The 288,358-nt window shown below is 41.6% G+C and overlaps 2 protein-coding genes across 4 annotated transcripts; both read right to left on the reverse strand.

The window, feature by feature from the left end:
- Positions 1-4,730: 4,730 nt before the first annotated feature.
- On the reverse strand, positions 4,731-53,218 carry LOC110523892 (synaptotagmin-9). The gene is made up of 7 exons (XM_021603012.2): positions 52,567-53,218; positions 20,376-20,739; positions 19,735-20,275; positions 12,147-12,267; positions 10,081-10,252; positions 6,623-6,752; positions 4,731-5,108 (listed from the first exon to the last, which is right to left on the reverse strand). Exons 1-7 carry the CDS (start codon positions 52,712-52,714, stop codon positions 5,034-5,036), a joined length of 1,551 nt encoding a protein of 516 aa, XP_021458687.1. The 5' UTR covers positions 52,715-53,218; the 3' UTR covers positions 4,731-5,033.
- Positions 53,219-102,794: 49,576 nt separating this feature from the next.
- On the reverse strand, positions 102,795-239,658 carry LOC110523903 (spondin-1). 3 transcript variants are annotated; one of them, XM_036978487.1, is made up of 16 exons: positions 239,024-239,658; positions 230,583-230,689; positions 225,319-225,452; positions 187,328-187,401; positions 186,949-187,071; positions 184,927-185,075; positions 122,602-122,666; positions 120,631-120,832; positions 114,382-114,522; positions 113,418-113,493; positions 112,636-112,818; positions 110,958-111,125; positions 108,963-109,130; positions 107,875-108,036; positions 106,821-107,105; positions 102,795-104,188 (listed from the first exon to the last, which is right to left on the reverse strand). In XM_036978487.1, exons 1-16 carry the CDS (start codon positions 239,250-239,252, stop codon positions 104,019-104,021), a joined length of 2,436 nt encoding a protein of 811 aa, XP_036834382.1. In that variant the 5' UTR covers positions 239,253-239,658; the 3' UTR covers positions 102,795-104,018. The 3 variants fall into 3 exon arrangements, with proteins under 3 accessions (XP_036834382.1, XP_021458714.1, XP_021458723.1); XM_021603039.2 differs by having other exon boundaries at positions 110,958-111,128; positions 239,024-239,252; XM_021603048.2 differs by lacking the exon at positions 108,963-109,130 and having other exon boundaries at positions 110,958-111,128.
- Positions 239,659-288,358: the final 48,700 nt, after the last annotated feature.

The following is a 288,358-nucleotide window of genomic DNA, read 5'->3' on the forward strand; positions in this document are numbered from 1 at the left end:
TGGGGACCCTAGATAATTACATTTTAGTCCAAGGAAGGGGCTTGAGTTTGATAATTGAGTCCATCGTTCTTTTGAAGTTGAACCTTTGTAGCCCAGTAGCTATCAATTGCAACAGTTTCTCTGTCAATAGGTAACAGTTACTCTGTAAAGAGACATACGTGTAGCGTGTTAGTAGTTGAAGTATCACTGAGATACTCAGAGGAAAAGTAGTGGAGGTCAACTAGGTGCAGCCTCCTGTTTGAAAGGACCCAGCTAAGAAGCACGTGCACAGATATGCATGGGGAATGTTTTGAAATAGACTATAGATTTAGCGGTGTTGGAAATGGAAGTAGTCATTTAGGTCAGGCTCTACCAAGGGGATGGTGTATGTGAAGCACATCAGATGACCACCTCCGAACATACAGTACGGTGGGCAGCAGCTCACCTGTGCAATGTGTGAGAGATGCATTCATGTGTGTGTGAATGTGTGTGTGCATGCTTAGGTGTGGCTCTGTGTGCGTGTTTGTGTGTGTGTGTGTGCGTATACGGGTAATACAACGTTTATTGAAAGCAGGTGGTTCCACACAGGTGTGGTTCCTAAGTTAATTAAGCAATTAACATCCCTTCAAGCTCATGGTCGTGTATATAAATGCTGGGAAGGCCATTATTTTGGCTACCATGACTATGGCCCCGTAGGGTGATGATGCCCCCATCCACAGAGCATGAGTGGTCACTGAATGGTTTGATTAGCATGAAAACTATGTAAACCATATGCCAAGGCTGTTTCAGTCAACATATCTCAACACAATTGAACACTTATGGGAGATTCTGGAGCGGCGCCTGAGACAGCGTTTTCCACCACCATCAACAAAACACCAAATGATGGAATTTCTCAAGGATGAATGGTGTCACATCCCTCCAATAGAGTTCCAGACACTTGTAGAATCGATGCCAAGGTGCATTGAAGCTGTTCTGGTGGCTTGTGATGGCCCAACACCCTATTAAGACACTTTATGTTGTTTCCTTGATTTTGGCCAGGTCCATAATTAAGGGCTCCCTTGATATAGACAATATAAGATAAATACTACAAATACTGAGATATATTGTTTGCAAAAGTACATTATTTTATATTAATACAATTGCTCAGACAAAGAGATTTTATTTAACAATTCATACGGGGTTCTTTTTGATGCAAAACCCACCACTGGTGTGCGTGGACAAAGAACTTTATTTTCATGTCATCTGACCATTGCACCGGGTTCAATCGAAGTGCCAATATCGTTTAGCTTGATATCCTTAACTCCAGGCATTTACAGTTGTTGGATTACATTAAAATAGAGCTCTTTGGTTGGTCTTTGATGTTATGGGGATATTTTGCTTCCACTGGTCCTGGGGCCCTTGTTAAGGTCAAAGGTATCATGAACTTTACCCTGTACTGGGCCATTTTAGCCAAAAACCTGGTTGCCTCTTCCAGGAGGCTGAAACTGGGCCGCAAGTGGATCTACCAGCAAGACAATAACGCCAAGCACACATCAAAATCAACAAAGAGATGGTTCATTGACCACAAAATCAATCTCCAGGACTTGAACCCCATTGAAAAGCTGCGGTTTAATTGAAGAGGGAAGTCCATAAGAGCAGACAAAGGATATCAAGGATCTGGAAGGATTCTGTATGGAGGAATGGTCTAACATCCCTCCCAATGTGTTCTCCTCGTAAAACAGTTAGAAAAAGGCTCAGTGCCATTATCCTTGCAAGGTATTGAACAGTATAGAAACAGGGGTGCCAATCATTTTGACCCCTATCTTTTTGAGAGATTTTTCGTTTTACTTGTTCTCTGAACAACTGCATTCGTATAAACAAATATAACGTTCCCTTTCTTTGCGTACAATACGTGTCAGTATTTGTGTTATACATTTTACACAGTGTTTTCTGCTCGTCTTTATCAATGGTGCCAAAAATGTTGGACCTGACTGTGTGTGAAGAGGCTGGGTTCGAATGTCAAGTGTGGCGTAAAGAGGTCACATTAGTCGTGAGCACAGTACGATTTAAGGGTGTTTAAGGTTACACACAAATCAGATGTCTTGCAGATGCTGTCTTTTGAGCGCAGAATAAAAAGCGCAGAATTTGTTTAAGGCCAATTGTATTTTTTATATTGCACTTATACAGGTGTGTAGGAGGAGGGAACTGTTGAACATACTTAGACACTGTCACTAAGGATACCACATTTTCACTTTTCAGCTGTAAAGAGTCATTTGCCTTGTACATGGACTCATCCAATGGTAATCATCTAGTGTGTCTGTTGAGTGTGAGCTTCTGTTCTGGTGAAACTGAAAACTAACATTTTCCACCCATTGCGTTATTGCAGTAAGGTCTCATCTGTCAAATCCTCATTGTGGATGGCTCTCTATACATGCTTGTTTTCCGTAGGCACCTTATGTGTTCTTCCTATCTTGTTCATCAAATGTTTTCCTGGGAGATCTACTTGGGGGCATTTTGTCCCCTGACAGGCCACATGTTTTCAATTAGCACCTGACTATGAGCAGACTGCAGCCTGGGAGCATCTCAGGTCTCCCAACATATCACATGGCTCTGCCTGTCTGCCGGGGGATTCTTATTCACACTTCGTCTGTTGCTCTGACACACACCATTAGGCAAACCACGACTGAAGAACAGCGGATAGATTCAATTACATTTTCATTAAACAAGAGGTTTCATTAAAGTAAGATTACACAGAAGGGTAAAGAGTGGAATGAAGATATGAATTTAAACAAGGATAAATGACTTTGTCCATATTCCCGCGTTGCCCCCAAGTCCCTTTTCAAAGAGTGGGTCCCCTCTGCTCTCTAATCGTGGCTGTGTTGTTAAGAAGTAGTCATGAAGAGAACACCCAGTTTGGCACTGCTTTGCACTTCAGAGAGATCCTGCTGTTAAATTATTTATTTTCCAAACAGTAATTACTGGAACAGAGGGGCCTGGATGCTGAAATATGTGATTAGTGAGAGCGCATGCGCACCACGGAACCCAACCCCCGTCATCCCTACCACCTCAACCAGGTGCTCCTGGTCTCCCTCTCCTGTAGTGGTATTACTACTACCGTCATAACATGCTTGTTCACTGACTCTATTTACCGGAAGAACATGCCAGACGTGTCAGTGGAAAATGTCCCAAATGGGGCCCTGTGCAATGAATCGAGAATGTTCACCAAATCAGCTGTCTGAGCTGCGTTCTGACTACCTCGTGTTTTCTGCTGTCTAACTGTTGGTCTTCATTGCTAGAAGCAATTCCAATTATGTATAAAACAAAGACAGACAGAAAAAAACGAGGGCCTTCCGTCGTGTGTTTAAGTACAGAAATATATTGACATTTGCCTCTATTCACGCCGTTTGGCATTTCATTTCATCAACATTAATATTGACGTGTGTTTAATTCTGTGATTGATGTTGAGATGTGTGTTTGAGGTATTTAAAAAAATATTTTTTTATCTGACCCTGTGTAGTAGTAATCAGTCGTCTTGTTCTGATTAATTGAGATCTCCATGTGGCTGCTGGTGGGGCCCCATCCTCCTCATCAGAGGACACCTGTTGACTACCTGCAGACTGCACAGTGCTGGGTATGATTTCACTGAGGGAGGGGACTGATTCTAGCACCAGCACTGCAGATGGATTTGTCTCTGTTCCTGTGTCGTGTTCCCATCAGCAGCCCAGTGTGCAGCTCAGACGCACTCTGATTGGAGCGCTCCCCACTGTCTGTCAGTCACATCTCATAAGGTTTGATATTTTATCATCCTGCTGCAACCTCGTTGCTGTTTGTTTGGCCGTCAACTGGTTCGGTGCAGGGCTCGGCATCTGTCATGTGTGTCTGTGGCCTGTTGGGGACTTGTCACTGCAGGTGTGAAGAGAGCGTCTTTGTGGAGAAAGGTGTCGAGGACAGGCTCTAAGGCCTCTCTCTTCTTCCTGACACAGAATTTCACTCTTGAGATCATAAAATCACCCATCTGTCTTTGTGTGGTAAATTTATAATATAAATATTTATTTAGTAACATCTGAATGGACAATTTAAATACTAGGTCTTAGTTTCATGGTACATTTTATGTTTACAGTATGTTAGTATCTCACAAAGTAATCAACCAAAGAGCAATATTACGCACAAAGAACCATGCACTGTACCCAAATAACAAAGATCAATTAATTGTAACAATGTGTTATTAAACAAGACATAAACAAGACTATACTATTACCTCCCAACTGAAACTTTAACACTTTTTAGATTTCTGTAGTTTTTTAAATAAATAGTACTAATGAATGGCCACTGGACATGCAGTTGACTAAACATACAGTATATTCTTGGTGCCATTTGAAAGGAAACACTTTTTGTGGAAATGTGAAAGGAATGTAGGAGAATATAACACATTAGATCTGGTAAAAGATAATACAAAGAAAAAAACAAATGTTTTTTTTACATTTTTTGTACTATCATCTTTGAAATGCAAGAGAAAGGCCATAATGTATTATTTCAGCCCAGGTGGAATTTAGATTTTGGCCACTAGATGGCAGGAGTGTGTGTGCAAAGTTTCAGACTGATCCAATGAACCATTGCATTTCTGTTCAAAATGTTGTACCAGGCTGCCCAAATGTGCCTAATTTGTTTATTAAACTGTGCACTCTCCTCAAACAATAGCATGGTATTCTTTCACTCTAATAGCTACTGTAAATTGGACAGTGCAGTTAGATTAACAAGAATTTAAGCTTTCTGCCAATATCAGATAGGTCTATGTCCTGGGAAATGTTCTTGTTACTTACAACCTCATGCTAATCACATTAGCCTACGTTAGTGCAACCGTCCCGCAGGGGACCCACCAATCCTGAAGAAGTTTTAAGCCTGTCCTGGATCAGTAAGCACTTTCAAATTGAGCATGCTTTTTAGTTCAGCACTAAACTTAATCTATGTCGGGGAAACCAAGTGTAACATCTACCATTACTAGCATACTGATCTCTCCTCCTCTCTTGATGCTTGGGGTCTCTGCTGTTCCTCTCCTTCACCACCCTGTGTTCTCTTTATGGTGAGGGAGGAGTCTTTAGAGAGTTGGTGGAACCGCCCTGGCTTTCACCTGCAGTCCCCTGACCCATCCACTAGAGAACACACCGAGAGGAAACACAGTCAGAGAGATGAGAATAACCAGGTTATATCAGGTAAGGGAATACAATTTGACAGCTGAATTGCACAAAGAGGGAAAAAGTCGGAGGTGAAATTTAATTTCGGTAAATAGAGACTGTGAGGCTGAAGTCACAATGCACTCTGTAGTTTTAATTCATCTTACCAAAAAAATGGCCTCGGTGTGTGTAGAACCCCTGTGGGTTCTGTCATGCCTCTGTCTGAAAATCATTTGTCTTTCTTCTCCGTTTAATACGAAACATACTCTAAATAAATTGTCCTACTTTCAAGAAACACAAAATCAGTAGGAAATAGCAAACATTTGTATTTTTTGCCCTTTTTTCTTTTCCTCCTAGATGGAATTTAACAGCCTAAAAAAGCAGCCCAGGGGAAGACAGGGAGCGAAAGAGAGATGTAAAGCACAGTTTAAATGGCTGTTTTAGCGGTTCTGTGTAGCGGGAGCACAACCTTGGCTCAAGTGGCCTGGGATGTGAATTATTGATGAGAACTGTCTGTGGCCTTGAGGGTCAGCGAGTCTTGCACTAAGATTTCAAAACACCAATCCATGAAAAGATGCGAGTGAAAATAATGAAACGTCAAGTGTGTGTGTGTGTGTGTGTGTGTCTATAACAATAATAATTAGGTGGGTGCTTATTTTTGTCCGAGTGTGTGTATGTGTGTGTGTGTGTGGTTTATGGGTTATTAAGCCTTATACTCAAAGAGCATCTTTCCATTCTTGAAGTAACACAAATAAGCTATAATCCCGAGCTTTAGTCCTCTGCTATGTCTTCTTTAGCTTAATAGGAGGAACAGGGTTGTATTCATTAGAAGGAGACCGTGGCAAACAGTTGCAAAAACATTTTGCAATGGCAACCGTTTACTCCCAAAAAGTTTATATTGGACAAATCCAGGAAGGTCCCTCCCCATATCATTCCGTTTGCTTTTGTTTGGCTCTGTTTGGTTCCAAGTGAATGCACCCCAGTGCTTCTGACTGTGCAGCTACAATGATATCCAATGACAAGCACTTCAGTTATATCACTGTGTAGGCAACATTACTGTTCCAATTTCTGCTTTTAACCTCTCAGATGAATATGAATAGATGTGGTGTCAACAACTCCAAATAAATGTTGATCTATTTCTGGGGTCCATTAATGAGGGTGGAGGAGTAGTGTTTTTAAATAGCAATAAAGCCGCCTTCTCCGCTCCTCTCCCACTGCAGGAATGGACTGTTCTGATGATGGCACCAAAACAAGTCAAGCAGACATGTGTTTCATGTAATCCTGCTTGTGTTTTATTGTCCCTATACAAGCTAGAGAAGTAGAGCTTTTACCGCTTGCTGTCTACTTACACCTTGCGCACACACACACACACACACACACACACACACACACACACACACACACACACACACACACACACACACACACACACACACACACACACACACACACACATACACCACACACACACCACACACACCACACACACATACCTCTACCAGGGGGTGCCAGTGGGCGATGGGCTTGCGAGGGTATGACAACATCTCGTTCCAGTGGTCTCGGCCCAGGCTCTCCGCCTCATTGCCCACCCTACACACTCCAATGACCTCATTGTGACCTACCCTGTGAGAGGGGGGAACAAATATATGGTCATTTTAAAACCTTTTGTTGCCATAAATCTGTCCAACATCGTGCTCCTTCATGTAATTATTATAGTGATGTTCGGCAGATTATTTTTAACTCCTCTAATATTTATTCTGAACAGCATAAGGAGGAAAATACTCTGTGCTTTTTCGTCAGTATTTTTGTTTTGTAATGTTGTTTCCTCCTCTCTTGAATGCCACCTGCTTTCCAGGCCAATGATCAACTAAAACATGTTACACTTAGGGAGTCTCAGCGATGTGCTTGTATAGGGGAGGAAACAGGATAATAAAGTTGACGAGCTCAGGGCAAGGATTTCTTCCAGAGAGACATCAGGAATTGTAACATACTCTGTTTCATGGAAACATGGCTCTCTCAGGATATACTGTCTGAGTCCGTCTAGCCAGTTGGGTTCTCAGTTCATTGCGCAGAAAGGAATAAATATCTCTCCGGAAAGAAGGGTGGGGGTGTATGTTTCATCATTAATTACTTTTGGTGTGATTGTGATAACATACAGGAAGTATTTTTGTTCCCCCAATGTAGAATACCTCACAATTAAATGCAGACTGTCTTATCTCCCAAGAGAATTCTCTTCGGTTATAGTCACAGCCGTGTATATCCCCCCTCAAGCCGATACCACGACGGCCCTCAAAGAACTTAACTGGACTTTATGCAAACTGGAAACCACATATCCTGAGGCAACATTTATTGTAGCTGAGGATTTTATGAAAAAACATTTGAGGAAAAGGCTGCCGAAGTTCTATCAACACATTAACTGTAGTACTCACGTTGCTAAAACACTCGTTGCTACTCCAACTTTCTGGATGCCTACAAGGCCTACAAGGCCCTCCCCACCGCCCTTTCAGCAAATCTGGTAATGACTCCATTTTGCTCCTTCCTTCCTATAGGCAGAAACTCAAACAGGAAGTACCTGTGCTAAGGACTATTCAAAGCTGGTCTGACCAATCGGAATTCACGCTCAAGATTGTTTTGATCACGTGGACTGTGATATGTTCCGGGTAGCCTCCGAGAATATTATCGAAGTATACACTGATACGGTGACTGAGTTTATAAGGAAGTGTATAGGAGATGTTGTACCCACGGTGACTATTAAAACCTACCCTAACCAGAAACCGTGGATAGATGGCAGCATTCGCACAAAACTGAAAGCGGGAACCATCGCATTTAACTATGGCAAGGTGACTGGGAATACGGCCCAATACATACAGTATAGTTATTCCCTCCATAAGGCAATCAAACAGGCAAAACATTAGCATAGAGAAAAAGTGGAGTCGCAATTCAACGGCTCAGACACGAGACCTATGTGGCAGGGTCTACAGACAATCACGGACCACAATGGGAAAACCTGCCAAGTCGCGGACACCAACGTGTTTCTTCCAGACAAGCTAAACACCTTCTTCGCCCGCTTTGAGGATAACACAGTGCTACCAAGGACTGGGAGCTCACCTTCTCTGTGGCCGACGTGAGTAAGACATTTAAGTATGTTAACCCTCGCAAGGCTGCCGGCCAGACGGCCTCCCTAGCCATGTCCTCAGAGCATGCGCAGACCAGCTGGCTGGAGTTTTTACGGACATATTCAATCTCTCCCTATCCCAGTCTACTGTCCACACATGCTTCAAGATGTCCACCATTGTTCATGTACCTAAGAAAGCAAAGGTAACTGAACTAAATGACTATCGCCCAGTAGCACTCACTTCTGTCATCATGAAGTGCTTTGAGAGACTAGTCAAGGATCATATCATCTCTATCTTACCTGACACCCTAGACCCACTTCAATTTGCTTACCGCCCCAATAGAACCACAGATTATGCAATCGCCATCACACTGCACACTGCTCTATCCAATATAGACAAGAGGAATACCTATGTAAGAATGACTACAGCTCAGCATTCAACACCATAGTACCCTCCAAGCTCATCATTATCTTGAGGCTCGGTCTGAACCCCACCCTGTGCAACTGGATCCTGGACTTTCTGACAGGCCGCCCACATTTGGTGAAGGTAGGAAAAACACCTCCACTTCGCTGATACTCAACACTGGGGCCCCACAAGGATGCATGCTCAGCCCCCTCCTGTACTCCCTGTTCACCAATGACTGAGTGGCCACACATGCTTCAGGCTCAATCATCAAGTTCGCAGACGACACAACAGTGGTAGGCCCGATTACCAACAATGATGAGACAGGGAGGAGGTGAGGGCCCTGGGAGTGTGGTGCAAAATAACCTCTCAACCAACGTCAACAAAACAAAGGAGCTAATTGTGGAATTCAGGAAACAGCAGAGGGAGCATCCCCCTATCCACATCGATGGGACAACCGTGGAGAAGGTGGAAAACTTCATGTTCCTTGGCGTACATATCACTTACAAACTGAAATGGTCCACCCACACAGACAGTGTTGTGAAGAAGGCGCAACAGCGCATCTTCAACCTCAGGAGGCGGAAGAAATTTGTCTTGGCACCTAAAACCCCCACAAACTTTTACAGATGCACAATTGAGAGCACCCTGTCGGGCTGTATCACTGCACCTCTCGCAAACGCAGGTCTCTCCAGAGGGTGGTGCGGTCTGCCCAACACATCACCGGGGGCAAACTACCTGCCCCCCAGGAATGCCAAAAATATTATCAAGGACAACAACCACCCGAGCCACTGCCTGTTCACCCCGCTATTATCCATAAGGCAAGGTCAGTACAGGTGCATCAAAGCTGGGACCGAGAGACTGAAAAATAGCTTCTATCTCAAGGCCATCAAACTGTTAAATTCTGTTAAATAGCCATCCTAGCATATTAGAGGCTGCTGTCCTATATACATAGACTTGGAATCACTAGCCACTTTAATAATGGAACACTATTCACTTTAATAATGTTTACATATTTTGCATTACTCATCTCATATGTATATATTGTATTCTATCCTATTTTACTGTTTCTTAGTCTATGCCACTCTGACATTGCTTGCCCAAATATGTATTCTTAATTCCATTCCTTTACTTTAGATTTGTGTGTATTGTTGTGAAATTGTTAGATATTACTGCACTGTTAGAGCTGGAAACACAAGCATTTCGCTACACCCGCAATAACATCTGCTAAACAAGCGTATGTGACAAATAATTTGTTATTTGATTTGTGTACAGCAAAGATACTGTCCACTCAAAAGCGTGGTTTCGGAGTCCTTTTCAGTGCACCATAGTCACCACAACCTTGCAGGCTATTTTCAGAATAAAAAACCCAGACTGCTGTCATAATTATAGGAAGTTCAGTTCATAAAAAGTGTTGCAAAACAACATTTATTTACCGATCGTAGTCCATCACTGCTATTAGGAGACTGATCTGATCAATGTTCTCAGGAGGGACATCAAATACTATGGCTTCGTTGTAGACTGGATTCAGAGTGTTTCGCTTGGTGGACGTTTTCCTCTTCTTCAATCTCCGTCCCTCACACATCAAAGACACCTTCACATAGGGATCTAGAGAGAGTTGGGACACAGTGGAAAGGGTAAAACCACGGAGTAACACATGGGATGCAGCCACAAAGGCCTCTGGTCAAAAGTAGTGCAGTATACACCTTAGCCAAATACATTTAAACTCAGTTTTTCACAATTCCTGACATTTAATCCAAGTAGAAATTCCCTGTCTTAGGTCAGTTACAATCACCACTTTATTTTAAGAATGTGAAATGTCAGAATAATAGTAGTGAGAATGATTTATTTAAGCTTTTATTTCTTTCATCACATTCTCAGTGGGTAAGAAGATTACATACACTCAATTAGTATTTGGTATCATTGCCTTTAAATTGTTTAACTTGGGTCAAACGTTTCGGGTAGCCTTCCACAAGGTTCCCACAATAATTTGGGTGAATTGTGGCCCATTCCTCCTGATAGAGATAGTGTAACTGAGTCAGGTTTTTAAGCCTCATTGCTTGTTCAGTTCTGCCCACAAATGTTCTATAGGATTGAGGTCAGGGCTTTGTGATGGCCACTCCAATACCTTGACTTTGTTGTCCTTAAGCCATTTTACCACAACTTTGGAAGTATGCTTGGGGTCATTGTCCATTTGGAAGACCCATTTGCGACCAAGCTTCAACTTCCTGACTGATGTCTTGAGATGTTGCTTCAATATATCCACATATTTTTCCTCCTCATGATGCCATCTATTTTGTTGAAGTGCACCAGTCCCTCCTGCAGGAAAGCACCCTCACAAAATGATGCTGCAACTCCCGTGCTTCACGGTTGGAATGGTGTTCTTCGGCTTGCAAGCATCCCCCTTTTTCCTCCAAACATAACGATGGTCATTATTGCCAAACAGTTCTGTTTTTGTTTCATCAGGCCAGAGGACATTTCTCCAAAATGTACGATCTTTGCCCCAATGTGAAGTTGCAAACCGTAGTCTGGCTTTTTTTTATGGCGGTTTTGGAGCAGTGGCTTCTTCCTTGATGAGCAGCCTTTCAAGTTATGTCGATATAGGACTCGTTTAACTGTGGATATAGATACTTTTGTACCTGTTTCCTCCATGATCTTCACAAGGTCCTTTGCTGTTGTTCTGGGATTGATTTGCACTTTTCGCACCAAAGTACGTTAATCTCTAGGAGACAGAACGAGTTTCCTTCCTGAGCGGTATGACGGCTGTGTGGTCCCATGGTGTTTATACTTGCGTACTATTGTTTGTACAGATGAACGTGGTATCTTCTGTCGTTTGGAAATTGCTCCCAAGGATGAACCAGACTTGTGGAGGTCTACAATTTCTTTCTGAGGTCTTGGCTGATTTCTTTTGATTTTCCCATGATGTCAGGCAAAGAGGCACTGAGTGTGAAGGTAGGCATTGAAATACATCCACAGTTACACCTCCAATTGACTCAAATGATGTCAGTTAGCCTATCAGAAGCTTCGAAAGCCATGACATCATTTTCTGGAATTTCCCAAGCTGTTTAAAGGCACAGTCAACTCAGTATATGTAAACTTCTGACCCACTGGAATTGTGATACAGTGAATTATAAGTGAAATAATCTGTCTGTAAACAATTGTTGGAAAAATGACTTGTGTCATGCACAACGTAGATGTCCTAACCGACTTTCCACAACTATAGTTTGTTTACAAGAAATTTGTGGAGTGGTTGAAAAATGAGTTTTCATGACTCAACCTAAGTGTACAGTAAACTTCCGAATTCAACTGTATAGGGGATAGGGTGCCTCAATAGTTATGCTCCATTGATATGTTTCGTCATGGCTTCTACTTATTGGGCCATAGACAGAAATGACCATTCCATTTTATATACTAGTCTGTCATATAATTTATCCATCGAGTGATGACTAATCAGAATCCACATCACATTTGTACCCCAGTCCCCACATTAAGGACCCCCTACCTGAGGCTCCAGTGATGTCCATGGCTTTGAGGTTCCTAGCCTTGATCATTGTGATGGTTAGCCTTCCAGCCGTTGGTAGGTAACACAGGGAGAACATGAGATCCCCCAAGTCCACATTGTCCTACAAAGCAACGAAAACATCAGTGAAATGTTTAGTAACTGAATGTCTCATGATGTCACCATATAGCTCTGGCTTCGCTGTTAGAGATTCCGCTGGTTTACAGTGGACTATGTGAACAGTCGGGACCTCAACTTACTGCTGAGAGTTAGAATAATAGAATGCACAACGTGCAATGTCTAAGCTTGGTTGTGCATCAGCAGTTTTCATCTTGTTATATGTCACTCATTGACAATCACTCAATTAACCCAAGTCAGTAAAAATGTTTTTATTGGTACTGCTTAGTGTACTTAGGCTAGCCAATTACTGACCGGGCACACAGAGCACGTGACCAGAGGCCCTGACCTCCAGGGGGCCCCCATTTATTTTATTCATTTCTTTCAATCAGATATCATATTAACATGGCATAAGACATGGAGAAATGTGTAGAATTTCAGGGAATTGGCTGTAAAATTGCAACAACAAAAATAACAGTTCTGTAAAGCCAACTGATTTGTTTACCTTTTGCGAATAAAATATGATTTTCTGCTAACAGATCCCTCTGTACATATTCAATTATAGTTTTAAATCCCGGTGCTGAGGTAATGTGCGTAAATGTGTAGCGGCTAACTGTATAACTACTGTAATAGGCTGTGTGTTTGTAGATCGACTGAGGTGATTGAAGTTACAGCAACCAATGTGATAATCACTGGGGTAATTGTCGCTGGTTTTTGCTGGCTACGGCCCTGCGTATGCAAGTGAACAGGAAGAGAAGAGCTCCAATTATCACCTCTGAAAATAGCATGTCTGTGAGAGAGTGATGTGTTCGTTAGACACAAGCAGCACTCACAAGGTTAGTTACCGGCATGGACTATGAAGGCCACGAGTCTCACCTCCAGTTGAGGCATGCACCTCAAGTTGTAATGTAACCCTGACAAACCTGTTACCACTGTAAGTTTCTCTCAGCTTGAGGTAGGAGCAGGAAACACCCAACATAGTTAAGATGCAGACTACTGGACCATAAACTTGGTCAGAGCCCCTGGTTTTAGAAGCTGGGAGCCTACTGTAAATCAGCAGCATCTCCAGGATTGGCTGACACTAGCCTGACATCTGAATTAGTCTTTGTGTGCGCGTGCATGTGCATGCGCGTGTGTGCTCCTCAGCCCTGAGCTGTATGGGCCTGTTATAACAGATCATTCTCCCTGTGTGTAAGTCCCCATTGACAGGCCCCTGGGCTCAGTGGGAAGCCCCAGTATTCTGCATCAGCAGGAAAGGTCAGTGCAGCTCTCCACAGAGAACCGCTCATTATCAGGTCTGGCTTGGTCACCAGTCTGGTCAGTGGTCAGTCCCAGTCTCACACAGACACAGCCTCCCCGAGAAGCTATCTAGCTCACACCCTGCTGGAGCTCGTTTGCCAGGGCTATCAGGCCTTTCTGCCTAGCTGCCATGGCTTTGACAAGCCCATTGTCAATAGTGGCAACAGGTTTTAGTTCTCCAAATAGCAGAGGTTTACCAGAGTTGTCCCCCCCTAGCTTATGACATGTTCATATCCTGGGTTGGGGGCCCCACAGTTACTGTGCTCTCTGTGGGTTGGGTTTTACTAGGTGGATATGTTCAATGATGAAGTTATTAATGAAGTTTGAATACAATGCCTTCGAAAAGTATTCAGATCCCTTGACTTTATTCACATTTTGCTACCTTACAGCCTTATTCTAAATTGATTAAATAAATCAAAAAATCCTCACCAATCTACACACAATACCCCATAATGACAAAGCGAAAACAGGTTTTGAGAAATATTTGCAAATGTATAAAAATGGGTGCTCAGGTGCATCCTGTTTCCATTGACCATCCTTGAGATGTTTCTACAACGTGATTAGAGTCCACCTGCGGTAAATTCAATTGATTGGACATGATTTGGAAAAGCACATACCGGTTTATATAAGGTCCCACAGTTGGCAGTATATGTCAGAGCAAAACCAAGCCTTGAGGTCGAAGGAATGTTCCGTAGAGCTCCGAAACAGGATTGTGTTGAGGCTCAGATCTTGGTCAGGGAGGTGACCAAGAACCCGATGGTCACACTGACAGAGCTCTAGAGTTTTTCTGTGGAGATGGGAGAACCTTCCAGAAGGAAAGCAAACTTGGCAGCACTCCACCAATCAGGCCTTTATGGTATAGTGGCCAGACAGAATCCACTCCTCAGACAGAATCCACACCTCACTCCTTTTGAAGTTTGCCAAAAGGCACCTAAAGACTCACAGACCGTGAGAAACAAGATTCTCTGGTCTGGTAAAACCAAGATTCAACTCTTTGACCTGAATGCCAAGCGTCACATCTGGAGGAAACCTGTCACCATCCATTCAGTTAAGTATGGTGGTGGCAGCATCATCCTCTGGGGGTGTTTTTCAGTGGCAGTGACTAGGAGACTTGTCAGGATCGAGGCAATGATGAACGGAGCAAAGTACAGAGAGATCCTTGATGAAAACCTACTCCAGAGCGCTCAGGACCTCAGACTGTGGCAAACATTTTCCTTCCAACAGGACAACGACCCTAAGCACACAGCCACGACAACGCAGGAGTGGCTTCGGGACAATTCTCTGAATGTCTTTAAGTGGCCGAGCCAGAACCCAGACTTGGACCTGATCGAAGATCTCTGGAGAGACCTGAAAATAGCTGTGCAGCATCGGTCCCCATCCAACCTGACAGAGCTTGAGAGGATCTGCAGAGAAGAATGGGAGAAACTCCCCAAATAAAGATCTTGCCTAGCTTGTAGCATCATACCCAAAACGACTCGTGGCTGTAATTGCTGACAAAGGTACTTCACCAAAGTACTGAAAAAAAGGGTCTGAATGCTTATGTAAATGTGATATTACTGGGGGGTTTTCTTCAGACATTTGCAAATACTTTTGAACCTGTTTTCGCTTTGACATGATGGTGTATCGTGTATAGATTGATGAGATTATTTAAAAAAAATCAATTTTAGAATAAGGCTATAACCTAACAAAATGTGGATAAAGTCAAGGGGTCTGAATACTTTCTGAAGGCACTGTATATTGAAATGCAATCACAGCTACATTTGTGCTCACTGCTAACTCACAACGACCATGAACCTCAATTGGAAAATGTTTTTCTGTATGAACAGCGCCCAAATAGACTCCAAAGTTAATACTAACGTTTAAGAATAACAACACATGCTGATATGCTGCATTGTTCTAATGTTCTGTACATGAAAATGCGTGTTACTATAAATGGCTCAATTCACACAGTTAGCTACTTACTTTGATGTTCCATTTAAAAGCGTCTGTGTAAAACACCTCACATCATATCCAACAGAGATCAGTGGACATGGTTGCTAATGACTTGAGCTAATAATGGGTGCGACTTGTTCTGCTATTCTTTGTGCATTATAAATCATGTCATGTCCTGCAAGGAATGACTTTGGTTGTTGTTGTTGGATATTTGTTTTTTAGACAACGTCATTGATAGGGACATTGAGTGTAATAGTGGAAAATGTAGAATTGGCACATCCATTCAAGCATCAATAAGTCCTCTATGTGGATGATTGAAATTACAGATCTAAAGCGATCTATCACTGCTCTCTGGCCTGTGTCCAAAATCACTGTAAATGTAATCAAACAAAGGAGTTGATTTATCAAGGCTGTCAACATAGGGCAAGACACCACAGTGACCTCTAACCTACAGTACATCATCATCGGTCCGCACTTTGCTACACTGACCTGGTCACTCAGAAGGCGCGGTAGGAGGTCTCCATCGTAAAGTGGTACATATCACACACACACACACACACACACACACACACAAGCACGTGCGTACACACACGCAACCTCCCCACACATACTCACAAAGAGATTAGGGGTGGACCATGTAGCCCATCCCTCTCAGGCTAAATAATCCAATTACCCACTTCCATTTGCAGACTATAGGATAACAGTCTCCTCCATCCATTGAAGTACTTAAATCAAGTCAGTGGTGGAATTATCGTCACTTGTGCTCTTTCAATGAAATTAAACTGGAGCTCTAAAGGCCCCCAATATGGCTGGAGAGAGAAGGCTGACAGTCTATCTTGTGTAATTATCCATATTTCACCTTCCCCCCTAGGATATCTCTCTTTTAAGGGCCTCTTAACATACAGGGTTTGCTACTACCATGTTTGTAGAGAGAAACAGAGGGAGACAAAGAGGGAGGGAGATAGAGAGACCATGTCTTGGCATGTCATCCTATTACGTCAGCAGACAGTAAGTCAGCAGCTGTGGAACGACATGATTCAGCACTTTAGATGTGTTTCACTGGGCTTCTAAATGAACACAGACACAATCAGGGTAAACAAACACATTTCAATCACTCATAAATGTAGTACTCATGTAATAATAACGGACTTTGGAATGATTCTGTTGTCATCTTGAAAAAGTAGTTTGTTATTGTTGTAAACCCATTTTATCTTTCCTCCCTTCTTCATCAGTCATTCCTCAAGCTTTATAGTCAGCCCACGTCTGTTTCCACAATGCAGATCAATAAGACATAACGTAAGGAGATGTGATGTGCTCATCACTTAGACCACTGTACCATTGGAGGCTCCTGAGTGGTGCAGTGGTCTAAGGCACTGCATCGCAGTGCTAGAGGCATCACTACAGACCCTGGTTTGATCCCGGGCTGTTTCACAACCGGGAGTCCCATAGGGCGGTGCACAATTGGCCCAGTGTCGTCCGGGTTAGGGGAGGGTTTGGCCGGGGTAGGCGGTCATTGTAAATAACAATTTGTTCTTAACTGACTCGCCTAGTTAAATAAAGATAATATTATGCTGCAGTGATGGTTATTGTGGAGCTAGGTAGTAAACCTGCTGCATTGGATCAAGCCACACACACATATTTTTTTTTTTACATTTACGTCATTTAGCAGAAGCTTTTATCCAGAGCTACTTACATGAGCAATTGTGGTTAAGTGCCTTGCTCAAGGGCACATCAACAGATTATTCACCTAGTCAGCTCAGGGATTCGAACCAGCAACTTTTCAGTTAGTGGCCCAATGTTCTTTACCGCTAGGCTACCTGTCGCCCAAGTTGGCTCACATTAATACTATCGACTGCCATTGCAGGGACACAGATTACAGTGCTCTTGAAATCTTAGTTATAACAGAGACCAACCAGGGCCAACCCTGCATAGCTTCAATGGCGAGCCAGCAGTGGGATGCAGGGTGGTATGCCGCTGGCCTAAACCACCAGTTCTGTTCTGTTGTCTAACAGTTTAATTCAACCCTCATAAAGGTGGATTTGAGACCTGGTTGTAGAAGCTTACATAGATCATGTAAATGATTTCGAGCTGGTCACTTGTATGGGTATTTGTATAGCACTCTGTCCCTGGAAGGTGTCCTGTATTTTAGAGGTATGTTAAAAACATGTAATAAACACGCTACATGACTTGTAATTGATGTTATCTAAGAAGTAGATGGTGGGTTATTCTTGACTCCGTTCATATGGTCCTACAGTTCAGTTACAGAGATGTAGCACTTCAATGTCAGACTTGATGCCGGTTTACACTTTGTATGTTACATATGGGATGTTTGAAACCCAACTTAGCGCTGAGGTATGATTTATGCATAGACTAGTGGTTGGACTTGTGATGTCACATGCTCTGTGTCCCAGAAGGGCTGGCCCAGTTCTGGGATGGAGAGTGGCTGTGTGTGTGTGTGGCTACGTGTGAGTGTGTGCGTGTGCGTGTGATGCTTGTGTTTCCTAGATGCTCTGGGTTGCATCCCCAGATACTTTGAAGCTCCCCAGTTAGCTCACCCATGTCACACAGGTAAATCTAGGACTCTGTCCAAGCACCCCCCCCTTGGGTGCAAGTTTTTGCCCTAACACTACACCGCTGATTCAAACAACCAACTCATCATCGAGCTTTGATTATTTGTTTCAGCCGTGTAGTGCTTGGGCAAAAACTAAAACTCGTCCCCGGGTGGGCCCCAGGACCGAGTTTGGAAACCCTGACCTATGAAGTCGCCAAGTTTGACAGCCTTGATACAAAATACTAGCTTCAGACCTATTCATTGTCTGAGCCTAATCTGTAACGCCCAACACAGGAGATGAGAAGCAGGTACAGGGAGTGAACCATGTATTATAGACGGACATGTAACAGAACAAGAACAGCGTCTGGACATAAACACGACAAACAATGCTACTACAGGGAACAACACAGAGGAGCAGACATATATGCAGGGGCAATCAACAAAGTGAGGGAGTCCAGGTGAGTCCAATGAGCGCAGCTGCGCATAATGATGGTAACAGGTGCGTATGATGACAGGAGCCTGGCACCCTCAGGGGGGAGCAGGCATGACATAATCAGGGAAAGGGGGGGATAGCTAGTCAGTTGTACAACTGAATACATTCAACTGAACTGTGTCTTCCACATTTAAGCCAACCCCTCTGAATCAGAGAGGGGGCTGCCTTTAAAAACATCCATGTCTTCGGCACCTGGGGAACAGTGGGTTAACTGCCTTGCTGAGGGGCAGAACAACCTATTTTTACCTTGTCATCTCGGGGATTCAATCCAGCAACCTTTGAGTTACTGGTCCGGCGCTCTAAACACTAGGCTAATCACACATGTTTGATGAACTCAAACCCTACATGTTGACGGGAAGTAAAAATGAACCCATCTAAAAAAAAGGAAGTGGCCCTCAAGAGAGACAGTATAGAGATATATCCCTGAGACATCACTCAGACTACAGTCCTCCCTTGAGACTGCAGACAACCTGCACTCCTTCAATGACACCATAAGTCCTTATTTCCACAGTGAGACTCCAATGAGACTGACGACTATTGAGACCGCACTTTGAACGAATTGAGACTAAAGAGCCTTTCTGACATCAGTGAGAGTCCAGCGAGATTCCATCAGACAGGTGAGACCTTCAGTATGTCACACCTCACAGATACTAATGGGATCCATGTGAATAATGGAGAGAGGAGCTCCAGCTTTGTATCCTCGTGTCAAAGCAATCACTGCTGCCAACTCAGATGTATGTCTCCACTCCATGTGTTTCCTTGTGTGGTCATGTATTATTCATTCCATCTAAGTATCATTTTATGTTAGTCTTCTTTTTTTTATTAAACCAGGGGGCGGGGTGGGGGGTTCTGTGGGGACAGACATACTTACACTTTGGTATTTTCCTCCCTGCCTTGCTGTTACATGGCCTTTACACATTTTTATATTGTTTGGACAGTTTTTGGTAGCCCTGAGGGGAGGGCAGAGCTGGTTCCGATATGCTTCTAAGGGTTTAACTCTTTCCAGTCCCACTCCTAAACTGACATAGGTGAATGATCAGGGACCAGAACTGAAGTGACTTCCAACTAAACTCTCTCAGATAATGTACCCTTATTCACTACCTCATTTCAAGTCACAGCGTTGCATTTATTGTTGCATGTCCACGTACCCAAGCAGATATTATGATACTGTACTGAGACTGATATAGAGGTTAGCTCACCGAGGTGACGTACTGGATGTCCCTACAGAGTTTAGTCTCTCTGGGGAAGTCTGCTAGGTCCAGGAAGTTATCCACCTGCACCTGGCCAATGATGTCGTGGCGGGAGAAGCGGTCAAAGTCGTAGACGCTGAAGTGCAGTTTGCGTGTGGGCAGCTCAGTGTAGGCCACAGGGAACAGGAAGACCTCGTCGAACACAGGGTTGAGGGTCTTGCGGTGCACCTTGGTCTGGTGCTTGGTCTTACGGTCGGGGAGCAGGTAGATTTTGACGTAAGGGTCAGAGGTTCCTGAGAAATCCTTGGCCGGTAAATCCTGGGCCTTGTGGATCTTGATGATGAGCTGCTCCAGGTCACAGTCGAACTTGAGGATGAAATGTATGCGGCCGCAGCTGTCCGTCTTCCTGCCGTCGTCCGTGTCCACAGAGCGTTGCTTATAGAGCTCGGGTTTGATCCGGCCCAGAGTGGCCAGGGACTCCTGTCTCTGGAACTGGCCAATGTTGAAGTCTGGGTTGGATAGGTTCATTTGGCGGCGGATGGAGTTGTGCCTGCAGAGGGTAGAGAAACCAGTTATCATTAGCTATAGACAGAATGCAACATGGTTAGTGGAATTGACTTGTTCATTTTTTTCTGTGCTGCGGGACTGACCGGACAGAGGAGGTGGGCTCAGTGATCTGGCGCTGCACGCGGGTGATGTGGCGGACATGGTTCTCCTTGAGCTTGGACTGGGCCTCCAGGGGGATGTCTGGGGATGTGTGGCTGATCTTCATGATTGCCTCGGGGACTACCAGGCCTGAAGGCTCCTTGACACAGTCTTCACTGTACTCATTCTCCACCCCATCCACCTCCATCATGACTGGCTGCTGGTCCCCCTGGCCATCCTTCAGGCCGCTGGGGAGGCCACGGTCGCGCCATGGCACCCAGCACAGCTTCCACGAGACGAAAAGTGAGACCCCGAAAAGGGCTAGGCCACAGGTGGTCACCACCAGAGACAGCAGGCTCACTGACAAATCTGCAATAGACAGACCCAGGGAGAGAAACACGTTAGCAGGGAACTGTGGGACGATATATTTTGTATTGATAGCAAGATATTATAATATGCTAACAACTTTTCTTTCAATCTCTCCCAATGTGCTGCTCAAATTGATATTGTACAAACGTTAGTATTAGTATGACAGACATGACAATTGTTTCCATTAGCAAAGGAAGAGAAACTCATCAGATTAGGTAGCATTGTTCAGTTCAATCAACATGAACTCATCAGTAAGTGCTCTCATCTCAAATATCCGCTCACAGATAGTAAAAGGGAAGTGGTTGGTGTCTGGAATAGCCTGGTGTATTCCACCGGAATATGTTATGTTTCTCAGAAAGAGCATCTCACTATCTGATGAATGAGCTCACTCTCCATGTCTCCTCTCCAATACCCAGTCATTACGAATCAGGCCATGCAGACACAGAGAGGGCTTTTAGTCCACAGTGAATAAGCCCTTGTCAGAGTGTCCTGCCACTAGCTTCCCTTCAAATCTACTGTCTACATTGTCTGTACCTGGACCATGTGTCCTCTCGACCGTACTTCCCTGTCATTATCTAGACCAGTGGAGGGAAATGGAGCCTCATGTGATGTTGAGTTATTCCTTCCACCAATCCATCCTGGTTGGGCTTTACCCATGAAAAGATGTGGGATCCACAGGCTCATTGGGCTGGCCCACATACTGCACTGGAAACCAGCTGGGTCTTTTGCGCTAAGCCACAGAGATAGATGGCATGCCCAGACATTGTGGCACTTCATTTTAGTGGTGACACATTTTTTGAGGATTCACTCATCTAGTTATCTGCTATTTTGACAACCTTTGGTACATCTCAATGTGGCTGTTCTAAAAAAGCAAAAATAAATTCAAGATAAAATATCAAAGACGCTATATGAGTTTGGAAGCAGAATATCTCTTGCCCATGTTCATTGAATGCATGGAATGATAGACATTGGGACTATGTGTGTTGTCCCACCAAACTCCCAGGCCTGCTGGGACAACTGCACTTCCTATCCTAATACTGACAAAGTGCCATCAACACAATGAGTTCTAAACACCACTCACTTTAATTGATTCTGCAGCTCAATCAATTACAAACAGGACACATGTCTAAAGTGTGAACTCTCTCAAAGCAACACTGTCTGAAAAGTTAAATTAGCATGGGCTAATTGACTTTAATTATCAATGTTGTATTATTCAAATACCCAGCAACCACCCAACACTGCACTGCCACTCCCACACACACGCACACACACACACACACACACACACACAACCCAAATGTGTAAACACGCTGATTTGTGCGAATTCTTAAATGATCTTTGCATTGTTATTTATAATTGTATATCCAGTATGCATAGGCCTATGCATATTCAATGGGCTGTGTAGGTGATATAATGCAGTGGTTCCCAAATTGTTGGCAGGGGTCCATGTAGGTCGCAAGGATGACATTGGCATCATTTTCAAACTAGCTACACACAGCCTGGTCCAGGCCAATTGATGAAAGCCTCTGAATAAGTAATGAGTGATCCACATTATCGAAGGCTTTAGACAGGTCAATAAAAAGGACCACACAGTGTTTCTTCTTATTCAAAAAAGTTAAGAAGATCATTTAAACCAAAGAAGTAGCAGAGATGGTGCAATGACCTGGTCTGGAACCGGACTGGTGTATGGTTGACAAGTTAAGTACTGAATCTACCAAGGATTCTAGGATTTTTGCTAGGCAACAGAGTTTGGAAATGTTTTTTTAACCTTTGTGTTGGGTCGCGACTCAAAACGTACCTCAATTTGTAGGTCACAAAAAAAAAAGCTGTCCAAGCATGCATGAAAAATGAATTAGTTGTACTGTAGCTGCTAAACTATCTAATTCATTTTAGACTCTTTATGGAATCACACATGTTCCAATACAATATTTAATGAATTATGTGTGCAGAAAACACAGTCAAATGTAAAGGCGCCAACTGTCTTGGTAAATAACAACAGCATAGCATATATTCTTCTTAACAATGTTTTAATAGATCTCCTAGCAAGAATATTATGTCACTTTTGAAGGGAACCAAACTGCTCAATTTAATTTGACTGTGCCTAACTCTCTTTTTAATTAATCAATTGTACAAAACATGACAAACGAGGGTTGCTGTTGGCCAAAGTTGTCTGATGATCAAGCTAGGGGTGTGAATGTTTAAACGTTTAAATTAAATTGGGATCAAAAATGGTTCTGCTTGTTTTCCCCATACAACAGGTCCTGATCATCATCATCATCATCATCATCATCATCATCATCATCATCAAGGGAAAATGTTTTATTTAACCTAACGCAACAATGATGTAACGTAAGTAGGTGGAGATACTGTATGCATCTTTCAAATGATATGCCACGGATATAAAATGCTCGGCACATCATTGTCGTTAACAACTTAAGGGGGCTGAATAATTTTGCACGCCCAATTTTTCAGTTTTTGATTTGTTAAAAAAGTTTGAAATATCCAATAAATGTCGTTCCACTTCATGATTGTGTCCCACTTGTTGTTGATTCTTCACAAAAAAATACAGTTTTATATCTTTATGTTTGAATCCTGAAATGTGGCAAAAGGTCGCAAAGTTCAAGGGGGCCGAATACTTTCGCAAGGCACTGTACATGGGGGTACCAGTACCGAGTCAATGTGCAAGGGTACGAGGTAATTGAGGTAGATACTGTATGTATATATAGGTAGGGGTATAGTGACTAGGCAACTGGATAGATAATAAACAGTAGCAGCCGTGTATGTGATGAGTCAAAATAGTTAGTGCAAAAAGGGTCAATGCAGATACTGTAGTTCACACGAAAGAAGTGCGACAAGGGAGTGAGAAAATCACAGCACTGATTACAGAAATGATTGCAGTTGATATGCAGCCATTGTCAATGGTAAAGGATGTTGGCTTCAATGCCTTGATGGCATATCTAGAACCAGACTACAAGATGCCAGGTCTAAAAACTGTGATGGCCGAATGAAAAAAATTGTACAATGATTGCTCTGCAAGTACAAAGCACCAGCTCTCAAACACCCCGTACGTGAGGTTAACAACAGATTGTTTGACGTCTATGAACACGCTGTCATACATCACTGCAAGGAGCCATCACATTGACCAGAAGCGGGACATGAAGTCCCATGTACTGGCCTCTGAGAACATGGAGGAGAGGCACACAGCAGAGAACCTAAAAATGGCATTAACTACCATCATTGCTGAGTGGGTGGGGGACAGCAGTAAGGTGAGTGCCGTCTGGTAGCCAGGACTGCGGTAGATTGAACTGCATCACCCCCTATAGCGGTCATATGCAGGACCATATGTGCACCGTGAATTCCCATGTAAATTTTTTGATTTTCTTCTTATAGTTTAAATGACAAAAAATAGCTGTTTAAATGTTTAGAACATTTTTACATTTGTCACATCCCTAGATCAAACAAATATTTCACAGGAATGATTGGCGTTGATCTTCAAAAAGAGAGCAAAAAGTTGAAGGCTGGATTAAAGATGAAAAGGCACCGTAAAAGCTATGTGCAGTTGCACACGCGATAGAAGAGCACAATAGCTACTGCTGTTTTTTTTTACAATGCTGTGCGACGCTCCTCAGATCAGCTCGGCGACAAAAACAATAACAGCAGTGGTGGGGCGGCCAGTACTGCGGATTCCATCTTTAAATCTAAAGATGTGATACACATGATAATCCAGTCACATACAGTACTGACATATCAAACAGGTGTCATCTTCATCCTCTCTTTCATAACGATTTCTCCTGTCAGGCACGAACACAAGCGTGTTCCAAATGCATGCATGATGTATGAGGACTTATTGATGGTGTGTGTGTGTGTCTGTGTGTTGAGCTGGCCTCCTGCTGAACCAAATGGATTACAGACGTGTCTCCGCAGTAGGACACCACTCAGTGTGGGGAATACACATAATTGTGACCTCTAGCATACGTTGATTGCAAAATTATTTGGTCTTCGCCCCTTCACATGCATGGTGAATCAAACCCATTCACCTATTGTATTCAGTGATTACCAAAGGAGCAATCAAGCTGACAAACCTCGGATTTAATCTTGAAATGTTGTTAAGGATATGTTGGATAGACGCAATGGAAATGAAGTAGATTGAGAACCACTAAGCAGGTTCACGTGGGACATACAGTACTAAAGCAGATGAGCTCTTATGTATTTAGTGTACACTGTATTGTGATGTTCTGTTTTGTGGCATAGAAGATGGCATTGCAGTGGACAGCTGCCGTCTTACGGGCTCCTGACCAACTCCGCTATTTTTTTATTTATTTTTATTTTACTCTGATCTTAACACCATATTTTCGCCATCATTTCCTATGGCCGAAAACTATTTCTGGACACCAGTTCAGCGATCACCAACCTCGATATGGATGAAGATTTGTAAACTCCCTGGCGAGACTACGTCAGCGACTAAATAAATGGCCCACTTTAGCGCTTTTCCCAGGACAAGGAAAATAAATAAATTGTTGGACAAAAGGATAATATGAACTAAGCTTGCCCAAATGGACAAGCAAAAACAAAATCACCCAAAAATATAACTTCCTAACAATTAATCTGATCCATTGGATCATAGTGTCCTAAGGATGCTTGTTGACACCTCACACCCGGTCATATGTTTTTTATGCAGCAGCGAACTCTCTGTATCAACCAAAGGTATGTCTTAGCCTCCAGAAGACTTTTACCGCCCAAAGAGCCTAACGTCCAAAAAGTGAACACTGGAACAATATTCCTAACATCAGAATGTGGGGAATGGTCAGTGGGGACCTAAAGAATAATCATGTCATATTGTTTTTCATTTTGTGATGTCATTACTAAGGTTATAAAGGGAACACTGTAACTTGAAAAGTATTTACACTACAGGTACAGTGGTTCCTCCTTTTAAAGTTGTGTCATACTGCGCCACACCTTGCGGGCTGCTGCAGCATTCTGTTTGACCACCAGAGGGCATATTTGAGAAGCATCTGATAGTCTTCCGTATTGGCATTACCAGAGAATTTAAAACCTTTTTTGTAATAAAATAGTATATGGGATTGATTTTAAGAAATTTGGCTTAATTAACTTCTTGACGCTACCCATCCCTAAGCGGGATAATTGTCATCAGCAACCGCTAAATAGCATAGTGCCTCAGTCAAATAATAGTACTAAAAATATTCCTATTCATGAAATCACAAGTGCAATATTGCAAAACACAGATTAGCCTTTTGTTAATCCACCTGTCGTCTCAGATTTTGAAATTATGCTTTACAGCGAAAGTAATCCAAGCGTTTGTGTAAATTTATCGATCGCATGACAAAACATTAAGTACATTTAGCATCAGGTAGCTTGGTCACGAAAATCACAAAAGCAATCAAATTAATCGTTTACCTTTGATGATCTTCGGATGTTTTCACTCATGAGACTCCCAGTTACACAACAAATGTTCCTTTTGTTCCATAAAGATTATTTTTATATCCAAAATACCTCCGTTTGTTTGGCGCATTATGTTCAGAAATCCACAGGAAAGAGCGGTCACGACAACGCTGACAAATTCCAAATAATATCCGTAATGTCCACAGAAATATGTCAACGTTTTTTATAATCAATCCTCAGGTTGTTTTTAAAATATATAATCCATAATATATCAACCGCAAATGTCTTTCACAGTAGGAGAGGGAAAAGCAATACCTATCCAAACTCTGTTGCGCGAGCAAAACTCATGTGACCACTTGACGCGATGTTATCGTTCTGGCTCATTTTTCAAAATAAAAGCCTGAAACTATGTCTGAAGACTGTTGACACCTTGATGAAGCGATAGGAAAAGGAATCTGGTTGATATCCCTTTAAATGGAGCAATGGGAGGCTATGGAACATGGAGTTTTCAAAATAGAAGCCACTTCCTGGTTTGATTTTTCTCAGGGTTTCGCCTGCAATATCAGTTCTGTTATACTCACAGTGTTTTCTATCCTAATCAGTCAATAATATGCATATTCTAGCATCTGGTCCTGAGAAATAGGCCGTTTACTTTGGGAACGTTATTTTTCCAAACATAAAAATAGTGCCCCCTAGCTTCAAAAGGTTAATTTGATTAATATTATGGTGTTTCTATTACGAGAAAAATGAAGAACAAAACAGAAGGGTTTCTGTTAGGATGGAATGGAAAATATGGCGCTGTACAATGTGACGTAGGCTACAGCATGAGGTTTGGAGGATTCTAAATTGTTTGCCTTCATTAGACAACTTTGTTCCTACATTTCTGTATACCAGTGATATTTATTCCCATAGTAATTCAGTATGGATCCATAACTAAATCAACATCTGCATTTTTAAAGAGTATTTTTATCATTATTTAATTAATGAATGCATAAAGAAGCTGATGAAGAAATACAGTACTGTACAGTATATGCTTTTACATTTGGATAATAAAGCATTTAAGCATCGAATACATTGCAAGTAGAGGGATTTTCACGACAGTAGCCGGGCTATAAAAAGTATATTGTCCTGCTAAAAGGAAACATTTGCATGATGGGCTACACCTGCTGCAGTTGTGAAGACACAGCATCTTGTTTACAGTACATCTTGTTTACATTCTTTATTATAATCACAATGTCACACATTATTTGTATCTACCTTTCCAATTACTTTTAAAGTTTAGGATTTACAAATGTGCGCTTTTCATTATTAGTTACATTGTTTTAGGTTTAACATGCAGACTTTTTTTCTTTAAATGATTGTTTTATGTAGGATGCTACATATTTGACCAGTTCGCAATTGTAAGTAGGCCTAATAAAACAAAATCCTGCTTCTATTAGGCTGTTAAGCCTCATAGCCTACCTCAGCCAGTTAAGTTATTTTATATAGGTCTAGGCTCCGAAGAAATAGACTCCAATAAAGACCTCTTGTTGTTTGTGAAGTCAAATTAAAATTAAGATTACTGTTGAAATGAATTGCTCGATTGGTGTAGGTTTTCTCCATCTGTTGGTGTGCAACACTTGCATAACAAGTTTGCTATATTTTCAGCACCAGCCACTGTTAACCTCCTATTGATTGCGCTGTGTTTTCTGCCAGATGTTTTTTAAATTGAACCTTTATTTAACAAATTATTATTTGCAATGACGGCCTACACCGGCCAAACCCGGATGATGCTGGGCCAGTTGTGCGCCGCCCTATGTCACTCCCAATCACATTCAGATATGAAAAAGCCTGAATTCAAACCAGGGACTATAGCGAAGCTGCTTGCTCCGAGATGCAGTGCCTTAGACCGCTGAACCACTCAGGAGCCATGACCAATACACTGTAAATATACAGGTGAAGTCGGAAGTTCACATACACCTTAGCCAAATACATTTCAACTCAGTTTTTCACTATTCCTGACATTTAATCCAGGTAAACATTCCCTGTCTTAGGTCAGTTAGGATCACCACTTTATTTTAAGAATGTGAAATGTCAGAATAATAGTGGAGAGAATGATTTATTTCATCTTTTTTTTTTGTTCATCATATTCCCAGTGGGTCAGAAGTTTACATACACTCAATTAGTATTTGGTAGCATTGCCTTTAAATTCAAACGTTTCGGGTAGCCTTCCACAAGCTTCCCACAATAAATTGGGTGGCTTTTGGCCTGTTCCTCCTGACAGAGCTGGTGTAACTGAGTCAGGATTGTAGGCCTCCTTGCTCACACACGCTTTTTCAGTTCTGCCAACAAATTGTCTACAGGACACACCAAAGTATGTTCATCTCTAGGAGACAGAACGCGTCTCCTTCCTATGACGGCTGCATGGTCCCATGGTGTTTATACTTAAATACTATTGTCGGTACAGATGAACGTGGTACCTTCAGGCATTTGGAAATACCTCCCAAGAATGAACCAGGAGGTCCACCATTTTTTTCTGAGGTCTTGGCTGATTTCTTTTGAATTTCCCATGATGTCAAGAAAGAGGTACTGAGTTTGAAGGTAGGCCTTGAAATACAGCCACAGGTACACCTCCAAATGACTCAAATAATGTTAATTAGCCTATCAGAAGCTTCTAAAGCCATGACATAATTTTCTGGAATTTTCCAAGCTATTTAAGGCACAGTCAACTTAGTGTATGTAAACATCTGACCCATTCGATTTGTGATACAGTGAATTACAAGTGAAATAATCTGTTTGTAAACAAATGTTGGAAAAATTACATATATATGTCCTAACTGACTTCAAAAATACATTTGTGGAGTTGTTGAAAAACAAGTTTTAATGACTCCAACCTAAGTGTATGTAAACTTCCGACTTCAACTGTATATTTTTTATTGGATATGCATCATTCAAAGAATGGAGTTTGATACACCTGGTATTGGATATGACTGAAAGAAACTTGCTAAATAGCAATTTTCCTAAATTAACTTGATGACAAATAAATATGCACATTCGTTTGTCTCTACATTAACTAACATATTCCTCTCAATTGTATTTTTTTTTGCTTGACTTGTTATAATGTTATAATTACTTACATTTGCATTAGCAAAATAAATTTGTGGAGTTGTTGAAAAACAAGTTTTAAAGACTCCAACCTAAGTGTATGTAAACTTCCGACTTCAACTGTATATTTTTTTCAGAAAATTAACTGTGTGCAGGTAGATGTAGGTAGATGTGGAAAGATAGATACAATTGATTTGTTGCAAGCTGGGGAGGGGGGGTCACACCTATCTCCAGATGGGGAGGGAGGGTTTCACACCTAGCTCGGCTATTAGACAGTTCTTTAGTAAAGGTTGAATTGTCTATTGTTCAGCTACTAGCCCATCCTGCTACGCTTGTGAAAAACAAGTAATAATAATTTTCCCCCTTTCCATGTTAAAGAATCCAATTGATAAAGTGTTTTTAGCCACAATCGGCCCCAAACCCAATTAATACATTTGGGCACAGTTGATAGCGTGCTGGACTTCGGGCTAGAATGTTGAGGGTTCAAAACCTTCTCCTTGCTTGTTTCATTACATTATTATGCCGGTCTCAGAGCAAATAGCCTGGATTGTTACTCCCTTCTCGTTCCTCACTCTCTTCCACGCATCATTCTCCACCTGAGTGGCTCGCTTGTGGGCGTGCTAGCAGGATATACTGTTTTTTATTCTGTATATATGAATTACAAATCAGCCTTTATTTAAATCATGTTTCTAGTCTATTGCATAGTTACAATGTGTAATCATTGATGTCCCAGGAGCAGGATTGGTTTACACTTTTGAAGTGTATAATTGTAATACATACATGTAGACACAGCATCATTCAAAGAATGGAGTTTGATACACCTGGTATTGGATATGACTGAAAAAGAACTTGCTAACTAGCCATTTTCGTAAATTAACTTGATGACAAAAAAATATGCGTTTGTCTCTACATTAACTAACATATTCCTCTCAATTGTAATTTTTTTGCTTGACTTGTTATGACGTTATAATTACTTACATTTGTATCCACCATAATGTATTGTCAGCCATCTTTGCTGAAGAAAGTCACCTTGCGTCAAATTCGTCATTGGAACCACTTGGAACCATTCGTCATATAAAAACCTTGGGACCCAAATGCATAATGAGTGCTCTAACTCCCCCTTGCGATGGTCTGGAGCAATGAAACCGTGATGCTGGGTACCTCTAAGTCCCGCGGTGTAAGCTCACAACTTTTTTTTAATCAGGGAGGCAGGTAGCCTGGTGGTAGGAGCATTGGACTAGTAACCAAAACGTTGCAAGATCGAATCCCCGAGCTGACAAGATAAACATCTGTCGTTCTGCCCCTGAACAAGGACATTAACCCACTGTTCCTAGGCTGTAATTGAAAATAAGAATTTGTTCTTAACTGGCTTGCCTAGTTAAATAAAGGTAAAATGAAGAACCACTGTATGAAGTCTCCATCCTTTACGTTGTGCAGGGAAAATGATGAGAGTATTTTTGTTAAGATATGATTGTGATTTTAGTTTTCTAATAAGATAATTGTTTTTGAGAATACCTTGCACAGTAACTAGCTATGCCCCAGAGTGAGGTCAGAAGAGCGTGTCATTGTGATGGAACCGCCCTTTTCGACCAGCGTGTTTAATCAGGACAACAGTTTTCAGCTGTGCTAACATAATTGCAAAAGGGTTTCCTAATGATAAATTATCCTTTAAAATGCTAAACTTGGATTCACTAACACAACATGCCATTGGAACACAGGACTGATGGTTGCTGATAATGGGCCTTTTTACGCCTATGTAGATATTGCATAAAAATCAGCCGTTTCATGTTACAATAGTAATTTTCAACATTAACAATGTCTACACTGTATTTCTGATGAATTTGATGTTATTTTAATGGACAAAAAATTTGCTTTTCTTTACAAAAGAAGAACGTTTCTAAGTGACCCCAAACTTTTGAACGGTAGTGTATATCTTCCAGAGTTTAATTTGGGAGATAGTAACTTGTTAAACAACTTGTTTTGTGATGCCCCTAATCCTAATGAGTTAATTGTTAAGTGATTAATTGAATCAAGTAACAATTAAACATAGTTAGTGGATTATATAAATAACAGTTATCAAATTAATGAAAGTAAAGTCACGACAGTGTGAACGTGGTTTCTCAACAATGAAGAGGATCAAAACAGATTTGCCATCCAGTCTGACTACCCCACAACTGCAAAGGATCATGTTCCTGTGGTGGAGGGTCCTCCCATGGAAGACTTTACAGCTGCCCAAAGATAGTGGTCTTCAAGTCTGAGAAAACGTAGACCAGGGTTCAACCCCTGGTTGTCCAGACAACAGCGACAGAGGGGAGACGAGGTAGAGGAGAGTGAAGAAGGAGATGAGCTGGAGGAGGACTGATCACACACACCCACACGTGTCTATGTATCTCCGTCTATGTCGGCCTGCCTGCTAGAATGCTATACAGGAAAGCGATCCTCATTTAAAGCAGTAAGTAGGTATACTCCATGTCTGACTTCCTTCCTTAGTCTTATAAGTACTGTACACACAGTACATACTGCATAGTCATGCATAATTCATGAGTAAAGTATATTTTATCAAATTTAACTTGGTGGGTATTTGTATGTTATTCATCAACATGTAGACTTGAACTTCATTGTGTGAGTCATTGTGTTCTGTGACATTTTGATCTCAGCGTTTTAGAGATGCATCTCTTTATCTATGTATGTTGCTATTGTGATGGTTAACAGACATCAAGCAGTTTTAATTAGCCTGCCATAGGTTGTCATATATGGTAATTAATCCATTCTAACCCTCTAGGGAAAATGTAAATGAATTCACTGATTAACTGATGCACTTTATTGTATGCAGGTTCAATTTGTTATAGTTTCCAAATGGTTGGAGTCAGGAAATGTCCACTGTTATTAAAATAACAATAATGATCAAATCGCATCTGTCAATAATATTTGTTTTACTTACAACAGAATTTTCAGTTTTGGACAAGTACTTTTAGCTATTGATCAAGTAAAAAATAAGTCCCACCCAGCAATCTGCTCCCCACGTCTGGTACAGGTACCTCCGCCACACTCCCCTCTCTCCCTAGCCTTTGCTCGCCTCCAGCACACACGCACATACATTCACACACACCGCAGACTTTGCACTGATCTGAATTTTATGTAGGCTAATTAACTTGTGAAGCTTATTATGTGAGCTCACTCAGAAACACTTTAATTAACTAGCATAGACCTAGTATTATTTTATTTTATCTCAGACGTTTATAGCCTACTGGACTCATTGAGAGCTACTCTCTTATGTTGTTGGGGCGAGTGACTCTTTTAACTTAACAATGTCTAGCCCCAAGTCATTTTTTTTCTTGTGCTTTGTGCTATTTGCTCCATGACTCCTTCACACTTTGGTGACTATAAACTTTCTCGTTTACCCAACCGTGGGACAAACAATGTTTGTTCCCACACTTGCGACTCAGACTATCTATCTGTTACACGGTCTCTTGACCTCCCATACTATTTTAACCCCCTCTAGCTGGATTTGCATTCATGTTACCTGATGAAAGTGCTGTACAATTTGATCTTGTTGCCATCTGATGCACATTCACATTCTAATAAATAATCAACACCGCAAAGCTCTCACTGTCCTCTGCCGTGCCCTAATTGTATTACTGCTGGTGATATCTGGAAATGTACACCTTGACCCCGTCTACTGTTGCAAGCCCCAATTCTGTCTTGCGCTCGGATGATTTCTGCTTCACTGATTTCTTCTCTCGTAAAAGCCTAGGTTTTTTTCACGTTAACACTAGAAGCTTATTATCTAAAATTTAGCAATTGAAAGTGTGGGTTCACAGCTCCAATCCAGATGTGTTTTGTCATTACTGACTCATGGTTAAGAAAGACTGTTCTGAACACTGATGTTAACCTTTCTGGTTATAACCTTTAACTGCAAGACAGATGTTCCAAAGGTGGTGGCGTGGCAATCTTTACCAATTTAACACCTTCAGTGCTCAGTTGTCTCCATCAAGTCTGTCCCCAAACTATTTGATTTGCTGGTTTAAGCATAGATAGCTCTTTGTTGACTGTTGCTGGGCGTTATCAAAATCCATCAGCACCGGCCTGTACCCTACCTGCCCTAAGCTCTCTCCCCTTATACTAAGTCTGAATTTATCCTGCTATGTGAACTAAACTGTGACATGTTTAAACCATTCGGCCAAGTCTCAAAACAATGGGACTTCCTAAATCTCTCTCAGATTATTATCAATCCCACAAGGTATGACTGCAAATACCCAGGAAAGACTACTCTCCTTGATGTTATCCTCACAAATAATCCTGAATGGTATCAGTGTGGTGTTTTCTGTAATGCTTTTAGTGACCATTGTTTTACGTCCTGTGTTCGTAATGGCTGCTCAGTGAAACGACCTGTCCTGTTTTGTCATAAATGCTTGCTGAAAAACTTTAATGAGCAAGCCTTCCTTCATCACCTGGCCTCTGTAAATTGGGATAGATTCAGTTTGATCCCCTCTGTTGAAGATGCTTGCTGCTTCTTTTTAAAATATTTTCAGTGGTATTGTTAACAAGCACGCCCCCATAAAGAACATTTAAATGTAAAAAAGTGTCAGTGCCTGATTTGACGGTAATCTGGCAGAGTTAGTCCACCGCAAAAACACCATTTGGCGAAAAGCTTGGCACACAAATACTCAGGCTGACTGGCTGTCGTTCAGGCAAATGAGACGTAAGTGCACCCAGGCTATCCCGAAGGCCAGCGTTAGTTACTTTAAAGAGCAGTTCTCTCTCTGTGGGTCTAACCCCAAGAAGTTCTGGAAAAAAGTGAAAGACCTGGAGAATAAACCCTACTCACAGCTGCCCATGTCCCTTAAGGTTGATGATGTGGTTGTTACTAACAAGGAGCGCATGGCTAAGCTCTTTAATCACCACTTCATTAAGTCAGGATTCCTATCTGACTCAGCCATCACTCGTTGCCTGTCCAACACTTCCTCATCTCCCAGCCCTTATAATGCATCTAACCCTGATGCTCCTCCCTCGTTTTTCACTCGCCCGCTACACAGCTTCTCCCTGCAGGTGGCGGTCACTGAGTCTGAGGTGCTAAAGGAGCTCCTTGAACTTGACCCCCAAAAAACATCTGGGTGAAATGGTTTAGATCCTTTCTTCTTTTAAGGTTGCAGCCCCAACCATCTCGGAGCCTAACTCTCACCTTTTTAAACTGTCTCTACTCTCTGGGGAGGTTCCCATTGATTGGAAGGAAGCCACAGTGAGTCCTTTATTTAAAAAGGGGAGATCAAGCTAATCCTAATTGTTATAGGCCAATTCATGTCTTGCCCTATTTATCAAAAGTGTTGAAAAACTTGGCAATATTCAACTGACTGGCTAACTTGATGTCTATAGTATTCTCACTGGCATGCAATCTGTTTTCTGCTCAGGATACAGATGTGTAACTGTAACCTTACATGTTCTAAATTATGTCACCACTGCCCTTGATTCTAAGCAATGTTGTTTTGCTATTTTTATTTACATTTTAAAGCCAAAGCTTTGATACGGTAGACCAATTTCCTCTCAAAGATTTCAATGTGTAAAGTCAGAACATATCATGTCTCAGCTACCAAGGGAGTACCCAAGGCTCAATCATAGGCCCCAAGCTCTTCTCAATTCACATCAACAACATAGCTCAGGCAGTAGGAAGCTCTCTCATCCATTTATATGCAGATTATACAGTTTTATACTCAGCTGGCCCCTCCCCGGATGTTGTGTTAAACGCTCAACAACAAAGCTTTCTTAGTGTCCAACATGGTTTCTATGCCAATAACCTTCTTTTGAACTCACCAGTGTTATTACTACCTCTGTGGATGTAGAGCTTGAGGTAGTCACCTCATACAAGTACTTGGGAGTATGGCTAGAGAGTACACTGTCCTTCCTTCAGCACATACAGTATCCAAGCTGCATGCTAAGGTTAAATCTAGATTTGGTTTCCTCAGTTATAATCGCTCTACTTTCACCCCAGCTGCCAAACTAACCCTGACTCAGATGACCATCCTACCCAGAGATGTAATCCTACAGAGATGTAATTTATAGATCGGCAGGTAAGAGTGCTCTCAAGCGGCTAGACGTTCTTTACCATTTGACCATCAGATTTTCCACCAATGCTCCTTATAGGACACATCCCTGCACTCTATACTCCTCTGTAAACTGGTCATCTCTGTGTACCCAGCGTAAGACCCACTGGTTGATGCTTATTTAAAAAACCCTCTTAGGCCTCACTCCCCCCTATCTGAACTACCTACTGCAACACTCATCCTCCACATACAACACATCGACGGGGCAGTAGTGGAGCGGGTTAAGAGATTCAAGTTCCTCGGTGTCCACATCACTAAAGAATTATCATGGTCCACACACACCAACACAGTGGTGAAGAAGACGCGACAATGCCTCTCCTCCCTCATGAGTCTTAAAAGATTCGGCATGGGCCCTCAGATCCTCAAAAAGTTTTACAATTGCACCATTGAGAGCATCTTCACTGGCTGCATCACCGCTTGGTATGGTAACTGTTAGGCTTCTGACCGCAAGACGCTGCAGAGGGTAGTGCGTACGGTCCAGTACATCATTGGGGCCGAGCTCCCTGCCATTCCAGCCACCCAAGTCACAGACTGTTCTCTCTGCTGCCGCACGGCAAGCGGTACCGATGCACCAAGTGTGGAACCAACAGGACCCTGAATAGCTTTTACCCCCAAGCAATAAGACGGCTAAATAGTTCACCAATAGTTACCCGGACTATCTGCATTGACCCATTTTGCGCTAACAATTTGTTTTATCACGTACGCTCTTCCTACTTCTTATTATCTATCCTGTTGCCTAGTCACTTTATCCCTACCTACAATATATGTACATATCTACCTCAATTACCTCGTACTCCTGCACATACCAGTATCCCGTGTATATAGCCAAGTTATTTATACACATTGTGTATTTATTCTTTGTGTTATTATTTTTCTATTTTTCAAATGGTTTCTCTCTGCATTGTTGGGAAGGGCACGTAAGCATTTCACTGTTAGTCTACAGCTGTTGTTTACAAAGCATGTGACAAATAAAATGTGATTTGAATTGATTCTTTGAATGCTGAAAAGAGCAATATCAACCACAGGGAATATAAGAGCACTAGAAGGTTAGTAGATTAACAAAGGGAAGAACTCATTGAACCAGAGGGCAACAGCACAGTTCGACCGGTCACATTTTTTCCCAGCTTGAGTGGAAAGCTATGAATATGTTATACTTTCTCAAGGAGCCCCTCTGGTCTGACCTGTGTTTTTCCTTCACTGGGCTGCTGGCTCCTGGCCTATCCACCAGGGGCTACACTCTGCCTGCTGGGGGTGACCTCGGTTTGGGAGAAAGAAGCTCTTTGAAGTGCCTCATTCTGATGAGATGAGGGAAATCCCCATAGTCCTATAATGTTTGATCAAATAATAATCGTCTTCACAGATCCATACACATCCACAACCCTCAGTAGGTTTAGATCTACGAAGATTGATATTTTCATGAAGGTGAAATTATTTGGCGAATTACAGAAGACTCCTAATATACAAGCCTGGGTCATATAGGCTCTTCCATTATACCCATCGTGTTGTTTATATTGGTCTGCTAGTCATCCATAGAGAGGGCAAGCCCAGGTTGTGACAAACAGCAGCACAGGCAACAATATGTCAATAAGGGACCATTGCAAAGGTGAGAGGTCATTTTAATATGGGGAATTGAGAGACTGGAGTTAACACCCAGGCACCTCTGATGTATCTTTAGAACAGATGTATTGCTCCCCTAGAAGAGCTGTGATAACAAACTGTTCGATCCACAAAGAAAACTACTTAACGTAACTGACAATGCTTGTTCCACTGGATGCTGCTGCAGTGGTCCAACTGGCCCAGAGGCTTTGTTGAGCATGAGAAAAATGTGTGAAGAACACGGACAAAAAGGTTTTCTTAACGTCTTCATCTGGAAAGCGACAATCTCTGTCGTTTGATTGTAGCTATTTTGCCAAGCAACTTCTATTGCATAATCAGAGGATATGAGATGGACTTTTCTTAACTGTCCAATTATTACAACTGCTGTTTGTATAGTTATTGTAAGTAAGCCCATTGCCCTTAGGCATTTAATGCCAGCAGTTTATGTAGCTTTATGGCCAGTTAGTTTCCTACTAGAAATCCCATTTGTGACTGTTCAGACCAGACGAGTCTCTCTCCTCAAGTGGGCCTGACCAAAACCAAGGATCAAGTTTCATTGTGGTCCTCTATTATTCAGACATGGCTGGCAGTATGGGAGGGTCAAAAATAGTTTCCACACTTTCAGTGGTCTTGTTATCATTTTGCGTCTATAGAACCTTGCTTATGTGGAGTAATGTGCAATAAATAGGTCACAGAGTCTTTCAGGAAAATATCTGTTCGCAGAAGTTCCGTAGGATCATGCATGTTTAATGGAATTTGTATCGTGTTTAAACGCATCAGTCAAGCCCAGCATCTAATATTGAGCCTACGGTGACAAAATGACTCTCAAACGACTCTGGTCTGTGACTTGATAGTATAAGGTGGTTAGACTGAGGTACCAGCTCAATTTCCATTTGCTCAATATTCACTATTTGTCACTTAAAGCTAAAATCCTTAACTGAAACAATTACAAAGCAGACACTCCGTTTCTGTTTTGGTAAAAAGCTGGGACTAGAGAAATGTAACAACTCTCAAATTCATAGACAGAGCTATGGAGGCAAGGACTGACCATCCATTATATCAAAAGGATAGTTTTAACCACTCCCAAAAAATGTGTAGCAACTACCCAGCTAACAACAAACGTTCCCTCAACTTTAGAGAACGTTACCTTAAGAGTCTCATTAGGTCATTAAATAAAGTTTTCATATGGATGTTCCCGTGATGTGCAAGGAATGTTTCCAAAGACCAATCCCTTAATGTGAAATAGAACTTACCCAGAACACGGTTACGATGTTCTCAGAATTTAAAATATTAATGTTCTAGACACATCTCATGGGAACGTTGCAAGAACATTCATGTGTCTAGGTTTCTAAGGGTTGGGAGAATATTCCATCAATGTCCCACCAAACATACACAGAACATGGTTGCCATGCTCTCAGAATATAAGACACAATTGTTGAAGACACGTTTCATGGTAACGTTGCAGGAACATTTCTGTGTATCAGTTGTCAGAATGTCGCCTGATGGTCCCAAAGAAACATTCTCCAAAAAAAGTTACATCACACATCACACCTTGATTGGTGAACTGTGAACCACAGACCCATTCATAGTTCTTTGTCTGTTGGCAATGTTAGGGATATGACGTACACACAGACAATGCTTTTAACATACATACTTAAATATTTGACACACTTTAACATAAATGGCTACATTGTGCATGTTCAGCTGTACTGTAATTATTACTCAACATGTCCTAACCTGGGATTTGAACAGTAGATGTGTGTGGGTAAAATCACTGGGGAAGCCGAGCCAGGAAAAACTTGCCATATTACAACCCATGTGTTGTGATGATTGCGTTGTTTGCTCTTTAACCTGCTTGTTCATATGCCTTGCCACTGTGATATACAGTATATAGGCCTAAGGCAGAGAAAATAAGAAGACACAGTGGCAGAATAAAATTCAATCACAACGGTGTTTCATCAAAAACCGGAGAGTAACATCTGTCCGGTGAAGGAGGCTGGTGGCACCTTAATTGGGGAGGACGGGCTCATGGTAATGGCTGGTGCGGAATCAGTCGAATGGTATCAAATATATCAAACACATGGTTTTCATGTGTTTGATGCCATTCCATTTACTCCGGTCCAGCCATTATTATCAGCCATCCTCTCCTCAGCAGCCTTCGATGTGGTAAAGTCCACAAAGCGTACTGCATGTAGGCTGACAGTGTCACCAGCAAAGCACCCCCACAACATAACACCTCCTCTTCCATGCTTTACGGTGGGAAATACACATGTGGAGATCATCCGTTCACCGTTCATCCGTCTCACAAAGACTCATCAGACCAAAGGACAAATTTCCACAGGTCTAATGCCCATTGCTTATGTTTCTTGGTCCAAGCAAGTCTCTTCTTCTTATTGATGTCCTTTAGTAGTGGTATCGTTGCAGCAATTCGGCCCCACGCTTTTCTCAATTCACATCAACAACATAGCACAGGCAGTAGGAAGCTCTCTCATCCATTTATATGCAGATGATACAGTCTTATACTCAGCTGGCCCCTCCCCGGATTTTGTGTTAAACTCTCTACAACAAAGCTTTCTTAGTGTCCAACAATCTTTCTCTACCCTTAACCTTGTTCTGAACACTTCCAAAACAAAGGTCATGTGGTTTGGTAAGAAGAATGCCCCTCTCCCCACGGGTGTGATTACTACCTTTGAGGGTTTAAAGCTTGAGGTAGTCACCTCATGCAAGTACTTGGGAGCATGGATAGACGGAACACTGTCCTTCTCTCAGCACATATCAAAGCTACAGGCTAAAGTTAAATCTAGACTTGGTTTCCTCTATCGTAATCACTCCTCTTTCACCCCAGCTGCCAAACTAACCCTGATTCAGATGACCATCCTACCCATGCTAGATTACGGAGACGTAATTTATAGATCGGCAGGTAAGGGTGCTCTCGAGCGGCTAGATGTTCTCTGCCATTCAGCCATCATATCTGACATCAGTGCTCCTTATAGGACACATCACTGCACTCTATACTCCCCTGTAAACTGGTCATCTCTGTATATCTGTCGCAAGACCCACTGGTTGATGCTTATTTATTAAACCCTCTTAGGCTTCACTCCCACCTATCTGAGATATCTACTGCAGCCCTCATCCTCCACATACAACACCCGTTCTGCCAGTCACATTCTGTTAAAGGTCCCAAAAGCACACACATCCCTGGGTCGCTCGTCTTTTCAGTTCACTGCAGCTAGCAGCTGGAACGAGCTGCAACAAACAGTCAAACTGGACAGTTTAATTTCAATATCTTCATTCAAAGACTCAATCATGGACACTCTTACTGACACTTGTGGCTGCTTTGCGTGGTGCATTGTTATCTCTACCTTCTTGCCCTTTGTGCTGTTGTCTGTGCCCAATAATGTTTGTACCATGTTTTGTGCTGCTACCATGTTGTTGTTATGTTGTGTTGCTACCATGCTGTATTGTCATGTATTGCTGCCTTCCCATGTTGTTGTCTTAGGTCTCTCTTTATGTGGTGTTGTATTGTCTCTCTTGTCGTGATGCATGTTTTGCCCCTTATTTATATATGTACAGTGGGGAGAACAAGTATTTGATACACTGCCGATTTTGCAGGTTTTCCTACTTACAAAGCATGTAGATGTCTGTAATTTTTATCATAGGTACACTTCAACTGTGAGAGACAGAATCTAAAACAAAAATCCAGAAAATCACATTGTATGATTTTTAAGTAATTAATTTGCATTTTATTGCATGACATAAGTATTTGATCATCTACCAACCAGTAAGAATTCCGGCTCTCACAGACCTGTTAGTTTTTCTTTAAGAAGCCCTCCTGTTCTCCACTCATTACCTGTATTAACTGCACCTGTTTGAACTCGTTACCTGTATAAAAGACACCTGTCCACACACTCAATCAAACAGACTCCAACCTCTCCACAATGGCCAAGACCAGAGAGCTGTGTAAGGACATCAGGGATAAAATTGTAGACCTGCATAAGGCTGGGATGGGCTACAGGACAATAGGCAAGCAGCTTGGTGAGAAGGCAACAACTGTTGAAGTTCAAGATGACGGTCAATCACCCTCGGTCTGGGGCTCCATGCAAGATCTCACCTCTTGAGACATCAATGATCATGAGGAAGGTGAGGGATCAGCCCAGAACTACACGGCAGGACCTGGTCAATGACCTGAAGAGAGCTGGGACCACAGTCTCAAAGAAAACCATTAGTAACACACTACGCCGTCATGGATTAAAACCTTGCAGCGCACGCAAGGTCCCCTTGCTCAAGCCAGCGCATGTCCAGGCCCGTCTGAAGTTTGCCAATGACCATATGGATGATCCAGAGGAGGAATGGGAGAAGGTCATGTGGTCTGATGAGACAAAAATAGAGCTTTTTGGTCTAAACTCCACTCGCCGTGTTTGGAGGAAGGAGAAGGATGAGTACAACCCCAAGAACACCAAATCAAATCAAATCAAATCAAATTTTATTTGTCACATACACATGGTTAGCAGATGTTAATGCGAGTGTAGCGAAATGCTTGTGCTTCTAGTTCCGACAATGCAGTAATAACAAGTAATCTAACTAACAATTCCAAAACTACTGTCTTGTACACAGTGTAAGGGGAAAAAGAATATGTACATAAGGATATATGAATGAGTGATGGTACAGAGCAGCATAGGCAAGATACAGTAGATGGTATCGGGTACAGTATGTACAAATGAGATGAGTATGTAAACAAAGTATGTATTACAACAATGTATTACATAAGGATACCGTCGATGATATAGAGTACAGTATATACGTATGCATATGAGATGAATAATGTAGGGTAAGTAACATTTATATAAGGTAGCATTGTTTAAAGTGGCTAGTGATATATTTACATCATTTCCCATCAATTCCCATTATTAAAGTGGCTGGAGTTGAGTCAGTGTCAGTGTGTTGGCAGCAGCCACTCAGTGTTAGTGGTGGCTGTTTAACAGTCTGATGGCCTTGAGATAGAAGCTGTTTTTCAGTCTCTCGGTCCCAGCTTTGATGCACCTGTACTGACCTCGCCTTCTGGATGATAGCGGGGTGAACAGGCAGTGGCTCGGGTGGTTGATGTCCTTGATGATCTTTATGGCCTTCCTGTGACATCGGGTGGTGTAGGTGTCCTGGAGGGCAGGTAGTTTGCCCCCGGTGATGCGTTGTGCAGACCTCACTACCCTCTGGAGAGCCTTACGGTTGAGGGCGGTGCAGTTGCCATACCAGGCGGTGATACAGCCCGCCAGGATGCTCTCGATTGTGCATCTGTAGAAGTTTGTGAGTGCTTTTGGTGACAAGCCGAATTTCTTCAGCCTCCTGAGGTTGAAGAGGCGCTGCTGCGCCTTCTTCACGATGCTGTCTGTGTGAGTGGACCAATTCAGTTTGTCTGTGATGTGTATGCCGAGGAACTTAAAACTTGCTACCCTCTCCACTACTGTTCCATCGATGTGGATAGGGGGGTGTTCCCTCTGCTGTTTCCTGAAGTCCACAATCACCATCCCAACCCGTGAAGCATGGAGGTGGAAACATCATTCTTTGGGGATGCTTTTCTGCAAAAGGGACAGGACGACTGCACCGTATTGATGGGAGGATGGATGGGGCCAAGTATCGTGAGATCTTGGCCAACAAACTCCTTCCCTCAGTAAGGGCATTGAAGATGGGTCGTGGCTGGGTCTTCCAGCATGACAACGACCTGAAACACACAGCCAGGGCAAATAAGGAGTGGCTCCGAAAGAAGCATCTCAAGGTCCTGGAGTGGCCTAGCCAGTCTCCAGACCTGAACCCAATAGAAAATCTTTGGATGGAGCTGAAAGTCCGTATTGCCCAGCGACAGCCCCGAAACCTGAAGGATCTGGAGAGGGTCTGTATGGAGGAGTGGGCCAAAATCCCTGCTGCAATGTGTGCAAACCTGGTCAAGAACTACAGGAAACGTATGATCTCTGTAATTGCAAACAAAGGTTTCTGTACCAAATATTAAGTTCTGCTTTTCTGATGTATCAAATACTTATGTCATGCAATAAAATGCTAATTAATTGCTTTAAAATCATACAATGTGATTTTATGGATTTTTGTTTTAGATTCCATCTCTCACAGTTGAAGTGTATATATGATAAAAATGACAGACCTCTACATGCTTTGTAAGTAGGAAAACCTGCAAAATTGACAGAGTATCAAATACTTGTTCTCCCCACTGTATATACAGTACATATATTTCTTTTTTCAATCCCAGCCCCAGGAGGCCCTTTGCCTTTTGTTAGGCCGTCATTGTAAATAAGAATTTGTTCTTAATAAATGAAGGCCTGATTCATACAGTCTGCTCTGAACAGTTGATGTTGAGATGTGTCTGTTACTTGAACTATGTAAAGCATTTATTTGGGCTGTAATTTCTGAAGTTTGTCATTTATTTAACTAAGTCAGTTAAGAACAAATTCTTATTTTCAATGACCGCCTAGTTGGTTAACAGCCTTGTTCAGAGGCAGAATGACAGTTTTTTTACCCTGTCAGCTCAGGGATTTGATCCTGCAAAATTCCAGTTCCAAGTCCAATGCTCGAACTACTAGGCTACCTGCCACCCCACTTTTTTGGGAAACCTGACCTTCTTTGGTATCCATGAATACACACCACTGATTTTGAGCTCACAACCTCTTGGATCACAGTACTCCAATATACATACGTTGTATGTACTAAGACACTTGTATGCACCTTTAATGAACTTATCTTCTGCAGCAGAGGTAAATCTAGATTTTCCATTCCTGTGAGAGCCGGTTCCATCATAGCGCTTGACGGTTTTTGCGACTACACTTGAAGAAACTTTAAAAGTTATTGAAATGTTCCGTGTTGACTGAACTTCATATCTTAAACTTCTTCAGGCTAGGGTCCTTTTTTCTGAATTTCCTCCTGACTGACGTACCAAAAGTAAACTGCCTGTTACTCAGGCCCAGAAGCCAGGATATGTATATAGATTTGGTACCATTGGATAGAAAACACTTTGAAGTTTGTAGAAATGTTAGAATAATGTGTGAGACTATAACACAATAGATACGGTCAGAGAAAATCCAAAGAAAAACCAACAGGATCTTTTTTTTTAGAGAGCCCATGCTCTTACAATGGAAAGCATAGGGGCATATGCAATTCCAGCTCCCAGATTGCAATTCCCAAAGCTTCCACAAGCTGTCCACTAGGCGTCCCGCTAGCCTGAGAGGTTTTAAAGTAATGATGGACTGTCATTTCGCTTTTCTTATTTGAGATGTTCTGGCCATAATATGGACTTGGTCTTTTACCAAATAGGGGTATCTTCTGTATACCCCACCTACCTTGTCACAACACAACGGATTGCTTCAAATGCATTAAGAAGGAAAGAAATTCCACAAATTAACTTTTAAGATGGCACACCTGTTAACTGAAATGCATTCCAGGTGACTACCTCATGAAGCTGGTTGAGAGAATGCCAAGAGTGTGCAAAGCTGTCAAGGCAAAGGTTGGCAACTTTGAATAATCTCAAATATAACATATATTTTGTTGGCTACTACATGATTCCATATGTGTTATTTTAAAGTTTTGATATCTTCACTATTTTTTCTACAATGTAGAAAATAGTAAAAAATAAAGAAAAACCCTTGAATGAGTAGGTGTTCTTAAACTTTTGACCGGTAGTGTACATTCAGCCTCTCCCAAATTGAAGGAAAATGATGATGCACAGAGAGATAAAATACATTGTTTTATATGTTTTTTTGTTGGTAAATTTTTTGGGAAACCTGACCTTCTTTGGTATCCATGAATACACACCACTGAATTTGAGCTCACAACCTCTTGGATCACAGTACTCCAATCTTCCCACTACAACACCATTGTCCGTGTCAGGTATCGGTTGAGCTCAGCATTCAACAACATAGTGCCGTACAAACTCATCCCTATTCTAAGGACCCTGTCATTAAACACCTCCCTCTGCAATTGGATACTCTTCTTCCTGACTGCCACCCAAGTCACAGTCTGTGCTCTCTGGTACCGTATGGCAAGCAGTACCGGAACGCCAAATCTGGGACCTAAAGGCTCCTGAACAGCTTTGACCCCAAAGACATGACTGCTGAACAGTTAATTAAATGGCTACCCAGACTTTCTGCTGTTCACCCCCCCCCCCCCCCCCCCCCCCCCCAAATGGCATTGAGGAGTATACCATATCAGTCACCGGCTTCATCAACAAGTGCTTTGACGATGTCATCCCCACAGCGACCGTACATACATATCCCAACCAGAAGCCATGGATTACAGGCAACATCCACACCGAGCAAAAGGCCAGAGCTGCCGCTTTCAAGGAGCGGGACACTAATCCCGCTATGCCCGCAGACAAACCATCAAACAGGCAAAGCGTCAATGCAGGTCTAAGATTTAATCCTAATACTCTGGCGCTCGTAGGACTACAAAGGGAAACACAGCCGCAAGATGCCCAGTGACACTAGCCTATCAGATGTGCGCTTTGAGGCAAGCAACACTGAAGCATGCATGAGAGCTCCAGCTGTTCCGGACAACTGTGTGACCACGCTCTCCATAGCCGATGTGAGCAAGACCTTTAAACAGGTTAACATTCACAAGGCCGACAGGCCAGACGAATTACCAGGACCTGTACTCAGAGCATGTGTAGACCAACTGGCAAGAGTATTCATTGACATTTTCAACCTCTCCCTGACCGAGTGTGTAATACCTTCGTTTCAAGCAGACCACCATAGTCCCTGTGCCCAAGAAAGCAAAGGTAACCTGCCTAAATGACTACTGCCCCGTTGCACTGTAGCCATGAAATGCTTTGAAAAGCTGGTCATGGCTAAAACCAACACCATTTTCCCGGAAACCCTAGACCCACTCCAATTTGCATACCGCCCCAACAGATCCACAGATGCCGCAATCTCAATTGCACTCAACACTGCCCTTTCCTACCTGGACAAAAGGAACACCTATGTGAGAATACTGTTCATTGACAACAGCTCATCGTTAAACACTATAGTGCCCACAAAGCTCATCACTAAGCTAAGGACCCTGGGACTAAACACCTCCCTTCTGCAACTGGATCCTGGACTTCCTGACGGGCCCCACCAGTTTGCTGACGACACAAGGTGGTAGGCCTGATCACCGACAACGATGAGACAGCCTATAAGGGTGAGGTCAGAGACCTGGCAGTGTGGTTTCAGGACAACAACCTCTCCCTCAACGTAAGCAAGACAAAAGAGCTGATTGTGGACTACAGGAGAAGGAGGGTAGAGCATGCCCCCATTCACATCGACAGGGCTGTAGTGGAGCGGGTCGAGAGTTTCAAGTTCACCAATAAACTATCATGGTCCAAACACACCAAGACAGTCATGAAGAGGGTACGATAATGCCTTTTCCCCCTCAGGAGACTGAACAGATTTGGAGTGGGCCCTCAGATCCTCAAAAAGATTTATACAGCTAAACCATCGAGAGCATCCTGACCGGTTGAATCACCTCTTGGTACGGCAACTGCTCGGCTTCTGACCGTAAGGCACTACAGAGGGTAGTGCGTGCGGCCCAGTACATCAATGGGGCCAAGCCAAGACTCCAGTCACCCAATTCATAGACTGTTCTCTCTGCTAACGCACGGTAAGTGGTACCAGAGCGCCAAGTATAGGTCCAAAAGGATCCTTAACAGCTTCTACCCCAAAGCCATTAGACTGCTGAATAATTCATAAAATGGCCACCCGTACTATTTGCATTGACACCTGCCTCCCCCAATTGCTTTTACATTGCTCCTTTCACTGTTTATTATTTGTGCATCGTAACTTCACCCCTACCTACTGTACATGTACAGATTACCTTGCCTAACCAGTACCCCCGCACATCGACTCGGTACCGGTGCCCACTTTATATAGCGTCATTATTGTGATTTTATAGTGTTACCTTTTAAAAAAATATTTTCTTGACTCTATTTTCTTAAAACTGCATTGTTGGTTAAGGGCTTGTAAGTAAGCATTTCACGGTAAGGTCTACCTGTTGTATTTGGCGCATGTGACAAATAACATTTTATTTGATTTTACCTACATGTACATAGTACTTAAATCAATCACCTAACCAAAACTATATGTACATATTACCTCAATCAATCACCCTAACTACCTTGTACCCCAGTACACTGACTCGGTACCGGTACTCCTTGTATTTAGTGCTATTTTTTTGTGTAACATTTTATTTTTTATCTATTTGTACATTTTTGTACTTTTTAACTGCATTTTTGGGAAAGGGCTAGTAAGTAAGTATGCTGAGGAGTATTTCTGTCTGTAATAAAGCCCTTTTTTGGGGAAAAACTCATTCTGATTGGCTGGGCCTGGCTTCCCAATGGGTGGATCTGGCTCCCAAGTGGGTGGTGCACCCCTGCCCAGTCGTGAAATCCATAGATTAGGGCCTAGTGAATGTATTTCAATTGACTGATTTCCTTCTATGAACTGTAACTCAGAAAAGTATTTTAAATTGTTACATATTGCGTTTATATTTTTGTTCAGTATATTTAATTTCAGACATGCTTCACAAAAAAACTAAAAACAATTCAAATTAAAACTTAAATATTTACTACGCAACAAACATAACAGGATAAAAAACTAAAGAATAACAACATCTGAATGGCTAAAAAGCCACCTAAGGAAAAGCAAATCTAAAATGGTATGTTTTAAGATCTCTTTGAAATATGTCCATAGTTTCGGCCCACCTCAGGTTTTTCTGGCAGGCTATTCCAGAGGCTGGGAAAAATAATGACTAAAGGCTGCCTCTCCATACCTCTTGATCCTAGGCTTTGGGATAGTTAAACGGCCAGTGCCAAAGGACCTGAGAGACCTACTGGGTACATAACTGAAAAGCATGTCTGACATGTATTGGTGTGCACAGTCGTGGATTGATTTAAAAACCAACAGAATAATCTTAAAATTATTTCTGAAACTCACAGGCAGCCAGTGCAGAGATCTTAAAATTGGTGTAATGTGTGCTCTCCGTCTGGTCTTGCTAAGTACCCTTGCTGTAGCATTCTGTATCTTTTGCAGTTGACCAATGGCCTTCTTGGGTAGACCAGACAGGAGAGCATTACAGTAGTCAAGCCGGCTTGTTATAAAAACATGGATGAGTCTCTCTGTATCAGCCTGAGAGAGAAACAGCCGCACCTTGGCAATGTTCCTCAGTTGGTAAAAAGCTATTTTGGTCACATTCCTAATGACTGATTAGAAATTGAGTTCAGAATCTAAAATACTGTAACACCTAGGTTTTTTACCTGGTGTTTCATTTTTATTGCCATGAATTAAAATTTGCTGCCAGAATCTCTCTGTGCTTTAGCTCCAACAATCTCGCTGTGACTTGGGTTCCTGAGTGGCACAGTGGTCTAAGGCACTGCATCTCAGTGTCACTACAGCCACCCTGGTTTGATTCCAGGCTGTATCACAACTGGCTGTGATTGGGAGTCCCATAGGGGGGTCCACCATTGGCCCAGCATTGTCCAGATTTGGTCAGTGTAGACTGTCATAGTAAAGAAGAAGTTGTTCTTAACTGACTATCTGGTTAAATAAGCACCATGTTCTTGGCACTTATTTAGGCATTAGGGTTTCTTCTGGACAGGGCCTAACTATACTGGCCCAATAAGCATATGTCCTAGAGAAATCCCTTATTTTGACAGTGGTTACAGTGTTTGACATTGGTGCTGGTCACCCTACTCTTAGCAATTATACAGTACCAGTCAAAAGTTTGGAAACACTCATTCAAGGGTTTTTCTTTATTTTTCTTATTTTTTACATTGTAGAAAAGTAGTGAAGACATCAAAACTATCATGTAGTAACCAATAAAGTTAAACAAATCAAACTATATTTTATATTTGAGATTCTTCAAAGTAGCCACCCTTTGCCTTGATGACAGCTTTGCACACTCCTGGCATTCTCTCAACCAGCTTCATGATGTAATCACCTGGAATGCATTTCAATTAACAGGTGGGCCATGATAAAAGTTTGTTTGTGGAATTTCTTTCCTTCTTAATGCGTTTGAGCCAATCAGCTGTGTTGTGACAAGGTAGATAGAAGATAGCCCTATTTGGTAAAAGACCAAGTCCATATTATGGCAAGAACATCTCAAATAAGCAAGGAGAAACAACAGTTCATCATTACTTTAAGACATGAAGGTCAGTCAATCTGGAAAATGTCTAGCACTTTTAAAACATTTTCAAGTGCAGTCACAAAAACCATCAAGTGCTATGATGAAACTAGCTCTCATGAGGACTGCCACAGGTAAGGAAGACATAGAGTTACCTCTACAGAAGAGGATAATTAGAGTTCATTAGAGTTACCAGCCTCAGAAATTGCAGCCCAAATAAATGCTTCACAGAGTTCAAGTCACAGACACATCTCAACATCAAGTCACAGAGGAAACTGCATGAGTCAGGCCTTCATGGTTGAATTGCTGCAAAGAAACCACTATTAAAGGACACCAATAAGAATAAGGGACTTGCTTGGTCCAAGAAACACAAACAATGGACATTAGACTGGTGGAAATCTGTCCTTTGGTCTGATGAGTCCAAATTTGAGATGTTTGGTTCCAATCGCTGTGTCATTGTGAGACGCAGAGTAAGTGAACGGATGATCTCCGCATGTGTGATTCCCACCGTGAAGCATGGAGGAAGAGGTGTGGGGGTGCTTTGCTGGTGATACTGTTGGTGATTTATTTAGAATTCAAAGGCACACTTAACCAGCATGGCTACCACATGATTCTGCAGTGATTTTCCACCCCATCTGGTTTGCGCTTAGTGTGACTATCATTTGTTTTTCAACAGGACAATGACCCAAAACACACCTCCAGGCTGTGTAAGGAATATTTGACCAAGGAAAGTGATGGAGTGCTGCTTCAGATTATCTGGCCTCCACAATTACCCGACCTCAACCCAATTGAGATGGTTTGGGATGAGTTGGACTGCAGAGTGAAGGAAAAACAGCCAACAAGTACTCAGCATATGTGGGAACTCCTCCAAGACATTTGGAAAAGCATTCCTCATGAAGCTGGTTGAGAGAATGCCAAAAAGGTGTAAAGATGTCATCATGGCAAGGGTGGCTACTTTGAAGAATCTAAAATCTAAAATATATTTAGATTTGTTTAACACTTTCTTACTACATGATTCCATATGTGTTCTGTCATAGTTTTTACAATGTAGAAGATAGTAAAATAAAGAAAAACCCTTGAATGAGTAGGTGTGTCCAAACTTTTGGCTGGTACTCTATGTTAATGTCATTATAAGGCAACAGTTACAACACACCTATCTGATCTAATTAGAATGCGTTTGTCATTTGGCAGATTGCTATAGACCCAGGTATTTTCTAAAATAGCAATGTCGCCAAAAAACATAATTCGTGACGTGTAATGGAAATGACAGACATAGGAAAAAATATGTAAAGAGCGGTGACACCGTTACACTATGCAACCAAATGTGACATGTTTTGCTATGGCCCTGGGTTGTTTTGAGTTTGTTCCTGCTAGTTAGTATACTGTTATAGTCACACATGAGTTATCTATTACCATCATAGCTGCATCCATTATATATTCGTGCCTCAACTATTACAATCATACCCATAACATGATGCAGCCACAACTATGCTTGAAAATATGGAGAGTGGTACTCAGTAAAGTGTTCTACTGGATTTGCCCCAAACATAACACTTTGTATTCAGGACAAAAAGTTGCTTTGCCAATTGTTTTGCAGTATTACTCTAGTGCCTTGTTGCAAACAGGATGCATAATTTGGAATATTTTGATTCTGTACAGGCTTTTGTCTTTTCACCCCAGGTTAGTATTGCAGAGTAACTACAATGTTGTTGATCCATCCTCAGTTTTCTCCTATCACAGCCAATAAACTGTTTTAAAGTCACCAGTGGCCTCATGATGAAATCCCTGACTGGTTACCTTCCTCTCCGGCAAGTTAGGAAGGACACCTGTATCTTTGTAGTGACTGAGTGTTTTGATACACCATCCAAAGTGTAATTAATAACTTCACCATGCTCAAAGTGATATTCAATGTCTGCTTTTTTTTCTTTTTTTAACACATCTATCAATATGTGTTCTTCTTTGTGAGGCATTGGAAAACCTCCTTGGTCTTTGTGGTTGAATCTGTATGTGTGGGGTACAGAGATTAAGTAGTAATTCAAAAATAATGTTAAACACTATTATTGCACACAGAGTCCATGCAACTTATTGTAGGACTTGTTAAACAAATATTTTACTTATTTAGACTTGCCATAACAAATGGGTTGAATGCCTATTGACTCAGGACATTTCAGTTTTTTATTTATTTTTAATACATTTGTAAAAATGTAATTCCACTTTGACGTTATGGGATATTGTGTGTAGGCCAGTGACAAACACATCTAATTTGAATACATTTTACATTCAGGCTGCAACAAAGCAAAATGTGGAAAAAGTAAAGTGGTGTGAATAGTTTCTGAATGCACTGTAAAACAGAACGTTACTTAAGCCAAAAACGAAAGTAGGGTGGTTGGTCTGGGTGGATGGGTTAGCGTATAATGCAAACGTCTAGCACGCGGGTTTCGAATCTTATCACGGACAACTTTAGCATTTTAGATAATTAGCAACTTTGCAACTGTTTTTTTTTGTGTTACTTTGCAACTAGCCTACTTAGCATGTCAGCTAACTCCTAACCTTAACCCATAACCCTTAGCCTAGCTAAAGTTAGCTACCTAGCCACCAAGCAAGGAATTAGAATTCGTAACATTTCATACATTTTGCAAATTCATAACATATTCTGTGAATTGCAATTCGTAGCATGTTGTACCAATTGAAAAGTGTAACATAACTTGTAATTCATAACATATCATACAAAATGGATGATGCACATCCACAAATTAAAATCAAATCAAAGTTTATTTGTCACGTGCGCCGAATACAACCTGTGTCGACCTTACAGTGAAATGCTTACTTACAGGCTCTAACCAATAGTGCTAAAGGTATTAGAATGTTAATATAAATTAATACATATATAAACATATAACATATCATACTAATTGGTGTGTCCCAGATTTATGTATCTATGTTACATCTACCCCTGAGTCCAGGTTAATGCCACATTGGCCCTTTTCAAAGGGATTAGTTGGTTTTTAAGGGCAGTTGCTCTTTAAAGGTAGATTTACTATCATAGTCAATATACAGCAATATAAATCATAAATAAACAGTCAAATTAACATTTAGAATACAAAACATTTAGAATAATTTAGAATGATACTGCCACTGGAATACTGTGTCATGCAATCTTCAAAGCATTATGTTATCTAGGCTATGGAGAATGGGTGGGGCTCATATCCCCTCCACAGGCAAGCTCATGTAGGTCGTTTAAATTGAAATACTGTTATCCAGTTTTAATTGATATAAAGCATATGCAACAAGTTCCTGAAGCTCCTAATCCATGGAAAAGTGTCTTAAAAACAGTTTTAAAAACCACTGAAATCGTTGCAATTTTCAGTCTATTTTCCAAGATATAGTCTACATTAACTTCTGAAATTGAGTTGGCATAAGTTTCAAATCTCACAATGCAAAAGAAAATCTATTTAAATACATCTCATGATTTTTATATTAGTTACAGCATTCCACAACATACCTGAGTCTGAGTGTCTTGGTCTGGCAAGATCTCGAAAATAGTATATAAAATCCACACAGTTGTCGTTTTGCACTTCGCCCCTAGAACAGAGATCCGACAGCAGTTCCAGAGCCTTTCGAAAAATCTCGTCCTCTCTGTCTCCAGGCATTTCCCACCAGCATCCTTCTTAATAATGAAGGGGCTCTCCGGCAGCTCCACAACACTCCTAACGCCTACAGTATCTAGACCCCGATTCCAGGCGCCTGGCGCATTCAGTCATCCCAAATATCACTGTTGCCTACACCAGCATTACGCAAGCGAAGAGTGGCTAAACTCTTTATCCAACGAAGTTTTCCTCTGAAATATCACTGTAGTTAAGCCTATGTCAAAACTTTATATTCTATCTTGAATATATTTTAAGTCTTAGAATTGTACCACTGGTTGAATCCATCCACTGGAATTTGCTGTCCTCCGTTGCGTTGTGTGTTGTACGGTGTCCTCTAGACTGTGGTGCTGAATTACTGAGCTGTGCTCCTCAAGGTCTTGAATGAATGGCTTTGACTGCGTGCAATTATTTTCCAATGCACACTCACAGGAACCTCCGTTCTGCCTTCCCACGGTACCCTGCACTATCTTTCCCTGCAGAGCCAGGGATGGAACAGGCAATAAAAACACAGACATTTGGTGAATCATTCTTTCAAGGTTTGTTATTAATTGATGAGTTGTGGATTTTTATTGTGACAGAAGGCTGCTTTCCATGTTTAACAATTAACTAGAGCTTTGATCAACCTGGCATTTCTGTGTTTTTTAAAATTACAGCCCATCTAGCACGTACCATTCTGGGAACCATATGTTTCTTAGAGATTGGTGAGAGCATGGTTGCCCTATGTTTTTTTTGTTTGCATACAACCTTCCCACAACTTTCCGGGAATGATGTAGGATAGTTGCTTGACGAAAAACATACTTTTCTTTGGTATTTCATTACTTTAACAGAATGTTTCCTAAACATTTAAACACGGTTACATTTAAAAATAAATGTGGTAATATTCTAGGAACGTTCTCCAACTGGTTTGACATTGAGAATGTTCTCAAATAGTTCAGAGAACGTTAAAGAAACAACGTTCTTCTGTGGGAGTTTCAGTACTTCAGTATAACATTTTCTGCAGTTTTCCTCAAAGTTCTACTTTAAGTCATGTTCTCAAATTGTTCTGAGAACGTAATAAAAACATTCAATAAAAATGACAGGAAAACTTTAGTAACTTTCAGAGCACGTTCCAAGAATGTTATTTAAAAACATATACAGTGCCTTGCGAAAGTATTCGGCCCCCTTGAACTTTGCGACCATTTGCCACATTTCAGGCTTCAAACATAAAGATATAAAACTGTATTTTTTTGTGAAGAATCAACAACAAGTGGGACACAATCATGAAGTGGAACGACATTTATTGGATATTTCCAACTTTTTTAACAAATCAAAAACTGAAAAATTGGGCGTGCAAAATTATTCAGCCCCTTTACTTTCAGTGCAGCAAACTCTCTCCAGAAGTTCAGTGAGGATCTCTGAATGATCCAATGTTGACCTAAATGACTAATGATGATAAATACAATCCACCTGTGTGTAATCAAGTCTCCGTATAAATGCACCTGCACTGTGATAGTCTCAGAGGTCCGTCAAAAGCGCAGAGAGCATCATGAAGAACAAGGAACACACCAGGCAGGTCCGAGATACTGTTGTGAAGAAGTTTAAAGCCGGATTTGGATACAAAAAGATTTCCCAATCTTTAAACATCCCAAGGAGCACTGTGCAAGCGATAATATTGAAATGGAAGGAGTATCAGACCACTGCAAATCTACCAAGACCTGGCCGTCCCTCTAAACTTTCAGCTCATACAAGGAGAAGACTGATCAGAGATGCAGCCAAGAGGCCCATGATCACTCTGGATGAACTGCAGAGATCTACAGCTGAGGTGGGAGACTCTGTCCATAGGAAAACAATCAGTCGTATATTGCACAAATCTGGCCTTTATGGAAGAGTGGCAAGAAGAAAGCCATTTCTTAAAGATATCCATAAAAAGTGTAGTTTAAAGTTTGCCACAAGTCACCTGGGAGACACACCAAACATGTGGAAGAAGGTGCTCTGGTCAGATGAAACCAAAATTGAACTTTTTGGCAACAATGCAAAACGTTATGTTTGGCGTAAAAGCAACACCCTGAACACACCATCCCCACTGTCAAACATGGTGGTGGCAGCATCATGGTTTGGGCCTGCTTTTCTTCAGCAGGGACAGGGAAGATGGTTAAAATTGATGGGAAGATGGATGGAGCCAAATACAGGACCATTCTGGAAGAAAACCTGATGGAGTCTGCAAAAGACCTGAGACTGGGACAGAGATTTGTCTTCCAACAAGACAATGATCCAAAACATAAAGCAAAATCTACAATGGAATGGTTCAAAAATAAACATATCCAGGTGTTAGAATGGCCAAGTCAAAGTCCAGACCTGAATCCAATCGAGAATCTGTGGAAAGAACTGAAAACTGCTGTTCACAAATGCTCTCCATCCAACCTCACTGAGCTCGAGCTGTTTTGCAAGGAGGAATGGGAAAAAATGTCAGTCTCTCGATGTGCAAAACTGATAGAGACATACCCCAAGCGACTTACAGCTGTAATCGCAGCAAAAGGTGGCGCTACAAAGTATTAACTTAAGGGGGCTGAATAATTTTGCACGCCCAATTTTTCAGTTTTTGATTTGTTAAAAAAGTTTGAAATATCCAATAAATGTCGTTCCACTTCATGAATGTGTCCCACTTGTTGTTGATTCTTCACAAAAAAATACAGTTTTATATCTTTATGTTTGAAGCCTGAAATGTGGCAAAAGGTCGCAAAGTTCAAGGGGGCCGAATACTTTTGCAAGGCACTGTACATTCCATTCTCAGCATCAACAAAACTCTCTCTATCCTCAAAATTGTTCAGTATGTTCAGGTGTGTTGGCTGTGCTCAATAATTGGCCACACCTGATCTTAATGAGTGCTTGTATACTTTTAAAAAAAAAGGGGGGGGGGGGGGTGATTGAATAGACAAAAATTAACAGCTTTGTATGTGTAAAAAAATATGGCATGCTAGCTCCATCCTGGTTGAACAAGAGATTATAGGTTCAAATCTCACTGATGCCTTGTCAGAATAAAAAATATGTGTGTTTGCATGATTAATGCCTAAGGAACTGCATTGTGTGTTCTATCTGTGCTTGGAGTATAAAAAAAAAAGCTAATTCCAAATAAGATAGCAGTGCTTACAAGGTTTTACTGAAACATTAAGTGAACGTTTTAAGGAAGTTACTCAAAACATCAAAATAACCTATCATTTCTGTTCTCATAGCGTTAATAAAACCTCCCAGGAACACTTTCAAGGAACCAGAGTAAAACGTTCTCAGAACCTCCCTGCAACCTAAAAATAAACATTCCCAGAACAAGCAAAAACGTTAACTTCTCACTGGACGAAAATGGTTCATATAAGGGGATATCTTTACATGACATGTTTTGGATATTCTACAGAATACAGACCATTTCCAAAGTATATTTTGACTTTTGAATATGCACCATATCATGACAAATTCTGAATTCATGTGTCTTTTAGACATATATGATATTGGGATTGCTCAAAAAATCCACATGGACATTTCCTATGGCCGGATATGGACTCATTCAATATCCTGAGATAATATATGTGACACCGTATTTTCTCTCTTCATGTTGACAAATACTAACTGTTTACATCACATACAGTATCTGTGTTTTCTCAGCACATTCAAGATATGAAGTTATATTGATTCATGCTTCTCTTGGCTGAGGTCCATATATGAATCTTGATATGCTTTTTGATATGCTGAAAATAAGGACAATTTCTGATGCATTTCTGAGTTTACACGCTGAATAATTTGACAAATATGAAATCCATATTTTTCATCAATGAACAAATCATTTTTGGACATCACACTTGGTATTGACTCCTTAGATATCCTAAGACAGGTATCCTAAGATATCCTAAGGCTTGCAAACCGCAAGGTAAAAGCACTCAACAATCACATATTTTCTGCTGTGGGGTTCCAACTGTCCTTTTAGAATTTGGGTACCACAAATACGTGTGTTAACTGATTGTGGTCGAAATGACAACTGGAGAAACAAATAAGTGAGATGTTTTATCTTAGTAACTAGAACCAAGAATGTTAGCTAATTTGGTCAGCAGCCGGCAAGGCTAGCTAGCTAGGCTTGATAGGGCAGTAAAGCTAACTGGTAGCCTAATTAGCTAACAAATAACAAAATTGCCCATTTACCCCTATCAAGCCTCAAGGTGACAGCTAACTTTTTAAAATGTTTAGGTGTATTTTGTAATACTGGTTAATATAATCTAGCTAGCTAACTAACTTAGCCAGCTAGTGAACTAGCAAGTTGGCTAGCTAGATAGTTTGTTCCAGTTAGCTTTCTCGCCATGAATGAAGTAGGTAGAGTAGCTAGCTACCTTGTGGTATGGCTATGTGAAATTACAATATTTTCTTGAAATGTCAACACAATTTTGATTCATGATTTAAACATTGACAGTTTGAAGTGGACCACAGACCAACACTACCACCACCTTTGGTCTGGACTGTGATGACCCAATCCGCACCCATGGCATCCATAACAAACAGGGCAGACAGGGGTTTTGAGGGTGCAGAATTGTTATTTTCTGTTAAATAAATAAAATACATTTTTTGGCCTACGTTTGCATCTTTAGAGCAAATGTGTTGTGATTGGAGCTCTGGATTTGCTATGCATTCTTTAAAAATAAAAATATGTGCTTTTGGAAATAGCAACTGGGATTAAATATGACAATGTTTGCCTTTCCATTCCTGGTATAGCCTTCTGCTAAGTATATGGTGCAAATGTGTGCTCAGATATGTGAAGGAGCACAATCATTTTCGGGGCCCGAACACGTAAAATAATTTAGGGCGCTGGACATTTCATGAGTCAGATTTAGCTTGTTTTAGATGAGACATATGGGGATGACTATTACATATCAAGGATATCTATTAACATTGTGCATTTAAAAAAATACATTCAGGTAATGACTAAAGATATCAGACATTTCTGAAAATATGTGGATTCGTTTAAAGGCTTATATACAGTGCCTTGCGAAAGTATTCGGCCCCCTTGAACTTTGCAACCTTTTGCCACATTTCAGGCTTCAACATAAAGATATAAAACTGTATTTTTTGTGAAGAATCAACAACAAGTGGGACACAATCATGAAGTGGAACGACATTTATTGGATATTTCAAACTTTTTTAACAAAGCAAAAACTGAAAAATTGGGCGTGCAAAATTATTCAGCCCCTTTACTTTCAGTGCAGCAAACTCTCTCCAGAAGTTCAGTGAGGATCTCTGAATGAACCAGTGTTGACCTAAATGACTAATGATGATAAATACAATCCACCTGTGTGTAATCAAGTCTCCGTATAAATGCACCTGCACTGTGATAGTCTCAGAGGTCCGTTAAAAGCGCAGAGAGCATCATGAAGAACAAGGAACACACCAGGCAGGTCCGAGATACTGTTGTGAAGAATTTTAAAGCCGGATTTGGATACAAAAAGATTTCCCAAGCTTTAAACATCCCAAGGAGCACTGTGCAAGCGATAATATTGAAATGGAAGGAGTATCAGACCACTGCAAATCTAACCAAGATCTGGCTGTCCCTCTAAACTTTCAGCTCATACAAGGAGAAGACTGATCAGAGATGCAGCCAAGAGGCCCATGATCACTCTGGAGGAACTGCGGAGATCTACAGCTGAGGTGGGAGACTCTGTCCATAGGACAACAATCAGTCGTATATTACACAAATCTGGCCTTTATGGAAGAGTGGCAAGAAGAAAGCTATTTCTTAAAGATATCCATAAAAAGTGTTGTTTAAAGTTTGCCACAAGCCACCTGGGAGACACACCAAACATGTGGAAGAAGGTGCTCTGGTCAGATGAAACGAAAATTGAACTTTTTGGCAACAATGCAAAACGTTATGTTTGGCGTAAAAGCAACACAGCTGAACACACCATCCCCACTGTCAAACATGGTGGTGGCAGCATCATTGTTTGGGCCTGCTTTTCTTCAGCAGGGACAGGGAAGATGGTTAAAATTGATGGGAAGATGGATGGAGCCAAATACAGGACCATTCTGGAAGAAAACCTGATGGAGTCTGCAAAAGACCTGAGACTGGGACAGAGATTTGTCTTCCAACAAGACAATGATCCAAAACATAAAGCAAAATCTACAATGGAATGGTTCAAAAATAAACATATCCAGGTGTTAGAATGGCCAAGTCAAAGTCCAGACCTGAATCCAATCGAGAATCTGTGGAAAGAACTGAAAACTGCTGTTCACAAATGCTCTCCATCCAACCTCACTGAGCTCGAGCTGTTTTGCAAGGAGGAATGGGAAAAAATGTCAGTCTCTCGATGTGCAAAACTGATAGAGACATACCCCAAGCGACTTACAGCTGTAATCGCAGCAAAAGGTGGCGCTACAAAGTATTAACTTAAGGGGGCTGAATAATTTTGCACGCCCAATTTTTCAGTTTTTGATTTGTTAAAAAAGTTTGAAATATCCAATAAATGTCGTTCCACTTCATGAATGTGTCCCACTTGTTGTTGATTCTTCACAAAAAATACAGTTTTATATCTTTATGTTTGAAGCCTGAAATGTGGCAAAAGGTCGCAAAGTTCAAGGGGGCCGAATACTTTCGCAAGGCACTATATGTCAGCATGTTGACACAACCTTTCTGGGGTTAATATTCTACGAATATGTAAATGGATGCAGGCGCATCAGGTGGTTTTGTTGTTGAATGTGTCTCACCACCATCTCACTGGACTCACATGGTAGCAGGGAGATTTCTGAGGTCCGGATTACATGCATGTAGAAACTCTTCCATTGCAGAGAATATCCTAGCTCGTATATGAGATTAAGGACATGTGTATCTGGAGCATGTCTACTCTTTATATCTTATAAAATATCAGATATCAGGAAATATATAGTTGAAGATATCCCCTGATATTGACCCTTTTCGCCCAGTGTCTGTTCTCAGAATGTTTAAAAACCATTCCGTTTTACCGTTAAGGAAACGTATGGCTTCATTCCCACAACCAATGTGAAACCAAAAACAACTTCCAAAGAACCAAATGTGCTAGCTTGGAGTATAAATAATTATTATATTTGTTTTAACCCTCAAGCTACCTACTAAGTTTATATTTTTCTATGATTGTTGCTTTTTTCAATAGTTTCTTCTTTTGACCCCAGTTGGTAATCCACCGTATGTGTCACGTTCTGACCTTAGTTCTTTTGTTATGTCTTTGTTATAGGTTGGTCAGGGCGTGAGTTGGGGTGGGTTGTCTATGTTTGTTTTTCTATGTTATGTTTTGTGTTTGGCCTGGTATGGTTCTCAATCAGAGGCAGGTGTCAGTAGTTGTCTATGATTGAGAATCATACTTAGGTGGCCTTTTCCCACCTGGTTGGGGTGGGAGATTGTTTCCTGTTTTGTTGTCTGTGTCACCATTCAGGACTGTTTCGTTTTTCATTTTCATTCACTTTGTTATTTTTGTATTTTGTCGTGTTCAGTGATTATTAAAGTATCATGGACACTTACCACGCTGCGTATTGGTCCGATCCTTGCTACTCCTCCTCAGACGAAGAGGAGGAAATCCGTTACAGTATGTAAAATATGTTGGTAATTTGAACTGTGTTTGAAGCCCCTTGACAAGGCCTTCAATTAAAGGTCACCTACCCTTTAGAACCAACTTCCATGTTTTTAAACAGCCTATGTAGCATCGATATGAGTCAGAAACACTCATTCTAGTGTCAAACTGACTGTAGATAGGATCATTTTTATCATAAAGTTTGGTCATAAAGTGAGTTTGTCGAAATTTACAGGAGTGTTTGTTATGGATTACTTACATACTCAATTTTTCCAATGATGCCCGATTGCCCAGAGAAAACACGTTGTGGTCCACCCCCATCTGCCATGTGGATATTTGTTGACAAGTCTGCATATGGGTGCAACGCACACACATTTTGCTGGGCAAATAGGAATGAAAATGGACTTTCATAAAGTTGGTACCAATGCATTTCAACAATATTGCCAGATAGCCAGAAATGGATTACATCCGACAAAGTCACTTCTGATGCCTGTCAACCGTCAAACCCCTAGTGTTGGTGAGTACGTTAGCTAAGTAGATAGCGGGTACTAGCTAGCTAGTAGCTACTTTTGGTTATAAAACATTATTTGATAATTCTAGTGAGACAATTTAACGATGATACCACAGGTGAAAGGGGAACGATACTGTAGCTAGCTAAATACATCAAGCTGACGTGTAATGTGATGTAGCATGTCAGAAGAAGATGTGTGTAGCTCACGTTAGCTAGCTACCTTGCTAACAACAGCTAAATGTGGGCAGCAGTTAGCCTAGTGGTTAAGAGCATTGGGCCTTTCCAAAACTGTTAAGAATAATGTCTGTGAGTATAACAGAACTGATATGGTGCCATTATTTTTAAATGGCTGTTTTTCCAATGAAAGCCTATCCACAATTTATAGGGATAGGACCCAGATTCCGTTCCCTATGGCTTCCACTAGTTGTGAACAGTCTTTAGACATTGTTTAAGGCTTTTATTCTGAAAAATGAGGGACAATGACCACATTGAGTGAGTGGACCCTGGGATGTCCCCAGAGCTGGTTACTGAGCACGACCGAGAACGCGCCTTTCTTGTTTTTCTTTTATATTGACAACGCTATTGTCCGGTTGAAATATTATTGATTATTTAGGCTAAAAACAACCTGAGGATTGATTATAAACATCGTTTGACATGTTTCTACGAACTTTACAGATACTATTTGGCATTTTCGTCTGCCTCTTGTGGCCGCATTTGAGCCATTGGATTACTGAACAAAACGCGCCAACAAAATTGAGGTTTTTGGATATAAAGAGGGACTTTATCGAACAAAACAAACATTTATTGTGTAACTGGGGGTGTTGTGAGTGCAACCATACGAAGATCATCAAAGGTAAGTGATACATTTTATTGCTATTTCTGACTTTTGTGACTAATCTACTTGGCTGCTAACTGTTTGATGTTTTGTTAGCTGAGCACTGTTCTTAGATAATCGCATGGTTTGCTTTCGCCATAAAGCTTTTTTGAAATCTGACACGGCGGCTTGATTAACAAGTTAAGTTTTATTTTGATGTATTGTACTTGTGATTTCATGAAAGTTAAATATTTATAGTAATGGGTGATGGTAGGGGACGCCATGTGTGACTGACGTGTTCTCCGTTTGCTCCCGTGGTATTCTTAAAGTTTATGTGAATTCTGCAGCAGAACCGTATTTATTTTCAAATATTAATTTGGTGATCCCTTTCCATAAAAACCAAGACTACTTTGCTTCCGAATGTCAGCATGTCGACCAAACATAAGGCCAAGAGCATGACTTTGAGAAAACCCGGCCTACAAGACCCGCTCTCATCACCGCCCTCTCCTGAGTCTGAGGGCCCGGGGACGCACACTTTACCCGGAGGCGCGGCTTGGCCTGGTGGCGCTGAAATGAACATTCTCGAGGCCATCAGGCTACTACGCTCTGAGATAGTTGAAATGAAAACACAGATGGTTGCTACGATTGAGGCCAGAATACAGGAGGTTTCTGATACTTTAAAAGCAGATTTAACCATCCTGCGGAACGAGACTGTGCCGGAAATTACATTACTCAAAACAACAACTGCGTCACACACTACAATGATTGCAGCACTGGAGGCCTCCGCTACTAAAGTCTCCGATTTAACTACATCCCTGGAGACTGAAGTTAAACGCCTAGCTGCGGATTTGAAAAAGGTGAGGGAGTGCTGTGTGAGTTTAGAGGGATTCTCTCGCCCGAATAATCTGAGACTTGTATCAGTCCCAGAGTCCGCGGAAATGCATCGCGCCACGGATTTAGTTTCAGGGCTGCTGAAGGATGTTCTTGCCTTAGATGAAAAGCCCCTGATTGATCGAGCCCACCGGTCGCTGCGCCCAAAGCCCCGGGATGGGGAGAGGCCCCGTGACATAATTCTTCGAGTGCACTTTTTTCATGAGAAGATGGAGATCCTCCGACGAGCCCGCAATACCACTCTGAGCTTTCAAGGACAGAGCTTTTCCATTTACCAGGACTACTCCCCCACTGTTTCCAGGCAGCGCGCAGCTTTCGGACAGGCCAAACGAGTACTTCGGGACCATCCAAGTGTGAAGTATGGACTGCGATTCCAGGCCCGTTTATGGATATCTCATGAGGGTAAAGACCACACATTTGAATCTCCGGATGAGGCTATGGCTCACATTCAACGTCACATCAAGAAGTCTTGAATATGCTCACAGTGTGGATTGTAAGTACCCCACTTGTGGTACAATTATGTTTAGATATAACAGGCTAGTCTTCTATAGTTGGTGAAGCTATTCAGGCTTATTTGATATGATCTAATGTTTTGATTATCTAGTGTGCGTGCCTTATCTCGCACACCTATTTAGTTTGTTTACACATTGTCTCAGTGACTCAAAATAGTTTTGGTTATTTGTTTACTGCATCCGTTTGTATTGACCCAGTAAACAGTAAATGTCTCCCGAGGCTACATGGTTTCTGGGGCCTCACTTTAATTTTTGAATTGTTCAGTTCTAATATTGTCATTCTGTCTCTTTAGTTTTTTTTTCTCTTTTTTTTTCTGTACTTTTTCCAAACATTTACCACCGTACATTATTACTCTGAGACAAGTTATTCTGGGGGTTTTGGGCGCTCATTGCTTTTCCATTCTATGCTCTAATGACAGGGTTGAATAACGGGAATGCTCAGAGGGGCCGAAATAATACGATCAAGTACATTTCTTGGGATACCAAAGGGGTTAACAACCCGGTGAAGCGTAAGAGGGTGTTGACGCACTTAAAGGGTTTGAATGCAAATATTGCATTTCTACAAGAGACTCACTTGAGGACTGGTGAGCATTTTAGGATGCGTAAGGACTGGGTTGGTCAAGTGTTCCACTCAAACTTTCATAGTAAATCAAGAGGTGCTGCTATTCTGGTTGATAAAGCTACTCCCTTTGTAGCTTCTGAGGTTATTGCTGATCCTAAGGGACGATACGTCATAGTAACTGGTGAACTGTTTTCTACCCCTCTTGTTTTGGCTAGTGTTTATGCTCCCAATTGGGATGACACAAGTTTCATTTCTTCCTTTCTGTCTGCTATTCCCAATTTCGATTCTCATTTGTTGATTTTAGGGGGGGATTTCAACTGTAAAATGTCCCCAGTTCTGGACAAGTCCTCACAAATAAATACAGGCCCATCTAAATGTGCCCTACTTATTCAATCCTTTCTTCAGAAATATGCTATGTTTGAGGCCTGGCGTTTCCTACATCCTACAGATAGACAGTATTCCTTTTATTCTCATGTTCATAAAACATACTCCCGGATTGATTACTTCTTTTTGGACAAAAAACTTCTGCCTAACCTTCGGCAGTGTACTTACGAGAGTATTGTTATCTCTGACCATTCACCATTAGTGCTTGAACTAGAGTTTCCCCAGCGACCTCCTAGATGTTATCAATGGCGTCTCAACCCCATTTTACTCTCAGATAAGGAGTTTGTCAATTTCATTTCTTCTGAAATTACCTTATTCCTAGAAACTAATTCAACACCAGGTATGTCCTGCTCTACCATATGGGAGTCTCTCAAAGCATACCTACGTGGCCAAATTATTTCTTATACAGCCAACCAAAACAGAGTTCGCTCCCAGCGACTTCGGGACCTGAGCGAGTCCATAGCCACAATGGATGAGAAGTATGCTACGGATCCTTCCTCTGATCTGCATAAAGAGCGCCAACTACTCCAATCTGAATTTGATGAGCTTTCTACCAGGCAAGCTGAACAGTTACTCTTGCGAGCTCAATACAAAGTCTATGAACAAGGCGACAAGGCCAGTAAACTCCTTGCACTCACGGCTAATCCCACAAATAAGGACCCCGTCTGGTGCCACCACAGTTATACATAAAAAGATCAATGATCAATTTAAACAATTTTACTCTGCGCTATACACCTCTGAATCCCCTCAAGACCCTTTGCTGATTGACTCCTTCTTTAATGGCTTGAATATGCCTTCAATTGATACAGACTCCCATGACTGTCTAGAAGAAGGATTTACGCTTGAGGAGATTGCAACAGCAGTGTCCGCAATGAAAAGTGGTAAATCACCGGGTCCGGACGGTTTTCCAACCGAATTTTACAGGACGTTTTCTGGTCTGCTTTGCCCATTCTTGTCCCGACTATTTGCAGAGTGCCTCAATACTTCAAAGCTGCCGCCTAGTCTTTATCAGGCTTCAATTTCATTACTACTAAAGAAAAACAAAGACCCCCTGGAATGTGGATCCTATCGCCCAATCTCGCTTTTAAACTGTGATTACAAAATCCTAGCTAAGCTTTTAGCCATCCGTATGGAAGGCTTGCTGCACCAAGTAATACACTCTGACCAGACTGGCTTTGTGAGAAATAGGCATTTATTTTTCAATATTAGGCGCCTTATGAATATACTGTACTCCCCAGCGTCGGAGGACCCGGAGGTGGTGGTCTCACTTGATGCCGAAAAAGCGTCTGACCGCGTTGAGTGGGATTACCTAACAGCTGCCCTTTATAGATTTGGCTTTGGCCCCAAATTCATTGCGTGGATATAGATTCTTTATTTTTCCCCCATGGCTTCGGTACGGACTAATAACTTGTCCTCTGACTATTTTCCCTTGCACCGCGGATCCAGACAGGGTTGCCCACTCTCCCCCTTGTTGTTTGCTTTGGCAATCGAGCCTCTCGCCATTGCACTACGCTCTAATGATGCCATTCAAGGCATAATCAGGGCGGGCTGGGAGCAGAAAGTCTCGCTATATGCTGACGACCTCCTTTTGTTTATCTCCAATCCCGATACCTCATTGCCACGTGCCCTATCTGTTCTTAAAAAGTTTGGATCAATCTCAGGGTACAAGCTGAATCTAGGCAAGAGTGAGCTTTTTCCGGTAAACAAGGCTGCTTTAAAGTGCTCTTTCACAAGTTCTCAGTTTAGGATTTTCCGGGATCAATTCACTTACTTGGGAGTAAAAGTGACAAGGAAATATTCAAATTTGTTTCAGGAAAACTTTGTTGCTCTAGCAGACAGATTGAAACAATCTTTTACTTTTTGGAATTCACTACCCCTTTCTCTTATCGGAAGGGTTAATGTCATTAAAATGAATGTGTTGCCCAAATTTCTATATTTATTTCAATGTTTACCCATTTTTATTCCAAAATCTTTTTTTATTTCACTGGATCAAACATTCATGCATTTTATTTGGGATGGCAAGGTACCACGGATTGGTAGAAAACATTTACAGAAGCCTAGGTCATTGGGGGGTTTAGCTCTACCAAATTTTCAGACATACTACTGGGCTGCAAATTTTAGAGCCGTTCTGTACTGGCTGCAGACTGATCCTACTCCTCATCTTGCCCAGGCAGAGACTGAAGTGTTAGCTTGTTTTCCCCAGTTATTTTTACATTTTGTTCACGCCTACATGAATAATATTTTTTTATTTTTTATTTTAAAGCATTGTAAACTTTTTTTTTGTCCAGTGGATGGTCGGTCTGTGGCCATGACTCTCTGTGAGTGGTTGCATTTCTCCACCCTTATCACTTGACTGTTTACAGGAACAATGGTGAGATGTTTGCCCTGTCCCTGTACTATAGATTGCCCTTTAACCTCTGTAGCCTTCTGCCCGGTGTGTTTAACTTGTCTAAAGTATGGTATCTTTAAAGCTATTTTTTTATTTGTATTTTTATTTGTATTTTTTTTGTAGTTGAGTATATTATTTATATTGCTTTGTCTTGTCTGTGTGTGTGTATGTTCAAAACTTAATAAACAGAGTTAAAAAATATATATATATTTTTTATAGTAATTTAATTTGAATTTGGTGCTCTGCAATTTCACCGGAAGATGTCGAGGTGGGACGCTCGAAGTTAATCCCCTACAACAACTCCTCCCCTGATGTCAATTAAGGCAGTACTCCACACCTCTCTGATTCAAAGGGGTTGGGTCAAAGTTGTAACTAGGTCTTTGGCATTTAGAGTCAATACAGGGCAGGTACTTGGCTACTAGCTTGCTAGGATGTAGCCAGCTTGCTTTCAATAATTTTTCAACTCAAACTGGCTAGCTAACTATAGCTAGCTAGCCAACTCATTTCAACTAGGCTCGGACAAAGATATGATGAATAACCCGGATTTGCAGGTTAGGTGGCTCGTTTATTTTCTAGGGCAAAAATAAATTGTACTTGTCTACTACAAATATAGCTATGACTCTGACATTCAGCAACGTTCACAGCTGGTTGCATAGTGACGGGGTCACCATCACCGGCCTGAATCCATTCTGTAGTTATACAACGGGTGGGTCTCATCCTGAATGCTGATTGGTTAAAAGCGCAATCCAGCTGGTGTCTATTCTGCAAGTTCCACCAGCTAAATCTATGATGTTAAAATGCCTATTAACTCTGTTCCATCTGACTGCACATTCCACTGTTTCCTCAGCCCAGCCAAACAATCTATAAACTTGATTTCCACTATAAAAAGCATCTAGACATTATCTCAAATTTCTTTTAGACTAAGATTTGTGTAAACATTGTGACTGTCTCTCCGACATTTGCAACATTGTTTAAATATTTAAATTCAATCTCCAGCTGTCCCATAGTAATGAACGTGTCGCTAGTCGGGACTAGATAGACAGACAGGGAGCATTTCTCAACCAGTTGAAATCATGAATCAGCTGGCATTATTTTTATGAAAATATACAAAGAAATGTCAATTGAAAAAAAGTAAAACGAAATGAAGTGCAGCTAGTTTGCAGTCTTTCCAACTTCAGTTTGAAGTGCTTGTGTTAGCTGTGTTGTTGACTAGCTCCTCTGAACAACAGTGTCCTGATGAGGAAGCACATTTTCTATGCCAGGCAGAATCACGCCTCATTAGCTCATTGTTAAGGGTGTATCCAAATAAATGTAGCTAGAAAACAGCTTAATGCAAATGCAAATGCAGCTACTTTTCTGTTTCTCTGGCTGCACATTTTGACGTGACTGTGGGTTAGTAGTAGTTGGCTAGCCAGCAAGCAAGGGATAATAACGTTGCCAGCCAGTATGGCAATGGAACATTTAGAATGAATGACTGGGTCGCGTCCATGGATACAGAACAAAAAGACTGAACGACTGGGTTGTGTCTCTAGAAACCGAACCGATAGAACGAGTGTCCAGCCTGCTTGGGTAGCACCCCTAGATTTGTGTCAGACTATATATTGTGGAAGGATGAAATAGTATGAATAAATTAATTAAAATAAAGTTAATGAAAATATGTCAATCATTTTTGAATCAGCACTATGAACAACAAATCCACCAGGTTTTGTACATAACATTTGAATGAAATAAAATATCATCACTCAATAACATATAGCGAGAAAAATACGTTTCTCTATTTTGGAAGTCATTTATATGCTAAAAGAGGGACTGTAATTAAGTGATAATGCCTGAGAAGCTGGTGTTTGGAGGATATACTGGTATGGGTGTCGTTATGCCCGAGGCGAAGTCGAGGGCTGTCAAACCATGCCAATATATCCCCCAAACACCTGCTTCGAGGGTCAATATCAGGGGATCTCAGGGGATATCTTTAGCTTTACATTTCCTCATATCTGATATTTTATTAGATATAAAGAGTAGACATGCTCCAGATACACATTTCCTTAATTTCATATACAGAGCTAGGATATTCTTATTTTTCTCACTATATGTTTCTTGAGTGATGATATTTTATTTCTTCAAATGCTATGTATAAAACCTGGTGGATTTGTTGTTCATGGGGCTGAGCGATTACACGTTTTTGAGGTTGGTTCAGTTTTAGGTTGATTATATGAACAATTTGTTTTCAATTTCGTTTTTTATTTGACATTGAATGCACTATGCATCGTGTGGGTTGAATGCTGTAACAACACAGAATAAAACCATTATTAAAAGTCCCATGATGGTGTTAACTGCCCAGTACTGCTTATCAATTATTAAACCATCATTCATTCACATTACTTGACATTAAAAAAATATTTCAATTGTTGAGTATATTACATTTGTTTAATTTGAGGACTTTATTATTTATTCCAAGTCATCATCTCTATAGAGCTGCTGCCTATGCTGTCTGACAAAATCAAAGTAAATAAGGCATACTGACATTATGACTGCTGAATACCAACTATCAATCACTTAGATCATGTATTTTCAGGGAGAGATACCTTCCGAAGCAACCACTGCTCTCAACTGACTAGTATCCCCTTTTTCTTTCCTTTCTCTATATCAACTTAATATCCCACATTCTTCTCTCTTCTGTAGCAATTGTAAAAGAAACACAGACTGGACAAGTAGATGCGCAATTGGGGTTAGAGATTGGAGAATTAGAGGGAGCATATCTAAGGTCACACAGGACACCAGATAAGACAGGAGAATTACACCAGATATGACAGACTGACCCTTGACCCCTGGAACACAGACTATTGCAGCATAGATTCTGGAGGGACATTGTCAAAAGTTAACCCCAGATAGGGCCAACCAGGCAGCATATAACCCCACCCATTTTGCCAAAGCACAGCCCCCACACCACCAAATGGATATCAACAGACCACTAAATTAATACCCTGAGATAAGGCTGAGTATAGCTCACGAAGGTCTCCCCCACAACACAAGCCCAAGGACAGGAAGGATGGGAGAATGCGAGCAAGTCAGTGACTCCCCGTAATAGGATGAGAGGCAGAGAATCCCAGTAGAGAGAGAGTAGCCGACCAGGCAGAGACAGCAAGGGTGGTTCATCATTCCAGCGCCTTGACGTTCACCTTCACACTCCTGGGCCAGACCACACTCAATCATAGGACCTACTGAAGAGATGATTCTTCAGTAAAGACTTAGAGGTTAAAACCAAGTCTACGTCTCTCACATAGCTCTATAGGAGAAAGCCCTGCCTCCAGCTGTTTGCTCAGAAATTCTATGAACAATAAGGAGGCCTGTGTCTTATGACAGTAGCGTACTGTACGTTAAGGTATGTGCGACAGGACAAAATCGGAGAGATAGGTAGGAGCAAGTCCACTTAATGCTTTGCAGGTTAGCAGTAAAACCTCGAAATCAAATACAATGGCTAGCACGAGAGTAATATGGTCAACATTTTTTGGTTCAATTCAAGATTCTAGCAGCTGTATTTACCACTAGCTGAAGTTTATTTAGCGCCTTATCCTGGTAGCCAGAGAGTAGAGCATTGCAGTAGTCTAATCATGAAGTGACAAAAGCATTGGATTAGTTATTCTGCATAATTTTTGTACAAAAAGTTTCAGAATTTTGCAACATTACGAAGATGGAAAAATGCTGCTCTTGAAATATTTTTGATATATTTGTCAAAAGAGAGAACAGGGTCCTTCACAGTTTTATTTGAGAAGACTGTACAACCATCGAGATTCAATTTCAGATCCAACAGCAGATGCCTTTGTTTCTTGGGACCTAGGACAAGCGGCTCTGTTTTGTCCAGTATGCACTCCATCCTTCCTGCCACCTAACTGCACCTTTGCAGAACCTGTAATGCATTACATAGATGGAAGGGACTTCATTACTCATTGGAGACTTGAAGACATAACCTCACCCAGAGAGCTGTGTATGTCCCGTGAGTGGTTAGACAGCCAAATCCTTAGATTTGGCCAAACAGACAAATAGAACGCCATTCTAGTTCTGTTTGGAGAGCTGAAGTTGTACTCTTCACACAACTTATTTTTTATTTCCTAGGTAAGTGTAGGCATACTGTCTTTATAAGCACATTAATATGATATTTATAGCATAAAATGTTTTGTCTTTATAACACAAACACACTGATCATTTTTTATTTTTTATTAATAAATGGATCAATGTCCACCAGTATGAATATTAGTAGTTCTGGGATTTGTCCATTGTGAAAGCTCTGCTTTGGACCTAAAGAGAGATAAGACGAGACAAAACTAGCCAGTTATAGAATATTGTGTTGTAGGACAGCTGAGCTGACTCAAGACCAGGCATTCAACTCGCAGTTAGTATGTATTTACATGTCATGATGAAACGTTGAAACTAAGTTGCAAGCTACTTTCGTAGCGAAGTGTTGTAGAAGTGTCTTATGAAACTTTCTATCTTGCCATAAGAAATATCAGCAAGATAGGATAACCAGCTGCAGCTATCACCAGTGGTTCTTCCTGTAAAAGTTACGTCGTACTGCAGGACACCTTGTGGGCTGCCGCAAAATTCTAAGGCACGTTATTTAATTGTCAGCCATTCTTGCCATTAATGCTAGTTAGTGCTAATTTGACCACCAGAGGGCATCTTTGAGAGGCATTTGATAGTCTTCAATATTGGCTGTACTAAAGAATTTAAAACATTTTTGCTACAGAAAAAAAGGAAGAAGATCAAGCAAGCCGAGTCCCAAGCATCCCCTCAAACTCAATGTGTGGGGGGCAATTTCTCGCCAGGGACCAGGCCCATATTTGATTTTTGATGCTAAGTTTAGCTATTTACAAAGCAAAAGGTACATACAATAATGTAGCCTACACCTCACGGACTGCTATGTGTTCCACAATAATTCACTGTTGCCTCCTTTTTCAGGTATCATGGCTCGAGATTTCTTTGAGGAAGAAATCATCAAGAGATTTGCTGAACCCTGTGTCAGAGAGGTGTTTCTGGGACCACAGTGTTTCTTTCAAGGTAGGATTATAGCAATATTTTGTTATGTTTAGGCCTATGTACATGTATATTTCTAGTGTTGTACCTAATGTTGGCTGTTGGGCTAAATGTATTATTTTATTCTCCAAATCAAATCAAATCAAATCAAATTTATTTATATAGCCCTTCGTACATCAGCTGATATCTCAAAGTGCTGTACAGAAACCCAGCCTAAAACCCCAAACAGCAAGCAATGCAGGTGTAGAAGCACGGTGGCTAGGAAAAACTCCCTAGAAAGGCCAAAACCTAGGAAGAAACCTAGAGAGGAACCAGGCTATGTGGGGTGGCCAGTCCTCTTCTGGCTGTGCCGGGTGGAGATTATAACAGAACATGGTCAAGATGTTCAAATGTTCATAAATGACCAGCATGGTCGAATAATAATAAGGCAGAGCAGTTGAAACTGGAGCAGCAGCACAGTCAGGTGGACTGGGGACAGCAAGGAGTCATCATGTCAGGTATTCCTGGGGCATGGTCCTAGGGCTCAGGTCCTCAGAGAGAGAGAAAGAAGGAGAGAATTAGAGAGAGCATATGTGGGATGGCCAGTCCTCTTCTGGCTGTGCCGGGTGGAGATTATAACAGAACATGGCCAAGATGTTCAAATGTTCATAAATGACCAGCATGGTCGAATAATAATAAGGCAGAACAGTTGAAACTGGAGCAGCAGCACAGCCAGGTGGACTGGGGACAGCAAGGAGTCATCATGTCAGGTAGTCCTGGGGCATGGTCCTAGGGCTCAGGTCCTCCGAGAGAGAGAAAGAGAGAAGGAGAGAATTAGAGAGAGCATATGTGGGATGGCCAGTCCTCTTCTGGCTGTGCCGGGTGGAGATTATAACAGAACATGGCCAAGATGTTCAAATGTTCATAAATGACCAGCATGGTCGAATAATAATAAGGCAGAACAGTTGAAACTGGAGCAGCAGCACAGCCAGGTGGACTGGGGACAGCAAGGAGTCATCATGTCAGGTAGTCCTGGGGCATGGTCCTAGGGCTCAGGTCCTCCGAGAGAGAGAAAGAGAGAAGGAGAGAATTAGAGAACGCACACTTAGATTCACACAGGACACCAAATAGGACAGGAGAAGTACTCCAGATATAACAAACTGACCCTAGCCCCCCGACACATAAACTACTGCAGCATAAATACTGGAGGCTGAGACAGGAGGGGTCAGGAGACACTGTGGCCCACTCCGAGGACACCCCCGGACAGGGCCAAACAGGAAGGATATAACCCCACCCACTTTGCCAAAGCACAGCCCCCACACCACTAGAGGGATATCTTCAACCACCAACTTACCATCCTGAGACAAGGCTGAGTATAGCCCACAAAGACCTCCGCCACGGCACAACCCAAGGGGGGGCGCCAACCCAGACAGTATGACCACATCAGTGACTCAACCCACTCAGGTGACGCACCCCCTCCAGGGACGGCATGAGAGAGCCCCAGTAAAGCCAGTGACTCAGCCCCTGTAATAGGGTTAGAGGCAGAGAATCCCAGTGGAAAGAGGGGAACCGGCCAGGCAAAGACAGCAAGGGCGGTTCGTTGCTCCAGAGCCTTTCCGTTCACCCTCCAACTCCTGGGCCAGACTACACTCAATCATATGACCCACTGAAGAGATGAGTCTTCAGTAGAGACTTAAAGGTTGAGACCGAGTTTGCGTCTCTGACATGGGTAGGCAGACCGTTCCATAAAAATGGAGCTCTATTGGAGAAAGCCCTGCCTCCAGCTGTTTGCTTAAAAATTCTAGGGACAATTAGGAGGCCTGCGTCTTGTGACCGTAGCGTACGTGTAGGTATGTACGGCAGGACCAAATCAGAGAGATAGGTAGGAGCAAGCCCATGTAATGCTTTGTAGGTTAGCAGTAAAACCTTGAAATCAGCCCTTGCTTTGACAGGAAGCCAGTGTAGAGAGGCTAGCACTGGAGTAATATGATCAAATTTTTGGGTTCTAGTCAGGATTCTAGCAGCCGTATTTAGCACTAACTGAAGTTTATTTAGTGCTTTATCCGGGTAGCCGGAAAGTAGAGCATTGCAGTAGTCTAACCTAGAAGTGACAAAAGCATGGATTAATTTTTCTGCATCATTTTTGGACAGAAAGTTTCTGATTTTTGCAATGTTACGTAGATGGAAAAAAAGCTGTCCTTGAAATGGTCTTGATATGTTCTTCAAAAGAGAGATCAGGGTCCAGAGTAACGCCGAGGTCCTTCACAGTTTTATTTGAGACGACTGTACAACCATTAAGATTAATTGTCAGATTCAACAGAAGATCTCTTTGTTTCTTGGGACCTAGAACAAGCATCTCTGTTTTGTCCGAGTTTAAAAGTAGAAAGTTTGCAGCCATCCACTTCCTTATGTCTGAAACACATTCTTCTAGCAAGGGCAATTTTGGGGCTTCACCATGTTTAATTGAGATGTACAGCTGTGTGTCATCCGCATAGCAGTGAAAGTTAACATTATGTTTTCGAATAACATCCCCAAGAGGTAAAATATATAGTGAAAACAATAGTGGTCCTAAAACGGAACCTTGAGGAACACCGAAATTAAAAAAAAAAACATTAAGATCCACAACATTTATTCCATGGGACAAAACAAGGTCCAGCGTATGACTGTGACAGTGAGTGGGTCCAGAGACATGTTGGACAAAACCCACTGAGTCGATGATGGCTCCGAAAGCCTTTTGGAGTGGGTCTGTGGACTTTTCCATGTGAATATTAAAGTCACCAAAGATTAGAATATTATCCGCTATGACTACAAGGTCCGATAGGAATTCAGGGAACGCAGTGAGGAACGCTGTATATGGCCCAGGAGGCCTGTAAACAGTAGCTATAAAAAGTGATTGAGTAGGCTGCATAGATTTCATGACTAGAAGCTCAAAAGACGAAAACGTCATTTTTTTTTTGTAAATTGAAATTTGCTATCGTAAATGTTAGCAACACCTCCGCCTTTGCGGGATGCACGGGGGATATGGTCACTAGTGTAGCCAGGAGGTGAGGCCTCATTTAACACAGTAACTTCATCAGGATTAAGCCATGTTTCAGTCAGGCCAATCACATCAAGATTATGATCAGTGATTAGTTAATTGACTATAATTGCCTTTGAAGTAAGGGATCTAACATTAAGTAGCCCTATTTTGAGATGTGAGGTATCATGATCTCTTTCAATAATGACAGGAATGGAGGTGGTCTTTATCCTAGTGAGATTGCTAAGGCGAACACCGCCATGTTTAGTTTTGCCCAACCTAGGTCGAGGCACAGACACAGTCTCAATGGGGATAGCTGAGCTGACTACACTGACTGTGCTAGTGGCAGACTCCACTATGCTGGCAGGCTGGCTAACAGCCTGCTGTCTGGCCTGCACCCTATTTCATTGTGGAGCTAGAGGAGTTAGAGCCCTGTCTATGTTGGTAGATAAAATGAGAGCACCCCTCCAGCTAGGATGGAGTCCGTCACTCCTCAGCAGGTCAGGCTTGGTCCTGTTTGTGGGTGAGTCCCAGAAAGAGGGCCAATTATCTACAAATTCTATCTTTTGGGAGGGGCAGAAAACAGTTTTCAACCAGCGATTGAGTTGTGAGACTCTGCTGTAGAGCTCATCACTCCCCCTAACTGGGAGGGGGCCAGAGACAATTACTCGATGCCGACACATCTTTCTAGCTAATTTACACGCAGAAGCTATGTTGCGCTTGACTGTTTCATCCTAACATCGTTGGTGCCGACGTGGATAACAATATCTCTATACTCTCTACACTCGCCAGTTTTAGCTTTAGCCAGCACCATCTTCAGATTAGCCTTAACGTCGGTAGCCCTGCCCCCTGGTAAACAGTGTATGATCGCTGGATAATTCGTTTTAAGTCTAATACTGCGGGTAATGGAGTCGCCAATGACTAGTGTTTTCAATTTGTCAGAGCTAATGGTGGGAAGCTTCGGCGTCTCAGACCCCGTAACGGAAGGAGTAGAGACCAGAGAAGACTTGGCCTCTGACTCCGACCCGCTGCTTAATGGGGAAAACCGGTTGAAAGTTTCTGTCGGCTGAATGAGCGACACCGGTTGAGCGTTCCTACAGCATTTCCTTCCAGAAACCGTGAGAAAGTTGTCCGGCTGCGGGGACTGTGCCAGGGGATTTATACTACTATCTGTACTTACTGGTGGCACAGACGCGGTTTCATCCTTTCCTACACTGAAATTACCCTTGCCTAGCGATTGCGTCTGAAGCTGGGCTTGTAGCACAGCTATCCTCGCCGTAAGGCGAGTACAGCGACTGCAATTAGAAGGCATCATGTTAATGTTACTACTTAGCTTCGGCTGTTGGAGATCCTGACGAACCGTGTCCAGATAAAGCGTCCGGAGTGAAAAAGTTGAGTAGGAAAAAACACAAATATAAACGGTAATTAAAAAGTAAAAACCGTAAATTTGTCAGGTAGCAAAACAGGTTGGCAACAAAACGCACAGCAGTAGACCTTTATGTAGTAAAATACAACACCTACGGTAGGCCTACAGTATATCTACAAATATATTTTTATCTCTACATGTATAGGTCTCCTGATTTAAACCCAATCAAACTTTTTTGGCATCAACTGAAAACAGTAATCCGTAACTCTGCCAAGCCTACAAGCTAAAATTAACTGAACCATCAAGACGGTTTGGCTTGAGAAATTGATGATACAACAATACAACAAATACATCAACCATTTCAGCAAGGTCTTACCTGTGGTCGTGGAGCTGGGGGAAAGTGCAACTAAAACGTAGTTTAAATTAACATCTGCATTTTGAATGTATTTTTACAGTACTACAGTAAGAGAAAAATAATCCTAACATTTCCACACCATGATTGTAGTCTAACCAATAACTAAATGGAGATTAAGTGAAAATATATAATATAATCATAAAATGATTTATCAAGACCATTCCCCATGCTTGTCTCAGAGCAGCGCTTGACCTCTGAATGCTGTATTTTCCAGTAAGCAAAATTTATTTACCTTCATTAGTCTACTTTGTTCCAATATTTCTGTCATTCAGTGATATTTATTTCCATAGTAATTCATTATGGATGAAGAGATGATGGTAATATTTTTCCTTTTAGAGACTATAATACTTGGTGCGTAGGTCAGGAAAACCAAAATACAGTGCCTTGCGAAAGTATTCGGCCCCCTTGAACTTTGCAACCTTTTGCCACATTTCAGGCTTCAGACATAAAGATATAAAACTGTATTTTTTTGTGAAGAATCAACAACAAGTGGGACACAATCATGAAGTGGAACGACATTTATTGGATATTTCAAACTTTTTTAACAAATCAAAAACTGAAAAATTGGGCGTGCAAAATTATTCAGCCCCCTTAAGTTAATACTTTGTAGCGCCACCTTTTGCTGCGATTACAGCTGTAAGTCGCTTGGGGTATGCCTCTATCAGTTTTGCACATCGAGAGACTGAAATTTTGGAACTCGGTAGTGAGTGTTGCAAACGAGAACAGAAGATTTTTACCCTCTACATGCTTCAGCACTTGGCGGTGCCCTTCTGTAAGCTGTGTGGCCTACCACTTCACGGCTGAGCCATTGTTGCACCTAGATGTTTCCACTTAACAATAGCAGCACTTACAGTTGACTGGGGCAGCTCTAGCAGGGCAGAAATTTGATGAATTCACCTGTTGGAAAGGTGGCATCCTATAATAGTGGCCATTCTACTGCCAATATTTGTCTATGGAGATTGCATGGCGGTGTGCTCGAATGTATAAAAATGTCAGCAACGAGTGTGGCTGAAGTGGCCTAATCCACTAATTTGAAAGGGTGTCCACTTACTTTTGCATATATAGTGCATTTTAGAGTGGTTACATTTCTCCAGCCCTGTCTCGCAGCTGTTTACCAAATCAATGACGTTGTGTACCTATGTTTTTGTTTAAACTGCAAATTTCCTCTTTAAATGTATGGGTTATAAGATCCTATATGTTTGGTTGCATATGTATGGTCTAATTAACCGCAGTTGGCACCATTTTGTGACAGTGAGACCCAGTGGCAGGTGGGAGCAGAGACAGAGGAGTCTCTGTACCACACTCTCATTAGTCGTCATGATGCGAGAGGTGTGTATGTCTTATGCTTTAGTCTCTCTCTGATTTCTATTGCCTCTCAGAGACATACATTGTTTACGTGAGAGCAACAAGGACACTGGCAGAGAGCTACAGTTAGATTTTCTTCAGTCTGTTAGTTGCCATAGACGACAAGAAGGCAGACTCATATATGAGGAACGGAAAAGCGAACCATTTTGTTCCTCAGCATGTAGCCACAACTTGCTGCTGGGCAACTGTACTATTGGTGTGTATTGCACACTACACATCTGGGTGTGGAGAAATCAAAACGTCTTTCAAATGTACAGTCCAAATTGCTCTCCAGAAGCACAATTTCAAGAATATTTCCTAGTGAAGATACAGGTGTTTGTTTGTATGGTAGTGCATCACTGTCAATCAGCAAAAGGCTGAGGATTCCGATGCAAGGCACCAATGAGACTGCTCTGCATATCAACGAAGTCTGTCTTTTCTCTCACTCACTTCCTGAACCATAATGCCAAGAGTTTAAAGGGCTGCTTTGTTTTGGACTAAGCTCTCAACTCATTATCCATCTGTTAGCAACATAAACAGAATCAGAGTTTTCTGCTGTTTATTGTCATCATGGCTGAAGACCTTGAAGACCTTGGCAGACCCATGAGAGGAGCTTCTCTATCACAACAGTGACTGATTGACATATCCACAGTGAGGAGGAACAGATCCCCTTTGTTCCTCAAGGCAGCTGGGAGAAGCTAAGCCTTCAGTAAATCCTCCCTAACTAACAAACTCACATGCCAAAGGCTCCAGAGAACCCTGTTTGATCGCATCATACTTCATCATACATCAGTGAGTTTCATGTTAGCACGACGCCATTAGACAACTTCACCTTTGGCAACATCAGCATCAGCACAATAACTGTTCATCGGGAGCTTCCTGAAATGGGTTTCCATGGCCGAGTAGCCGCAACTTGACCTGAGCCTAAGATCACCATGTGCAATGCCAAGTGTCGGGTGGAGTGGTATAAAGCTTCCCGCTGTTGGACTCTGGAGCAGTGGGAACGCGTTCTCTGGAGTGATGAATCATGCTTCACCATCTGGCAGTCCGACTGACAAATCTGGGTTTGACGGATGCCAGGAGAATGCTACCTGCCCCAATGCATAGTGCCAACTGTAAAGTTTGGTGGAGGAGGAATAACGAACTGGGGCTGTTTTTCATGGTTCGGGCTTGGCCCCTTAGTTCCAGTGGAGGGAAATCTCTTTCAGGAAGGCCCTTTCCTGTTTCAGCATGACAATGCCCCCGTGCACAAAGCGAGGTCCATACAGAAATGGTTTGAGATCGGTATGGAAGAACTTGACTGGCCTGCACAGAACCCTGACCTCAACCCCACTGAAAAAGCTGTTATATCAGCAAAGGGGGGACCAACTCCATATTAATGCCCAAGATTTTGGAATGAGCAGGTGTCCACATACTTTTGTTCATGTAGTGTATAGACAGAGCAATGGATGCAAGGACTGCCCATCCAATATCAAAATGACAGTTTTAACCATGTTTTGAGGCTATACAGTGTTTGTTTATAATTACATTAATTGCAAACAACAGAGTATATTTTTGGGTCCGACTGTTGAGCTAAACTCATGAGACATGTTTAAGTTATGTTCTTCAAGAATCAATGGGTATATATCATTCATTTAAACTGCTACAGATATAGGATCTTAACTTGAGCCAGTTTGCTACAGCAAGGATTTAACCCAGCAGCAACAGGAAATGTGAAGTATTTTGTTAAATTACAAACTTCAGCAGCCTTTTTAATCCTCAAATACACTAGTATTTGCAACAGGATGATCAAATTAAGATTCTACATCCGTAGTACAGAGACTGCATGGGCTCACTTAAATCAAAACTGCATTCCACTATGTATACTGTAGCATGTATCTTATTTTTATAGTATACACAGTACATTGTATACAGTGTACACAATACTTATCTTTGTCATGATAGGATGTGTTTGCTGGCAAAGATACTGAATAAACTATGCTATGTCAGGTTTGATAACGTTTACAGTAACTATGGTGATCATTATACCTTCCAAAATGTATTTAGGTCTATGGTAAGCTATTGGTGGTGTGTTTATCAAGTCAGTGTTATCATCATTGAGATGGGATTGCAATCACTAACAGTAGTGTTTGTGCTGTTGGCTACATCGTTGTTAAGGGTGTTGGATTTTTGAGCAATAAACAAAACAATACAACACAAAACAAAACAATTGCATGAACTAAGAGTTAATCATATCATGCTGCAATGTTGTTCCTAAGGTTGAGGATGTGAGGAATGGCATTCATATGGAGGCAGTGGTTTAAATGAAAGTACGCAGGGAGCTCTCATTAGCCTCAGATGAAAAATTATGACAGTGTGTTCACGTAATCACTTATTTCCTGTGTGACTAATAAGGATGCTCCCCCCTGTGCTGTTAGGGGAGGTAATCATGATGCTCTGAGACAAGACTGGAGTTTCTCATAAGTCCCTGATGCTGGAGTGTTGATGCCCCGGGTGACAGATCTCATCAGAAGCGCTCCATGCACGGCAAGAGAAGCAGAGGCCCATTGCTTTGTGTCCATCCTCTGTAGTGGAGAAAAGCAATAACCACACAGGGATGTAGTACACTTAAGTGTGGGCGTGAATAGCTGAGAAGTGGTGGTCATAAGGACATAGAGGGCTGAGAGTCTAGGCTGAAAGGTTATGTTCTGCCTAAAGCTGCTGTTCACACAGGACTCTGTGGTGTCATATCAGTTCAGAGTAGTAGTCTCGGAAAATCACAGACCTAGGACAACAGTACTAGGTTTGGGAATCATGTCAGATTTTCTTGGCCAATTCAGGAAGGGTGCTCTTCAGAATTGACAGCTCTTCTAACAAATCACAAGTTCGGGCAGGTAGGGCTTAAAACCTATTAAGGATAGGTGTTCTACTAGCGGAAACACCTGGCCAACAGCCAGTGAAATTGCAGAGCGCCAAATTCAAACAACAGAAATCTCATAATTAAAATTCCTAAAACATACAAGAGTTATACATACTTAAAGATAAACTTCTTGTTAATCCAACCACAGTGTCAGATTTCAAAAAGACTTTACGGCGAAAGCATACCTTGCAATTATCTAAGGACAGTGTCCAGCTAACAAAACATTACATACATCTACCAGCCAAGTAGAGGAGTCACAAAAGTCAGAAATAGTGATAAAATGAATCACTTACCTTTGATGCTCTTCATATGGTTGCACTCACAAGACTCCATGTTACACAATAAATGTTTGTTTTGTTCGATAAAGTCCCTCTTTATGTCCAAAAACATTTTGTTGATGCGTTTTGTTCAGTAATCCATTGGCACAACGATGTTTATAATCAATCCTCATGTTGTTTTTGTCATAAATAATCGATACTATTTCAACCGCACAATATCTCCATCAATAGAAAAGGAAAAACAAGAAAGGCAAGCTCCCGGTCACACGCAGAAAACATCTCTGGAAATTTCAACTGTCCACTCATTGAAAGTGGTGTTTCTCCCTCATTTTTCAGAGTAAAAGCCTGAAACAATGCCCAAAGACTGGCCACATGTAGTGGAAGCCATAGGGATCGTGAACTGGGTCATAAGTGGATAGGCTTTCAATGGAAAAACAGCCATTTCAATATAATGGCATTTCCTGGATTTTCCTCAGGTTTTCACCTGCCATATCAGTTCTGTTATACTCACAGACATTATCTTAACAGTCTTGGAAACTTTAGAGTGCTTTCTATCCAATACTACCATGCACCTGCATATCCTAGCTTCTGGTCCTGAGTAACAGGCAGTTTACATAGAGCACCTTATTCATCCAAACTACTCAATACTGCCCCTGTTCCCAGAAAGGTTCAAAGTAGTCCCCTCAGAAACATGACAGAGGCGGACACAATGCGGACAAAAGCTAGGCAAATTTTTAACACAACCAGTCAGTGGTTGTAAGCTTGTATCTCTAAAACCATGGTGAATGCAAAACTATTTACTTGCGAATTACTGTTATTGAAAATATCCTTTGCGAGCTCCATTTAGCTAGCTACGGGGAATATTTACAGCAGGACATGAATGTATAAGGCTTTGGACGGATTTGCAAGAAAATTCCCAGCAACAAAAGAGTGATCAAATTAAGACCCTACACATGTAGTACCCAATTTAGACAAATGAAACAAGCTAAGTTTGTGAATAGCCACATCCATTAAGTCATAAGTGAAGGAATTGCCTCTATTTCCGATTTATTTAATGGGCATTGGTATATTTCCACCTCCATCTCAAGTCTGAGAGAACAAAGCTTTTAAAAATCAAATGTCTTATTTTATGACCAGATAGAATCTATAATGTAATCTACAACCCATTTCAATTTCATTTGCACCTCTCTCGATCCTGTACGTCTTATCCGTCCTGAATCAATATTTATTACATTTTAAACAATTTATGATTTCATGGTCTGTGATTGCGTTTATTCTTGTTTGGGGACCATTCTCTCTTCTCTCAGACTGTAATATCTACATTTGAAATGTGATCTATATACTCAATGTTTTATATTGCATCTCTTAGCACCCCGTGAAGCATCCCATGTATGATAGTATAAATAAGGGAGGTTCGAAGCTCTATGGCTTTCCTTGTTTGATGAAGCAGTTCACTTATTTAGTGTGCAAAAGAAAAGCCAACAATCTCCATCATTCCTATCCTAAAGTAAACTCCAACATAGGCGTGGCACTGAGGTTACAGGGTTCTGTGTGACAAGCTTACTCAAGCAACTCTGAGTATCCTGTCCTACTGTGAAAAGGTAAGGAACACTGACGTGTTTACTACACCCAGGGGCACTGGGATGTTCTCTTAGGGGTGCAGTACTGGAGGACTGAGGGACCTACTGCCTTGTGGTAAAATCTATTGATAGATTGAAACCAGTATTTGAATCGACAATTACTTTCTATCCAAATAATAATGACAATCAATGAAATGGTAGGGCACAGCCAAAATCAGTACCCCTGAAGCACTGATGGCCTTCTCTTCTCCGTTGTGTTTAAAGCTACATTTACATTAAAGGTAACACACCTAATGGAAATAAACAAGTCACCAAATCAAATTGATCAAATCAAATGTTCTTTGTCACATGCATGGTAGAAAACAGGCGTAGACCTGGAAAGGTTACTTACGGGTTCTTTTCCAACAGGAGTTAAAGATAAGATAAAACATTTAAAATAAATAGAAATAGTGACACGAGCAATAAATACACAGTGAAAAACTAATTTAAAAAACAACATGGCTATATATAAGGACTAGAATATAACATGGCTATACATAGGGAGTAGAAACAACATGACCAAATATAGGGAGTGGAAAATAACATGACAATATTTAGGGAGTGGAAAATAACATGGCTATATATATAGGGACTAGAACAGAACATTGTTATATATAGGGAGTGGAAAATAACATGGCTATACATCGGGATTGGAAAATTACATGGCTATATATAAGTACTAGAAAATTAAATGGCTATATATATGGGGAGTATAAAAAAACAGCTATATACAGGGAGAAGAAAATTGAATGGCTATATACAGGGAGTAGAATCAACGTGGCTATATACAGGGAGCATAAAACACATGGCTATATATAGGGAGTAGAAAATAACATGGCTATACATGGCTATATACAGGGAGTAGAAAATAGCATAGCTACGTAACGTTGTAAGTTGTAAAAAATAGCATAGCTATATTTAGGGAGTGGAAAATAACATGGCTATATATATGGAGTAGAAAATAACATGGCTATATATAGGGAGTGGAAAAGAACATGGCTATATAGAAGGACTAGAACACAACATGGTTATATATAAGGAGCAGAAAATAACATGGCTATATTTAGGGAGTGGAAAATAACATGGTTATATATAGGGAGTGGAAAATAACATGGCTTTATTTAGGGAGTGAAATATAACATGGCTTTATTTAGGGAGTGGAAAATAACATGGCTACATATAGGGACTAGAACACAACATGGCTATATTTAAGGAGTGGAAAAGAACATGGCTATATATCGGGAGAGGAAAATAACATGGCTATATAGAAGGACTAGAACACAACATGGTTATATATAAGGAGCAGAAAATAACATGGCTATATTTAGGGAGTGGAAAATAACATGGTTATATATAGGGAGTGGAAAATAACATGGCTATATATTTTGGGAGTGGAAAATAACATGGCTTTATTTAGGGAGTGGAACATAACATGGCTTTTTTTAGGGAGTGGAAAATAACATGGCTTTATTTTGGGAGTGGAAAATAACATGGCTATATATTTTGGGAGTGGAAAATAACATGGCTTTATTTAGGGAGTGGAAAATAACATGGCTATATATAGGGAGTGGAAAATAACATGGCTTTATTTAGGGAGTGGGAAATAACATGGCTTTATTTAGGGAGTGGGAAATAACATGGCTATATATATGGAGTGGAAAATAACATGGCTATATATAAGGAGCAGAAAATAACATGGCTATATATATGGAGTGGGAAATAACATGGCTTTATTTAGGGAGTGGGAAATAACATGGCTATATATAGGGAGTGGAAAATAACATGGCTATATATAAGGAGCAGAAAATAACATGGCTATATTTAGGGAGTGGAAAATAACATGGTTATATATAGGGAGTGGAAAATAACATGGCTATATATTTTGGGAGTGGAAAATAACATGGCTTTATTTAAGGAGTGGAACATAACATGGCTTTTTTTATGGGGTGGAAAATAACATGGCTTTATTTAGGGAGTGGAAAATAACATGGCTTTATTTAGGGAGTGGAAAATAACATGGCTATATGTAGGGAGTAGAACACAACATGGCTATATATAGGGAGTGGAAAATAACATGGCTATATGTAGGGAGTGAAAAATAACAGCGCTATATTTAAGGAGTGGAAAAGAACATGGCTATATATCGGGAGAGGAAAATAACATGGCTATATAGAAGGACTAGAACACAACATGGTTATATATAAGGAGCAGAAAATAACATGGCTATATTTAGGGAGTGGAAAATAACATGGTTATATATAGGGAGTGGAAAATAACATGGCTATATATTTTGGGAGTGGAAAATAACATGGCTTTATTTAGGGAGTGGAACATAACATGGCTTTTTTTAGGGAGTGGAAAATAACATGGCTTTATTTAGGGAGTGGAAAATAACATGGCTATATATTTTGGGAGTGGAAAATAACATGGCTTTATTTAGGGAGTGGAAAATAACATGGCTATATATAGGGAGTGGAAAATAACATGGCTTTATTTAGGGAGTGGGAAATAACATGGCTTTATTTAGGGAGTGGGAAATAACATGGCTATATATAGGGAGTGGAAAATAACATGGCTATATATAAGGAGCAGAAAATAACATGGCTATATATATGGAGTGGGAAATAACATGGCTTTATTTAGGGAGTGGGAAATAACATGGCTATATATAGGGAGTGGAAAATAACATGGCTATATATAAGGAGCAGAAAATAACATGGCTATATTTAGGGAGTGGAAAATAACATGGTTATATATAGGGAGTGGAAAATAACATGGCTATATATTTTGGGAGTGGAAAATAACATGGCTTTATTTAAGGAGTGGAACATAACATGGCTTTTTTTATGGGGTGGAAAATAACATGGCTTTATTTAGGGAGTGGAAAATAACATGGCTTTATTTAGGGAGTGGAAAATAACATGGCTATATGTAGGGAGTAGAACACAACATGGCTATATATAGGGAGTGGAAAATAACATGGCTATATGTAGGGAGTGAAAAATAACAGCGCTATATTTAAGGAGTGGAAAAGAACATGGCTATATATCGGGAGAGGAAAATAACATGGCTATATAGAAGGACTAGAACACAACATGGTTATATATAAGGAGCAGAAAATAACATGGCTATATTTAGGGAGTGGAAAATAACATGGTTATATATAGGGAGTGGAAAATAACATGGCTATATATTTTGGGAGTGGAAAATAACATGGCTTTATTTAGGGAGTGGAACATAACATGGCTTTTTTTAGGGAGTGGAAAATAACATGGCTTTATTTAGGGAGTGGAAAATAACATGGCTATATATTTTGGGAGTGGAAAATAACATGGCTTTATTTAGGGAGTGGAAAATAACATGGCTATATATAGGGAGTGGAAAATAACATGGCTTTATTTAGGGAGTGGGAAATAACATGGCTTTATTTAGGGAGTGGGAAATAACATGGCTATATATAGGGAGTGGAAAATAACATGGCTATATATAAGGAGCAGAAAATAACATGGCTATATATATGGAGTGGGAAATAACATGGCTTTATTTAGGGAGTGGGAAATAACATGGCTATATATAGGGAGTGGAAAATAACATGGCTATATATAAGGAGCAGAAAATAACATGGCTATATTTAGGGAGTGGAAAATAACATGGTTATATATAGGGAGTGGAAAATAACATGGCTATATATTTTGGGAGTGGAAAATAACATGGCTTTATTTAAGGAGTGGAACATAACATGGCTTTTTTTATGGGGTGGAAAATAACATGGCTTTATTTAGGGAGTGGAAAATAACATGGCTTTATTTAGGGAGTGGAAAATAACATGGCTATATGTAGGGAGTAGAACACAACATGGCTATATATAGGGAGTGGAAAATAACATGGCTATATGTAGGGAGTGAAAAATAACAGCGCTATATTTAAGGAGTGGAAAAGAACATGGCTATATATCGGGAGAGGAAAATAACATGGCTATATAGAAGGACTAGAACACAACATGGTTATATATAAGGAGCAGAAAATAACATGGCTATATTTAGGGAGTGGAAAATAACATGGTTATATATAGGGAGTGGAAAATAACATGGCTATATATTTTGGGAGTGGAAAATAACATGGCTTTATTTAGGGATAGGAAAATAACATGGCTATATGTAGGGAGTAGAACACAACATGGCTATATATAGGGAGTGGAAAATAACATGGCTATATGTAGGGAATGGAAAATAACAGCGCTATATTTAAGGAGTGGAAAAGAACAAGGATATATTTCGGGAGAGGAAAATAATATGGCTATATAGAAGGACTAGAAAATAACATGGCTATATATAAGGTGCATAAAATAACATGGCTATATATAGGGACTAGAACACAACATGGTTATATATAAGGAGCAGAAAATAACATGGCTATATTTAGGGAGTGGAAAATAACATGGCTATATATAGGGACTAGAACACAACATGGTTATATATAAGGAGCAGAAAATAACATGGCTATATTTAGGGAGTGGAAAATAACATGGCTATATATAGGGACTAGAACACAACATGGTTATATATAAGGAGCAGAAAATAACATGGCTATATTTAGGGAGTGGAAAATAACATGGCTATATATAGGGAGTGGATAATAACATGGCTATATATAGGGAGTGGAAAATAACATGGCTATATATAGGGACTAGAACACAACATGGCTATATATATAGGGAATGGAAGATAACATGGCTATATTTAGGGAGTGGACAATAACATGGCTATATTTATGGAGTAGAAAATAACAATGATATATATCGGGAGTGGAAAATTACATAGCTTTATATAAGGACTAGAAAATAACATGGCTATATACAGGGAGTAGAAAATAACATGGCTATATATAGGGAGTGGAAAACAACATGGCTATATTTAGGGGGTAGAAAATAACATGGCTTTATATAGGGAGTGGAAAACAACATGGTCAACGCAGGTAGTCCAGGTAGCCATTTGATTAGCTATTTAGCAGTCTTGTTTAGAAATCTTATGGCTTTGGGGTAGAAGCTGTTCAGAGTCCTGTTGGTTCCAGACTAGGTGCACTGGTACCGCTTGCCCTGCGATAGCAGAGAGCAACACTCATCTGCCGTGCTTGAGCTGATTTCCAAATAGTGTTGGTCAGGGTTATTACTCTGTTCCTAGTCTTGTTTAACGCCAGTTACCTACCACGCAAAACAAGGCAACAGCAAGGTTACTGTTTTTAACCTCTTACACTACTCTGACGCTCCTCTTATTAAGTGGCGTGCGTGTGCGTGCGCGTCTGCGTCTGTGTATGATTTGAGAGATGTGTACAATATTAACAAAGGTCTGGTGAAGATATTGTCGGCCCCTGTCTGTCTACAGCTCCTCACCAGCCCACCAGAGCGTCACATGCTGCAGTAGATATTTCCTTTTCATCCACCTTTCTACCATTAATGACATGTATTGGTTGTCAACTGGTGCAATGAAATCTGATCCTAGGATCTGAGTGCTACAAATTTCACTACACGCTAATGAGCCCTTTGTTGGTGGAAAAAGAGCAATGCTACATATTTCATTTATTAGTTTAAAATCCAATTCTTATAGAGTTATTTGAACACTGTAATTGGCTAGATTGTTGTCTCTTTGGGCAATTTGCACATCAAAATGTGGATATTCTTGTTGGTTTGCTTTGTTTGACATGGTACCTGACTAACTTAGACCTGAGGTTCATTTGTAGGGTGCTGTTTCCTCCTCTTATCTGTGTCTCCTACCCAAACCACGACGTATGGTATCAGAGCAGCACTCCACTCCGCTGTGAGGTGGTACATTCACTGAGCTTTGGGAATTTGTGTTTTCTCAGTTTCTATTTATAATGTGCACGTGTACAACCAATTGAGGCAGACTCTGCATAATATCTCTTTAGCAACAGGCGTCATGTCTCTGAGACTGTAGGCTAATTATGGACATTGGAGTATATAGGCAATTTTAAAAAAGGAGTACATTTTGGGGACACAAACATCTGTCATCTCCCAGCCAATTGCCATGGGGTAAGTTGAGCCAATCGCCACCATACCCCAAACAAATTATGATGACGTTTAGTCAGTTTTATGCATAATATGCATAGTATTTTAGCAACGTGTCATGCATATGAACTCAATATAGTGCCTTCTTATTGTTATAGAGCAGACATCATCATTCCCCGTGTATAGAAACATAAAACAAGCAGGGTTCTAGCCCCACTTGTGTTCTTGAGAGAGCAGCCAAGGAAGTGAAAAAAGGAAGAAGTCAATTCGAGCATCAGTAAGGGACAAAGAAAATACTGAAGGACACTGAAGGCCCTGCTGAAAAAAACCTGCATAGACCAGGATACGTTGTGTTTTCGCAGGTGTCCAGCCTTCATTGTGTTTTGGACACTGGTGACCAGCATAAGCTGATCACCAGCATACCAGCATATGCTTGTCACCTGCAAAACCAGCATCAAGTCACAGTATGCTGGCTGGCAAAGTCATGTCTACTACTATTGGAATCTAGCCTGATCGAGGATATCCAACAATTGAACCTTTTATTCGCCCACAATCTACTGAATGGCACACATTCACAATCCATATCTCAATTGTCTCAAGGTTTAATAATCATTATTAATGTCACGGTATAATCCACACTCTGAATGGAAGGTTAAGTGATATTGAATAGAGAGATAGATATCTGAATGTAGGCATACATTTAAGATTAAAAAAACTCAGCAAAAAAAGAAATGTCCTCTCACTGTCAACTGTGTTCATTTTCAGCAAACTTAACACATGTAAATACTTGTATGAAAATAACAAGATTCAACAACTGGGACATAAACTGAACAAGTTCCACAGACATGTGACTAACAGAAATTGAACAATGTGTCCCTGAACAAATGGGGGGGAGGGTGGGGCGTCAAAATCAAAAGTAAGAGTCCGTATCTGGTGTGGCCACTAGCTGCATTAAGTACTGCAGTGCATCTCCTCCTCATGGACTGCACCAGATGTGCCAGTTCTTACTGTGAGATGTTACCCCACTCTTCCACCAAGGCATTTGCAAGTTCCCGGACATTTCGGGGGGAATGGCCCTAGCCCTCACCCTCCGATCCAACAGGTCCCAGCGATCGTTCCACAGGTGCATGTTCATTAATTGTTTATGGTTCATTGAACAAGCATGGGAAACAGTGTTTAAGCCCTTTACAATGAAGATCTGTGAAGTTATTTGGATTTTTACAAATTATCTTTGAAAGAAAGAGTCCTGAAAAAGGGACATGTATTTTTTTTGCTGAGTTTACAACATACCACACTCCCCATTCCATGAATTCAACTTTTACCTACCAGCACCATCACCCACTGTCACAGGGCACCATCACCCACGGCATAAAAACGGATCCTGTGCCTATACCTCCATTTACCCCATACCCGGGCTGGGGTAAGTTGTGCCAAAGGACCACTTTTTTTTTGGACAAGTTATGTTTTCAGGACTGTTATGTTGACATTAATTCTGAATAGTTCCAGGGATACATGGGATAAATATATGTAGGTATCTTTGTTAGAACGTGTTGAAGCAATCAGTTAGAAATAATACTATATTTCCCTTTATGTAGTGATGCTGAATGTAAAAAATTGCTCAACTTACCCCACTCTCCCCTACTCCCCTACTGTGCTAAGTGGTTGTTTAGAAGTTAACCATTTGACTGGTCATGACATTCTTCATAATTATTAGCTTTCAGCATTGACGTCTTGAAGTAAACAAATTAACTAGTCATCCTTGATTCTAACATTTCTCAGATGGTTTCACAGAATTAGTATAAGGCATTTCCTGAGTTTCCCTGTGTGTACATGACATGTCTACCAATTTGTAGTATGGCCCTTTCTATGTCTGGACTTGGTATTGATTTGCTTGATTTTGAAATGACAAATATCCGATTTCCATCCAACACGGCAGCAACGAAGCCCTGACCTATAGGCTCAACAAATTTTAACATGATACAGTAGGAAAGATATGTGAAAGGGCGACTGAAAAATGAGTATAAATGTCACATAAGTTTTTGTCTCCCATCAATTCACTAAATAGATTTGTATCAATATGCCAGAAAAATTATCAGCCTCCAGCTCTTGAAGTTGCATTGGAGAAGTGTATGTATTTTGTTTTGTATATCTCTAATGTAACCCCCCCCCCCCCCCCCCCCCCACAAAAAAAGTAGGCTACCATAATGCCAGATTGTGATGCACACGTTCAAATACATTTTTACCTTTCCAAATTCTTAAACTACCTCTTTTTTTATGAACTGCAAAAAATGAGCGTGGAGCAGAATGAGGTTCTCTCCCCACTATTTATTGTTTTTGCAGTGTGGATTCACCATCTTCAGAGAATTATTTTGTAACTTATTTGCAGATAATCATTGTTTGAAAAAGCAATAGCAGCAGTATACAAATCATGGAGTCAATGTGATTAATTTCCCAACATTCACCACGACGTTCACAAACGACCCGTCACTAGTCTTCACTTCGCAGCTAGTCAAGACAGAGAAAGACCAGCTCCTTCAGCAGCATCAGAGTTTCCATTCCTTTCTCAAAGTGCAAGCTGATGTGCTTCTGTTTACGATGATTGAGCACACAGCTCTATATGGAGCTCAGAGGACATGCACTGTATGGGTTAGCTCAACACAATTACTACCCACCAGGATACAGTAGTGCTGAAGCAATCACGGGGTGGTATGGTGGGAGGGAAGGGAGGTTGGAGGGGGATGGAACACACAGCAGAGACATGTCAGATGTTGTGGTGGTAGTTGATTGAGAGAACCCATGGTAACCAGATTCAGACCTAACCTCTAAAACAGGATCACGACATACTGCCGAGGTGGGACCAAGTCACTATTATTCAAGTCACAAGGTCCGAGTCTCAAGTAGAGTCCCAAGTAGAACGGGGGTGAAGACTCCAGTCAAGTCGAAGTAGGGCATTCTAAGAGCGAGTCGAGTCGAGTCACAAGTTAAGCAGAACAAAAGATCTATACGTGCAACGACTTGTTCAACCACACATCTTTGTCTATTTATCGAGGCTACAGGGCGGCCCTTTTCATTATTTTGTTCACAACTTATTTTTATCAGCCTATGTAATTGTAAAATAGGGACCTTGTAGCAGTCGCAAGGGCATCAAATCAGCAGAAGGCAAGGCAAGTTGACGTGCTCAGAGTGTAGATTTACAAATTGAATCTGCCTAACAGGAACTCAAACAGGTACATAATAAGCACTTGGGCCCCCAGGACCATGCAATTACCCTATTGGCAAATTACATCATCCAATAAACTGGTTCTACAATATAAAAGGCCATTTCAACCTCCATTGTTACATTGGTACCTCGTTCTTAATCAGACTTAATGATTATTAATGATATTCCAACACCATGTATACATGGAACAATCATTTTATCTTATTCAACATTCTGACTCCAAAGCGTGGAGCGCAGGCCACTTACACCGAACCCAAACCGGCTGCGCGCGTGCGCTATCATGCATACATTTATTTTGCCCCCCCACACCAAACGTGATCACGACACACAGGTTAAAATATCAAAACAAACTCTGAACCAATGACATTAATTTGGGAACAGGTCGAAAAGCATTAAACATGTATGGCAATTTAGCTTGCACTTGCTAGCTAACATTAATTTGTCCTATTTAGCTAGCTTGCTGTTGCTAGCTAATTTGTCCTGGGATATAAACATTGAGTTGTTATTTTACCTGGAATGCACAAGGACTTCTACTCCGACAATTAATCCACACATAAAACGGCTAAACGAATCGTTTCTAGTCATCTCTCCTCCTTCCAGGCCTTTTCATTGTTTAATTTATATGGTGATCGCATCTAAACTTTCATTGTATTACCAAGACTACCGGCAAAACAGTTCGTCTTTCAATCACCCACGTTGGTATAACCAATGAGGAGATGGCACGTGGGTACCTGCTTCTATAAACCAATGAGGAGATGGGAGAGGCAGGACTTGCAGCGCGATCTGCGTCAGAAATACGCTCGTGAGCAGTGTGGGTGCAATAATTGAATAACATGGATTTCTACATTTATTTTGTGTCTGGTCTGATCAGCATGTTAGCCTATTTCTATGCGAAGTAAGACGCACACGCGCCTATTGCGCACAGCAAAAATGGCAGAGACAATAATATTTGATTTTAACATCAAATTCCAAATGAAAGCTTCATAATGTCAATTATCAATGTCAAGCAATTGTTGCCCCATTACTGGTGAGCTTGCAAAGAAAACAGTTAATATTCTTGATAACCACATTTTTGGGGCACCACATATTTATTTATCATGGCAATCCTCTTTCCCTACAATTCCACGTTTGCGCTACACCAGATCCTATAGCTGTACAGCAAATCAGCAATCTGTTCGCTAGCTCACGCGACCTGTGTCGATTGACAGTTTGCTGGTCCAATCAGAGTGCGGAGTTTGCGTTTCACTAGCCAATCTGTTGCAGTTTTTATTTTGCGAAGAGGATGCTGCGGCTACTGACATAATATTACAAAAATTATTTTCTATTAAGTGGAGTCTTAAGTCATAAAATTTGTGACTGAAGTCAGTCTCCAAGTCATGTGACTCCAGTCCACAACTCTGACATACTGTACTACTGTATCCTTCCACTACCTACAGTTCCTACACCAAACAGGACCCTTTGTTCAAATCCCAATAGAAAAGTGGGCCTGCTTATTATACACTACATGAAAAAAGTACTGTATGTGGACACCTGCTCGTTGAACATCTCATTCCAAAATCATGGGCATTAATATGGAGTTGTTGAGTGGAACATCGCTGCGGGGAATTGCTTCCATTCAGCCACAAGAGCATTCGTGAGGCCGGGCATTGGTATTGGGCAATTATGCCTGGCTCACAGTCGGCGTTCCAATTAATCCCAGAGGTGTTCAATGGGGTTGATGTCAGGGCATTGTGCAAGCCAGTCAAGTTCGTCCACACCGATCTCGAAAAACTATTTCTGTTTGGACCTTGCCTTGTGCGCACGGGGGCACTGGAACTAAGGGGCCAAGCCCGAACCATGAAAAACAGCCCCAGACCATTATTCCTCCTCCACCAGACCTTACAATTGGCACTCTGCATTGGGGCAGGTAGCGTTCTCCTGGCATCCGCCAAACCCAGATTCGTCCATCGGACTGCCAGATGGTGAAGCGTGATTCATCACTCCAGAGAACGCGTTTCCACTGCTCCAGAGTCCAATGGCGGCGAACTTTACACCACTCCAGCCGACGTTTGGCATTGCGCATGGTGATCTTAGGCTTGTGTGCGGCTGCTCGGATATGGAAACCCATTTCATGAAGCTCCCAACAAACAATTATTGTGCTGATGTTGCTTTAAGAAGCAGTTTGGAACTCGGTAAGGAGTGTTGCAACAGAGGACAGAAGATTTTTACACACTACGCGCTTCAGCACTCGGTGGTGTGCTTGTGTGGCCTACCACTTCATGGCTAAGCTATTGTTGCACGGGGCAGCTCAAGCAGGGCCGAAACTTGACATACTGACTTGTTGGAAAGGTGGCATCCTATGATGTAGTTATATCCTTGAGTTGTTTTTGTCTATCAATGTTATGTATTATGTTATGTTTCATGTTTTTGAAAGTCAGTGAGCTCCTCAGTAAGGCCATTCTACTGCCAATATTTGTCTATGTGCTCAATTGTATACACCTGTCAGCAACAGGTGTGGCTGAAGTAGCTGAATCCACTAATTTTAAGGGGTGTCCATATACTTTGTGTGTATATATAGTATGTGGGGTGAAGAATAATGACCATAGTGACCATGATTATAGCGCAGGTTAGCGTTTTTTGTCATAAATCTTGTTCTGTAGGCAGCTCTGCAGAGTGGTCACCAGCTGCCACAGCCAAAAAGTCATAACATCTGACCCAAACCTTAACCATCATTCTAACCCTGACGCATAACCCTAACCTTATAATTAAGACCCTTTAGCAAATTTTTGTTTTTAGGAATTTTTACAATATGTTGACTTTGCATCTGTCAAAATGCATACTTTGCATACAATACAAAATGTTGACTTTGCATCTGTCCTTTCATACCTTAAGGGAACATTTTAACATTCGCCATATGGTTAGTGAGACCGACCACATTGCAAATGTACGGTCCCTTACTAGACGTCCGAAAACGTTTGTAAAATTTGCGAACAGCGTCGGGCCGTGCGGCAGGGCCGGATCTTCCGGGAAGTCATCAAACGAAGTCTCTCGGACATTCGGTTTACGTTTTATAAAATGTTCAAATTTTGGTCAAATCCCACAAGAGGGCGAATGGAATCATATTGCAAATGTACAAAACATCTCCAATCACGACGTGGCCTTTTCTCCTAAACGGAAAATACTTTGAAGACGAAACTTGGTGAGCATAGGTTTGGCATAATGGGCAGTTGGCCCCGAACAAGATGGCGTCGAGGCCTCAACGGTTTTTGAGTTATTGAGTTATTTTGAGGGATTATAGGTCAAAATGAAAATAGAGCGCTAATTTTTCCGCTTCACATCAAAGTAAATGAATCTACGGTGTCAATAAAAAAAGAACCAGACATTTATCTATCGTAATTTAAGAGAAATCGTTCAATGTACAATTGGTAATGTTCAAAAAGTATTGTTTAATAAAAAAAGGTTACAGATCCAGTTGCAGCGTGTTCAGACAAATCTTTTTGAAGTGTGTTTATTTATAGCTTCCTGTGCAAACCGGAAGTGCCTTGAAATGGTGTCATAGGTGCTGTTTCGAAGAGTTAAAAAGGTCTGATCTTTTCAAAACTTAATATGTGTTATTAAGCAACTCTCATGAACTGTATATCAGTCATTTCTCCCAACAGATGTCAAAGAAAAGCTCTCTCTCACACACACAAACACACACACAGAGCAAGGATGGAGTGACAAAGTGCAGTGCTTAAAGACACTCAGAGCCTGCAATGGCATTACCATAATCTCTAGGCTGTGCCGAGTTCAACGATATGCCCCGCTTGACCGTAGCTCGCTCGGTCTAAGTGCAACGACCATGAGAAAAAGTAGGCCCAAAATGAAGCCTGGCCCTAAATTTAATTTGCTTTTGGGTGACCGTGGGATAACCTTTAGGGTGAGAAGCACAATTTGACCTCAGGGATGTTCCCGAGCAACCGGAAGTGGTTAAAGTGTTTACTTTTAGCTTCCAGTGCCAACCGGAAGCGCCATAATTGGTGTCATAGGGGCTGTTTTCGAAGGATTAAAAAAGTCTGATCTTTCCAAAACTTCATATGTGTGATTAGGCAACTCTCATGAACTGTAAATCAGTCATGTCTCCCATAAAATTTCCAAGAAAAGCTCTCACACACACACACACACACACACACACACACACACACACACACACACACACACACACACACACACACAGCTTGGACGGAGCGACACAGTGTGGTGCGTAGAGAAAGACAAAGCCTGCAATAGTTACCTTTGTTCAAACTATTAAAGAACCGTCAGACCTAGAGTTCTGAAACTTTCGAAAACTGTTCTAGAGCTCAGGTCAATAGTGCGTGGTGAGTTATGTGGCTCTAGAAGGTTCTCGGACCGAGAAACAGCCTAGTACATTTGCAATAACTTCAATTCAATCACGGAAATGACAACATTTAGAAATGTCCCAGAGTCGCAAGACTAGGTGCATTGCAACCGCCTCGACCCATAGAGACAGACTCTAACGTTTCTGTCCGATAGCTCATTCAAGGATCCCGTAGCAACGCCCGGGAAAATGTGGATTTTCAACACCAATTAAGGTCGCTACTCGGGCTCCAAATGACCTATCGAGCCGAAATGTTGGATTCGGGGGCGCCTTAGCTAGGCCTACACATAATGTCAGAACTGGACCCGCAGCTAGAACGTAACTACAGGTTTTATGGTTTTATTATGGTTTGAACAGAAGGCGCTGTGAATTTTGGGCCAGCTCTGAATATGTGATAGTTGGCTTCTAAACGAGTTGGAAAAAGTGGGTGTGGGGTCAGTTAGTATCAGTTTGGTGTCAGAATGATATCTAATTGACTGATGGACGGTGACTTGCTGGCTGACTTTTGTCCATTTGCAATATGTTTAAACAGTGAGGTACCATCACCAAAATGACATTCTGAAATCAACACCATCTAGCGATGGAGAGGAACCAGAATCACTGCCCGGCCATCCCGAGTTCATCGGGCCAGTCAATTTCGCATTCTTGCAGTTTTTTTGAGCATGTCAAATTCTTGATGGTAAATGCCCATTGAAACATATTGCAAATACACAGTGCATTTGGAGAGGAGAGTTGTATGGCATTGAAGCTCGTCTGGAGGTTAGTTAACAGTGTCCAAAGAAGGGCTTTGCTGCAGGAGGGACTGGTGCACTTCACAAAATAGATGGCATCATGAGGCTGGAAAACTATGTGGATATATTGAAGCAACATCTAAAGACATAAGTGTGAAAGTAAAAGCTTGGTCGCAAATGGGTCTTCCAAATGGACAATGACCACAAGCATACTTCCAAAGTTGTGGCAAAATGTCTTAAGGGCAACAAATTCAAGGCATTGGAGTGGCCATCACAAAGCCCTGACCTCAATCCTATAGAAAATGTGTGGGCAGAACTGAAAAAGCGTTTGCGAGCAAGGAGGCCTAAACATCTGACTCAGTTACACCAGCTCTGTCAGGAGGAATGGGCCAAAATTCACCCAACTTGTTGTGGGAAGCTTGTGGAAGACTACCCGAAACGTTTGGCCCAAGTTAAACAATTTAAAGGCAATGCTACCAAATACAAATTGACTTCTGACCCACTGGGAATGTAATGAAATAAACAAAAGCTGAAATAAATCATTCTCTCTACTATTATTCTGCCATTTCACATTCTTAAAATAAAGTGGTGAGCCTAACTGACCTAAAACAGGGATTTTTTTTACTAGGATTAAATGTCAGGAATTGTGAAAAACTGAGATTAAATGTATTTGGCTAAGGTGTATGTTAACTTCTGACTTCAACTGTAGGCAGGGTTAGGGCCAAAGCCAGGCAGGCCGTTCAGCTGGCTTTGTGAAGGGAAGGAGTGTTAACTGGTGAGGCTGCAGGAGTGATGTAAGTCAGAGGGAGTTGACATCTTCTAAAAGCCTTTACGCTTAGGCAAATAGCTAGAGAGTTAAATAGTGGATTAGACTAGGCAAATACTGTAGCAATACATTTCCTATGACCGAAAACAGATTCTGGAAATCAGAACAGTTTTCACTAACCCCGATTTGGATGAACCTTTCTACCTCAACGAGTCGGCAGCTCTGGACATTATGCTTACTCCGGACCAGGCCCCGATCCCCGAGACTTGAAAGATTAATCAAAAGAGAGAGAGAGTCAAACGAGGCGGCATCCTGACGAGACTACGCTGGAGAATAAATAGATAACCATTGCCCTCTGTTCTATTTTTGCGAACGTGCAGTCACTGGAGAACAAACTGGATGCGCTCCGTTCGAGACTATCCTATCAATGGGACCTGAAAAATGGTGGTATCCTATGTTTCTCAGAGTCGTGGCTGAATGGAGACATGGATAATACACATCTCATTGATTTTTCTATGCATGTTTAAGGCCAGATGGCAGACTCGGGTAAGAAGGGAGGAGGGGTGTGTCTCTTTGTTATCGACAGATGGTGCTTGATCTCTAAAGTTAAGGAAGTCTCAATTTTTATTTTATTTTGTCTCAATTATCATATATTTTTATTTATTTGTTATTTTATTTCACCTTTATTTAACCAGGTAGGGAAGTTGAGATCAAGTTCTCATTTACAACTGGCCAAGATAAAGCAAAGCAGTTTGACACATATAATAACACAGAGTTAAACATGGAGTAAACAAACATACAGTCAATAATACAGTAGAAAAGCAAGTCTATATACAATGTGTGCAAATGAGATGAGATAAGGGAGGTAAGGCAATAAATAGGCCATGGTGGCGACGTAAATACAATATAACAATTAAACACTGGAATGGTAGATGTGCAGTAGATGAATGTGCAAAGTAGAAATACTGGAGTGCAAAGGAGCAAGATAAATAAATAAATACAGTAGGGGATGAGTTAGTTGTTTGGGCTATTTACAGATGGGCTATGTACAGGTGCAGTGATCTGTGAGCTGCTCTGACAGCTGGTGCTTAAAGCTAGTGAGGGAGATATCTAATGATAATCTGCAGACCATACTATTTTCCAAGATAGTTTTCAGCTATAGTTTTCGTAGCTGTCTATTTACCACCACAAACTAATGCTGGCTTAAGAATGCACTCAACAAGCTGTATAGGGCCATAAGCAAACAAGAAAATGCACATTCAGAGATGGCGTTTCTCATGGCTGGGGATTTTAATGTCGGGAATCTAAAATCCCTTTTTACCTTATTTTTACCAGCATGTCACCTGTGCAACTAGAGGCGACAAAACTCTAGATCACCTTTACTCTGGCAAATCAGAACCATAACTGAAGAAGGATATGCATATTCTTGATGTCATTTGAAAGGAAACACTTTGAAGGTTGTGGAAATGTGAAAGGAATGTAGGACAATGTAACACATTAGATCTGGTAAAAGGTTGTATCAAGACTGCCCAAATGTGCCTAATTGGTTTATTAAAAATGTTCCAAGTTCATAACTGTGCACTCTCCTCAAACAATAGCATGGTATTCCTTCACTGTAATAGCTATTGTAAATTGGAAAGTGCAGTTAGATTAACAAGAATTTAAGCTTTCTGCCAATATCAGATATGTCTATGTCCTAGGAAATGTTCTTGATACTTACAACCTCATGCTAATCGCATCAGCGCACATTAGCTCAACTGTCCCGTGGGTGGGACACCGATATTTAGAGATCGTTATTAACTTCTTCGATATAGGGGGCGCTCTTTTAATTTTTGGATGAAAAACGTTCCCGTTTTAAACAAGATATTTTGTCACGAAAGGATGCTCCACTATGCATATAATTGACAGCTTTGGAAAGAAAACACTCTGACGTTTCCAAAACTGCAAATATATTGTCTGTGAGTGCCACAGCACTGATGTTACAGGCGAAACCCAGATAACAATCCAATCAGGAAGTGCCGCATTTTTGAAACCGCCTCATTCCAATGACTCCTCATATGGATGTGAAGGAGCTAGGAGTCAGCTTACGTTTTCCACGTTTTCCCCAAGGTGTCTACAGCATTGTGACGTATTTGTAGGCATATCATTGGAAGATTGACCATAAGAGACTACATCTACCAGGTGGTCGCTTGGTGTCCTCCGTTGCAATTATTGCGTAATCTCCAGCTGCAGTATTTTTCTGTTTGCTTCTGATGACAAGCCAACTGCCACCACTGATCGATGATCGAATAGATATGTGAAATGTGATTCTAAACAACGTTTGCCATGTTTCTGTTGATATTATGGAGCTAATTTGGAAAAAAGTTTGGCGTTGTAAGTGACTGCATTTTCCGGTATTTTTCTTAGCCAAACGTGATGAACAAAATGGAGCTATTTCGTCTACACAAATAATATTTTTGGAAAAAATGAACATTTGCTATCTAACTAAGAGTCTCGTCATTGAAAACATCCGAAGTTCTTCAAAGGTAAATTATTTTATTTGAATGCTTTTCTTGTTTTTGTGAAAATGTTGCCTGCTGAATGCTAGGCTTAATGCTATGCTAGGCTATCAATACTCTTACACAAATGCTTGTGTAGCTTTGGTTGAAAAGCATATTTTGAAAATCTGAGATGGCAGTGTTGTTAACAAAAGGCTAAGCTTGTGTTTCAATATATTTATTTCATTTCATTTGTGATTTTCATGAATAGGAAACGTTGCGTTATGGTAATGAGCTTGAGGCTATGATTATGCTCCCGGATACTGGATTGCTCGACGCTAGAGGTTAAGCTACAGGACTGTTTCGTTAGCACAGACTGAAATATGTTCTGGGATTCATGCAATAACATTGAGGATTTCACCAAATCAGTCACCGGCTTCATTAATAAGTGCATCAATGACGAAGACCCATATTGACCGTAAGTACGTACATAACCCGACCAGAAGCCATGTATTACAGGCAACATCCCCAATGAGTTAAGGAGCTGCCACTTTCAAGGAGTGGAACACTAATCTGGACAAGAAATCTAGCTACGACCTCCGACAAGCTATCAAACATGCAAAACAGTACTAAAATCAAATCGTACTACACCTGATGCTTGACGGATGGGGCAGGGCTTTCAAACTATCACAATCTGCCCAGTGACGCGAGCCTGCCATATGACCTAAATGCCTTCTATGCTCGCTTTGAGGCAGGCAACACTGAACCATGCATGAGAGCACAAGCTGTTCCCGATGACTGAACACTTCCCTCTGCAACTGGATCACGGTCTTCCATCATTAAGTTTGCTGTAAACACAACGGTGGTAGGATGAGCCTATAGGGAGGAGGTCAGAGATCTGGCAGTGTGGTGCCAGGACAGCAATCTCTCCGTCAATGTCAACAAGACAAAGGAGCTGATCGTGGACTGCAGGAAATTAAAGGGAAAGCACACCCCTATCCACATTGTTGGGGCTGTAGTGGAGCAGGTCGAGAGATTCAAGTTCCTCAGTGTCCACATCATTGGAGGCTGCTGAGGGGAGAACGGCTCATAATAATGACTGGAATGGAGTGAATGGAATGGTAACAAAAACATAGTTTCATTCCATCCATCCCATTCCAGCCATTATTATGAGCCGTTCTCCCATCAGCAGCTTTCACATCACTAGGAATTAACATGGTTCACACACACCCGCACAGTTGTGAAGAGCGCACGACAGCGCCTCTGCCCCTTCAGGGGACTGAAAAGATTTGTCATGGGCCCTCGGATCCTAAAAAATGTCTACAGCTGCACCATTGAGAGCATCTTGACTGGCTCCATCACTGCTTGGTATGGCAACTGCAAGGCACCTGACCGCAAGGTGCTACAGAAGGTGGTGAGTATGGCCCAGTACATCACTGGGGCTGAGCTCCTTGCAATCCAGGACCTCTCTACCAGACGGTGTCAGAGGAAGGCCCAGAAAATGTTCAGAGTCCAGCCATCCAAGCCATAGGCTGTTCTCTCTGCTATCGCACGGCAAGCGGTACCAGTGCACCAAGTGTGGAACCAATAGGATCCTGAACAGCTCCTACTCCCAAGCCATAAGACTGCTAAACAGGATTGCTAAATAGCTAATCAAATGGCTACCCGGACTACCTGCATTGACCCTTTTTTGCACTAAATCTCTTGCACTGACACACAAACTGGACTCAACCTACACAATCTCACACACATATGCCCACACACACATAACATGCGCACACATGCATACTGAAAACCACACACACATGCTGCTGCTGCTGTCTGTTATCTATCCTGTTGCATAGTCACTTTACCCTTACCTATATGTACACTGCTATAGTACCTCAACTGCCTCGTACACCTGCACATCGACTCAGTACTGGTACTCCCTCTATATAGCCATGTTATTTAGACTCTTTATTGTTATTAGTTATTCACTGTGTTCCTTGTGTCACTATTTATATTATTTAAATTAAAAAATCTTTATCTCTGCATTGTTGGAAAGTAAGCATTTCACTGTTAGTCTACACCTGTTGTTTTACGACACATGTGACAAATAAAATTAGATTTTTGGTGCTCGGTCATTCATCTCGGCGGATGCCCCCCCCCCCCCCCCAACACCATAGATATTTAATGTCTGTGTCAGCAAGTGTCTCTCCCATAATTCATAGTAAATCTTTCATGAGTGTACAATGTAGGCCTCTGTATTTGTTACCATGGCTACAGTGGCTGGCTTTAACACTAATCAGGCAATCCACTCAGTGGCCATTATAGCTGAAACTAATTTATATAAAGACACATTGTATGCTTACCTTATTTGAAAAACAAGTGTGTTCTTCCCCTTTTGAAATTCAAGAAAGGAATGCAACTGTTCATTTCTCTCTATGGTTTGACATTGAATTGAAATGAAAAACAAACCTTTTGTGACGAAGAAAGCCAAATGAGAGATTGTTTCTTTAAAGTCCATCTGCTATTGGTTCTCTTAAATCTATCACAGCCCTGGTTAAACCTGTGGTTGAGCAGTAACTGAGGCACATGGCTGATTTGACAGTGGCAGAAGAACATTTATAAATAAACAGTGCTCTTTCTCTCCCTGTTGGTTGATCTTATACAGTGCAGCTGGGAGGTAGCTCATCTCTTGAACCCTGGAGCTGGGTACTCACTGTCAAAGTTAATGACTATCTCATTGAGAGCAATATGAAACAATGGCTTTTACAATAACATACAAGTGCTGTATGATTGAGCTAGGTCATTTCAGACAATTGGCTAAGTTGCAAGGTCCTTCTTCCTCTCAATTTCCTTTTCATGGTCGCCACCTAGTGGATTCAAATTGTGCCTACAGTCAAGGCAGACACTGAAAGTACAATACATGCTCTGTAAAAAAGAAAGTGTGACATGAGCAAAAAGACATTCAGAATTATTTCTCACATGTACTTTTATTGTAAAGGTTATTTATTCCAAAATATGGTGTGATATGGTGTAGAGGCAAAAAAAGAAAGAGAGAGGACAGAAAAAAACAAGAGAGCGAGAACATCTAAAAATGAGTTTGGCAAGACTTGGCTGACATTTTTATCAAAATACACAACAAAAATAACACAATATCTAATGATGCACACAATCGCTGCCCTCTCAATGAGGCATCTCTATGTTTAAGCCTCTACATGTATTACAATGGAATAAAAAGTCACTACAGATTCTTGTCTTGAAAAGAATAATCTATTTGAGGCATACAAAAACCTGGAATGATTGTTCACCTGTGCTTTGTTTTGGAATACAATTGTCAAATTAACAAACTAACCACAGGATACAATATTTTTTATAAATTACTTGGTTGGTATTTTCATTTAATAACGTTTCATTACAATCAACACTTATTTTCGAAAAAGTCACTGTGTATACAGGGCTACTTTGTACAAACTGTATGGAGTATTGTGGTTCATACAACAGGGTTATTATGCCCAAATCAACAGGGCAGTGATGTTTGGAGACCTGCCTTAATGATACAGGAATGCTGGAGTGACCCGGATAAAAACATTTGGGGCAGGAAGAAAATGCCAAAAGCTAATTCCTTGTGACGCCCTAGGCTAGAGGCCTGGGCTAATGCGACTCTAAGATTTGCAACTGCCCTTTTAAACATGGTGATCATCATAATCTGGCCACAGTTTGAAGTCTAGGGCCACAACCAGTGAAGTGAAGTCTTCTGACTGAGAATCGTTAGACATGCAAGAGTGAAAGTGTGTCATCACTGCTAGCTAGTGAAGCCAATACAACGGTAGTATAAAGACAAAAATAACATTGTAAAAAAACGTGTTGTATTGTGTGTGGTTGTGAAGTTGTGGTGTAATGTATAGTGTTGGTTACATAGTAATACATAGGCCTGCTGAGTGATGAGGCTACTAGAAGACTAATGACTGACGCTGGTCTCGTCCTCAGCCCAGTGATCCACTAAATGCTTACAGTAATGGCATCTCTGGAGAATCTCTTATCTCCATCCAATACACAGGTGGACTGTCTCCACCACACCGACTGCCAACCTTGGCTAAATCAACACTGACTAAGTCTGCTTCTCCTTCCTCCCCCCAACCCTAACAGAGTGCATCGTATAGTATCACAGAGAAACACAGATAAACAGCAGCGCCCCCTAGCAGGGATGGACTTTACAGGCGCGGATCTCCTTCCTGTCCTTGCAGCTGGTGACCTGTGCCGGGGTGTTCTTAGCTCTCTTCTTCACCGTCATGAAGCGCTCCTGGATCCCCCCGCCGCAGTGTTTGGTACAGTCTGTCCAACTGGACCAGGGCCTCATCTTGCAACCTGTGGGAACAAGTCAATGACATGAGAGAGGAGGGTTTCAGATTACTTTCTTTAGTTTGCCAGATCCATCCCGTTTAGTAATATACTAATTGAATATGGCATATCAGTTAAAGATGCACTATGCAGAAATAATTGCGCCATTTCCTGGTTGCTAAAATTCGAATAGTTTGCCTAATTTCAGTTTATGTGAAAAAACAAGCAAATATAGTGTACAGCAGGGTTTCCAAAAGTCGGTCCAAAATGGAAAGTTACAGATAAAGTCTGCATCACTATACTGAGAGCGTTGGTGTATTTTTTATTTTTTTTATAGCTTTTGTATAGCTTTTGTTCATATTTTATCTAAGCCCTGGCCTCCATTTCCCATTATTACTGATTATGCATGGTAAGTGCTGGGGGGGGTAATGCTGCCTAGCAACCCTAGAGGATATACCACGGTGGGGTTATTTGTCACTGTCTACAGCTCATTAGCCCCAGGTTAAAGAGGCCTGTCCCTGTCTCTGTTGGGAGGCAGCAGTCCAAAGCCCACCCTGACTATTTGGCCTCTACCTGCTCATCAGGAAGGCCATCTGTGAGCTGGACTAGTCACTGTATCACCCTAACAGGGCTGATCAGCATTGAGTGTAGCCACTCTAACACAGCAATCGCACTGCGCCCGGCTGGCAAGGCAGAGAGGGAGGGAGGAGGGGGCAGAGTTGATCCTCTCAAGCATTGGGCGGGGCGATTGAGAGTGGGCTGCATGGGCCCCTTGAACCTTGACTGAGAAATGTCTATTTACATTCAGAGCTACAACGGATATCTCAGTGGGACTCATGGAGAATTAATCATGAGTGACTGTGAAATCATCGTCAATGACTTGCCCTATGAATGTTTTGTCCTTTATATTTGGGATATAAAGGATACATCAAGGTGGTGTATAAATCATGAATCAAGCATGGCTTGACAATGACATTAATCAAAATGTGGAACATGGCTGAAAGAGGAAATGACAAGAGAGGTGATGAAGATGGTCTTGATGAAAACAATGATAATGATGAAGACAGTGATGAAGATGATAATAACAAAGGTATATACAGTGGCTTGCGAAAGTATTCACCCTCCTTGGCAGGATTTTTGCATTACAATCTGGAATTGAAATAGATTTTGGGGGGGGTTGTATCATTTGATTTACACAACATGCCTACCACTTTGAAGATGCAAAATATTTTTTATTGTGAAACAAACAAGAAAAAATATAAAAAAAAACAGAAAACTTGAGAGAGCACAAGTCAAAACTTTGTAGAGAGACCTTTTTCAGCTATTACAACTGCAAGTCTCTTGGGATATGTCTCCGTAAGCTTGGCACATCTAGCCACTTGGATTTTTGCCCATTCTTCAAGGCAAAACTGCTCCAGCTCCTTTCAAGTTGGATGGGTTCCGGTGGTGTACAGCAATCTTTAAGTCATACCACAGATTCTCAATTGGATTGAGGTCTCGGCTTTGACTAGGCCATTTCAAGACATTTAAATGTTTCTCCTTAAACCACTCGAGTGTTGCTTTAGCAGTATGCTTAGGGTCATTGTCCTGCTGGAAGGTGAACCTCAGTCCCGGTCTCAAATCTCTGCAAGACTGAAATAGGTTGCCCTCAAGAATTTCCCTGTATTTAGCGCCATACATCATTCCTTCATTCTGACCAGTTTCCCAGTCCCTGCCGATGGAAAAACATCACCACAGCATGATTCTGCCACCACCATGCTTCACCGTGGGGATGGTGATCTCGGGGTGAAGGGAGGTGTTGGGTTTGCGCCAGACATAGCGTTTTCCTTGGTGGCCAAAAAGCTACATTTTAGTCTCATCTGACCAGAGTATCTTTAAGCAATGTTTTTTTTCCAGCCACTCTTCTGTAAAGCCCAGCTCTGTGGAGTGTGCAACTTAAAGTGGTCCTATGGACAGATACTCAAATCTCCGCTGTGGAGCTTTGCAGCTCCTTCAGGGTTATCTTTAGGCTCTTTGTTGCCTCTGATTAATGCACTCCTTGCCTGGCCCGTGAGTTTTGGTGGACGGCTCTCTCTTGGCAGGTTTGTTGTGGTGCCATATTCTTTCATTTTTTTTACAATGGATTTAATGGTGCTCCGTTGGATGTTCAAAGTTTCGTATATATATTTTTTTATAACCCAACCCTGATCTGTACTTCTCCACAACTTTGTCACTGACCTGTTTGGAGAACTCCTTGGTCTTCATGGTGCCGCTTGCTTGGTGGTGACCCTTGCTTTGTGGTGTTGCAGACTCTGGGGCCTTTCAGAACAGGTGTGTATATATACTGAGATCATGTGACACTTAAATAAAGTCCACCTGTGCATAATCTAACTAATTATGTGACTTCTGAAGGTAATTGGTTGCACCAGATCTTATTTAGGGGCTTCATAGCAAAGCGGGAGAATACAAATGCACACACCACTTTATTTTTTAGAATTAATTTTTTCCATTTCGCTTCACCAATTTGGACTATTTTGTGTAGCATGTCCATTACATGGAATCCAAATAAAAATAAATTTAAAATACTGGTTGTAAATGCAACAAAATAGAACTCCAAGGGGATGAATACTTTTGCAAGGCACTGTATGCAGTATATGTGAAGGTGATGATGATGACTGACCTGGCTGTTCCTCCACTGCTGCATCTCGTTCTTGCTGTTTGCCCCTTCTCTTCTCTTTCCCGCCGCCCACCTCTCCCCCCCGTCGTCTCTTCCTCTCCTCGCTGGCCCTGGAGCCCCTTTTGCATTTCCTGATCTTACACTTCTTCCTCTGGACCGTCTCGGGGCAAGGCTCCCCTCCAAACTGGGGCTCCAGCTTCACCATGCGCGTCCTGATGGTGTGGCCTTTACCGCAGGACTTATTACACTCAGACCACTCCGTCCACTCTGATACCATGCAGTCCGTAGCTGGGGAGAGATAGGAAAGGGTTTGGGGGGGGGGGGGGGGGGGGGGGTATTGAAAGGTTGAGTGAAAAGCTACTTGCTAATGTCTCTATTCATGCTCATTGGACAACTACTTACTTACCTGACAATGATGAAAACTCCTTAATTTAAGCGACATAAACTTAGCTGTGTGTTATTATTGCAAGTCAACCCTTGCTAAAAAACGCTGAAGGATTATATTGTCCAGTAGGGGACTGGTATGGTTTTCATTTCAACCAGAGGAACAAAAATAAATGTTAATTAGTCTGCCTGAAAACCAGAAAACTATTTCTTGTTTCAATAATTCTTTCCATAATCCATTTTCACATTTGACTGCATCATTCATGGAATAATACGACTGTGTATTTTTTGCAGAACATTTGTTTTTTACTTTGCAAGGAACCCGATTAGAATATAAATAATGGAGCTTCGCTTTAAATGTCAAAGTACAAGGAGACGGAAGATGTCAAATCCTCCATGACGGAAATCTGCCTGGTGTCTGACTTCCACTATGTCTGTCTGTGAGCCTAAGTCTCAACACCTTTTTGGCAACACACAGGCTATTGCTATGCAAAACAAACCATTGGAGTCAGCTATACAATCTGGGACTAGGCTATGACAGTGCTAAAACAAACAAACATATGAATTTGAAATATTATGCACAAAGTTGGGCACTAGTTTCTAGTGGTCACACTCTGTTTTGGCGTTGATGGTAGTGGTAAACAGCATGGCAACATCTGATGGTGACACTTACGACACTCCGGCTGCATACACCGCTCCACCTGTTCCAGCTCCTCAGTACACTCCCCCAAGTCTGGAGACTTGAGCATGCGCTGGCGTGTACGCACTCCCTTCCCGCATGTCACACTGCAGTCGCTCCAGTCGGACCACGGAGACAGCATACACGGAATAGAGTCTGCAGGGATAGATAGACCAAGCATGGGACTGTCAGTCTGCACATAATAATGTCCCCTGCTCTTCAGATCAACTGCTGTTCGGTAGTTTCAACATACAACATTTAATTTCCGCTACCTTCATCTGCTGTTTTTCATACCTGGGACTTAAAATGATTTTATTGGGTGACTATACACTGGATGTACAAAACATTAAGGCCACCTTCCTAATACTGAGTCTCCCCTCCCCCTTTTGCCCTCAGAACAGCAGGACAGACAAGTCAGGAAATGGACTCTACAAGGTGTCAAAAGCGTTCCACAGGGATGCTGTCCCATTTTGACACCAATGCTTCACTGGATGTCCTTTGGGTGGTGGACCATTCTTGATACACACGGGGAAACTTTTGAGCGTGAAAAGCCCAGCAGCGTTGCAGTTCTTGACACAAACTGGTGCGCCTGGCAGCTACTACCATACCCTGTTTAAAGGCACTTGAATATTTTGTCTTGCCCATTCACCCTCTGAATGGCACACATACACAATCTATCTCTCTATTGTCTTAAGGCTTAAAAATATATTTTTTAACCGGTCTCCACCTCTTCATCTACACTGATTGAAGTGGTTTTAACAAGTGACATCAATAAGGGATCATACTGTACTGTAGCTTTCACCTGGATTCACCTGGTCAGTGTATGTCATGGAAAGAGCAGGTGTACATAACGTTTTGTACACTGAGTGTATTTTCATGCCTTCTCTCCTCTGAGATATTCTGTCAATTTTAGTGTGCACCTAGCCTGTTGGATCGAGATACATAAAAACTACAGATGCCCCTTGGCAGATGGCTGAACAAGGCTGCCTGTCACAGTGCTTTTAGATGTAGTGTCTCTGGCCTGCAGCCCGGGACCTGGGGGATGAGGCAGGTGTTGAGTGGGTGTGGGGGGCGTTACTCACGGCACTCAGGCATCATGCATTTCTCCACCTCTGCCACCTCCACTTTGCACATGGAACCATCCGAGGGGGGCATCTTCACCATGCGCTCACGTTGCTTCATGCCCAGCCCACAGGTGGTGCTGCAGGGATCCCACTCACCCCACTCCGTCACCACACAGCTACTGAGGGCTAATGGAAGGGACAGGGACAGATACACGCCCATACAATGGGATGGTTCTTTGTTATGGCGGCTTGCGATTACTGTTTTTAACATTACTTGAGAAACTTGGTTTCATTAACACACTGACTGAATAAGCCTGTTGGCATTTAGCAGCAGGGCTAAGGAAGTATACTTCAAAAGAACAGAAAGGCCCGCACACTGAATATGCTCGCAATTACAACCTTTATTGACAATGTTTCCATACACAAGGATCTTTATCAGGTCAAACAGAGTGAGTGCTCACATCCAAAAATATTTACACATTTCACCTCACATGACCATTATGCACATGGCTATACAAAGGGCACTAACCATTCATCACAGAGGTACATACGGTCATAAAGGACTTTGACACGTCTCTGTTTTCGCAATGACATTCAAATCAGCATTGAAAAAAGGCGCAAGTTTAAGTTTGTTCCACCTGAGCGAGTCTGACCCTAAGTCAGAGACCATTATGATGACACACCAAATGTGTTTGTCACGACTTCCACCGAAGTTGGTGCCTCTCCTTGTTCGGGCGGCGTTCAGCGGAGCCTCCTACGACGGTCCACAGTCCGGAACCTCCTATGATGGTCCACAGGCTGGAGCCTTATTCTTCGCCGGGGCCCAGTCCAGGCACGGTGTCCAGTCCAGCTCCATGGCCGGAGCCTTCCTCTGTGCCGGTGCCCAGTCCAGGCACGGTGTCCAGTCCCACTCCTAGGCCGGAGCTTTCCTCTGCGCCGGTGCCCAGCCCAGGCACGGAGGCCAACTCAGCTCCAAGGCCGGAGCCTTCCTCTACGCCGATGCCCAGTCCAGGCACGGAGGTCAACTCAGCTCCATGGCAGGAGCCTCCCTCTGCGCCGGTGCCTGGGCACGGCGGCCAGTCCCGCTCCATGGCAGGAGCCTTCCTCTGCGCCGGTGCCCAGTCCAGGCACGGCGTCTAGTCCCGCGCCAAGGCCGGAGTCTTCCTCGGCGCCGGTGCCCAGTCCGTGTGCGGCGTTCAACCCAGCTCCATGGCCGGGGCCCTCCTCTGTGCCAATGCCCAGTCCAGGCACAGCGTTCTACCCAGCTCCATGGCCGGGGCCCTCCTCTGTGCCAATGCCCAGTCCAGGCACAGCGTTCTACCCAGCTCCATGGCCACCTGTGGTCTGTCATGCCCTGACCATAGAGAGCCTTTTTATTCTCTCTTTTGGTTAGGTCGGGATGTGACTAGGGCGGGTGTTCCTATCTAGGTAATTGTTTTATTTTTTATGTTGGCCTGATATGGTTCCCAATCAGAGGCAGCTGTTTATCGTTGTCTCTGATTGGGGATCATATTTAGGCAGCCATTTCCCCACTGTCTTACAGTGTATAGTCAGTAAGCAGTTATTCCGGTGGGCCCCTTTGGCAATTATTTAATAAAACCAAAAGCTTACCTTGACTTGGAAGAGTTTCAGTGTTGCGTTGGATAGTCATAGCCAGCTAGCTAACATAGCATCCCTCGGTTTGAGCCAGGCGTTTGAGTAACTAAACTAGTCAGCTACATTTGCTAGCTAAATAAATGACACTTTCTTTTGCTTCTCCGTCATTTTTGAAGGAATGAACTTGTTGAAAACTATTCAGCTATTGTCTTTCTCCTTCGAGTCAACTACTCACCACATTTTATGCACTGCAGTGCTAGCTAGCTGTAGCTTATGCTTTCAGTACTAGATTCATTCTCTGATCCTTTGATTGGGAAACATAAACTAAGGATTCTAGCTTTAACACAGAAGGCCTGAACCCACAATATGATCCTAATGTCACAAAGACTTGTACCCTCATGTTTCAGTGAGACTCACAGCAGTCGTCGTTGACCACACACTTCTCCGTCTCCTCAGTGTTCAGAGAGCAGATGGATCCATCCTCCGGGAACTGTTTGATGTAGCGCTCCCGAGACCTCATCCCCATCCCACAGGACACACTGCACGGAGACCAGTTGATCCACTCTGACATCATACAGGTAGACGCTTCTGGGAATGACGAGGCATAGACAAGCATGGTTAAACCACACTGGAGGCTGTGGTCACCATTGTGTAATGGTGAGTGCAGGATTCAGTCTGATTTAACCAGGCTAGAGAAAACGAGCAGGGTAATTAACATGCCATAACATGCAACAGCTCTGTCCATTCATTCCATCAATACTAGCTGACACCTGAATTACACCTGCACCTTCTTCTGGTAACAAGTAACACACCCTAAAATATTTGATTTAGTCCTACCTAATCTTACTCGGCTCTCTCCAATTATCTGGGAACAGAGCATGTAAACAAACAAAAAAAATTCATAGAGGATGGATAAACTTTGGGGAACTTTCCATGGATTTCTCTTTCATCTGGTCCATCCCACTGCCTGCCTGCGGATTGGAAGCAGCTGTGAGTGTAGCTCAATAAAGCAGAGCTAAGTGGATCATTAATAAGAGCTGTAAATAAATGTGGCCCTGATGAGGCCCCCAGGGGCCACGTCCAGCTTCAGAAATATCAATCAACCACGGACATTAACAGAGCGATACAAGAAAGGAAAGGAGTGACGTGCAGGAAGAAAAGCATACGCTGCCGGTCCTATTAATCGATAGTGTGTGTTGGAGGGAAACAATAGCCTTGAACAATTCAAACACACTTTATCAAGCCCTGACAAAGCTGAGATTTGGGGCACGAGTAGAGAGAAAGGGAGGAATGACAAACACCTCTGCATGACTGATCATGTGCCTTTTGGCATGGTGGACTAAATGGACAACTTTGATGAGAATTGGACAAAGGACCAGTTAGTTCCTGAGAAACAAAGTTGATGTCAATCTGACTGAATAGAACAGCCATCAGATCTGTCTTGTTTACAGGAAGAAGAAGACTTTGTGGAATATTATATTCCTGTCTTTGGATCTTTACCTGGTTGTGGGACTTGATGAGGCTCCAAAGTTCCATCTTTACATGTTGTATTTGAATGCCAACAACAAAACGGTATTAATTGTGCATCATACGTAGCATGTAAACCGGGAAAGGGAAAACAATGGCAACAATGCATTTTCTTGTGCTTGGCTAGTAAATTGGAGGATCGTGACACCATTTCAACCCTAATCCCTGTTCCCATTCATGGATATGACTGTCTTTAGTCAATATGACATGTACACGACTACACAGGGATCACCAGCTGAGCCTGCAGAGCAGCAGACAAACCTTTAGCCAACAACCTCTTCTTTATGACCTGCTTTAAAAAAAACAATAACATACTGTCTTACTTACTTACTGTCTTTTTCCAATTTTTGGAAGCTTTTTTACAGCCATTGGAGATGGAACAACATGTTCTGAATGAGACAAAACTGTTGGATTTCAATTCTCAAAAATTCATAGACGTTTCACCCAATTGTTTTTAGGCAGGCAAACAACTGTATTCATGTCTAAGCGGAGGCGACTTTGTCAGCTGACTCATACCATTAGTGCTATGAATGAGAAACAGGCCTGTGACACTGTCCTTAGTCCTCACCCTCCTCGCTGCAGCCAGGCCCCATGCAGGGTTTGAAGTCCTGGGTGTGAGGGCAGGGCACACTGAGGTCCAGCTGGGCCTTCAGCATCCTTTGTCTCATCCTCCGGCCCTTGTCACAGCTGGCTGAGCTGCAGGCTGACCACGGAGACCAGTTGGAGTAGATGCAAGTCTCTGGAGTGTCGTCTGGAGGAAGAAATACTCTATTAGACAATGCATTGACAAGTCCTCTTGGTCAGCTTGTCTGACAATAACTGCATTGGTTAAATGTCACTATCTTGTCATATTCTAATGAGATCATGTAAATGGGGATGGGGGGGTATTCATACTCAATTTTCTTGTTTATAACCCTATATATTCACTGCTTTAGAATGTGCTGGTGCTGTATAGGTATGGACTAATGCGCCTAACTGCCTAAAAAAGTCAATGCAAGTTCCCACAGTTCAGGTCTTGCTCTAACCACAGTGTATAGTTACTGTACAGTACCCACAGTACATGTATTGTAATGTACTAGAGACCTTCCTGTTAAGGAAAAAGACCGTGTTGCCCTCAACAGAAAGAGGTTAGAGAGAACCCGGTTCAAAGGTAGAATTGGACGTTAACTGCAGAGTGTGGTTAGAAACAAACTCCACAGGTTCATTTCTCCTGCTAGCAGTGTTGATGGTGTTTAGCAGACAGACATCTGGAAGTTTAAACATGGATTCAGGCAAAGCAAGTCCAGCAGCTAGAGCGTGTGGCTTTTAAATTGAACATCCCAAATTGGTTGAGATAAAGTGCTTCCACACCTTCCTCCTTCTCCTCCTGGCCAATATCTGCCACGATATCGTCCACCGTGTCCGGGACAATATTGCACTGCTCTCCCTGTGGACAAGAAACATGATTCAACATCACAAACACTGACAAGATTCTCAATTTACCATTTAATATCACATTCTTATCGGAGACAAGGGTAAACACACGAATATGTGTAATTTATTTTCTTGGCAATCTTCTGTGAAATGGAGGTTAGGTCAATATGACATCTGGTTGTTGGTTTAAAAGAGGGGTTTTTTTCAAATAATTATTTGCTTCAATTGGAAGGAGACAAACACATTGTAATTTTTCTATGTGTGTTCCAAAGACTTGCTATGATCACTATGGCAATATACGCTGAGTATACAAAACATTAGGAACACCTTCTTAATATTGAGTTGGTTTGCTGCTCTCAGAACAGCCTCAAGTCGTTGGGGCATGGGCTGTACAAGGTGTCAAAAGCGTTCCACATGGATGCTGGACCGTATTGACTCCAATGCTTCCCACAGTTGTGTCAAGTTGGCTGGATGTCCTTTGGGTGGTGGACCATTATTGATACACACGGGAAACTGTTGAGCGTGAAACAGCGTTGCAGTTCTTGACACACTCAAACCGGTGCTCCTGGCACCTACGACCATACCCTGTTCAAAGGCACTTAAATCTTTTGTCTTGCCCATTCACCCATGTCTCAGTTGTCTCAAGGCTTAAAAATCCTTCTGTAACCATTTAAGTGGATTTAAGTGGATTTAACAAGTTACATCAATAAGGGATCATAGCTTTCACCTGGATTCACCTGGTCAGTCTACTGCCCATTCAAAGAGCTATGTATCCAAAGCAACATTACATGTATAGTGACTGTGAGGAGAGTTATGTTGCATGAACATTCACATTTCTTCAGCGAGAGGGAGCAGACACAGACAAAGATAGCGGAATGAATGAGCCAGGTGCTGATGGTACCTTTCTGGCTATCCTTTCCACCAACACCCGGGCCAAGGCTGTGATAGGGCCTCCCTCAGTGTCGTAGAAGGGACTCTGGGGGTGGTCCAGGCTGGTCAGGGGCCGGATCCTCTCCTGGGGTATCGTAGGCTTGTTGGGAGACTGGAATGGTACGAGACAGGTTGGACTATGAGTGACACAATATTGACATTGGGCTAGGAGTAAGTGTAAGCCAGGGTAATATAGGTCCACGGGAGTTAGTACAACAGTACTAACAGTAATTCTAATAGGAGTTAGTATAGGTGCAGAGTTGGTATTAAAGGCCCAGTGCAGTCAAAAATATGATTTGCCTGTGTTAAACTGTGTAAATATATATATATAACTCAGCAAAAAAAGAAACAAGTTTCTCTGGTCTGATGAATCCAAGATGAAACTATTTTGCATGAATGCAAAGTGTCATGTCTGGAGGAAACCTGGCACCATCCCTACGGTGAAGCATGATGGTGGCAGCATCATACTGTGAGGCTAGTCAGGATTGAGGAAAAGATGAACGGAGCAAAGTACATAGAGTACATTAAGTACATATATTGATGAAAACCTGCTCCAGAGCGCTCATGACCTAAGACTGGGGCCAAGGTTCACCTTCCAACAGGACAACGACCCTAAGCAAACAACGACCAAGACAATGCAGGAGTAGCTTCAAGGACCGTCTCTGAATGTCCTGGAGTGGCCCAGCCAGAACCTGGACTTGAACCCGACCAAACATCTCTGGAGAGACCTGAAAATAGCTGTGCAGCAACACCGCAGAGAAGAATGGGAGAAACTCCCCAAATACAGGTGTGCCAAGCTTGTAGCATCACACCCAAGAAGACCGTAGTCGCTGCCAAAGGTGCTTCAACAAAGTAAATGGTCTGAATACTTAGGTAAATGTGATATTTGTGGAGGTTTTATTATTATAAATTAGCTAAATATCTAAAAAACGATTTTTGCTTTGTTATTATGGAGTATTGTGTGTAGATTGATGAGGGAAAAAACATATTTAATCAATTTTAGAATAAGGGTGTAACGTAACAAAATATATACAGTTGAAGTCGGAAGTTAACACACTTATGTTGGAGTCATTAAAACTCATTTTTCAACCACTCAACACATTTCTTGTTAACAAACTATAGTTTTGGCAAGTTGGTTGGGGCATTTACTTTCTGCATGACACAAGTCATTTTTCCAAAAAGTTGTTTACAGACAGATTATTTCAGTTATAATTTACTGTATCACAATTCCAGTGGGTCAGAAGTTTACATACACCAAGTTGACTGTGCCTTAAACAGGTTGGAAAATTCCAGAAAATGTCATGGCTTTAGAAGCTTCTGATAGGCTAATTGACATAATTCGAGTCAATTGGAGGTGTACCTGTGGATGTATTTCAAGGCCTACCTTCAAACTCAGTGCCTCTTTGCTTGACATCATGGGAAAATCTAAAGAAATCAGAGAAGACCTCAGAAAAAAATGGTAGACCTCCACAAGTCTGGTTCATCCTTGGGAGCAATTTACAAACGCCTGAAGGTGCCACATTCATCTGTACAAACAATAGTATGCAAGTATAAACACCATGGGACCACGCAGCCGTCATACCGCTCAGGAAGGAGACGTGTTCTGTTTCCTAGAGATTAACGTACTTTGATACGAAAAGAGCAAATCAATCCCAGAACAACAGCAAAGGACCTTGTGAAGATGCAGGAGGAAACAGTTACAAAAGTATCTATATCCACAGTAAAACGGGTCCTATATTGACATAACTTGAAAGGCGGCTCATCAAGGAAGAAGCCACTGCTCCAAAACTGCTATAAAAAAAGCCAGACTACGGTTTGCAACTGCACATGGGGACAAATATCGTACTTTTTGGAGAAATGTCCTCTGGTCTGATGAAACAAAAATAGAACTGTTTGGCCATAATGACCATTGTTATGTTTGGTGGAAAAAGGGGGAGGCTTGCAAGCGGAAGAACACCATCCCAACCGTGAAGCATGGGGATGGCAGCATCATGTTGTGGGGGTGCTTTGCTGCAGGAGGGACTGGTGCACTTCACAAAATAGATGGCATCATGAAGTAGGAAAATTGTGGATATATTGAAGCAACATCTCAAGACATCAGTCAGGAAGTTAAAGCTTGGTAACAAATGGGTCTTCCAAATGGACAATGACCTCAAGCATACTTCCAACGTTGTAGCAAAATGACTTAAGGACAACAAAGTCAAGGTATTGGAGTGGCCATCACAAAGCCCTGACCTCAATCCTTTCGAAAATTAGTGGGCAGAACTGAAAAAGAGTGTGCGAGCAAGGAGGCCTACAAACTTGACTCAGTTACACCAGCTCTGTCAGGAGGAATGGGCCACAATTCACCCCATTTATTGTGGGAAGCTTGTGGAAGGCTACCCGACACATTTGACCCAAGTTAAACAATTTAAAGGCAATGCTACCAAATACTAATTGAGTGCATGTAAACTTCTGACCCACTGGGAATGCGATGAAAGAAATAAAAGCTGAAATAAATCATTCTCTCTACTATTATTCTGATATTTCAAATTCTTAAAATAAAGTGATGATCCTAATTGACCTAAGACAGGGAATTTTTTGTGAGAAACTGAGTTTAAATGCATTTGGCTAAGGTGTATGTAAACTTCCGACTTCAACTGTGTATGTATGTATATATATATATATATATAGATACAGTTGAAGTCGGAAGTTTACATACACCTTAGCCAAATACATTTAAACTCAGTTATATACACACACAGACAATACCAGTCAAACGTTTGGACATCTACTCATTCAAGGTCTTTTCTTTATTTTTACTATATATATACACACACACACATACTAATAACACTGCAAAATGTTGAAAACTGTGATCACGCCCTTTTAGTGTAAGAGCTGTTTGAAAAGACTGCCTGAAAGTTCTGCCTGTTTTGGTTTGATGGAGTTTTGGTCTTCCATGGTGACATCACCTAGCAGTAAATTAGTTAAGAACAATACGAAAGAGAGTTTCAAACCTCTCTGCAAATAACAGCACATTTTCAGTTTTCCACTCCCCACTTGGACCACTCCCAGACAGTCAAATTCTTGCTTGAGAAATTGCCTTTTTGTAAAGGCCGCTGGTGGAAGTAGGTGAGGACCAAAGCACAGCGTGGTATGTGTTCGTCATTTTAATGGTAAAGCTGAACACTATACAACAAGCAACACCGAAACAGCTCCGTCAGGTGCAAAACACACTAAACAGAAATGAACTACCCACACCACACAGGTGGGAAAAGGCTACATAAGTATGGTTCTCACTCAGAGGCAACGATAGACAGCTGCCTCTGATTGAGAACCACACCCGGCCAAACACAGAAATCCAAAACATAGAAAATGAACATAGAATGCCCACCCTAGTCGCACCCTGACCTAACCAAAATATAGAATAAAAGCCTATCTATGGCCAGGGCATAACACTTTTCCTAAGAAGCTATTTTTGTTTATTTTTTTACCATTTTAAGGTACTTCATTGTTACCCAGAAATGATTTGATATTGAGATAAAAAAAAACGGCTTTATTGGACTTTTAAAAACTCTTAAGGTATAGGGGGCAGCATTTTCACTTTTGGATAAATAGCGTGCCCAATTTCAACTTCGTGCTACTCATGCCAGGAATATAAGATATGCCTATTATTAGTAGATGTGGATAGAAAACACTCCGAAGTTTCTAAAACTGTTTGAATCATGTCTGTGAGTATAACAGAACGTATGTAGCAGGCAAAACCCTGAGGACTAACTGTTCAGATTTTATTTTTTTGCCTCTGACCCTGAGTTGTCTTTGCCAAGGGATATTTTTTAGGAACCGGTTCTCAGTTCCTACCGCTTCCACTGGATGTCACCAGTCTTTGGAATTTGGTTGAGGTTATTCATTTGTGCAACGAAGAAGAAGCACATCCTGGAACAACATTACACTATTGAGAGTTGCGCCAGACGTAAGAAGGAGAATGGTTTGTTTACTTTCTGTATTGAACACAGATAGCCCCGTCTACAATTTGATAGATTATTAACGTTTAAAAATACCTAAAGTTTTATTAGAAAAGTAGTTTGAAATATTTTGGCAAAGTTTATAGGCAACTTTTGAAATGTTTTGTAGTGACGTTGCATTTTTTGGCAGCTGTTTTTTTCTGGATCAAACGCGTCAAATAAATGGACATTTAAGAAGCTCGTCAAAGGTAATGCATGTTTTATATTTTATTTCAGCGTTTTGTGTAGCGCCTGCAGGGTTGAAATATGCTACTCTCTTTGTTGGCATTGTGCTATCAGATAATAGCTTCTTATGCTTTCTCCGAAAAGCTTTTTAAAATCTGACATGTTGGCTGGATTCACAACGAGTGTAGCTTTAATTGAGTATCTTACATGTGTGATTTAATGAAAGTTAGATTTTTATATCATTATTTGAATTTGCCTCGCTGCATTTTCCCTGTTTTTCTCCCAAGTGGGACGCAAACGTCCCCTATACCATAAGAAGTGTAACACATCTCAGTCTTAAAATGCCTGAAATATCTCTTTTGTATACTAGTTGAGCACACCTAAGATGTAAATGCGGAATCAATAGTAAACTTTGCAATAAAAGCCCAACATTTGGTACAGAGGTATGTACCCAGAAAATATATAGATATGGATCCACCCCAGATTTGGCCTCTGGGGGGCGTGGCAGCCCCGATAACTCAAAAATATCTCAAAAATGTAAATACATATTTAGGTTCTAGTCAATGTCTACACCAAGTCGAGAGTCGCATCTTTTCGATGAAATTTGAACTAGAGCTAAATGTCTAATGTCACCGGCACCCATATCACCTAAATCGGCCTTATCTGTGGCCATTTTAGGTCATACCGGTATGTCAGACTAGCTCAATCGTCAAATTATCAGCCTCTGAGCATCACAGAAACACAACACTTTGAATAACAGACAAATGTTCATAACAAGTGGCTATGGGTGAGATGTATCAAAATATATTTTCAAAACATTTATAAAACGGTGTATTTTGAATATGGGGAATTTAAAGTATTTACTTGTGTTACAAAAGGTTAATCAAATCAAAAAGGGTTACTGTTTGACTGAAAGTGTGTTTTTCCATCACATCCAAAAAATGACCCCTGTTGTTGCTTTTAGGGGTTGAAATAATGTATGTTGGTGCTTTTAGGGTGAAGTTGAATGCACTAACTATAAGTCGCTCTGGATAAGAGTGTCTGTTTAATGACTAAAATGTAATGTAATGTGTAGCATGGGCACAGGGAAGGGAGCTAGTGAAACAGTATCGGCACGGGGCTGAGAGCGAGCACCTCGTCATGTTCAGCTGCCATCTGTTAGGGGCTTCTGTGTTTGATCTTAATATGCATAATTGATCGGCTGTGTAATATTCCTTTTATGAGTGATTTATGACATTGTTTCCTGCTCGGTGCTTTGTGAATCACCTTTCATGCTGCCGTTCCAGAACAGTAACTTCAGTTGAAGAAAAAACTACAAAAGCTATTGAGTCCCTTTCTACTTTAACTCCAGGGAATCTAGTTTTAGTTCACTTTTGGCTGATATATTAATTGGTGCTGCAGCCAACATATGGAGCCAAAAACTAAATAACTAAATCACATCTGGGGTATGTGAATGCATGATTTGTCCGCTTTCTTTGCATAGAAAGTATAAAGGCTATTTACAGAGTGTGAATGATTATGCTGTGTGTGTGGGTATGCATTGAAGTCTGGATATACTATATCTTTAGTGTCTTTTCTGGCCTATAGATGGCAGTGTCTTTTCTTTTCTTTTCCCAGTATCTTTACAAGCCAGCAGAAAGTTAACTATAAATTCCAGCGCAGGATTTGTTGGGTACATATTTACAGTGTAGCGACACAAGACTAGTCAGTGAGGCAGCCACTTGGGTAAATATGTCCGCCTCAATAAAACGACAACACAGTGGATGTGCTGTTTTATGTTTGCAGTGTGTTTTTCTCTGAATCTGTTATTGCGTTTTTCAGCCGAGGTTGGATGATTTGTATATTCATAAGTCATAAACAAAAAATAAAAAAGCAACGCTCCTGCACTATTAATGAAAGTAGATCAACAGCTTTCGTTCCAGATTCATGGCAAAATACAGAGGCCTGGTTACGAAAGTTAGAATGGCAGAAGTATTTTTACTAGATAACTGAAACCAGAGCCATTTACTACATATCGACCCCCATGTCTGGGGCCCCCAGGGCCTCACCTCGTAGGTGACCCCGTTGTCGGTGCCTGCGTCCCAAGGGATGAGGTCTTGGTCCAGCCTCTGGACCCAGCCACACTCCTTGGTGCAGAGGTCCTCTGCAGACAGCCCCACGTTCCAGTCAGGGCTGGGCCCCAGCATGCTCAGAAAGGACATGAGGTGACGCGTACGGTCCACTGAGAACTCAGCCGAGGGAGCTGCCCGCCTGAATAGACAAACAGATACAGACATGCATCGTATGCTCCTCAATGTGCCGATTGATCTGATTGATCAACACACAATGACATAATGTTAAAGACTGGTGAAGCCAGCTTGGTTTTCATTTTAATGCATCACATACCACACCAGTTATCTGCTTTAAGAGTTTAAATGAGCTACATACTGTCCAAACAAAAACATATAACACATTTCTGTCACGCCCTGGCCTTAGTTATCTTTGTTTTCTTTATTATTTTGGTTAGGTCAGGCTGTGACATGGGGGATTTGTGTGTGTTTTTGCTGGTCTAGGGGTTTTGTATGTTTATGGGTTGTTTTCTAGTCTAGGTGTTTTTGTAAGTCTATGGTTGCCTAGATTGGTTCTCAACTAGAGGCAGGTGTTTATCGTTGTCTCTGATTGGGAACCATATTTAGGCAGCCATGTTCTTTGGGTATTTTGTGGGTGATTGTTTCCTGTGTCTGTGTTTGTGCCACACGGAACTGTTTCGGTGCCAGTTCACGTTGTTATTTTGTATTTGTGTACATGTTGAGTTTTCTTATTAAATAACATGGACACCTACAAAGCTGCATATTGGTCCAATCCTTGCTACACCTTCTCTTCAGAGGAAGAGGAGGAAATCTGTCGTGACAATTTCGTTCATAACAGCTCAACATATTAATAAATAATTACTTGTTTCTATTCAGAACTTAGAGAGAATAATGTATCACTAGAACACATTAAAAAAAGTGTTAATGAAATAGATGTTTCGTTGGAAATGTTAAGGCTGGTGAATGTGTGTGGAGGCAAATAGACAGTTTCTGTCCCAAATGGCCCCCTATTCCATATATAGTGGACTACTTTTAACCAGAGCCCTATAGGCCCTGGTGAAAAGTAGTGCACTATATAGGGAATAGGTTGCTTTTTGGGACTCTGTGTTAATTGCCACAACACAAATTCTAAGAGGAGAATAACATCCAGTAACATCTGAATAGTTACTGACGTGTGAAGAGATACTTATATCATATTTCTCCTTGTCATGTTAAATAGGAGATAAACAACAAAACTCTGTACAATTCTGTAACATAACACGATGTGGGAGTGTAGTACTGCTCAATTTGATACAACTGAATTAGATATAACTGCAGTTCCTGTGAGATGATTAAACAAGTATGGAAACAACAACCTACACTTCGCTGTGCCCTATTTAGAGAACTTATTCCACATGCACATCAATCTCTTTAAACAATCTCCTTCCCTTTGAGACATCTATGTTGTTCTGATCCCCTTTTACATAAAACAAATGTATATGACTTCTCCAAACAGCCTCTTCTAAAGAGAGAAAATTGCCCGGCTTAATTGGTTGGCTGATGTTAAAATAGGTAAATGTAAATGTCTTAATGTATTGGAACTGGAGGGAGTCAATAACACTAATCACAGAAACACCCAGAATAAACACATCTCTCATCAAAACAGGAGTCTTCCTTTTGCAAACAAAATACCTCATGAAAAATGTACACAATCATTAATGAATTTAAAGAAAACACCCGCAGGCCAGGCAGGTAGCTATTGAATTAATGCTGGGTGATTATCTGATACTTAGCCTGTTTCTGATGAAGTTTTAAAAAATTATGAGAAATTCTGTTTTCATCTAAATTCTCAATTCACCTAGATTATCAAATGATAATCTCTACAAGTAATTTCACCGTTTTAAAACAGACAATTAACATTTTAAAACCTGTGAAAAGTGAGGGTACTCTTGTACATCACAGTGCACTCACACATTCAGGGGCTGCCATGCTGGCCACTGCGCCTTGGTTTTTATCACAGTCAGAACTTCATCACCCTGTGGATGACAAACACAGAGAGAGAAAGATACATTAGTTTGGTCAAATTAGAGAAAACTGCATGGAGAATACAGAAAGATACCCAACAGGGTGAATTCCTCTCTTTCTTATGAAATCTAAAACACTTTCCAATGTTGAGAGCTGTGAAAGTGGGCATCATGGGACCAGATGTGTCTGTTATTTTATAATAGCTGTTTTTTTCCACAAGAGGATTCCTCTTGTGGATCACACACAGTAGCTCAGCTGAGCTGGCCAGTCTGGGGGAGCAGGGTGTTAACATAGCAGCATTGTCACCTGCTGCTGAAAAATTAAAGGCCCAGTAGCAAACAGAGCCTTTTGATGTAAAACTAAGCAGGGGTTGTTGCTGCTCTGTGAGACAGTGTGGTGTCTGATGCTCTGTGAGACAGTGTGGTGTCTGAAATCAAATAAAGGAAAAACAGGGTGGTTGAGATCTGTGGTGTTACATGTAGCCTATTATTGTGTTTTCACACACGCAGCAATGCTCAGTCTCTTTTTGGGACGCGCCCCGCTTGCTTGCATACAAATAAATAAAAAATATGGTTGACTGATGGTTCCGCAATACCCTGAAAGCCTCCTTCTCTTTGTGGATTTCTATAGAAAACATGTCATTTTGAGAAAAAAGATATTGACATGGCTACAGGGTCTCTTTGTAGCTTTTCTTTTGAGACTATCAACAGTAGCCAGCATATTGCTTTTACCTTCACTATTGAAGGTTTACTTTTGTAAATCACTTTCCCGAAAATAAATAAGCTCAACGAGCAGATTGATGGGAACACCACAGGCTATCGTTTGTCACACACCCTACACATATTTGTAAGCTTCAATCTTGTTTTAAAAAGTAAATGAGCAAATCTAGTTCAACAGTGATTGAACCGAACGGTAGCCGAGCGAGGGCTTCGGAGCTAGCAGACGTGTGGCATGGCAGCGGATCGATACTGAGTTTCCTGAAGTCCCACACAGAGATGGAATTCATGTCGGAAGACCGGGCGAGGAAGATGACTGATGGCGAGAAGAAGTGAGACAGAAAAAAGGGTGCGAGGTGCAAACCCAAACCGGCTGTGAAATACAAGCACAAATATCATACCCCTAAGACATACTAACCTCTCACCATTACAATAACAAGGAAGGTATGATATTTAAGAGTCTGTAACTTTCTTACTCATCATTACTCACAATTCATTCAAGGTTATCTGTAATCATGGGAGCATCCACATTAATGAAGAAGTTTTAGAAACATATTCTATTATTATTTAGAATAAAAGTGACTCCAAAATGACACAATACATGATTTACCATTCATTTCTATTGGGCACAAAGTAATCTGAAACACAACCAAAACAAGCAGCAACTGCATCCAACAAGTTTGTAGAGTTATAAGCTTGATGTAATCATTATGTGCTAGGAATAAGTGTCACGCCCTGGCCATAGAGAGGGTTTTATTCTCTATTTTGGTTAGGCCAGGGTGTGACTAGGGTGGGCATTCTAGTTTCTTTAGTTCTATGTTTTCTATTTCTTTTTGTTTGGCCGGGTGTGGTTCTCAATCAGAGGCAGCTGTCTACCGTTGTCTCGGATTGAGAATCATACTAAGGCAGCTTTCTCCCACCTGTGTTTTGTGGGTAGTTGTTTTCTGCTTTGTGTCTACACCTGACAGAACTGTTTCGTTCTGTTCTACTTTGTGATTTTGTTTCAGTGTTCAGTTTGATTAAATATCATGAACGCTTATCACGCTGCACTTTGGTCCACTCCTTCTTCATGCAACGACGAACGTTACAATAAGGGACCAAATATGAAACTTTTCACTACATTAAAGTGAATTTGTCCCAATACTTTTGGTCCCCTAAAATGGGTCGACCACGAACAAAAGGTGCTGTAATTTCTAAACGGTCCATGCGATATCAATGAAAATACTCTCAAATAAAGCTAACAGTCTGCACTTTAACCTCATCGTCATTGTATCATTTCAAATCCAAATTGCTGCTATACTGAGCCAAAACAACAAAAAAGGGGTCACTAAATTGTTGCCATACAGAGCCAAAAAAACAAAAAAGGAGTCACTGTCTCAATACTTTGAGCTGACTGTAATTGGCAGCCATTAAATCAATATTTGTTTTGTTTTCAGATTATCCTTCCGGCCTCCCACTGGCTTTTCACAGCCAGGCCTATTTATCAAATCTGTTTGGATTTAACTTCGGTCGATTTCATGAACAACGTTTCCGTTGAGAGTTGGCTAGGCCAGAAATGTCCCGAAGCCACTCCTGCGTTGTCTTGACTGTGTGCTTAGGGTCGTTGTCCTGTTGGATTGAGGTCCAGTCTGATGTCCTGAGTGCTCTGGAGCAGGTTTTCATCAAGGATCTCTCCGTATTTTGCTCTGTTCAACTTTGCCTTGATCCTGACTAGTTTCCCAGTCCGTGCCACTGAAAACCATCCCCACAGCATGATGCTGCCACCACCATGCCTCACCATAGGGACGGTGCCAGGTTTCCTCCAGACGTGACGCTTGGCATTCAGGCCAAAGAGTTCAATCTTGGTTTCATCAGACCAGAGAATCTTGTTTCTCACGGTCTGAGAGTCTTTAAGTGCCTTTTGGCAAACTCCAAGCAGGCTGTCATGTGCCTTTTATTGAGGAGTGGCTTCCGCTTCCGCTGTGCTGCAGAGATGGTTGTCCTTCTGGAAGGTTCTCCCATCTCCACAGAGAAACTCTAGAGCTTTGTCAGAGTGACCCTTGTGTTCTTGGTCACCTCCCTGACCAAGGCCCTTCTCCCCCGATTGCTTACTTTGGCCGGGCAGCCAGCTCTAGGAAGAGTCTTGGTGGTTCCAAATCTTTTCCATTTAAGAATGATGGAGACCACTGTGTTCATGCGGACCTTCAATGCTGCAGAAATGTTTCGGTACCCTTCCCCAGATCTGTGCCTCGACACAATCCTGTCTCAGAGCTCTACGGACAATTCCTTTGACCTCATGGCTTGTTTTCTTGCTCGGACATGCACTGTCAACTGTGGGGCCTTTATATAGACGGGTATGTGCCTTTACTAATCATGTCCAATCAATTTAATTTACCACAGATCAATCAAGCTGTAGTAACATCTCAAGGATGATCAATGGAAACACCGGAGCTCAATTTTGAGTCTCATGGCAAAGAGTCTAAATACTTACACTACCAGTCAAAAGTTTTAGAACACCTACTCATTCAATAGTTTTTCTTAATTTTTACTATTTTCTACATTGTAGAATAATAGTGAAGACATTAAAACTATGAAACAACACATATGGAATCATGTAGTAACCAACCAATCAAAATATATTTTATATATGGGACTCTTAAAATAGCCACTCTTTGCCTTGATGACAGCTTTGCAAACTCTTGGCATTCTCTCAACCAGCTTCACCAGGAATGCTTTTTCAACAGTCTTGAAGGAGTTCCCACATATGCTGAGCACTTGTTGGCTGCTTTTCCTTCACTCTGCGGTCCGACTCATGTCAAACCATCTCAATTTGGTTGAGGTCGGGGGATTGGGGAGGCCAGGTGATCTGATGCAGCACTCCATCACTCTCCTTCTTGGTAAAATAGTCCTTACACAGCCTTTAATTTTTTAGAGAAAGCTAAACAGTAGCTAGTTTTCTTTAACATACTTTGTTTTTGTAGTAAGTAGCCTACCTAAAGTTTCTCTGATAAATATCTTAGCCTTTGTCTTTACTTGTATCTTCACTCTTACCTCCCCAGAATCAAGGCACTCATATCTTTTACCTTAACACGTTTATATTTGAATTATTTGTCATGTTGACCCTAGGCTGACCTCATGTGATGCCCTGTCCAGCCTCTTGAATCCCCTATGGTCTGTTTGTCTATATCCAGCTACAGAGAAGTCTGGGCCATAATTGATTTGATTTCAGTGAGGTGCCAGTCAGGCCAGTCAGTCCCGCAAGCGGAGAGGAACTGAGAGGCAGGGCCATGAGCCCCCATAACCACACTGCTCTCCCCCATCACATCATGCTCAGAGGCAGGCAGGCAGAGCAGCTCCCCTGACTCAGCCGTCTTGCCAGCGTGTGGCACTCTGAGGACCCAACGTACCCAGCATACTTCTGCCTCTGCCATTGCCGCTCCCATCTGATGCCCGAGCACAATCAAAACCTAGTGACTTTGCCAAGGGATCTGTTGCACGGCAGCGGGAGAAATATTGTCAAATTGTAATAATGTTAAATGAGCTGGGAGCCTCTGGGAGAGTGTGTAATAAAGAATAAACGCTGTCATATTGGAGTTTAAAAGTAATTCTGGGTGCCTGTCTGGAGAATGAGACTGGGCTCTGGGAGACGATGGTGTGGCCTTCTGTTGTGCTGCAATCGTGCAGTTCGGAGGGTGTATTATACAATCATTACAGGAAACAATTACCCACATAACCTTGTGGCGGACCTTTTTAATCTCTTAGTTCAAACAGTGTGGAATGAAGTACACTATATACTGTGCATGGTGCAGACAACAAAGCACATTATTAGATATCAATGTATGTATAAAGTAGGCCTACTATTTTAAATAAGGCAAATTAACTTCTGTTATATAATGTACTGTACAGTGCCCTCAAAGTATTCACACACCTTGACTTTTTCTACATTTTGTTGTGTTACAGACAACATTTAAAAATGATTCAATTGAGGTTTTGTGTCACTGGCATACATTCACACAAACCCCCATAATGTCAAAGTGGAATAATGTTTTTCGGGATTTTAACAAATTAATAAAAATGTTAAAGTTGAAATGTCTTGAATCAATAAATATTCAACCCCTTTGTTATAACAAGCCTAAATAAGTTCAGGAGTAAATATGTGAACGTTTCAGGAAGCTAGGCATATGTCCCACGTCATTACTTTACAGGAGACGAATTTGAACTCAGTTCTATATTTTTTTTAATCAAAATTAGTTTTTTGGGGCAAAATGCCTTCTGGAACATGTGAACTTTCATGTGCCCTAATAACACACTTGTATGCCATCTGTAAATGCGAATAAAATGTTAAATTAGGAGCCTACCTGGTTTAGCCACGGAAAAAGGCAGGAACTTTCCCAATAGCCATGATTGTCTGAAATAATGGATGGGATGGACATGTCGAGAGACAAGTTTGGATTGGTCTGCTATGTGTAGATAATCCTTGCTACCGTGGAGTTCTTTAAGATATGGAGAACTGCAAAAATGTTGCTACTACTCTCAACATTGCTGCCCTGAATTTAACAGGCGCTATCGATGAAGACCAGCGGGGAAAAGTTGTGATGAACTACTTTCTGGAGGACGATCGTCCCATGCTGACTCTCTCTGACTCTGAAAATGAATCAGACGATGAGGAAATCCCTGTTTTAGTTCAACACTTTTTAATTGAACCAGACAGTGATGGGAAAGAAACGGCAATCAACAGTGTTGTTGTCACGGAAGATGTTGACTGAGTTTTGAAATCAGTGCAATGCCCGGTGGAAGCAGAGTATGCTTGCAAATGCAGAAGGAGTCGAAAAGACACCACAGAAAGCTGTTGTTTAAAACACCTGTGTCCAGATTACATCTTCAAACTAAGGGCAAACATGGCTTCCATGAAAGAGAGAGGAGAAGCGTTCATCCATGTACATAGGTAAGAGTCTAGCTACATTTTCAGATATTATATGTTTCTACTTTTGTCCGAAAGTAATTTCATTGCAAGTTAAAGAGTACTGTTAGCTAGCTAGACAACATTAGCTGGCTTGCTCGCTAGCTAATGTTACGTGTATGATCTGTGTAGTAATATTATTCGTATCTCAGAAATCTATTTGCATTGCTAGTTATAGAAATGTTAGCTAGCTAGCTAACATTGAGCCTAAACTACATTACCAAAAGTATGTGGACACCTGCTCATCAAACATCTCATTCAAAAATCATGGCATTAATATGGAGTTGGTCCCCCTTTTGCTGCTATAACAGCATCTACCTTTCTGAGAAGTCTTTCCAATAGAAGTTGGAAAATTGCTGCGGGGACTTGTTTCCATTCAGCCATGAGCATTAGTGAGGTGATGCACTGATGTTGGGTGATTAGGCCTGCCTTACAGTCGGCAATCCAATTCATCCCAAAGGTGTTTGAAGGTTGTTGAGGTCAGGGTTCTGTGCAAGCCAATCGCGTTAAGATTTCCCTTTACTGGAACAAAGGGGCCTAGCCCGAAGCATGAAAAAGAGCCCCAGGCCATCATTTTTCATCCAAACTTTACAGTTGGCTATGTATTGGGACAGGAAGCGTTCTCCAGGCATCCGCCAAACCCAGATTTGTCTGTCGGACCCCAGAGAGCGCATTTCCACTTCTCCAGAGTCCAATAGCAGAAAGCTTTATACCACTCCAGCCAACAATTGGCATTGCACATGGTGATCTTAGACTTGTTTGCGGCTGCTTGGCCATAGAAACAACTAACAGTTCTTGTGCTGACATTGCATTCAGAAGCAGTTTGGAACTTGGTACTGAGTGTTGCAACTGAGGACAGATGGTTTTTACACACTACTCGCTTCAGCACTCGGCGGACCCATTCTGTGAGCTTGTGTGGCCTACACCACTTCATGGCTGAGCCGTTGTGGCTCCCAGACGTTTCCACTTCACAATAACAGCAATTATATTGGACCGGGGCAGCTCAATCGACTAATTTGAAGGGGTGTCCACATATTCTTGTAGATATAGTGTAGTTGGTTAGCCTTAGCTACCTGAGGGTTCATGCATGGTGGCTAGCTATGAGAATCAATTTGTATTTGCTAGTAATATGGGTTGGGTCATTGTTTAGCTAGCAAGCTACCTAGCTACATGTCTAAAGAAAAGACTACACTATGCAAGTAACCATTTCACTGTACCGTTTACACCTTCTGTATCCTGTGCATGTTTACTACACTACCATACTCACTTTGTTTAGCGCATGGCCTCACGTGAATGCTTAAAGAGATGGGTGGGGTTAGCTTAAGAGGGTGTGAACGATGATGAATGGTTGTAGACAACGAAGAGCTCTCCAGTAGGTGTACCAAAAACATTCATTTTCTCAAAAGTGGGGTTACAAATTCAACTTTCAAAGCAGAATTACTTTCCCATTGTTCCTCAACTGTATAACACAATTTCACAATTTTCTAGCGCTAAGTCTCTATTTTTATCCAATGTAAAAAAAACACAATTTTATATTTTGGTACATAAGACCGAATCGAGGTGGCCACACATGTGAGACAATGCTTTAAACAACCAAATATTTCAAGACTAAAGGCTGGTTTATACCATGTCTATCTACATGTCTGTAGACAGTTGTCACTGTGACATCATGAACATTCTATTGTCGTCCGACATCAAACTTGTCGTTGTCATTATGAAAAAGTATAAACAAAAACTACAAGCTGCATGATATCAGCAGCCTGGTGGTCAAAAATAGCATAACTGGTGTAATTTGACACCAGCAAACCCAACCGTTTAAAAATGAATTATGGATATGTCAATCTAGCAAACCAGGCAACTAAAATAAACTTTCTAAACAATGTTTTGGTTAGTTTCTAGCTTGTTAGCTAGCTAGCTAATGTTAAGTTAGCTCAATAGCCAGTTCAAATAATGACCATATCATAGCTGACAACGTCTTAACTAGAGATAATCTTTTACAATTATCACAGGAAAATTCATTCACAACAAGATCATTATTTACAAGTTAATGGAGAGCTAATTACAGAAAATAGCGGTTGTGAATGTGACAAAATAAAAGCAGGGCATTCTACCAGAGAATTTTAGAACTTGGACACTGTCTCGTTGGCATGAAGTTTTATCCTAATTTGACTTTGGTGCAGGTCATGTTGTTCCTTGCATTACCGTCTCTGGTAAACACACACTATATTAAATAAAACCAACGTTTATTTGTCAAATGCACAGGATACAGAAAGTGTAAATGATACAGTGAAATGATTACTTGCATAGTGGAGTCGTTTGTTTAGACATGCAGCTAGCTAGCTAAACAATGAACCATAATCCCAACTCATACCGAATCTGCAGGTAACTAAATTTATCCAACTAGGTTCAATGTTAGCTAGCTAGTTAACATTAGGCTATAACTAGAATTGCAAAATCGATTTCTGAGATATTAATAGTATTACTACATAGATCATACATGTAATGTTAGCTAGCTAGCTAACAGTATGCTTTAACTTGCAATGAAAACAACTTTGACAAAATGAGAAATATATAATATCTGAAAATGTAGCTAGCTAAACCCTCTTACCTGTATACATGGATTAACGCTTCTCCCTCCCTGTCACGGATGCTATGGTTGCCCTTATTCTGAAGATGTACACTGGAGACAGGTGTTCTCTTTTCGACTCCCTCCGTATAATATTTGCAATCAAACGAGATAATTTTCTCCATATCCTTAGCTATCGAACTCTGCTTCTACTGGGCATTACACTTTTTCCACTGAGGGGCGGCAGGTAGCCTAGTGGTTAGAGCGTTGGGCCAGTAACTGAAAGGTTGCAAGATCGAATCCCTGAGCTGACAAGGTATAAATGTGTCGTTCTGCCCCTGAACAAGGCAGTTAACCCACTGTTCCTAAGGTGTCATTGTAAATAATATTTTTTTCTTAAATGACTTGCCTAGTTAAAAAAGGTTACAATTTTTTAGAACATATTTGTTCCAGTTCGAGATATCTTTAAAAAAAAAAGCCACGTTAGAAAGGATTACCTACACATACTGAGCAGCTTGTGCAATAGACAGAAGCTTGCTACATGGCAGACCAATCAGAACTCATCTCTCGGGCATGTCCAGCACATCCATTATCCCAGCCAATCATGGCTAGCGGGAAGGTTACTGTCTTTTTTCGTGGCCAAACCAATTAGGCTCGTAATTGTATTGTTTTATTCGTATTTACAGATGGCACACAAGTTTGTTCCAGAAGGCATTCCTGCCAGAAAATGCATTTTGATTGTTTTTAAATTATGATGAAATGCCTCTCCTGTGAAGTAGTGAAGTGCGAAATATGCCTAGTTACCTGAAACGAGTCACAAATGTGGAATAAGTCAAGGGGTATGAACACTTTCTGAAGACACTGTATAAGAGAAATAAGCCTTATGCATTTGCATGAATATAGCCTTCATATGAGAACTAATCCTACCTTCTAATAGTTCAATCCTTTACATCCTGACGTTCAAACAATGTTTATTTCAATGCAAATCATGGTAGATACTTGTTTTGAATTTTTATATCTTTAATCCTTAAATTATACTTTGGCAAAAGGTCTTAATTGATCAAACATTTGATCAAACATTCTACCGATCCCGTGTCCTGCCTATTTAATTATAGACATATTACCAGTGTACTATATCTCCCGTTGATAGAGGTTGCTTGATTTCACACAAATTAATAAGATATGTAAGATAAGACATTACAGTATCTGAGCTGGTTGAAAAGCATTACATATCACTGACTTTCCAAGTTAGGTTAAAAAGTATCTCCTGTTACGTGGCATATTCCCAAAAAATAAGAACTGATACTACATTGAATATAGATTTCTTTAATATCAACAATGACATTCATCTGTGTCTCTCATCTACAGTGCTTGGCATCATTTACACATTACTACTGTGCTGTAAGTCAAATGAGGGAGTGCAAATGGGAAAACGGAGTAGTGCATGGGAGCACTTAACCAGGTTAAATGACATTGACTAAATAAGGTACAGCAAGTCAGGAACTATATATTTACTTTAAACATTCTAGTCAGTTAGCAGACACTCTTATCCAGAGCAATTAGCGTTAAGTGTCTTGCTCAAGGGCACAGACAGACTCTTCACCTAGTCGCCTCGGGGATTCGAACCAGCAATCTTTTGGTTACTGACCCAAAGCTCTTAACGGCTATGCTACCTGCCACCCTTTATAAATTAAATCAATATGACATACATGATTCCAGACTCCCTGAGCCAGTAGCGGAGCCCAACATTGGTGGGAACTGCTAACTTCCTGCAATTCTACACATTTTGCTATAAGGGCAGAGAGGAACATTTGCAGTTTCATAGCTAATCTCATGCTATTGAGCACATATTGACATGAGGCTAATTAAAGATAAAATAAAGATGTGTTGACTGTGATAAAGGCACTGGATTATGAACGGTCTTGTTTGCAAAATGAACAAATGCAGTAGGCAGCAGTATGGTCCATATAACCGTAGAAGCACAGGGACATTTGCCTCAATGCGGTCATATTTGTGGCTCGCTGGTGATGTGGCTTTCATTTAGTTATTTTTGGCCACCCATCCCATGAGAGTGATTTGTCATTCCAGTTCATCTGAATGTCATTCCAGTGCACTGCTTGCTATGCATTCTATCTGATGGTGTTTGCATGTTTAGGTAAAAATACATAATTATTGGGTGTGCCTTGCTCCCCAGTGGGTGGGTCTGGATATTATGTGATGTATTTTCAATTCATTGTGGAATTATCTCTTATAGGATGTATGCGATTTTACGTAATCCCTGGGATGCAGGATATTCAGACTATGTGCCTGTACTTGCATGTGTGTGGGTTGTCTTTAATGTGTTTTTGTATTTCAAAAATAGGGAAATGGGACTATTACATAACATTGGTTTATGTTGTTATGTTTTTTCATTTAAGAGTGCAAGGTTAGTTCTTAAGCATAAACATCATTTTGACTGTAATCTGTCTTCTGTCTGACCTAGACTGCTAACTGTGACCAGCTTTTCTCCATTTAATTTCATGTTTGATAATAAGTACATCTCAATGCCTCTCACCGGTCTCTGTGGAAAAATCACACGTGGAAAAGATGTCATGATCAACCAGTCTGCTGCCATTTAGTGATTTGCCTCGTCAATTGGGCCGGTCTCTAATCGTTTCGGAGGCTAGCATTCATACACATGCAGCTCTGTAGTGTATTTTATTAATCAATGTCTCACAACATGAGACAGGAGCCATATGACCAACAAGACTTGTCTTTCTTTCTCTGCCTCAGGCCTGGAAAAATACTGTGTGATTTAAATATTGCCTTTTAATAACATCACTGCGGCAACAGCAAAAGCATCTAGCGTAAGTTTACTCCGGCTCATCAGATAAGGGTAATTTGTCATGTTTGGGTGCTGGAGGATGTTTTCTGCGGCGCCAAGTGATAAATCATCCATAATTCAGAATTTATGTTAGATATTACTTGACAAGAGATTACATTAGTCAAACATAAATCACAGACTGTTTAATCATGTCATGGTATAGGCTCTGTTTTGTCAACCAGGGGAATACATTTGTAACAGCAGGTCTGCAGGTAAAAGGACATTGTGGTATAATGTTGTCTGAGGCTACTCAAGCCATAGTAGATACTGTACACCAGTGACGTCTGAGGCTACTCAAGCCATAGTAGATACTGTACACCAGTGACGTCTGAGGCTACTCAAGCCATAGTAGATACTGTACACCAGTGACGTCTGAGGCTACTCAAGCCATAGTAGATACTGTACACCAGTGACGTCTGAGGCTACTCAAGCCATAGTAGATACTGTACACCAGTGACGTCTGAGGCTACTCAAGCCATAGTAGATACTGTACACCAGTGACGTCTGAGGCTACTCAAGCCATAGTAGATACTGTACACCAGTGACGTCTGAGGCTATTCAAGCCATAGTAGATACTGTACACCAGTGACGCCTGAGGCTACTCAAGCCATAGTAGATACTGTACACCAGTGACGCCTGAGGCTAACCAAAGCTACGCACATTGTAAATAATATCAGTGCCTGTCTAATGAACAAATAACTCAATCAATCATGAGATTTACATTGTGCATGTTACATCAAAACTCCAGCGCATTCAACCATTACAAACATTCTCACCTCACCTCCAAACTACATTCCAAACTAAATAATATCCTTTCACAAAGCTAGTCGTGGACACTGAGCGTTGTTGATGTGACTAAAGGAAAAAACACATTTCTGTGACACTCTAAATCAGTTGGACTTAAACTATATATAAAAAAGTATGTGGCCACTTCTTCAAATGGGTGGATTCGGGCCATTTCAGCCACACCTGTTGCTGACAGGTCTATAAAATCACGTGCACAGCCTAACAATCTCCATAGACAAACATTGGCAGTAGAATTGCCTTACTGAAGGCAGAGCTGCCCCGGTCAACTGTAAGTGCTGTTAATGTGAAGTGGAAAGATCTAGGAGCAACAACGACTCAGCCGCGAAGTGGTAGGCCACATAAACTCACAGAACGTGACTGCCAAGTGCTGAAGCGCGTAAAAATCATCTGTCCTTGGTTGCAACACTCACTACCGATTTCCAAACTGCCTCTGGAAGCAACGTCAGCATAAGAACAGTTTGTCGGGAGTTTTATGAAATGGGTTTCCATGGTCGAGCAGCCGAACACAATCCTAAGATCAATGCTCAATGACAAGCGCCGGCTGGAGTGGTGTAAAGCTCACCACCAATGGACTCTAGAGCAGTGGAAATGCGTTCTCTGGATTGATCAGTTGCGCTTCACCATCTGGCAGTCCGACGGACAAATCTGGGTTTACCAGATGCCAGGAAAACACTACCTGCCCAAAGCATAGTTCCAACTGTAAAGTTTGGTGGAGGAGGAATAATGTTCTGGGCTGTTTTTCATGGTTAGGGCTAGGCCCCTTAGTTCCAGTGAAGGGAAATCTTAACACTACAGCATTACAATGACATTCTAGACAATTTTGTGCTTCCAACTTTGTGGCAACAGTGTGGGGAAGGCTCTTTCCTGTTTCAGCATGACAATGCCCATGTGCACAAAGTGAGGTCCATACAGAAAATGGTTTGTCGAGGTCGGAGCCCTGACCTCAACCCCATCAAACACTTTTGGGATGAATTGGAATGCCGACTGCTAGCCAGGCCTAATTGCCCAACATCAGTTCCCGACCACACTAATGCTCTTGTGGCTGAATGGAAGCAAGTCCCAACAGCAAGGTTCCAACATCTAGTGGAAAGCCTTCCCAGAAGAGTGGAAGTTATTTTAGCAGCAAAGGGTGGATCAACTCCATAATAATGTCCATGATTTAGGAATGAGACATTAGACGAGCATCCACATACTTTTGCCCATGTAGTGTATGTCTAAGTAGCACAAAGCGGCTATACAGATGGTTAAAGCCCTCTTGCAAAAACATACTTTATTGTAAACCTACAGACATACTAGCTACCAGATCTGGTCTCAGAGATGGCTAACTCCAGAGATCCCTTCGGTCTCTACTGAGTTAGATAGATCTGTGTTTAATTTCTTTGCACCTTACTTGTGGAATGATCTCCAGTAATCGCTAACATTTCATGTTTTGGTGCCGCTAGGGCAGTTCAGACAGCTTGTTGATAACCTTTTTACTGAGGAATGTGTTTGTTTTCTATTATTGTGTTTTATAAGTTACTGTTGTTGAATTACTTATATTGTATGTTTTATTGCTTTGGAATTGTAAATATTGTGAATTTGTATGATTGTGTGCAGGGCTCCCTTGTAAAAGAGGATTTCATAAGATTTCCCTGTTTTAAATAAAGTTTTTAATTGACACTTAAAGACAAGCTTTATGTCTTTCTGTCTGTCTATCCTGCTTCGTTACATGGTATTTCTCTAGACAATGTTTAGACCGACGCATGAATTGTTCTGTTGTCAGTGTCCTGTTGTCATCAGACCAGCATTAATTAGTTTAGGCTATGACTCAATTTAATTAACCCAGCCAAAATGAAATAATATTGCAGATACGGTATCATAGTGCTTTGACGTGAGACATGACTGAAAAACACATTTGTGCATAATGATGAGAAGAAAGTTTGCAGAAGAAAGACACTTCAGATGTTTGGTTTCTTAAAACTTTGACATATTTTTTCAACATACCTCCAACAATTTAACATGAAGATGAATAGAAGTACACAAACAGTGTCCCCACATTTGCCTTTAAAGTTGTAAACATTTCAAAGTCAGTTTTCAAAGCATTTTTTCGACCCTGACATGGACATTTCGGGTGTAATTTGACAATTCAAATGTCCAACTAGCATGGTCCAGCTATATGCTACTGGTCACACCAGAAAAGTGTCCATCCCTGTGAGAAAGGGCTCCTGAGTAGCACAGCGGTCTAAGGAACTGCATCTCAGTGCAAGAGGTGTCACCACAGTCCATGGTTTGAATCCAGGCTGAATCACATCCGGCTGTGATTGTGAGTCTGATAGGGCATAATTGGCCCAGCATCGCCCGGGTTGGTTGGGGTAGGCTGTCATTGTAAATATGAACTTATTCTTAATTAACTGACTTACCTAGTTAAACAAAAGGTAAAAATTTAACAGTGAGGAGGCTGACAATGAAGATAGTTCTTGTTGCCCAGCGTTACACGTTTATTAGCAAACGTGTCAAATAGCCGGCTACTGTGCAATGTGTACAAACAAAAATAGCAAACAGGCCATTATTCAAAGACAATCTGAATCAAGATAAGAAGAGCTCTATCAAAGAAAAAAAACAATATAACTGTAAGCGACAACATGCCAACCTGTTCCCCGTCCTGTCCGACAAACAAGGTTTAGGGTTTAAATACCACTAAACATAATGCATCAGTCAATAGGAGTAACATTAACAATGCATGACCGAGGTGAGCAGGATGATAATGCATGGTCGGGAGAAGAAGAATATTGGGACAGGTACACAGAAAGGTGGATTTCTGAGGAGGAATGGAAGGGAAAAGAAGAAGAAGAAGAGGTCGAAGAGAATGAGGAAAGCAGAGGTTGGATTTGAATTTGAGGAAGATGGTGATAAAAATTCAGATGGTGTGTCGAAGAAGAGTGCAAACAAAGTGTGCCGTGTGCCAGACCGAATTCTGGAGGTGAAATGGAAGTGAATGAGGGCGAGTTAAGTGAGGTGGAAGGTGCGATGAAGAGCTCCGGACCCGACCCTGGCACCAATGAACATGATAAAGAATGATAAAGAATCTGATTAAGAATCTGGTAGTAGGAGTGATATTTTTTAAGAAAATGGATCCTTGCCTTTTGGCAGTTCCATTTGTTGTTTCAGGTTGGGTGCAGTTGAAATCAGTGAAGGTAACCTGTAGAGGACTTGTGATATTTGTTTGTTTTTCTGCTGACCAGAAGGAAACGGGCACTCCGTGTCACGCAACTTGGGGTCAAATCTGTTTCTTGCTTTGCTCTTTGGAACAGGGCAACATTGAAAGGAGTGATTTATGTGATAGCTTAAAGGGTGGATTTTGAGCAATTGAAGTTAAAGATTCCTGGTGTTTTTGATTCCTGCCGTTTTGATGCGACGCAAACCCAGTGGTGAGCGTGGTGAAACAAAGCAGTCGCTGTCAGTCCTTTTGAGTTTTGAGTCTTGACCCGACAAGGTCATGTTAGGATGTATGAGTTATCCTCTTAGAACTTTCCTGCCCAATCCACTGCAGTGTTGCAATGTTTATGTTCATGTCGCAGCACTTTGTAGGAGTGAGATTCCAAAATGTGGGAAGTGTGCAGGAGGGCATGAGCTAGCTGCTAGAGGATTGGGTTTCGGGGGATAAAATGTAGGGGTGCCCATTTCAAACCAAGGATCATTTTTTTTTGTGGATAGAACCTTATAATCCCAAGTTCTGAATTTGTTAGTCAACTGTTTATAATTACATACAGCTTCTCTGCTGTCATTATGCGTTGCCTTAGAAGTCTAAATAAACCCTTTATCACCCGAATAAACGTCTCTTGGTCATCTCTGCTTCTTTCACGGAGCAAAGATGTTTAGGCACCTGAGAGAAAATGCAATGACTTTCTTTCTGTGCAAAATGACCCAACGTGTTTCTGATAATATTTCAATTCGGCTTCGATGCATTTTATGTGGTTGAATATCAGCTTTTATGAAGCTGATAAAGATAGCACTTCTACTGCAAGAAATGCTTAGTTCTGCAGGAGTTAATATTAAGGCTATGCGAGAGGTTGTAGACCTAAAGTCAGTGTCCAGATGTCAGTTTCCATTTAACCCATCTGAACCGTAGGCTACAGTTCCCTTGACGTGCCATAGGCCTGTTTGATGTCCCCGTCTTGTAACACTGCTATCAATCTTCTTTGACCACTTCACCAAATCTTTCCCAAACATTCTTTTTCTGACCCTCCCTTCTCATTATTTTCAACTTCGCAGCTTTTCTCTTATTAAATTAAACTCAGACATTGTCCTTTTTGCCTCAGGGGCTCTACATTTACTTTTTCTGCCCGTTCCCAAAAGCATTTGGCGATTGGTGTGTAGGCTATTTGGTGTGCGTACAGTTGGGCCCTACATTTTAGAGCCCTATGCATTAATGCCAGATAGCCTAAAAAGAATGAAAGAAAAACCTAAACCTCATGAAATTGAACAATAATTATAAATGTATATGTTTTTTCAACTCACCTGCCCTTCATCCACACAATATTTCATGACCCTAAACCTGCCTGCCCCATAGAGTCAACCCACAAATCACTAGCGGTAACTGCTTCGACTGCTTTGCCAGCAGCATACCACCCTGCATCCCACTGCTGGCTTGCTTCTAAAGCTAAGCTGGGTTGGTCCTGGTTGGTCTCTGAATAGGAGACCAAATGCTGCTGGAAGTGGTGTTGGAGGTCCAGTAGGATGCCCCCTTTCCTCTGGTTTAAAAACATAACCTATTGCCCCAGAGCAGTGATTGAGGACATTGCCCTGTGTAGGGTGCCGTCTTTCGGATGGGATGTTAAAAGGGTGTCCTGACTCTCTCTGGTCACTAAAGATCCCATGGCACTTATCGTAAGAGTTGGGGTGTTAACCCCAGTGTCCTGGCTAGATTTCCAATCTGCCTTCATACAGTCACCTAATCATCCCCAGCTTACAATTGGCTCATTCATCCCTGTAACTATTCCCCAGGTTGTTGCTGTAAATGAGAATGTGATCTCAGTCAACTTACCTGGTAAAATAATAAATATATATATTTTTTAAAGACCTTCAGCTCAGTTGACTTTACTCAGTCTGGTCAGGTAGGCAGGCTTCCAAATTAGTTTCTGGCCCCCTGCCCTTCCAAGAAATCATCTGACTGGGAGGGATGTTGACTCCATTGATTCAGCTTCTTACAAAAACAAGTAGTGATGAAGTCAATCTCTCCTCCACTTTGAGCCATGAGAGATTGACATGCATATAATTAATGTTAGCTCCCTGTGTACATTTAAGGGCCAGCCGTGCTGCCCGGTCTGAGCCAATTGTAATTTTCCTAAGTACCTACAGTGCCTTGCGAAAGTATTCGGCCCCCTTGAACTTTGCGACCTTTTGCCACATTTCAGGCTTCAAACATAAAGATATAAAACAGTATTTTTTTGTGGAGAATCAACAACAAGTGGGACACAATCATGAAGTGGAACGACATTTATTGGATATTTCAAACTTTTTTAACAAATCAAAAACTGAAAAATTGGGCGTGCAAAATTATTCAGCCCCCTTAAGTTAATACTTTGTAGCGCCACCTTTTGCTGCGATTACAGCTGTAAGTCGCTTGGGGTATGTCTCTATCAGTTTTGCACATCGAGAGACTGACATTTTTTCCCATTCCTCCTTGCTAAACAGCTCGAGCTCAGTGAGGTTGGATGGAGAGCATTTGTGAACAGCAGTTTTCAGTTCTTTCCACAGATTCTCGATTGGATTCAGGTCTGGACTTTGACTTGGCCATTCTAACACCTGGATATGTTTATTTTTGAACCATTCCATTGTAGATTTTGCTTTATGTTTTGGATCATTGTCTTGTTGGAAGACAAATCTCCATCCCAGTCTCAGGTCTTTTGCAGACTCCATCAGGTTTTCTTCCAGAATGGTCCTGTATTTGGCTCCATCCATCTTCCCATCAATTTTAACCATCTTCCCTGTCCCTGCTGAAGAAAAGCAGGCCCAAACCATGATGCTGCCACCACCATGTTTGACAGTGGGGATGGTGTGTTCAGCTGTGTTGCTTTTATGCCAAACATAACGTTTTGCATTGTTGCCAAAAAGTTCAATTTTGGTTTAATCTGACCAGAGCACCTTCTTCCACATGTTTGGTGTGTCTCCCAGGTGGCTTGTGGCAAACTTTAAACTACACTTTTTATGGATATCTTTAAGAAATGGCTTTCTTCTTGCCACTCTTCCATAAAGGCCAGATTTGTGCAATATACGACTGATTGTTGTCCTATGGACAGAGTCTCCCACCTCAGCTGTAGATCTCTGCAGTTCATCCAGAGTGATCATGGGCCTCTTGGCTGCATCTCTGATCAGTCTTCTCCTTGTATGAGCTGAAAGTTTAGAGGGACGGCCAGGTCTTGGTAGATTTGCAGTGGTCTGATACTCCTTCCATTTCAATATTATCGCTTGCACAGTGCTCCTTGGGATGTTTAAAGCTTGGGAAATCTTTTTGTATCCAAATCCGGCTTTAAACTTCTTCACAACAGTATCTCGGACCTGCCTGGTGTGTTCCTTGTTCTTCATGATGCTCTCTGCGCTTTTAACGGACCTCTGAGACTATCACAGTGCAGGTGCATTTATACGGAGACTTGATTACACACAGGTGGATTGTATTTATCATCATTAGTCATTTAGGTCAACATTGGATCATTCAGAGATCCTCACTGAACTTCTGGAGAGAGTTTGCTGCACTGAAAGTAAAGGGGCTGAATAATTTTGCACGCCCAATTTTTCAGTTTTTGATTTGTTAAAAAAGTTTGAAATATCCAATAAATGTCGTTCCACTTCATGATTATGTCCCACTTGTTGTTGATTCTTCACAAAAAAATACAGTTTTATATCTTTATGTTTGAAGCCTGAAATGTGGCAAAAGGTCGCAAAGTTCAAGGGGGCCGAATACTTTCGCAAGGCACTGTATTTGTGGCACCTGACTAGGGCCTGTGGGACCTGCCTTGTTGAAAGTGTTGTTATTAAGACAGACTTCACCCCATCTAAGCTACTGTTGTATCAATATGTTTTGACCATGGCAGTTTACAATCCAGGGTTACTCCAGGCAGTTTAGTCACTTCAACTTGCTCCACATTATTCATTACAAGATTTAGTTGGGGTTTAGTGAATGATTTGTCCCAAACACAATGCTTTTGGTTTTGAAATATTTAGGACTAACTTATTTCTTGCTACCCATTCTGAAACGGACTGCAAGCTCTTTGTTAAGTGTTGCAGTCGGTGTAGTAGCTGACGTGTATAGTGTTGAGTCATCCACATACATAGATATACTGGCTTTACTCAAAGCCGGTGGCATGTCGTTAGTAAAGATTGAAAAAGTAAGGGACCTAGACATCTGCTCTGGGGAATTCCTGATTTCCTGGATTATGTTGGAAAGGCTTCCATTAAAGAACACCCTCTGTGGTCTGTTAGACAGGTAACTCTTTATCCACAATATAGCAGGTGGTGTAAATCCATAATACATACGTTTTTCCAGCAGCAGACTATGATTGATAATTCCAAAAACTTTTTTATCATCAATTTCTCTCAGCCAATCATCAGTCATTTGTGTAAGTGCTGTGCTTGTTGAATGTCCTTCCCTATAAGTGTTCTGAAAGTCTGTGGTCAATTTGTTTACTGTAAAATACTATTGTATTTGGTCAAACATAATTTTTTCAAAAAGTTTACTAAGGTTTGGAAACAGGTTGATTGGTCGGCTATTTGAGTCAGTAAAGGGAGCTTTACTTTTCTTAGGTAGCGGAATGACTTTAGCTACGCTCCAGGCCTGAGGGCACACACTTTCTGGTAGGCTTAAATTGAAGATATGGCAAACAGGAGTGGCAATATCGTCTTCTATTATCCTTAGTAATTTTCCATCCAAGTTGTCAGACCCCCCCGGTGGCTTGTCATTGTTGATAGACAACAATCATTTTTTTCACCTCTTCCACACTCACTTTATGGAATTAAAAATACAATGCTTGTCTCTCATAATTTGGTCAGTTATACTTGGATGTGTAGTGTTGGCATTTGTTGCTGGCATGTCATGCTTAAATTTGCTAATCTTGCCCATGAAAAATTAGTTGGAAAGTAGTTGGAAATATCCGTGGGTTTTGTGATGAATGCGCCCTCTGATTCATTCAATGAATGATGGAGCTGAGTTTGCCTTTTTGACGAAGAGTTCATTTAAGGTGCTCAAAGCTTTTTAGTATCAATCTTTATATAATTCATCTTTGTTTCATAGTATAGTTTCTTCTTCTTTTTATTCAGTTTAGTCACAAGATTCCTTAATTTCCATTACATTTGCCAAATCAGTTCTGTTGCCAGACTTATTTCCCTCATCTCTCTCAACTATACAATTTTTCAATTCCTCATCAATCTAAGGCGATTTAACCGTTTTTACAGACATTAATGGGTGCATGCTTATTTGTAACTGGAATAAGCAATTTCATAAATGTGTCAAGTGCAGCATCTGATTGATCCTCAATACACACCAACAAATATTCTTTACATCATTAACGCATAATCACTATAAAACGTCTTGTATGACCTCTTATATACTATATTAGGTCCAGCCTTTGAAACTAGATCGCAATTGGATATCACAAAAATTGGAGTGAAAAAGGGGATAAAATTACAACAATTATTATTTTTTGTTTATAACGTCACCATGGTTAAATCACTGAGCCATTTTCTTCCTCTCAGGAACTGAATTAGGAAGAACGCATGTATTATTGTCATGACTGGGTGTATTGATACACCATCCAATCAAGTGTAATTATTAACTTCACCATGCTCAAAGGGATATTCAATGTCTTGCTTTTTTTTACTAGCCATAGGTGCCCTTCTTTGCGAAGCATTGCAAAACCACCCTGGCCTTTCTACAAACATAATTCTACTTTGACATTATGGGGCATTGTGTGTAGGCCAGTGACAAGAAAATCTAAATTAAATCAATTTTAAATTCAGGCTGTAACACAACACAATGTGGAAAAAGTCAAGAGGTGTGAATATTTTCTGAGCACTGTATATGCATGCAGGTATAAGCCAAGCCTGGATCTGTCTTTAATAGAAATGTAGGGTGTTATGCACTAAATATTCTATCTTGTCTTGTTCTTAGGCCCATCTGATAGACACTTTTCTTTTGTAGTGTTTTGTAACATAGAACTATTTTCTATAGTCACATGCTTTTATCTATATAAACATGTAAAATACATGTAGCCTAACTGTAGAGATACGCTTTTAAAAAACAATATTTTCCCCAGCGTCAAACTGCTGATAAAAGTATTACCATACCATTCACGTACATTCAGGTCTGAGGTGCTGTAGCTACCCCCACTGAAGCTCTATGGAGATGATTAAATGTAAAATGTAAATGTGTGATTCAGGCTGTTAGGATAGCAATAACCACATAAGCCACGCAGTTGCAATTATCTTGTCTCCTCTAGTAACTCTGAACTACATTAATGGAAAGTGACGGTAGAGATAACTGAGTCAAACAATTATAATGAAGAGGGACGAGAACCCAAGTCATCTACTTGTCACACAGAAAATATAATTCACAAATCATCTCTAACAAAGGTAACAGGGTCATATCCAAGGCCTTTGAATGTCTCATCATCAATAAACCAGCCTGCCAAATGTTTAATGGAACAAAGGAATCAACAGCCAGGCCTACTATGATTGTGGGTTTGAAGGGATTGTTCACCGCTCTTTCCCCATGTTTTTCCAATGCACGGCTAACTGATACAATACGTTTCCACTAGCATTGCTAAATGGTACACTACAAAGGCTTGAGCAGAACGTTCCTTGTGGCTAAGACACGCGTACTGTCGTTTGTTAATTGCTAACATGCTACAGTAAAAAATGCACTCTGGATTTTGATGACTTGGCAGGTGGCAGCATGAAAGGCACAGCTTGTCCCATGAATTAATCACAAAAATTGAGGATTAGCTGATAGCTACGAAACAAACATTCTGGATAATATAGAGAATCTGGAACTATGTATTGATCAGCATTTTGATATGCCCGAAAAAGAAACGGATACATCGAAGCGAACAAGAGAAGACCTTTCCTCGAGTTCTGTGAGAGAAACAATAACAATAATTTAACATTGGGGGGGGGGATGTTTTTATAACTATGTATGCAAAAGACAGAGTATTGCTTACAAGCATGAGCGTGCAGTTAAAAAACTGGATCTATTGCCTGGGCTACTGGGGGAGGTTGAGGCTTTAAAAACAGGAATGGATTACACTAATAAATTGATGGAAGAAATACAAGCGGAAAATAAGATATTGAATACTACCGTGGACTCCTATAAAGACACTACTACAGAGAGGCTACGGTATGATAATAAAACGATGAAAGCCGAATGACTTGCTCTAAAGTGCAGAAGTATGAAAAATAATATTGTTATAATGGGAACAAAGGAGGATGAAAACTATCAACCAACGGAGGAAAAAGTCAAGTTGTTCATGAAATGTAATCTCAAGATGACGGACAAACAGGTGGGAGCAAATGATGTTGCTATTGCTGCGGGCGATTCCCTGATACACCTCTACGCAGACGACACCATTCTGTATACTTCCGGCCCGTCCTTGGACACTGTGCTATCTAACCTCCAAACGAGCTTCAATGCCATACAACACTCCTTCCGTGGCCTCCAACTGCTCTTAAAAGCTAGTAAAACCAAATGCATGCTTTTCAACCCTTCGCTGCTTGCACCCGCACGCCCGACTAGCATCACCACCCTGGATGGTTCCGACCTAGAATATGTGGACATCTATAAGTACCTAGTTGTCTGGCTAGACTGTAAACTCTCCTTCCAGACTCATATCAAACATTTCCAATCTAAAATCAAATCTAGAGTCGGCTTTCTATTCCGCAACAAAGCCTCCTTCACTCACGCCGCCAAACTTACCCTAGTAAAACTGACTATCCTACCGATCCTCGACTTCGGCGATGTCATCTACAAAATAGCTTCCAACACTCTACTCAGCAAACTGGATGCAGTTTATCACAGTGCCATCCGCTTTGTTACTAAAGCACCTTATACCACCCACCACTGTGACCTGTATGCTCTAGTCGGCTGGCCCTCGCTACATATTCGTCGCCAGACCCACTGGCTCCAGGTCATCTACAAGTCCATGCTAGGTAAAGCTCCACCTTATCTCAGTTCACTGGTCACGATGGCAACACCCACCCGTAGCACGCACTCCAGCAGGTGTATCTCACTGATCATCCCTAAAGCCAACACCTCATTTGGCCGCCTTTCCTTCCAGTTCTCTGCTGCCTGTGAATGGAACAAATTGCAAAAATCGCTGAAGTTGGAGACGTTTATCTCCCTCACCAACTTCAAACATCTGCTATCTGAGCAGCTAACCGATCGCTGCAGCTGTACATAGTGTATCGGTAAATAGCCCACCCAATTTTACCTACCTCATCCCCATACTGTTTATATTTATTTACTTTTCTGCTCTTTTGCACACCAATATCTCTACCTGTACATGACCATTTGATCATTTATCACTCCGGTGTTAATCTGCAAAATTGTAATTATTTGCCTACCCCCTCATGCCTTTTACACACAATGAATGTATATAGACTCTCTTTTTTTCTACTGTGTTATTGACTTGTTAATTGTTAACTCCATGTGTAACTGTGTTGTCTGTTCACACTGCTATGCTTTCTTGGCCAGGTCGCAGTTGCAAATGAGAACTTGTTCTCAACTAGCCTACCTGGTTAAATAAAGGTGAAATAAAAATAAATAAATAAATAAAATCAGGTTTTTATTTTGGGGAAGGCGAAGATAGGTAAGGCTGACCTTTTCTTCTTTATGATTTTTTATTTATTTAAGTTGAAGATTGTACATTAGAAATACCATGGTCGTTTTTTATAGTTTAATATGGTATGGCCTAATTGTAGAGGTCGCGGTATATTATGACTTAAAAGCTGTTTTATGGTGCGGCCCTTGTTCGCCGATGTGAATTGGAACGATTAGCTTTTAAGATAAGACTTAATGAATAAGAATAGATTTATTATAGAGATAGGATAAATTATATAATTAAAAACCTGCCTAGATTCTCTATTGGAAAAGGCCTATATGATCCTAAAATAATTGGTGTTATTACCCTTTTACATTCAAAAAATTTACTCGCTCTGGATTGTCAGTACTGCATGTGTCCTTGGCAGTCGTGCCGTGGTTGTGTCAGAGTCGATTGTGAGTTGAACTTCGGTATGCCTTCCCATAGAGGGTTGCCGGGGTTTGGTTTGCGGTCCGCTCTGGCACAGCCACGGCACGACACAACAGGAATACAACAGGATATAATGTGATGCCTAAGACAGATTTTTACTTGCAATATATTTAGGTTGTTTTCTCTTCATTCTCTTCTCTTAAAAAAATTGGAACAATTGAATCCAATGAACTAAGCAGGCTGGGCTGACATGCTTATAGCCATGCTAGGACTTTTTATTTATTTATTTGATTTTGGATTTTTTTCCATGTAATTTGATTAGTTCTCTTAAGCATCCTCATAGATATTTATGTTATCATGGGACTGCCCATATTCCCCTCTGGCCAATGCCAATTGTCGGCCAAGGGTTTGCCTTAGGATGCAAAGGTGCGTCATGAGTCAGGGAGATGGTCTGATGGTCTTAGTGACAAAAGACCTAGATATGGGGGGAGGTTTTGGTGGGTGGAATATTAGGACAATTGGAGGTTTACAAAGTTGCAGCTACAGTATGCTTAACAGTGCAAATTATTATGGTACAGCTATATGGACACTTAATCATCATGGTGCTTTTTAATAGTAAGTTTACAAATATTGGTTGTGGTAAGTATAATTGAAACGTGGGTATCATTATGGTAAGTAAGTATAGAAAGTTATAATTGTAACGGCTTAGCAGATCATAAAAAAATACACATTTTACATGGCTAAAAGAGAAAGAATAGAATATCTATTGTTTACAGGAAACTCATTCTATAAATATAGATGAGGTTGGGTGGAAAAAGGACTGGGAGGGAGAAATATATATTTGTCATGGGCAAAGAAACTCAAAAGGGGTGATTATACTAATTAATACACATTTTGATCCAATTGTGCAAACTGTGCAAACAGATCCACAAGGACGATGGATTATTTTAAATATGCTATTGGACCAAAAACAGATCTAATTAATATAATATCAGATAATGATGATCCACACTTTTTCGAAAATATATATAAAAATCTATTGAGCTTACAAGCAATGAAAAAATATATTATTATGGTGGGAGATTAGTGTTTTAGTTTACTTTAACATTTTGTCATAGTTGATAAAGTTTGTGTCAGTTTCTGGTTGTCTTTTCCACTCCACTGGTTTCGTGTGCATAAAACCCCACCACATGTGACTGCACGAAGACCAGGGCCAGTTAGTTAGTTGTTTTTGGAGAATAGTGGGGTGTGGCTCCTGTCCTTGAACCCAGACTGACAGCAGATGAGCTGTGTGTTTTTTGGAGCATTTGTAATAGTTGTATTGGTTGAGGAAAATGTCTTCCATTTTGAGAAGGTTTGTTCAAGCTCCTTCAGAGGTAGCCTTAGAGTTGTGTACTAAAGAGCAGTTAATTGGAATTGCTGAACATTATCAGATTGAGATTGTTGATAAAAAATTAAAGAGACTGTTAAAACTAGATTAAAGCAGGGTCTTAGAGAAATTGGTGTTTTTTGGGGTCAGTCTGCTAGTAGTGAGGGTGTAGGTTTTCAGTCTAGCCCTTCATTAACTTTTGAGCAGCAGAGGGAGCTGTTGCAAATGCAGTTAGAGATAGAGGGATTGAGAAATGCTAATAGACCAGAAGGACTACCACAGTTTGATGGTTCACAGAATCTTTGTTTGTTGCCTAAATTTGATGAGGCAGATCCAGACACATACTTTGCTTTATTTGAGCGTATTGCGGAAGCTAGAGCTTGGTCAGATTTGGACATGACTATGTTGTTGCAATGTGTACTTACAGGTAAAGCACGTGAGGCCTTTGCAGCACTGAGTGTAGCTGACAGTACAGTTTTTGCTAAAGTTAAATCAATAGTTCTGAAGGTCTACGAGCTTGTGCCAGAGGCATGTTGTCAACGTTTTCGTTACAGGAAAAAGTTAGATTCACAAACCTATTCTGAGTTTGTTCGTGATTTGACTTCTGCATTTAATCGTTGGTGTACACCTTCTGAAGTTAGTACTTTTGAGGGTCTGTCTAATTTGATTGTGTTAGAACAGTTCAAAAATTATTTGTCTGACCAGGTTGCTACATACATGAATGAACGTAAAGTTAAGTCTCCAAGTGATACAGCAATCTTTGCAGATGAGTACAGGCTAACACATAAAAGCCATTTTGAGTCAAACAGTGACATGTACCATAAAAATAAGGAATAGTAGGTCACCTTTTTTTGGAGCTTCTTTCCAAAGGCCTCAGCAGAAGTTTGGGTCTGGAGGACTTAAAGCACCGGTTAATGCTAATACCTGTCGCTACTGTTTAGTTGAAGGACATTGGAAGAAAGATTGTCCTCTGCTTAAATCAAAAAAGTCAGGTCAAGTTAAACCTGCTGTGATGGCAAGTCCTGTTACAGCCTCTGACCACCAGGGTGAGCTTTTTCAGCCACTCGTTGAGTTTGATTCTCAGTCTTCCCACTGTAATTTTTCTAATTTTATTTCAGATGGTGTAGTGTCCCTGGTAGATGGCAACCAAAATATTATTTTATTCTGGAATCTGTTTTGCCGTTCTCTAAAGAGTCTGATACTGGCAATTGTGTAATGGTATGTGGTATGGGTTTAGTTCCATTCTCTTGTTCTTTACAGGAAGTTACCCTAAAATGTGGTCTGGTAGAGGGTGATTTAGATGTTGGGGTTAGACCCCAGTTGTCAGTAGAGGGAGTCCACATGATTTTGGGGAATGACTTGGCAGGTAGTAAGGTGTGGGCAGATGTCAAACTAAACATCTGTAAGAAGCAACCTTCAGTGTTACCTGCAAGGGAATCTCTGGATGAAAACTGTACTGTATGTCACCTGAGGTATTTCCAGTTTGTGCGGTTACCCGCGCGGCTTCTCGTAAGGAGATGGAGAGTAAGCCAGAAAGTCTTGAGTTGCCAGTCAAACTCCGGTTTACTAGTTCTAGAGATTCATTGATGACTGAGCAAAAGGCTGATACTACCTTAGCTGATCTGTTTGATAAAGTTGTTCCTGATTCAGTGGTGAGGAATAGTGCTCAGTGTTATTTTCTTCTTGATGGGCTGTTGGTCAGGAAATGGGTTCCACACTATGATCAGGGTCTAGGAGAACCAGTCTTTCAAATAGTTGTACCTACTACTTTGCCAAATAAAGTGTTGCAAACTTCACATGGTGATGTGGCAGGTCATATGGGTGTTCGTAAAACTTATGATCGCATACTTCGTTATTTTTTCTGGCCACGTTAAAAGCGGGATGTAGCTCAGTTTATTAAAACTTGTGATACGTGTCAGCGCACAAGCAAGCCAAACCAGGTTGTAAAGCCAGCACCTTTGTATCCAATACCAGCCTGTAGGGCAACCTTTTGAGCATCTTATTATCGATTGTGTTGGGCCTTTACCAAGTTCCAAGTCAGGTCATAGCTACTTATTAACTGTTATGTATCAAGCAACCAGATATCCGGCAGCTTTTTCCTTGCGTACCATAACTTCAAAATCAGTAGTTAAAGCGTTAACTCAATTTATTTCAACATTTGGGATTCCAAAAATCATCCAGTCAGATCTGGGGTCTAACTTTACCTCCCATTTATTTGCTCAGGTTCTCAAACAGCTTAAAAGTTAAACACAACAAGTCTACTGCGTTCCATGCCCAGAGCCAGGGAGCTTTGGAACGTTTTCATCAAACTTTAAAATCCTTGCTTCATGCATACTGTACAGAACTGTCTGCAGATTGGGAGGAGGGGTTACCTTGGCTGTTACTAGCTGCTCGTGAAGTAGTGCAGGAAAGCACAGGGTTTAGCCCAAATGCCTTAGTGTTTGGTCATAAGGTGCCTTTAGCAGTGTTGCAGGAGGAACCACCTCGGAACCTTATTGACTATGTAAATGGTTTGAGGTTGAAGTTGTATAGGGCTGGTGAACTGGCGAAAGAAAAGCTAAAATCTTCTCAACGGAAAATCAAACTGAAATATGACGGACAGGCTGAGCTGCGTGAGTTTAGTCCCGGTGATCGTGTACTTGCTCTTCTGCCTCTTGTAAGTTCACCATTTCAGGCAAAATACTGTGGTCCTTTCACTGTGTTGCGTAAAGTGTCAGATTTAAATATCTTATTGAAACCCCTGGTCATAGGGAAGTCCTCTAAATTATGCCATGTGAACATGTTAAAATGTTATCACTCCTGTTATCTAAGCAAAGTTGAAGGCACTCCAGCGGTGAGGTCAGCGTTGACTGCTGCTCCAGTCACTGCATCTTGTGGCTTTAATTTGGTGGAGGGGGAGAAGAGGAGGAAGTTAGGGTTTCGGATGAGGTCTTACAAGGTCGGTTGAAAAACTCCCAGACTTTGCAAAACCTTGGGGTTTTGGTAGATCATTTAGACTCTGAGAAACGTGATGAATTGGTAGCTCTTATTAGAAACTACCCTGTTTTGTTTTCTGACACTCTATTGCAAACCCACTTAATTGAGCATGATATAGACATCGGAGAAGCTAAGCCTATCAAACAGAGATTTTATCGTGTATCTGAGGAGAAGAGACTGCAATTGGAAACAGAATTGCAGTATATGTTGGACAATGGTATCGTCATCTAATCAGACTCCTGGGAGGAGCATGTTTGTAGAGTGCAAGCCTTGCTCGAAAGACTGGTGTGGGCCAGGTTGACTATTAATTTGGCAAAATGTGAGTTTGCCAAAGCTACAGTCACATACCTAGGCATGGTTGTTGGTCAAGGTTTTGTCTGTCCCGTGGAAGCCAAGGTTCAGGCTGTGAAGCAGTTCCCACAGCCTTACACAAAGAAAGAACTGATGCGCTTCCTGGGAATTGCAGGGTACTACCGTGCTTTCTGTAAAAACCTTTCGGTAGTAGTGTCCCCACTGACCAATCTGTTGAAGGCCAAGGCTGAATTTATCTGGTCCACCCAGTGTCAAGAGGCATACAGTGCCTTGCGAAAGTATTCGGCCCCCTTGAACTTTGCGACCTTTTGACACATTTCAGGCTTCAAACATGAAGATATAAAACTTTATTTTTTTGTGAAGAATCAACAACAAGTGGGACACAATCATGAAGTGGAATGACATTTATTGGATATTTCAAACTTTTTTAACAAATCAAAAACTGAAAAATTGGCGTGCAAAATTATTCAGCCCCCTTAAGTTAATACTTTGTAGCGCCACCTTTTGCTGCGAAGTCGGTCCCTCTCCTTGTTGGGGTGGCGTTCGGCGGTCGACGTCGCCGGTCTTCTAGCCACCGCCGATCCACTTTTCCTTTGTTCCGTCTTTGTCTTTCACACCTGGTTTCACTCAACCAATTACTTGTTTATTATTTAACCCTCTGTTCCCCATGTTTTGTTTGTGAGTGATTGTTCATTGTATATATCGGTCCGTTATTGTGGGCTCGCATTGTTGCTTTGTATTTGGTTATTTTGAGTAAAGTACTTTGATTACTCAATTCTGCTGTCCTGTGCCTGACTCTCAACACCAGCTACACACAGGACCCATGTGTCCCTGGTGCGCAGGGTGCTTGGTCGACTGTTGGAGCATGACCTGTACGTCAAGGCTGAGAAATGTCTGTTCTTCCAACAGTCTGTCTCCTTCCTAGGGTACCGCATTTCCACTTTAGGGGTGGAGATGGAGAGTGCCCACATTTCAGCCATGCGTAATTGGCCGACTCCCACCACGGTAAAGGAAGTGCAGTGGTTTCTAGGGTTTGCCAACTACTACCGGGGTTTATCCGGGGTTTTGGTCAGGTAGCAGCTCCCATTACCTCACTGCTGAAGGGGGGACTGGTGCGGCTGCAGTGGTCGGCTGAGGCAGACAGGGCTTTTGGTCACCTGAAGGCTCTGTTTACCTCGGCTCCCGTGCTGGCTCATCCGGATCCCACTTTGGCGTTCATAGTGGAGGTGGACGCATCCGAGGCTGGGATAGGAGCCATGCTCTCTCAGCACTCGGCCACGCTACCAAAGCTCCGCCCCTGTGCTTTCTTTTCAAAGAAGCTCAGCCCGGCGGAGCGAAGCTATGATGTGAGGGACCGGGAGCTGTTGGCTGTTGTCAAGGCTCTGAAGGCGTGGAGACATTGGCTTGAGGGGGCTAAACACCCTTTTCTCATCTGGACTGACCACCGCAATCTGGAGTACATCCGGGCGGCGAGGTGACTGAACCCTCGCCAGGCAAGGTGGGCTATGTTCTTTACCCGTTTTTGTTTTCAATCTGTTACAGACCAGGTTCCCAGAAGGCTAAGGCAGACGCACTGTCCCGGATGTATGACACAGAGGAGCGGTCCATGGATCACACTCCCATACTTCCGGCCTCTTGCCTGGTGGCACCGGTGGTGTGGGAGCTGGACGCGGATATCAAGCGGGCGTTACGCACAGAGCCCACCCCCACTCCCAGTGTCCAGCTGGGCACCTGTATGTTCCGTCTGCGATCGTTTGATCTATTTGGCCCACACGTCACCCTCCTCTGGTCATCCTGGCATCGGTCAGACGGTGCGTTGCCTTAGTGGGATGTACTGGTGGCCTACCTTGGCCAAGGACGTGAGGGTTTATGCTTCCTCCTGCTTGGTGCATGCCCCGTGCAAGGCTCCCAGGGACCTGCCCAAAGGAGAATTACAGCCCCTACCCGTTCCACAACGGCCGTGGTCGCACCTGTCGGTGGACTTCCTGACGGATCTTCCTCCCTCACAGGGCAACACCATGATCCTGGTCGTTGTGGATCAGTTTTCTAAGTCCTGCCGTCTCCTCCCTTTGCCCGGTCTCCCTACGGCCCTACAGACTGCGGAGGCCCTGTTCACACACGTCTTCCGGCACTACGAGGTGCCTGAGGACATAGTTTCTGATCGGGGTCCCCAGTTCAGGTCCAGGTTCTGGAGAGCGGTCATGGAACGTCTTGGGGTCTCGGTCAGCAGCACCTCGGGTTTTCACCCCGAGAGTAACGGGCAGGTGGAGAGAGTAAACCAAGATGTGGTAGGTTGTGGGCGGCATTCATCATCTGGGCAGAGATGGCCCAAAAATCACTCCGCCACTCCTCCACTAACCTCTCTCCTTTCCAGGGCGTACTGGGGTATCAGCCGGTTCTGGCACCTTGGCATCAGAGCCAGATCGAAGCTCCTGCAGTGGATGAATGGTTTAAGAGCTCGGAAGAGACCTGGGACGCTGCCCATGTGCACCTACAATGGGCCGTGAGGCGGAAAAAAGCGAGCGCCGACCGCTACCACAGCGAGGCACTGGTGTTTGGCTCTCGAACCAAAACCTGTCCCTCCGCCTGCCCTACCGGAAGTTGGCCCGTGGTTTGTGGGGCCATTTAAAGTCCTGAGTAGGCTAAACGAGGTATGCTATAGGTTACAGCTTCCTCCAGATTATCGTATTAATCCCTCGTTCCATGTGTCTCTCCTCAGGCCGGTGGTGGCTGGTCCACTCCAGGAATCTGAGGTGCGGGAGGTTCCTCCGCCCCCTCTGGACATCGGGTGGGCCCCGGTGTATGCTGTTCGAGCCATCCTGGACTTGAGGCGTCGGGCGAGGGGCCTTCAGTACCTCGTGGAGTGGGAGGGGAGGAGAGATGCTGGGTGCTGGTGAAGGACATCCTAGACCCTTCGTTGCTGCGAGATTTCCACCGTCCACATCCGGATCGCACTGTGCCTCGTCCTCCGGGTCGTTCCCGAGGTCGGTGTCGGCCCCCTTTTGGAGCCGCGCGTCAAGGGGGTGGGGGTACTGTCACGACTTCCGCCGAAGTCGGTCCCTCTCCTTGTTCAGGCTGCGTTCGGTGGTCGACGTTGCCGGCCTTCTAGCCACCGCCGATCCACTTTTCATTTTCCATTTGTTCTGTCTTTCACACCTGGCTTCACTCAACCAATTACTTGTTTATTATTTAATCCTTTATTCCCCATCTTTTGTTTGTGAGTGATTGTTTGTTGTATATCGGTCTGTTATTGTGGGCTCGCATTGTTGCTTTGTATTTGGTTATTTTGAGTAAAGTACATTGATTACTCAATTCTTCTGTCCGGCGCCTGACTCTCTACACCAGCTACACACAGGACCCATTACAGGATGTTGAAGTAGACATACTTGGCATTCACATCTCAAATAATATAAATTAACTTACCACAATTCATTTCAATAGAAAGTTAGCAAAAATAGATACGATTCTGCAACCATGGAGAGATAAATAGTTGTCTATTCATGGAAAAATCACATTTGGTCCTGTCACAGTTTACTTACTTCATTTTTATTGGAATGAAAATTAAACGTGCCTATTTATATAATGAATGAGTTTGAGGGAGTAAAATTATTCAATATTAAAGGTTTAAACCTCTCACAAAGCTTCACTCATACATAAATTACACTTAAACCCAAAATGGTTCTCCAGTAGATTATTAAGAAAGGCTCATCCTTTGTTAAAAAAAATCATTTTTGCCTTCATACAGATTACAACTTCTCATTTCCGACTAATTGAAAATTTCCGACTAATTGAAAATTTAATTTTATTTAAAGTACCACCCTTTCTTAATAAACAAGCCATTCAAAGCTGGTTACAATTTCAGTTTTATCCTCCAGAAAAGATAGAACAAATATTGCAACAAATGTTATGGTTAAATTCAAATATACTGATTAATAAAAAACTATTTATGGAAAAAATGTATTATATTTGTTAATGATAGTATGAATAGAAACGGAGGAGTTATGTCACATAGGAATATCTGCTCAATCCAAATTTACAACCAACTGATTGCAGCTTTACCACAAAAAATGGAAGAGGCAAGTAGAAAAGGGAGAAGGTTGTTTGCCTGCCATATATTAAAGATACAAATTGGCTGAAGGAACTTGTTTGCCTGCCATATATTAAAGATACAAATTGGCTGAAGGAACTGGTTTCATCGGAGGTAAAAAATTTGAAAGCTGTGCCATACAGGTTGCAAAATAAAGCTTTTCGATCAACCAATTCCATGGCATATGGTTTATGAACGAACGGGTACAAAAAAAACCACTTGATTCAACACTTAGTTTTTCAATTGAAATCATTATATAAAATTATTGCCACCAATAGAATGCTATATACAGTTGAAGTAGGAAGTTTACATACACTTAGGTTGGAGTCATTAAAACTTGTTTTTCAACCACCAATGTCTTGTTAACAAACTATAGTTTTGGCAAGTCGGTTAGGACATCGACTTTGTGCATGACACAAGTCATTTTTCCAACAATTGTTTACAGATGGATTATTTCACTTATAATTCACTGTATCACAATTCCAGTGGGTCAGAAGTTTACATACACTAAATTGACTGTGCAGCTTGGAAAATTCCAGAAAATTATGTAATGGCTTTACAAGCTTCTGATAGGCTAATTGACATCATTTGAGTCAATTGGAGGTGTACCTGTGGATGTATTTCAAGGCCTACCTTCAAACTATTTGCTTGACATTATGGGAAAATCAAAAGAAACCAGCCAAGAACTCAGAAACAAAATTGTAGACCTCCACAAGTCGGGTTTATCATTGTGAGCAATTTCCAAACGCCTTAAGGTACCATGTTTATCTGTACAAACAATAGTATGCAAGTATAAACACCATTGGACCCCGCAGCCGTCATACCGCTCAGGAACGAGACACGTTCTGTCTCCTAGAGATGAACGTACTCTGGTGTGAAAAGTGCAAATCAATCCCAGAACAACAGCAAAGGACCTTGTGAAGATGCTGGAGGAAACAGGTACAAAAGTACACAGTAAAACGACACAGTACACAGTAAAACGAGTCCTATATCGCCAAACCTGAAAGGCCAAACCTGAATCGCCAAACCGCCAAACCTGAAAGGCCGCTCAGCAAGGAAGAAGCCACTGCTCCAAAACCGCCATAAAAAAAACAGACTACGGTTTGCAACTGCAAATGTGGACAAAGATCGTACCTTTTGGAAAAATGTCTTCTGGTCTGATGAAACAAAAATAAAACTTTTCAGCCATAATGACCATTGTTATGTTTGGAGGAAAAAGGGGGAGGCTTGCAAGCCAAAGAACACCATCCCAACCGTGAAGCACGGGGGTGGCAGCATCATGTTGTGGGGGTGCTTTGCTGCAGGAGGGACTGGTGCACTTCACAAAATATATGGCTTCATGAGGGAGGAAAATGATGTGTGTATATTGAAGCAACATCTCAAGGCATCAGTCAGGAAGTTAAAGCTTGGTAACAAATGGGTCTTCCAAATGGACAATGACCCCCAAGCATAAATCCAAATTTGTGGCAAAATGGCTTAAGAACGACAAAGTCAAGGTATTGGAGTGGCCATCACAAAGCCCTGACCTCAAACCTGTAGGAAATTAGTGGGCAGAACTGAAAAAGCGTGTGCGAGCAAGGAGACCTATACATACCTGACTTAGTTACACCAGCTCGGTCAGGAGGAATGGGCCAAAATTCACCCCATTTATTGTGGGAAGCTTGTGGAAGGCTACCCGACACATTTGACCCAAGTTAAACAATTTAAAGGCAATGCTACCAAATACTAATTGAGTGTATGTAAATGTCTGACCCACTGGGAATGTGATGAAATAAATAAATAAAAGCTGAAATTAATAATTCTCTCTACAATTATTCTGACATTTTACATTCTTAAAATAAAGTGGTGATCCTAACTGACCTAAGGCAGGGAATATTTACTGGGTTTAAATGTGGGGAATTGTGAAAAACTGAGTTTAAATGTATTTGGCTAAGGTGTATGTAAATTTCCGACTTCAACTGTATGTACAGTGCCTTGCGAAAGTATTCGGCCCCCTTAAACTTTGCGACCTTTTGCCACATTTCAGGCTTCAAACATAAAGACATAAAACTGTATTTTTTTGTGAAGAATCAACAACAAGTGGGACACAATTATGAAGTGGAACGACATTTATTGGATATTTCAAACTTTTTTAACAAATCAAAAACTGAAAAATTGGGCGTGCAAAATTATTCAGTCCCCTTCAATTAATACTTTGTAGCGCCACCTTTTGCTGCGATTACAGCTGTAAGTTGCTTGGGGTATGTCTCTATCAGTTTTGCACATCGAGAGACTGACATTTTTTCCCTTTCCTCCTTGCAAAACAGCTCGAGCTCAGTGAGGTTGGATGGAGAGCATTTGTGAACAGCAGTTTTCAGTTCTTTCCAAAGATTCTCGATTGGATTCAGGTCTGGACTTTGACTTGGCCATTCTAACACCTGGATATGTTTATTTTTGAACCATTCCATTGTAGATTTTGCTTTATGTTTTGGATCATTGTCTTGTTGGAAGACAAATCTCCGTCCCAGTCTCAGGTCTTTTGCAGACATTTTCTTCCAGAATGGTCCCTTATTTGGCTCCATCCATCTTCCCATCAATTTTAACCATCTTCCCTGTCCCTGCTGAAGAAAAGCAGGCCCAAACCATGATGCTGCCACCATCATGTTTGACAGTGGGGATGATGTGTTCAGGGTGATGAGCTGTGTTGCTTTTACGCCAAACATAACGTTTTGCATTGTTGCCAAAAAGTTCAATTTTGGTTTCATCTGACCAGAGCACCTTCTTCCACATGTTTGGTGTGTCTCCCAGGTGGCTTGTGGCAAACTTTAAACAACACTTTTTATGGATATCTTTAAGAAATGGCTTTCTTCTTGCCACTCTTCCATAAAGGCCAGATTTGTGCAATATGCGACTGATTGTTGTCCTATGGATAGAGTCTCCCACCTCAGCTGTAGATCTCTGCAGTTCATCCAGAGTGATCATGGGCCTCTTGGCTGCATCTCTGATCAGTCTTCTCCTTGTATGAGCTGAAAGTTTAGAGGGACGGCCAGGTCTTGGTAGATTTGCAGTGGTCTGATACTCCTTCCATTTCAATATTATCGCTTGCACAGTGCTCCTTGGGATGTTTAAAGCTTGGGAAATCTTTTTGTATCCAAATCCGGCTTTAAACTTCTTCACAACAGTATCTCGGACCTGCCTGGTGTGTTCCTTGTTCTTCATGATGCTCTCTGCGCTTTTAACGGACCTCTGAGACTATCACAGTGCAGGTGCATTTATACGGAGACTTGATTACACACAGGTGGATTGTATTTATCATCATTAGTCATTTAGGTCAACATTGGATCATTCAGAGATCCTCACTGAACTTCTGGAGAGAGTTTGCTGCACTGAAAGTAAAGGGGCTGAATACGCCCAATTTTTCAGTTATTGATTTGTTAAAAAAAATTGAAATATCCAATAAATGTCGTTCCACTTCATGATTGTGTCCCGCTTGTTGTTGATTCTTCACAAAAAAATACAGTTTTATATCTTTATGTTTGAAGCCTGAAATGTGGCAAAAGGTCGCAAAGTTCAAGGGGGCCGAATACTTTCGCAAGGCACTGTATATGTAGCAAAAAAGCTGTAAAGAAAACTAAGATATGTGTCCTAAAAGAGGGTGGGTGGTGAAGGGGTTAATACATTTAATAAAAAAACATGCTACAGCACTAAGAGAAAAATCTTTTGGTATTTTGTTGTTGGGCTGTTCATTAGTATCTCTGACATGAGGCATGAGTGCTTCGCTACCTCCTCTTTCATCTTAACAGAAAGCTCCTCAACCTGAACTGAATCAAATCCCTCTCCGTCAAAACCTTAGTCCCTTCTTTAGATTACATGACAACAATTATACAAGAGAACAATTAGGATAGAACACAATCTATATAAAAAAAAATCCTTTAATCTTTTTGTTTTGTTGAAATGCCCAACCATCCATTCCCACTTAGGGTTTCACATGTAATTGCTGGTTCATAAGCTCATTCTTGATTTTGACGATACTGACTGTGTTCTGTCTGGCTAATAATTCTAAGCCAGTGTCACAGTTAAGAGAAAAAACACCAGGTGTGGTGGGCATCTTACCAGGTGTGTACCAGGTGTGGTGGGCATCTTACCAGGTGTGTACCAGGTGTGGTAGGCATCTTACCATTCAGCCAGTGTTCAGGGAAGAGGATATTATAATACATTCTTAACATACCAAAGCAATCATATTAATCACCTTCTGGGCTGTGTGATTCATATTCAGAATGTTAATCTCATTGCAAAGGCCATCCCTCAGGCTTGTAGTTACCGCCCAGTTTAGATATCTAATAAAAATGTGGATCTGCTTCTCCACCATAGTATTACCACTTTTTCAAGCCAGAAAATATTTCCTTGTAAACATTGGAGATCAGGGGCTTCTATGGCTAGTTGAAAGGGGGAGAGAGCTTCAGCTACTAGCAAAAAGAGTTTTGATATTGCAAGCCTCCTAAAGTTTTCCTTTCAACTTCTCATGTCTTATAACAAACGATTTGTGGATTCCAATAACACCCTAGTACGAAAAGAAAAGAGAAACAAGACAATCCTATTTGGACATTCTGTTGGCTAACATATAGAGAGAGCTTTCTCCTGATCCGATCTTTACAATTGATTTGCTGACAGAGGATTTCAGCTTCACCTTCAGTGAGGCCAACAGACAGACACCCTGTGCAGCAACAATCTTTCATTTCAAAATCAGGGAGCCTTGATGTCTTGAATAGGATATATGCATTAGTTGTCATCAATTCGGGTGACTGACTTCAGTGACTAAATTCTGATTATCAATAAAATGACCTTCTCTTCCAACATCAAAATCAGGTGATTACAAAAACATCAAAATAAGTAATTCACCAGTGCTTTATCAAAGAGAGAAGCTACACCTATGAAAAATACACACTTGATTGGTTGGAAGTCCTATTGATATTAGCAAATAACATATAGGCCTCCTTAAAAAGAAGTTGAAGAGCAGTTAACTAAAGTGGAGTAGTATGGGTGAAATATTTGACAGTGAGCTACTATAACAAAGGAATAAGAGTGAAATAAGGCCATTGACTGACTGTGTGAGTCTCTGAGCCTTGATGTCAGATTGTATCCCACTACAAAGTGTGTTATCAAAGGCATCGGACAGCAAACGTGACAGAGCGGAAGGAGTGTGTCAAGAGATAGTTGTCTCTGCAAACATTCTAATTTCAGCGTGAGGGTGTCCTGAATATGGCTGGAGTAACTTTAGGTAACAGTTTTAGACATTCTGAGAAAGATGTGCAAGATTTGCAGCAGATGCAAGTCACCAAAATCCCCAACAGATGTCAATTTAACCTCATCAAAATGCACAACTAATTTCTTGCCATTTTGGAAACTCATCATAGATAATTAGTGAGACAGTAGCCTAGGGGTCCGTATGAAGGCCAGTGCTCTCTCTCTCTCTCTCTCTCGCGTATCCCCACTCTATTCATTACCCAGACAGTACTGAGACATGTTTCCAAGCAGTGTGTGCTTCTCTTAAATCCTCCCTCTCAACATCCCTACACACACACACATACGGAGAGCTCAACCATGTCTCTCTACCCAGCCACCATCACCATCACTATCCTCAGCTCATTGTGTCCAATCAGCTCCTTCCGTTTGGCTTCACTGCTCGGCACCAATTAGGTCAGCTTGGGGAGTTTGTCTGTCAGCGGCCAAAGCTCACTACACAACCTCAGGAATGACTCCACTCTCTACACCTCCCTCCCTCTGCCCTCATCTTCTCCCACAAATAACTGACAACCACTTTCCCATGTCTCTACTCAGTGCTATCTTACGCCAGCTCACTTCACCAGTGCTCTCTGAGACAAGTGTCCTCATCCGTCAACATATCTCTTTCACAAAACAGTCGTAGCTTGGCCAAGGGATACAAGCAGAAGTAAGAAGTATTCTAAAATCAGTACAGGTTTGTACTTGTAAGGTTTGGAAGACAATATGAAAATACACTTAAGTTCTGAATCATTGTGGATGAGGAAACAAATTATATTATTTTCTGCTGAGAGAATACAGTGCATTTGGAAAGTATTCAAACCCCTTGACTTTTTCAAAGCTGCCTTAAATTTATTTTAGCAAATGTATAAAAAACATTTATCACATTTACATAAATATTCAGACCCTTTACTCAGAACTTTGTTGAAGCACCTTTGGCAGCGATTACAGACTCAATTATTTTTTGGTATGACGCTACAAGCTTGGCACACCTGTATTTGGGGAGTTTCTCCCATGTTTCTCTGCAGATCCTCTCAAGCTCTATCAGGTTGGATAGGGAGCGTTGCAGCACAGCTATTTTCAGGTATCTCCAGAGATGTTCGATTGGGTTCAAGTCCGGGCTCTGGCTGGGCCACTCAAGGACATTCAGAGACTTGTCCCGAAGCCACTCCTGTGTGGTCTTGGCTGTGTGCTTAGGGTCGTTGTCCTGTTGGAAGGTGAACCTTCGCCCCAGTCTGATGTTCTGAGTGCTTTGGAGCAGGTTTTCGTCAAGGATCTCTCTGTACTTTGCTCTGTTCATCTTTGTTTCAATCCTGACTCGTCTCCCAGTCCCTGCCGCTGAAAAACGTCCCCACAGCATGATGCTGCAACCACCATGCTTCACCGTAGGGATGGTGCCAGGTTTCTCCAGACGTGACGCTTGGCATTCAGACCAAATAGTGCTGGCCCCCTTGTTGGTTCCAAACTTCTTCAATTTAAGAATGATGGAGGCCACTGTGTTCTTGGGGACCTTCAATGCTGCAGAAATGTTTTGGTACCCTTCCCCAGATCTGTGCCTTGACGCAATCTTGTCTCGGAGCTCTACAGAAAATTCCTTCGACCTCATGGCTTGATTTTTGCTTTTTTAAAAACATTTAATTTAACGTTTATTTAACTAGGCAAGTCAGTTACTAGTCCAACGCTCTAACCACTAGGCTACCCTGCCGTGCACTGTCAACTGTGGGACCTTATATAGACAGGTGTTTGCCTTTCCACATCATGTCCAATTACTTGAATTGACTACAGGTGAACTCCAATCAAGTTGTAAAAACATCTCAAGGATGATCAATGGAAACATGCACCTGAGCTCAACTTCGAGTCTCATAGCAAAGGGTCTGAATACTTATGTAAATAAGTAAAATAATAATAATATCTGTTTTTATTTTTTATGAATGTGCAGAAATGTCGAAAAACCTGTTTTCGCTTTGTCATTATGGGTTATTGTGTGTAGATTGATGAGGAATTTTTTTTATTTAATTAATTTTAGAATAATGCTGTAACGTAACAAAATGTGGGAAAAGTTAAGGGGTCTGAATTCTTTCCGAATGCACTGCATCTACAATGAACAAAAATAGGAAATCAGTCAATTGAAATACATTAATTTGGCCCTAATCTATGGATTTCACATGACTGGGAATATAGATATGCATCTGTTGATCACAGATACCTTAAAAAAAGGTAGGGACGTGGATCAGAACACCAGTCAGTATCTGGTGTGACCACCATTTGCCTCAAGCAGTGTGACAAATCTCCTACGTATAGAGTTGATCAGGCTGTTGATTGTGTACTGCAGAATGTTGTCCCACTCCTCTTCAATGGCTGTGCGATGTTGCTGGATATTGGCGGGAACTGGAACACGCTGTCATGCATGTCGGTCCAGAGCATTCCAAACATGGTCAATAGGTGCCATATCTGGTGAGTATGCAGGTCATACTGTAGAGGAACTGGGCCATTTTCAGCTTCCAGGAATTGTGTACAGATCCTTGCGAAATGTGGCTGTGCATTATCACACTGAAACATGAGGTGATGGCGGTAGATGAATGGCATGACAATGGGTCTCAGGATCTCGTCACGGTATCTCTGTGCATTCAAATTGCCATTAATACATGTTATTGTGTTCGATGCCGGTAGCTTATGCCTGCCCATACCATAACCCCACCTCCACCATGGGGCACTATGTTCACAACGTTGACTTCAGAAATTGTTTGCCACCACAACATCATACACGCTGTCTGCCATCTGCCTGGTACAGTTGGAACCGCGATTCATCCGTGAAGAGCACACTTCTCCAGCGTGCCAGTGACCATCGAAGGTGATAATTTGCCCACTGAAGTCGGTTACGACGCCCAACTGCAGTTAAGTCAAGACCCTGGTGAGGACAACGAAAATGCACATGAGCTTCCCTGAGACGGTTTCTGACAGTTTGTGCAGAAATTCTTCGGTTGTGCAAACCCACAGTTTCATCAGCTGTCCGGGTGGCTGGTCTCAGGTGATCCCGCAGGTGAAGAAGCCGGATGTGGAGGTCCTGGGCTGGCGGTTACACATGGTCTGCGGTTATGAGGTCAGACGTACTGTCAAATTCTTTAACACGATGTTGGAGGCGGCTTATGGTAGATAAATTAACATTAAATTATCTGGCAACAGCTCTGGTGGGCATTCCTGCAGTAAGAATGCCAACTGCATGCTCCTCAAAACTTGAGACATCTGTAGCATTGTGTTGTGTGACAAAACAGAAGATTTTAGAGAGGCCTTTAATTGTTCCCAGCACAAGGTGCACCTGTGTAATGATCATGCTGTTTAATCAGCTTCTTGATATGCCACACCTGTCAAGTGGATGGATTATCTTGGCAAAGGAGAAATGCTCACTAACAGGGACGTAAACAAATTTGTGCAACACATTTTAGAAAAAATAAGCTTCTTGAGCATAAGGAAAACTTCTGGGCTCTTTTATTTCAGCTCATGAAACATGGGACGAACACATGTTGTGTTTATATATTCGGTCAGTAGATTTACTATCAATATGAATAGATGCCTCCAGGCGGGTTATAGGTGTATAGTTCAAGGATAATGTACTTTAGGTTTACATTTTTGCAGATAACACTATAATTCCTCCCACTGATTATTATCAAATAATTCTATGGTAATGTGTATGAACTGTATTATAGACAGTGTTCACTCTCAATGATACTCTTAGATAAAGATAATAGAGCAGCAGTATGAGAGTGACCACATTGCAGCAGTGGGGAACTGTACAGAGGAGTGAAATGTTTGACATGCAGACACTGAGACGGTTCTGGAAATCATTTTCTTAAGGAATATCACCTTCCTACCACAGGACAATAGCTGCCTTGGAGAGAGTGTGAAGTGTGTTTAGGGGAGAAAGTCCAGACTGTCACTCAGACCAGTGTGTGTGTGTGTGTGTGTGTGTAAGTGCATGCTTTCAGGCGTACAGGAGGGAGGAATCCACAGAGCAAATTATGGGTAGATTACTGTCAGAAAGGCCTTTGGACCTAAGGGTTCATTTACATAGGAAAACCATGGCCGCCAAATACCGTTAAGTGAAAACAGATTTATGAGGGGACCCTCTCACACGGGCTGTATCACCGCCTGGTATGGCAACTGCACCGCCCTCAACCGTAAGGCTCTCCAGAGGGTAGTGAGGTCTGCACAACGCATCACCGGGGGCAAACTACCTGCCCTCCAGGACACCTACACCACCCGATGTCACAGGAAGGCCATAAAGATCATCAAGGACATCAACCACCCGAGCCACTGCCTGTTCACCCCGCTATCATCCAGAAGGCGAGGTCAGTACAGGTGCATCAAAGCTGGGACCGAGAGACTGAAAAACAGCTTCTATCTCAAGGCCATCAGACTGTTAAACAGCCACCACTAACACTGAGTGGCTGCTGCCAACACACTGACACTGACTCAACTCCAGCCACTTTAATAATGGGAATTGATGGGAAATGATGTAAATATATCACTAGCCACTTTAAACAATGCTACCTTATATAAATGTTACTTACCCTACATTATTCATCTCATACGCATACGTATATACTGTACTCTATATCATCGACGGTATCCTTATGTAATACATGTATCACTAGCCACTTTATACTATACTATGCCACTTTGTTTACATACTCATCTCATTGTACATACTGTACCCGATACCATCTACTGTATCTTGCCTATGCTGCTCTGTACCATCACTCATTCATATATCCTTATGTACATATTCTTTATCCCCTTACACTGTGTACAAGACAGTAGTTTTGGAATTGTTAGTTAGATTACTTGTTATTACTGCATTGTCGGAACTAGAAGCACAAGCATTTCGCTACACTCGCATTAACATCTGCTAACCATGTGTATGTGACAAATAAAATTTGATTTGATTTGATTTGAATTAAAGAAGCTCTGTGCATAATGTGGCTTTATTGTGTTTACAGGGTCCTGTGTTATGAGGACTTTAGGAGCTGGAGGGATCGGGCCATATCGCCTGAATCTTAACATGGGAACATTCCTACTACTAGAGACAGAGACATTCAGTACAATCCCTCTGGGGAACAAGCCAAGAACCATGTTGAATGTTTCCAACAACAACGAAAACCCACCAAGGGAACCTTCACTACAAAAGCCTAGGACCTGCCCTTCAAAAGCATAGGACACTGACCCTCAGCACACACTGTCAGTCACACAACAGTTAGTTGTGCACAGCTCCTGCTAAAAGTTTCCAGAGCTTTCGGGACTTCAGTATACTGATGTTGCCACGAGGTGACAAAGTACTTCCAAACATTTGAGATTCCATTTGAAGATAGCTTTACTAAGCAGAAATTCATTATTTTATTGTGCTTTAGAAATGTCAAGATTGGAGGGGATCGGAAGAGATGCTGTCAAGCGCTGCCTGGATGCTTCAGGTTTTCACCCGCTTACTGGGATGTATATGGCAGGCAATAAAGGCTGAGTTTGGCTTTCGGATAGGTTTGCAGCAATTTCCTCTGAAGCAGTCAAGTATTCAGATGAAAGTGAAGGACAGCTATGCAAGCTGGCATGCCCGCTGATTTCATCCCAACCCTCTGACAATCTCAGTGAAATGAAGCCTTCGGGGGGGCGGGGGGGGGGGAGAGTTAAGTAAAAAGACACAGCCCGAAACACTTAGGATTTGTTTATGAGACGGAGGAAAAGACATTCCAGTCAAAATAAATTCAATCTGTGAAGTGTCTGGTGAGAGGATAAGATATAGATGCGCTTTGTCAACTTCCAGACCGACAATAACTGACAACAAACTTCTAACTTTGTTTACAGCAAAAACGGAATACTCCAGGAAATAGTCGGACATGTTTATGCACTAATTCCGATGTCTCTGTCCAGATAAAGACCCTGTGCATAGCTAGCGCATGTTGCCTACGACGTTTACATATAACCTCCAGTATAGAACTATATCGCATGGCACTGATACCATGCTGCTCTACTACTACAGGAAGTCTTTGCGCTCTGCAGAACTATACAAACAAAACAATCTCCCGACATTGTAACATTTCTATCAAATATTCACGTAATTATTCTTCCAGGTAAACAGAAAGTCAAACTTACCCCAGCAATATTGTTTACCTGTGCACACCTGTGGGTGCTGTGAGGCATGTCACTCCTCCAGGCCCAGGATTAAAGATTTGTTAAAGAGATCTTGGGCTTTGTCTTCATATTATCAGAGCTAATTCCCAGCTGGATGTTTGAGATTCCTCTGTAATCCCGGGCTTACTGGAATCCATGAACTGTGCACCTTTGGACCAGACTTTCTCCCCTGGTGGAGTTGTGTCCACCAGACCTGAACAGAGTACACTGGCTGACTGGACAGAGTCAAACATGGGTGCTTAGGATACATCCTATCTACGGAGGACAAGCCTCTCTCATCCCCTGGGAAAGCATTTAAAGTGGGTGGTGGGCACGAACAAACACACACAGGTTTGACCAGCTGTAGTGGAATGTGTATGGCCGCTGGCCAGACTGTAAAAAGATTAGTTGGATCCACAGTTCTGTAGAAACCAGATAAACTATTCACGAGCACATCACATAGTTCTGAAGTGACAATGGTGAGTGAAGTCAGAAATCTAATAACAGTCATGAGATAAGCTCAAACAATAAACACCAGATGGTTGGGATATGATTACAAAGCAATATCGTTTTACATCTATTTTTCAAGTGACAATCGTTGCTGGTTGAGGAAACTTTGATATAACAAAAATATAAAGTACAGAAACTTCCACCTCAGTAAAATTCAATTCAGTTTCAAGTCCATTGTAAAAACAGCCTCACAAGCCAATAGAGGGGTTAGGCCTGTCTTTCAAATACTGATGTCTCCATGCAACATCGCAAAGCTAAGCTGACAGGCAGCCAGGAAATTGCCAGTTGGTTGAAATTAGACAATTGTTCCTCGGTAAATTACTGGAACTCCTGTCAAACAATGCAGCGGTCTACTCTACTGAATCCTGCCTGAACAAAGGGCCCAGCGAGCAGAAGATTCACACAGGGAAGAATTCTGTGGCGGCCGTCCAAACCGAGATAGCTTAAGACTGTCTGTAAAAAGTATTGGGCAATATTTCCCATCATGTACTGTGGACTGGACGGTCTAGCAGGCGTGCTGGAAAGGCCGGGCTGACAGAGAGAGCTCCCCAGAGATCTTATTTACTCTAAATTGCCCCAGCTCTAGACTGAGCTAATCCAAGCCTTGTGAGGGGGATATCGAGGGGGCCATACTCTATGCATTCTGTATAAAAGTGATGTGCTGCCAAATGTTTAATTAGAGTCGGATTCAGACGTTGCAAGGCACATTCTTTAAATTTCCCGGCTTTTTAAGCAGCAAGCAACGCAATTAGAGACCACATACTCCATAGGAATCTTTACTCACATTTTTGAGTCTGGAAATGTGATGAGCATTTTCATGGTTGCAATTTGCTGCGTCTGTGTAGGTTCTCAGCCCACTCCAGTACTTCCTGTTCACCCATGACTGCATGGCCACGCACGCCTTTAACGGAATCATCAAGTTTGTGGTAGGCCTGATTACAAACAACAACGAGACATTTTGCTTGGCCCCTAAGACCCTCGCCAACTTCTACAGATGCACCATTGAGAGCATCCTGTCGGGATGTATCACCGCCTAGTACGGAAACTGCAGCGTCCGCAACCACAGGGCTCTCCAGAGAGTGGTGCGCTCCGCCCAACGCATCACCGGGGCACACTGCCAGTCCTCCAGGACATCTACAACACCCGATGTCACAGGAAGGCCAAGAAGATCTTCAATGACCTCAGCCATCCGAAACACGACCTGCTCACCCCACTATCATCCAGAAAGCGTGGTCAGTACAGGTGCATCAAAGATGGAACCGAGAGACTGAAAAACAGTTTCTATCTCAAGGCCTACACCCAGTACCCTACCCTGAACTTAGTCACTGTCACTAGCCAGCTACCACCCAGTTACTCAACCATGCACCTTAGAGGCTGCTACCCTATGTACATAGAATGGTCACTTTAATAATGTTTACATATTGTTTTACCCATTTCAAACGTGTCTATATACTGTATTTTCGTCAAGGCCATCCTGTTAAACAATTGCTGTAAATACACTATTCTATCCTACATATTCTTCATATATACTACATATTCTGTCCAAATACTGTCCATAATGTCTATACACCCCCCCCCCCCCCCCCTCCACACCTACAGTGCCTTGGGAAAGTATTCAGACCCCTTAACTTTTTCTATATTTTGTTAGGTTGAAGCCTAATTCTAAAATGGATTAAAATCTGTTTTTTTTTTCAATATACACACAATACCCATATTGACTAAGTAAAACAAGTTTTTCTGAAATGTTTGCTAATTTATTTTAAAATGTTTACATAAGTATTCAGACCCTTTACTCAGAACTTTGTTGAAGCACCTCTGGTAGCGATTCCAGACTTGAGTCTTCTTGAATATGACGCTACAAGCTTGGCACAACTGTATTTGGGGAGTTTCTCCCATTCTTCTCTGCAGATCCTTTCAAGCTCTGTCAGGTTGGATGGGGAACTTTGCTGCACAGCTATTTTCAGGTCTCTACAGATCTGTTCGATCGGGTTCAAGTCCAGGCTCTGGCTGGGCCACTCAAGGACATTCAGAGACTTGTCCCGATGCCACTCCTGCGTTGTCTTGGCTGTGTGTTTAGGGTCATTGTCCTGTTGGAAGGTGAACCTTCGCCTTCCAAGGACCTGAGCGCTCTGGAGAAGGTGTTCATCAAGGATCTCTCTGTATTTTTCTTTGTTAATCTTTGCCTCCATCCTGACTAGTCTCCCAGTCCCTGCCGCTGAAAAACATCCGCACACCATGATTCTGCCACCACCATGCTTCACCGTAGGGATGGTGCCAGGTTTCCTCCAGACGTGACACTTGGCATTCTGGCCAAATAGTTTAATCTTGGTTTCATCAGACCAGAGAATCTTGATTCACATGGTCTGAGAGTCTTTAGGTACATTTTGGCAAACTCCAAGCAGGCTGTCATGTGCCTTTAACTGAGGATTGGCTTCTGTCTGCCCACTCTATCATAAAGGCCTGATTGCAGGAGTGCTGCATAGATGGTTGTCCTTCTGGAAGGTTTTCCCATCTCTGCAGAGGAACTCTAGAACTCTGTCAGAGTGACCATCAGGTTCTTGGTCACCTCCCTGACCAAGGCCCTTCTCCCCCCGATGTCTCATTTTAGCTGGGCGGCCAGCTCTAGGAAGAGTCTTGGTGGTTCGACTATTCTTCCATTTAAGAATGATAGAGGCCACTGTGTTCTTGGGGACTTGTGTTTTGGTTTTTGCTGTGCACTGTCAACTGTGGGACCTTATATAAACAGGTGTGTGCCTTTCCAAATCATGTCCAATCACAAAGTGTTGGAAAAATGAGTGTCTTTCCTGATGTCTTTAATATTCTCTGTGGCATGCAATCTAATTTCCTCATCAGGCTATGGATGTGTCACTGCAACCTTAAAAGGTCCTAAATTATGTCACCATTGCCCTTGATTCTAAGCAATGTTGTGCTGCTATTTATATTGACTTGGCCTAAGCTTTTGATACGGTAGAACATTCTATTATTTTGGGCCAGCTAAGGAGTATTGGTGTCTCTGAGGGGTCTTTGGCCTGGTTCGTGTCCAACAAGGTTTCTCTGCCCTTAACCTTCTTCTGAAAACCTCCAAAACAAAGGTCATGTGGTTTGGTAAGAAGAATGACCCTAACCCCACCCATGTGATTACTAGCTCTGAGGGTTTAGAACTTGAGGTAGTCACCTAATTCAAGTACTTGGCTAGACGGTACACTGTCCTTCTCTCAGCACATATCAACCCATATCAAAGCTGCAAAGCCATCATAATCACTCCTCTTTCACCTCAGCTGCCAAACTAACCCTGATTCAGATGACCGTCATACCCATGCTAGATTATAGAGACATAATTTCTAGATCTTCAGGTAAGGGTGCTCTCGAACGGCTAGATGTTCTTTACCATTCGACCATCAGATTTGCCACCAATGCTCCTTATAGGACACATAACTACACTCTATACTCCTCTGTAAACAAACTGGTCATCTCTGCAAGACCCATTGGTTGATGCTTATTTCTAAAAACCCTCTTAGGCCTCACTCCTCCATATCTGAGATACCTACTACAGCCCTCATCCTCCACACACAACACTAGTTCTACCAATTACATTCTGTTAAAGGTCCCCAAAGCACACATCCCTGGGTCGCTCGTCTTTTCAGTTCGCTGCAGCTAGCGACTAGAACGAGCTGCAAAAAAAACACTCAAACTGGACCATTTTATCTCCATCTCTTCATTCAAAGACTCAATATTGGACACTCTTACTGACAGTTTTGGCTGCTTCATGTGATGTATTGTTGTCTCTACCTTCTTACCCTTTTTGCTGATGTCTGTGCCCAATAATGTTTGTACCATGTTTTGTGCTGCTACGATGTTGCGCTGCTGGCATGTGTTGCCACCATCCTGTGTTGTAATGTGTTGCTGCCATATTATTGTCTTTCTTTATGTAGTGTTTTGCTGTGTCTCATCGTGATGTGTTTCTCTTTATTATTTTTTATTGTGGCAGTTGGTGAACCAGCCTTGGTTTCCTATTACTAGCCTGTTCAACCTCTCTTTCGTGTCGTCTGAGATTCCCAAAGATTGGAAAGCAGCTGCGGTCATCCCCCTCTTCAAAGGGGGGGACACTCTTGACCCAAACTGCTACAGACCTATATCTATCCTACCCTGCCTTTCTAAGGTCTTCGAAAGCCAAGTCAAAAAACAGATTACCGACCATTTCGAATCTCACCATACCCTCTCTGCTATGCAATCTGGTTTCAGAGCTGGTTATGGGTGCACCTCAGCCACACTCAAGGTCCTAAACGATATCTTCATCGATATCTTCATCGATAAGAAACATTACTGTGCAGCCGTATTCATTGATCTGGCCAAGGCTTTCAACTCTGTCAATCACCACATCCTCATCAGCAGACTCGACAGCCTTGGTTTCTCAAATGATTGCCTCGCCTGGTTCACCAACTACTTCTCTGATAGAGTTCGGTGTGTCAAATCGGAGGGTCTGTTGTCCGGACCTCTGGCAGTCTCTATGGGGGTGCCACAGGGTTCAATTCTTGGACCGACTCTCTTCTCTGTATACATCAATGATGTCGCTCTTGCTGCTGGTGAGTCTCTGATCCACCTCTACGCAGACGACACCATTCTATATACTTCTGGCCCTTCTTTGGACACTGTGTTAACAACACTCCAGGCAAGCTTCAATGCCATACAACTCTCCTTCCGTGGCCTCCAATTGCTCTTAAATACAAGTAAAACTAAATGCATGCTCTTCAACCGATCGCTGCCTGCACCTGCCCGCCTGTCCAACATCACTATTCTGGACGGCTCTGACTTAGAATACGTGGACAACTACAAATACCTAGGTGTCTGGTTAGACTGTAAACTCTCCTTCCAGACCCACATCAAACATCTCCAATCCAAAGTAAAATCTAGAATTGGCTTCCTATTTCGCAAAAAAAGCATCCTTCACTCATGCTACCAAACATACCCTTGTAAAACTGACCATCCTACCAATCCTCAACTTCGGCGATGTCATTTACAAAATAGCCTCCAATACCCTACTCAACAAATTGGATGCCATCTATCACAGTGCCATCCGTTTTGTCACCAAAGCCCCATATACTACCCACCATTGCGACCTGTACGCTCTCGTTGGCTGGCCCTCGCTTCATACTTGTCGCCAAACCCACTGGCTCCATGTCATCTACAAGACCATGCTAGGTAAAGTCTCCCCTTATCTCAGCTCGCTGGTCACCATAGCATCACGCACCTGTAACACGCGCTCCAGCAGGTATATCCCTCTGGTCACCCCGAAAACCAATTCTTTCTTTGGCCGCCTCTCCTTCCAGTTCTCTGCTGCCAATGACTGGAACGAACTACAAAAATCTCTGAAACTGGAAACACTTATCTCCCTCACTAGCTTTAAGCACCAGCTGTCAGAGCAGCTCACAGATTACTGCACCTGTAGCCCATCTATAATTCAGCCCAAACAACTAACTCTTTCCCTACTGTATTTATTTTATTTTAATTATTTATTTATTTTGCTCCTTTGCACCCCATTATTTATTACTTTTTTTTATTTTTATTTTTTTACCCCTTTTTACCCCTTTTACCCCGGCCGGTTACGACAGAGCCTGGGCGCGAACCCAGGGACTCTGATGGCACAGCTGGCGCTGCAGTACAGCGCCCTTAACCACTGCGTCACTGCACCCCATTATTTTTATTTCTACTTTGCACATTCTTCCACTGCAAATCTACCATTCCAGTGTTTTACTTGCTATATTGTATTTACTTTGCCACGAACTGCTTTGCTTTATCTTGGCCAGGTCGCAATTGTAAATGAGAACTTGTTCTCAACTTGCCTACCTGGTTAAATAAAGGCGAAATAAAAAAAATACATATATTTTTTAAACTGCTCGGCATCCGATCGCAAGGCACTACAGAAGGTAGTATGCACGGCCCAGTACATTACTGGGACCAAGCTTCCTGCCATCCAGGACCTCTTTATCAGGCAGTGTCAGAGGAAGGCCCTAAAAATTGTCAAAGACTGCAGTCACCCTAGTCATAGACTGTTCTCTCTGCTACCGCACGGCAAACGGTACCGGAGCGCCAAGTCGTGGTCCAAAACGCTTCTTAACAGCTTCTACCCCCAAGCCATAAGACTCCTGAACAGCTAATCAAAAGGCTACCCAGACCCCTCTTTTACACTGCTGTTACTCGCTGTTTAGCAGGCCGTACATATCAAGCTAAAAAACTAAATCAGCAACGCACTCACCAGCTTTCGTTATATATGTGACATAGACATGCTCCAACTGATAATTTACCATTTTTGACTGCTGTCATATCGACACTTACAGTATATTCATTATAAAGCTATTATTGCTTTTGCTGTTACCACGTTCCAACACAAAGCTTTCTGTTTCATAGGTATAACAAAGGCAGTCCACGAATAAGTGATTGAAAACTTAAAATTTGTGTTTTTTGTTTTTACATATCTTACAGTAAAAGTAGTTAAAACGATTGTGTTACTTAACAATAATATATACAGTACCAGTCAAAATTGGACACACCTACTCCTTCAAGGGTTTTTCTTTATTTTTACTATTTTCTACATTGTAGAATAATAGTTTAGACATCAACACTATGACATAATATATGGAATCATGTATTAACCAAAAAAATTGTTAAACAAATCAAAAAATATTTTATATTTGAGATTCTTCAAATTAGCCACCATTTGCCTTGATGACAGCTTTGCACATGCATGGCATTCTCTCAACCAGCTTCATGAGGAATGCTTTTCCAACAGTCTTGAAAGAGTTCCCACATATGCTGAGCACTTGTTGGCTGCTTTTCCTTCACTCTGCGGTCCAACTCATCCCAAACCATCTCAATTTATCATGACTCAGGATATGACCCAGATGCAGACACAGGAGGCAGATAGCATATTTCTCAGTTAATTTATTATAAACACGGGGCAGGCAAAGGGCAGGGTCAGGGCAGGCAGAATGGTCAGAACCAGGAAAAACTAGGAAACAGAACTTGAGAAACAGGACGATGGGAAAGCACACTGGTAAGACCTGACAAGACGAACTGGCAACAGACAAACAGAGAACACAGGCATAAATACACAGGAGATAATGGGGCATATGGGCGACACCTGGAGAATGGTGGAGACAAGCACAAAGACAGGTGAAACAGATCAGGGTGTGACACAATTGGGTGGAGGTTGGGTGATTGTGGAGGCTAGGTCATCTGGTGCCGCACTCCATCACTCTCCTTTTTGGTCAAATTGCCTTTACACAGCCTAGAGGTGTGGTTTGAGTCATTGTCCTGTTGAGAAAAAATGTTATAGTCCCACTAAGCTCAAACTAGATGGGATGGGAATGCTGTGGTAGCCACGCTGGTTAAGTGTGCCTTGAATTCTAAATAAATCACAGACAGCGTTAGCGGCAAAGCACCCCCGTACCATCACACCTCCTCCTCCATGCTTCACGGTGGGAACCACACATGCGGAGATCATCTGTTCACCTACTCTGTGTCTCACAAAGAAAATGCAGTTGGAACCAAAAATCTCTCATTTGGACACATCAGACCAAAGGACAGATTTCCACCGGTCTAATGTCCATTGCTCATGTTTCTTGGCCCAAGCAAGTCTCTTCTTATTAATGGTGTCCTTTAGTAGTGGTTTCTTTGCAGCAATTCTAGCATGAAGGCCTGATTCACGCAGTCTCCTCTGAGCAGTTGATGTTGAGATGAGCATTTATTTGGGCTGCAGTCTGAGGTTGGTAACTCTAATGAACTTATCCTCTGCAGCAGAGGTAACTCTGGGTCTTCCTCTCCTGTGACAGTCCTCATGAGAGCCAGTTTCATCATAGCGCTTGATGGTTTTTGCAACTGCACTTGAAGAAACTTTCAGAGTTCTTGAAATGTTTCAGATTGACTGACCTTCATGTCTTAAATTAATGACGAACTGTCATTTCTATTTGCTTATTTGAGCTGTTCTTGCCATAAATGGACTTGGTCTTTAACCAAATCCGGCCTTCTCTGTATATCACCACTACCTTGTCACAACACAACTGATTGGCTCAAACGCATTAAGAAAATAAATTCCACAAATTAACTTCTAACAAGGCACACCTGTTAATTTAAATGCATTCCCGGTGACTATCTCATGAAGCTGGTTGAGAGAATGCCAAGAGTGTGCAAAGTTGTCATCATGGCAAAGGGTGGCTACTTCGAAGAATTTGTGTAACACATTTTTTTTATTCCTACATGATTCCATATGTTTTATTTCATAGTGTTGATGTCTTCACTATTATTCTACAATGTAGAAAATAGTACAAATAAAGAAAAACCCTGGAATGAGTCGGCGTGTCTAACCTTTAGAATATATATACAGTACCAGTCAAATGTTACTTAAGACCATCATAAACACAGCCAAATTATAATCTTTGTGATAGAAGTGTTTCTCCAGTTTTGCCTCCAGCACCTTCACAAATCAGCTTTAGATGTATGGTAGATTCTGCCTATTTTCTACATGTGACAGCATATATAAAATGTATTAATTATTCTGTTAGAATGTTGCAGTCACCCGAGGCCCAATGGTTATGGTGTTCTAAAAAAAAGTGTGCGTGTGCACACATGAGGTGTACCGTGAAAAAAAACATATGTCCGCCTATGGAAATCAAATGCCCGTCCAACTGATTCGATCTGGCGCCGGACCTGGCCTTACAGCAGCAATCAAGTTGAAACAATAACAAAGCATACTTCCTGCTCCGATTTTGGTAAAAAGCTGACAGATGGGGCTGGAGAAATGTTACCACTCTCAAATTCATTAGACACATGGATGCTATGACTGACCATCCATGATATCAAAATTATAGATTTAAACAGGTTTTTAGGCTATATAGTATTTGTTTACATTTACTTTGTTTACAAACATTGGAGTAAAACAAGTTTATACTTTGGGTTCTGATGGGGTATGACAGTTATCTAAGCTCATGAGGCATTTCTAAGTTATATTCTTTAAGAATCATGTTTTTTTAACAAAACAAAACATACATATAAAAGCGACAACATACAGACCCACACAAATATCCACAACATCAGTCCTACCCAGTCCCACTTGCTTACACCTCCATCTCCAGCACCCGCATCACTCTCCACATCAAACTGCACCATTTTGTCTCCCTCCCTCCATCACCCACACACTTTTAACATTTAGATAATAAAGCAGTTGACATTTCCATTCTTCAAGAATCAATGGGTGCATATCATTAATTAATGACTCCAAAATTGTATGTAACAACTGCCTGAATGCCCCTTTAAGGATGACATGCACAGGATAGAGACAGTATTAGCAAATATCACTATAATGAGGTTGTGCAGAAAGGAATATATTAAGGATAATTTGATTTAATTTCAAAATAATTGTTGCTTGACATAAAGTTGCAATTTGTTTGCTTCATTTTATGTATCATCCTGGTGTAATTATATGCAGTTCAACATCATCACCACAAGGTGTGAGCACTAGCATTTGTGTTATAGTCTAGCTTTACTACCATGTAAACAAACCACTAGCTAGGTCTCATAACCGGAGGTCAATATTACATGCCTAGCAAAAGCTAGCGGTTCATTATTATGTTTCTTAATTGAAACTAAGTAGGCAATACAGCTGGGTAAAATAGAGTTGTGTTTTGAAAAACAGAAAATTAAGAGCTAGTAGAGACAGATTTGTGAGGGCGAGAGAGGGGTTGATAGCGTGGTAATTACTGCTGCTAGCTCACTTTTGACATACACAATGTGGTCGTCAAACATTGGACTCGTATGCTAGCTACATTTAGTTGAATTTTATTGTTGGCTGTCATGAGATAAATTAATCTCTATCTAGCTGGCTAACAAAGTAAGCTGAACATTCTCTACCTTCACATCACACCAGCTCCGTGGTTATTTGCTGTGCTAGCCAAATGTATTTAGCTAACACCACTAGAGCAAACTAATAATAAACGGAAAATAGGCCCATCAGCATACTTATGTAAGGGTCTATAGCCTCAAAACACGGTTAAAACTGTCATTTTTTTTATTTCATGGATGGTCAGTCCTTGCAGCTGTAGCGCTCTCTATAAATTTGAGTATGGATATATTTCTCCAAACCCATCCATCATCATTTTATCAAAACAGAGGCAGGGTGGCAACTTTGTTATTATTTTAACTGCAGATTCTAGCTTGAATCTTCATTCATTATTTACAAAAATATCCAACAAAACATTGTATTAAAGTGTTCAGAACATGTAGATTTACATTCTGAGCCTCACTTCCAGCTCTTGTCCTATGGTGTCTCTTAAGTATATACAGATTAATCCATGTTTTGCCCTGCCTTATCTTGATGCTACTGTTATGTACTAGCGTGTCAGTGTTAAGAAGAAACTATGTCCCTTCCCTGGCAAGAAATGAATGCTGAGCTCCTTCAGTAGCATTTCCCCAAGGTCAGTAGCAGAATTAGAAAATGTAATCACCCCATAACCGGACAATGTGCCTTCCCGGGGCATTGTCAAATGATGAGCTCGGAATGTTATAATCTACCCTTATCATGTGAGAAAGAAAGGGCATTCTACAACACCCGATAGCCAGTGTCTCAATTCAACAGAATAGACGAAATTGCTGTGGCTTAGAGCTACAGTGGCAAGAAAAGGTATGTGAACCCTTTGGAATTACCTGGATTTCTGTGACACCACGAAAAAAGTCACTGCTGTCCAAAGAAAACATTGCTGCATGTCTGAAGTTTGCAAAAGCGCACCTGGATGTTCCACAGCGCTACTGGAAAAATATTCTGTGGACAGATGAAACTACAGTTGAGTTGTTTGGAAGGAACACACAACACTGTGTGTGGAGAAAAAAAGGCACCGCACACCAACATCAAAACCTCATCTCAACTCTAAAGTATGGTGGAGGGAACACCATAGTTTGGGGTTGCTTTTCAGCCTCAGGGCCTGGACAGCTTGCTATCAGACGGAAAAAGTGAATTCCGAAGTTTATCAAGACATTTTGCAGGAGAATGTTACGCTATCGGTCCACCAATTGAAGCTCCACAGAAGTTCTGTAATGCAACAAGGCAACAACCCAAACACAGAAGTAAATCAACAAAAATGGCTTCAACAGAAGAAAATATGCCTTCTGGAGTGGCCCAGTCAGAGTCCTGACCTCAAACCGATTGAGATGCTGTGGCATGACCTCAAGAGAGCAGTTCACACCAGACATCCCAAGAATATTGCTGAACTTAAACAGTTTTCTAAAGAGGAATAGTCTAAAATTCCTCCTGACCGTTGTGCAGGTCTGATCCACAACTACAGCAAGTTTGGTTGAGGTTATTGCTGCCAAAGGAGGGTCAACCAGTTATTAAATCCAAGGTTTCACATACTTTTCCCACCCTGCACTGTGAATGTTTACACGGTGTGTTCAATAAAGACATGAAAACGTATAATTGTTTGTGTGCTATTAGTTTAAGCAGACTGTTTATCTATTGTTGTGACCTAAATGAAGATCAGATCAAATTTGAATACAAATTTATGCAGAAATCCAGGTATTTCCAAAGGGTTCACATGCTATTTCTTGCCACTGTATGTAGTTGCATTTAACCCTATACAGCATGAAGCATTCGTCACTGCCACAAACATCGGGACATCTAGAATTTATTGTGTGAGCTTTGACAAATAAAGCATCAGTTTACCTCTGGATCTGTGTGTGTGCAGCAACTTTATTCTCTCTTTTGGATTAGCAATGACTGAGAAATCACAGTCATCTAAATAAAGATGACCTCAATTACGTACTCAGCAAATAAAACAATACGCAGATGGAACAGGCTGACGATCTCTACGAAAAACACTCCATAGACCAGATAGCAGAAACCCCAAACGCACTCTCCCAGACACAGCCATGTTGTCAGAGAGACACTCACAGATGCCAAAACACTGATTATCTAACCCTGCTGTCATATCTATGATTTCACTCTAAATATCTTCCTCTTATGGCTTCATCTTTAGAAGAAATGTTTACAGTATGTAAGCCATTATATGACTGGCCACCATAGAATCATACAAAAAAACAAGAACTCTGATGGGTACATTGATATATGATCAAGGAGATGCCATTCCAAAGCAAACAGGTGACAGGTATGATGAATGATGTAGACTGTTAACAGGCCAGGGCACAGCAATGGATGGATAACAGAAGGGATGAGCATAGAGATCCTATGAAATTTCTAGGGTGGCTATGGCAAACCTTCAAAGTTCTAGAATGCTTTAAAAATGGCAGCCATTGTTGTTTTTAAAAAATTCCATTAATTGTGAAGGATACGCAATAAAATGTGTTACAAATTTTAAGAAGGATGTACAGTATCGATTTTTGTAACACAAAGCATCAAACAAACAAACACAAAAACAGAAACACACAGGGTTTTTACATTCAAAGAAATTTGAAAAGCTTAAGAGTATCAATTGGTTTCATTACCGTCTTTTTCTTACAGAGCATAATATTCAATGTGGCAAAGTAAGTATTTAAATCTACCTTTAAAAATATTGAATATGATGTTTTTATGCATTTTATATTCAAATTCATCACATACTTTTTGTTAATGGAGAATCTTTTGACTATCAAAAACAAGTTGAACATCAGAAGCTTGCAGATGGATGTCCCTACTGTACCAAAACATTCTACCTAAATCCAGCAGAAAACCCACCCACAACACAGTCACATACACACATTAGAAAAACAAATGCTCAAGAGATTCTGTCCCAGATTGACAAAATGTTAACAGGTAACACCTTAGTTATTTTAAAGAGTGTTTTTCTCACTTTGTTTGTGATCACATATTTGTATGATAAAGTCCATTCCTTTAACCACTTTACAACACATTGCAAGTTATACCTAGATTTTGCTATTGGAACAACACGATCATAAAAAGTTTCTCTAATTAATGAATTATTAATCAAATAAATAAATAATTGAGACAATTACTATGGCTAAATTTAGATGTGATGGATCTGTAATGACCACAATTTGTTTCAAAAGGGCTAGAACACCATCTGGTAACACACTATCTCATATTCCTTTAGTGAGACAGTGAGCTCATACATAAAAAATAAAAATAAAAACTTTTATGTATAAAGATGTCCGTCTGAAATGAGAAGCTGACCCACAAGTAAAATGTCCGTTCAAAACCAATATCCTAAAGATAGTGGCTTGTTTTTATATTTTATGACAAGATTATTCCATATAACATACTTATGAGGAGGGGGAAATATGTTTGCATATAGAATGGCCTCACTTAAGAGCTCTTGACTTTGAAACCCCGTGCTTCACAGTTGGGATGGTGATCTTCGGCTTTAAAGTCTCCCCCCTTTTTCCTCCAAACATAACGATGGTCATTATGGCCAAACAGTTATATTTTTGTTTCATCAGACCAGAGGACATTTCTCCAAAAAGTACAATCTTTGTCCCCATGTGCAGTTGCAAATCGTAGTCTTGCTTTTTTATGGCGGTTTTGTGGCAGTGGCTTCTTCCTTGCTTAGCGGCCTTTCAGGTTATGTTGATATAGGACTCGTTTTACTGTGGACATAGATACTTTTGTACCTGTTTCCTCCAGCATCTTCACAAGGTCCTTTGCTATTGTTCTGGGATTGATTTACACTTTTCGCACCAAAGTACGTTCATCTCTAACGCTTCTCCTTCCTGAGCGGTATGACGACTGCGTGGTCCCATGGTTTTTATACTTGCATACTATTGTTTGTACAGATGAACACGGTACCTTCAGGCGTTTGGAAATTGCTCCCAAGGATGAACCAGTCCCAGTCTCAAATCTCTGGAAGACTGAAACAGATTTCCCTCAACAATTTTCCTGTATTAAGCACTATCCATCATTCCTTCAATTCTGACCAGTTTCTAAGTCCCTGCTGATGAAAAATGTAAAAACTGGCACACTTTCCAGCTCTAACGCTAGTTTCTGCAATTTCGGCTAGGTTCGGCAGCTCGCTTGTGCTGAGATGGGAGGGGTGGCAATATTGAGGTGTGTCAAAAACCAGTGCAAAAGTTCACATTTTATACAGTGCTAATGGGAAGTTTTGAGACCCACAAAAAGCAGGTCTCAATGGTAATGCAGTTGATAATGGCATGGACTTTGAGGGTGGAAGCACAGCCTATCCAGCCATGGTGCACAATGCCCATGGAAAAGAGATGTACTTTTTGTGCCAGTGATTGGTTCCCCCCATTTTGTTTAATTTGGCTGGTTTATCAGCATTGCAGAGATGCATATTTTATTCTGGCCATTAGCCAAGTAGCCTATGAATAAAGGGGTTTGAAATGGTCTACTGAGAGTGCTTTGAAATATTTTGGAGGTTTTTGCCCTCATGTTTTTTCATCATTCACAATATACTGTACATACTCAAGTAGGCTATCCATCCCCACTTTCAATAAGCACACCTCGTCCGTGTTTTGAGAATCTGCCTTTTACAAAGGCAATTGACAGGAGCCTAGTATTTTGTATAGACGTGCAAATGTTATGCATAAAGCAATTTATGATATCATGCCTCTGACCTCATCTTATTTATAAATATTGTTGTTTTTAAAAAAAAGATAGCTTGTTTTTCATTTCATATCCAACCCCTCCATAGGGTATCCTTGCCCTAAGCCTCAGCTACTAAGGCTAGGTCAACAGCAATGCGTCATGTATATTATATCTTGACCTTGTAAAGTAGCCTATCCATAAAAGGTGTTTAAATGGTCTATTCTTCAGAGTGCCTTGAATTGAAATATACCGCACATCCTAAAACATCCACACACCTACCTACCTGCATACTATGTTTTGCTTGTTCAAGTATTCATCCAAACATATTTAAATTATTCCGTTCAATAATATAGTGTCAATGGCAGGCCTAGGCTATATTTTGCTTTTTGAGAACATGCCTCAAACATAAAATAACATTTACAAGAGCCAAGTGTTTTCTATTTTAGGAGACGTGTAAAAGACATATAGGCTAGGCTCCTTGAAGCAATTTACAACAATGTTGACTGCCAACACTCCACTTTTTTTTTTTTACCGTTGCCATTACTTGACGACAACGCAAAGACCGTCAATAAGAGGGTCTTATTCAGCTGATGGTTTGATGGCTTTTAAATGCATTCAGAATGAATCAGGGTGTAGCTAGGACCCGAAAACTGACTACTACCTCAAATCTACTGTTTGAGAATCTGAATAATCCATACAAAGGTTGGCGAGTAGTGAACGATTTGGAGTCCAAAAAAATATACACAGCTTCCTAAACAACTGTTGGTAGACTCACAGGTGGTAACTGAGAAAACCTCTATTCTGAACTCTTTTAATCAGCATTTTCTTGACGCAGGCAAATTATTTAATAGGGTTAAAAGGTCAAAATGAGCACCCTGTACACTCCCGCTCAAGGTTCTCTTTCCAACCTTTGTCTCAGAGGTGCATAGAGCCATGAAAGCAATTGATTATCTACACCTCCATCTCTTACTATTAGCTGCAGACCAGGTATTAACTGAAAGCGTCTGACATCACTATGATCTCCATAGTGCTGTTGGCTGGTCTTCGTTGACTCTAGGTAGGCTTAAACATTAGGCATACCATGATCGATAAGGCCATTTTGAGAAAACTGCCGCTTTATTTCTGTTCTTTTTCGATAAGGTCAGGAAATAAATACCAGTTAAGGTCTCACTCCTACTTACTTTTAACGGTTCTTAAAGTCAGAACAGATCATTGGAAAAGTGTCAAAAAGGTTGGTTGACACAAGTTACTGAGGAAAGTGATTGTCATTAGGACTTCATGCGGGGGTATATATGATACATTTTTATCTAGAACGCTTGTATGTTCTGTAATTATAATGTATGTGTGTCTACATCTAAATTCTGTTCATGGTTTGTCTATGTCTGTAAATTGTTATGTCTGATATTTGTCTGAAATATTGTTCCCCCCTGCTGCTGTCTTGGTTGGACCAGGTCTCTCTTGAAAAATGTATTTGATCTCAATGAGACTAACCTGGATAAATAAAGGTTAAATCAAATAAAACAAAAAACCTACAGAACTTGAAACAAAAGCATGCATTAATAATGCCGATTGGCTTAGTGGTCCAAGGCACTGCATCTCAGTGCTAGAGGCATCACTACAGACCCTGGTTCAATTCCAGGCTGTATCACAACCGGCCGTGATTGGGAGTCCCATAGGGCGGCACACAATTGGCCCAGCGTCATCTGGGTTAGGGTTTGGCTGTCATTGTAAATAAGAATTTGTTCTTTAACTGACTTGCCTAGTTAAATAAAGGTTAAATGTTTTTTTGCTTTTTCAAATAAGCCATGGAATGTGTTGATTGGCCAGTGGCCAAACCCTCGTCACACTTACAACTTGTTTATACATCAAAACCCAGCCCTTTTGAGCCATCGCCAGCTATTGTGCTCATAATTCTGGCTGTGAAAATATGAAAAATATTTCTCACACACCCCCAGACCTATAGACCTTCAGCCAGCGCTTAGATTTACCATTGCGTTAGGTTTGTTAAACTAGAGCCCACTGTGCAAATAATCTTCAAATTCATTGTTTTACACAATATCTTATGACAGCACTGGCTGACCTTTTATACTGTCATAAGAAGGTTCATGTCCATTCAAGAATTTGAATACCTAATTCTATGGACTTGAGAACACTTGTCACTGCCACATCCACATCCACAAACAAAGTCATAATACGACCTAAAGACTGCTCGTTATATGGACCATTAACTAATATGTTTCCTGTGTAATTCTATCCAATTTCAATCAGTAATATATGTATACTGAGCACATTCCTACGGGTTTAATTCTACCTTGATTGATATCACAGTAATTTATTTTACAACAACAACAAATTGAATTATAAACAGAAAATTTGAAAGCGGAAATTGGTGATTGTGGCCCATCTCCAGAATCCGTGACAACCAATCATATTTGCTTGTGACAGGAAGTCAAACAGAACACTATCTTCCATCTGACACTTGTCAACATTCCCATTATTAGTCGGCCCTCACAGCACTGTGGAAAAGAAAATATCACATGGGTTATGAGCCTTTCCTGTGTGACCTTTAAGATTCTCTGTGAGGCGGCCATCCTTTCTCACCTCTCCCTCCATTAGTCATGCCACCGCTCCTCCACAGTCATCCCATGATGCCCCTCTGCATCTCATCTGTCCCTGGCCTCAACACTATTGTTGCCATGTCACCCGAGAGCAGGGAATTAGCACTAAATAGCAGAGCGGTGCAGATCAGCCAATATACAAACTTGTGTGATTCATTAATATGCCAGAGAGGTCCTGCCATTAACTGATCAACCTTTGACATGCTGTTTCAGAAGTGGAGACAGGCACATTAAGACATCAGAAAGTTCGATCAGTCACTTTTTGTCTGAAGATCAGATATAGCGGATCGGCAAACATGAACAGTTCGGAAACCATGATGTTTCTTTAGGACCTACCTTCTGTCTTATCTCCTCCTCCATCTTAACTGGAGACCCCAGCTCTGCCACCTGTTTCACCCCTTCGCTGGCGAAGCCACCGTACTCCCACAGGACATAGCTCCTGGAGTGGGACGCCCCGATGAGGGCTGACCAATGATTGGCGCGTCCTGTATAGGGTGGTGACAGAGAAACAAAGTCGCCTGCGTGTGTCTGTGTACAGATGTAGGATCTTAATTTGATCACCATGTTACAGGACATGTTAAACTCGTTGTGCATTTGAGGTTTAAAAAAGGCTACTGAAGTTTGCAATTTCCACTTTGAAATTTAAGACTTGATTTTCCCTTATGAAAAATCTATCAACCCCCTACAAAAATGTGGATGAATTAGAATCCACATAATAATTCACATGTTTTGTTGCTGCAGGACTATGTTCCTGCTGTAGCAAACTGTAGCAAAATTAAGTTCCTACATGTGTAGGTGTAGCGGCTGACAGATCGCTCCTGGCTTTAACGGTGTCTGCTGGGCGTGTGAGGCTAACAGCAGAGTGGTGGAGACAGTGTTCATTAGCCATGCATGTGGCTGGAAGGCCACTGTTAGATATACTGTGACAGGCCCGCACTTCCACTGGTGGAGCCCTCATCATTACTGAAAGAGTTGAGGCTGGAATAGACCCAGTCAGACAACACACACACACACCAACCAATTTGTATATATCATTGTTTTTACTTTGGCCACTCAACACTCCCCTCGGAAACCCTTGAATGTAATTACGTTTTTCCATGATACGCTTCCCTCCGTGAAAGATTATATATCAAGCTGGAGGGAAAGGGAAACTATACAGTTCATCTCTTTAAGCCCATCAGGCCTATAGAGAATCCATGTGATGTGCTTTAATGTACCAAAACTTGTTTCTTGTTTCCTGCCAGAAGAGCCTCTTCCCATCTCAAATTATTTATGGCGATTCCCTTTGTAAGCTGTGACTACATAACACTGACTGCAGGGAATACGTGTGTGGTTCGGATCATCAGCTCCAAAAGAGGAGACTGTATCATAACAGCTATCCAATATCATACTGTTTTACTGACTTAGGCTTACTGAAAATTATTTGGTTAAATCCCAACAACACACAAATCATTTGAGCAAAATCCTCTAAACCAGTGGTTCCAAACTGGTTTGCAGTGAGGAACTCTCGGGGGTCCAGCAAAACCTTCCTAATCTTGTTTTTTTAACTGTTATAAACATGACCTGTGGAATGCAGTGCCGGTCTGATAAAACATTAAATGGCACACGATTACGATCTGTATCGTTGTTTCAAGTCCAGTGCACTCAGGCTGTTGTTATGTTTGTATCATTTTGAGGGTGCCCGAGCAAACACGAGCAAACTCATTTGTATGATTTTACTTTGTCTGTGAAAACGATTAGAACAGGCACGTCTGATTAGTCATTTGGGCTTAGCTTTACTCTGGGTTTAGCTATACTAGCTATACTACAGCCTCTGCCATATAACTAAACAGAGCATGGCTTTGCGTCTGTGGTTGCACCTTTACAATGCAGAAGGCATTGGCTCATCTTTAGCCCAAACCGTTCAAAACTAAAATACCTATTTTATCAGAGCTACATGTTTTTCTTTCTGGCTCAAATTGACAGGAAGCTCTTAAAGGGGTACACACAAATGAACCATCATGAGTAAGAAACTATGAAAACAAACCTTTAAAAAAAGTCACAGACAATAGATGAATATCCCATCAAGGTGTGCCACGGTTCCAAAAAGGTCGGGAACCACTGCTCTAAACTACAGTGTACTGTTCTTTCGTGCAGTATGTTACTCTAGTCAACAGACAGTCTAAATATGTCCAGGGTAAAATGTCATCTTTTTGTGTTTCTTCCAAAACCATAATGTCTTGCTTAATGACTATAAACGGTGCAGATCCTTTCACACTCCAGAGCAAACGGACAGTTGAGCAACAGGTGGGAAGTTGTACAGCAATGTGCAGTGTGCGTGGGTGTACATACAGTACATGACTGCAGTGAAGGACTTACTGGGGTAGTCTTTAGGGTGAATTTTCTCCGACCAGTTCCCATAGAAGGTGACTCTGTACTTGGCCGTCCCACAGGCACAGCATTCTGGAGGGGGCTTCTCTGTGGTCTCTCCAAACACAGCCTCTGAAACACACACACCCACCCACCCAGTCATACACACACACACACACACACACACACACACACACGACCCCTCAACCCCCCCACGCACACACACACAAAGTGAAGATAAGAATGGTGATCTTGCTTGACCGAATATAATTTTTGAATATGACTACATCCAAAATCTCCATTATAATCTACTACAGTAACAGATCATATAAAAGCATTGGGCTGTTCCAGTGAGAAGTAATATTCGTATAGGACAGATATGCTGTACCTTTCTCACACAGTCTGACAGTGAGGGAACCTTCATCCTGGAAGTAAATGATCCTCTTCTGCACAATGCTGGCCCTGCAGAGGAGAAAGAATAGCATTCCTTCTATTCACTGACAGCACAATGCAATACAGCGCTCATGTTAGCTCACAACTCCCAGAGGCGCACACGCACACACACACACACACACACACACACACACACACACACACACACACACACACACACACACACACACACACACACACGAGGAGGAGCCTCGTAATTACCAGGCTGATAACCGATGCGCTGTAGCGAAAAAGAATGTAAGCTTGCGAGACTTCCGGATGGTTTTACAAGGTTACGTGAGGAGTGCAAGAGGCACTGACTGTCTGTTTCCTCTGAGGAGAGGTGGTAAAATCCCCCCCGTCAGAGCGCACGCCAGAGGCACTGCCAGACCTGCTCCCCATCAACCTCAGCAGAATACCAATGTGCAGAGAGCCAGACTGAGGCTGGTCCTCAGGACAGTCCATCAAAACTCTTGACAGATACTGTATGACTACTCTGTCTCACACTCTCCACAGCTCGTCTCCCAGGAGAGACTATTCTCGGTAGACAAAAACTTTTTGGGGGGTAAAAGATAAAATTGTGATCGTCTCACCAAACCACAGGATCTGAGGCCACGACACTGTTTCTCCAAACAGACAAACTCAAGCCCAAACCTTTCTCCGCAACTGATGTATATCCTCAGCCATACAGCTGTTCTAAAGGCCACAGTTACATTGTATGGAGCTCAGCGGGGACGTTGCATGTTATAAAACATCATTTTCACTATCATTTCACTTTAAAATGGGGCGGCAGGTAGCCTAGTGGTTAGAGTGTTGGACTAGTAACCGAAAGTTTGCAAGATCGAGTCATTCTGCCCCTGAACAAGGCAGTTAACCCACTGTTCTTAGGCCGACATTGAAAATAACTATTTGTTCTTAACTGACTTGCCTAGTTAAATAAAGGTAAAATAAATAAATAAAATGTGGTACAGGTGCATCAAGTTAATGACTTTCACCCATTGTAAATATCTTAACATTTGCTGGCATCAGTGGGTTGCAGTTGGGTAATCTTTGGTTAATACACTGCTCAAAAAATAAAGGGAACACTAAAATAACACATCCTAGATCTGAATAAATGAAATATTCTTATTAAATACTTTTTTCTTGACATAGTTGAATGTGCTGACAACAAAATCACACAAAAATGATCAATGGAAATCAAATGTATCAACCCATGGAGGTCTGGATTTGGAGTCACACTCAAAATTAAAGTGGAAAACCACACTACAGGCTGATCCAACTTTGATGTAATGTCCTTAAAACAAGTCAAAATGAGACTCAGTAGTGTGTGTGGCCTCAACGTGCCTGTATGACCTCCCTACAACGCCTAGGCATGCTCCTGATGAGGTGGCGGATGGTCTCCTGAGGGATCTCCCCCCAGACCTGGACTAAAGCATCCGCCAACTCCTGGACAGTCTGTGGTGCAACGTGGCGTTGGTGGATGGAGCGAGACATGATGTCCCAGATGTGCTCAATTGGATTCAGGTCTGGGGAACGGGCGGTCCATAGCATCAATGCCTTCCTCTTGCAGGAACTGCTGACACACTCCAGCCACATGAGTTCCAGCATTGTCTTGCATTAGGAGGAACCCAGGACCAACCGCACCAGCATATGGTCTCACAAGGGGTCTGAGGATCACATCTCGGTACCTAATGGCAGTCAGGCTACCTCTGGCGAGCACATGGAGGGCTGTGCGGCCCCCCAAAGAAATGCCACCCCACACCATGACTGACCCACCGCCAAACCGGTCCTGCTGGAGGATGTTGCAGGCAGCAGAACGTTCTCCACGGTGTCTCCAGACTCTGTCACGTCTGTCACATGTGCTCAGTGTGAACCTGCTTTAATCTGTGAAGAGCACAAGGGCGCCAGTGGCAAATTTGCCAATCTTGGTGTTCTCTGGCAAATGCCAAACGTCCGGCATGGTGTTGGGCTGTAAGCACAACACCCACCTGTGGAGGTCGGGCCCTCATACCACCCTCATGGAGTCTGTTTCTGACCGTTTGAGCAGACACATGCACATTTGTGGCCTGCTGGAGGTCATTTTGCAGGGCTCTGGCAGTGCTCCTCCTGCTCCTCCTTGCACAAAGGCGGAGGTAGCGGTCCTGCTGCTGGGTTGTTGCCCTCCTACGGCCTCCTCCACGTCTCCTGATGTACTGGCCTGTCTCCTGGTAGCGCCTCCATGCTCTGGACACTACGCTGACAGACACAGGCAAACCTTCTTGCCACAGCTCGCATTGATGTGCCATCCTGGATAAGCTGCACTACCTGAGCCACTTGTGTGGGTTGTAGACTCTGTCTCATGCTACCACTAGAATGAAAGCACCGCCAGCATTCAAAAGTGACCAAAACATCAGCCAGGAAGCATAGGAACTGAGAAGTGGTCTGTGGTCACCACCTGCAGAACCACTCCTTTATTGGGGGTGTCTTGCTAATTGCCTATAATTTCCACCTGTTGTCTATTCCATTTGCACAACAGCATGTGGAATTTATAGTGGTGCTTCCTAAGTGGACAGTTTGATTTCACAGAAGTGTGATTGACTTGGAGTTACATTGTGTTGTTTAAGTGTTCCCTTTATTTTTTTGAGCAGTGTATATCCCTGACTTCCATGGCTCTCTCCTTGGTTATGTTCTTCACGTCAAGGGTTTGGGCTGGGCTTCTGTCCACAACATTAGTTCCTGCGGGAGTGTTTAGGATCCTTTAGTTGTGGTCCCACACACACAGGCCTGTGGGCCCTGGCTCCGCATGTCTCCGGTGCTGCTGCCCGCCTGCAATCTCTGTGTCACTGGGGAGAGGGTGGCTATAGAGAGCGGAAGCTCCACGTAGACCTTCATCTCTCGTTCTTCTTCATCTGACTCTCAAACACTGTTTTTTAACCTCACCCTCAAAGAGAGAGTCTGCCTTTCTTCTTCATCAACTAAGACACTATTCAGGTCAAACCTCTAAGGGCTTCATATGCCGTGCCCTATGACATAATAGCCGTTGACATTTCTGTATACCAGATAAACTAGCACTAATGACAGGACTCTGTAGTGTAGAAGGAGGAGCATTGTTTTGGGATCTCAGCTGTTAAATGTGATATCCTTTATGAGATTCAGTGGGAGAAGAATTGGATCCTCTCCTAGCAGTAATTTGAGTTCTATTTGATGTTCAGTGGATAGAGTTGGCAGCTGTGTTTCGTGGCCTTTGTCTGGCAGGCAGCCCGACGCTCCGGTACGAGGTAGAGAGCTGTATCTCTGCTTTGACAGGCAAAGACAAAGTGACAGCAATACGGCGGGATTTGCATAGCAGATGTTTCTCAGTGCAACATTTATTGGAATAATACCAGGACTGCAATAAGCCATCTGTCGTATGGGACGGGAAGATATATTAGAAGTAACTATTGTGGATATAGCTTCAGAAAGCTCGGCAGAGATGAGTGAGTTACATCTAGCACTAAGTCAGTGAAGCTAAGCACTATTTGCAGGGTAAATACAGGGCAGGGGATGGAGAGGCAGGATGTGTTAGGGAAAAATATCGCTTAAATATCTATACAGCAGAGCTTAATTGTTCAGTATTCATGCGCCAATTCGATCTCACCTCAACTATACATTTCTTAACATAAGAAAGAGCTTTCAGGTGAGCAAGCAATATGCCATGGAAATAGTTATTTAACACCCAATTTCAACCGTTTTTGAGAATTATTAGGGTTAGGCTGAGTGTTCTCCCTTTATGCTAATCATGCAAGTTTGTGTGTGCGTGGGTAGCACAGCTACTCTAGGAATCCACTGAGGCAACGCCTAGCCGCCTGGCTTCACAACTCATGAAGCCGATGCAATAAAAAGACACTAAATCTCATCGTGCTTTTCCTGCCAATTCATTTTAGGTCTGTACCAGCAAGTATCCCCCACAAATGACATGTTAACGAAGACATACACTTTTGAAGATATAGTCGAAACAGTGATGAACTGTTGATCCTTGCAAAATGTGTTGTTCACTCAAGAATTTGTCAGCTAATGTTGAATTGGTCAGCTAAAGGGCATTCGGACTGCTAGCTCACTAGCTGTTGTGACAGTACATTTTTAATTTTTAGCCTATATAACATGTTTACAGTTAAGAGTCTTATTGATAACGAGTTCATAATATATCTAACAGGTTATGAAATTTATATCCAAATGCAATTTCATATGTAAGTGCTATTTTCTAGGCTGCCAACTTTCAAAGAAAGCTTGGAGTGAGGTTTTCCATCTTGAAAATCATTGCCCCCTGACACAACCCCTAGATGTGGGGTTTGGGGGTCCTCCCCCAGGAAAATGTTACAGTTTTAAAGCTAATTTCCTGCGATTCTACCTATTTTGACATGGCTTAGGACTATGACCAATAAATAAATAAACACACACACACACACACACACACACACACACACACACACACACACACACACACAGTGTATTCGGAAAGTGTGTGTGTGTGTGTGTGTGTGTGTGTGTGTGTGTGTGTGTGTGTGTGTGTGTTTTTCCACATTGTTACGTTACAGCCTTATTCTAAAATTGATCAAATAATATTTTTTCCCTCAATCTACACACAATACCCCATAATGACGAAGCGAACAGGTTTTTAGAAATGTTAGCAAATTGATTACAAATTTAAAACAGAAATAACTTATTTACATAAATATTCAGACCCGTTGCTATGCTTTTAGCTCAGGTGCATCCTGTTTTCATTGATCATCCTTGACATGTTTCTACAACTTGGAGTCCAACTGTGGTAAATTCAATTTGGAAAGGCACACACCTGTCTATATAAGGTCCCACAGTTGACAGAAAATGCCAGAGCAAAAAAACAAGCAATGCGGTCGAAGAAATTGTCCGTAGAGCTCTGAGACAGGATTGTGTCGAGGCACAGATCTGGGGAAGGGTGCCCAAAATTTTCTGAAGCATTGAGGGTACCCAAGAAAACCGTGGCCTCCATCATTCTTAAATGGAAGAAGTTTAGAACCACCAAGATTCTTCCTAGAGCTGTCAGCGTGGCCAAACTGAGAAAACGAGGGAGAAGGGCCTTGGGAAGGGAGGTGAACAGGAACCCGATGGTCACTCTGACAGAGCTCCAGAGTTCTTCTGTTGAAATAGGAGAACCGTCCAGAAGGACAACCATCTTTGCAGCACTTCACCAATCAGGCCTTTATGGTAGAATGCTCAGACGGAAGCCACTCCTCAGTAAAAGGCACATGACAGCCCGCTTGGAGTTTACCAAAAGGCACCTAAAGACAAGAAACAAGATTCTCTGGTCTGATGAAACCAAGATTCTTTCGACTGAATGCCAAGTGTCACGTCTGGAGGAAACCTGCACCATCCCTACGGTGAAGCATGGTGGTGGCAGCATCATTCTGTGGGGATGTTTTTCAGCGGTAGGGAGTGGGAGACTAGTCAGGATGGAGGCAAAGATGAATGGAGCAATGTACAGAGAGGTTCTTGATGAAAACCTGCTCCAGAGCACTCAGGACCTCAGACTGGGGCAAATGTTCACCTTCCAATGTCCTTGAGTGGCACAGCCAGAGCCCGGACCTGAACATCTCTAAGTTATGTTATACTCACGGACATGATTCAAACAGTTTTAGAAACTTTTGAGTGTTTTCTATCCAAATCTACTAATAATATGCATATCTTAGCTTCTGGGCCTGAGTAGCAGGCAGTTTACTTTGGACACGCTTTTCATCTGGACGTCAAAATACCGCCCCTATCCCAAAGAAGTTGCCCCCTATCCCAAAGAATACTCGTGAGGCACAGTTGAAACTGGAGATACAGTTGAAAAGTTAACGCACTGACTATACAATTGGACTAATTAGAAAAATAAGAGCAGTACTTTTTTTAAACCACCTTTTTCTCCCCAATTTCGTGATTCTGTCTCGTCATTGCAACTCCCCAACAGGCTCGGGAGAGGTGAAGTTTGAGTCATGCGCTGACCAACATGACCCGCCAAGCCTTGCTTCTTAACACCCGCCCGCTTAACCCGGAAGCCAGCTGTACCAATGTGTCGGAGGAAACACCGCTCAACTGACGATCAAAGTCAGCCTGCAGTAGCCCGGTCCGCCACAAGGAGTCGCTAGACAGCGATGAGCCAAGTAATGCCCCGCCTGCCAAACCCTCCCCTAACCCAGACGATGCTGGGCCAATTGTGCGCCATCCTATGGGACTTCCGGTCATGGATCGAACCCCAGGCTGTAGTGCGATGCAATGCCTTAGACCACTGCGCCACTCGGGAGGCCAAAAAGCTGTACTTTTTAATGCATGAGGTGTGGCATGTGAGCGTGAGATGAGGGTAAAATACGTGTCTCACAGCCAATGCATGAAAGCAGTGGCGACCCGTCATTCAGGGAAGGTGAGGCAGAGCCCTACCTGTTTTGAGCCCCACCTGTTTAGAGTAAAAACATTTAAAAATCCCATGTTTGCATGTTATTTTGGCATTTATACGTGTCACATATTAGTTTGCAAACATTGTAAAAAAATATATAATTCAGTTAATTAAGCTGCATACAATCATGGTCTCTTTTTTGCTTTCTTGAGTAAGGCAGCTCCAAAAAATGCAGGTTTTTCAGCCTAGCTCAGTTCTTCCTGTTCAAGTGAGCACAGAAAAGAGTCCAAAAATGTGTTGTATGCTGCTGCATACATGACATAATATGCCAGGAAGATATGTACACTTTAGTTAAGAAAGTAATACTAAATGTATGTTGTGAAGCAAGCCGTTAGTTGCCCATGTGCCTCACCTTAATCATTTTCCCTCATAAATTAGCCTACTGTTCTGGCTTGGTGGTGCACATTTAGCCTATAGCCTGTTGAAGAGAAATGTCGTCATCAAATATTGTAAGAGCTTTCATTGTGTGCTTCTATGCCTTGTTTATTTATCCTACGGTTCTGACTTGGTGTAGAGGGAGAATACTGTAAGAATGGCCCATGTTCTGAATTCTGTTGCTGTACATTATACAAGTACTCAACAAATATTTATATTTACTAAGTCTGTCCTAGCTCGCTCATTAATGTCTTAATCGAAATTACGGATTTACTCTTATCAGTTCGTCCTCCCCTTATTCCATAGTTTGTACATCTCAATTGTCAGTAGAGAACACATTTGTTTTAAGCAAGTCAGCCATATCAGCTATGTTTTTTTTTAAATGCAGTAAATGAACTGTTTCTCTGCCAGACAAGTCTCCGCCGATAGCCGGGTGAAGCAGTGGTAAGTATTTATTCCATGGTGCAAAAAAAAAATACTTTGCTGTTGGGACAGCCCTAACAGTTTGTGCGCACTGTTTGTCACCGTTATAGTGCAATTCATGTATTGTAACAACCCTGGGTTTATAAGCGCGGAAATCGACTCTGCAGCACGAGCATGCTTTTGCGGCACAGTCGATAGCGCGCCGGAACTCAGGCTCAAAGGTCGAGGGTTCGAGACCTGCTCCCTGCTGTTTCATTACAGTATTGTTTAGTGCTGTGTAGTGGCTTTACTGGCATGCATCTAAAAACATTATTGAGTTTTCCCCACCAAGATTTACATGCTAAAATCACCACTGTGTGAGAGGTGGCAGATCTGTATTTTGGAGTTTGTTGCTACATTTAGCAAATATTTTAGGTTCCTAGCTACCATTGCAACGGAAGTTGTTTTCTTTATGGCTAGTTAGCCTAGATACCTGTAATACAGTTTGTCTATTTATTCAGTTAGCTCTTTGCCATGTTGTGTTATTTGTTCTAATTAATTGTTGAACCCTATGAAATTAATCTGTATGGACAACTCATGAAGCTGATGCAGTAAAAAGACACTACATCAGATCCTGCTTTCCTGTCAATTCATTTCAGGCTCCAGACAATGTGGGGGCTCATCCGGGATTGCTACAGTGGAGTGAGGAGACAACCAGCCTGCTACAACTTCAGCACAGCGATCAACAGCAGGACAGAACTCGTCTACGTGTAGACCTACGATGTGAAGTTTCAAGTAATTGTCCACAATAGTTTCTGCACATAAGACACTTGTTTGGGAAGAAGAAAAAAATGACCACAGTTAAATGAACTGGAAGCTGTGAGCAGTGGCACCTTTAGTTGAAAGGGAGACAGCATTCCACAGACAAATGACTGTGATGAACTGTTTGAGTATATCAACATACGGTTAAGCTTCTCTGCATTGATGGAAATCAGAGGATCAAGGCTTCTCAATACCGTTTAACTTGAAAGATAATATTGATGCAATGGTTAATGGCTTAGAGAAAACACAAAAGGAGAGACAGTCAAAGGAAATTAAGGAGGTGTCTAGGACCACAGGGTTCCAACCAATAAATTAGCATGTCTTGGGGGTATGATCTTTCATCCTCTAACTTTCTCACTCATTATTATATTTATGCGGGATTACCTGTAATCATGGTAGCATCCATATTAATGTAGAAGTATTTAGAAACATATTTTATTCTTATTTACAATAAAAGTGACTCCAAAATGACACAATACATTATTTACCAAAACTTATATTGGGCACAAAATAATCTGAAACACAAGGAAAGCAAACTGCAAATGCATCCAACAGGTTTGTAGCTATTGGGTTTTGTGGGTTACTAGAGATCATACATCCAGGACTTTTCCAGAATTGCCAAAGCGTTGTATGAACTGCTCCAAAACCACCAAAAACAGGTGACCTGCCACTCCCAGCTGTCAAGAAGAAATCCAAAACGAAACAAACATTCAGACATAGGCCAACTCCCATCAACAGCACTGGTGAACTGGACAGCCGAACATCTACAAACCATAAAGCGGCTCATAGACCTACTCAGCAGCCCACCAATTACCATTTCAGAATTTGAACTTCCATTTGTCCTTCACACAGATGCGTCAGGTGAAGGTTTGGGAGCTGTGTTCTACCAAGAGCAGGAAGGGAAGTTATGAGTGATAGGCTATGGCTCAAGAGCTCTCACCACAGCAGAGAAAGACTATCACTTGCATTCAAGAAAGCATGAGATTTTGGCTTTAAAATGGGCTGCCTGCGAAAAATTTGGAGAATGTTTTAACCCCCAGGAGTATTTATCCTGTCTTATTCAGGGTCCTGTGTGAATTTAAGCATGCTCTTGTAACAGTACAAATTTAGACCGTCCCCTCGCCCATACCCGGGCACGAACCAGGGACCTTCTGCACACATCAACAGTCACCCTCGAAGCATCGTTACCCATCGCGCCACAAAAGCAGAGCAAGGGGAACTACTACTTCAAGGTCTCAGAGCAAGTGACGTCACTGATTGAAACGCTATTTAGCGCCCACGCTAACTAAGCTAGCCGTTTCACATCTGTTACACTCACCCCCCTTTTGACCTTCCTCCTTTTTCCGCAGCAACCAGTAATCCGGGTCAACAGCATCAATGTAACAGTACAAATTTAGACCGTCCCCTCGCCCATACCCGGGCGCGAACTAGGGACCTTCTGCACACATCAACAGTCACCCTCGAAGCATCGTTACCCATCGCTCCACAAAAGCCGCGGCCCTTGCAGAGCAAGGGGAACTACTACTTCAAGGTCTCAGAGCAAGTGACGTCACTGATTGAAACGCTATTTAGCGCCCACGCTAACTAAGCTAGCCGTTTCACATCTGTTACACTCTCTCTAATTCTCTCTTTCTTTCTTTCTTTCTTTCTCTCTCTCTCTCGGAGGACCTGAGCCCTAGGACCATGCCTCAGGACTACCTGGCATGATGACTCCTTGCTGTCCCGAGTCCACCTGGCCGTGCTGCTGCTCCAGTTTCAACTGTTCTGCCTGCGGCTATGGAACCCTGACCTGTCCCAGACCTGCTCTTTTCAATTCTCTAGAGACAGCAGGAGCAGTAGAGATACTCTCAATGATCGGCTATGAAAAGCCAACTGACATTTACTCCTGAGGTGCTGACTTGTTGCACCCTCGACAACCACTGATTATTATTATTTGACCATGCTGGTCATTTATGAACATTTGAACATCTTGGCCATGTTCTGTTATAATCTCCACCCGGCACAGCCAGAAGAGGACTGGCCACCCCTCATAGCCTGGTTCCTCTCTAGGTTTCTTCCTAGGTTTTGGCCTTTCTAGGGAGTTTTTCCTAGCCACCGTGCTTCTACACCTGCATTGCTTGCTGTTTGGGGTTTTAGGCTGGGTTTCTGTACAGCACTTTGATATATCAGTTGATGTAAGAAGGGCTATATAAATACATTTTATTTGAATAACCCCTCGATTTATGTTATGAGCACTGCTAAACTGAATGCCAATGGGCACAGATGGGTGGGAGAGCTAGCAGAATCTTTATTTAACAAAGTATAGGCCAGGACAAACTAATGCTGATGCAGACACTGTCACAACTGCCTGTGACTCTGGAGGGGCATTTGTAGGTGGTTGACAAGGAATTGTCACAGGAGACAATCTCAGCCATTTGGCAGGGGAGTAGGATGGCAGAGAATGAGTCCTCTTGGCTGGCTTCCTTGAACATCCAGTTCTGTCCCGTTGGAGAAAAGAAATGCTGCTGCAGGCTGTGACCAACAACGAGATCCGGAAAGCTCAAAAGGAAGATGGTGGGGTCTAAAATCAGACTGATGCGGCAAATCCAAGATGGCAGCATGTCAAGTCGTTTGTCTGTGACTAGTACATTTTAACCTACTAATAACTTATTTATATATGGTTGAGTAACTTCCTTGTTGTTGTAACAGTTTTCTTCGGTTGAAAGAGAGTCGGACCAAAACGCAGCGTGGCTATTGCGATACATCTTTAATGAAACAAAGAAAACACGAATCAAATACAAAACAATAAACGTAACACGAAAACCGAAACAGCCTAATACTGGTGCAAAGTAACACAGAGACAGGAACAAGGACAATCACCCACAAACACACAGTGAAACCCAGGCTACCTAAATATGGTTCCCAATCAGAGACAATGACTAACACCTGCCTCTGATTGAGAACCATATCAGGCCAGACATAGAAATAGACAAACCAGACACACAACATAGAATGCCCACCCAGCTCACGTCCTGACCAACACTAAAACAAGGAAAACACACACGAACGATGGTCAGAACGTGACAGTTGTGTAGTGCAAACTATGTTGTTTTTGCTGGTGTAAAGATCACGGGTCTCTCTCAACTCAGCACTTCATTACTTGAAGTTTACCAAAGTAAATCTATCTCTGGCTGGCCTGAGTTCCTTCTTCATCCACGAAGTGTCTCGTCCAAGAGGCTCCTTTTTGCTCTTTGCCTGGCTGTCAGTGGCAGCTCAACAATTCCCAACCCGTTCTCTCAATCGACCTCAACACAATCTACTCACACTCGCAAATACTCACATTCAGACTCATACATACACGCTGTCCCTCTCTCCCCTTACCTTCGTTGGCCTCTATTTTTTACATTTGTCAGAGAAAATTCCAATTTTCGTGGTATTACTTTGTGCACTGACTTTACTGAACTCTGGAGAAAACGAACATTGTCGCTTGGTGAAAACATCTGACAATGTGCTCTCCCGTCCATTAGACATTTTGTCTGCAGGAACTCGCTCTTTTTCACTCGGTCCACTCGTCCAAGTGCCGATGTATTTGTGGCATGATGTGAACAGTACAAAATTGTGTCACTACCAAAGTCTAATGGTTTTAAATGACTGTTTTGTATTGTCTGGAAACTCACTTGTAGAATTTGCTTGCAGTAGGTCTCTTAAAAAAGAGAAGCCGTGCAAGGTTATTAAAACAGAGGGGCCTAGTTATTCTTCTTTTGTTGAGATCAGGTAACGTGCAACCTAACCCTGGCCCTGATGTGCAATGTCTCCAAACCCCCTCTGATTTTAAATCAAGATCTGGTTTTGGTATTTTTCATTTAAATGTATGCTGCCTGTTGTCAAAATTGGATGGGGTTAGGATTTGGGCTAAATCAACTGATGCTGATGTAATTGTGTTTTCTGAAACCTGGCTCAGCAAGTCTGATAAGGATATTTGTATAAGTGGTTACAATTTTTATCGCACTGATCGAATTAAGAAAGGTGGGGGTGTGGCTATATATGTAAAAACTAAATTCCCTGTAAATGTGGCAAAGTCTGAAACTATTTGTAAACAGTTGGAATTTCTTGCATTGAATATTGAGGTTTCAAATGGTTTCTCTATAACTGTGATTGGCTGTTATAGACCCCCCTCTGCTCTCGGTGATGCATTTTCTTCTTTGACACACCTTATGTCTAAACTTCTTTACAGTGAAATGATCTTGATTGGTGATCTCAACTGGTATTGGTTAAAGCTGGTGTCTGATGATTTAAAAATGTTTTGTAATTCTATGAATCTTACCCAGTTGATTAACTCACCCACTCGCCCAAATCTTAAATGCCCAGATAAATCTACCCTGATAGATTTGATATTGACAAATGTTCCACATAAATATTCTGCGTTTGGTGTTTTCTGTAATGATTTAAGTGACCATTGTGCTGTTGTTGCTGTTAGAAATACCAAGGTTCCTAAGACAAACCCACGTTTTATTCGTAAGAGAAATTTGAAGTGTTTTAATGAGCAGGCTTTCTTTCATGATTGTTTTATTTTGACTGGAGCAAGATTGAGTTTATCCCTGATGTGGAAACTGCCTGGAAATTCTTTCATTATGTTTTTTTCCAAATAGTAAACAAACATGCCCCATTCCGCAGGTTCAGGGTTAAAGGGCGGGATAATCCATGGTTTTCTTCTGAGCTGTCTTGTATTATTCACGACCGTAATCTAGCCTGGGCTAAGGCAAGGAAATAATGTTCTAATGCTGATTGGCTTATTTTTAGGCAGTTAAGAAACAAGTGTTATTTTCTTCTCAGGAAGGCCAAGTCTGAATATTTTATGTCTGTCACCACTGATAACCTGAATGACCCTAGAAAGTTTTGGAAGGCTATTAAGTCTATGTCTGGTAACAGTAATGTTAATTAATTAATGTCATGTGTTTTGAAGAACTCTGTTGCTGTATATGACAAAACTGAAATGCTGAATTGTTTCAATGTGCACTTTGTATCATCTGGTAGGCTGTTTGATTCAGTGTCCTCTGTCTCTGTACAACCCTGTGTGGATGAGCCAGTGAGAGCTGGTCAAACTTTTAGCTTTTTGCCATTCTCAGTGCAGGTGGTACATAAAGCCCTGGAATCCTTAGATCAGAGAAAGCCTGCAGGTCCTGATATTTTGGATCCCTGCTTTTTAAATCTGGCAGCTGATTTCATAGCTGACCCACTTAAATATCTGTTCAATCTAACCCTGGAATGTAATGAAATTCCAAAAATCTGGAAATCAGCATTTGTCCTACCACTTTTAAAAGGGGGAGATCCAACTATTTTAAATAATTATAGGCCAATCTCAAAGCTGTCACCCCTGGTGAAAATACTTGAAACCCTTGTGAGTGAACAGCTAAAATAGTTTTTATTTACTAACTCTATTTTATCAATGTACCAATCGGGCTTCAGGAAGAAGCATAGCACAATTACAGCAGCCATGAAGGTTTTAAATGATAGCACTGAAGCCCTTGACAAAAAACAGCACTAAGGCTTTTTATACAGTTGATCATGCTATACTAAGGTAGAGATTGTCAAGTGTAGGTCTTTCAGAGCATGCAGTTGCATGGTTTGCTAACTATCTGTCTGATAGAACTCAGTGCACTCAATTTGATGGGCTTATGTCTGTTAAATTGTCTGTCTTTAATGGTGTGCCCCAAGGCTCTGTACTTGGTCCTCTCTTATTCACTATTTATATAAATGATTTAGACAAAAATATCCAAAATGCGCAACTTCATTTTTATACTGATGATACTGTTATTTACTATTGTGCCTCATCTCTTACAAAAGCTTTCCAGAACTTGCAAACTGCTTTTTATACTGTTCAACATACCTTGTGTCAATTGAAGCTTATCCTCAATACTGACAAAACTAAATTAATGGTGTTTTCTAAAGAAATAAATAGACCTCTGAACCTTTCACCTATTACTACCTGTCAGGGCAAGGAGATTGAGGCTGTAACCTTATATAAATATCTTGGAATTTTAATTGATGACGGCCTCTTTTAAATTGCATATTCAACAACTTACAAAAAAATTGAAGCTGAAATTGGGATTTTATTTTAGGGATAAGGCCTGTTTTTCTTTTGAAGCCAGAAGGAGGCTAGTATCAGCTACATTTAGGCCTTTACTAGACTATGGGGATATTTTATATATGAATGCTTCCGCTCAGTGTTTGAGATCAATTGACACCCTTTACCATGTCACTTTGAGATTTATTTTAAACTGCAAAACCCTTACGCACCACTGCACTTTGTATACCAGGGTTGGCTGGCCTTCTCTAGTCACTCGTAGGCTCAGGCACTGGTATACTTTAATTTACAAAGCCATTATTGGTTTACTACCTTTTTATTTGGGCATTTCTATTGTTCAGAAATGTTGTGGGTACTCTCTTCGTTCGCTGGACTTTCTCCTGCTAACTGTTCCAAATATTCGAACTGAATTTGGTAAAAGGGCTTTTATGTACTCTGCGCCATCATCTTGGAACGCCTTACAAAATACCTTTAAACTGGAAGAACTTGTCCCGATTGTTTTTTTTAAATCACTGATGAATGATCTTGAGACTGATTCCCTGACCTGTCAATGTTTTTAATTTGCTGTTTTGGATTTTCTTATACACTTGTGAATTCTATGGTTTTTTACTAGATTACTTGTAGTTTTTCATAGTGTTTGTCTGTCATTTTTGTAATGACTTGGTGCTGCCAGGACACTCTTGAAAAATATATTTTAAATCTCAATGAGCCCTTCCTGGTTAAATAAAGGTTTAATAATAATAATAATAATAATAAAGATCCCACTATAGGCCCACTGCTCAAGCACCTCAGAGAGAACAATCAACCACTTGGTCAGCAATGGACAAACTAGAGCACTGCTCTGAGAAAATACCTCCATGAATGGAACAAACTGTATCTGGAATGAGGTGTACTGTTCAGGGAGCAGGTTCAAATAAACAACTGATTCTACCTGAGGGCTACAGATGAACAGTTCTTTTTTTGGCCCTTTATGCAAAGAGAAATTGAGGATTATGTGACCATGAAATTCCAGTGCATCAAGCAGAAGGCCCCAATGGGCAGTATGAGTATCACCTCCTTGAGAAAAGTACTGGAGGGCATGGGTATATCCTGGCGTAAAATAGGTACCTTCTAGCAGTCATAAGGACATAGAGTCAATCGGTGATTGGGGTTTTAGATGATCAAAATATATTTTCCCATACTGTCTCCCAATTTTTCTGTCTGTCAGAAAGTTTAAAATCTTTTTCCCATACAGTGGATAGAATTCATTGTATTTGTGCTGCTAGAATTAATTGACTATAGACATAAGAAACAGCTTATTGTGAGGATCATCTGTTTGTTAGAAGTTTGACCAATGGGTGTACTGGTAAATCTGGTAATTCTGCTCCACAGAGGACCCCATAGGCTTGAATATATAGGTGGTGTTGAAGGTAAACACAAAATGATGAACCTGGGACATTAAAACACTGCCCGAATTTCCTAGAAACTGAGGAGTCCATTCACATTGAATATGTCTTTTAAAGTATAAATAACCTTAGACCAAGAATCGGATATACAGTGCATTCGGAAGGTATTCAGAGCCTTTGACTTTTCCCACATTTTGTTACGTTACCGCCTTATTCTAAAATGTATTAAATACATGTTTGTCCTCATCGATCTACACACAATACCGCATAATGACAGAGCGAAAACAGGTTTTAGCAAATGTATTAAAAATAAAAACACAGAAATACCTTATTTTCATAAGTACTCAGACCCTTAGCTATGAGACTTGAGATTGAGCTTAGGTGCATCCTGTTTAAATTGATTGTCCTTTAGATGTTACTACAACTTGGTAGACCACCTGTGGTAAATTCAATTGACTGAACATGATTTGGAAAGGCACACACCTGTCTATAGAAGGTCCCACAGTTGACAATGCATGTCAGAGCAAAAACCACGCCATTAGGTCGAAGGAATTGTCCGTAGAGCGCCGAGGCACAGATCTGGGGAAGGATACCAAAACATTTCTGCAGCATTGAAGGTCCCCAAGACCACACTGGCCTCCTTCATTCTTAAATGGAAGAAGTTTGGAACCACCAAGACTCTTCCTCGAGCTGGCTGCCCAGCCAAACTGAGCAATCGGGAGAGAAGGGCCTTGGTCAGGGAGGTGACCAAGAATGTGATGGTCACTCTGACAGAGCTCCAGAGTTCCTCTGTGGAGATGGGAGAACAACCATCTCTGCAGCACTCCACCAACCAGGCCTTTATGGTAGAGTGGCCAGACGGAGGCCACTCCTCAGTAAAAGGCACATGACAGACAACTTGGAATTTGCCAAAAGGCTCCTAAAGGACTCTCAGACCATGAGAAACAACTCTTTGGCCTGAATGCCAAGCATCACGTCTGGAGAAAACCTGGCATCATCCCTACGGTGAAGCATGGTGATGGCAGCATCATGCTATGGGAATGTTTTTCAGTGGCAGGGACTGTGAGACTAGTCAGGATCGAGGGAAAACCTTCTCCAGAGCGCTCTGGACCTCAGACTCGGGCGAAGGTTCACCTTCCAACAGGACAACGACCCTAAGCACACAGCCAAGACAACGCAGGAGTGGCTTTGGGGCAAGTCTCAATGTCCTTGAGTGGCCCAGCCAGAGCCCGGACTTGAACCTGATCTAACATCTCTGGAGAGACCTAAAATAGCTGTGTAGCGACAAGTGGTAACTCGTCATTCAGGGCAGTTGGGGTTGCCTGTTTTGCATGTTATTTTGGCATTGAAGACCTTATAGCTTGAGAGGATCTACAGAGAAGAATGGGAGAAACTCCCGAAATACAGGTGAGCTAAGCTTGTAGCGTCAAACCCAAGAAGACTTGAGGCTGTTATCACTACCAATGGTGCATCAACAAAGTACTGAGTAAAGGGTCTGAATACTTATGTTATATGTCTGTTTTTTTATTTGTAATAGATTTACAAAAATGCCTAAAAAACTTTTTTGCTTTGTCATTATGGGCTATTGTGTGTAGATGGATATAAATGTTTGTTTTTTCATCCATTTTAATATAAGGCTGTAACGTAACAAAATGTTGAAAAAAATCACGGGGTCTGAATACTTTCCGAATGCACTGTAAATGGTTTCTTACATTCTGAGAATTCTTTATTATGCCATATTGGAGAGTATGAATGCCATTTAAGATTAAAACTCATGTTCCTCTGTAGCTTTCCACACATTTACTCATATGCTGAGTAATAGGTCCAAACAATAATGCAACATTTTTAGGAGTCAATAGAGAAAATAAATCTTCTAATCTAAGCGGATAAATTATTGATTCTTCTATAGTAAGCCAAGGAGCTGACATCTCTGAGTTTAACCAGGTCTTCAGGAAATTCCTTTGGAATGATAGGTGGTAAAATTAGAATTGTGGAACTGCAAGTCCACCTAATGCTTTTGTTCTCTGTAATGTTGCGTATTTAATCTGTGACCCCCGAAATGACCTTCTTTATGAGATAGACTGTTGGCCTTAATTTGACTATAGGAGGAGGCAGTGGTAACATCGAACATATAAAATTGATATGAGGAAGGACATTCATTTTAATAATTGAGACACTAGCTTGCAAAGAAGTGGGCATACCAGTCCATCTTGTGTTTTTGGACCTTTTCTTCCTGCACATAGTGTGAATAGAAGGGGATATGGTACAGTGGTCGCTCAACTAAAAGTTTTGAGATTATGCAGCGGGACTTGTGGTTTAGTATGGTACCCTGCGTCACTGCTTCATTGCTCCAGACCACCAGAAGGGGGAGTTAGAGAACGGATTATGCTTTTGGGTCCCAAGGCGCTAACGTGTCTCTAACTGACAATAAATGGGCGACATAAACCAAATAGAAACTGATAATTGTGCTAACTTCAAAATTGAATTTCAATTAACTGAATGATGAGGATGAAGAAGGTGATTGAATTTAGAACAATAGTGTAAGAATTACTATACCTCTGTCCTGCACGTGTACACCCGGAAAAACACATTTATATTTTTGTTTCTACTCATCAGTATTACTTCCTAAAACTGTTTTAACGCTAGGGTTTTATTCTAAGAGAAACAAAAATGTTCAATTATATTACATTATATTACATTCTTAAGATATGTGTTGACTGAATATAAGCTAGTGATGTCTGCTAAATAATCAAGTTGATGGAGCAGTCATATAGCCTCGGTACCTAAATAAATTGAGTGACTTAATCATTCATGGCTTCGGATTAAAATAACATTCTTTCTGATAGGCTTTAATAAAGAAATGTTTTGGTTATCCTGACCTGGACACCACGTATTATAATACTCCATTATGGACTATTAGCAGGACAATAGACTCTTGCCAACACCTCGCTGTATTTTGATTCTTTGTGCAAGGCAATTGATCAGCATTAAACTTTGTGGATGGGGCCTCCCGAGTGGTGCAGCAGTGCAAACTGCGTTGCTACAGATGCTGGTTCGATACCCGTGCCATCTGCGACGGGGAGACCCATGAGGTGATGGTGGGCTTTTGGTTTCTCTCCCTCTAAAAACAGAAATAAATCATTCTTAATAACAAACTGGCTGTATTTACAAATTAGTAAGAGTGTCTCACCCCTTGTTCAAGAATGGCCTTTTTCTTGCTCACATTAGGTTATTTGAAAACAAAATATTCTCCAAAATATCGTTATTTTTTAAACAAAGCGGTTATTATTAATTTAGAATTATATAAAAGTCCCTTAGATATTCTCACAGATCAGATTTTCCCTAACGAAAAATGCCCATTAGAAATTAATTTAGAATCCTCCAATCCTCTAAATCAAATTATTGGCAGAGTCAAGTCATTGAAAAAAATATTTTTAGATAGACTGTAGGCCTACCGTAGATGACATGAGTCTCACTGGTGTTGAGTAATGTGCTGTTAAAAGTGGTGTAGGTGTTATTTATTTAAAAACCATATTGAAGTTAGAAGCAATAGGATTTGAAGAAATAGTCTCCCCACTGTGGTCAACTACAGTATTTCAGCACTTTTTTCGTGCTGCTCTGAGACAAGCATGGGGACTGGTCTTGATAAATCAGTGAGATTTTAATTTTCACAGAATCTCAGTTTGGGTATTTCGTCAGACGACAATTAGGGTGTGGAAATGTTATGCTCTTAGTACTGTAGCCTACTCCCGACCCGTCACGTTGTACAGTGCCATATTTTCCTAATGGAAACCCTGAGGGGTTTCTTTTTCGAATTCTTGGAATAGAAACACTAAAATAAAAAGCTACATTTCTTAAAATCAATATATATATACTATATTCCCATATACTATGTTCTTACAAAAAAGGTTTTAAATTCTCTAGTATAGCCAATATTGAAGGCTATCAAATGCTTCCCAAAGATGTCCTCTTGTGGTAAAACTAGCACTAACTAGCATTAATGGTAACAATGGCTGACAATTAAATAACGTGCTATAGAATTCTGCAGCAGCCCGCAAGATATGCTGCAATAAGACGCAACTTTTACATGAAGAACCATTGTAATACCTAAAGGGTAGTGCCAGTAGATACAATAGAAGAAAGATTCACATACATAGTGTGGATCATATGTATAAATCTAGCCCCAATACTAAAATGTTCAAGAACAAGCCATAAATATTCCCACTCTAAGCAGTCAAAGGTCTTTTCTGCATCTAATGATAACACATATGGGGTATCCAGGTTAGAAGCCTCAGCAATCACAAGAAACAGGCAGTGCATGTTATCGGCTGCTGGAAGAACCGCTAAGATGTAAAGTCCCCTGTTTAGGGGATCTGCGTGGTTCTAGTACCGGTATATTTTCTGAGCCTGTATGACGTAGGATGTGAAATCTAGAGCTCTGTGAGACGTCCACAGTGATGGGGGTAGACGTTTTGATCAAGAGAGACTTCTAGAAAATAAACATACAAATATTTGCATTTTACAGTTATAAGGAAGGTGAAATCGTATAGTTATTTGTTACTACATTTAGAAAGCATATACTGTAAGTAATTTCAAGCCTTATTCATAATACATAATAAATATTTCATATTTTCTTCATATCATTTTCTTCATATCATACTATTTTTACAAGAAAGGTAATATTTTAACCTTTGAGTATGCAGCATTACTAGTTATTGTTAATGGCCCTCATGACAAATAACTACTTTTGGGGGTTACGTAGATTACATTTTCAATTATATTTAACTTTTAATAAACCCTGTTAGGTCAGGATGCATGAGCTTGTTCATAACTTTCTCTAGGCGCATGGTTAGAACTTTGGCATACATCTTCATGTTCTGTTACGATTAAACTGATTGGCCGATAATTACCACAATCTGCGAGGTCTTTTCCTTTCTTAGGGATTAGGGATATAATAGCTGCACTCATCCCAAAAATTGAGAATGAGTTAAGGAGGTATTCCATCAAAACCAGGCGCTTTCGCTTTCTTCATATTTAAAAGAACAGCTTTCAGCTCACATAAAGTGACAGGTTCCTTCCTGAGAAAGTTTGGGCAACATAAGGTTCTCCAAGGACTGCCGACAAGCAGAAGTATCAAAGCTATGTGAGGAACTGTATAAATCAAAATAATATGCTCTAAAAGTTGCATTTATTTCTGTGCACCAGATATTTATTTCTGATGATCTTGTTTCAGCATGTTTAAGCTACAGTGCCAGTAGCTCGCTAGACCTACTCCCTTGAAAATGTTATATTTGTCTGCAGAAATGAATTCTGTTCTACATTGCAACAGGTCATTAAGTTCCAGTCGACTTGCTTTTAGCTCAATTTCTCTCTGTTGAATAGTTTTCTTTAAGCAAGTATTCCAGCATTTTACAATTATTTTCAAATTCACTGATCTTCTGAAGTCTTAATTTCTGTAAATTAGAGGAAAAAGGTCTAGTGTTACCTTTTATGAAACCTTTTGCAGTTAACCATACCATAATTTTATTTATTTAACTAGGCAAGTCAGTTGAGAACAAATTCTTATTTATAACGACGGCCTACCCCGGCCAAATGCTAACCCGGGCGACGCTGGGCCAATTGTGCGACGCCCTATGGGACTCCCAATCACGTCCGGTTGTGATACAGCCTGGAATCAAACCAGGGTCTGTAGTGACGCCTCTAGCACAGATGCTGTAGTTTAGACCACTGCGCCACTCGGGAGTAATTGAGTCCTCCACTGAGAGATAATTTATTTTTAAAAAGTATTTTAAATTTAAACAGTTATGTATGTAAAGTATTATTACATCTCCATCTCAGTCCACGCTTTTCATTGGGAAGATTTGAAAATTGACAAAGAATGGGATTATGATCAGATAGAATGGCCGGTAATGTTTTAATAAATTCCATGTAACATGCAATATCAGTAAATGTTAAAGCATAGTCAATTCTCGAGAAAGTCTTAAATCTAGCAGAAAAGCATGTATAGTCCTTAGTTGTGGGATTATGAAATCGCCAACAGTCATTAAGATTAAGAACTTTAAGAAATTGTTTGGAAATTGTTTGGAAGCAGTCACTTGTGATGAGCTATGAGAAGGTCCAGATCTATCTAGCTTAGAATCAGGGAAAGGGAAAGGCGGATACCTACAGTAGTCAGTTGACAAACTGAATGTATTCAACTGAAATGTGTTGTCCCGCATTTAACGCAACCCCTCTGAATCAGAGAGGTGCAGGGGGCTGACCAAAAGGTTGCTGGATTAACAAGGTAAAAATCTGTCATTCTGCCACTGACCAAGGCAGTTAACCCACTGTTCCCCAAATCAATAATGGCATCCATGTCAGTTCTAATAATAAGCTTAGAATTAGATAAATTGAGCAAGCTTCTGGTCCAGAAGGGAGAACATTTTTGTCATATGAGTTAGGAGCATAAATAGATACAAATGCTTTTTTTCCTTCCATAACAGAGTGGAACATTCTGTATGAAACTATACAAATCTGTCCTGTTTATAATTTCCACTTTTTTCAATTTTAAGGGGTAAGTTGTGTTTACGTAGAATAAGCACCTCTTTAGATTTTGATGTGAAAAATAAAGCAGCTGCAAGTTTGTAGTATTTGTTTTGAAGTCTACAGACATCACCCTTTAAAAGATGTATCTCTTGCAATAGAGCAATGTCAACTTTGTTCCTATGTAATACGTCAAGACATTTCATTTGCTTATTTAGCTCATTAGGACCCCTTAGATTACAGGAAATCATCACTAAATTGATCTGAATTCCAGTTTGATTGATAAAGTGGGGGGGGGGGGGTGTAATTTATGATAGTTATAGAATCACTATTCAGTGGCCAACTAAATAACTGTAAACCAGATATTCCAGGAAAAACTGTAAAAATATCCATTGATGGATAAAATTACATATCAAATTACAAAACCCTTCAGATTGCCATCCCACCCTAATAACCCTACAAAATGTATCAAAGCAATTGAAACAAATAATCCCTCCACTCCTTGACAGGTTAGGACACAACAGTTCTCCCTCTCCCCTCAATGTTAGACCCCTGACTGAACGCAGTGGTTTCAACTGCAGTGTCTAAAACCCTCCCCATATCCCTCAATTTCCTAAATATTTTTGCATTAACTGACACAAAGGAGATATGAGAAAGGCAAGAAATGCTCAAATGACTGAACAATTAAGCCTAAATGTAGCACAAACATAGAGATCTAAATAATTCAGTGGTGATGTTGACAGCTGACTTAGCTGACTCTAGCTATGCAGTTGTCATAGCAACATGAAACAAGCTAGCTAGCTGCTGGCTAGGTTAGCTAGATAGCAAGCTACCACTAGACAGAGTTAACACAGAAAGTTGTGAATGTAACTTAGTTGTTAAATAAAACTTTTTGTTTGTAGAATCTAGGTTTCTAACTTGCAACAACATGTAAGTTATACTGGACACTACTGAAGAGAATTAGTTAGCTAGCTAACAGTTGTGATGACTTAGCTGCTAACATTAGCTGTAACATCACTGTCCCAATCACCCAGCTAGCTGGATAGCTAGTATGCTAGCTTGCTGGTGCTATGTTGCTGAAGTTCAAAATGATCACAAGCAATTAGATCAAATGTTCCTCAAACTTTCTTGAAGGTGCGGTTAAATTCTTTTGACCAGTTAATTTAATCCATAGGTTCCCCGGTGTTTGCATGGCCCCGTTGTTGAGTCTTCCTCCTCACAACAGCACCAGCGGCGTGGTGCTCACTGCGGTGCTCGAGGTTGTCCTCTCCCAGTGATGCCACAAAAACCTCTGCGTCTTGTGCTGTGGTGATTGACAGGTGCTTTCCCCTGTGTGTGGTCCGGTGCGTAGCTGGATAAGAGAGGAATGGCTGGATGTCCCTCAGTCGGAGTTTGCTCTGGACATCGTTGAAGGCTTTGGGGCGTTGGGAGGTGTAGGTGCTGCAGTCAGGGAAAAACCACCTTGAAGGCATGGTGAATGAGCTCTGTTGCTCTGGTTCCTTGTAGAACGGCTTGGTGGTCATTGTACCAGAGGACCTTGAAGATCAGCGTCCTTGGTCTGTTGGTAGCATTACCAGTCCCAGGTCAGTGGGCTCTTTCTATCGCAACCTTGTGAGATATGGATGGGATCCATTTAGAGATCATTCCTTGTAGAAATTCAATGGGATCGTCAGTCTCTTCTCCATATTTTAAATTAATTCATCTTAAATTTGAGCAACCTGAACGGTCCTCCATTTCAGCCATCTTGAGCTGCATCATCTTCAGTTGTGAAGAACAGTTGTTGATTTTCTGTTTGCTTTCCCTAATTCCACCTTGCTGATTGTCCACTTTAGTAGGCAGGTTGTCAACCACTCTCAATGTCAATTGTAAGTGCTTCAACAGCCGCTCAAGTCACTTGATGTTTTTTTTTTGAGTGGTTCCACCGCCTCAGCTAACACCCATTGTAACATAGCATCAAAAGAGTTCTGTTGCTTGGCTAACGCCTCAGAAATGTAGCCAGCTTCTTTTGACACTTAACTATAGGCAAAGAACTCAGAGAAGTGCCATGTTTCTTTCCTCCTTGGGTCATTGGCATTGTTAGTCAATCTTTGGTTCATTTTTTAAGAGTTAATTATATAAATAATGTGTTTAAAATATGGGGAAAAAAAGATAAATTGGGTTTGCGGAGCTCTGGTGATTAGAGCGACCATAATGCCTGTTGGTCATGTGACCCCTCTTAAAAGATCTTTAATGACTATATTCCAACTGTTTTTTTAACATGTTTTAACCACTCCTATATAAATGGTAGATTATCGGAAACACAACAAGAAGGTCTGATTTCATAATTACTGAAACAGGATCCAAGTGGTATATATAAAGATCCAGTCCATTTAAAAATAATTTAGGTCTTTTACACTTCAGTGTTGTGATGCAAAAATTGTAGCTAAACACTTGAAGCATAGAATTAAATAGGTTTTGTCAGATATTACTCATCCTTATCAGACAGGTTTTTTTACATGGACGATACATTTGAGATAATATTAAACAAGTACTGGAAACAATATAACACTATGAAATATCGGGGAAACCAATTCTGGTTTTCATAGCCGACTTTGAAAAGGTACATGTCCAGGCCCGTCTGAAGTTTGCAGAGAGCATTTGGATGATCCAGAAGAAGATTGGGAGAATGTCATATGGTCAGATGAAACCAAAATATAACTTTTTGGTAAAAACTCAACTCGTCGTGTTTGGAGAACAAATAATGCTGAGTTGCATCCAAAGAACACCATACCTACTGTGAAGCATGGGGGTGGAAACATCATGCTTTGGGGCTGTTTTTCTGCAAAGGGACCAGGACGACTGATCCGTGTAAAGGAAAGAATGAATGGGGCCATGTATCGTGAGATTTTGAGTGAAAACCTCCTTCCATCAGCAAGGGCATTGAAGATGAACGTGGCTGGGTCTTTCAGCATGACAATGATCCCAAACACACCTCCCGGGCAATGAAGGAGTGGCTTCGTAAGAAGCATATCAAGGTCCTGGAGTGGCCTAGCCAGTCTCCAGATCTCAACCCCATAGAAAATCTTTGGAGGGAGTTGAAAGTCTGTGTTGCCTAGCAACAGCCCCAAAACATCACTGCTCTAGAGGAGATCTGCATGGAAGAATGGGCTAAAATACCAGCAACAGTGTGTGAAAACCTTCTGAAGACTTACAGAAAACGTTTGACCTCTGTCATTGCCAACAAAGGGTATATAACAAAGTATTGAGATAAACTTTTGTTATTGACCAAATACTTATTTTCCACCATAATTTGTAAATAAATTCATTAAAAATCCTACAATGTCATTTTCTGGATTTTTTTTCTCATTTTGTCTGTCATAGTTGAAGAGTACCTACGATAAAAATTACAGGCCTCTCTCATCTTTTTAAGTGGGAGAACTTGCACAATTGTTGGCTGACTAAATACTTTTTTGCCCCACTGTATATATGTGTATATGTATGAATGTTTATGTATGCATATGGATATATATTTACCCAAAAAATCTATGGGGGATTGGAAATGATACAGACAATTACATTGACGGACGCAACAATCTATCTGCAATAGTAAAGCTGATCCACCGCCTTAAAAAAAATGACAACTGGTTATCGGGAGAAATTTGAATGCCATTCTGGACATGCGGGACAAAAATCTGTCTAACAAGCTTCTCAGTAATGATCAATTAGCAGATATTGCAACTGTTGAATCTGAATCAGGTGAATTACTATCATAACCAACATTAATTAACCAAAGATTCTCCCATTTCTATAATGAATTGTACACCTCTCTTATTGTATATCCACACCAAGACAGATTGAGTCATTTTTTTTCAAGATATAAAAACTGAGGAAGCCAGCTTACTGGAAGCCTACATCAACTTGCTGGGAGCCCACATTGGATAACATGAATAAAAGGAAAATCACCAGTATTTCTTCTGAGGTCTATTTAAAAATATGGAACCAATTAAGTCCACTGTTACTTGAAATGATTAGCAGAGCCGTTCACAAAAAGGTTCATTTGGAAGGGATGTAAATACAGCGGTAATTTACCTTTGTAAAAAAAAAAAGTTAATGACGCCATCCAGTGCTCTCACTATTGCCCTCTACCTTTGATAAATACAGATATTAAACAATTCTGTTGTCCCGTCTCGAAAAGTACTTACCCAGATTTGTACATCTGGACCAAAGCATGTCTGTTAAAAAAATTATTATCCTCAGATAACCTCTATCGTTTATTACAGATCTAACATTCTTCATCAGAAACTAAAGCTCATGGGGCAATGATATATCTCGACGCAGAAAAAGCTTTTGATAGACTAAAATGGTCATATCTTTGGTCAGTTTTTAAACATATGGGACTTGGCTTCAATTTTTTAAATATTATTAAAATACTATATGCTAATCCCTCAGCCATAGTAATAACATGCATTACCTGCTCTGTTCCATTTAGACTAGAAGTAGCAGGCAAGGTGATCCCATCTCAACTCTGCAATTTTTATTGTCTATGGAGCCCCTGGCCACGGCAATTCGACAACGTAAAGAAATTACACCAATAGCTCTCAGTTCTACGGACGACATTATCTAATTACACGCCGACGATATCTAACTTTATCTAGATGATGTAGCTCAATCCCTCCCAAAGGCTCTGAAGATCATAGACAAATTCAGCTCCATCTCAAATTACAAAATTGCCAGAAACATTAATTTAATTTTACTGCTGCACATTCACAGTTTGGCGCGACACAACCATTAGACCGGATGATATGTTTCTGCGCATAAGCTATGCTAGCTAACATCATGATATCGCCTACAAGTGTGACCAGGGATTTTATTGGAGAATCAATTTTTACATACAGTGCCTTATGAAAGTATTCAGACCCCTAGACTTGAGATATTTTGTTACGTTACAGCCTTATTCTAAAATTGAAAAATGTTTTTTCCCCCTATTCAATCTATAAACAATACCACATCATTTATCATAAAAATATGAAATATCACATTTACATAAGTATTCAGACCCTTTGGCAGCGACTACAGTCTTCTTAGGTATGACGCTTGAAACCAAGATTGAACTCTTTGGCCTGAATGCCAAGCGACACGTCTGGAGGAAACCTAGCACCATCAAACCCTCTGGGTTTCCGCTAGGATGGAACAGACAATATGGCGCTGTACAACGTGACGCTCATAAATTCAGACCATTGTCAGATTGTACATTCAGACCGTTTCGCTCTCGGAGGGCACACTGGACATTCGGGCCGAGGAGTAGGGTTGATTTGAGCGGTCTGGCCTTATAACGACAGGCAAGCATCCAAGCTAATGTTGGCTAGCTTGCTAGCTACTTCCAGACACAAATGAGACCACTCTGACCATTTTACTTGCCCTAGCTGAGCTGGTAAGGCAGTTTTTGTGTTAACCAGAGCGTTGGTGACTGTAAATGTGGTACTGGAAACAATTTAATTGCGCTTTTTTCCCAACGTTTACTGACACCGGCCATATTCAACGGGTGTTGAGCGGTCGTAAATGGATTATTCTGCGCTCTGGTACACTCAGACGAGAGTGCTCTGAAATCCGTGTTGATAGTAGGCTGGATACGTGAAATTCTAAACAACGTTCTTTTTTGATAAAAACTAGTTCATTGCATCCAACTAGTTCATTGCATTTTTCACCCTGCCAGCTCCTATTGAGCACTGTGGCACCAAATCACCTTCCGAACGTTCTATTCCCAGCTAATTGTTCAACGTCACAATGCCTGCTTCGCTATTGTTGGCAATGAGACCTGCTTACGTTGTTTTATAGTTAAAATGTAAACAAAAACAACAACAAATATTGGAACTCTGCGGTCTTCCCATCGTTTCCTATGGGGGAAACATAGGCATATCTGTCTATTTTGCCAAATATCTCGCAATGTGTATATTTAGATTTTTTTCAAGTCAGACGCCATTTTAATCGTGAGAATCTCCTCTTTCTAATTGTGAGCCTGGGAAGCTAGCTCGGTTGTCATCAAATGCTAACCCCAAAATACTTTTTGTCCCTGGAACGCTGAGCTCCACCCATTGTTTCCTACGGAGACGCATGCTGGTCTATTTCGCCAAATATCTCACTGTGAATATTTTGGGTTTTTTTCAAGTCGGGCACCATTTTAAATCAGGAGAATCTCCTCTTTGTAATTATGTAAGTTTGGGCAACGAGCTCCTTTGTCATCGATCGCTAGACCAGAAAAAGTCAGATGTTTTTATATTTTTTCTCATTACGCAGACATAAGCACAGTTGACACCATCGAGGTGCGGATGTTTACTTTCTACACAACATGTTTTTTCCAGTTTCGTCCTACGAACAGATTGTAGTGCTAAAATAAAAAGGGATACATTTGTTGTGCCATTTAGGCAAAATGGACTTCTAAGAATCACTCCAGTCAAAACAGGCTCTGCGAACGTTCGATTCCATTAATTTGCTATGGGCACTCGCTAGTGTTCCAGTTTAGCCAACGTTCTTCAGCCATTTTTCAGCTTTGGGTGAATGGATATGCCATGAGCGAATTTACGAAAGCACCCTAATGATCCAATGAGAAAGCACAACGACTATCCCATTTTGCTCAACTAAGAATGACTGGAATAATCAAGTCAATAAACGTTGGGTAGTTAGGTAGTCTATAGTTAATATACTGGCATGGGTGGTGTATAACTACTAACGTTAGGTAGCTAGCTAACATACCGGTACATACTGCTGTAATGATATGCTATGTGGCTCGTAAGGGCAGCGTAGCTAACAAATTGTCAGCCAACATAAGGTGTAAGGTAACTTATTTGAAAAGTCATTACTTTATTACATTGAGTAGCAAGCTACCCTTTGGTCATTAGGGCAAATCTGGTCTGTGATTGTTTTATTTTTTCACACCTAGCTCGGCTATTAGACTATTCTTTGGTAGGTTGAATAGTCTATTGTTCAGCAATTAGACCCCCTCCCCAACTTGCAACAAATTGTTGTTGTTCCCATCTTGTTCCTTTCCCTCTTCCATGCTCTCTCTCTATCCATCGGTCTCTAGTCTGCAGGTATGTTTTGATGTGAGAGAGGAAGCCAGTCCCGTCATCGCCACCTCACCCACTCTTAAGGTGACCTTCGGGCCAACTGGGGGCCCAATGCTGGTTAGGAGACACCGCAATTGTGATGAACTGAGAGAATATTAGTGTAGCAGTGTAATTCATTAATTCATTAAGCTGTTCTTATCTTTTTTTCCCATCTCCCCACCTCGTCTTTCTTCCTCGTTTTATAATGCACACATCAGATTGAACTTGTATTATATAATATTACAATTATCATAATTATAATGCATGTATTATGTATTTATAACACCTGGATAATGAACTTCTTTCAATAAAGCGTTTCACATTCTCCACTGGTTGAAATTAAGTATCTCATTGAAATACTATCCTGTGTCCTCAGATTAATGCAGAAGGGAGTTAGATATGCATCATTTATTTAATGCATATATGAATTACAAATCATGTTTCTAGTCTACTGCATAGTTACAATGTGTAATCATTGATGTCCCAGGAGCAGGAGTGGTAAACACTGTTGAAATTATTAATTGTAATACATACATGCAGACAGCATCATTCAAATAATGGAGTTTGATATGACTGAAAAGAATGTATCAGAGATTCATACCTGAACTGCACCTTTATTTACCAAGGAAGAGTACACGATCAGTGAATTAATGTATATTCGATGTACAGTGTACAATGTGGGAATCTCATCCGTGGTAATAACTACAGTACATGTACAGTTGAAGTCGGAAGTGTACATACACCTTAGCCAAATACATTTAAACTCGGTTTTTCACAATTCCTGACATTTAATCCTAGCAAAAATTCCCTGTTTTAGGTCAGATAGGATCACCAGCTAATTTTAAGAATGTGAAATGTCAGAATAATAGTAGAGTGAAGATTTATTTCAGCTTTTATTTCTTTCATCACACTCCCAGTGGGTCAGAAGTTTACATACACTCAATTAGTATTTGGTAGCATTGCCTTTAAATTGTTTAACTTGTGTCAAACGTTTCGGGTAGCCTTCCACAAGCTTCCCACAATAAGTTGGGTGAATTTTGGCCCATTCCTCCTGACAGAGCTGGTATAACTGAGTCAAGTGTGTAGGCCTCCTTGCTCGCACATGGTTTTTCAGTTCTGCCCACACATTTTCTATAGGATTGAGGTCAGGGCTTTCTGGCCACTCCAATACCTTGACTTTGTTGTCCTTAAGCCATTTTTCCACAACTTTGGAAGTATGCTTGGGGTCATTGTCCATTTGGAAGACCCATTTGTGACCAAGCTTTAACTTCCTGGCTGATGTCTTTAGATGTGGCTTCAATATATCCACAGGATTTTCTAACCTCATGATGCCATCTATTTTGGGAAGTGCACCCGTCCCTCCTGCAGCAAAGCACTCCCACAACATGATGAAGCCACCTACGTGCTTCACGGTTGGGATGATGTCCTTCGGCTTGCAAGCCTCCCCCTTTTTCCTCCAAACATAACAATGGTCATTATTGCCAAACAGTTCTATTTCTCCAAAAACTACGATCTTTGTCCCCATGTGCAGTTGCAAACCGTAGTCTGGCTTATTTATGGTGGTTTTGGAGCAGTGGTTTCTTCCTTGCAGAGAGGCCTTTCAGCTTATATCCATATAGGACTTGTTTTACTGTGGATATAGATACTTTTGTACAGGTTTCGTCCAGCATCTTCACAAGGCCCGTTGCTGTTGTTCTGGGATTGATTTGCACTTTTCGCACCGAAGTACATTCATCTCTAGGAGACCAAATGCGTCTCATTCCTGTACGGTATGACAGCTGTGGTGTTTATACATGCGTACTATTGTTTGTACAGATGAACATGGTACCTTCAGGGCTTTGGAAATTGAACCAGGATGAACCAGACTTGTGGAGGTCTACAAAAAAAGGTCTTGGCTGATTTCTTTTGATTTTTCCCATGATGTCAAGCAAAGAGGCACTGAGTTTGAAGGTAGGCCTTGAAATACATCCACAGGTACACCTCCAATTGACTCAAATGATGTCAATTAGCTTATCAGAAGCTTCTAAGCCATGACATTTTCTGGAATTTTCCAAGTTGTTTAAAGGCACAGTCAATTTAGTCAACTTGTAAACTTCTGACCCACTGGATTTGTGATACAGTGAATTATAATGAAATAATTTGGTCTGTAAACAAAAAAAAATGTGAAAAATTACCTGTGTCATGCACAAAGTAGATGTCCTAACCGATTTGCTAAAACTATAGTTTGTTAACAAGACATTTGTGGAGTGGTTGAAAAATTAGTTTTAATGACTCCAATCTAAGTGTATGTAAACCTCTGACTTCAACTGTATATAGGACTTGCATCCTTGGCACAATAAAGTTATTATATTCTACTCTATCCATAGGCCCCTAATGCCATTCAGACTTGAAGTTGATACAACTGATAGCTGAGGTTCATAGATTGGTATAACTATTAGTTCAGAAACTAACGTTTTAGGGTGCATACACAGATCGGCTACATACTGTAGCTAGCTACACATCCATAGGCATACAGTTATTTTATCCTCCACTACACAATAAGCAAGTAAATAGTTAGCTAGCTATGTTACTTCAGGTGCATTGCAAGGCAAGTTTACATAATTGTACGTTCAATTTGAAGTGAATGCTTTAGCTAGCTAGATTCTTTACATCCATTGTTTCACACGATGACAGCCTGGTCTGCTGGTGTTCTCAGGAGTCCCTAAAACATTAAACAACACGAAGTACAAATTTATTCTCCTAACATTAGTTAGCTGGCTAATGTTAGCTAGTCAGATAAATAGCTATTTAGCAAGTTACGTGCATTAACAAAAACGTTTGTCTCTACATTAACATATTCCTCTCAATTGTACATTTCTTGCATGACTCGTTATGACGTTATAACTACTTACATTTGGTTCCACCGTAATGTTTTGTCTGCCATCTTTGTTGAAAAACGCCACCAGGCACGGGTGGCTTGCGTCAAAACTTGTCATTGGAATCACTCGATATGATTGGTCATATAAAAACCTTGGAACCCAAATGCATAATGAGTGCTCTAACTCCCCTTGTGGTGGTCTGGAGCAATGAAGCCATGACACTGGGTACCTCTTAGTCCCGCAGTGCAAGCTTGCAACTTTTAAGAGGAGGAACCATTGTATCACGATCCCTACGGTGAAGCATGGGGGTGGCAGCATCATGCTGTGGGAATGATTTTTAGATGCAGGGACTGGGAGACTAGTGAACCTTCGCCCCTCTGACTGGGAGGAGCAGGAGTGGCTTCAGGACAAGTCTCTGAACGTCCTTGAACTGTCCAGCCAGAGCCCAGACTTGAACCCAATCGAACATTGTTCGCACAGTTTTTGCTTTGTCATTGTGTGTAGATTGAATAAGGATGTAATGTATCAAAATGTGGGAAAAGTCAAGAGGTCTGAATACTTTCCAAATGTACTGTAAGCTTTCTGAAACTTGTCTCAAAAAATATATATATCACTGACAAATACACTGGCAAATCAAATTGGTCACATACACATATTTAGCAAATGTAATTGTGGGTGTAGCAAAATGCCTGTCTTCCTTGCTCCAACAGTGCAGTAGTATCTAACAATTCACAACAATATACACAAATCTAAAAGTAAAATAATGGAATTAAGAAATATTTACAGTACCAGTCAGAAGTTTGGACACACCTACTCATTCCAGGGATTTTCTTTATTTTTTAACATTTTCCACATTGTAGAATAATAGTGAAGATATCAAAACTATGACATAACACATAAGGAATCATGTAGTAACCAAAAAAAAACTATTCAAAAAGAGTCTTCAAAGTAGCCGCCCTCTGCCTTGATGACAGCTTTGCACACTCTTGGCATTCTCTCAACCAACTTCATGAGGCATGCTTTTCCCAACAGCCTTAAAGGATTTCCCACATGCGCTGAGCACTTGTTGGCTGCTTTTCCTTTTTCTCTGCGGTACAACTCATCCCAATCCATCTCAATTGGGTTGAGGTTGGGTGATTGTGGAGGCCAGGATATCTGATGCAGTACTCCATCACTCTCCTCGGTCAAATAGCCCTTACACAGCCTGGAGGGTTGTTGTGTTGGGTCATTGTCCTGTTGAAAAACAAATGATAGTCCCACTAAGCCCAAACCAGATGGGATGGCGTATTGCTGCAGAATGCTGTGGTAGCCATGCTGGTTAAGTGTGCCTTCAATTCTAAATAAATCACAGACAGTGTCACCAGCAAAGCACCCCCACACCATCACATCTTCTCCTCCATGCTTCACGGTGGGAACCACACATGCGGAGATCATCCGTTCACCGACTCTGCGTCTCCCAAACACACAGCGGTTGGAACCAACAATCTCCAATTTGGACTCATTAGACCAAAGGACAGATTTCCACGGGTCTAATGCCAATTGCTAATGTTTCTTGGAACAAGCAAGTCTCTTATTATTGGTGTCGTTTAGTAGTGGTTTCTTGGCAGCAATTCGACCATGAAGGCCTGATTCACGCAGTCTCCTCTGAACAATTGATGTTTTGTTTTGCTTATTTGAGCTCTTCTTGCCATAATATGGGCTTGGTCTTTTACAAAATAGGGTTATCTTCAGTATACCAACCCTACCTTGTAGAGGTCGACCGATTATGATTTTTCAACGCCGATACCGATTATTGAAGGACCAAAAAGCCGATACCGATTAAAATCGTCCGATTTATTTTAAAAAATTGTGATAATGACAATTACAACAATACTGAATGAACACTTATTTTAACTTAAAATAATACATCCATAAAATCAATTTAGCCTCAAGTAAATAATGAAACATGTTCAATTTGGTTTAAATAATGCAAAAACAAAGTGTTGGAGAAGAAAGTAAAAGTGCAATGTGCTATGTAAGAAAGCTAACGTTTCATTTCCTTGCTCAGAACATGAGAACATATAAAAGCTGGTGGTTCCTTTTAACATGAGTCTTTAATATTCCCAGGTAAGAAGATTTAGGTTGTAGTTATTATAGGAATTATAGTAGTATTTCCTTCTATACCATTTGTATTTCATTAACCTTTGACAATTGGATGTTCTTATAGGCACTTTAGTATTGCCAGTGTAACAGTATAGCTTTTGTCCCTCTAGTTAGCGCGCGCTAACTAGCTAGCCATTTCACTTCGGTTACACCAGCCTCATCTCGGGAGTTGATAGGCTTGAAGTCATAAACAGCGCAATGCTTGACGCACAATGAAGAGCTGCTGGCAAAACGCATGAAAGTGCTGTTTGAATGAATGTTTACGCGCCTGCTTCTGCCTACCACCGCTCAGTCAGATACTTGTATGCTCAGTCAGATTATATGCAACGCAGGACACGCTAGATAATATCTAGTAATATCATCAACCATGTGTAGTTAACTAGTGATTATGATTGATTGTTTTTTATAAGATAAGTTTAATGCTAGCTAGCAACTTACCTTGGCTTACTGCATTCAGGCAGTCTCAGGCAGTAACAGGCAGTCTCCTTGTGGAGTGCATCGAGAGAGAGGCAGGTCGTTATTGTGTTGGACTAGTTAAACGTAAGGTTACAAGATTGGATCCCCCGAGCTGACAAGGTGAAAATCTGCCGTTCTGCCAATGAACAAGGCAGTTAACCCACCGTTCCTAGGCCATCATTGAAAATAAGAATGTGTTCTTAACTGACTTGCCTAGTTAAATAAAGGTATAAAAAAATATATTTGAAAAATAATAACATTTTAATACCGATTGTTTTTAAACTTGAAATCGGCCCTAATTAAATCGGTCGACCTCTACTACCTTGTCACAACACAACTGATTGGAATTTCTTTCCTTAATGCATTTGAGCCACAAATTCAGGCACACCTGTTAATTGAAATGCATTCCAGGTGACTACCTCATGAAGTTGGTTGAGAGAATGCCAAGAGTGTGCAAAGCTGTCCTCAAGGCAAAGGGTGGCACTTTGAAGAATCTCAAATATAAAATATATTTTGATTTGTTTAACATTTTTTGTTACTACATGATTCCATATGTTTTATTTCATAGTGTTGATGTCTTCACTATTATTCTACAATGTAGAAAATAGGCAAAATAAAGAAAAACCCTAGAATGAGTAGGTGTGTCCAAACTTCTGACTGGTACTGTAAATATTAGATCGAGCAATGTCGGAGTGGCATTGTCTAAAATATGGTGGAATAGAATACAGTATATAGATATGAGGTGAGTAAAGCAGTATGTAAACATTATTAAAGTGACTAGTGTTCCATTATTAAAGTGGCTAGTGATTCCAAGTCTATGTATATAGGACAGCAGTCTCTAAGGTGCAGGGTTTGCGTAACCGCGTGGAAGCCACCCTCTGGTGAGCCCTGCGGTTGCGGCCGGTGCAGTTCCCGTACCAGGCGATGATACAGCCCGACAGCATTGATAGTTACAATGTTTTTTGGTCTGAACGAAAATCTAAGGGTGGTGGTGTTGCTATATACATAAAGACGTTTTCAGCGATCATTCTGACTTCTTCTACCAAACCCAAGCAATGTGAATATCTGTCTTTCAACATAAATCCCTGCGCATCCTTGAATCTTGTTGTCTCCTGTTGTTATTGACCCTCATCTGCTATTGATGGCTCCTGGATTGTATTTTTTGATTACACTCACAGAATGTCAAATCTCAATTTGTGCTTATGGGTGACCTGAACCTAGATTGGTTGACATCCAACTCTGATAAACTCTGATTGTTCACAATGTAACAAGGTTGAATGCAAAGTGTCCTCTAAAATGGTCTTTGATTGATCTTATTTCAAACAACACTATAACTATATAAGTTATCACTGTACTACTGTCTATGTAAGGGATGGTTCCTAAACTACCTCCACGTATCATCAAACTGGAGTTTGATACTCAAGAGTTTTTTTTTTAATTGCCTGGAATTGAGTTGAATTCATCCCCGATGTTGAATTAGCCTTTTCTTATTTCCATAAACTATTCCAGGATGTATGCAACAAACATTCTCTAATAACTATCAACCCATATCTAAATTGCCTGTCCTGGCAAAGGTATTGGAGTCCCTTGTCAATAAGCAGCTTAAGGCCTACCTTAAGGCCTACAGCACTGTCAAAACACACTTTGAGGGTTTTGAATGATAGGCATTGTGACCTGGATCAGAAGCTGCATTGTGTGTCTGTATTCATAGACTTGTCAAAGGCATTTGACACTGTGGACCATACTGTCTTGCTGCAGAGATTGAAGTATATTGGGATTACTGGTCATGCTCTGTAGTGATTTGTGAACTACATGTCAAATCAAATCCAGTGTGTGATGGTTGTAAGTCGGACACCATAGAGTTGTGCTCGGGTGTGCCTCAAGGATTCATTTTAGGTCCCCTGTTGGTCCCCTGTTGTTTATTATTTATATCAACAACATTGGGAGACATATTGAGACAGCTGATGTTCATTTTTATGCGGATGACACTGTTCTCTATTCAAGTTGCAGCAGTTTGACTTTGGCTTTTGAAAAAGCTCAAACAGCGTTTAGCATTCAACAGAAGCTGTATGACTTGAAGGTTCTTCTGAATTCCTTAAAAACAAAATGCATAGTATTTTCCTATCCTAAACACTCTGAAAACCATGTAATTACTACCTTGGAAGGCCATTCTATAGAACAAGTGAAGACGTACAAATATCTGGGAGTTTGGGTAGATGAGAAGTTGCGCTTCACCACCCATGTAAAGAGCCTTGTCAGGAACTCAAGATGCGTATTGGGTTTTATTACTGGCATAAAGCTTGTTTTTTTCTTTGCCGCCAGAAAAGAGTTGATTCGTCAAACTTCTTTCTGTGTTGGACTACGGTGATACTATGTATGTGCAAGCCTCAAGCTCTACACTGAAGGCTCTTGACTCTGTATCATGCAGCCCCTCGTTTGGTCACCAATCTGAGATGTCTAACTCACCATTGTGATCTCTACAGGGTTGTCGGGTGGACATCCCTAGCAACACGCAGACATGTAGTTGTCTCTAGTTTGTCACCTGATGTCACTAGTTTGCGTTGCCATATGTGAGGAAGCATGTTGTTGAACTTCAAACACACCACACACATGCCTCCACACACACACACTTTGTTTGCTGTTGTATTTGTGCTGTTGACAGTGTCATATGTCTGTGTTGTCCGTTTTGTCTTACAATGTTGTTTTTTTTGTTTTTTATCCCAGCCCCCATCCCCACAAGAGGAATTCTGCCTCTTGCCAGACTGTCATTGTAAATAAGAATTTGTTCTTATTTTAGAAGAAATTGTGAATTGTGCTAAGGTGCTAAGGTGCTAATATATTTGACCACATCTGTATCAATATTGAGAAATAGTAATCTGAAACAAATAAATGTTAGCATATTTGACCACATCTGTATCAATATAGAGAAACAGTATTCTGAAACAAATAATTGTTAGCATTAACAGGTCTTGTCCCATCTTGATTACTGTCCGGTAATATGGTCAAGTGAAGCAAAGAAAGACTTGGCAAAGCTAGAAGCTGGCTCAAAACAGAGCATTGCGCCTTGCACATACAGAACTTACATCAACAACATGCATGCCAGTCTTTCCTGGATGATGGTTGACGAGAAACTAAATGCTTCTCTTCTAGATTTAAATAAGAAATATTACTGAGGGGACACTCAAACACATTAAATACACACACACACACACACACACACACACACACACACACACACACACACACACACACACAGTGTTTTGTGCTTTTTGTGGAACTCAGAAAGAGTTGCCTGCTGCTTCTGCAAAAGCAAACAAATAAATGAACAAATCCCAGTAACAGTGGTTAATGGTAGTGGTAGTAGTGTAATAACTGTTGTAATAGTATCAGTATTTTTTTAAAAGGTACCGACTTGAGGATGACACAGCCGCTGCCAGAAGGTGGTGCTGTCCAGAACACTTGGATCCGGGTCCTCCTGCGGGGGGTGCTCTCCGTCACAGCCGGGGGACAGTTGGTCATGAACTGGGTGTCCTCCTCATCTATGATCTAGGGAACACAGGAAACCAGTCAGAATTACAACACTTCTCACCAAAATCCCTTTATGGACAAAAAGCAAAAGAATAAACAATTTATAGATGCAAAAAAAAGTAATTGAGTCAATAACATTTTCCATTTTCAAAAATAGATCACGAATCTTTGAGAAACGCATTTTAATTTTCACCCATGGTGCTCTGCTCACTACGTCTGTGCCGATAAAGTTGAATGTTTTAATTATCACAACTCAGACTTGTGATTCATTTTCATTATTGATCTATGCTATAATTCAGGGCTCCTTGTAATAAACCAATGGTTTAGTGTTTTAGACAGGCTGTAATTTGTATTCTGTTGTCAACTCGCTGCTGCGTCACACTCCACTACGCCCTCATACCAGGATCAATAGTGTATTTCACAGTCACACGTGGCTGAATGTTTTCACATGGAATCCTTTTCAGATGCCAACACTGGCATTACACATACTGTAATAATCTGTTTTGTGTAGTTTGATATGTGAACAACTTCTCTTAAAACTGATGAAAACTCAGATGTCTTCAGTTCAAAATGATAGATAACTGTAACGGCCATTGATGGTGGAAGGTGAGGACCAATGCACAGCGTCGTAAGTGTTCATATTTTTAATAACGTAATGAACACTGAACAAAAACAAATAAAACGACAAACGAACAGTCCTGTATGGTGCTGAAAAAACACTGAACAGAAAATAATCACCCACAACTCAAGGGTGAAAACAGGCTACCTAAGTATGGTTCTCAATCAGGGACAACGATTGACAGCTGCCTCTGATTGAGAACCATACCAGGCCAAACACAGAAATCCCAAATCATAGAAAAAAGAACAGACTGCCCACCCCAACTCACACCCTGACCATACTAAAACAAAGACAAAACAAAGGAACTAAGGTCAGAACGTGACAATAACAGAGTTGTCGTAATACATTATAACATTGAATTCCACTGTAGGTATGTTGTTTCACCTCATCTCTCTACAAATGTGACTGGTTGACTGACAGTTGAGTGTACAGTGTATAACAATCTAGGCATCCCTTCACCTGTCCTTGAAAGTAGGACAGTAATAAAATAATTGCATTTAATTTATTTATACTCCAAATTACGCAATGAAACAGTGGTAAAACAGTGTTGTGAGTCCATGGCGTGTCCAGCCCAGTCCCCCTCTATGTCACGGCCATGAGAGTAATAAAAGCCAGGCGTGACGAGCACCAGACTCACACAGAGATGACCTCTGGGGCCCCGTTGAATGTTCGCCAGCTGCCCTGACTCCACAATCATATTGATCTAACAGCCAGATGCTTTACACATGACAGAAAGTAAGGGAGGGAAGCAATTTTCCTTGATAAATTTGTGTAAGAGGAAGAATTCCTTCTGGAGGTCTTTTAGAAGAAGAAGAAAAAGTCTTCATTGATACTGACAATTGTTTCAATTTGCATTCTGTCTAGGCACCCGTGAGCCCAGTCTTCCCTCCCTATAACTAGTATCTCTCACTCTCTCTGTCTTTGTCTCTTTCTCTCTGTGGCTCTCTCTTTTCTCTCTCTGACTCACATAAGCTCCACCAGGATTCCTCCATAGTATTCCTTAGGCCTCATTATACTCATAGTGAAATGTCTTTTTGTGCCTCTTCACCATTGAGGTCCTGTCAGTCACAGGCAGCTACAAACAACTGACAGTGCTGAGGAAAACAACACATTTATAGGAGGAAGCTGAACTTGGAGTTGAGTTACTTCGGAAACTGTGCTTTTCTTACAGAACACCCAGCCTATATCTATTTGTTACCCTGTGGGAAGGAGGAGGGAATGATTCCATTGTCTTGTAGGGGGAGGGGGGAGTCTGGAGGAGCAGCTGAACACTGCTGTTTTCATAGTCATTCCATCCCGGGTGACACAGCAAACACAGATGCTTCGCAGCGCCTGCTAAAGTATGTGTCTTTTCAAGGAGATGCAGATGGGAGAAAATCAAGACATGGAATAAATGATAGCTTGGCAAAAGACTCAGGGCGGATGTAACTTTCTAACACAATATTTCAAATGTCACAACATGTGATTTAAAAGTAGCGTGTTTCTTCCGATCTCGATGGAAATCTCCAGACTCGAGAGCACTAAACATTTGCCTTGAGCCTCCTATCAATCAAACACTTACATTACTACGGAAACCCGTAGAGATGTTCAAGCAATCTCTGATATCAAATCTTATTATGTGATATTTTTCAAACAGTACAAATGTCTGAACATGTTTGCTACAGTACTAGATAATCAATATATAGAGTTATACCTCATATTACTGTATACTTTATTAGCAGATTGACATTAAATGTAAAAAAAATAAAACAGAACATCAATGTCATGCTGCAGTGAGCTTCAGCCTTGAGAGCTAGCTCAAGGATGCTACTAAATAACAGTTGCGTGCAATCTCTGGTCCAAATAAAAACAGCAATGAACTGTGCTTTATACAAATACAGCAGCTGTGATGGTAATGGTAACACTACTGCTGTTCCCTTCCATTAAAAGCTTTGACGCTGGCTGGGTTTGTGAGAAAAGCTTTTAAAAAAGGAGATCACTTGGACAGAAAACACACTCTTAAAGTAAAGATGGACTGTTGTTTCCCTTTGCTTATTTGAGCCGTTCTTGCCATAATATGGAACTTGGTCTTTTACCAAATAGGGCCTTTTTCTATATATCACCTCTACCTTGTCACAACACAACTGATTGGCTCAAACGCATTAAGAAGGAAAGAAATTCCACAAATTAACTTAACAATGCACACATGTTAATGGAAATGCATTCCAGGTGACTACCTCATGAAGCTGGTTGAGAGAATGCCAAGAGTGTGCAAAGCTGTCCTCAAGGCAAAGGGTGGCTACTTTGATGAATCTCAAATATAAAATATATTTAGATTTGGTGAACACTTTTTTGTTATGTGTTATTTCATAGTTTTGATGTCTTCACTATTATTCTACATGGTAGAAAATAGTAAATTGACCAATTCGGCCACTTGGGTACATTTAGGCAAACTCGTGAGGGACACCTGGCAGACTTAAAAAAATAAAAACGTTTATTTAACAAGGCAAATCAGTTAAGAAAAAATTGTTTACAATGACGGCCTACACAGGCCAAACCCGGCCAATTGTGCGCAGCCCTATGGGACTCTCAATAACAGCCTGTTAATGTGATACAGACTGGATTCGAACCAGGGTGTCTGTAGCAACGCTTCTAGTGCTGAGATGCAGTGCCTTAGATCACTGCGTCAATTGGGAGACTTCATATTACATATTATGTAGCTCTCTCATTCTTGAATGTATCAGTCAGAAACTTTGCACACACACTGTCGCCCTGTTGTGGACAACATCTAAATTATTCCCAGCTTCCTACCTCAATGTATGGCCTTTATTTTGCATTTAAAAGATGATGCAACAAAAATAAAAATAAAATCATGTTTTTTTGTTTATTTTATCTTGATCTATTGTGTTATATTCTCCTACAGTAATTTCACATCTCCACAAACTTCAAAGTGTTTCCTTTCAAATGGTATCAAGAATATGCATATCATTGTTTCAGGTCCTGAGCTACAGGAAGATAGTTCCTCAATCATACCCAAATCTAACAGTATGATGCTGTAAAGAAAGCAGGCCAAATGTTTTTCCTTTGGAAAAGGTGTGAAGTTCAGTTCTGCTCCTTAAAAATGTGATTAAATGAGTGGTACAACTATACCTTTATCAGGATAGACGCCATGGCCATTATGACACAGGGGGCTATTGAAACTTGGTCAAGGTGACCATATATTTCCCCTGACCTGTTGACCATCTCCCCCTCACTATGTCATATCCTGCTGTGGTATAATATTCCTTCACTAAAGGAGTCTGCCACTGTAGATCATCCACCGCTAATGTGTATTATCCCTGCTACATGTAATGCACTCGCCCTCTTTGACCTAACGAGCAGATATGCAACTGAGTCAGCTTGTCCGTCTATCCATAGCAACGTAGAAACAAAGTGATGCTTTTAATCTCTGTAAACACAAGGTTATATCTAATCTGGGCTCATCTCTCTCCAAACAAACTTAGTTTGCTTCCCTTGCTTCCCTGGGTAATAACTTCTCTGGCCTAGATAAATAAGAGCGAGGAGGGTTAGGAAATCTGTGTGTTTGTTTCTCTGAAGTCTAAGGCACAAGTGGAGTATTTTACTAACTTTATCTACGCATACTTTAGTTTTATTTCAAATGAATGAGGCTGTTTTTTGCACATCTCCCAGCAGATGTTCATTAGGATGGGAAATCAAATGTGCTGTGTCATGCTGATCTCATTGAATAATTTGTCAATTATTTGTGCAATTAAATGATGACAATCAGTCCCACTTTACAATAGGTTGTTATCAATTTCTAGCTTAGAGATACACAGGCAAATTTGCCCTTCTTCTGTTTGACGGGCAGAGCCCACAATGGATGGAAAATTAACCTAAACTATACATACCTGTCAGGCAATAAATAGTACACTTTTATTTTATATCACTCAAATATACATATAAATGGTGGCTACTATTGAGATACACCGTCAATGCATTGGGCGGGCTGCGGGCTTGCCCCCACAGCTGTGAATGGTTTGCTTGATATTTAATGAAATGTAACATTATTGACAACAACTTCTACAAAGACCTAAAAACAAGTCAGTATTAATGTGATTCTAATAATCATGTCATGACCTCAACAGGACCATAATGCATATTGAATGTATTTGATTATCTATTTTGGGTGGCATGAGGGACATTTGAAGATGCCAATGAAAATGGGATTCAAACCTTGAGAGCAGAAAACGGTTACACACTCAAGGAGACGAAGGAGCCAGTGTGGGCTGAAGCTAAGCAGGTTGTGGGATGGTTTGTTCCTTTTTACATTATGAGGTAGTTAAGGATGTTTGTTCTCACTGTTGGAGAACTCGCTCACTCAGTAGGTGGTGTATTTTCATCGCAAGTTGAGCGAGAGAGACAACTCTTTCGTTTAGCTGTTCTTACTGAGGTTTTAGGAGGAATGTATTGACTCTTTTTTTTTTTGGTGATTTTGTAATACAAAGATAATTACTCAAATATGAGCACAGAAAACATGCACAGTATATTACCTGGAATTTGCCAGCATAGTGGTCGTCTCTGGTTCCTTCCGTCCCCTCCTTCAGAGCGATGAGTGTAAAGCCTCTAAAATAGGAGGGACTGGAGGCGTACAGAGTCACTGGAAACAGGAAAGGAGGGGAGTTAAGAGAATATAGGTCAAAGATAAAGTAAGTAGTCCCATCCCAAGTGCAGACCCTCCCAGGTACTGAGAAGAGAGAAACAAACTCAGCCGGTGGAGCCTACTACATGTATGTGGGCCATTTCCTGGTTGCTAGAATTCTAATAGTTCGCTACATTTCAGTTTGTGACAAAACAAGCAAGTATAGTGTAGAAAATCATTGTACCAAATAAACCGCTGTGAAAAATATTTTCCATTACGAAAATATTGAATTTTCAGCTGTGTGAAGGGGTGTACAAAACCAAACGTAAGAGAGACTGACATGGATGTTACCGACATCTAAGTGTGATATGTGCTGCTTTGTTCGGGAACAACTTTAATTGACCTACAATTGAAGTCAGAAGTTTACATACACCTTAGCCAAATACATTTAAACTAAGTTTTTCACAAATCCTTACATTTAATCGTAGCAAAAATTCCCTGTCTTAGGTCAGTTACGATTCCCACGTTATTTTAAGAATGCGAAATGTCAGAATAATAGTAGAGAGAAGATTTATTTCACATTTTATTTCTTTCATCACATTCCCAGTGGGTCAGAAGTTTATATACACTCAATTAGTATTTGCCTTTAAATTGTTTAACTTGGGTCAAACGTGTCGGGTGGCCTTCCACAAGCTTCCCACAATAAGTTGGGTGAATTTTGGCCCATTCCTCCTGACAGAGCTGGTGTAACTGAGTCAGGTTTGTAGGCCTCCTTGCTAGCACACTCTTTTTCAGTTCTGCCCACACATTTTCTATGGGATTGAGGTCAGGGCTTTGTGATGGCCACTCCAATACCTTGACTTTGTTGTCCTTAAGCCATTTTGCCACAACTTTGGAAGTGTGCTGGGGTCATTGTCCATTTGGAGACCTATTTGTGACCAAGCTTGGACTTCCTGACTGATGTCTTAAGATGTTGCTTCCATAACTTCCCATCCTCAAGATGGCATCTATTTTGTAAAGTGCACCAGTCCCTCCTGCAGCAAAGCACCCCACAACATGATGCTGCCACCCCCGTGCTTCACGGTTGGGATGGTGTTCTTCAGCTTGCAAGCCTCCCCCTTTTTCCTCCAAATTTAACGATGGTCATTATGGTCAAACAGTTCTATTTTTGTTTCATTTGACCAGAGGACATTTTTCCAAAAAGTATGTCCCCATGTGCAGTTGCAAAACCGTAGTCTGGCTTTTTTATGGTGGTTTTGGAGCAGTGGCTTCTTCCTTGCTGAGCGGCCTTTCAGGTTATGTCTTCACAAGGACCTTTGCTGTTGTTCTGGGATTGATTTGCAATTTCACACCATTCTTTTGATTTTCTCATGATGTCAAGCAAAGAGGCACTGAGTTTGAAGGTAGGACTTGAAATACATACACAGATACCCCTCCAATTTTCCAAGCTGTTTAAAGGAACAGTCAACTTAGTGTATGTAAATAATCTGTCTGTAAACAATTGTTGGAACAATGACGTGTCATGCACAAAGTAGATGTCCTAACCAACTTGTCAAAACTATAGTTTGTTTAACAAGACATTTGTGGAGTGGTTGAAAAAACAAGTTTTAATGGCTCCAACCAAAGTGTATGTAAACTTCCGAATTCAACTGTATGTCCTTTTTGCCGCATATGACCATTCAACTGGGCAGTAGTGTCACGCCCTGACTTTAGTTATCTTTGTTTTCTTTACTATTTTGGTTAGGTTAGGATGTGACGAGGGTGGTATGTGTGTTTTTGTCTTGTCTAGGGTTTTTTGTATATCTATGGGGTTTTGGGATTGTCTAGGTAAATGTAGGTCTATGGTGGCCTGAATTGGTTCCCAATCAGAGACAGCTGTTTATCATTGTATCTGATTGGGGATCATATTTAGGTTGCCATTTTGGTTTGTGGGTGATTGTCTATGTGTAGTTGCATGTCAGCCCTCGTTATTATTAGCGTCACGGTCGTTTTGTTAGTGTTCTTTGTAAATAAAGAAGCATGTTTTCAAATCACGCAGTGCCTTGGTCTCATCGTTACTACGAACGTGACAAGTAGTCCAGGTGCGCCAACTAGAACCTGTAGAACCTGTCTGGTTGATTTAGAGGTAAAGAAAGCAGAGCAATGCCTGATCATGAACAAACCTCTTCCCATTTTAGCAACAATTGAGTCAATTGATCTTATTTGGGGACAATACAATTAAGAATTGCATTATTGTTTTTGAGTACAAAATCCGACTCTAGGCTGCAGTGAAAATGTCATTTGAATAACAGCCATAAAGCCCTGTGATTTTAATGTTTCATTACATTTGGATCTGCGGTGGGTCTACTCTCAACCGTTTATAAGGTCTAGAAAGGAACATTAGCAGGCCAGTCTGGCTGTATTTTAAGTTCTGATACTGAGATGCGGTGTCACTTCCAGATCATAATTCTCCCAATTTGTCCTATAATTTCACATGACTGGGCAGGGACAAAGCTATGGGTGAGCCAGGCCCACCCACTGTGGAGCCAGGCCCATCCACTCAGAATAAGTTTTTCCACACAAAAGGGCTTTATTACAGACAGAAATACTCCTCAGTTTCATCAGCTGGTCTCAGAAGATCCAGCAGGTGAAGAAGCCATATGTGGAAGTCCTGGGCTGGCATGGTTACACGTGGTCTGTGGTTGTGAGGCCTTGTGGACGTACTGCCAAATTCTCTAAAATGACATTGAATTTAGCTTATGGTAGAGAAATAAACATTCAATTCTCCGGCAACAGCCCTGGTGGAAATTCCTGTAGTCAGCATGCCAGTTGCAGGATCCTTCAAAACTTGAGACATCTGTGGCATTGTGTTGTGTGACAAAACTGCACATTTTAGAATGGCCTTTTATTGTACCCAGAACAAGGTGCACCTGTGTAATAATCATGCTGTTTAATCAGCTTCTTAATATACCACACCTGTTAGGTGGAAGGATTCTTTTGGGAAAGAAGAAATGCTCACTAACAGGGATGTAAACAAGTTTGTTCACTAAATTTGAGAGAAATAAGCTTTGTGTGTCTGGAAAATTTGGGGGATCTTTATTTCAGCTCATGAAACATGGGACCCACACTACATGTTGCATTTATATATTTTTTCCCCGTACCTTTCAAGATGGTAGCCCACTAATTAAACAGCATGGAAACAACTCGCAAATGTGCATATTGTTATTATGCACATTTTTGAATATTTGCATGAAAATCTTTGACCAATTGGATTAAAACCTAGCTATATACACCCCAATGGCAAGTGCGCTAGTCCAGTGTCACTTTGATTATGCCTCCACATCATGGTTCACCAGCAGCCCCAAACATATAAAGCATAAACTACAGACAAACTTGTAAGAATTGTACTTTAAACTCCCCCTCAAGCATTTTTTGTCTGCATCTATGAAATTGTATATATGTATTTATGTAAAATAAAATAGGGACCACAATGGAAATAGGTCCTCGACTTTATAGTGCAATCCCGGTCCCTTTTAAAAATCTTCACACTGTGTGTATGTGTGTGTCAAATCGTAAGTCGCATACGCCTTTGTCGCATTTCACCTTACCGTGAAATGCTTTACTTACAAGCCCTTAACCAACAATGCAGTTCAAGAAAATAGAGTTAAGAAAAGATTTACTAAATAAACTAAAAGTAAAAAAATTTTGGAAATCCAATAGTAACAAAAGAAAAGTACGTAACAATAACGATACTATATAAAAACGGGGTATCGGTACCGAGTCAATGTGCAGAGGCACAGGTTAGTCGAGGTCATTTGTAAAGTGACTATGCATGGATAATAAACAGCGAGTAGCAGCAGTGTAAAAACATATCTTTGACAATTTTTTGGGCCATCCTGGGACGAAAATGCAACCAGTGGTGCAGCTGTAGAACTTTTTGAGGATCTTGGGATCCTGCCTAATCTTTTCAGTGTCCTGAGGGGAAAAGGTGTTGTTGTGCCCTCTTCACAGCTGTCTTGATGTATTTAGACCATGATAGTTCATTGGTGATGTGGACACCAAGGAACTTGAAACTCTCAACCCGCTCCACTTCAGCCCCGATGTTAATGGGGGCCTGTCCTGCCCCCCTTTTCCTATAATCCACGATCAGCTCCTTTGTCTTGCTCACATTGAGGGAGAGGTTGTTGTCCTGGCACCATACTGCCAGGTCTCTGACCTCCTCCCTTCAGTCTGTCTCATCATTGTCTGTGATTAGACCTATCACTGTTGTGTCGTCAGCAAACTTCATGATGGTGTTGGAGTTGTGCTTGGCCATGCAGTCATGGGTGAACAGGGAGTACAGGAGGGGACTAAGCACACACCCCTGAGGGGCCCCAGTGTTGAGGATCAGTATAGCAGATGTGTTGTTGCCTACACTTACCACTTGGGGGGGTGGGGCGTCAGGAAGTCCAGGATCCAGTTGCAGATCCAGTTGTTTAGGCCCAGGGTCCTTAGCTTAGTGAAGAGCTTTCTGGGTATTATGGTGTTGAATACTGAGCTGTAGTCAATGAACAGCATTCTCACATAGGTGTTCCTTTTGTCCAGGTGGGAAAGAGCAGTGTGGAATGCAATTGAGATTACGTCATCTGTGGATCTGTTGGGGCAGTATGCAAATTGATGTAGGTCTAGGGTTTCCATCATGGTGGTGTTGATGTGAGCCATGACCAGCCTTTCAAAGCACCGACATGAGTGCTACGGGGTGGTAATCATTTAAGCAGGTTACCTTCGCTTTATTGGGCACAGGGACTATGGTGGTCTTTTGAAACATGTAGGTATTTGAAACATGTAGGTATTACAGACTCAGTCCAGGAGAGTTTGAAAATGTCAGTGAAGACACTTGCCAGTACAAGTCCTGGTAATCCATCTGGCCCTGCGGTTTTGTGAATGTTGACCTGTTTAAACTTGCCTAGTTAAATCAAATTTAAAAAACATTTCAAAAAGTATCTCACATCGGCAACGGAGTGCGTGATCACAGTCGTCCTGAACAGCTGGTTCTCTCATGCATGCTTCAGTGTTGCTTGCCTTGAAGCAAGCATAAAAGGCATTTAGCTCGTCTGGTAGGCTAGCGTCACTGGGCAGCTCTCGGCTGTGCTTCCCTTTGTAGTCCGTAATAGTTTGCAAGCCCTGCCATATCCGACGAACGTCAGAGCCGGTGTAGTAGGATTCAATCTTAGTCCTGTATTGACGCTTTGCCTGTTTGATGGTTCATCTGAGGGCATAGCGGGATTTCTTATAAGTGTATAGCGGATGTGGCCTGTAATCCATGGCTTCTGTTTCTGAAATGTACGTACGGTCACTGTGGGGATGAAGTCTTCGTTGCACTTATTGATGAAGCCGGTGACTGAGGTGGTATACTCCTCAATGACATTGGATGAATCCCGGAACTTATTCCAATCTGCACTAGCAAAACACTCCTGTAGCATAGCATCAGTGTCATCTGACCACTTCTGTATTAAGCGAGTCACTGGTACTTCCTGCTTTATTTTTTTCTTGTAAGCAGAAATCAGGAGGATTGAATTATAGTCAGATTTGCCAAATGGAGGGCGAGGGAGAGCTTTGTATGCGTCTCTGTGTGTGGAGTAACGGTGGTCTAGACTTGTCTTCCCTCTGCTTGCACATGTGACATGCTGGTAGAAAATACGTAAAACATGCATATCTAAAAAAAAAATGTATATCCCAAAGACAACAAAAAATTACTGACAAATAAAATAAATCAATCCAAAATGTGCAGTGGCCATTTGATGAATGGAAAGAGACATCCGTTACAAAACACCAAAAATATTTAAAAGCATTTAATACTGGGTAGGCCTACAAGATAGGGAAAGGGGTATTTTCTGTTTTTCGAGGTTGACAGTCTATTTATTGTGATGTTTAACAATGTAAAGTGCCGGAGTCATTATGCTTCGTTTATTGGTTGCGTGGTGCATTGGAACAGGAAATTTGTGGAAAATTAATTTCATATATTTTATATAATTATACATATGGCATCAAAATGTTGAAAATCTGATTTCCCCCTAGCTGATCATTGTCTGCAGCCGACTTTGATCTTAGTGTAATGAAACAGGCAGAGAGAGTGCGTGCGTCCACGGTGGTCGGCGAACCTGCAACCTTCTGGCCCATAGCCCTGTGTGGCATTGACTGTGCCACAAAAGCATGCTAAAGTGCAAGGGGAGGGTTATGTGAAAACCTTTTTTTTTCTTCTTTTTTTTTTTACATTGGGGCAGTATTTGTGTCAACAAAAAGTGACCAAAATATTGCTCAAACATCGATTTTTCAATTGACATGACTAGAACTGCTAAATAGAACCAGAAAAAAACTGCAACTTAACAAAAATAGAAATAATTTCAGTTGACTAACATTGACTACTAAATGGAATGGACAAAAGTTTTTGGAGAGATTTTCAGCACAATTCATATTAGCAGCACAGTTCTGTTCAGCAGTGGGAAGGACGTGGCACACTCACCCTAGCCTACATCAGCTGGTGAGCTGCAGGCGAGCAAGCGATGAGTGTGGGCAGACAGGCTTCGAATACACATATCGCGCAGGCAATGCTTGCTTCCATGTAGCTAACTAGTCACCACCAGACTTCTAGTTAGTTACCCATTGCCTAGTTAAGAAGCACAAGCTGCTTTAGGAAAATAAAACAATACAATACTCCCTTGAGTATAGAAAAGTTGTTGAATTTGTAGTCTCACTCAACCCTCACACTTATCCCACTGTATTTCATAGCCAGGTTCTGTAACCAACATACTAACCAAGTCTCCCTCATATGCTCTTGACAAAATTGCTTGATTCTAGCCATTACCATATAAAAGATATAACCCACAATATCAGCGCTACGTTTTTTTCTTTCTATTGTGCATTTTACATTCATAAAGCGTATACCGGGCTTTTCTAAAAATTAGGCTACTTGCTGACTGGACAGTTAACTATTTGTTTAGGCAACACCTTGTTCAGTCATGTTACCTCATTAGCTAGCTATAGCTAAAAACCTGGGGCGCGTTCAGCAGGAAGCAACGTTTTGGAACGTTCAGATAGAATATTTCTATGTAGAACAAACATGCCTCTCTGACATTTTGAATAAGAAATAATGTTGGCTCTGTTAATATAATTTCTATCTGCAGCGTTCAGGTATGTTTTGCAACTGAACGTGGCCTTGGTGGCATGGAAAGAAAGGGAAATGAATAGCGAACAATTTATTGACTAAATCCCACTACACTATATCTGACTGGGTAAATAACTTTATTTTGAATTAATGTGGACCCAGTGACTCAGACTTGAACCAGGACTCAAGCACGAGGACTTCAGCCATAGGGACTTGTGACTTGACTCGTGATTCGACCATTGGTGACTCATTATTTAATCGGACTCGAACACAAGGTACCTGGAACTCGATTCTGACTCGAGGTTTAGTGACTCGACTACATCACTGGGCGAAACAGTCATTAGCTCCAGTTCAAAGTCATTAGCCCCATTCTACTTTTGGACATCAATGTGGCTGCAACGTCCGTGGAACGTTGATAACAATGACAACTGAGTGACAGAGGTGCAACCCATACTACTTTGCATCTGGTGATTGTACTACTCTCCCACTCTCTCTGCTTGTGTGTGTGCTTGTTTTGTATGTAATATGCAATATCTAGGTAGGCTGAATTAGGTCCCCGTACATGGCCAGATAATTGTTATATATTATTTACTTGTCGGTCATATTTCTGCTGTTGGGAAGAAAATATGTTATGCTTGGAAGAAAATATGATGTTTTGCAGAAGAATATGTCAGTATGACAAGGCTATGTATGTTTGATCAAATGGAAGTCAGTGATTTCTGTTTACTATAAATTAATGGAGGCAATACAAATGTGATGTGACTAAAATGAAAGGGCATTTTGTTGACTAAAATGGGCCACTGTTTGTGCTATTTTGACAATAAGACTAAATCATTATTTAAATGACAAATCTGACTCAGACTTAAGGCTATTTTAGTCAAAATGACTAAGACTATAAAAAAATTTTTTTTAAAGAGTGCCAAAATGAACACTGCATTGGGGAGGGGTGGTGCATTTGTTTTATGACACCTTGAGTTGGACCAACCCCACCCCCTGTAAATTTCCAACTGTCCCTATATGTTTTGCATTTCAAGTGACATAATGAGGTGTGATAAGTAGCCTACTCTGGTTGGCTACATTTACGAAATGAAGTCACTTGTGCACGGAACTTAAACTTGACTTTGGTGTTAGGCTACTTTTTGATAGTTGTCATTTCAAAGCCACTTCAATTTGGTGGATATAACAAAAGCCAAGTAAGTAACTAAGTAAAATGTGCTCTAGTTGCATACCTCTGTAGATGCTAGCAGGTTGGTAGTTTTCGGGGTCCCCCTCTACTCTTAGCCGAAACTCATTGTAGCCATCTCTCCGTGTACCCTGTGTCTGTGCCCGTAAAATCCTGCCGCAATATCCATCCGACTTCGCATGCTTATCTGTGGGTTCTTCGACGAAAGCGAGAGCATTGCACATAAAACTCGAAACCAAATACTGCAAAAGCAGCAACTGCATATACATTCCCATAATATATGTTCTGGTGCGAAGTTCTTTATTCCACCTATAAAAAGGAAACACAATATAGGAGTATAAATTCTCTCACCACAGTCCCCACGAAAATAAATACCTGCAAACTATTTAGCCCTAACACTTGGTAGAAATTGTGTGAGAAACCGCGGTGAATCCATCCCAGTCGAGCGGGTTTTGAAGTTCGATGGCACTGCTTCAGTACCTATAGTTACACTGATTTGAGAGGAAAGCGGTGATAGGTGGCTCGAGTGATGAGTTAAGGGAGTAGGCTAATTCTCAGGGTCCGGGAAATAGCGAAGCGCAGCATTGAAACGAATAGATTGAAGCGATGAAAGCAGCAGAGTTTAAACAAAACCCAGACATTCCTACCAGTGGCCGCTGTGAGCCTGTGACCGAGGAGCGTTTGACATTCTTGATGAGACGCAGGAAAGCTGTCGGCCAATGTTTGCACAGCCGTGGATCTCACAAGTTAATTACATCAGCGCGCTCATAACAATTGTGTGTCTTTTCTTTGCGTAAAACATTTTATTAATGGTAATTGGGGTACAATCGTTTGGTATATCAAAACCTCAATTAGTCTCAATTAGTTACGTTTGACGATGAAAGAATTATAGTTTATTTGAAAGTGCATGATTTATTTATTTTATCTTTAGGGAATAGATGGGCTTTAATATTACATATAGATTGTGGCTTCATCTATATAATTGTCTGCATCATTTCCAATCCCCATAATGTATTTATAAAACATATACAGTACCAGTCAAAAGTTTGGACACACCTACTCGTTCAAGGATTTTTCTTTATTTTCACTATTTTCTACATTGTAGAATGTATGCCTGTTTCATCATAGTGCTTGATGGTTTTGATTGGCTCAAACGTATTAAGAAGGAAAGAAATTCCACAAATTAACTTTCAACAAGGTACACCTGTTAATTGAAATGCATTCCAGGTGACTGACTACCTCTTGAAGCTGGTTGAGAGAATGCCAAGAGTGTGCAAATCTGTCAAGGCAAAAGGTGGCTTCTTTGAAGAATCGCAAATATAAACTATATATTGATTTGTTTAACACTTTTTTCGTTACTACATGATTCCATATGTGTTATTTCAAAGTTTGACGTCTTCACTATTATTCTGCAATGTAGAAAAAAACTGAACTTTTGACTGGAACTGTATATATATATTTGTTTATATATTTTCCTTTACTATTGTCCCCTAACCCTACCACCCCTCACCTAACTTGACTAAACTAATACGTTTCTACTTCCATCTTATACATACTATATACATTTTACAGACACAATATATTTTCCAATAGTTATCTTTTGTTTGTTTTTAGCACAACTTATTATTGTAATGGAATTATATTCATCTCATGTGTAAAAGTCACGTGAGATATCTGGAAGTGAATCAAATGTAGCTACAGTATGTGATAATTCATTTAGGCAGACTGTTCAATTTCAGATCAATACATATTTACTAATGGATAGTACCATAGGTCTATCTATAAGGTCCATGTCCAACCCATTAAAACACTGAAATTAGATAATACATTAATAGAACAGTATTACAAATGACTTTTGATACAGACATAAGCTATTGTGATGTTTCACTGGGGCATCATAGCATTTTTATTCATTTTAAGTACATTTCCTCAAATATCTGAGACCAATTAATTGTCATATATTTTCATCATCTGCAAAGTGTCTCCCTTATTCCAGCTTTTCTATGAGCCGCTCAAAAGGATGGAAATTGAAACTATGCAGACCAGTAGGTGTCACAAGAGTATCCTCACACCTCTAATGGCCGGCCGTCTGTCAGTTCTACTCTCCATCCATTGTCTTCTGTCCACACAAATCACTTTGTATACTGTACATAGGCTGTACTGTGCCTGCCAATGCGAGTTATTAGTGATCTGGTTTGTATTGAAGAATATGGGAGTTTATTCGCTCTCCTTTCGTTCTTTAGCCTACGTTATCATAGATGGCTGTGTGGATGTCTGCCATAATGCTCCCCATGCTACCGTTCACTAAAACCTCCTTGAGACAAGCCAATCTCTGCGTTGCTATGTAAACATTTCCCCTAGCAAGGTGAAATAAACATAATTTAACATACATCATTGAATAATGGTGGGTGTTTGGTATGTATGGTAAGGAAAGGTATTCTGGTGTGGACCTGGGAGTGGGACCATGAGGTAGTGATAACAACACGTAGAGGAGAACAGTGCCTGGGGCTGGAGGTGGTTACTCTGCATCTGCCATGACGTTGTCTGAGGAAACCCATCTGGCATCCAATCTCTATAACATGTGTATGTATGAGGGGGTGGCTGTTTTTGCAATACTGTTGTGCAATGGTTAATTTTTTATTTTACATCATGCATAAACACAGACACAGATGTGTACATGTACGCTTCAACCTACCAACGTACGCCTCAACCTATTACCTACTCAATTTTACTGATAATGCCTGACATTAACAACAATCAAGGGCTTTTCACAGTACTGAGCCGAACCCAGCTAGACGATGCTGTAGTGTGTAGTTAAATAAAATAAATAAAAAGTGTTCTGGACTGGTTACGTATCCACCATAGTTGCTTAACTGTGCTGGAACTGACAGTTTAAAAAGAAAATGTCAGAGGCAGCTTGGTTTGGGTCAGTACGATAGTGTGAAAGGGGTTTAAGATAATGATATGAATAATATCATATACAGGGGGGCAAAAAAGTATTTAGTCAGCCACCAATTGTGCAAGTTCTCCCACTTAAAAAGATGAGAGAGGCCTGTAATTTTCATCATAGGTACACTTCAACTATGGCAGACAAAATGAGAAAGAAAATCCAGAAAATCACATTGTAGGATTTTTAATTAATTTATTTGCAAATTATGGTGGAAAATAAGTATTTGGTCACCTACAAACAAGCAAGATTTCTGACTCTCACAGACCTGTAACAACTTCTTTAAGAGGCTCCTCTGTCCTTCACTCGTTACCTGTATTAATGGCACCTGTTTGAACTTGTTATCAGTATAAAAGACACCTGTCCACAACCTCAAACAGTCACACTCCAAACTCCACTATGGCCAAGACCAAAGAGCTGTCAAAGGACACCAGAAACAAAATTGTAGACCTGCACCGCGCTGGGAAGACTGAATCTGCAATAGGTAAACAGCTTGGTTTGAAGAAATCAACTGTGGGAGCAATTATTAGGAAATGGAAGACATACAACACCATTGATAATCTCCCTCGATCTGGGGCTCCACGCAAGATCTCATCCCGTGGGGTCAAAATGATCACAAGAACGGTGAGCAAAAATCCCAGAACCACACGGGGGGACCTAGTGAATGACCTGCAGAGAGCTGGGACCAAAGTAACAAAGCCTACCATCAGTAACACACTACGCCACCAGGGACTCAAATCCTGCAGTGCCAGACGTGTCCCCCTGCTTAAGCCAGTACATGTCCAGGCCCGTCTGAAGTTTGCTAGAGAGCATTTGGATGATCCAGAAGAAGATTGGGAGAATGTCATATTGTCAGATGAAATCAAAATATAACTTTTTGGTAAAAACTCAACTCGTCGTGTTTGGAGAACAAAGAATGCTGAGTTGCATCCAAAGAACACCATACCTACTGTGAAGCATGGGGGTGGAAACATCATGCTTTGGGGCTGTTTTTCTGCAAAGGGACCAGGACGACTGATCCGTGTAAAGGAAAGAATGAATGGGGCCATGTATCGTGAGATTTTGAGTGAAAACCTCCTTCCATAAGCAAGGGCATTGAATATGAAACGTGGCTGGGTCTTTCAGCATGACAATGATCCCAAACACACCGCCCGGGCAATGAAGGAGTGGCTTCGTAAGAAGCATTTCAAGGTCCTGGAGTGGCCTAGCCAGTCTCCAGATCTCAACCCCATAGAAAATCTTTGGAGGGAGTTGAAAGTCCGTGTTGCCCAGCAACAGCCCCAAAACATCACTGCTCTAGAGGAGATCTGGAGGAATGGGCCAAAATACCAGCAACAGTGTGTGAAAACCTTGTGAAGACTTACAGAAAACGTTTGACCTCTGTCATTGCCAACAAAGGGTATATAACACAGAATTGAGATAAACTTTTGTTATTGACCAAATACTTATTTTCCACCATAATTTGCAAATAAATTCATTAAAAATCCTACAATGTGATTTTTTTTCTCATTTTGTCTGTCATAGTTGAAGTGTACCTATGATGAAAATTACAGGCCTCTCTCATCTTTTTAAGTGGGAGAACTTGCACAATTGGTGGGTGACTAAATACTTTTTTGCCCCACTGTACCATGTTCTGTATCTTCATCAAATAAATATATTAATAACGTGTTATAGACTATAAAGTGTTTGGTCACTCTCAGCAGGCAGTGTGTTGTGTCAGTCTGATCTGCTTCTCTGAGACTATACACTGCACTTTGATGGGATTTGCAGGTAATTGATTCAGACGTCCATTACACCCTTCTGAAATATTCTAAACGTTTGGAGGCCATCAGATGCAATTACAGTGAGTAAAGGCAGATAACTGAATCTAAATGCATGTCCTCAGGTAGTTGCAGTATTACTCTCTGAGTGAGACTATATCATATATCACAAGTAATATTTGAATTAAAAACACTGTTGAGGTAGTGCTTAGCTGTGTTGATACAGTAGCGCAGTCTATTGCAGATAATGGTGAGAATTAAGATAGGAAATGTGTTGATTATTGACTAAATAATCAACACACTAAAAGCCTGAAACTGTCTATGAATTGCCCAATTATGTTACAGTTCTTAAGCAGTGTTTCATTTAATTTGAGTGAGATATAAAGTAACTGCCTAGTAGAAGAACTAAAGTATATATGGGGTACTTCATTTAGCAGCTCCCTGTAGGAATGAAAACTATTTAGCATTAGAGTGATCCTGAGGTTAGCAGACCATTCTTCACCCATGCTGATGTGATGTAGGCTCGCCTCACTGAGCTTCCACACATAGTGAATCTTTCTCCTCCTCAGGATGGTGGCTTCCAATTGGGCTGCTGGAGAGGAGGAGCATAGAACTACATGTGTAACTCATTGTGCTGAAGTACTGTACATCACCAAAAAAAAACTGTTGTTCGCTAATCCGGCGAGACCTAGAATCATGAAAAAACGTCTAGCTGGAGCTCGTCTGAGCAGTCGGCTGTGAATGCCCTCACCTGCTAGTACACTTATTGCTGATTGGTTTTTGTTTTGACCACTATAGTGCTGTCTGGTTAGAAGGTGATGTTGAGGCCCATTACTGTAACTTGGTCACTCACGTGGACACCAGTGGCAATCAGTGCTGTTCAAGATTGGGGAGGACGTTTTTTTTCTTTTATGAGCATGGCCTTATTTCTATTACAGCATGTTGGAGGATTGTCATTCATATTCCATTCACCCAGCTCAATGTAACATTTATAGGTTTAGGCTAATACACAAATTTCCCCTATACCCATCATAAGGTTGACTACAGCCTAGCCTACGAATTAAAGTTTATAACGTAGGTGCACATGTCGAAAGTCAGATTGGAGTAATCAAGGTGACAGACAGTGACATATTCAATACTGCCTTGCACACCCTTGCCTAAATCTAGCTGATCTAGGGTTATAATAATTAGTCCAAACAGTAATTATGATGACTTCCGGAGGACATCCTCCAACCTATCAGAGCTCTTGCAGCATGAGTTGACATGTTGTCCACCCAATCAAATGATCCGAGAATGTATCTAGTACTGAAATCATAAGCTACAGCTAGCTGGCACTGCAGTGCATAAAATGTGGTTAGTAGTTGACTCCGAGAGAAAGACAATAGTTTAACAGTTTTGAACAAATTAAGTTCTACAAAAATTAAGGAAAAGCAAGAGAGAGAAAGAAAGCTAGTTATATTTGTTTAAACATTTTCATTTTCACTTTCACTTACTTAGCTAGCTAATGCAGCCTGCTAATTTAGCCCACTCAAACACCCGTCTGCCTTTAGTATCACTTACAAGGTTTCCAGCCAACCCTTGGAGTAAAGTACGTTGGATAAAAAAATGTTGACGTTCGGTTAACTTTCCAAATGTTGAAAAAACAAAATACGCTGCTACACAAGTTGAGATCTTTTTGTGTTGGTAAAATGAATGATGCGAGAAATGTCAGTGGAAAGCGTGCTGCTGTATTATGAAGCTACAGATGAAATAAGTTATGATGAACTTCACAGGCTGGTGAAAGTGCAAGCTGATGAGCTTGATGATCCTTTCCAATAAATATCTAGCTTCTTATTCTGCTGACATGATAATCGATGCTTTGTTGCCGTTTGAATAATAAAAATAATCTTGCTCTTTTGTTAATGTTATCATGTAGGCTACACGTGCACTCTAGCCAACAAGTAAATTTGATGAAAACATATCTCTGCTGGGAAAATGCTGATATTGTTTTTTTGTGTGGATTTTTGAATATTCGCATGAAAACCCTTGCCAACTGGATGGAAACCTAGCTACTAATCATGTTTCTATACACAGTTTTTATGCAAGTAAAGTCATATTGATACAAAAATTCACCACAGCTGTGATGGAAACAGGAAGTTTATGTGTAATTTTATCAATGCCGACAGATTTTTGGTGGGATCTTTTTGTGTGTCGATGAAATGTATTATGCGGGAAATGGCAGTGGGAAGTGGGGTTGAATATTTTCTTGGCATTTTACAAATGTTCCATCCCGAGAATAAATAAACATTTTCCCAGGTAATCCTGTATTTCCCGCCAAATCCGGAACTGTCTTTCAAAAGTATTTTAAAGGATATAAATAGGCCTATGTCTGGATTTTATTAGAGCTTTGATCGAAAAATCAAGCCTGGTGCTACCTGAGCCAGATGAGCCACACATATAGTTGAAGTCAGAAGTTTACATACACTTAGGTTGGAGTCATTAAAACTCATTTTTCAACCACTCCACAAATGTCTTGTTAACAAACTATAGTTTTTGGCATGTCGATTAGGACATCTACTTTGTGCACGACACAAGTCATTTTTCAAAAAATTGTTTACAGACAAATTATATCACTTATAATTCATTATCACAATTCCAGTGGGTCAGAAGTTTACATACACTAAGTTGACTGTGTCTTTTAAACAGCTTGGAAAATTCCAGAAAATTATGTCATGGCTTTAGAAGCTTCTGATAGGTTAATTGACATAATTTGAGTCAATTGGAGGTGTACCTGTGGATGTATTTCAAGGCCTACCTTCAAACTCAGTGCCTCTTTGCTTGACATCATGGGAAAATCAAAAGAAATTAGCCAAGAACTCAGAAAAAAAAATGGTAGACCTCCACAAATCTGGTTCATCCTTGGGAGCAAATTCCAAATACCTGAAGGTACCACGTTCATCTACCACGTTCGTCATACTGCTCAAGAAGGAGACGCGGTCTGTCTCCTAGAGATGAACATACTTATGTGCGAAAAGTGCAAATCAATCCCAGAACAACAGCAAATGACCTTTGCTGAAGATGCTGGAGGAAACAGGAAACGGGTACAAAATATCCACAGTAAAACGAGTCCTATATCGTCATAACCTGAAAGGCCACTCAGCAAGGAAGAAGCCACTGCTCCAAAACCGCCATAAGAAAGCCAGACTACGGTTTGCAACTGCACATGGTTCAAAGATCGTACTTTTTGGAGAAATGTCCTCTGGTCTGATGAAACCAAAATAGAACTGTTTGACCATAATGACCATTGTTATGTTTGGAGGAAAAAGTGGGAGGCTTGCAAGCCGAAGAACACCATCCCAACAGTGAAGCATGGGGGTGGCAGCATCATGTTGTGGGGGGTGCTTTGCTGCAGTAGGGACTGGTGCACTTCACAAAATAGATGGCATCATGAGGTAGGACAATTATGTGGATATGTTGAAGCAACATCTCAAGATATCTGTCAGGAAGTTAAAACTTGGTAACAAATGGGTCTTCCAAATGAACAAAGACCCCAAGCATACTTCCAAAGTTGTGGCAAAATGGCTTAAAAGGACAACAAAGTCAAGGTATTGGAGTGGCCATCACAAAGCCCTGACCTCAATCCTATAGAAGATTTGTGGGCAGAACTGAAAAAGCGTGTGCGAGCAAGGAGGCATACATGGGTCTTCCAAATGAACAAAGAACCCAAGCATACTTCCAAAGTTGTGGCAAAATGGCTTAAGGACAACAACATCAAGGTATTGGAGTGGCCATCACAAATCCCTGACCTCAATCCTATAGAAAATCTGTGGGCAGAACTGAAAAAGCATGTGCGAGCAAGGAGGCCTACAAACCTGACTCAGTTACACCAGCTCTGTCAGGAGGAATGGGCCACAATTCACCCAACTTATTGTGGGAAGCTTGTGGAAGGCTACCCAAAACGTTTGACCCAGGTTAAACAATTTAAAGGCAATGCTACCAAATACTAATTGAGTTTATGTAAACTTCTGACCCACTGGGAATGTGATGAAATAAATAAAACCTGAAATAAATCATTCTCTCTACTATTATTCTGACATTTCACATTCTTAAAATAAAGTGGTGTTCCTAACTGACCAAAGACAGGGATTTTAACTAGGATTACATTTCAGGAATTGTGAGTTTAAATGTATTTGGCTAAGGTGTATGTAAACTTCCTACTTGAACTGTACATTTGATGAGCCCTACATTAAAGATATTTTTAATGAGCCCAAGCCCAATATATACGGTACACTGGGAAAGTATTTTTTCCACATTTTGTTACATTTATCTTATTCTAAAATGTATTAACTTGTTTTTTCCCCTCATCAATCTACACACAAAACCCAATAATGACAGAACGAAAACAGGTTTTTATAAATGTTTTAAAATGTATAAAAAATATAAAACTGAAATATCAAATTTACAGATTATTAAGACACTTTACTCAGTACTTTGTTGAAGCACCTTTGGCAGCGATTACAGCCTCGAGTCTTCTTGGGTATGACACTACAAGCTTGCCACACCTGTATTTGTGGAGTTTTCCCATTCTTCTCTGCAGATCCTCTCAAGCGTTGTCAGGTTGGATGGGGAGCATGGCTGCACAGCTATTTTCAGGTCTCTCCAGAGATGTTCGATCGGGTTCAAGTCCGAGCTCTGGCTGTGAAAGTCAAGGAAATTTGTCCCAAAGCCACTTGGGTGGAAACGTACCACTGGTGGGAAAATGCTTGTTAGCACTTCCTTTTAAGGGGTCCTTATTACACTGTAGCAAATATTGTAGTTAGCTGTAACAACGCAGAGTTACAGTGTAATAACAACATGTTACTGGTTATAACTGCGGTCTGTAATTACAGAAGTGTAGCAACGAATGCTTGTTACCTTTTTGTTACAAATGGGCAGGTTTACACTAAATTCACAACATATTTTTTTGCTTCTTCTCAGCTGCATCCAATTCATTAACAACTGTGACGATGGTTGGGATCCCTTGTGGATGCGCTGGGTGTCTGAGAGATTATAGAAAACAGATCTAATACGAGTGTCATCCCAGATGAGGAATAATACACTATTTCAAGCGTAGCACATGTTATATTCACATAAGTACAATGTAATTACTAGTTGTTACACAGGATTTAGTTAGTTAAGTGTATTTTGAGGGGTATTTAATTATAGTGTTACCAAAGTGTTACCAAATGCGCATTAATCTGTCACCAATTGGATGTAAACCTAGCTAGTGTAATGAATGCTACCATATTCTAGCCACACTTTCCTCTGCCCCCTGTTCCTCCCTGACCATCTGCCTCTGTCAGATGCCCAATCTTCTAGCTGAACATGATTTGAGAGTGGGAACAAGCATAATGACTGACACAAATGCTGCATATATTTGTTGGGTACAACAACAAGTCTCCTTTTTAAATGGGGTGAAAACTCCATTTTGACGGGTCCAAGTTAAGACTTAATTGAGCATAGAACAATGGAGGTGTCATTTTATTTTCAAAGGTACACAAGCTGGAAGTCTTTCTAAAGTTCACTCTTAACTATTTTTACATCAAGTCCACACAGCTCGGAGGACTGCTGAGTCCACACATCCACCACTGAATTAGGAAGTTCAAGCTACTTCTGAAACAAAAGTTAATGGTGCAATCTTGAAGTCCATAAAAATTGGAATTATACCTCATCAGCAAACCTACAGTACAGTTACATTTTGGACACCCTGATTTGCATTTCTGTGCCCTGGCTTTCAACTAATAACCAAATGCCAAGTTACATCATTTTTGCGAAGTCATGAGTTTATAATCTATGTTTCACAAGAATACACATAAAAAATTATGCTATGCACAGCAAATCATAGGTTTATGTAATGTTTTTTTATATTTTTTAAATTGAACACGATTATATGTTGCAGTAACAGTGAAGAGCTCCCACATACACAGTACAGTGCCCTGCTGTACAATAGATAGAATCACAAAGCAGTACCTAAAAAGCACTACACTGCAGTGAGGACTTAAATGAACCCATCTCCCTCTTGCCTTAGGATTTGTGTTACACAATTTCAGAGCCTCACTCCCTCTCAGTTTGCTGACCATCAGCTGAATGGGCACTCTCCTTTCCCTTGGCTCTATTCCCAATGTGTTTGGCTTCACGTTGCCCACCTGTGATTTAGATTGTGTGGTCAGCTGTTTCAGATTGTCTTTTGGAGCCCTGGAATTTATAGCACATGAGAGAACTTGGGGACAATGCACTATACACTATATGGGCAAAAGTATGTGGACACCTGCTTGTCGAACATCTCCTTCCAAAAACATGCATTAATGTGGAGTTGGTCCCCCCTTTGCTACTATAGTAGACTCCACTCTTCTGGGAAGGCTTTCCACTAGATGCTGGAACATTGCTGTGGGAACTTGCTTCCATTCATCCACAAGAGCATTAGTGAGGTCGGGCACTGCTGTTTGCCAATTAGGCCTGTTTCGCAGTCGGTGTTCCAACAACTGAGTTGTTGTTCCTTCTAGACGTTTCCACTTCACAATAACAGCACTTACAGTTGACCGAGACAGCTCTAGCAGGGCAGAAATTTTACGAACTGACTTGTTGGAAAGGTGGTATCCTATGACGGTGCCACTTTGAAAGCTCTTCAGTACGGGCCATTTCACTGCCAATGTTTGTTTATGGAGATTGCATGGCTGTGTGCTCAATTTTATACACTTGTCAGTAACTGGTGTGGCTGAAATAGCCAAATCCACTCATTTGAAAGGGTGTCCACATACGTTTGGTCATGTAGTGTATTAGCTTTAGATCTGGCCTTGGGAACCAATGGTTCAAATGATTTTTCAAAAGCAATTTATACCAAGTTTATATCCAATGAAATGTTCTAAAAGACAAATATTCACTCTGAGCAAACATTTCTTGTTGCATTTATTTTCATATTTTTGAGTGATGATTGTGCAGTAATGGAATGAGGACAAAGAGGGAGCACCACATCTAATTTCAGTAACTCATTACCAGTAACTCATTGGGGTGGCAGGTAGCTTAGTAGTTAGATCGTTGGACCAGTAACCGAAAGGTTGCTTGATCGAATCCCCGAGCTGACAAGGTAAAAAAAACCTGTTGTTCTGAACAAGGGAGTTAACCCACTGTTCTGAGGCGGTCATTGTAATTAAACATTTGTTCTTAACTTTCTTGCCTAGTTAAATAATAATTTACAAAAATGGTCTCCCTTTATGAGTTTACTCTAACCCACTGTGAAATCTCAGTTGTGAAAACTCCCACATACTCCCACAGGTATCTGCCAAAACAAAGGAAATCCCAACGAAGTTCCTAAATAGGGCATTGGCCCACCAGAACAGCTTCCATGTGCCTTGCCATAGGTTCTACAAGTGTCTGGAACTCTATTGGAGGGATGCAACACCATTCAAGAAATTCCATCATTTGGTGTTTTGTTGGTGGTAGAAAATATTGTCTCAAGTATTTAATAGCATATGTACATTTAGCAGACAATCTTATCCAGAGCAACTTAAGTGTTTTGCTCAAGGGCACACCCACAGATTTTTCAAATAGTCTGCTCAGGGATTTGAACCAGCAATCTTTCAGACACTAACACCCAACACTCTTAACCGCTAGGCTACCTGCCACCCTTTGGTCTACGGTATATCCCCGGTATAGCCCCCCTCTCCCCTAATCTGCGTCAGACACACTCATAAATGTGCCTCTACTCACGGAATGTTTCAGAGATAAAGTTATAGACTACTGCGTGCATTCAATCAAATGTTTGCAGTGTTCTGGTATGAATGGAGACCACCCTTTTTGAGTGAACCCTGGTGCGTTGTTCTGTGCGCTCCCGAGTGTGGATCGTGTTCACACCAGTCCAAACGATCTGAATTAATAGGGAAAATACACCAACTACTCCAAACCAATTTGGTATGAAAGCCCCCTGAGACAAACATCCACACTTTAAACCCCTAGGCTAATTTGAGACCCCTCTTTCAAAGTCACTGAGATGTCTTCTTCTAGCCATGGTAGCTAAAATAATGAATATTATAGATTACTCGAAGCATGAGATGTTAATTGCGTAATTAGCTCAGGAACCACATGTTTCTGGAAGCACTGGATTTCAATATACTTTCTATCCCTCGAGTTTATTTTATTTTGTAATTTACCAGTATAATGGCTTGCAGCATCAGCAGAGTTTTCTGTACATGAAGTCCAGGGCCTTAGAGGACCTCAGGGCCCAAACTGATTCAAGAAGCTACGTTTCTTACATGTCCATTTTTTGAAGCTTTTTATTTTCATCTCAGCATTTGCAACAACACACTGTCAGCTCCTTGTGCTGGCTGCTTAAGGCAGTGGATGTGAGGTGAAGCACATAGAGGAGTGAATCCCTGACCTGACTGACATCTGACAGGGTAGGTAGGGAGCTTCTGCATAATGCTGACCAAGCAAAGATTTTTCATTGTAGAGTAGCGGGACTAGCATTACTTCTCTGGACGGTTCTGACTTCTCAGCAAATTGGATGCAGTCTATCACAGTGCTATCCGTTTTGTCACCAAAGCCCCATATACCACCCACCACTGTGACCTGTATGCTCTCGTCGGCTGGTCCTCGCTACACATCGCAAAACCCACTGACTCCAGGTCATCTATAAGTCTTTGCTAGGTGAAGCTCCGCCTTATCTCAGCTCACTGGTCACCATAGCAACACTCACCCGTGGCACGTGCTCTAGCAGGTACAGTGCATTGCGAAAGTATTCGGCCCCCTTGAACTTTGCGACCTTTTGCCGCATTTCAGGCTTCAAACATAAAGATATAAAACTGTATTTTTTTGTGAAGAATCAACAACAAGTGGGACACAATCATGAAGTGGAACGACATTTATTGGATATTTCAAACTTTTTTAACAAATCAAAAACGGAAAAATTGGGCGTGCAAAATTATTCAGCCCCTTTACTTTCAGTGCAGCAAACGCTCTCCAGAAGTTCAGTGAGGATCTCTGAATGATCCAATGTTGACCTAAATGACTAATGATGATAAATACAATCCACCTGTGTGTAATCAAGTCTCCGTATAAATGCACCTGCACTGTGATAGTCTCAGAGGTCCGTTAAAAGCGCAGAGAGCATCATGAAGAACAAGGAACACACCAGGCAGGTCCGAGATACTGTTGTGAAGAAGTTTAAAGCCGGATTTGGATACAAAAAGATTTCCCAAGCTTTAAACATCCCAAGGAGCACTGTGCAAGCGATAATATTGAAATGGAAGGAGTATCAGACCACTGCAAATCTACCAAGACCTGGCCGTCCCTCTAAACTTTCAGCTCATACAAGGAGAAGACTGATCAGAGATGCAGCCAAGAGGCCCATGATCACTCTGGATGAACTGCAGAGATCTACAGCTGAGGTGGGAGACTCTGTCCATAGGACAACAATCAGTCGTATATTGCACAAATCTGGCCTTTATGGAAGAGTGGCAAGAAGAAAGCCATTTCTTAAAGATATCCATAAAAAGTGTTGTTTAAAGTTTGCCACAAGCCACCTGGGAGACACACCAAACATGTGGAAGATTGTGTTCTGGTCAGATGAAACCAAAATGGAACTTTTTGGCAACAATGCAAAACGTTATGTTTGGCGTAAAAGCAACACAGCTCATCACCCTGAACACACCATCCCCACTGTCAAACATGGTGGTGGCAGCATCATTGTTTGGGCCTGCTTTTCTTCAGCAGGGACAGGGAAGATGGTTAAAATTGATGGGAAGATGGATGGAGCCAAATACAGGACCATTCTGGAAGAAAACCTGATGGAGTCTGCAAAAGACCTGAGACTGGGACGGAGATTTGTCTTCCAACAAGACAATGATCCAAAACATAAAGCAAAATCTACAATGGAATGGTTCAAAAATAAACATATCCAGGTGTTAGAATGGCCAAGTCAAAGTCCAGACCTGAATCCAATCGAGAATCTGTGGAAAGAACTGAAAACTGCTGTTCACAAATGCTCTCCATCCAACCTCACTGAGCTCGAGCTGTTTTGCAAGGAGGAATGGGAAAAAATGTGAGTCTCTCGATGTGCAAAACTGATAGAGACATACCCCAAGCGACTTACAGCTGTAATCGCAGCAAAAGGTGGCGCTACAAAGTATTAACTTAAGGGGGCTGAATAATTTTGCACGCCCAATTTTTCAGTTTTTGATTTGTTAAAAAAGTTTGAAATATCCAATAAATGTCGTTCCACTTCATGATTGTGTCCCACTTGTTGTTGATTCTTCACAAAAAAATACAGTTTTATATGTTTATGTTTGAAGCCTGAAATGTGGCAAAAGGTCGCAAAGTTCAAGGGGGCCGAATACTTTCGCAATGCACTGTATATCTCACTGGTCAGCCCCAAAGCCAACACCTCATTTGGCCACCTTACCTTCCAGTTCTCTGCTGCCAATGACTGGAACGAATTGCAAGAATTGCTGAAGTTGGAGACTTATATCTCCCTCACTAACTTTAAGCATCAGCTTTCTGAGCAGTTTACCGATTGCTGCAGCTGTACACAGCCCATCTGTAAATAGCCCATCCAATTACCTACCTCATCCCCATATTGTTTTTATTTACTTTTTTGCTCTTTTGCACACCAGTATTTCTACTTGCACATCATCATCTGCACATCTATCACTCCAGTGTTAATTTGCTACATTGTAAATTCTTCGCTACTATGGCCTATTTATTGCCTTACCTCCTTACTCCATTTGCAGACACTGTATATAGATCTTTCTATTGTGTTATTGACTGTAATTTTGTTTATCCCACGTGTAACTCTGTGTTGTTGTTTTTTGTCGCACTGCTTTGCTTTATCTTGGCCAGGTCGCAGTTGTAAATGAAAACTTGTTCTCAACTGGCCTACCTGGTTAAATAAAGGTGAAATACCTTTTTTTAAATAAAAAGGATTCACAATAATATGATGATTACTGATAGCGGGGTCAGTTAGACAAATGGGATTGCATGTCTGTAAGTCATTGGAGTTGGACTGGACAGGAGATTACATTGACTCTAATGAGAACCTGCACTAGGTCTACTGAACCAGTATAACAGAACCATATGCTGCTGTGCTGGGTGAACAATGAGGTGAGCTCTGTTAACCCCTAAGTAAAACTAGCGTAAAACTAGCATTGAAAGCTTGATCAGCATGCCAGGGCGGCCTGATAGAGAGGGGGCAGGAGAGGCATGGTGGCTTCCTGTCCTAATCTGATTTATGTTAACATGGTTGCGAGCTAATGTACTGTGCCAGGGACTTCTTTCACTGGTTTTAATGGAGAGAGAGAGAGAGGCAGCTGATGCAAATAGACTCCATATGCGTTCCTCCACTTCCCTTTCCTCCTCTCACTCCTCCACTTTTATTCCATTAAATCTAGATGGGACAATGTTTCAGATAACCTCTATAACAATAAGTTGCAGCATGGCAATAAAAACTGTCGAGAGAATGAATTAATCATTAAATGCAAGATAGCAATTTTCAAAAACATATTGCTTAAAGCATAAGAACAGAAGCTAAATATGACCTGAAACGTTCCCTGTCTATCTTCAGTATTCAGAGAGGGTGTGAATAACTGGACACTTTATTTGAACTTCAGAAAGTCCAGCCTCAAACAGGATGCGTCATACAGGCCTGCTGGGGAGAGTCAATTCAGCCAAGCTTTGGGCTGGTGTTCGTGTTCACAACAGGTCAGGTCCCTGAGGGAACAGCAGACGCTCTCTGACGAGCACCATCACCACAGGGAAGATATCAGAGGGAGATGAAAACAGAATTATAGAGGTACAGTAACATTGCCAGCTAATGAACAAGACACCCAACCCCACCTCAACTCACAGAGCCCCAAAGTATATTACAGACAGCAGCCAAAAAAGGGAATAATCTGAAACAAATTTTTGAAAGTGATAAAGCAGAGGAAAGCTGCAGGTCCTTGGGGTTTGTGCTGTACCTAATAATGCTTTGTGTGATTTGTAAAATCCCTGCTGGATCCAAAGCCCTGCCAGCAAGCACTCTCCTGCTTCCATACGACAGCTCTGCCGCTAACAAACCACTGGTGTTGGTGTGTCACAGGGTGCTGGGGGGATCACTCGTTTATAATTCAAGGCTAGGGCCATGGAGGGGCTCTCGCCGTCTGCCAGGGTAGGGCCCAGGGGCCCGGGATGGAGGCCAGATGAGATGGCTGGGAGGGGAGCCACCCGGCCTCCACCCTACAGAGTACAACAGCTGTCCTATGGGTGATGCAGGTCCATGAGGTAAATAAAGCCTGCAGTAGAATGATAAATATGTAATATGACAAAAAGTCATCATTCAAAGCATGAATCACAGTAGCTGCATTGAAGTTCAAATTCAAAGCCATGCAACTCTAGTTACATAAGTTAACTAGAATTTTCAGTTTCTGGAGAGAGCAGTTAGACCTGAAATGCTGTCCTGCGCATATCTTTTCTCCTGTTGAGCTACAGTAGATGCAGCTGCCATTTGTATAGAGGACAAAGGCATTCTGAGTCTCTGAGAAAAACCTAGCTAGACAAAATTAGGCCTGACAATGTGAGAGTGAGAGAGAGAGAGAGAAAGAGAGAGAGATCATTCATGAATCGGAACAGAGAGGAACAGAAGAGTCCCTTGTCCTTCTAATATAATTGCCTTTCTCTGCCCAACTCTTAGTCTAACCTCCTCCTTCCATCCATCCAACCCTCCCTCATCCCATCTCATCTCCATCCTCTCAAAAGGTTTGAGTGTTTATGGCTACTGAGATTGTATAATTATCATTGTAGCATGTCGCAATAATAGTTTTTCAATGTACTAGATGAGGCATACGTCTTACTCTTGTGTTGTCCTCAAATTTGATTTGTCACATTCCCCGTAAAAAACAAGTATAGACTTACAGTGAAATGCTTACTTATGGGCCATTCCCAACAATGCAGAGAGGAAAAAAAGAAAAATAATATAAAAATAATAGCACAAGGAATAAATACACAGTGAGTAACGATAACTTGGCTATGTACACAGGGTAACAGTACTGAGTTGATATGCAGGGGAACGAGGTAATTGAGCTATATACAGTGCCTTCAGAAAGTATTCACACGCATTTGACTTTTTTCTACATTTTGTTGTGATACAGACTGTATTTAAAATGTATTACATTGAGATTTTGTGTCACTGATCTATACACACTACCCCATAATTTCGAAGTGGTGTTTTGTTTGTGTGTGAGCAAGGAGGCCTACAAACCTGACTAAGTTACACCAGCTCTGTCAGGAGGAATGGGCATAATTCACCCAACTTATTGTGGGAAGCTTGTGGAAGGCTACCCAAAATGTTTGACCCAAGTTAAACAATTTAAAGGCAATGCTACCAAATACCAATTGAGTGTATGTGAACTTCTGACCCACTGGGAATGTGATGAAAGAAATCAAATCTGAAATAAATCATTCTCTCTACTATTATTCTGACATTTCAAATTCTTAAAATAAAGTTGTGATCCTAACTAGCCTAAGACTGCGCATTTTTACTAGGATTAAATGTCAGGAATTGTGAAAAACTGAGTTTAAATGTATTTGGCTAATGTACAGTGCCTTGCGAAAGTATTCGGCCCCCTTGAACTTTGCGACCTTTTGCCACATTTCAGGCTTCAAACATAAACATATAAAACTGTATTTTTTTGTGAAGAATCAACAACAAGTGGGACACAATCATGAAGTGGAACGACATTTATTGGATATTTCAAACTTTTTTAACAAATCAAAAACTGAAATATTGGGCGTGCAAAATTATTCAGCCCCCTTAAGTTAATACTTTGTAGCGCCACCTTTTGCTGCGTTTACAGCTGTAAGTCGCTTGGGGTATGTCTCTATCAGTTTTGCACATCGAGAGACTGAAATGTTTTCCCATTCCTCCTTGCAAAACAGCTCGAGCTCAGTGAGGTTGGATGGAGAGCATTTGTGAACAGCAGTTTTCAGTTCTTTCCACAGATTCTCGATTGGATTCAGGTCTGGACTTTGACTTGGCCATTCTAACACCTGGATATGTTTATTTTTGAACCATTCCATTGTAGATTTTGCTTTATGTTTTGGATCATTGTCTTGTTGGAAGACAAATCTCCGTCCCAGTCTCAGGTCTTTTGCAGACTCCATCAGGTTTTCTTCCAGAATGGTCCTGTATTTGGCTCCATCCATCTTCCCATCAATTTTAACCATCTTCCCTGTCCCTGCTGAAGAAAAGCAGGCCCAAACCATGATGCTGCCACCATCATGTTTGACAGTGGGGATGGTGTGTTCAGCTGTGTTGCTTTTACGCCAAACATAACGTTTTGCATTGTTGCCAAAAAGTTCAATTTTGGTTTCATCTGACCTTCTTCCACATGTTTGGTGTGTCTCCCAGGTGGCTTGTGGCAAACTGTAAACAACACTTTTTATGGATATCTTTAAGAAATGGCTTTCTTCTTGCCACTCTTCCATAAAGGCCAGATTTGTGCAATATACGACTGATTGTTGTCCTATGGACAGAGTCTCCCACCTCAGCTGTAGATCTCTGCAGTTCATCCAGAGTGATCATGGGCCTCTTGGCTGCATCTCTGATCAGTCTTCTCCTTGTATGAGCTGAAAGTTTAGAGGGACGGCCAGGTCTTGGTAGATTTGCAGTGGTCTGATACTCCTTCCATTTCAATATTATCGCTTGCACAGTGCTCCTTGGGATGTTTAAAGCTTGGGAAATCTTTTTGTATCCAAATCCGGCTTTAAACTTCTTCACAACAGTATCTCGGACCTGCCTGGTGTGTTCCTTGTTCTTCATGATGCTCTCTGCGCTTTTAACGGACCTCTGAGACTATCACAGTGCAGGTGCATTCATACGGAGACTTGATTACACACAGGTGGATTGTATTTATCATCATTAGTCATTTAGGTCAACATTGGATCATTCAGAGATCCTCACTGAACTTCTGGAGAGAGTTTGCTGCACTGAAAGTAAAGGGGCTGAATAATTTTGCACACCCAATTTTTCAGTTTTTGATTTGTTAAAAAAGTTTGAAATATCCAATAAATGTCGTTCCACTTCATGATTGTGTCCCACTTGTTGTTGATTCTTCACAAAAAAATACAGTTTTATATCTTTATGTTTGAAGCCTGAAATGTGGCAAAAGGTCACAAAGTTCAAGGGGGCCGAATACTTTCGCAAGGCACTGTATATGTAAACTTCTGACTTAAACTGTATACGCCGGAGGCTCCGGACCGCGGATCAACGCTGGAGGCTTCGTGCCATGGATCCTCACTGCAGGCTCCGGGCCATGGATCCTCACTGCAGGCTCCGGGCCATATATCATCACTGGAGGCTTCGTGCCATGGATCATCACTGGAGGCTTCGTGCCATGGATCATCACTGGAGGCTTCGTGCCATGGATCATCACTGGAGGCTTCGTGCCATGGATCATCACTGGAGGCTTCGTGCCATGGATCATCACTGGAGGCTTCGTGCCATGGATCATCACTGGAGGCTTCGGGCCATGGATCATCACTGTAGGCTTCGAATGTGGAGCCGGAACAGGTCTCACCGGACTGAGGAGACGTACTGGCAGCCTAGTGAGTAGAGCTGCCACAACACGTCCTGGCTGGATACCCACTCTAGCTCGGTGAGTGTGGAGAGCTGGCACAGGACGCACTGGGCTATGACGGCGCACTGGAGGCATGGTGCGTAGAGCCAGCGCAGGACACACTGGATCTTGGAGGCGCACTGGCGGTCTGGAGCACAGAGCTGGCATAACTCGTCCTGGCTGGATACCCCCCTTAGCCCAGCAAGTGTGGGGAGATGGAACAGGCCGCAGTGGTCTTTGCTGGCAAACCGGGGACACAGTGCGTAGAGCTGGCGCAGGATAACCTGGGCCGAAGAAACGCACCAGAGGCCAGGAACGCTGAACCAGCACAATCCGTCCTTGCTGAATGCCCACTCTAGCACGGCCAGTGCGGGAGCTTGCACAGAGCGCACCGGGCTATGCCTGCGCACCGAAGGCATGGTGCACAGAACCGGATAACACGTCATTCTCTCCCCGAGGTCAGCACGGGGAGTTGGCTCAGGTCTACAACCTGACTCTGCCAATCTCCCTGTGTGCCGCCCCCCCAAAAATGTTTTGGGGCTGCCTCTCGTGCTTGCTTCATTGCTGTGACTCCCTCGCTGCTTCCACCTGTTCCCATGCGAGGCAATCCCTTCCGGCCAGGATCTTATGCCGTCCATGAAGTCCTCCCATGTCCAGTCCTCCTGACCACGCTGCTTGGTCCGTTTGTGGTGGGATCTTTGGTAACGTTTGTTGTCGGAAGGAGACCAAGGTGCAGCGTGGTAAGTGTTCATGATACTTTAATTACTCAGAACACCAAACAAAAACAACAAAAGAATGACAAACGTCACGTTCTGCAGGCTTCACAGAGCTAACAAAAAACAATATCCCACAAACTCCAAAAGGAGAATGACAACTTATATGTGATCCCCAATCAGAGACAACGATAAACAGCTGCCTCTGATTGGGAACCACACTCTGCAAAAAACAAAGAGATAGAAAACATAGAAATATAGAAACTAGAATGCCCACCCTAGTCACACCCTGGCCTAATCAAAATAGAGAATTAAAGCCACTCTATGGCCAGGGCGTGACACCCACATGCCCACAGCTGGGAGCACACAAGTAATCATAAATTCAGAGTGCTGCATAAGAGTGCAGCTGCACGCGACACGGTCACAATGCTTGTGGTATATCTGGATTGACTTTGGATATCCCTATGGGGATAGTTAGGGACCATCAGAACACAATGTACACTACCGGCCAAAAGTTTAAGAACACCTACTAATTCAAGGGTATTTCTTTATTTTACTATTTTCTATATTGTAGAATAATAGTGAAAACATCAAACCTATGAAATAACACATATGGAATCATGTAGTAACCAAAATAGTGTTATAACAAATCAAATATATTTTATATTTGAGATCCTTCTAATAGCCACCCTTTTGCCTTGATGACAACTTTGCACACACTTGGCATTCTCTCAACCAGCTTCACCTGGAATGCTTTTCCAACAGTCTTGAAGGAGTTCCCACATATCCTGAGCACTTGTTGACTGCTTTTCCTTCACTCTGTAGTCTGACTCATCCCAAACCATCTCAACTTGGTTGAGGTCGGGGGATTGTGGAGGCCAGGTCATCTGATGCAGCACTCCATCGCTCTTCTTCTTGGTCAAATAGCCCTTACACAGCCTGGAGGCGTGATGGGTCATTGTCCTGTTGAAAAACAATTGATAGTCCCACTAAAGCCAAACCAGATGGGATGGCGTATCGCTGCAGAATGCTGTGGTAGCCATGCTGGTTAAGTTAGCCTTGAATTCTAAATAAATCTCACCGTAACACCTCCTCATCCATGCTTTACGGTGGGAAATACATGTGCGAAGATCATCCGTTCACCCACACCTAGTCTCACAAAGACACGGAAGTTGGAACCAGAACTCTCCAATTTGGACTCCAGACCAAAATACACATTCCAACGGTTTAATGTCCATTGCTTATGTTTCTTGGCCCAAGCAAGTATCTTCTTCTTATTGGTGTCCTTTAGTAGTGGTTTCTTTGCATCAATCCGTGCATGAAAGCCTGATTCCCACAATCTCCTCTGAGCAGTTGATGTTGAGATGTGTCTGTTACTTGAACTCTGTGAAGCATTCATCTGGGCTGCAATTTCTGAGGCTGGTAACTCTAACAAACTTATCCTCTAGAGAAGAGGTAACTATGGTTCTTCCTTTCCTGTGGTGGTCCTCATGTGAGCCAGTTTCATTTTAGCGCTAGATGGTTTTTGCGACTGCACTTGAAGAAACTTTCAAAGTTCTTGAAATGTTCCATATTGACTGACCTTCATGTCTTAAAGTAATGATGGACTATTGTTTCTCTTTGCTTATTTGAGCTGTTCTTGCCATAATATGGACTTGGTCTTTTATCAAATAGGGCTATCTTCTGTATACCACCCCTACCTTGTCACAACACAACTGATTGGCTCAATTAAGAAGAAAATAAATTCCACAAATTAACTTTTAAGAAGGCACACTTGTTAATTGAAATGCATTCCAGGTGACTATCTCATGAAGCTAGTTGAAGGAATACCAAAAGTGTGCAAAGCTGTCATCAAGGCAAAGGGTGGCTATTTGAAGAATCGTAAATATAAAATATATTTTGATTTGTTTAACACTTTTTTGGTTAGTACATGACTCCATATGTGTTACTTCATAGTGTTGATGTCTTCACTATTATTCTACAATGTAGAATATAGTAAAAATAAAGAAAACCCCTTGAATGAGTAGCTGTTCTAAAACTTTTGACCGGTAGTGTATGTAAATGAGATATTTCTGTATTTCATTTTAAATTCATTTGCTAAAATTTCTAAAAACATGTTTTCACTTTGTCATTATGGGGAATTGTGTGTAGATGGGTGAGAAGAAAATAAAAAAATACATTTTTGAATTCAGGTTGTAACGTAACAAAATGTGGAATTAGTCAAAGGGTATGAATACTTTGTGAAGGCACTGTATGTACATAATAGGTAGGGATAAAGTGACTAGGCAACAGGATTGATAATAAACAGTAGCAGCAGCATAATGTGATGAGTCAAAAGAGTCAATGCAGGTAGCTATTGGTTAAAGGGATACTTCGAGATTTTGAGGCCCTTTATCTACTTCCCCAGAGTCAGATGAACTTGTGCATACCATTTTTATGTCTCTGTGTCCATAATGAAAGAAGTTAAGAGGTAGTTTTGTGAGCCAATGCTAACTAGCGTCAGCGGATACTGGCATATACTACTAGCATACTAGCATACACCCATAGACTTCCAGTGATTGAGCTAACAGTAGTTAGCAATTGCACTCGCTCTAGTTAGCAACTTCCTTCCATTTGCACGCAGAGCCATACAAATGGTATCCACAAGTTGATCTCTCTGGGGAAGTAAAAAGTATCCCTTTAACTATTTAAATAACTATTTGGAATTCTAATGGCTTGGGGATAGAAGCTGTCGAGGGTCCTGTTGGTTCCAGACTTGGTGCATCTGTATTTTCTCATTAATCTTTGATATCCTGGTAATAAGTCCACTGAGGGTATTGACCTCGCAGAGATGGGCTCATATCTGTACTTTCTGTATGTTTGTGTCCAAAAAGACAAATCCAGATATTGATCTTGAAAGAGTTTAGTCAACTTTCCCATTTACACACACTGTCTGGGCAAGAATGAGCAGGTCAGAGTGAAAATAACAAGACGTTATAGACTCAAACATGATATAGATTTGTATGAGTGGTGTTGTGTGATCATGTTGATGAAGTAGGCTGAATGAGTCAACTATCCAATCTATAGATACGGTCAAATATACTGAACAAAAATATAAATGCAACATGCAACAATTTCAAAGACAGTCCTGAGTTACAATTCAGATAAAGAAGTCAGAGAATTTAAATCAATTAATTTGGCCCTAATCTATGGATTTCACATAAGTGTTTACCATAAGGGTTAACCTTAAGGAATAATTTCCCCTTACATAAGGGAATGTTAAGGGCATACTTAAGGGGTTTTACGGTAGTTTGAAGGCATGTATGACAGAAAGAGTATCTAGTAGCCATGGAGATGGCCTGATTCTCTGACTAAACATCTCTTCAAAGAGATCGCTTTCATTTTGTGAGATAGCAAAATATAAATTCTCCAATTAAGACACGATAACCAAATTGTTTCAGAAGATAATAAGCATGTTTCTTGGAGTTACTTGTTTCTCAATTTGCTTATATCATGGCAGTTTACAGAGTAGCTAACTAGCCAGCTAGCTTTGTAGCCATGGATTGTGCTCCTTCCATTGTGTCGCTAAGTAGTTAGCTGGTTGATGTTTTATTTTCGCAGCCAGAGCAGGAGAAGGCAACATACACCTCCACAAATACTGTTTATATTGATATCCATACTGAATGAAGCAGTTAAGGGACCACAGTAACAAAACTATAAACAGGGGGTACCAGTACAGAGTCAATGTGCGGGGGCACAGGTTACTCAAGGCAATTGAGGTAATATGTACATGTGTGGAAGGGGGGGGGGGGTCAACGCAAATAGTCCGGGTAGCCATTTGGTTAGCTGTTCAGGAGCCTTATGGCTTGGGGGTAGAAGCTGTTAAGAAGCCTTTTGGACCTAGATTTGGTGCTCAGGATGGCAGATGTGTTGTTACCTATCCTTACCACCTGGGGGTGGCACGTCAGGAAGTCCAAGATCCAAGTGCAGAGGAATGTATTTTGTCCCAGGGACCTTAGCTTAATGATGCGCTTTGAGGGCACTATGGTGTTGAATGCTGAGCTGTAGTCAATGAATAGCATTCTCACTTAGGTATTCCTTTTGTCCAGGTGGATAAGGGCAGTGTGGAGTGCAATAGAGATTGCATCATCTGTGGGACTGTTGGAGCTGTTTGCAAATTGGAGTGGGTCTAGGGTTTCTGGATAATGGTGTTGATGTGAGCCATGACCAGCCTTTCAAAGCAATCCACGACTACAGACGTGAGTGCTATGGGATGGTAGTCGTTTAGGCAGGTTGCCTTGGTGATCTTTGGCACAGGGACTATGGTGGTCTGCTTGAAGCATGTTAGTATTACAGACTCGGTCAGGGAGAGGTTGAAAATGTCAGTGAAGACACTTGTCAGTTGGTCAGCGCATACTCAGAGTACACATCCTGGTAATCCATCTGGCCCTGCGGCCTTGTGAATGTTGACCTGTTTTTAGGTCTTACTCACATTAGCCACGGAGAGCGTGATCACACAGTCATCCGGAACAGCTGGTGCTCTCAAGCATTTTTCAGTGTTGCTTGCCTCGTAGCGAGCATAGAAGTAATTTAGGTCATCTGGTAGGCTCGTGTCACTGGGCAGCTCACTGCTGTGCTTCCCTTTGTAGTCCGTAATAGTTTACAAGCCCTATCACATCCAAAGAGCTTCAGAGCCGGTGTAGTAGGATTCAATCTTAGTCCTGTATTGACGTTTTGCCTGTTTGACGGTTCGTCAGAGGTCAGAGCAGCTTTTCTTATAAGCGTCCGGGTTAGAGTCCCGCTCCTTGAAAGCGGCAGCTCTACTCTTTAGCTCATGCGGATGTTGCCTGTAATCCATGGTTTCTGGTTGGGGAATGTACGTACTGTCACTGTGGGGATGACGTCATTGATGCACTTATTGATGAAGCCCGTGACTGATGTGGTGTACTCCTTAATGCCATCGGAAGAATCCTGGAACATATTCCAGTCTGTGCTAGCAAAACAGTCCTATAGCTTAACATCTGCATCATCTGAGCACTTCGTATTGAGTGAGTCACTGGTACTTCCTGCTTTAGTATTTGCTTGTAAACAGGAAGTAGAAGGAAAGAGTTATGGTCAGATTTGCCAAATGGAGGTAGAGGGAGAGATTTGTATGTGTCTCTGTGTGTGGAGTAAAGGTGGTCTAGAGTTTTTCTCCCCTCTGGTTGCACATGTAACATGCTGGTAGAAATGAGGTAAAACGGATTTAAGTTTGCCTGCATTAAAATCCCCGGCCACTGGGAGCGTCACTTCTGGATGAGCAACTTCTTGTTTACTTATTGCCTTATACAGCTGGTTGAGTGCTGTCTTAGTGCCAGCATCTATATATTTACTGTGTCGTCATTCAGCCACGACTCAGTGAAACATAAGCCATTCCAGTATTTAATGTCCTGTTGGTAGTATAATCGTAGGTTATACATTTCATTTTCCAATGACTGCACGCTGGCCAATAGAACAGATGACAGTGGGAGTTTACTCACTCACCTACAAATTCTCAGAAGGCAGTCTGACCTCAGCCACTTTTTCCCCCCGTCTTTTCTTCACGCAAATGACGGGGATTTGGGCCCGTTCCCGAGAGAGCAGTATATCCTTTGTGTCAGACTCGTTAAATAAATATTATTCTTCTAGTTCGAGTTGAGTAATCGCTGTTCTGATGTCCAGAAGTTATTTTCGGTCATGAGAGACGGTAGCAGCAACATTATGTACAGAATAAGTTACAAAAAATAAGTTACAAACATGCAAAAAAAATAGCAAAATAGCACAGTTGGTAAGGAGCATGTAAAATGTCAGCCATCCCCTCCGGTGCCATTCTACCATACCTGTTGAGTATGCAGGCCATGTTGCATTTATAAACTCAGCAAAAAAGGAAACGTCCCTTTTTCAGGACCCTGTCGTTCAAAGATAATTAGTAAAAATCCAAATAACTTCACAGATCTTCATTGTAAAGGTTTTAACACTGTTTCCCATGCTTATTAAATTAACCATAAACAATTAATGAACATGCACCTGTGGAACGGTCGTTAAGACACTAACAGCTTACAGACGGTAGGCAATTAAGGTCAGAGTTATGAAAACTTAGGACACTAAAGAGGCCTTTCTACTGACTCTGACAAACACCAAAATAAAGATACCAGGGTGAACATGCCTTAGGCATGCTGGAAAGAAGCATGATGACTGCAGATGTGGCCAGAGCAATAAATTGCAATGTCCGTTCTGTGGGACAGCTAAGACAGCGCTACAGGGACACAGGAAGGACAGCTGATCGTCCTTGTGGTGGCAGACAGGTACAGGATGGCAACAACAATGCCAGAGTTACACCAGGAACGCACAATTCCTCCATCAGTGCTCAGACTGTCCACAATAGGCTGAGAGAGGCTGGACTGAGGGCTTGTAGGCCTGTTGTAAGGCAGGTCCTCACCAGACATCACTGGCAACAACGTCGCCTATGGGCACAAACCCACTGTCGCTAGATCAGACAGGACTGGCAAAAAGTGCTCTTCACTGACGAGACACGGTTTTGTCTCACAATGGATGATGGTCGGATTTGCGTTTATCATCGAAGGAATGAGCGTTACACCGAGGCCTATACTCTGGAGCTGGATCGATGGTATAGAGCTGTCATGGTCTGGTGTGTCACAGCATCATCGGACTGAGCTTGTTGTCATTGCAGGCAATCTCAACACTGTGCTTTACAGGGAAGACATCATCCTCCCTCATGTGGTACCCTTCCTGCAGGCTCATCCTGACATGACCCTCCAGCATGACAATGCCACCAGCCATACAGCTCGTTCTGTGCGTGATTTCCTGCAAGACAGCAATGTCAGTGTTCTGCCATGGCCAGTGAAGAGCCCGGAACTCAATCCCATTGAGCACGTCTGGGACCTGTTGTATCGGAGTGTGAGGGCTAGGGCCATTCCCCCCAGAAATGTTTGGGAACTTGCAGGTGCCTTGGTAGAAGAGTGGGGTAACATCTCACTGCAAGAACTGGCAAATCTGGTGCAGTCCACGAGGAGGAGGTGCACTGCAGTACTTAATGCAGCTGGTGGCCACACCAGATGCTGACTGCTACTTTTGATTTTGACTCCCATTTTGTTCAGGGACACTTTCTTCCATTTCTGTTAGTCACATGTCTGTGGAACTTGTTCAGTTTATGTGTCAGTTGTTGAATCTTGTTATGTTCATACAAATATTTACACATGTTAAGTTTGCTGAAAATAAACGCAGTTGACTGTGAGAGGACGTTCCTTTTTTTGCTGAGTTTATATTTGTTAAGTGTCCCCCTTGCACTTTACCAATATACAGTATTTGACCGCATATGTATCTTCAGTGCCTGTTGAATCATGGGACAGCTTCATCAGTGATGAGATCTGACAGGTAAAGCAAACAAAACCATCAAACCTATTTCATTATTGGACATAGAAAACCCCATTTAATGCATGATTGTGCTTGTACTTGAGAGAGGAGACTGCTCCACACCATAACAAGGGAATTTGCCCAGCTCAGCGACAGGAAATTACTTTTGAACAGCTTGATTAATGATGTTTATTAGCCTTGAGAAACATTCAATAGAATATAATTATTTCTGTGACCACACCCCCGACGCTTATGTGTATGTTCTTTCACGTGCATCTGTTTTCCCCAGTGATTCAACCGGCGCTAAATTAGACATCAGATTGGCTGTTGAGAATGATGACTGATTGTTTATTTTTGTACCTCTCAGTGAGGGAGGTCAAAGACAAACAGATCAAGACGAGCACTTCAGTCAATCAACAAGCCTACATGTTCACTATAGTCTTTTGATTGATAGGGGAACATGGATGACAGCAGGGACAAGAGACTATAATTAATGAATGCCTACTTGTAAAACCTCTGCCTACAGTATGTGAAAGAAAGGGCAAATGATTTCACATTGAATTGTATGAAAGGCCTCGACTGACACTATCTGACAAGGAAACAGCGATGTCATCATAGGAGAAAAACCTAGCTAAACCTAGCTGGTGTGACCTCACAGGTTGAGGTCACACCAGGGTTCCAAAATACTTATCCTCTCAATTAGGAGAGAGGGTGATACATAGATTTGTCATTTTGGTTCTCTTTCTTAAGTGTATGATGGAAGTGTTTTCATTAATATAGCACTCCAGTCAGTGAATAATGACTTATAGAAGTACCAATGTGGGCGCTAGATAAGGTCATTCCAATTTGTTCAATAACAAAGAAGAAAGTTGTCCTCCAGTTTAGTTTAGTTTATTAGGATCCCCATTAGCTATTGCACATGCAGCAGATACTCTTCCTGGGTTGCACATAAAATGGAAAAATACATGACAGAGTACAGAATAGTTACAGACAAGAACAACATCAGATAATATTAAATTAAAAATAAATACAGTGCCAAGTGCTTCTCAAATTGAACACGTTAGGTTAGAGGAGGTTCTGGAAAAACTATTGTGCAATATAGATTACAGTGTAGAGGAGTAATTTAATTAAAATCATTGATGAAGTTCATCAATCATTTGTAAATCATGTTGGACAACTTCTTCTTTTTTTTTTTTCAAATAAAATAACATTTTATTTGCACATGCTTCGTCCACAACAGGTTTAGACTAACAATGAAATGCTTACTTACGGATCTTTCTCCAGCAATGCAGAGTTAAAAAATAAGATATTTTTTCAAATAAAAAATAGAAATAGCAACAGTGAATAACAAATAAAAATAATGAGTAAAAACAACATGGCTATAGGAAGTAGAAAATAACATGGCTTTATACAGTATGTAGGGCATGATGGAAAATGCTATTCTTTACTGCTTATTGAGGGCGTGTTCGGAAAAGCTATCAATACATCTCCCAGCGACCAGATATGCTAGCAATCATCTTTAATGTGAAAGGAATGTCAAACTGTACAATAGAAAGGTCTATCTTATTTGTCCTGGAGACCATTTCTCAGAAACAGTAAAGTAAGAATAAGAGCATGCTTTGCTGAAACAGTCAGTGGTGTAAAGTATACTTCGGGATCAGTGTCCCTTCCACGGGACGGTTGAGCTAACATAGGGTAATGTGATTAGCATGAGGTTGTAAGTAACAAGAACATTTCCCAGGACATAGACATATCTCATATTGTCAGAAAGCTTAAAATCTTGTTAATCTAACTGCACTGCCCAATTTACAGTTGCTATTACAGTGAAATAATACCATGCTATTGTTTGAGGAGAGTGCACAATTTAAACATGAAAAGTTATTAATAAACACATTAGGCATATTTGGGCAGTCTTGATACAACATTTGGAACAGAAATGCAATGGTTCATTGGATACCAGACGGTGATAAAACCAGTCATGCTCTTGATTGTGCAGCTGTAGAACTTTTTGAGGATTTTTTGAGGTTCATTGGATCAGTCTAAAATCTTGCACACACACTGCTGCCATCTAGTGGCCAAAATCTAAATTACACCTGGGCTGGAATAATACATGATGGCCTTTCTCTTGCATTTCGAAGAAGATGGTACAAAAAAATACAAAATATCAGTTTTTTTTCATTGTATTATATTTGACCAGATCTATTGTGTTATATTCTCTTACATTCCTTTCACATTTCCACAAACCTCAACCTGTTTCCTTTCAAATGGTACCAAGAATATGCATATCCATTTCTTCAGGGCCTGAGCTACAGGCAGTTAGATTTGGACATGTCATATTAGGCGAAAATTGAAAAAGGGGGCTAATCCTAGGAGGTTTTTTAAGTTTAAAAAAATTGAAAGTACTAACTAAGTAGTTTTTGGGGGTATCTGTACTTTTCTTTATTATTTATGTTTTTGACAACTTTCATTTTTACCTCATTACATTCCTAAAGAAAATGATGTACTTTTTACTCCATACATTTTCGCTGACACCCAAAAGTACTCATTACGTTTTGAATGCTTAATAGGACAGGGAAATGGTCTAATTCACACACACTCAATAGAATATCCCTGATTTTTCCTCTGATCTGGCTGACTCACTAAATACATGCTTTGTTTTTTAAAAGATGTCTGAGTGTTGGAACATGCCCCTGCCTATCTGTAAATAAATAAAAAAAACTAGAAAATGTCAAATGTGTCTCACGTCGTCTACTGATTGAGAGAGGATCAAGTCTGTCTATCAGCACAGCCGACATCCCCTAGCGCGGGCGCACCGTGCCTGCTCCGCGCCTGCTCATTGCCTGTTCCGTGCCTGCTCCACTCTTTACTAGCTCTACCCAGTCCTTAGGAACCACTGCACTCACTGGGAGTCTGGGCTGCATCATGTTTGCTCCCCACTCATGCTGCACAGAATAATGCAACAGGGCATATAGAAATGTTAAAATTGTTAATTACTTTTCGCAAAACAATGTCCATTACAAGCTAGAACTCTTTAAAACGGTAGCTTCCAGCTTTGTAGGCTAACTTTAAAGCTGATGCGTACATCAATTCACTACCCTAGTACTTTGTAATAATATGGAAACCATAACTCAAAATATGCCGATTTCAAAGCTGTCACCAAAAACGTTATTCTTTCACTTAATCTCCTCTCCTTCTCCCTTTGCCTAATACATCAGGCTGTTACCATGGTTACCCCATGGATATTCTGTCTGAAAGAAGTCGCCCTAAAAAGACACAAGAATAAAATCATATTTTAGATTACTTTACCGGTTGTCCGTGCTGTTGGTCCTTTTGACAGTAGGAAGTGGAGATAAAATGTCCACAGGAAAGTATTATTAACCCGACTTCTTGGGGCGCCTGTCTGTACATTGCTCTGTCGGATTGCATCAGCTGGACGTGCTTGCATCTTACTGCAAATTGACAGAAATATCTCATTTAAATAAGTATTCACACCCCTTTGGAATCACCTTTGGCAGCGATTACAGCTGTGAGTCTTTCTTGGTAATTTTCTAAGAGCTTTGCACACCTAGATTGTACAATATTATTGCACATTATTCTTTTAAAAAATTCTTAAAGCTCTGTCAAGGTGGTTATTTATCATTGCTAGACAGCCATTTTCAAGTCTTGCCACACATGTTCAAGCCTGTCAACTTTAACTAGGTCACTCAGGAACATTCAATGTGATCTTGGTAATCAACTCCAGTGTATAGGTGAACTTGTCTCCCAGTGTCTGTTGGAAAGCAGACTGAACCAGGTTTTCCTCTAGGATTGCCAGTACCTAGCTCTATTCTGTTTCTTTTTATCCCCAAAAAACTCCTTAGTCCGTGCTGATGACAAGCATACTGTCACGACTCCTGCCGAAGTTGGCTCCCCTGCCTGTTCGGGCGGTGCTCGGCGGTCGTCGCACCGGCCTACTAGCCGCCACTGATCCCTTTTTCCTTTTCTGTTAGTTTAGTCTTAGTTGCACCTGTTCCTATTTGTGTTTTCTTGATTTTCTAGCCTATTTAAGCTTGTTAGGCCCTCTCTAGTTTGTGCAGATTATTTTGTGTTCACGTTTAGTGTTGGCTGTGGTTTTGTGCTCCGGACCGTTTTACCCTGTGTTTTGGGTTGGTCAGTGTTTTCCGCCCTGTGTTTGGGCATGACCGTTTGTGCCGGAATAAATAGCCTATTTTTCTTGAACCCTCTGCTCTCTGCACCTGACTCCTACCTTCCACTCCTATTCACCCGTGACAGAATCCCGCACCTGTTACTATGGAGTCAGCAGGAGCAGCCGCACCTCCTCTCCCATCGATGGAGGAGAGGGTCCTCCATCACACCACAATTCTTCACCGGATTGGGTCGGCTATGGATCAGATGATGGAGATGGACCGATGGGAGAGGAGTGGCCTTCCCACAGCTCCTCCAGCACCCATTCCACCAGCACCACCTACCCCTGCTTCAGCATCCGGCTCCGGTGCCCTGCGTCTGGCGCTCCCCAGGGAGTACGATGGGACGGCGGCTAGTTGTCAGGGGTTTCTCCTACAACTGGAGTTGTACCTAGCTACCGTTCGTCCGACTCCCTCAGGGGAGGAGAGCATGAGCGTCCTCGTCTCCTGTCTGACGGGGCGAGCCCTGACGGGGTGAGCCCTTTGCACTAGAGTTCCGGACCTTGGCCGCAGGGGTGGGGTGGAACGACAGGGCTTTGATGGACCACTACCATTGTAGCCTCAGGGAGGACGTCTGCAGGGAGCTAGCGTGTCGGAACACCACCCTCTCCCTGGATGAACTGATTGACATGTCCAATTGTCTGGACAACCTGCTGGCTGTCCGTGGGCGTCCAGAATGGGCCCTGTCGATTCCACCTCCAGGCCCTCCTGCTCCCATCCCCATGGAGTTAGGGGGGGGGCTGCATCGAGGGGACCGGAGGAGGAGTTTCCTCCTGCACCAGTTGTGGTCGGCAAGGACACACTGTCGATCAGTGCTGGAGGAGCTCGTCTGGGAGTCGGGAGGGCAGGTGGAGCACTACTCGTTCACCCCAGGTGAGTCAGCACCAGACTTACCCAGAGCTTCCTGTCGGCTATATGTTTTTGCTAACTTCTTTTCCTGGGTTTTCTTCCTCTCTACAGCATAAGGCGCTAGTCGATTCAGGCGCAGCTGGGAACTTCAAGGATTGTGGGCTCGCGCTAAGGCTAGGGATCCCCTGGTGTTGTTAGACCAACATTTCCCCGCGCACGCCTTAGATAGCCGACCATTAGGGTCAGGGCTGGTCAGGGAGGCCACGGTTCCACTGGACATGATAACGCAGGGGGATCATAAGGAGCGGATTAGTCTCTTCCTTATCGATTCACCTGCGTTTCCAGTGGTGCTGGGAATTCCCTGGCTGGCTCATCACAATACGGTGATTTCATGGAGACAGGGAACTCTTCGAGGGTGGTCAGAGGAGTGTTCAGGCAGGTGGGTGTATAGGAGTTTCCGTAGGTGCGACTACAGTGGAGAGTCCAGACCAGGTTTCCACTGTGTGCATTCCCTCTGAATATGCCGATTTGGCTATCGCCTTCTGTAAGAAGGCCCAATTATCACCCCATCGACGAGGGGACTGCGCGATAAACCTGCTGGAGAACGCTAATCTTCCTTGGAGTCACGTGTACCCGTTGTCCCAGGAGGAGACAGTGGCTATGGAGACATACATCACTGAATCTCTGGGACAGGGTTTCATTCGGCCCTCCACGTCACCTGTCTCCTCGAGCTTCTTTTTTTGTGAAGAAGAAGGAGGGAGGCCTGCATCCGTGTATTGATTATAGAGGTCTAAATTCAATCACAGTGGGGTTTAGTTACCCACTACCTCTCATCGCCACGGTGGTGGAATCATTTCAATGGGGCGCGTTTCCATTATGAGTACCTCGTCATGCCATATGGGTTGAAGAATGCTCCATCCGTTTTCCAATCTTTCGTAGATGAGATTCTCCAAGACCTGCACGTGCAGGGAGTGGTAGTGGACATCGATGACATACTGATCTATTCTGCCACACGCGCCGCACACGTGTCTCTGGTGTGTAAGGTACTTGGGCAACTGCTGGAGCATGACCTGTACGTCAAGGCTGAGAAATGTGTGTTCTCCAAACAAGCCATTTCCTTCCTGGGTTATCGCATTTCCACCTCTGGGGTGGTGATGGAGTATGACAGCGTTACAGCCATTCGTAATTGGCCGACTCTGTAATTGCGTAATTGGCCAACTTGGACCGTGGTAAAAGAGGTGCAGCGGATTTCAGAGTTTGCCAATTACTACCTGATGTTTTTGGTCAGGTGGCTGCTCCCATTACCTCAGCAGAGGCAGAGCTTTCAGTCGTCTGAAGGAGCTGTTCACCAATGCGCCCCTGTTGGCGCATCCGGACCCCTCTTTCCACCTTCCACCTTCATGTCTCATGGCACCGGTGGTATGGGAGGTGGACACGGAGATAAGAGAGGTACTGGTGGCCCACGTTGGCGAAGGACGTGAGGTTTTATGTCTGCTCCTGCTCGGTGTGCGCTCAGAGCAGGGCTCCCCGACACCTGACTAGAGGGAAGTTATACAGCCCCTCCCCGTTCCGCAACGGCTGTGGTCACAATTGTCGGTGGACTTCCTCAACGACCTTCCCCCATCCCAGGGAAGTACTACGATCCTGGTCGTTGTGGATCGGTTTTCAGTCCACATACCCATAACATGATGCAGCCCCCACCATGCTTGAAAATATTAAGAGTGGTACTCAGTGATGTGTTGTGTTGGATTTGCCCCAAACATAACGCTTTGTATTCAGGACATAAAGTTAATTTCTTTGCCACCTTTTTTGCAGTTTTACTAGTGCCTTATTGCAAACAGGATGCGTGTTTTGGAATATTTGTATTAGGTACAGACTTCCTTCTGTTCACTCTGTCATTTAGGTTACTATTGTGGAGTAACTATAATGTTGTTAATCCATCCTCAGTTTTCTCCTATCACAGCCATTAAACTCTGTAACTGTTTTAAAGTCACCATTGGCCTCATGGTGAAATCCCTGAGCCGTTTCCTTCCTCTCCGGCAACTGAGTTAGGAAGGATGTCTGTATCTTTGAAGTGACTGGGTGTATTGATGCACTATCCAAAGTGAATAATAATAACTTCACCATGCTCAAAGGGATATTCAATGTTAGTTTTTTAACCCATCTACCAATAGGTGCCCTTCTTTGCGAGGAATTGGAAAACCTCCCTGTACTTTGTGGTTTGAAATTCACAGCTCGACTGAGGGACTTTATAGATAATTGTATATGTGGGGTACAGAGATATGGTAGTCATTCAAAAATCATGTTAAACACTATTATTACACGTGTTAATCAAATATTTTCTCCTACATTTATTTAGGCTTGCCATAACAAAGACGTTGAATATTTATTGACTCAAGATACTTCAGCTTTAGATTTGTCATTAATTTGTAAAATTTCAAAAATCATCCTTCCACTTTGACATTATGGGGTATTGTTTTTGTATGCCAATAACAACAAATCTACATTTTATCAATTTTAAATTCAGGCTGTAACACAACAAAAAAATGTAAAAGTCAAGGGGTGTGAAAACCTTCTGAGGATACTGTATTGGGTTTGCTCGGCATGTGAATTGCATCACTATTGAAAATACAAACTGAAAATACAAACCGACAGAACCATATACAGACCAGCATTAGTAAAAGTCTGGCTAATAACACTTACCTGGGGATATTTTGTCTCAGATTACCTCCGGCATAAGGATAAAATAAGCGGACCACATGCATGTCCAAATTAAGTTTATTCAACATTCTGACTTGTAATGGGACTGTTCGGAAATGTTGAGCCTACATGTTAGAGACAGATTGCAATAACGTATGATGTGGTGAGCTGATACTTAAAATACCTGCACAGGCATTGTAAGATCTGGCATGCGTCAGCAACGCCTCGGCACAGGAACGAGCCCTTTGAAACTCTATGGTGTAACCGTGCATATACCTAGTGAATGACATCATTACTCTTAAAGAGACCACAAACACTTTTATAAAAGAAGCAATCACTTCTTCTATGCAAATGCTGTTGATCAATACAATAAAATAAGTCCCAAATAGAAGGTAAACAGATTGTTTTTCATCTGCAGTCCCACGAAATCAGCCAAAACAAGTGCAATAACTCAATGCATGCACACACTCCTATTGAATATGCATTCACCTGTATTGTGAATAGGCCTAGACTACATCTTTACCAGTTTATCAATAGCTATATTTACCATTCAAATAAATCTTTACCATTATGTTATAATGTAGTTAGACTAGTAAAAAAGTTATACATTGACATCACAAATGTCAAGTGTATTGTTATTGAACTCAAAAGATCTGTCTAGATCAAGTGCCTTTCTGTGACTGGCTAATACGGCATATTTCTTTGCTGTGGTATCGTTTTGGTATCGAGTATTGTGATGGTATCGAGTATTGTGATACTAAAACTGGTATCGGTATCGAAGCCAACATTCTGATATCGTGACAACGCTACCAAACACATCACAGAAGACACTTTGCTTCCAGCTCTGATGTACTCTCTCCAAAATAATGAGCCCACCATGCCTTTGATTTACACCAGGGATGGGCAACTTTGATGAGGTGGGAGCCACAAAAAAAAACTGAACTCATCATGAAGGGCAGTGGCTCGCGGGTCTGTGTACCCACATCTATTCCCACACGTACAGTCAGAGCCAGTCCTAGCATTTTGGGGGCCTTAAGTGAAATTTAGTTGCGAGCAAAACCTTTTAGCGGCTCACCTCTTGACAGCATAAGGGAAAAAAATTGTAGGTTTTAGAGTTAATTTCCTGCAATTCTACACGTTTTGCCATAGGATGGAGAGAAATGTTTGCAGATTTGAATATGAGTGAGAGTGACTAATAAATTCAATTGGGCCCCCCCGGTTGGTAATTCGACCATGATTACTACAACTTTAGTTAGTTGACTGGACTAATTTACCAATCAAAAAAAATGTTAGCTGACATGGGCTAATTGAGTTACTATCAGGGACTGACTTAACAAGAGAAAATTGCACCTTGTGTACTCTACTATTCTAACTTTCAACAGTAAGTTGAGACCCTGACTGAGTTTCTACAAAAGGGGGACCGCGCGGGCCGCCTGTTGCCCATCCCTGATTTACACTATACATTAGTGCTGAAATAGCAGAAATACCCCATTATATTTAGTTCAGAAAGGAAACACCACATAGAAATATGTTTAACTTTTTATTAAAGAATGAAAAATGAAAGTCTTAGCGATATAGGCTCTGCTCCTTCAGGCTAACTCACGGCCTAAGAAAAAGGATCAAAGACAAAATTCCTCCACACAGATGTGAGAGACTGATCAACAAAGGTGGCACAGCCAGTTATTGAGTGTAAGGCGGCAATTACTTTTCACACAGTGGAATTTGGGTGTTGCACAACTTTGTTAATTAAATAAATAAAGTATCGATTTAGTTTGTTATTTGTAAATGCAGGTTCACTTTATCTAATATTAGGTTTTGGATGAAGATCTGATAACATTCAGTATCAAAAATATGCAAAAATAGAGAAAATCAGAAAGGGGTCAAATACTTTTTTATGGCAGTGTATTTTCTGTGTTTTGGGAAGGGAGAGTATCAAGTTTAATACTGCTGACATAGTGAGAAATAAATACAGTCAGGTCCATTGTCACGAGTCCGACCGAGGGTGGTTCCCCTTCCCGGGCGGGTGGCGCTCGGCGGTCGTCGTCACCGGCCTATTAGCTGCCACTGATTGTCTTTCCTCCCCCTCCTTGTATGTTTATTGGTAGCACCTGTTTATGTATAATTAGTTTGTCTTTATTAGACAGCCGGCCCACCTGGTTGTTGTGCGGGATTATTTCAGTGTAACCTTCGGCTCTGTTGTAGAGGTACGTGTTAGTGCCTGGTCGTGATTTTTCCGTTGTACATTTTGATTCCCTGTGTTTGGGAACGTAACTATTGTGAGCACCCTGTGGTGCGTTGGTGCTATTAAAGACGCACAGCATTGCACTCTCTGTCTCCTGCGTTTGACTCCACACCCACGACACCCGGAGCATTACAGAATCCCGCACCACCAAATTGAATGGAGTCAGCAGGAGCAGCAGCCAACCCTCTCCCATCGATGGAGGAACGGGTTCTCCACCACACCACCGTCCTCCATCGGATCGGATCCGCGATGGATCAAGTGATGGAGAGAATGGACCGATGGGAGAGGAGTGGTCTCCTCTCTCCACCTTCGGCACCCACGGTTCCGGACTCCCCATCTCCCGACTCCAGCACCCTCCGTCTGACGCTACCGAGGGCTTATGATGGAGCGGCGGCGGGTTGCCAGGGGTTTCTGCTTCAGCTGGAGCTATACTTGGCCACCGTCAGACCCACTCCCTCAGGAGCGGAGAGGGTGAGTGTCCTCATCCTATAACTAATCTCCTATAACTATGATGTGTGGGACCGGGAGTTGCTAGCGGTGGTTAGAGCTCTGAAGGTGTGGAGACACTGGCTTGAGGGGGCTAAGCACCCCTTTCTCATCTGGACCGACCACCAGAACCTGGAGTATATTCGGGCACCTAGGAGACTTAACCCACGTCAGGCCAGGTGGGCCATATTCTTCACCCGGTTCCGGTTTACTTTGTCTTATAGACCGGGCTCCCAGAACGTAAAGGCTGACGCACTGTCCCGCCTTTACGACACGGTGGATGGATCCACCGAACCTACTCCCATCCTTCCCGCCTCAAAGCTGGTAGCACCAGTGGTATGGGAGGTGGACTCGGACATCGAGCGGGCATTACGGGCGGAACCCGCGCCTCCTCAGTGTCCAGCGGGGCGAAGGTACGTGCCGCTTGGTGTTCGGGACAAACTGATTCGGTGGGCTCACGTCCTACCCTCCTCGGGTCACCCTGGGGTGACGAGGACAGTGGGGAGCCTTCAGGGGAGGTATTGGTGGCCTACTTTGGATAAGGACGTTAAGGGTTATGTCTCCTCCTGTTCAGTGTGCGCTCAGAGTAAGGCTCCTAGGCACCTTCCTAGAGGGAAGTTACAACCCCTCCCCGTTCCACAGCGGCCATGGTCACATCTGTCCATAGATTTCCTGACCGATCTTCCGCCGTCTCAGGGGAACACCACGGTTCTAGTGATTGTGGATCAGTTCTCTAAGTCCTGCCGTCTTCTCCCGTTGCCCGGTATCCCTACAGCCCTACAGACTGCGGAGGCGTTATTCACCCATGTCTTTCGGCACTACGGGGTGCCGGAGGACATCGTTTCTGATCAGGGCCCCCAATTCACGTCTCGGGTATGGAGGGCGTTCATGGAACGCTTGGGGGTCTCTGTCAGCCTGACCTCCGGTTATCACCCCGAGAGTAATGGGCAGGTGGAGAGAGTGAACCAGGAGGTGGGTAGGTTTCTGCGGTCGTATTGCCAGGATCGGCCAGGGGAGTGGGCACGATACATTCCCTGGGCTGAAATGGCTCAGAACTCACTACGCCACTCCTCTACTAACGTGTCCCCTTTTCAGTGTGTGTTGGGGTACCAGCCGGTCCTGGCACCATGGCATCCGAGCCAGACCGAGGCTCCTGCGGCGGAGGAATGGGTACAGCGCTCCAAGGAGACCTGGAGGGCCGTCCAGGAATCTCTACAACAAGCGAGTGGACGGCAGAAGAGGAGTGCTGACCGCCACCGCAGTGAGGCCCCTGTGTTCGCACCAGGGGACAGGGTCTGGCTCTCAACCCGAAACCTACCTCTTCGCTTGCCCTGCCGGAAGCTGGGTCCGCAGTGTGTAGGGCCCTTTAAAGTCCTGAGGAGAATAAACGAGGTGTGTTATCGATTACAACTCCCTTCCTATTATCGTATTAACCCCTCGTTTCATGTGTCTCTCCTCCGGCCGGAGGTAGCTGGTCCCCTGCAGGACAGTGAGGTGCCAGAGGTCCCTCCCCCCCCCCCTGGACATCGAGGGGTCCCCGGCGTACACGATCCGGGCCATTCTGGACTCAAGACGCCGGGTGAGGGGCCTGCAGTACCTCGTGGACTGGGAGGGGTACGGCCCGGAGGAGAGGTGCTGGGTACCGGTGGGGAACATCTTGGATCCATCCATTTTGAGGGATTTCCATCGCCTCCATCCGGATCGCCCTGCACCTCGTCCTCCGGGGCGAACTCGAGGCCAGTGTCGGCGCGCTGCGGGAGCCGCGCGTCGGGGGGGGGGGGGGGGGGGGGGGGGGGTACTGTCACGAGTCCGACCGAGGGTAGTTCCCCTTCCCGGGCGGGTGGCGCTCGGCGGTCGTCGTCACCGGCCTATTAGCTGCCACTGATTGTCTTTCCTCCCCCTCCTTGTATGTTTATTGGTACCACCTGTTTATGTATAATTAGTTTGTCTTTATTAGACAGCCGGCCCGGTTGTTGTGCTGGATTATTTCAGTGTAACCTTCGGCTCTGTTGTAGAGGTACGTGTTAGTGCCTGGTTGTGATTATTCCGTTGTACATTTTGATTCCCTGTGTTTGGGAACGTAACTATTGTGAGCACCCTGTGGTGCTATTAAAGACGCACAGCATTGCACTCTCTGTCTCCTGCGTTTGACTCCACACCCACGACACCCGGAGCATTACATCCATAATGGCAGCCTTGATAAAGATGAGCAAAAAGAAGTGTATAAAATGAAAAGTACAACTACTGAGCTAAATTGTATGTACTAAAAAGGGAAACTATATTATTTATACCAATACAATTGCTTGTCACCCCTGTTTTCAATGTTCTAGCACCCTCCCCTTGCGAGAATAATGACTGAGCTAGAATGTTCTAAAATGTTTCAAATGTTTTACATTTTAAATGTTTTAAATGTCCAAAAAAATGTATGAGATTGGAGAACATGTTGGGAGGGATCTTAGACCATTCCTCCATACAGAATCTTTCCAGATTCTCAATATCCTTTGTCTGCTCTTATGGATCGCCCTCTTCAATTCAAACAACAGGTTTTCAATGGGGTTGAAGTAGGTTTTCAATAGGGTTGAAGTAGGTTTTCAACAGGGTTGAAATAGGTTTTCAATGGGGTTGAAGTAGGTTTTCAATGGGGTTGAAGTACGGGACTGAGATGCCCATTGCAAAATGTTGATTTTGTGCTTAATAAGCCATTTCTTTGTGGATGTTGATGTGCTTGGGGGTATTGTCTTGCTGGAATAGGCAACAAAGTTTTTTGTCTAAAATGTCCTGGTACTTGGTAAAGTTCATGACACCATTGAGACCAAGGGCCCCAAGACCAGTGGAAGGAAAATAGCATAACATCAAAGATACACCACCATATTTTACCATAGCTAGAGAGGCACTTTTCTGCATTATGCTTCTGTTTTTCAATACCAAACCCACCACTGGTGTACGTGGCCAAAGAGCTCTATTTTCATGTCAACAGATCTCCCCCACCCCATGTATTAATTGTGATAACAATTAACATGAGCCCAATTAGATATAGTAACAATTAAGTAACCAGTTAAGTTCATAGTGTACAGTTCCTTGCGAAAGTATTCGGCCCCCTTGAACTTTGCGACCTTTTGCCACATTTCAGGCTTCAAACATAAAGATATAAAACTGTATTTTTTTGTGAAGAATCAACAACAAGTGGGACACAATCATGAACTGGAACAACATTTTATTGGATATTTCAAACTTTTTTAACAAATCAAAAACTGAAAAATTGGGCGTGCAAAATTATTCAGCCCCCTTAAGTTAATACTTTGTAGCGCCACCTTTTGCTGTGTTTACAGCTGTAAGTCGCTTGAGGTATATCTCTATCAGTTTTGCACATCGAGAGACTGAAATGTTTTCCCATTCCTCCTTGCAAAACAGCTCGAGCTCAGTGAGGTTGGATGGAGAGCATTTGTGAACAGCAGTTTTCAGTTCTTTCCACAGATTCTTGATTGGATTCAGGTCTGGACTTTGACTTGGCCATTCTAACACCTGGATATGTTTATTTTTGAACCATTCCATTGTAGATTTTGCTTTATGTTTTGGATCATTGTCTTGTTGGAAGACAAATCTCCGTCCCAGTCTCAGGTCTTTTGCAGACTCCATCAGGTTTTCTTCCAGAATGGTCGTGTATTTGGCTCCATCCATCTTCCCATCAATTTTAACCATCTTCCCTGTCCCTGCTGAAGAAAAGCAGGCCCAAACCATGATGCTGCCACCACCATGTTTGACAGTGGGGATGGTGTGTTCAGGGTGATGAGCTGTGTTGCTTTTACGCCAAACATAACGTTTTGCATTGTTGCCAAAAAGTTCAATTTTGGTTTCATCTGACCAGAGCACCTTCTTCCACATGTTTGGTGTGTCTCCCAGGTGGCTTGTGGCAAACTTTAAACAACACTTTTTATGGATATCTTTAAGAAATGGCTTTCTTCTTGCCACTCTTCCATAAAGGCCAGATTTGTGCAATATACAACTGATGTTTGTCCTATGGACAGAGTCTCCCACCTCAGCTGTAGATCTCTGCAGTTCATCCAGAGTGATCATGGGCCTCTTGGCTGCATCTCTGATCAGTCTTCTCCTTGTATGAGCTGAAAGTTTAGAGGGGCGGCCAGGTCTTGGTAGATTTGCAGTGGTCTGATACTCCTTCCATTTCAATATTATCGCTTGCACAGTGCTCCTTGGGATGTTTAAAGGTTGGGAAATCTTTTTGTATCCAAATCCGGCTTTAAACTTCGGCGGCTCACAACAGTATCTCGGACCTGCCTGGTGTGTTCCTTGTTCTTCATGATTCTCTCTGCGCTTTTAACGGACCTTTGAGACTATCACAGTGCAGGTGCATTTATACGGAGACTTGATTACACACAGGTGGATTGTATTTATCATCATTAGTCATTTAGGTCAACATTGGATCATTCAGAGATCCTCACTGAACTTCTGGAGAGAGTTTGCTGCACTGAAAGTAAAGGGGCTGAATAATTTTGCACGCCCAATTTTTCAGTTTTTGATTTGTTAAAAAAGTTTGAAATATCCAATAAATGTCGTTCCACATCATGATTGTTTCCCACTTGTTGTTGATTCTTCACAAAAAAATACAGTTTTATATCTTTATGTTTGAAGCCTGAAATGTGGCAAAAGGTCGCAAAGTTCAAGGGGGCCGAATACTTTCGCAAGGCACTGTATATGCCAGGTCACAACGGATGTATTTTCTTGCCCGATCATGTGAAATATGCAATTATCAACATTTTACTCTGATGATGGCCTTGAGGCCAAATCGTATGTGTTTTGTTTTCACCTTTTATTCATGCACTTTCTTGCACTATGATATATTATTTGGGCACCATGATGTTTCAATAATCTTTTTTTTTTTTGCATTCAAGCATCAGTTTTGGATCCATTCCTTTTTTCCGACTGTGTGCAGGTCTCTATTTCTTCCAGTATTCTTATTTTGACTCACACCTGGAACAGACACTTTTCAGTAGTAAGGACCTTAAAAGAGCACAGACGGCCTCTGATCATTCAGGTCACAACTTAAACAATGATGTCAATACCAAAACGCTTGATGTTTTTCAAACATAAACATAGGAAAAGCAACAATTTATCATCTAACAACATAAATGATTAGATGCACAATCAACATTGGACATTTTAAACACAACAATAGAGATTATATGTCTCTAACATTAGGTTTAAAATCATGTTTTTGGTAATTTGTAAATTATATGCAAATAACATACAATTGAGTTAATAGTCTGTAATAGAAGGTTGATCAAAATTATCAATACTGTGCTTGGTTCTCCCTTTCTTGCAACTTTTTCCACTATGTTTAGGTAGTGACAAATGTAGTAGGGTGGTAAGGAATTAATGTAAATATTTCAAATATTCAATATTAACAACTTCTTCGGGATACTGGGCAGTATTCGGTTTGGATGACTGAGGTGAGTTATCAAAGTAAACTGCCTGTTACTCAGGCCCAGAAGCTAGGATATGCATATAATTGGTAGTATTGGAGAGAAAACACTCTAAAGTGTATATTTATTTATGAATAATGTCTGTGAGTATCACAGAACTGATATAGCAGGTGAAAACTTGAGGAGAATTCATCCAGATTTGTTTTGTTCTTGAGCTCACCACTCGTTCAAATGGCTGTCTATGGGAATATCAATGGAATACCTCCCAGATTGCAGTTCCTAGGGCTTCTGGTAGATGTCAACAGTCTTTAGAAAGAGGTTCAGGCTTGTTTTTTGAAAAATTAGCTAGAATTTGTAGTTTTCTAGGTGACTCCCATTTTGGCTGTAGTATTGTGGCGCGCATCGGTCTCGGTGAGGATGCACACTTCGTTATTTATCTCCGGTAATGAACATACTATTCTCCGTCTTAAATTGTATTGTTTATTTCGATATTATGGTACCTGTGGATTGATTAGAAATGTTGTTTGACTTGTTTGGACAAAGTTTATTGGTAACTTTCGCAATTCATTTGTATGCATTTTGAACGAGGGAAACCGGTGGATTACTGAGTCAAGTGCGCCAACTAAACATACTTTTTTGGGATATAAAGAAGGACTTTATCGAACCAAAGGACAATTTGTAATGTAGCTGGGACCCTTGTGATTGCAAACAGAGGAAGATCTTCAAAGTTAAGTGATTTATTTTATCGCTATTTCTGACTTTCGTGACACCTCTGCTTGTTTGGAAAATGTTTGTAATGCTTTTGTATGCGGGGCGCTGTCCTCAGATAATTGCATGGTGTGCTTTCGCCGTAAAGCCTTTTTGAAATCTGGCAAAGCGGCTGGATTAACAAGAAGTTAAGCTTTTAAACAATGTAAAAAACTTGTATTTTCATGAATGTTCAATATTACGAATTTTGTATTTTGAATTTCGCTCTCTGCAATTTCACCGGATGTTGTCGAGGTGGGACGTTAGCTATTGATGTGTCTTTCTGAATGGTTCTCTCTTCCTATTCTACTTCTGTGTCCAAAGGATCACTGTGACTAAGTGGATTTTGGGTGGCAGTGGCAGAGTCCCTGGCAGACTCTCCATCACAGATTCAAGGGGAGAAGTAAGGTTAATTGGAGATTGTGGAATGATGAGTCAAGGTCAGACCCAGTCCAGCCCAAAAATGATCTATAAGCTTATAGCTACTATAGCATGTCACTGGCAGAGACAGCATGTTGTGCATAATTGCAGTGTCGATCTATGAGACAGGAAAGGACTCCACTGGTGTGTTTAGTGAATCCTAAACACACATACACGTTTGTTTTACTATGCTTGTGGGGACCAAACAATTGATTCACATTCAAAATCCTATTTCCCCTAACCCTTAACCTAACCCTAAACTTAACCCTAACCCTAACCTTAAGCCCAAATCCTAACCCTAATTGTAACCCTAAACCTAACCCATAAGCCTAAAACAACATTTTTCTTTGTGGGGACCAGCTAAATGTCCCCACTTGTCTGCATTTTTTAACTAAAATAACACACACACCAACCCTGGTCCTGGTTCGTGTTTCTTCTTAGGTTGTTGTCAGTCTTTGAAACCCAACCGCCTCTCTCCCCAATGCTCAGTGGTGAGGATCTGAGTGATGAATTTCCACAGCACTAAGCTAATAATGTTGAGCGAGAGAAAACAAGTCGAACCGCAAGTATACAGGGGAAAAAACAACTTCTGCTGGAAATGAGGGATTTATGATCGTGGAGACTGGCTTTATAGCCACAGCAAAAAAACAAATAAACATTCAAATGGCTGTAAAGAGGAAACAAGGTCCCATAATTGCAGGAAATAGGGAAACCGAGTAACGTAAGTGAATTACACAAGGGGAATAAGTTTATTACATCAAAGTACCACACTCCGCAACAATCCCCACCACCAGATGAGATGATCTCTCTCTCTCTCTCTCTCTCTCTCTCTCTCTCTCTCACTCACTCACTCACTCACTCACTCACTCACTCACTCACTCACTCACTCACTCACTCACTCACTCACACACACACGCACACATGCACACACACACACTCACACATGCACACACACACATTCTCAAATCCCATCATCCCTTCAGACTGGAGAGGGACAGAGAGGCCCATTTCAGGTCATTGACTTACTAAAGAAAACCATACCTCTCAACTGTCACTATACAATGTTTTCATTAAGTGCCTGCCGTTTGCTAAATAGCCTATAGACTCATTGTAGCCGGCTACCTTGTCCACTTCGTTAATTAACGAGGCTTCTTTTCATTTAAAAGTTTCAATTCGCTAGTCAGAAAGGTCCGTATAGCCTTCTCCCTCTAGAATTAACTATACAGTATGCATCTTCTAGTGATCTATTGATAGAACAGGTGCCTGTCAGTCACAAAGCAAGGAATGACAGGGACACACTGCCTGTCCCGCCTCTCGGTACCTGTCCCGCCTCTCGGTACCTGTGTAATTTTTGTGCACTCTGGTTGGCTGCAGTCAAATTTATTTTCATAGAGGAGGAAGAGCATGATGCTTCTTGATTTTCTCCTGGTTGTGAAGGAGAGCACGAGCATCATCTCCTGAGAGTGAATTTACACGTCCCATGTAATGTAAGTGGTGACGATGAGTTGAAATCCACATAAATATTGTTTTGTGGCACAAAGATTTCATAGGCATACTACAGCCAGCCAGGTTATAAAAGGTGTCAAACTGACTGAATAAAGTATTTCTCCTAAATCCCTTTGCTATTCAGAAATCATACAACGTAGTTATATGTCCATGGTATCGCATCGGGACAAATAAACCAAAGATCTTGTTTGTATATTCCTAAGATTCAAGGCACATGTTGAAGCTTGCCAGTGAGCGCTAAAGTGACTCATCAGTGTAGCCTTGTGATGGGTTGTTCGCAAATGAACAGATCTTTATAAACAGATCTTTTAACATAACCCAAATCGCATCGCTGAGAGAGCCACTCATTTGACTCCCTAATTTGCATACTGGTAGGCTACTACTTCTTTTTGCCGATTATATGCAGATAAATTATGAAAACATTCAATGAAGATGTTGAATCCTCACTGCAGGAAATCAAATAAAACTCTAACCTTAACCAACAATGCAGCTTTAAGAAAATACCCCCCAAAAGTAAAAGATAAGAATAACAAATCATTAAAGAGCAGCAGTAAATAACAATAGCAGGGCTATATACAGGGGGTACCAGTACAGAGTCAATGTATAGGGGCAACGGTGTCGAGGGAATTGAGGTGATATGTACATGTAAGTAGAGTTATTAAAGTGACTGTGCATAGGTAATAACAGAGTGTATCAGCAGCGTAGAAGGGGGAGTGGGGGGGGGGGGGGGGGCAATGCAAATAGTCTGGGTAGCCATTTGATTAGATCTTCAGGAATCTTATTGCTTGGGGGTAGAAGCTGTTTAGAAGCCTCTTGGACCTAGACTTGGCACTCCGGTACCGCTTGCCGTGCAGTAGCAGAGAGAACAGTCTATGACTAGGGTGGCTGGAGTCTACGTAGAGGAGAGAGAGCCTCATTCTGGTCCAAAATATGATAAAAGAAACAGATTGAAGGATATGGAAGCTAATGTCATTATACTTGGTATTACTATGGTATTATTAAATATATTGATATAGACCTTCTGATTTTATTAAAGTGTTGACAATGGAGTAGTATTCTGTGTAGCAAAGCCCATGTTTAACAGCTGCTTCATTCTTCAGTCATACTTGTTTCAACAAGGAATCGGTTTTTAATTGACAGAACACAACCTTTTTTCATAGGTTTTTGCCTCAATAAACTAAATTGAAGATATCGTTTTTTTCCACAATAAATACCATTGAAAGAGTGGACTAGACTAGTTTTTCTGACTAGATTACTAATCTACCGTCTTCCCTCAAAATCCTACCTACAGTGATTGATTGACAGGTCTGAAACCCTACCAACTCTGTGACTCACAAACAATCCCACCCACAGTGATTGTTAAAGGAGTACCCAAATTACAAAATTAAACATTGGTTTCCTTACCTTAAGTGTCCCTGCAGCAGAGCCAATAATATACATAATTTGAAGAACAAACATCATTGTGGCAATTCATATATTGCAGTAAAACTGTAAATATGATTTTAATCTCAAGAGAAGACAGGTATAATGTTAAAAAAGGTTTAATAAAAAAGTCCTGGTCATGTAGGCCTAGGCCTAGACGATATCCAAAACAACTAACAACACATTGAATTCAAACATTTTCAGTCATTTTAATTGTAAAGTCATTTCTTTCTACTCAATACCACGACTCATTTGACCAATCTGGGAGGTAAAGTCGTTAAAGTATTCAATCATTTAACTGTGTATTTAGGATGGAATCAAGCCATTAGAATGTACCAGAGGCCACCAAAATAGAACTCGTTCTGCTATTTGTTTTCCCCGGGGGGCATGACCCTATGGACCCCGCCCAGCATGGAACTCGCTGGCTGGCTACTTTTTTCATTTTGCTGGCTACTCCATGCACATATGGAAAACACTGAGTACAGTGCATTCGGGAAGTATAAAGACACCTTGACTTTTTCCACATTTTGTTACGTTACAATTTTTTTTTTTTTTAATCCCTCATCAATCTACACACAATACCCCATAATGATGAAGCAAATTCAGGTTTTTAGACATTTTTGCAAATGTATAAAAATAAAAAACTGAAATATCACATTTACCTAGGTATTCAGACCCTTTACTCAGTACATTGTTGAAGCACCTTTGGCAGTGATTACAACCTCAAGTCTTCTTGGGTATGACGCTGCAGGCTTGGCACACCTTTATAAATGGTTAATATAATGGCTCTTAACCAACTGTGCTATTTTGTTTGTTTTTTCGCATTTGTTTGTAACTAATTTTGTACATAATTTTACTGCTAATGTCTCTTATGACCGAAAATAGCTTCTGGATGTGTCTGACGTGAAGGATATACTGCTTTGTCAAGACAAGGCCCAAATTCCTATCATCAGCATGAAGAAAAGACGGAGGAAAAGGGGGAGAAGGGCGGGGT

This window comes from Oncorhynchus mykiss, chromosome 1, assembly GCF_013265735.2.
Source record: "Oncorhynchus mykiss isolate Arlee chromosome 1, USDA_OmykA_1.1, whole genome shotgun sequence".
In the NCBI taxonomy this organism is placed as follows: domain Eukaryota; kingdom Metazoa; phylum Chordata; class Actinopteri; order Salmoniformes; family Salmonidae; genus Oncorhynchus; species Oncorhynchus mykiss.

Excerpts from the sequence above, each read along its gene's own strand:
- LOC110523892 (XM_021603012.2), bottom strand. The coding sequence starts at position 52,714 with ATGCCTGGAGACAGAGAGGACGAGATTTTTCGAAAGGCTCTGGAACTG. Across the intron at positions 20,276-20,375 it reads GAGCCCACCTCCTCTGTCCG|GCACAACTCCATCCGCCGCC; the intron begins GTCAGTCCCGCA and ends TACCCTCTGCAG. Across the intron at positions 12,268-19,734 it reads ACATCCAGTACGTCACCTCG|GACAATGTGGACTTGGGGGA; the intron begins GTGAGCTAACCT and ends GTTGCTTTGTAG.
- LOC110523903 (XM_021603039.2), bottom strand. The coding sequence starts at position 239,252 with ATGGGAATGTATATGCAGTTGCTGCTTTTGCAGTATTTGGTTTCGAGT. Across the intron at positions 185,076-186,948 it reads TCACCCTAAAGACTACCCCA|GACGCGCCAATCATTGGTCA; the intron begins GTAAGTCCTTCA and ends CACCCTATACAG. Across the intron at positions 114,523-120,630 it reads ACAACGGGGTCACCTACGAG|TCTCCCAACAAGCCTACGAT; the intron begins GTGAGGCCCTGG and ends GTACCATTCCAG.